The 288,358-nt window shown below is 39.1% G+C and overlaps 1 protein-coding gene, 1 long non-coding RNA gene and 1 pseudogene across 4 annotated transcripts; 2 read left to right on the top strand and 1 right to left on the bottom strand.

Moving 5' to 3' along the window:
* Positions 1-52,070: 52,070 nt before the first annotated feature.
* LOC103285453 (phosphorylated adapter RNA export protein-like) lies at positions 52,071-52,993 on the top strand (annotated as a pseudogene).
* A 17,000-nt stretch (positions 52,994-69,993) lies between these two features.
* Positions 69,994-285,261, top strand: PLEKHA5 (pleckstrin homology domain containing A5). 3 transcript variants are annotated; one of them, XM_054719239.1, is made up of 27 exons: positions 69,994-70,284; positions 70,435-70,514; positions 72,796-72,853; positions 198,756-198,839; positions 199,572-199,692; positions 202,025-202,129; positions 204,320-204,392; positions 211,426-211,526; positions 215,365-215,480; positions 219,013-219,477; positions 223,948-224,413; positions 227,875-227,958; positions 253,847-253,909; positions 257,047-257,127; positions 257,263-257,412; positions 265,043-265,144; positions 267,530-267,641; positions 269,936-269,982; positions 270,744-270,929; positions 271,744-271,861; positions 274,252-274,370; positions 276,639-276,848; positions 278,050-278,190; positions 278,723-278,847; positions 280,527-280,672; positions 282,138-282,243; positions 284,403-285,261. In XM_054719239.1, the coding sequence occupies exons 1-26, from the start codon at positions 70,193-70,195 to the stop codon at positions 282,230-282,232; spliced, it is 3,540 nt and encodes a 1,179-aa protein (XP_054575214.1). In that variant the 5' UTR covers positions 69,994-70,192; the 3' UTR covers positions 282,233-282,243; positions 284,403-285,261. The 3 variants fall into 3 exon arrangements, with proteins under 3 accessions (XP_054575214.1, XP_054575213.1, XP_054575211.1); XM_054719238.1 differs by lacking the exons at positions 198,756-198,839; positions 199,572-199,692; positions 202,025-202,129; ... (19 more) ...; positions 282,138-282,243; positions 284,403-285,261 and adding an exon at positions 77,631-77,744; XM_054719236.1 differs by lacking the exons at positions 198,756-198,839; positions 199,572-199,692; positions 202,025-202,129; ... (19 more) ...; positions 282,138-282,243; positions 284,403-285,261 and adding an exon at positions 75,133-75,266.
* Positions 106,538-112,887, bottom strand: LOC129149818 (uncharacterized). Its single transcript, XR_008556635.1, has 3 exons — positions 112,450-112,887; positions 111,307-111,400; positions 106,538-107,406 (listed from the first exon to the last, which is right to left on the bottom strand). It is a non-coding gene; the product is annotated as an uncharacterized LOC129149818 (long non-coding RNA).
* Positions 285,262-288,358: the final 3,097 nt, after the last annotated feature.

Here is a 288,358-nt window from a genome sequence, read left to right as displayed (position 1 = left end):
TCAAGTCTAAATTGCCTGAATCAAGGTTCATGCTGTGAAGAAATAAAAGCCTACATAAAGATTGCAAACACTTAAGGAAAATTGGGAAAGAAAACATAACAGAATTCTTACATAAGAGCTTTGGGAGGCATACATGTTAAAGAGAGAAGAGCAAGCAAAAAATAACAAGAGAAAACACTGAAGAAGGAGCAAGAGAAGTAAAAACATACACTATAATGGAAGTAAAGAGAGATTCATGATAAATGCTGCACAGTGTCAAGAAAATTGCTGATGAAGAAAAGGCCTTCAGATTGAGTCATACATAAATGTATTATAGCAGCATTAATTTTTTCTGATTTATAATGAAACACATTCATCATTAAATTTGATGAAATACTGAAAAGCATTTGGAAGATACCAAAGATGTATTGATGACATTTCACCACAACATAATTATTTCTGGAGAACGTGCTGAGTATACACATGTCTATTTTAGTTACAAGAACTGCAGAGTCAGGGACACGGAGACCTGTTAGCACCAAAAGATGTGTGCTCAACCAGTAAGAATGAAACAGAAGGAGGTGAGTCCAAAGTTAATCCTAGGGGAAGTTTTACATAATTAGGATTTGTTAACGAAAAGCACTTTGGCCCAGCCGGCAAGGCTCAGTGGTTGAGCATTGACCTATGAACTAGGAGGTCAGGTTCAATTCCTGATCAGGGCACATGCCTAGGTTACAAGCTCGATCCCCAGTAGGGGGCGTTCAGGAGGCAGCTGATCCATGATTCTCTCTCATCACTGATGTTTCTATCTCTCTCTTCCTCTCCCTCTCTGAAGTCAATAAAAAAATTTTTATTTTTTTTTAAAGAAAAGCACTTTGGAGTCAACCAAGCTTGGGTTCAACTTTGAGGTCAACTCAATTCTTTCCTGGCTGTGTGGCTTCAGATAATTATTTAATCTCTTCAAGCTTCAGTACAGTAGTCCCCCATTGCCCACGGTTTCCCTTTCTGAGATTTCAGTTACACAGAGTCAACCAAGGTCCCAAAATATGAAGTGGAAAAATTCAGAAATAGACAATTGATAAGTTTTACACTGTTGGCAGTTCTGAATAAGATGATGAAATCTCATGCTGTCTGGTTGCATCCCGCCTGGGATGTGACTCATCCCTTTGTCCAGTATCTACACGTATACAGTCCCTGCCTGTGAATCACTTAGTAGCCATCTAGGTTATCAGATTGAGTGTGGTGGTATCACCTCAGTGCTGTGTTCCAGTCATCCCTGTTTTACTTAATAAGGAGCCCAAAGTGCAAGAGTAGTGGCGCTGCCGAAGAGAAGCTGTAAAGTGCTTCCTTTCAGGGAAAGGTGTGTACAGTGAGTACAGTACAGTGAGACAGCGAGAGAGACCACAGTCACATAATTTGTATTACGGTATGTTTTCATAATTGTTCTATTTTATTATTGTTATTGTTTTTAATCTCTCCCTGTGCTTAACTTATAAATTAAACTTTATTATAGGTATGTATGCATGTGGAAAAAAAACAAACATAGGGTTCAATACTACCCATGGTTTCAGGCATCCACTGGGGGTTTTGACATAACCCCCATAGATAAGGGAGGACTACTGTACTCTTTGCTATAAAATGATGGAAGTCCTACCTACCTGAGAGTTGCATTTAATAGTATATAAATGTGGTTGATAATATATAAAGTGCTCAGTACTGCAGTTATTTTTTAATACCTGTACCTACGCAGTAAGATTTCAGAAGCTCCAACTTGCCATGTCCCTTCTTTCCTCACCCCTACCACCATCAGAAAGAAAGAAGAAAAAAGAAACACCTCCTCCTGATACTTAGATTGAAACCTGATAAATCTCATTTTAGATTAAACCACTTGGCTAAAGACTGTGTGCTATTTCAAAATTTAAAAAATACTGAAAGATAACACATTAGGCTTGTGTCCATCATTTCTACCTCAACGGAAACATTTATGAAATCCTTGGCTGAGAGGGTATTTAGTAGAAAGTCCATGAAAGCCCTGAACTTATTTGCTGGCATAGATGCATCCTCCTGAGAAGGAAAAGGGGAACCTGGGAGCACAGAGACAGATTTTATCTTCTTCATGGTTATTTCCTAGGGACTAACTTAGAGTTCGGAAAGTGTTATTTGGGTGGGTAGCAAGGTCTGCTTGGTATTCAACAGTTGTGACTTTGTAGAGTGTCATAAGGGTAAAATATAAAAGCCTTTATTAATATTCAGGCATTCATAATAAATTTTATTTATACATAGCCTTTATTCCCAGAGCTCTTGGCACTTTGCAGATACATTACCATTCAGCCTCAATTTATCTTCACGAGTGTGTCACTAAAGTGTGTAAGGAGGAGGTATAACTCTATTATCTTCAGATGACACATACAGAAGAGAAAGCAGAGGCAGATAAAGCACTTATCTGTGGTCTCATTACACGTAAGGGAATAGAATTGGTCATATAATAGATATCTCTCCTGTCAGATAAGGACACCAGCATCCCATCCCAGCTGGAACCTGCTCTTTTCTGAACCCGTAGTACTGAGTGATGGAAGGCTGGGAAGATGGAGTCCCATTAAGAGAAGTAAAAAATGAAGAGTTCAGTCATTCAGACAAATCATTGCAGTTATGGTTGCTATGGATTTGGTGGCTGTTAGCTGAGACAGGAGTTGAGACTAGTCTAAAGCCCAGAGCATCTTTCTGTTCATTCGATGAGCATCTGTGTACTGTGTATAACGCCTTTGGGGACCCTCCTCTGCTGGCCTTGCACCATACCCTCCTTTAATTAGCTTCAACCCCAGTGTTGTTGAGCAACTCACTTTGCAACTCTGGCAGAGCTGAATGCGTCTTGAATCTTAATGTAGCATCTCCACCCACCAAACCAGAATCACACCACAGCCGTACGATTAAGATTAGAATACATGTAGCTCTGCACTGAGTCAGTTCTGATGCAAGACTTTCACTTGGTTTTTCCATCAGTTTTTATTTTGTTTTGTTTTTCATTTCAAAGGTCATTGTTTAGAAGAAAACAAAGGAAAACCTAGTGTGAGTATTTTCACAAAAGGATAATAAACAGGCTCTCATTCATTATTTTTGTTTAAAAAATTCTACAACCTCCCTGGTTTCTTGAGAAAAGTGAGATGAGGTGGTAGAATAAACATTAAAACTGAATGTTTAAGATTAAATGCTTAAGATCACTTATTGTGGTTAAATGTGTGAAAAAGATGTCTAAAGCCTTAAAGTCTCCCTTATTGCTTATGATTATGACCAGCTTGAGTTTAGGTAAGAAAAACCAGTTTCAATATTCTCTGAATGGTTTCAGTGCAAACACTTCCCTCTGACAGGTAAAGCAACCCAAAATAAAGTTTCCATCTTTTTTTTTAATTAAGACTATATTTTAGAACAATTTCAGAATCACAGCAATATTGAGGGAAATGTACAGAGATTTCCCATATACCCCTGCATATGCATATCCTCCCCCATCATCAACATCCCCACCAAAGTGACACATTTGGCAAAACTGATGAACCTACACTGATACATTGTAAGCACCCAAAGCCCATAGTTTACATTACCATTCACTTATAGTGGTGTACATTCTGTGGATTTAGACAAATGTATGTTAACATGTGATCTTCTTATGGTATCACACAGAGTATTTGCACTGCCCTAAATATTCTCTGTACTCCCCATGTCCCAACCCCTGGCAAAACCCATTTTCCGGGATGTTGAATAGTTGAAATCATACAGGATGTAGCCTTTTCAGATTGGCCTCTTTCACTTAGTAATATGTACTTAAGTTCCTTCCATCTCTTTGCCTGGCTTGATAGCTCCTTTCTTTGTAGTGCTGAATAATGTTCTATTATCTGGATGGACATTTATCAGTTATCCATTTACCTACTGAAGGACATCATGGTTGCTTCCAACTTTTGGCAATTCTGAATGAACAACCATGTGCATGTTTTATGTGGACATATGTTTCCCACTCCTTTGGTAAATACAAAGGAGCACAATAGCTGGATTGTATGGTAAGAGTATGTTTAGTTTTGTAAGAAACCACTAAACTGTTTTTCCAAAGTGGCTGTCACATTCTCCATTCCCACTAACAATGAGTGGGAGTCCCTGTTGCTTCACCAAGGACTCCCATTCTCATCAGCATTCTCACCAGCATTTGGGGTTGTGAGTGTTTTGGATTTTGGCCATTCTAATAGTAATATCTCATCGTTTTAATTTTCATTTCCCTAGTGACATGTGATATGGAGATCTTGTCATATGCTTACTTACCATCTGAAGATCTTCTTGGTGAGTTCTCTGTTTAGGACTTTTGCCCACTTTTAAATCTGGTTGTTTTTCATATTGTTGAATTTTAAGAGTTCTTTGTATATTAGTCTGTGGTTTGTCTTCTCATTCTCTTGACAGTGTCCTTCATAGAGCAGTTTTTCATTTTGATGAAGCTCAGCTAATAAATTATTTTGTTCTGGTGTTGTATGTAAAAAGGCATCACATACACAAGGTCATATAGATTTTCTCCTATGTCATCTCCTAGGAATTTTAAAATTTTAGTGTTTAGGTCCATGATCCATTTTGAGTTAATTCTTATGAAAGGTATAAAATCTGTATCTAAATTACCTCTCTCTCTCTCTCTCTCTAGTCTCTCTTTCTCTCTCTCTCTTTTTTGCACGAGGATATCCACTTATTCCAGGATCATTTGTTGAAAAGACTATTTTTGTTCAATTGTATTGCCTTTGCTCCCTTGTCAAAAACCTGCTGACTACATTTATGTGGATCTATTTCTAGGCTCCCTATTCTATTCCATTGATCCATTTGTGCATTCTTTCATCAACACCACACTGTCTTGCTCATTGTAGTTTTATAATAAGTCTTGAAGTCAGGTAATGCCATTCCTCTGACTTTGTTCTTCTCCTTCAATATAGTGTTGGCTAGTTTGGGTCTTTTGTCTCTGCATACAAATTTCAGAATCATTTTGTTAATATCCACAAAATAATTTACTTGGATATTGATTGGGATTGCACTGAATCTCTAGATCAAATTGGGACGGAGTGACATCTTAGCAATATTGAGTCTTCCTATCTATGAACATGGAATACCTATCCATTTCTTTGATTTCATTCATCAGAGTTTTGTTGTTTCCCTCATAGATATTGTACATATTTTGTTACTTATACCTATTTTATTGTGGGGGTGATAATATAAATGGCATTGTGTTTTTCATTTCAAATTCTACTTGTTCATTGCTGGTATATAGGAAAACAATTGATTTTTGTATATTAACCTTTCATCCTATAATAATACTGCTATAATCAGTTATTAGGTTCAGGAGTTTTTTGGTCAGTTCTTTCAGATTTTCTACGTAGATGATCATGTCATCTGTGAATAAGGACAAATTTATTTCCTTCTTCCCAGTCTGCATTTTATTTTATTTCCTTCAATTGTTATATTAACTAAAACTCCCATAAAATATTGAAAAAAAAGTAGTGAGAGTGGACATCCTTGCCTTGAACCTGATTTTACTGGGAAAGCTTCAGGTTTCTTACTATTAAATATAGGGTTAGTTGTAATTTTTTTGTAGATGTTCTTTATAAAATTAGGAAAGTTTTTATCATGAATGGGTGTTCGGTTTTTGTCAAGCACTTTTTCTGCATCTAGTATAAGATCATGTGATTTTTTAAATTTTATTTCAACCTCTTGTAATGGATTGCATTAAGCTTTGAATGCTGAATCAGCCTTGCATACCTGGGATAAATTGCACTTGGTGGTGGTGTATAAGTCTTTTTACACATTGTTGGATTTAATTCGCTCATAGCTTGTTGAAGATTTTTGCATCTATATTCATGAGAGATATTGGTCTGTAGTTTTCTTTTCTTGTAATGCTTTTGTCTGGTTTGGGTAATTAGGTAATGCTGGCCTCATAGAATTTGTTAAGAAGTACTCTCTGCTTATATATTCTGGAAGATATTATAGAGAATTGGTATAATTTCTTCCTTAAATATTTGGTAGAATTTACCAGTGAACCCATCTGGGACTGGTACTTACTTTTTGGAAGGTTATTAATAATTGATTCAATTTACTTAATAGTTATAGGCAATTCAGATAATTTACTTCTTCTTGTGAGAATTTTGGCAAATTGTTATCTTTCAAGGAATTGGTCCATTTCATCCAAATTATCAAATTTGTGGGTATAGAGTTGTTCATAGTATTTATTATTGTTGTAATGTTCATAGGATCTGTGTTAATATCCTCTCTTTCATTTCTAATGTTAGTAATTTGTGTTCTCTCTTTTTTTCTTAGTTAGCCTGGCTACAGACAGATTGATTTTATTGATCTTTTCAAATAAGCAGCTTTGGTTTCATTGATTTTTCTTTATTGATGTCCTGTTTCTAATTTCATTGATTTCTCACTAATTCTTTTTCCCCTTCTGCTTACTTTGGATTTAATTTGCTCATCTTTTTTTAGTTACCTAAAATAGAAGCTCCAATAATTGATTTTATATCTTTCCTCTTTCCTAATACATGCATTCAATACTATTAAGTTCTTTCTACACGGTACTTATCGCTGCATCCCATAAATTCTGATAAATTGTTTGATGAACAAGAATAGATCTAGAGACAAGTGGTGGTGGAGAGGGGGAGGCTAGAGAGCAACCAAAGGACTTGTATGCATGCATATTAGCAGAACCAATGGACACAGATACTGGGGCAGTGGGGGCTTGCCCTGGGTGGGAATGGCTGGGCGGGGGGTGGGGGGTGTCAATTGGGGAAAAAGGAGACATATGTAAAACTTTAGATATTGAATAAATAAATAAATAAACAAACAAACAAAAGCAAAACAATTCTAAAATAAGAAAAGGATGCATGAATTTTTGAATGTTGGATTTCTCTTTAAGAGCAAAGTTATACTGTGAGTAAAGATCAAAATTCATTTTTTGTGACCTTGTTCAAAAATAAAGTTTATTGGAGCATGAAAAAAAATTTTTGATAAGTTGTATTTTCATTTTTTTTCTTAGTTCAAACTAATATTTTATTTCTCTTAAGATTTCTTTCTTGATCCATGTCTTAAGAGAGTTGCTTAGCCTGGCAGGTGTTCCAGTCAGGGTACATGCTCAGGTTGCGGGCTCGATCCCCAGTGTGGGATGTGCAAGTCGCAGCCAATCAATCATTCTCTCTCATTGTTGATGTTTCTACCTCTTCCTTCCTCTCTGAAATCAATAAAAATATATTTAAAAATAAAAGTGTGTTGCTTAATCTCCACATATTTTAGAATTTTCTGGTTATCTTTCTGTTATTGATTTCTAGTTTAATTCCATTGTAGTCTAAGAGCAAACATTATATTATTTTTATTCTTTGAATTATTTAAGGTTTGTTTTATGGTCTGATTTAGTGAATGGTTCATGGGAGCTTGTGAAGAATGTGTATTTTTTTGCTAGATGAAATAATCTGTAGATGTCAATTGTATCCAGTTGATTAATGGTCTCTTGTAATTTCCTTTCCCCTTTTAAGTGGACCTCACAATACAATTAAATGATATTATTTCCTATCCCAAAATCTATTTCACATTTTCTTCTATCTGTGCTTTGTTTAGTGTTCCACTGCTTATAAGGCACTTCATCATCCCAATAATGATAAAAGGTTCAACTCATCAGAAAGGTATAACAATTCCAAATTTATATAAGTCTAATAACATAGTCTCAAAGTATATAGAGCAAAGTTCTATCAGAACTACAAAAAGAAGTATTCAAACCCACAATAAAACAGATTTTTAACACAACTCTTACTAATAGAATAAGGAAACAAAAAATCAGTAAGGATATAGAACATTCCAATAACATGAGAGTAAATTTAATCTTTTCCAATATACATAGACTATTTATAAAAATTGGCCTCTCAAGAAGATAGTGGAGAATAGGAAATTAAATCAAAGAAATAAAAGGGAAGGAACTATTAAGGAAAGAGCAGGAATTAGGTCTTTGTCAAATATTTTTGTGTGCGTGTGTTGTTGTTTATTTTTCATAGCCCTTTAAAATATAAAAATCATTCATAGATCATGGGTTCAAACAAAAGCAGGCCATGGGCCAAATTTGATCTGAGATCTATGGTTTCCTGGCCCCTGCCTTAGATCATACAGATATTAAAATGATCTCAATAGGATGTTATGAAAAGCTTCATATAATAATCTTTCAAATTTAGATGTATGAACAAAAACATAATTTTCCACATCTAACATAGTAATAGAAAATTGAAAAATTTTTCTAACTGTTTAGAAACTGGATTCTCAGTTTAATTCTTTCCCACAGAGAAAAACAACAGGCCCAGATGGCTTTGCTGGTGAATTCTACCAAACATTTAAACAGACTTTTCTACAGAACAGTAAATGAGGGACTATTTCCCATCATTTTTGAGGAAGCTTCATAACCTTGAAATCAAAACATGACAAAAACATTATGAGAAAGAAAAACTCCAAGCCAATGTTACCCAGAACACAGATTGAAAAATCCTACATAAAGTATTAACAAATCAAATTTAACAAAATATAAAAATTTGGGTTTATTCCAGAAATGCAAGATTGGTTGAACTTACAAAACTTAATCAATGGAATGTATCACCTTACTAGAATAAAAGGGCAAAATGATATGACCATCTTAATAAATGGAGAATACATTGGAATAAAATTCACCATCTATTAATAATAAAAATTCTTAGCACAGCAGGAAAAAGGGGAATTTCTTTATTTTGAAAAAGTATCAACAGAAAATACACAGCAAGCATTAAGCTTAGTGGTGAAATAATGAAAGTTTTCCTACTGAGACTTGAAACAAGATGAGTATGTCTACTATCATCACTCCCATTCAACAGTGAATTGAAGGTCCCAGCCAGTGTGGAAAAGGAACACAGCTAACACAGAAAAAAGAAAAATTAGAGGAAGAAAGCATTGGAAAGAAATACATAAAAAAAATAAAAAATAAAACCTTCATTATTCATAGATGGTATGTGTGTGTGTTTATTAAATTCCAAAAAAAAAAAAAACTAAATTGGTGCAGCCACTGTGGAAACCAGTATGGAGTTTCCTCAAAAAAATTATGAATAGAACTTCCATATGATCTAGCAATTCCACTTCTGGATATTTATCTGAAGGAAATAAAATCATTCTCTGAAAGAGATATCTGCACCCCTCAGTTCATTGCAGCATTATTCATAATAACCAAGATATGGAAACAACCTAAGTGTCTGTCAATAGACAAATGGATAAAGAAATGTATATATATACATATATCAAATTATGACATTGTGCACCTTAAATTTACAAAATGTTATATGTCAATTACATCTCAGTAATGTTGGGGGGGGAAGAAATTCCAAAAGAGTTATAAATAGTTAGCATTAACAAGAGAGTTCAGTAAGGTTGTTACATAAAAATACACAGCATATTTTTTTCCTCCCCAAGGTCATGAAGTATATTCCCTTGTTCATTTCTAGAAGCTACAAATGCACTAAAATGTACTTCTTTATATCACCAATTAACAGAAAAAAGAATTTTAAATAATACCATTTATAACAAAGCAGAAAATATAAGATTATCAAATCTCACATAATATACACAGAATCCCTAAGCAGAAAACTATAAAATATTACTGAGACACATTAAAGAAGACCACATTAAATGGAGAGACATACCATGGTGATGAGTGTGAAGACCAAGTGAAGATGTCAATTTTCTTCAAACTGTGCTATACATTCAGTGCTTCTGAGGTAAAATTCCATCAGTTTTTAAATTTATTTTATGTGTATGTTTATGTATACTGTGCATGTTTATGTGTATGTGTGTTTGTTTTTTGTTGTTTTTATGCAATTCAGAAAGCTGATTCTAGAAAATATGTTAAAATGTAATGGGTTGGCCTGATTCCAAAATGGGAATGCAGCCAAAACCGGTTTGGCTCAGTGGATAGAGCATCGGCCTGCGGACTGAAAGGTCCCAGGTTTGATTCTGGTCAAGGGCATGTACCTTGGTTGCGAGCACATCCCCAGTAGGATGTGTGCAGGAGGCAGCTGATAGATGTTTCTAACTCTCTATCCCTCTCCCTTCCTCTCTGTAAAAAATCAATAAAATATATAATTTTTTTTTAAATGGAAATGCAATGGACTAAAAATAGTGAGAACACTCTTGGAGAAGTTCATGGCAAGAGGACTTATTCTACAGGACATTGATATTTCCCTTAATGTGCAATTAAGACATTATGGTAATGTTAAAAGGACAGACAAAACAATGGGATAAAAACAAGATTCCAGAAATAGACCCATGCATATATAGATTCCTAAATGACTAAGATGGGACTTCAGAAGGGAAAGGAGAATTTTACAATAAATGTTGCTGAGCATATTGGATATCATGGGGGGAAAGGGATAGAATTGACCTTGAGCCCAGTCATGTACAATTCAGAAAAAAACAGCTCCAAATGGATTACAAATTTAGATGTGCAAAACAAAATTCTGAAGCTTCTAGAAGATAATATAGGAATCTATCCTCATGACCTACAGCAGGGAAAGTCTTCATAAACAAGATATTAAAGGCATAATCATAAGAGAAACATTTATATTAAATTTTACTATATTTATATTAAGTTTCTCAAGAAACCAGTATGAGAGTAAAAAATAAGCCACAGAGTGGAACATAATATTTTGACACACATAAACAATTCTACAAATTAATAATAATAATAAGAAGAAATAAAAATAATCAAGGCTGATAACCAAATAGGAAAATGGACAAGAGATTTAAACAGCCACTTTACAAAAGATATCCAAATAGCCAATGACTGCATAGCCCAGCCGGTGTTGCTCAGTGGTTGAGTATTGTCCTATGAACCAGGAGGTCACAGTTCAATTCCTGATCAGGGCACATGCCCACGTTGTGAGCTGAATCTCCAGTGGGAGTCATGTAGGAAGCAGCTGAACAATGATTCTCATCATTGATGTTTCTATCTCTCTCCCTCTCCTTTCGTCTCTGAAGCAAAATATATATATATATATATATATATATATATATATATATACACACACACACATATATATGTATGTATTATATATATGTATGTATATATATACACACACACACACACACACACATATATATATATATATATGAAGAAAACACATATGAAAAGCACTCAACTCATGAATTAATGTAATCCCAGGGAAATGTAAACTAATACTAAATGAGATAACACTACTATAACATAATAAAAAATATATATTTGGTCTCTGCCCACAGTTCCTGGCACAGAGCTCCTAAAACCCTTATGTTTATTTTGAGAGATGACCATCACCTCAGACACTTCAATTTTTTTTTCTGTAATGAGAACTTTTTAAGATCCACTGTCTTAGCAACTTTCAATCAAATATACAATACAGTAGTCACCATGTTATACATTTCATCCCCAGACTTATTTATCTTAAAACTGGAAGTTTGTACTTTTGCCCAGTCCCCTCCCCAGCAAACACCAATCTGTTCTCTGTATCTATGGGTTGGGGTTTTTTGTGTTTTTTTCCTTGTGTTTTTTTTTTTTTTTTAAGATTCCACATATAAGTGAGATCATACAGTATTTGTTTTTCTCTGTCTGACTCATTTCACTTAGCATAATGTCTTTAAGATCCATCCATGTTGTCACAAATGGCAGGATTTCATTGCATATATTTTAAATTTCAAAATTATAAAACTTAAAGAAACTGGCTACATTAACCAGTTGCTCGTGTCAATGACACTGCTACTTGTAGCCAATGGCCTGTTAAATTCAGCCCTGGCCTTTGTGTTGTACCCTCAGTAATCTTATATTAAAGCCCAACACAGCAATTCCTACTATAGCTATCATCTCACAGATTTGAATAAAGGACGTAAGTAAGAGTTTTCTCTTTGTGAAAGGCGATTTGCAAGGATTGTCAGAAGAAAAAGAACAGCAACCATTCGAACCACATGTAGTTTTAATTAAACTCTCCCAGTAGGGGAAAAAAAAATTCTCTTCTGCTGCTCCATCTACGGACCCTTGAGGACCTCCATTGGAGGGCTCTGTTTTCAGGAGACTAACTGTCAATATGCACATTTAAAACCAAGATGAGTCAACAGCAAGGACGCATCCCTGTGGCCAGCATCACAGGAGGGAGCACCATTGCTGAGTGAATTATCTGTTACCACTGAGCGGCCTGCTGTCCTGACAGGCATTTAATGTATTGGTTTTGGCAACCCTCACCTCCTTTGTCATTACAATTAAGTTATTCAAATTAAAGTGCTTAAAGCTAAGGCATTTGGTAGTTCTTAAAGGGCTCAGAAATCTGTGCCCTGACTTCTTAGCAAGATGCTTTCCCAATTTTTTTACCTCAAAGAGAAAATTTTCTAAAGGTTCACACCTCTATTTTTGCAGCTTTATTGGTTTCCTCAATTTCCATTCTACCAGATTAAAGTTTAACCTCTCAATGTTTAAAAAAAAAATCTATATTTGATAGAAAATAAAAATTTACATTTAAAAATCCTCTTTACTGGTCCTCTCTCTCCCCCAACTAAACCTCAACTTTTCCTTGAGCAAATTCTCAAAACTAGTATCTAGATAAGGACACAAACTTAGAGCAAAAGAAATCGAAAGGGAATTTTTATGTGCTCAGTACAATTGAGCTAAAATTCACTTGTTTGATGAAGAAATGGCAACCATCTTTACCATGCTAGAGCAAATTGGCTCCTTGAATAAAGTTTAGTGGTCATGGCTGCGAAAAAAAGGACATATTTATTTTATGGCAGGTAAAACAGAATAAAAAAATTCCAGATTAGCCCTAGCCGGTGTGGCTCAATTGGTTGTGTGTTGTCCTGGGCAAAAAAAAAAAAAAAAAAGTTGCTGGTTCCATTCTTGGTCAGGGCATATACCCAGGTATGCAGGTCCGGTCCCTGAGTCGGGTTGCCACCAATGGACATTTCTCTCTCTCCCTCTCCTTCCTCTCTCACTCAAATCAATGAAAACATCTTTTTTTAAAGTGAATTTTTTTTTTAATTTCCTGGTTAAATACTACAGAACTTTCTTAATGAAGATAATTTCCAGCCTAGAGCAAACTCCAGAGATAAATGATTTAAAGTGACATCATATGAGACATTTAAATTATAGGGGGTAAAATACTCAAGCCCACCATGAAGAAACACTCTCTGTAGATCTCATGGAACTATTACTGGGGTTTATGCTAGGCCTTTTCTAGGAGGAAGTGAGCCTGGGAGGCAGACCTGCTGTGGAATAAGCGTTATTTTAAATGGAGTGTGGCTGTATTGTAACTTGGTTCCTCCTTCTGTGGAGAAGAGCATAAGTGGTTAGGTTAGCCAAAAATTAATAAGTATTTTTAAAAAGCAGTGGATTTCTTCACAAAGCCTACCTAATTATGTGAGTTTTCCCTCAAGAACATGTTTCAATACTCATTTTCTTTTAACTATTTTTGAAAAATGTATCTATCCTCAGGGCTTCCAATCCCCTTTCTCTAACAAATCAGCATGGAACAGAGAAGAAAAATTCTGTACGGACACAGCTTTGAATTCCAAATGCTTAAATTCAATTCCACTTTTCCAACTAAAAGGAAGTTAACGGTGACCCTCCAGTAAGGCTTCCCCATTGCAGGATTGACCCAGCACAGCCACAATTCAGCATAAAGAGTTCCACAATGAGTAGTAAGTAAATCATTTATTTGTTTGGAATCAGCCTTTATGAGTAAAAAAAACAAAAAAAAAAACAAAAAAAACCTACCTCCTTGAGATCCTTCATTTAAAAGTGCAATTGCCGGCTCCGCCAGCATGACTAAGTGGTTGAGCATCAACCTATGAACCAGGAGGTCACAGTTTGATTCCTGCTCAGGGCACGTGACTGGGTTGGGGCTGGATGCCTAGTGTGGGGAATGCCAGAGGCCGCCAAACAATGCTTTTCTCTCATTGTTGATGTTTCTGTCTCTCTCTTCCTCTCCCTTCCTCTCTGAAATCAATAAAAATGTACTTAAAAAAATAAATAAAATAAAAGTGCAGTTGCCATATTCTAAATGCCTATTGATTTTTCTTCATTGCTGAGATGAAGAATGTAAACAGAATGGCATATTTGCTCGTTTCATTTTCTGATACCTTTGCTCCAAGAGCTCCACACTTCTGTCCTACATGTAGGAGAGGCTGTTATTTCCAGAGCTGGTCCACAGAGATGACTGATGAATGACCAGACAAAACTCTGATTAATGCTCCATAACTAGGAGTCGCCTGTACTTCAACAGCTTTTTATAAGTCCACGGTTTTGACCCCACAACCTTCTTTTCCCTTTGGTAATTGCTGAAGTTTGACAGCCACTGTGTGTGCTGCCTGTAACATATGGCTAATTGAATCCGAGTTGGGGAAAGAATGACCAGACTCCTAATTATGATCCTCTCCACAGATCTGGAGCCTGAATAAATAAGAAACAAGGAAAAGGCTGCTGGGCCAGAAAACATATTATACAGTGATTATAGCAGGCTGCAAGTATTGCCAGGAATGCCTAGATATATCACTTTATGGTTTGTTCTTTCTGTCTCTTAATCACAGAAGGCAGATACAGAGTAGACAGACTTTTGTTTTATCTATACATTTGTTTGGGTTTTTTTTTTGCAAGTCTGGACATCTGACACTGTCTCCTGAAATTCACATAATCTCATATTCGAACACTTTGCATTTTTAATAAGGCAAATGCTGGATTTTCATATTGTAGATTCTTCTCCATCCTCACCACTCCAGTAATGAAGATACACGTACATATTTTAAAGGGTGTGCTTCTATTTTAAATGAATTTTTCTACAGCAGTTAACTTAATGGTAACATACTTCCTTGGAATTGCTTCTCTGGAGGAAGGGGGAAGGCAGTAACTAAAACACGCCAAGAATATTCACTCATCAAATATTTTTGCTGAACATATAACAGTGCAAGGCATAGTATTAGGTGTCAAAAGGATATACCGATAACCAGACACAATTTTACAGGTTGTTGTTTTTTTCAGTGCTTATAAGCACTGAAAGCAAGGTTATCAAGATAAACAATAGAAATACAATGTGGTATATACTAGTACATAAGAAAATATTAGGTGGTTAATGCCCCACACTAGGCTATACCAGTAAATGCCATGAATGAAATGTAGCACAGTGACACATAGTAGGCACTGGGAATTAAAACAGGAAAGAATGACCATGGCATCCAGTAATATTGGATTTAGAGAGAAATCACTTGTGATTGTGGGGTTCTAGAGAAGCTTTTTTAAGGAAGTAAATGTTTGAGGGATTGAGAGGGGGGGGGAAAGAGAAAGAACTCATGAACATGCACAACAGTGTGATGATTATAGTGCTGGAGGGAGGTGGGTGAAGCTGGAAGAGGGTCTAGGGGGGAAATGGTGATGGGGGAAAAATAAAGAAAGAAAAAGGAAATAAATCTTTGTTTTAAGTCTTAAATGAGTGGATAAAGTTAGACTGGGTATGATGGGGGGGTCACTCTACTGAGGTGGCGCAAGCATAGGCAAAAAAAATTAAGATTTAGGATATATTTAGGTGGCACAATAGATCTAGTTTCTCTGAGAAAATCATATATAACACTTGACATTTTGCAACATGTCATAAATTTTATAAAGATACATGAAAAAGAATTGTGTGGGGTAGGCCTAGAACGGTATATTGGGGACAGATCTTGCATGACCTTCATTACAGGCTAACGATCATGATAAAAAGCAGCAATCCATCCATGTCTGTGGGCTAATTCAATGTGAACCATTTCTTCATAACAGGAAATGTTGAAATCTCTCAAGAACCCATGTGCTAGAATTAACATATTAGAGTGAAAAAGATAAAGTATGGTTCTCCCTGGAATTCATTTTCAGGATCAACCTGGAAGGTGGTAGATGTAGATAACCTCTTTGAGATTAAATAGATGTGGTAGAAACTTCATTCCCTCTCCCCTTTTCTTTTGGCAGCTTGCCAGCTATCACTAAAAATAATTCAGAAATTTAATTTAAAGGACGACATATTTATTTATTAACAATTATATTTTCATTTTAAAAACCTGGAAGAAGATAAATGTCACTTTAAAGTCTAGGTAGTGCTGAGAATGCAGTGTTTTTGGAATTTTGTGGCAAAGACTACCAAGGGTTTGCATTAACAGCTGTTCTTCCCCAATCATATATTAACATCATAAAATCCATTATTTTTCATAGGAAACATGGCCACCTGGAGACTTCCAAGAATAAAATATAAATTTTTATCTTCTCTTGCTAGCATAATTATGCAAATAATTTCTGGCCAATAAGATGTAAACAAAAGAATTATGTGCAACCTCTGAGAAGAGAGAAAATGTAACTTTTTTCACTCTGTTCTTCATCTTGCTGTCTGGAGAGTGAACTTAATGGCTGAAGCTTGATCATCCATCTTGGGGCCTAGAAGTAGGAATAGAGCTAGGGAGAAGGCACCGGATTCCTAAAGATTATGGAGATACCATGCCATTTTAGGTTGCTTTTCTTTCTTTTTTTTTTTTTTAATGGCTTCATTTATATGCACAAAATAAAATTCTATATGGTTTAAGCTACTATTACCCAAGGTTTTTTTATCATTTAAAATTGAATCTAAACTTAAGTAACTTAAAATTTGAGGAATAAGAGAAAGTAATAAGTAAGGCATCTTATGGTAGATTAGATTGTTGCTAAGAAAATATTCACTCTTGCCCTTTCCGTGGGAGAAATATACTTCCATATCCCATTGATGTTGGATCTGACCATGTGACTTCCTTTGACCAATAAGATGGTAGGCTACATGACATGAGCAAAGGCTTGAACTGAGCCTGTGTAATTGGACTTGCCCTCTTGCACTCCTTCTCCTTGCCATGAGAGAAAACTTCCGCAGGAAACTCATTACCCCTTTGACCCAAGCCCCGCAATGAATATTCAAGGAGACCTAAACCCAACCCTCAGCCAGAGCTTGGAGCAGCTGAACTCCAGTTGGCCCACAAATGGGCAAACATAAAATAAATGCTTGTTGTTTTATGACACTAGATTTTATGATTGTTTGTCATCTAGCATTAGTTGACTAATGCACCTCTTTTGCAAACTCTGTTCAAATTTTTCAGGAGTTTATGCATTGAGAACTGTAATCTATGATTTTCAAACACCCCAAAATCATCATTGCCATTCATGATAGCATTAGACCAGCAGATTGCTAACCTTTTAGTGCCAGTAAAGTGACTTGAAGAGATGAACACTTAATTCATATTTACACTATAATGTACTCCATGTAATTAAGGTCAGAATTGAGTGACATTGGGAAGGCATGTTCTTTCTGTGCTCATTGGCTTTTACAATTGTGACAGTTTCAAACTGAACTCATAAACCCAGTTTGTCTGGAAATATGGCAGTAGAGTAACCGACTGCCTTTCCTGTGACCACCGAGCATTTGAAGGTTTCCTCTTGGATTATAAACTTGGAAACAGGAATCTCTTCACACCATTTAGCCCTGATTACCCTTATTTTTAGCAAATGACACAACAATCATTCTTATGGAGGACATTAATAACTATTAGAGGTACAAATTATTGCAAGATAGGTAATCCTTCTCAAGGGAGCATGTTTAGTTTTATTATTCTGTCTATAAAACTTTCCTGTCCACAGAATCCAATGTGGGTTGTTTTGTTTTGTTTTTCTCTTTTATTTTTTTTATTTTTTTTTTTTTTTAAAAGACAAGAGTCTCATTTTATTTATTTTTTTCCCAATATATTTTATTGATTTTTTACAGAGAGGAAGAGAGAGGGATAGAGAGTTAGAAACATCGATGAGAGAGAAACATCAATCAGCTGCCTCTTGCACACCCCCTACCGGGGATGTGCCCGCAACCAAGGTACATGCCCTTGACCGGAATCGAACCTGGGACCTTTCAGTCCGCAGGCCGACGCTCTATCCACTGAGCCAAACCGGTTTCGGCTGTTTTTCTCTTTTGGGGGGGCTATTTGCTTAGCTATCTGAAAAGGCTGGCCTCTCCTGCTCTTCCTAAATAAAACTTCTTTATTTGTTCGGCTTTCCTCCTAATTCTCTCCAACCACCATCACTGCGCATATGTGGATATATTTTCCCTCTGGGATCCTGCTTTACTAACAGTGACTCCTGAGACTTGGCTGTGGACCCACAGGGCTAAATTGTCTAGAGACTTCTCCAGGAGTTCATGCTTTGTTTGCTGTGTGCTTGGCTTCTTGGATTTTCCTGCAGTCTTTTTTTTTTTTTTTTTTTTTTTAAGTTGATTTTAGAGAGAAAGAGGGAGAGAGCAAATCACTGATTTGTTGTTCCACTTATTGATGCATTCATTGGTTGCTTCTTGTATGTGCCCTGACCGGGGATCGAACCCACAACCCTGGCATGTTGGGATGATGCTCTAACCAGCGGAGCTACCTTGCCAGGGCTCCTGCAGTCTTTGACTTGTCACAACAGATTGATTAAAACCCATTCCTCTCATTCCCCCCCTTCCAAACCTTCACTTCACCAAGCTCCTTCCCTTTACTATAATAAATCCCTTGTTCCAATAATACTTACAGTGGCTCTGATTTCCTGACTGAACTCATTTGTTTTTATGGCATTTGCTTTCCACTATGTTCTGTTCCCCCGCTAGCAGCCCATCACTCACAGCTGCCAATCAGACAGGTAGCCTTTCTGAGCACAGGAAGGCACAGACCAGCAGAGAAGGGGCGGGGCGCCTTCTTGGATTTGGGGTTTCAGTAGCCCACGTCCGCAGCACCCTAAGCACCATGGTGAATTTACTCGTACAGGACCATTGTGGCGTATTCGAACTTTTGAGCTGTCGATGCACCAACTAATGCTATTAAATTGTTTGAATCCTACTATTTAAATAAAGGAAACCATTAAGTTTTTAGGTATTTTATTTGTTTGGTTGCTTGTTATTTGTTTGTTTAGGACTAAGGATGCCATGAAAAAATTATTATCATACTAAGGATATCATGAACCTAGACAGGTGGGGAACCTCTGTAGACCAGGAAAGACTCAGAGCGTAAGAACAATCTAGGAGGAAATATAAAGAGTAAGAGCCCCTCGCCTAGGCTCCTCACTATCGTAAGACTCCTTGGCACATAGAGGGGACAGAATCACAACCTAGTGCTCTTTTTTTAGAACCAAGCAGTTTGTGGACTCTTAGAACAAAGGAAACTGGTCCCTACATTCTGAACAGGCCCCTAAAATTTGGCATAGAAGGTCTTAACAGCCTCCGCTGAGCTTTACAAATCCTAGAATGACATGGAGCAGCAGTATGATTTTTCAAGAACACTAAAAAGATGTGAATGTAGATAAGAGCCCTGCCTGATCTGAAGGCCTCATTCAGGCAGAAATAAAGAATGCATGCATGATAAGGTACCTGAACAGGATGGGGCAATGGGTATCACAGAGATTCCTGTATGACCAAATGTCCTTTTTAGCCCTGAGGGCTTAGACATAAGTCCTGCAGATATTAAATGCAACCCAAGGTAATGAGAAATAGAGGTACAAGGGAACTGACCGCATTAACAACAGTTAGTAGTATAGGAATGGATGTTTAAACAGAAATTGAATTTTTGAAACGTAAAGGTACACTTCTTACGTACTTTGATGTGTGGATTGAGATTTATAACACCATGACCATATAAAATGGAAATGATTTCACCACTATTAGGGCACTATTATTTCTAAGAGACTTTGCTTTCCTTTTCAAGAAAAATATCCTGTCTAAACACCAAGAAGAAAAATTTTTGATACCCCTAAGAGAGAGAGAATGTGGTTCAAATCAAAATCCACTTAAAATCTGCCATGCCCACTGTGACATATTTTATAAATATTGGAACTAGAAGAAGACACTAAGAATATTTTCCAGTGGTATTCAAACATTCTTAAGTTCAGAAACTATTTCCCAGATAGAATATTACAAGTAGAATATTATTAGAGACCCTAAGGGATAAAAGTGATGTTAGAGTAACAAAATTTCATTCTTAATTCAAATTATAATATGCATTGATTATTTAAAAAAAAAAAAACACAGTGAAAACACTACAGCTATTTTACCAAAGCAAAAATATAAAAAATTGAAGGTTATTGCTGTCAGTTGTAGTCTTAAATCAAACATGTGGTCCTATATCAGCTATGTTGCTCAGTTTATTTCTAGCAGGGGAACAGAACATAGTATTTTGTATTCCCCATTTCTGTAATCTAGTTCACAAGATAAATAGATGGTAGTGGTAATAACTTTTTAATGGTTTATCTTTTTGTCTCAGATTATTCTTCAGTGCTCTAATTACCTATTGAAATGTTAAAAAAAAAAAAAAAAAACCTACTCTAAAACCTAGTGGCTTAAAAATCACAACAATTCTTTAAGTCCAGAATTCAGGCAGAATTTGGATGGTTGATTTCTTCTGCTTGGTATGGCAGTAACTGGAGTCCTTCTTCAATGATACTCAGCTGATAGATGATCTGGTCTTGAGTGACCAAAATGACTTCACTTACATGTCTGATGCTTTGGTGGGAACAACTGGGAGATAGGTTCAGCTGGGCTCTTCCTCCTCTTCATACAGACTCAGGGCCTCTCCATGTGGTCACTGAAGCAGAGTAGTGAAATGTTTTGTATGATGGTTCAGGGTTCCAAGAATGAGCACTCTAAGAGGCCTTTCCAGAAGCTACAAGTCTTCTTGTAACCTAGCTTCAGAAGTTCAGAACATCCTTTCCAACATATTCTATTGATCCAACAAGTCATTAAGGCCTTGTGAGGAATGGACTCTACCTCTCAATGGGGAGAATGGCATGTGCATACAAGGAGTTGAAGGAATTGATAGTGGCCCCTTGTAGAGACAAGCTACCATATTCAGGGAAACCAATCAAAGCATTTGAAAGAAAAGTGCCATTTCAATCCTATCTAATAAAAGGGCAATATGCAAATTAACTGTCACTCCAACACAAAGATGGCAGCGCCCATAGCCACAAGATGACAGCGCCCAGTCCTCTCAGCCCCGGCGGAGTCCCCCAGTCCCAGGGGGGCAGCCGCTGAGAGCAGGCAGCGTGAGCGGCCTGGCAAAATGCTTGTTTCATCGCCACAGCAACAAGGCAAGCGTTCCGCGCCCGGCTGCGGATAGGCCTCTGGGCCGCGGAGATCCTCTGGGCAGCGGACGCAGAGTGGCCAGGCCCCGCAGAGAGCTACTGGCACACGGATTTGTGCACAGGGCTACTAGTATTTAATAACTAACAATATCTATAAACAGTCCTTAATTGACAAATGTTCTGTGTGGAGAAAATCAAGATTTTTCAGAACCTCATTGTTAGGTGGAAAAATAATTTTCAAATTATGACATGGTTAATGGTGTATTTTTAAAATCCCAGAGACCTGCCTGGCTGGTGTAGCTTAGTGGTTGAGGGTTGACCTATGAACCAGGAGGTCACAGATTGATTCCTCATCAGAGCATATTCCCAGGTGGTAGGCTCAATCTCCAGTAGGGGGCACAGGAGGCAGCCGATGAATAATTTTCTCTCATCATTGATGTTTCTATCCCTCTCTCCTTCTCCCTTCCTCTCTGAAACCAATATATGTGTGTGTGTGTGTGTGTGTACATATATATTAAAATCTCAGAAACCTGAGGAAACATTGTCAGATATTTCCTTAAATTTTCAAGATAATCAGATTTATGTTGTTTTATACATTGAGTCTAAACTGTTTTCATTTCTTTACTGACACTTATATCTATAGTTGTAAATCATTGGGATCTTGAATTGTTGAACAAACATGAGCTTGTTTAAATTCTACAATTTACTACTCATATCATTACCAATAATCCTGAAAATCCTGTAATTAAAAATTTAAGCTCTAATAAAATTGAGATTTGCATGAACTGTATGCAAAGATGTTAGAATCTTCTTTTTCTTAATAGCTAGTGATTGTCTTATATAACATATGATGACTAATTAAGTAAATTTTAGCAACAACTTTTCTACAAGTCACAAATTATCTGATGCTTGTCTGCCCTTACCACTGCTCTTACACAGTTATTGAAGACATTTCTACATTTGGAAAAAGATTTTAACTCATCTTTTCTTTCTGGCTTCTCTGAATGATGTGCTTGATGGAGTACTATATTGTCTTTACTTCTGTATGCCAGAACATACGATAAATTGGACAAAACTGAGAGATCCAGAGTATTTGCAGTATCACCCTTTGTATTGTAAAGAATTCTCAACTTTTTTTTTAATTAAATTTATTGGGTGAGGTGACAATCCTATATAATAAAGGGGTAATATGAAAATCAACTGAACAGCAGAACAACCGGTCACTATGACATGCACTGACCGCCAGGAGGCAGATGCTCAATGCAGGAGCTGCCTCCAGCCCACAGGCTCCGATTGCTGGGAATGGGGAACCAGGGATGGGTGGCGGTGGATGCGGGCGGCACCAGGCCAAGGCCCTCAATCCGCCGGTCACCCCACACACAGAGGGCAACCCACAGCGGGGGGGGGACAGAGCTGGCAAGTGGGCAGGAAGGGCCAACCTCTTGGTCTCTCCCCCCGGCCAGCAAGCTCCAATCGCCCAATGGCGAATGGAGAACCAAGGGTGGGTGGTGGAGGAGGACAGGGCTGGCTGCCGGCAGCTGGGGAAGATGGCCCTGATCTCAGGCCAGGCCTAGGGACCATACCCGTGCACGAATTTCATGCACCGGGCCTCTAGTGGTTAATAAGATTATATATGTTTCAAGTGTAGATCTCTAAATTTTTTAATTTTTTTTATTAAATTTAAGCTTCTTAACTAATACAAGTTCAATATACATTCTTAAATATATTCTAGAATATGTATGTTATCAGATAACGTTATTGATATGCTCCCATAGTTGTTACTATATCAGTGACTTACAAAATAACTTGTTATTTTTTTTACAAGTCCTCTAATGTTGCCTGAGTTCACTCTTGTAGTTGCATTGTTCAGGTGACTTGCCTGGGGGCAGGAGGTCTAAAAGGTCTCACTCATATGTCTTGGGCCTTGGTGCTGGCTGTTAACTAAGCCGTAATTTCTGCAGCATTTCTCATCATTCAGTTGCTTGACTTCTTTTCATGGTAGCCAGAGCATTTCAAGAGGGAAAGAAAGGCAAGACCTCCAAGGCTTTGGGGGTCTAGCCTTTGAACAGTATACCTTTAGCAATATTCTAGTAATAAAAGCAAGTCAGGAGGCAAGCTCAGATTCAAGTGGGAAATATATTCCATCTCTGGATTGGAGGAGTTCACAATATTTATGAAAGAATCTGGAATTCTTATTTTTATATTTACAAAACTTTATTTCAAAATGGTATTATAACTTGTCATAGAACATAGAAGTATCTTGCAAAATTTCAATGTGTATATCACATTGAAGATTTGGGCATTTTTATTACCATAAAACCAAATCCCAGGGATAAATAAAGGTTTAAAAAAAATAGTGCTTTCAAGTTTTCATTTCTTTACTGACACTTTAATCTGTAGCTGTAATTCACTGAGACCCTGAATTGCCAAGTAAATATAAACTTGTATCATAGTGACTTTAAAGAGAATTTTTTGCATATTGCTTTCATTTGCATACTGCTGTCAGTTTGGTCGATAAGATTTGAAGATGCATTTAGTAGTTTATAGAATGAGGGTTTTTTTTTCTGAGCTTAATCAATACAGCACATCTATCCTAAAATGTGAACCTGATCGATATTATCATTTTCATCTTCACATTTGCTTTTTAAATGTCCTTCTTTTAACCAGTAATTCATTTCTAGTTGCAGGGACTGATTCCACTTCACCTAAAAAAAAAGTATGTATATATGTAAAAGTTAAGCACAAAACTTCCAGAACATAGTAACAAGTATCTAAAATAAAAACAAGCATTAAAACACGCTGCCATATGCATTCTCAATGGAGGCAGTCACTAAGATTGACACCACTGAAGCTTACATGGTCAATAGAAGCAGGCCAGGCAGATGTGCATGCATCTAATTTGTCGTTTCTTTGATGGCAGCCTCTGTATTCACTTGTATGGTTTCCTATGAGAGGACATGGGCCTGAATTTGCAGGAAATGTGCAGAATTTTCAAGAACTAGATTCTTCTTAGTCAATGACACATTTATAAGGCAGTCAAATATAGTCACAGGAGGCTTTATTCCACAATTAACACAGAAAAAGAGGTTGATGTAACAGTGTTTGGGTGGTCTCAAGTATGCTAAAATTGGGTATGGGGTGGAGGAGGTCAACGGGGAAAAAACAAAGGGAACATCTGTAATACTTTCAACAATAAAAATAAATTTTTTAAAATGCTAAAATTGGGGATTTTACATCTTTTGTTTATACCAATTGAAATTTTTTAACAGTCCAAAAAATGCCTTTTAAAAGTGAAATTTGAATCAAATGTTCTTAGAATGTCTGTAGCAGTGTGAAAACCACTAATTTGGTCAAGTAGACAATATAACCTAAAGAAGTTAAGAATCTTGCCCAAAGGATTAAGGAACTGGGGCAAAAATCCAGGTCATGAGAGTCCCAGTCATCATCTTACTGGACTTCGCCATCCCTTAGCTCTCTCTAATTTTCATCCAACCTTGGCTCTGCTGTCCTTAGATCTCAAATATCTGAAGAAGTTTAGAAAGAGAAGAGGAAAAGTTTTATTAAGATAAACAATAGCACCATATTCATAGAATTAAAAATGACATTGAAAAATCATTCTTTTTCTATCAAGTTTGTGTGCATGTATATAATGTAATATATCACAGAGAAGATGCATTGCCATCGAAATTCCCCTTGGAACAAGACAAAGCAAATCCTCCACGTAGTTTTTATTTGCTTTTAAGTTCTTCAATAAATCAGAGGGGAAAGCTCTTGCTAACATAAGTTTTCAAAGTCCTGATTTTGGGGCTCCAATTCCTCCCCAAACTATTTATTGATTTAATTGCTCAGATTCAATACCCCATAGATGGAATCAGGATCTAGTCTACCCAATTTTCAAGAAGGACAATCTCCTACTCCCTCAAAGTTATAGAATTACTACTTTCTTGGCACAACTTGAAAACTTTATGCTAAAAGCTGAAGAAAAAACAATATCTAGTGTTGAGGAGATTTTAGGAAACTAGCTATTATAAATTGTTTTAATATTTCCAGAGGGCAATTTGGCAGTAAATGTTTAAAAGTCTCTTAAAATTGTGCGGTTCTTTTGACTGAGCAATTTTACTTCTAGCAATTTTAACGCAAAGAAGTAATCTCCCTGTGTGTATACATTTCCCATTAAAAATGGCAATCATAGTATATTTTTTTTCACATCATCAAATTAGCAATCACCTAAAATCAGCTAAATGTCCAAGAACACAAAACTGGTTAAATAAACTGTTATTTCCATACATGAGCCAGTCATCTATAGTGACTAAATTCTTAGTATTTGGAATGATACAAATCTCGGTTCATGTCACATACTACCTGTGGACAATGACGAAGTTAGTTATTTAAATTTCCTAAATCTTGGCTTCCTCATATATAAAGTAACCTTGGTGAAGCCTTTAAAATGAAGGTCCTAGGGAGCTCTCCCTCCAGGAAGCACACCCATGCTGTTCCCTGCCTCCTCTCCTTCTTCCACAGGCACACATTTCCTAAACTGTAAGGGCCCCCACTAGACTTGCAACCAGGGGAGCAATAGTCAGTGGCAGCTCATCCTGGGCTAATTCCCTGAATCTGTCTCCAAGGTGCCCTTTTCTCTGACTTCCCAGTGAGCCAAAGCAGCCCAGCCTAGACTCTCCTGTTGCTACTTCTATGTTCTTCCTTGTCACATTGTCCTAAGGGTATTTTTGCTGCGGTCAATAAATTCTTGCTTGCTTTTCTACAAAAAAAAAAATAAAAATAAATAACCTTAGTGAGTTATTGTGAGAATTAAATAAGTATTTAAAGTATATCTAGCTTTAGCACACAGCAATGATCAATAGATTTTAGCAATTAATATTATTGATTTAACTGAATTACTTGGGAGCTATTAAACATCGTTTTATAAAAGAATCTTTAGTCTTATTGAGACTAAAAGTAACAAAATAATATACATGATGATGCCAAGTTTGTGCACACATTCCTTTTTACATTGAAAAAAGCATTGGAAGGTCATCATCAAAGTGTTAAAAATTATACCTCTAAATGTTCAAATTCTGGATGATTTTCATTGTTTTCTTTTTCATATAGTCCAAATTTTCTACAATACAGTTTTTATTTTACATGCAGGAAAGAACACTATTTAAAAAATGAACAAACCTTTTTATCAGTTGCTATTTAAACTGCATGCTGGGTTTTCTTCGTTCCATTTTTACAGGAGGGGAAAGCAGACCTCGGGCTAAGTCCCTTGTTGAATATGACCGCTCCCTACCACCCCTGGAGGGATCTCCCAGCCTCACTGTAAAACAAACTAGTTATTTTTTATATTTTATTACCCTTAGATTCTGTAGGCCGACAGTTTTGATACTTAGGAATGTGAAATTTTAATAATTTTTTTAAACTGTGAACAGTCAAATAATCTCCAAGAACATAAAATAGGGTTTTATTCTACCTTCCCTCATCCTTTTTTCTACTTTATGAATAAACAGATGTTTCTTGCCTACTACTATGGTGAGGACATGGGATTTAGAGCTCAGAAATAAATAAGATATATTTCTTATGCTGAAAGTGCTCATAATTTTTAAAAAATAACATTTCTATAAAAATTTACAATTTACAAAGCACTTTGCATTTATATCTCTGTTTAATTTTCATAGCAAAATTGTAAGGGGTAAAATAGTATTACTATAGTGATGATCGATTTATGGTTGATACGAAGAGGCATAAGTAATTTATTCAATTACTGGTGATCTTGAGACAGATCCTACATCTCCTTATTTCAAGTCAGCTGTTTTTCCACTAAACTGCCACTAAAATGTATTAGTTAGGTATATGTGTATGCTATATGCATGATCAGTTGTATGCATTATCAGTCTCTGGTCTGTTTTGAATCTGTTCAAGGAGGCCCTCTATCTGGTTCTCATATCAGAACATATAAATTTACTACTATAACTTGTTAAAGACATTCTCTTCTGATGCACTGTCTACTACATCAAATGCTATCTAAATATTTGTGCTTTCGTTGTTGTTTTATAATTTATTACTAGAGAAAGCTTCATTTTCCCAGAGAAAACTATGTGTTTCCTCCTATCTAATAATAAGACTTATGTAATTGATGATACCTCTTTTGTTGACTTGGCTTTCCAACCAACTCCAAGCCATATTTGAACCCATGAATGGCTAGTAATAGTAGGTATCCACTAAATGTTTGGTGAGTGGCCCAGACAGTGTTTCTCAGTGGGTAGAGCATTGGCCTTTGCAACAAAGTGTCACAGGATCGACTCTAGGTCAAGGGCATGTACCTGGGTTGCAGGTTCAATCCCTGGCACTGGTCAGGGTGAGTGCAGGAGGAAACCAATCAATGTGTCTCTCTCACCTCTCTCTCTCCTCTCTCTCTCTCTCTCTCTCTCTCTCTCTCTCTCTCTCCCTCTCTCTGTCTCATCCCTCCCTCCCTTCCACTCTCTCAAATAAATAAATAAATAAATATTTGGTGGATAAATGAAAGAATTAATGTGTAAAGCAACTATGTTGACCTTTATGACTTGCATATTTGTATTATTTTGCTTAGTCCTATTTCTGTCTATATGTTATTATTATTTGATTATATGTATTCCTTATTATAATCAGCCTCAAATTCTTTTCAGAATAAGCCAGGAGATAAATAAATCAATAAGCAAATATCTACTGTACAGACTGAATATTAAAGCCTTTACCCAGGACTTCCAATACAGGCTTCAACACTTTTTAGAAGTAGGACAGTTCCTGAGAACGCATAGACATTCACTCATAATGCTTCCATGAGGCAGTAAATCAGAATATAATTTGATGAGAAGAAAGAGGTGGCCTTGTCAGCAGATGCTAAAGACAATAAAAGCGTATACACATTTTAAGGGCCTATTTACTACAGTTCTCAGTCTCCCAAAGCAAACATGTAGAGTTGCCCTTCAACCCTTCACAATCACATGCTTCAGCTGTCCTTGATGTCTTTCCTCCTTCTCTTTGTTTTCTTACATATAAACATTTGTACCTGATTTCACCTGTGTAAAAATTGCAATAGGAAGTGTAGAGTGAAGATGAAGAATTACTTGTCTAGGTCTCAGATCCTCCCAGATACCCAAACACCTCTTTCACAATAACCCTCACAATGCATGTGTACATATCAGATCCTGTGCAACGTGGCTTTGTGACATGGTCACTGTACAAGGAGTGCACAGTCTTGGTGTTTATAATACTAATGTTGAAACTGTAAAGAGAGATATTTTCATCTATTTAGGAGGCATAGAACCAGGTATTTAAGGTAGGTGTAAAGCGGATTTTTTTGGAGAAAATCTGAGCTAATTTTGAAGGATGATAGAAATTAGCCAGATTGAGTTGGGGGGCAGGGAAAGTGTAAAGGTGCAGATAGGAAATAGTATGCCATGTGCAGCAGGTACACACCTGCAGCATACGTTTCTAAACTACGGAAACTGCCAGTAGTCGTTCCTTGAGACCAAGAATCCGCCTTGGAGACTCTGGTTGCCCAAGCCTCAAGGATCCCCAGGTGGGAATTAAAGTCCCCAGTGGGCATGAAGTAGGAGACAACGTATTTGGGTTTGTACAGTAGTTATCTAACTAGCTGCTCTGTGGAGGACTGTTCAAGAAAATATAACTAAAAACAGGGAGAAAAACTGGAAGCCTCTTCAGAATTTCAAGTCAGAGAGGGTGAAGACCTGAACCAAGTCAGTGAGGCAGGGAGAAGTGCAGACAAACTCAAGCAAAGTTTATAAATTAAAACCGGTAGAATTGGTAAATGTAGAGAGGAAGAAAAATAGAGGCATCCCAAGCCTTTGGTGTGGGTTACTACAAGACTGTTAGCATCACTAACTGAGGGAAATCATAGGTGAGGATATGGGGTTTCGTTTTAGACAGGTTGAGATTGAGGTGCCTGTGGGACCTTCAAGTAAAGATGCCATCAGCATATACAACTCCAAGGCTTGGCGAAGTGATGAACAGACAGAACAGCAAAAATTGCTGCTGATATAACCACCTAGAGCTGGGAGAGTGAGAGTGAGAAGACCACTGGGTTTTGTGAGGCCACCGGCATTTACTGTTTGGGCAGAAAGACGGGAGTCCATGATGGAAATGGAGAATGGTAAAGGGATATAAGGAAAACTAGGAGACAAAAAGTTTCAAGATGTTAAATGCTTCATCATCAGTGTGAAGTGCAGCAGGAGATCCAGTAACGTAAAGACAGAAAAGCATCCTAGTCTGTTCTTGATTTTGCTTTATGGGGGTTTTTTGCAGTTAAGAGATCAGTGGTAACCTAGAAAGAAAAGCTTCAGGAAGTAGAATGTTGGTTGCCAGAAGCTGGAGAGAGGGGAAAATGAGAAGTTGCTGTTCAATGGCTATATTTTCAGTCACGAATGACTTTAAATAAGAATGTGCATATACCCCTAACTGGTTTGGTTCAGTGGATAGAGCATCACCTGCGGACTAAAAGGTCCTGGGTTTGATTCCTGTCAAGGGCATGTACCTTGGTTGCGGGCACATCCCCAGTAGGGGGTGTGCAGGAGGCAGCTGATTGATGTTTCTCTCTCATCGATGTTTCTAACTCTCTATCCCTCTCTCTTCCTCTCTGTAAAAAAAAATCAATGAAATATATTTTTTAAAAAGAATGTGCATATAGTTAACAGTACTGTACACTTGAGATTTTGTTAAGAGAGTAGATTTCATTTTTTTATTTTTTTACAATAAAAAGAGTAGATTTTATTTTTTTACAATAAAAAAAGAAAAAAAGCATTCATAAAATAGCTAAAGAGTAAAACAATTATAAAATGGTATTTAAAAAAAAAAAAAAAAAAAGAAGAGCCCTAGTCAGTTTGGCTCAGTGGATAGGGTGTTGGCCTGTGGACTGAAGGGTCCCAGGTTCGATTCTGGTCAAGGGCATATGCCCAGGGTTTTGCAGGCTTGATCCCCAGTGGGGGGTGTGCAGAAGGCAGTGATCAGTGATTCTCTCTCATCATTGATGTTTCTATCTCTCTCTCTCTGAAATCAATAAAGATATATACATATATATATATATATATATATATATATATACACACATATATGTATATATATATATATACACACACACATATATATATATACATTTTTTTAAATTTTATTTTAAGGAGAAGAAATAGTTCCACTTTAATTGTAATATTGGAAGCCAGACTGAGGTGGACTGAAGGAACATGAAAGGGAATTGAAGATATGGACAGGAAATGGACAAACCTTTCTGGAGCCGGATGCAATGAAAAGTGATATGAAACTGGGTGGCAGATAGAGGGTGGAGGCTTGGCTATCCATGGAATTTGCTGTCAGCATTTTCTTATCTGAGAGATAATCCGAATTTTCAGCCTATCTAAACTCAACGTATGCAAATTAGCTTGCTAGGAACAATAGTTTTCTACTTGTCTCTAATGATGTTGCTCTGAAGCTTTTCAAATTGCTTTCAGCACATCCTTGAATTGCTCCCTGTACTGTTCTAGTCCACTCGGTGAACTTGGTTGTCATCTACCTCCTTTCATGAGCCCTACCCAAAGAGCTGACGCCTGATCGTTGTGGCCTACATTGTTAAGGAGTGGCACATTCCAGGGCCTTCTCCTGAAGATGGAGTTTTCTGATTTGTCAAGTGATGCTAATGGCATTTCTGGGTAGTCGTATTTATAATGGTGCACCATTCTTGTAGATATTTTATGAACATTAATCTTTATTCAAAAGAAGATTTAGGCCCTTACTGGGTTTTGGTTTTTCTTAACTTTGATGAAAAGTTGTAAATGGTATATTGATGTTGTGCTGTTGTGAACTACGTTCTTTGAAAGTCATGGGAAGGTCTTCAGGGTCAAAAGTGATGTAACATGCCTGGATGGTGTGGCTCGGTGGTTGAGTGTTGACCTATGAACTAGGAGGTCATGGTTTGATTCCCGGTTGGGTATATGCCCAGGTTTCGGGCTCGATCCCCAGTGTGGGGACTACAGGAGGCAGCCAATCTGTGATTCTCTCTCATCATTGATGTTCTATCTTTATCTCTCCCTCACCCTTCCTCTCTGAAATCAATTTTTTAAATATTTTTTAAAAAGTGATGTAGCATATGTCAATTATTTCTCAATTTTAAAATCCAATTTTGTTTAGGAAAGTGATATCAGAAGACTAATTCTAAACTGTGACTCACTTTAATTCAGCAGTGTAAACAGAAATAGGAAGATATTTCCCAAAATCTTCAGAATAAAAATTACTCTACAGGACTTGCTTTATAAATTATTTACTTAATTAATTTAAATACTCAAGGCCGCCTCCCAAGGCAGGCAGCTGGGCTGGGTGGAAACCACACCTGGTTACCCTTCAGAAGGGGTAAGTGGGAGGCTGAAGGATGGCTTTGGGGCCAGGTGGGCATCCAGCTGCCCTGGGAGGCCTGTTCTGCCTGCCACTCTGCAGATGGGTCCCCTCTGGTGGCCACACCGCACAGGCTGAGCCCCTCCAGGTGCTGAACATCAGCACAGACTCAGTGCTTGCTGTGTCTGGGCAGGGGGGGGGGGGGTTGGGGGGCCAGAGGGGGGGTTGCGGGGGCGGGGGGATGCGGGGGCAGGGGCGTTGCCCACCTGGTGTCTGCACCCTTCTGTCTAAGGGGTCAACCCACCAGCCCCTCCCAGACTGGTTTGAGGACCCTGGGACTGCAGGCAGGACCTGGAGGACTAGTGACAGGCAAGTGGTTGGTAGCCAGCAGTCCCGGATTGTATGGGATCAAGCCTAGACCGGCAGTTGGACATCCCCTGAGGGGTCCCAGATTGGAGAGGGTGCAAGCTGGGCTGAGGGACCACCCCCCCATGCACGAATTTCATGCACCAGGCCTCTAGTTAGATATAATTATTGATTGTGAATTATGGTAACTATGTAAGATAAAGGCTTACATTTGGATAGAAAATTCTTCATTCACTGAAAATTAAAATAATAATAATAATAAGCTTTAAAACCTCTACCACATTTTTCTTGCATGTCAAAAAAAAAAAGCTGCCTTTTTAAATTACACAGTTGTACAAAATCCCTTAGGCCATTTATTGTAAAAAAAAAAAATCTAGTTCAGCATTCATGTTAGATGAACACTGCTTTTATTGCCCTATTGTTTGCAGACTTTTTTCCTTAAATACGATACCATACTTCTAAATCTCTGCTCTTTCTTAGTTCCTCTTCTCTCTATTTAGAAAAGATTAGGTCACACTTTCTCAGCAAATTACAACTTTTCAGTGTTAGACATTTGTTTTTCCACAGCCATTCTTCTATTTCAGAGTATTATTTTTCTCCAATATTTTTATTCCTTCTTTGTTTTCCCAGTAAACTTTCAGCCAGTGCCTTTAATTATATTTCACATTTGCTAACCAAAGGCACATTTTTATTACAGTAGCTCTGTTCTCACTATTTTAAAAAAAAGATATTTTCCATTAAATTCTTCCCTCTCCACTGTCCTACCTACCTACACACACATGCACACACACAACAGCAACAACTAGTACTACTACAACTACAACAACAAAACAGCAACAACAAAAAACAGATCTTCCAGGCTAAGTGCCATTCAGTTGCTCCCAGAAATCTAAGCAGGTTGAGAGCAGAACCTGGCCCTTGTTTACCAGCAGTAGCTAAGCCGATTGGCTGCTGATTTTCAACAGACCTAACCAGTGTTTCCGGAAAAATGAAGCAAAGCTTCTGTAATTAACAGAAGGTGGTTGTTACACCCTAACAAGAAAAGTAAAGGGCCAATTCCACTGACTTAGTTCTTATTCTAGATGAGGGGTGCTATTGAACTCCTGCTGATTTCCAGTTTAGTGAACAAAATCAGGTTTTCTCGAATTATGAAACAGTACAACATGGCAAGGCTAACCTGGTACTTGTAAGTAGAGCTAGTACCACTGCCTTCCCCTCACCTCCATTAAATATGACCAATGAAAACACTCCTTGTGGGGGCCCTGCATTGCTGTGACTTTACTGATGGGGTCCAGTATGAAAAAGTCCATTTGGTTCTTGAATTAAGGCTTTCTTGGTAGGAATGGTGATGTTCAGAGATTTCCACTATCCCATTCTTTTACTTCATTTCTCAATGTGTTCAGAATCTAGAAGGAGAAGGAGGGCACTGTCTGGTGGACCTTCCAGAAGATTCCCAAAAGTGGTTCATTGGCTGCTAACATTTAGAAATAAAGCAAACAAAGTGGAATTAGGGGGCAGAAATACACACACACACACACACACACACACACACACACACACACACAGTAATGGCTTTTGATGAAGTCAGGACAGGTGACTTTGGGCTTTAGATTTTAGTGTAATGGTGAGACATTTTGACCTTAGTGGTTTGTAGAGATTTATATTAGCCAAGCTGACTTAACAGATGGGCAGATTCCTACTACAGTCTGATGGTGAAGTTTAGAGTTTTAATTCAGGCATAATGGTGACTGAAATTTATGGCAGTTTTTTTTCCAGAGATGAACAGCTGTTTCTATAGAGGCAGGGGCTGCAGGGGTTCTACTTATGGGTAGCGTCCAGCAGACACCTTTTGGACCACTGAGCCTTGCAAAGTTTGCAGACTCATCCATGTTAATCTTATAAACAAACTAGAGGTCCAGCACGCGATTGAAATCGCGCAAGGAGGTGCCCCGCCTCCCGCCGTGTGAGGAGGCACCTCGCGAGCCGCCGCGGGAGTCAGGCCAGACCGCCGCCATGGGCAGCCGGGACCCGCGCCTGACTGGTGCCGTGGGTGGCCGGGACCCACGCTTGACTTCTGCCCCAGGCCCCCCTTGTCCCCCTGCCTGTGTCCGCTCAGGGGCTGGCTGAGCCACTACGCCAGCTCGGGCAAGCTCCCCTGTCTCTGTCTCCGTCTCCACTCTGGGCCTCACCTGCGCGTGCAACCTCCTCCTGTCTGGTCAACCCGTTATGGTGTCCTGGCCTAATTTGCATATTACCTCTTTATATATTAAGATGTGTCAGTCATGGGGGTCTTAGGAATGATAAGGGCAGCCCCAGGATGCAGACTGCTACAACTTACTACCTAGATGCAGCTTTCCTTCTGCAGGCTAAGAAAACATTCAACTAAAGAGAAAGAGCCTCTGTGCACAGGCTGTTGAGACGTGAAGGAGTGTAACAAATTTTGCTATTTTTACCTTGTTTGTCAGCCAGGGCTGAGACAAAATTAGACAGATGAGTACTTTATGTGCACTGAGCACTAAGGAGACTCTAACTTCAATGATTTGCTGCTAATTTAAGAAATCTGCTGCGCCAAAGTTCATTCAGCAGTGGGGTTTGGGAAGGAGGGAAACGTGGAGTGGCTAATCTTGACACCTTGTGGCTTGTGCATGAGTTTAAATCATCCCCAACTATATGGTCTCAAGTTGGCTCTGGATGTGTTAATTACAAATGAGGCAGACACTTTTCAGCAGACAAGTTTCTTAGCTCTAAGGAGCTCAAGGGTGAAATAGAAATGAAAAGATTTTGAATATAGTGTATGAAAAAGAAAGAGACTTCCAATGAGATCTAGTGGCCAAACTGCCATCATTGCAGTTTGTCGGACATCCCCTAAGGGCTCCTGGGCTGCCAGAGAGATGTCTGACTGTCAGCTTAGGCCCCCTGAGGAGCGGGCCTAAGCCATCAGCGGGACATCCCCTGAGGGGTCCTGGACTGGGAGTGGGCGCTGGCTAGGCTGAGGGACCACCCCCCCCCCACACAAGTGCACAAATTTTTGTGCACCGGGCCTCTAATTCTCAAATAAAAGTGGCAAAATGCAAAAGCAGACTTTTACCCCAGCCATGGTCAATGCATACTGCCAAAGGTAGCATCTTTCTGAGAGATTTCTTCCTGTTAAGATTTCAGAGTGAAGATTCCAGATAGTTGGAACTTTTTCAGATGAGAGAGTGTCTACAGCAGAAACAAGAGTCAGGAGTCCTGACTTTGTTTTTTGCAATGATTTTTTTTTTTATTCTTGATATATATTGTCTATAAGACTAAGGGCAGTTAGTGTTACCTTCAAGAAAGTTTGAACAAAGGTGGAATATTTGTACAATACCTAGAACTCTAACCTGAACTATTCCAAGTAATCGTATGAGAACTATGCTTTTAAAAAAGCATTTGAAACTCCTGCCCAGTGGCTCAGTTGGTTGGAGTGTTGTTCTGTACACCAAAAAGGTTGCAAATTGGATTCCAAGTCAGGGCACATACCTAGGTTTTGAGTTTGATCCATGGTCATGGTGAGTACAGGAGGTAATTCATTGATCTATGTTTCTCTCTCACATTGATGTTTCTCTCTCTCTCTCTCTCTCTCTCTTCCCCTCTCTCTCAACTCAATAAACATGTCTTTGGATGAGGATTTTTTTTAAAAAAAAAAGCATTTGGAGAATATTTTGTATATGTGCCTTTTCTTGAAGTAGCCCTACCCCATGTAATATAGTTTGTTACTTGTTTCTGATTGTATGATCATCCGCACTTCTCCTAGCTTTCTTTTCCTGGACTTTAGCTCATATTTTAATGTCAGCTTAGATAAATACTGTATACAGAAAAACTGACTATCATTAAACAAAGCAAATGTAGTACAGAATGATTTTAGCACCATAACACCTATTGTTTTTTTAAAAAGGAAATGAAATGTAATGTAAATGCCACATTTTTAATAAAACATCACCTTTTTTAAAAGGCAGTTTAGGGAATTCATTTAGTTTTACAGAATACTGCTGTTAGAACTATTATTGCGCCATTATGTTTTCATAGAGCTTCTGAATTAACCAGACAACACAGTTTATGTATTATCCCGCTCAGCAAAGAAATAGCTGTTGGCTCTTCTTCAACACTTGCTTTCTTCACTTTGTGAGACTGTCAAATCACCTGGTCACAGGCTGTAACAGAAAAACCATAGTGTCTACAGAAACTCTTCTCATGATGCAACTCATCTATAATCAGCATATTTGCAGCTGATCATCCTGCAGATCCCCTGAGCCCATCTGGACCCTAGATCTAGAATGCAAAAGACTTAACCTCAATTACAGGGCAAGGAATTCACCTTGACATAATTTCATTATTCTTAACCAAGATTAATTTTTACTTCCAAAATGAATCCAGAGTAGGTAGAAGCCAATCGCTACCCAGAATCATCACATTAGACCTCATCTAAGCCTAGGTGGAAATATTCAGATAGCATCTTAAAACATCACCTCTTTAGTGATTCACCTAAATTAATCCTTGTAATTGAAAATAAGGGGATCACCCTGGCCACTGTTGCTCAGTGGTTAGAGTGTCATCCCACAGACCAAGAGGTCCTGGGTTTGACTCCTGGTCAAGGGCACATACCTGCATTGCAGGTTCAATCCCTGGCCCTCAATCAGGGCAAGTGTGGGAGGCAACTAATCGATGTGTCTCTCACATCAATGTTTCTCTCTCTCTCTCTCTCTCTCTCTCTCTCTCTCTCTCTCTCTCTCTCTCTCTCAAAATCAATGGGAAAAAAAAAAAAACATCTGGTGAGTATTAACAACAAAAGAAAACAACCCAGACATGTTTTTCAAGGTGACCTCTTGAAAAAAAGAGTGGGTGGATTGGTGAAGTAACTGAGCTAAGTTAGACCTTTGGTGGTGTGGCTCTCAGTTCCTGCTCTGGATTTCTGTAACTTCACTTAAATTTACATAGCACCCTCTTACTGTTCCATTCCCTTCCTGCAGAGGATCAGCAAATGGGGCTCCCCTCCTCTCCTGAATTCTGACAAACTAGAGGCCCCAGTTGCATCCCACTGATACCTAGACTGCTCTGCAGAACTCCCACTGCTCTCTCTGCTCCCGCATCCCAAATCTGGTCTGAGAGTAGTCACCATATTCTACACCTTCCAGTCATTATTGTCCTAGGAGGGGCAGCCTGTCTGGGAAGAAAGGAACTGATTTCTGCACAGGCTTCCTTGGTCTCTCACATGTGTCTCTCTATTTGTCATGCAAATTAGACTTTATAATGGTAAACTTCTCAAGGGCAGTGTTAGGTTTTCTATCTTTTTTGCATTTCCATGATGAGTGAACAGTGTGCCTTTTATAAATTTTTGTTTAGGTGGCTTTAAAATTATTCTCTTTGCACACCTATGTATTTTTTTAATATGTCCTTACACGTGAGTGAAGGTGTCACATTTAGTGGAGAAGTAATAGACTTTTATATTTAAAGCTTCCTCTCTTTTCCCTCCAAGTTGTTCTGGAATTGGCTGATATAATTTTGTTACTTTACTGCCAGACACTAGTACATCAGTGTCCCATAGGATTTCATTTCTTATACTCATATGAAATGAATTACATAACAATTCTCTAGCCTTTCAACCTCACTTTTCTCTTTAAAGGCTAACCAAGAAGAATCAGAGCCTCCATTCAAGGGAAGGCAGGGAGTCCATCCCTCCCCCAGACTTTATGAAGATACTCAGAAGTTCTCACATGTTTCACAAATGCATGCTGGGTGTTTTGTGTCAACTCCTCTGGGCTGCTGCTTCAGATTTCTCCCAGAATCCACTGAATCCCCCTGGCAAAAAATTTCCTTTTTGATCTCTTTTCTCTCTCAATGCATGTCCTATATCCCCAAACCCTGATTCAGACTCAACTAGAGGAAGCAGAGTCAGGTCATATAATCAAATTCTCTTCAGAGAAACATGTAGCACCTCCCCTCGACCCCCTCCAAAGAATTCAACAGACTTGGGGATCTATTTTTGGAGATGATGACTTTATCAGTAAGGATAATAATGGGTACTTAATTTACAGATACTTAACTAAAATAAATATTATTTAGTTAATTCAAAAATAACTAACTCGTGAAATATGAGTGCTTCTGAAACAAAGTAGGATGATACTCTAAAACAAGTTCACCTTCCATTTGCGAAGGAGTTGCAGTTAGGAATGCTTGGTGGTTTAAAACATGTTGTTTTCTCTCTCTCTCTCTCTCTCTCTCTCTCTCTCTCTCTCTCTCTCGTTCTCTCTCTCTCTCTTCTCTCAGAATTTAGAAATATTAGGATCTACAGTCCTAGATCAGTTCACAGGAGTATCACAAACTCTCTTCTTCTTTTTAAAATATATTTTTACTAGAGGCCTGGTGCACAAAGTCGTGCATGGGTGGGGTCCAGCCAGCCCACCCCAATTGGGGCTGGCTGGGGGGCGGGGCCATGGACAGTTGGCTGGCCCTGCCCCCTGGTTGAACTCCTGGCTGAGGGGACAATTTGCATATTAGCCTTTTATTATATAGGATTATTATATAGGATTGATTTCAGAAAGAAAAGGAGAGGGAGAGAGAGATAAAAACATCAATGATAAAAAAAAAAAAAATCAATGATGATAGAGGATCACTGGTCGCCTGCCTCCTGCATGCCCCACACTGGGGATCAAGATGCAACCCAGGCATGTGCCTGACTAGGAATTCAACTATGACCTCCTGGTTCATAGGTTGATGTTCAATCACTGAGCCACTCCAACTGGGTTCTTTTTCTTAAGTATGGCTATTTCTAAAAGATTTTTCCCCCTATTGTATGCAGAAGAGTTTTAAAGACTTTTCTTACATTTAAGCACTATCCTATCACAATGAAACTTACTGGACAATTCGTAAGAGCTTTCATATGTGAATTCTTGGAACACTGAACTATTAGGTTAGTAAGGGACTGACTTACGAATCACTTAAGAATAAATTTCAAAAAAGCGCCTATTGAGAGGAGGAACCAAGATGGCGGCATAGTTAAACAACTAATCTGCTGCCTCACACAACAATTTCAAAAATACGACTAAAAGACAAAACATCTACCACCCAGAACCACGGGAAAGCTGGCTGAGTGGAAGATATACAGCTAAGAAGAGAAAGGAGCACAAACGCTGAAAAGCTGAGGTACGGAGGCACGCGAATCGGGCCGGCGGCGGGCGGTTGGGTGCGCGGCTTTTCTTCAACCCGCAGGGAGACAAGCTCCCGATCACTCTGAAATCCAGTTTCTGGGGACACTCGGGGGACCCAGACACCTACGGGGAGAAGCTGGACTCTCGGCCATCGGGTCGGAAAGTGAGAGTGACTTTTTTGCAGTGGTGCGCCCAGCAATCATTGTTTACTGCGCTGGAGCGCTGGGCGCAGGGACTTGGAAACGTGGAAAGGCAGAGAGGGCTGACGGCAGCCATCGCCGTTGGCCACGCCCCAGCCTAGTGACGCCCTGAGACCCCGCCCCGCCCTGAGGCCCCGCCCCGCACATTCTACAAACCCGCCCAGGCTCCACACAGCGGCTTTTGCATATAAATGGCCTGTTCTGTGACAGCTCAACCAAATTAACTGTAGCTCTAGTCAGACTGCTCCAAATCCGCCCAAGCAAAGGAGGAGAAAACTAGCCCTTGCTGTAGCTCCTGCTGGGGGACACACAGTACACAAGGGTACACCAAGAGTGTCCACCTCAAGTAACTGGGAGGCTGACCCGTTGAACCAATAGGACACCTAGTACACAAAGCTACCCTACCAACTCAGGGAAGCAGCGAAAATGAGAAGGCAAGGAAACAGATCCCAAACCAAAGAAATGGAGGAGAACAAGCGACTGGACATAGAGTTCAAAACCACAGTTATAAGGTTTTTCAAGAATTTCATGGAAAAGGCCGATAAATTCCATGAGGACCAACTAGAAATTAAACATACACTGACTGAGATAAAAAATATTATACAGAGACCCAAAAGCAGACTAGAGGATTGCAAGAATCAACTCAAAGATTTGGAATACAAAGAGGCCAAGGACACTCCTCCAGAGAAGCATGAAGAGAAGAGAATTCAGAAAGTTGAAGATAGTGTAAGAAGCCTCTGGGACAACTTCAAGCGAACCAACATCAGAATTATGGGGGGTACCAGAAGAAGAGAGAGAGCAAGATGCTGAAAACCTATTTGAAGAAATAATGAACGAAAACTTCCCCCACCTGATGAAAGAAATAGACTTACAAGTCCAGGAAGCGCACAGAACCCCAAACAAAAGGAATCCAAAGAGGACCACACCAAGACACATCATAATTAAAATGCCAAGAGCAAAAGACAAAGAGAGAATCTTACAAGCAGCAAGAGAAAAACAGTTAGTTACCTACAAGGGAGCTCCCACACGATTATCAGCTAATTTCTCAACAGAAACCATGCAGGCCAGACGGGAGTGGCAAGAAATATTCAAAGTGATGAATAGCAGGAACCTACAACCAAGACTACTCTACCCAGCAAAGTTATCATTCAGAATTGAAGGGCAGATAAAGAGCTTCACAGATAAGAAAAAGCTAAAGGAGTTCATCACCACCAAACCAGCATTATATGAAATGCTGAAAGGTATTCTTTAAAAAGAGGAAAAAGAAGAAAGATAAAAATTATGAACAACAAATACATATCTATCAACAAGTGAATCTAAAAGTCAAGTGAATTAAAAATCTGAGGAACAGAATAAACTGGTGAACTTAATAGAATCAGAGGCCTAGAATGGGAGTGGATTGATAATTCTCAGGGGGAAAGGGGTGTCTGTGTGGGGAGTATGGGAAGAGACTGGACAAAAATCATACACCTATGGATAAGGACAGTGGGGGGGAGGGGAGGAGATAAGGGCAGAGGGGGGTGGGAACTGGGTGGTGGGGAGATATGTGGGGAAAAAGGAGAAACAATTGTAATCTGAACAATAAAGATTCATTAAAAAAAAGAAAAGAAAAGCACCTATTACTCGGAAGAAGAGAATGGAGTATGTGGCATTTTGTTGGCAAGAGTCACCTTGAAAAAAATCTGTGAGCCTTCGTTTTACAGGAAGCTTGTGCTTATTCACCCATTGAACTTTGTTCTCTTCTGATGGGCGTGGTAGGTTTAGTCAGAAAGAAAAAAGGCTTCAAGAAGTTCTGTACCCTTATTTTGAATTCTGACTATTTCTGCATTACAGAGGTAGTATTCAATTATCTTTTTTAAAAGTTTTTATTGATTAATTTTAGAGAGAGAGAGAGAGAGAGAGAGAGAGAGAGAGAGAGAAAGAGAGAGAGAAGCTCAGTTCTACTTATTTATGCATTCATTGGTTGATTCTTGCATGTACCTATGTGTCCTGACTGGGGATTAAACCTACAATTTTGGTATATTGGGCCAATGTTCTAATCAACTGAGCTACCCAGCCAGGACCAGTATTCAATTATCATAACTATTTTCTTTGTGTGCTATAAATATTCCTATATTAGGAAACTTAACACTGATTCTGTAAGAGTTTAAGGAGAACCAGGGATGATAGAGGATGATAGATAGATAGATAATGATAGATAGATAGATAGATAGATAGATAGATAGATAGATAGATAGATAGATAATTTATGATTGTGTTCCTTAAAAGATCATCAAATGAAGGCAAAAAGATTTGGATACTGTCTCAACAAGTTAATCATATTTGAAATTCTGTCTAATAGTTTCTGTGCAACCCATAAGTGAACCAATAGTTGACATGCTGAAACTTCTGATAAAACTTGATCACCTAATATATTATAAATTTCAACACTAGTGATAAAAAAAAAAGATATTTAGTGGAAAAGTTCATTTCTTTTTTTGGCTAAAAAATTTACACTTTAAAGTATAATTTTAGGAAATGCCATTTGTTTTATACGTATGTACCTAACTCTAGGGCAAGCTTTATTGTTGTTTTTACCAAAAAAAAAAAAAAAAGGTTATTATACAAATGCTGTATATGTACATTACCAAGTACTTAAAATCTTAGTTGTAATTATCCCTGAACTTCTGATGAATACTCAGGGACAGCAACGACATGCCTGAACAGGCAAGTCAGCACGTAGCTAAATGACATCTGTGTCCCTAGTATTGCAATCTTCTAAGCTCTAACTATGACTACTTTCTATTGCATAATTCTCAGAGCAGTACTTTTTTTAAATGTTGCACAAACATGATAAGGACACGAAAGACTTAGTTTTTTTTTCCTCTGGCCACTGAACTTTCATGAGAATGTTATGAGAACCTTATTTCTTACCACATCAACCCCCACTCTTGACTGCATTGCCCAATAAAGACCAGATTTTCCAAATATGTTCTAGCTGGGTTTGCAACAATCACAAGTCAGTCAGAATCCTGTGCATATGGCAGGGTTTATCTTAGTAATATTTTGAACTGAATATAAACAAACATATTTTAAATTATAATATCCAGAGTTTGGTTTTATTTGCATGTGCCACACTGTCCTTTTAAGTAATTTACCTTTATTATCCCCAAGTCATTCTTTAAGAAAAAAGTTTGTAGGGGAAAAAAGGAAATTTTTAATTACCCACTATGGGACATTTTTTTTCTTTTCTGCTTCAAATGGGACAAAAGTGGTTCTTAGATGTAATTTTATATAATCTCAGTGGCATGTTGAAGTATGAAAGGCAAAGATTGTTATGCTATTACTAACTGAATTGTATAAATAAGCAAACATAAAGATAGAGATATGTTACTGTACCATTATTCTAACGTTTTGTCTTCATTTTTAATACTTGGAGAATCTCTGAAGAATGCCAAAATGTTCCCTGTATTATAATGTAAGATTGGTGTTGGTGTTGTTATTTTAAGGTTGTATCTATTTCTTTAATAGAGAAATCTTGTTTTGATAAATTAATTTATAATTATAATCCAAAACTCAATTTAGTAAAATTTGACAGAAGAAGTTTTGATGGCATCCAGAAGGAAAGATTTGATTGATATATAAATGTAATTACTGATGAATAGAAGCAAAAAAATATTACATTCATTTTAGCAAGACAAGACAATTGAGCTATGGTATAATAACCATTGCAAATGTGATTCAAGCATGGCAGATATTTTATTTCAGTCTACCTCCCCTACCCCTGCCTTTTCCACCTCCCATTGTCAGGTTAATTTCCAGGTTTTTCCCCAAAAATGATTTCTCAGGGCTACATGTCTCCTGCTTTGAGACAGGAAGCTGTGGCTCCCATACTCTTCAGTCTATTCTCTGGGGTGGCCAGACCTCAGCTAAGGGCAAATCATTCTCAGAATCATTGCTCTGTTCCCATGACCTGGACCTGATTAAATAAATTACAGTGGCAAGCCCAGAAGTATTCCTCTAACCAGTTAGGCAGAAACTTGGGGCCTAAGCAAGAAACAAGTCACAAAGCAAAGCTACAAAGTGGAGATAATTTTTTCAAGCATATGAACAGAAAACTAGCACTATAAACAAGGTGCAGAATTCTGTTAAGACAGAACAGTAATGCTGAACAGCAGCATGAAACAAATAGAACATCATGAAATGCTGAGCAATTCTAGACTCTACAGTAAGTTTATGAGCAAACCTGATATATTAACTAGTTGGAATGTTTCAAGTAAAGAATCTATGAGTCTAACAAAAGATATGGAATAATAACTGGCATTTAAATTGCATATTAAAAACTGCCCCTCGGCGCAACTCTATCCGGCCTGTGTTTTATTTTCATAACTCATTTTCTGTGTCTCTAGGTCAAATTGGCCATAGTCCATCTTGTTTTAAAAGTTCATCACCCCAGATCGACCCACTGGTTAAAATAAGCAATATTTCCACAACTCGTAAGCATAAAACTTGCCTGGAAAGAGCCTGCTTGTCTTTTCTTTGTAAATGTTAATCATTTCCAAGTTAGCAGCAGACTTGAAATCTAATTCACTTTGGTTAGATATTATTTCAACTGGCTTTAAATTTTTAAATAAAAAAAAAACTAGTAAAATTGTTAATACAAAAGAGGATATGGACATTGCTTTCTTTATCAATATTCGAAATGAATATTTGCAAGTGTTCCCAAATAAGGCAAGTCACAAGTGTTTGATTTAATATTATTATTCTGTTCCACAACAACTTTATATTGAAAGGTTGCATCCATAGAAAATTTCAAGGTCAAATTCTTTGTCATATCATTTTTATGTAGTTAAATCAATTAATTAACAAAAAGCTATTTCTCTTTCTTCTTGAGACTATAACTCAGCCAAGCTACAATTTATCAATTTAATAGTCATTTATTGGGCATTTATGTATACCAGGCCCCAGTTAGGACCTAAAAATGATCATAGATAAGACTAACATGTTCCAAAATCATTACAAGAAAAGGGGAGCTTTCAGCAACAGAAAAAACCTTTATTTCCCCACAATTTTGTGAGAAGAAGTTCTTTCTCATTTTCACTAACTGATGGGGCTGAAGATCATGGAGAAAAATGAAATGAGAAAAGAGTGGGTACCAATATTAAAGACCATGTGAGGCCAGGGATGCACTAATAGCTAGGACCTTCCTTCTCTCTGGAAATTCCAACAACATGAGGATAAGGGATGAGAAAGTGGCACAGCAAACAGGGAAAGCCTCAAAGATTCCTACCTTTAACAATGTGGTAATAATAAGTGCTTCATTACTCATTTTTTTGTTTTGTTATGGCTCATATTTCCCCCAAGCGTAATGTGCTTTCTGTTCATTTTAAATTATACTAGAGGCCCAGTGCACGAATTTGTGCACAGGTGGGGGCCAGTCAACCTGGCCCTGATCAGGGTAGATAGGGCCAGGCCTGTCGGGAGGAGGAGACAGCAGGAGGTTGGCCGGGAGGCCCACCCTGATCGGGGCCCAGTCAGGGCTGGGATGGCAGCGGGGAGGGGCCACAGGCGATTGGCCAGCAGACCCTGCCCCCTGTTGGGATAAGGGGTGCGATCAGGAGTGGGGCCAGCCAGGGAGAGGTGCTGCAGGGGATTGGCCAGCCACCTCGCCCTTGATCAGGGTGGAAGAGGCCAATTGGCAGTGGGACCAACCAAGGGGAGGGGCCGCAGGAGGTTGGCTAGCTAGCCCCACCCCCTATCAGGCCGGTTCACTGGCCAAGGTGGGCGTCATAGCGACCAGTCACTGGCTTTTTATATATGTAGACTGGAGGCCTGATGCATGAAGATTCATGCAAGAATGGGCCTTCCTTCCCCTGGCTGCCGGCACCGCTTTCACTCCGGCCTGGATCCACCTTTCCGCCTTCCCATGCTGCCCAGAGGCCCAGAGCAGCTGGGCGGAGTGGAACGCCTGCATCGTCACCATGGCAACGATGCAAGCGACCTGCCCCACCCCCAGCCGCTTGGCACCTGTGTATGCAAATTAACCTGTCATCTTTGTTGTGTTAATTTGCATACTCACTCCTAATTGGTTGGTGGGCATCGTGAGGTACGGTCAATTTGCATCTTACTCTTTTATTAGTGTAGATATTAAAAACTAATAAAAGCTATAAGAATAGTTTTGCCCTTAAAGATGATAAAGTAATATTTATTTCAAACGAATTATCTTCCTTTGAATAATTCTATCTTTATAGCTTGTACCTCTATCTCATAATAGCCATCAATATAGCAAATGACATTTTTGTTGTTGTTGTTAATACTCAGCTGATTTTTCCATTGATTTTTAGAGAGAATGGAAGGGAGAGAGGAAGGGAAAGAGAGAGAGAGAAACATCGATCTGAGAGAAACACATTGATTGATTATTTCCCACAGCGTCAGGAATCGAACTTGCAATCCAGGTACATGCCCTTGATCAGAATTAAACCCACAACTCTGTTGCATGGCCACTGCTCTGACTACTCAGCCACACTTGCCAGGGCATATTTTTTCTTAGATAGTAACATGATTTATGAGACAACAAGAGAAATTTTATATTTGTGAAGTATTTTATAGTTTAAAAACACTTTCACATACATTTTCTCATTTGATTAACAGCCCTGGCAGGTGACCTGGCATATTTATCTATCCCTGCTTTAAAGAAGCTGAGACATAGAGAGTATGAACCTTGCCTAAGGCATCACAATAAATAATAAAGAGAGCTAGGATATAAACCCAGACCATGCGTCTTTTAGCCCAGGTCAGGTTCAATTTCCTCCCCTCCATGCTCTGTTTCTCACAACATAATGACCCTGAGTGGATTGATAGTAGTATGACTTTTAGCCATCCATGCTATAGATGTTGATAATACAGATGATTTTATCCCCTATTTAGTTAGCATCATGTATCTGATAGGTAATAAATAAAAAGTCACCAGCTACTACTGTGCATAAAGCAACATGAAAACAGGATTAAATCATCATGTAAAGAGTATTATGAGTGGCCCAACGTGAAGCAAGAAAACACAAGGGCAATGGTCCATTAAAAGAGGTTTTTAAAAATGTTTAATAGAAGAAAAGCATTTAATCTGAAATTTTAAACTTTTTAAAATGTGTTTTTATTGATTTCAGAAAGAGGAAGGGAGAGGGAGAGAGAGATAGAAATATCAATGATGAGAGAGAATCTTTGATCAGCTGCCTTCTACATGCCCCATACTGGGGATCTAGCCTGCAACCTGGGCATGTGCCTTAACTGGGAATCAAACCATGACCTCCTGGTTTATAGGTCAATGCTCAACCGCTGAGCCACACTGGCCAGGAAGTAATTTATGTACTTTTAAAAGATATCCATTTGGTAAAATGTGCCCAAGAGGAAATATTTGCTGAGCTTTTTAGTCATTGAGCTTTTTAGTGATTTCCTGTCTACACTATGTCAAATCAACAAAAGTCTCCATTTGATCCCTTATTATATTACTAGAGGCCCGGTGCATGAATTCATGCACCAGTGGGGTCCCTCAGCCTGGCCTGTGGGATCGGGCCAAAACCGGCTCTCCAATATCTCCTGAGGGGTCCCAGATTGCAAGAGGGTGCAGGCCAGGCCAAGACACCCCACCAGTGCACTATTGGGGCCGGGGAGGGACACGGGAGGTTGGCCAGCCGGGGAGGGACTGCAGGTGGGTTCCAGGGCATGTCCAGCCCGTCTCGCTCAGTCCTGATCCGCCAGACCTCAGCCACAAGCTAACCTACCAGTCAGAGCATCTGCCCCTGGTGGTCAGTGTACATCATAGCGACTGGTTGACCAGTCGACTGTCTGCACCCTGGTAGTCAGTGCATGTTATAGTGAGTGGTTGAGCAGCCTTAGCATATCATTAGCATATTAGGCTTTGATTGATTGAATGGACAACCAGATGACCAGACACTTAGCATATTAGGCTTTTATTACATAGGATCCTCTAAAAGCAACATGGTTACCAACTCATAAGACCAATTCTGGAAAATTGCTCTGGTCTCTTTTCACATTTTCAGATACTCAAATAAGTAGAGAAATAGAATGATTTTTGAAAGGTTTCTTGTTTAACTCAATGCACCAGCATGTATGAAGTACCAGATGCCAGACACTGGGGAATACATGACCAATAAAACACTTGGTATACAAACTCAACAAACTTGTAAGAGCAACTTTTATATGTATAACAAGATATACTTGTAACCTACATTTATATTTATTAGGTAACATTTGGGCCTGACTCATCAACACTTACCCCTCTGCTGACAATGCTTCCCACCCATAGAGATGGGCCTTATGAGGGCCTTACTCACTAGGGCTGGCCACTGGCCCAAGCTGAACTAATTAGATTATCCCCCCTGAATTTTGAATTAGGACACAGAAACTCCTGTAAATTAGCTCTGGTCATGAATCAGGTAGACCCAGGAAATGAGGACACTGAGTTGGCAGGCATGATTTTGGGGTTACCAAGTAAAATACAGACTCCTATATTTTTATTTGCTCAATCTGACAACCTTACATGATGTGCCTTGTAAAAGGGGAGTGAAGAAAGCTGTTCTGTAAAGACAATAAAAACATAGAAATAAGGAGAATTAAAGAGTGTGGCAAATGTGCAATGGGGGAGGGAGTAAAATTGAGAAAAAGGAAAAATGTACCAAAAATTGCCTTAGTCAACTATAACTTTTCAGTCCTCAGTCCCTTGGGAGATTTGGCCCTATTTCTTGCTCCGCGTTCTGTAGATGTCTTTCTTTTCTTTAGATAGCTTAGAGGAAATCTTGTTTTTTTATATCAAACATGTCCTAAGGCATGTATAATATTGTCACACTTTGAGGAAAAGTTTTTATTTTACAAACTTTAAAGAATTCACAGGGCCATAAGATATGTGAGTAGAAAACTTTATTTATCAAGAGCATGAAAGTTTGTCTCTCTATAATAAATATACCATGAAATGTCTGGATCAATATTTATAAAAAATTCTATATTTGGAAACCTGGGATTCAGAATAGGTCTCCTTGGGTTCCTTAGAAGTATCAATTAAAGAGTAAAATCATTTAATGAACTTCCTCCAGATGTTATTCTAAAATGTTGATCCAAAATAAAAACCGTGAGGTGGCTAAATCATGAAGTCTTTAGGTGCTATCAGTTTCTATAATCCCTCCTTATCCCTTCTCTTCCCTTTCTTTGCCTCTTTCCTTCTTCCTTTCCTTTTCCATAACCTCCCTCCTCCATTCTCTAACTTCCCTATATTCCTTCTGAGGAAAAAGGCTATTAAAAAAAATAATACTAACACCTCAGCGTAAATTAGTTGAAAGTGTTATTCACACTTGGAGTATTTGCATTGTAAAGAAAGACCTTAAGAAAGGAGCGAATGGAACATTTCTGAGGTTGCTGTGAGCAACAACTGTCCATAATGTGAAGTTTATATTAAACTAGAGGCCCAGTGCACGAATTTGTGCATGGGTGGGGTCCCTTGGCCTGGCTGGCGGTCAGGGCCGATCGGAGCTGTCTCACCCAGTCCTGATCAGGGCTGATTGGGGCCGGCCGGCCAGGGGGAGGGACTATGGGAGGTTGGCCGGCCGCGGGAGGCTGGCTATGGGAGCGCACTGACCACCAGGGGGCAGCTCCTGCATTGAGTGTCTTCCCCCGGTGGTCAGTGCCCGTCATAGCTACTGGCAGGTCATCCAGTCATCCAGTCATCTGGTCGTAACAGTCCCTTAGGCTTAGATAGATAGATAGATAGATAGATAGATAGATATAGATAGATAGATAGATAGATAGATAGATAGATAGATAGATAGATAATATTAGTTAGTGGATTGGGGATAGATCATCATGCTGAATGTTCAAGCAAAACAAATTGGAATAGTGCAGTCTACCCAAGCTGAGACTGGGGCTAGTGCTGGAAAGAAACAACTTTTCGTGGGGTGGATCTGGGAAAAGGAATCTATAAAATGTAAACTAGGGACAATTGTTAACTGTGCAACAGCCCAGTTTCCAAAAGAAAAACAAAAAACAGAGCTGACCATGGGCCTAATGGAAGGGCAAAAAATGATCTAAAATATGTACTTGGTAGTATATTTCTAGGGTCAGAGGCCAAGAATCTTAAAGCCTCTGCATACAACTGAACAGAACACAGTTGGATAGACCTCTTAATTTTATCTACTTCTACAAGCTATCAAATTTTTCCCTTCATTCAAAAACATCTGCCCCCTGCCTGAAACTCTACTAATTGAATGTTTTATCTACTAATAAGCAATCTCTTTTTAGAATTTTAGGGCAGATTATCAGTCATTCATATCTTAATATGGCCTATGAAAGGACCAATTAGTTCCTAGATGTAGATGTATTTTTTAATGTAGAAATATTCTTATGGCTTGGGAGAAGGAAGAATTTATTTTGGAATAGGGGTAATTGGAAGGGCAGGCAGGCCCAGCCATGACCAGAAGGCAGCATTGATGATGCTTGGTACTGGAAATGCTGGAATCATAAGAATTGAAACACAAGCACAAAAACAGACTTTAAAGTCAAAGTTTTTGACTAGAGGATCGCAAGAATCAAGTCAAAGATTTGAAATACAAAGAAGCAAAAAACACCCAACCAGAAAAGCAAAAAGAAAAAAAGAATCCAAAAATATGAAGATAGTGTAAGGAGCCTCTGGGACAACTTCAAGCGTACCAACATCCGAATTATGGGGGTGCCAGAAGAAGAGAGAGAGCAAGATAATGAAAACCTATTTGAAGAAATAATGACTGAAAACTTCCCCCACCTGCTGAAAGAAATAGACTTACAAGTACAGGAAGCACACAGAACCCCAAACAAAAGGAATCCAAAGAGGACCACACCAAGACACATCATAATTAAAACGCCAAAAGCAAAAGACAAAGAGAGAATCTTAAAAGCAGCAAGAGAAAAACAGTTAATTACCTACAAGGGAGCACCCATATGATTGTCAGCTGATTTCTCAACAGAAACTCTGCAGGCCAGACGGGAGTGGTAAGAAATATTCAAAGTGATGAATAGCAAGAACCTACAACCAAGATTACTCTACCCAGCAAAGCTATCATTCAGAATTGTAGGTCAGATAAAGAGCTTCACAGATAAGAAAAAGCTAAAGGAGTTCATCACCGCCAAACCAGTATTATATGAAATGCTAAAAGGTATTCTTTAAGAAGAGGAAGAAGAAGAAAAAGGTAAAGATAAAAATTATGAACAACAAATACATGTCTATCAACAAGTGAATCTAAAAATCAAGTGAATTAAAAATCTGATGAAGAGAATAAACTGGTGAATATAATAGAATCAGGGGCATAGAAAGGGAGTGGACTGACAATTCTCCAGGGGGAAAGGGGTGTGGGGGGTGCAGGAAGAGACTGGACAAAAATCGTACACCTATGGATGAGGACAGTGGCGGCGGAGGGGGGGGTAAGGGCAGAGGGTGGGGTGGGAACTGGGTAGAGGGGAGCTATGGGAGGATAAAAGAGGAACAATTGTAATAATCTGAACAATAAAGATTTATTTTAAAAAATAATAATAAAATAAAGTCAAAGTTTTTTTGGTTTAAATTTTAATCGACAGTCAATCTGTCCACAAAACTACTCCTAGAAACCAGATGGAAAGAACAATATAGAGTACCTTCATGCAGTCTGCACCCTTTCCCAAGGTGGGTGTGTTATCAGTGGGGTGTTGCTAAATGCTTTAGGAATCATTGTGGGTTTAAAATAATTCAAAAACTAATAGTGAACAAAAATTTTCAGAATATTTATAGAATAAGAAAGTATATTCTAGCCGAAACCGGTTTGGCTCAGTGGATAGAGCGTCGGCCTGCGGACTGAAAGGTCCCAGGTTCGATTCCGGTCAGGGGCATGTGCCTTGGTTGCGGGCACATCCCCAGTAAAGGGGGGTGTGCAAGAGGCAGCTGATCGATGTTTCTCTCTCATCGATGTTTCTAACTCTCTATCCCTCTCTCTTCCTCTCTGTAAAAAATCAATAAAATATATATTAAAAAAAAAAAGAAAGTATATTCTAAGCTATAGAACATAGATTTATTTTCTTATTGTTTTAGTAGTTTACATTTGTAAGGAAAAGTAATTTTACCACCACCTTTATCATTGCACAGTGTATTAAACAACCTTTATATACCAAACACTAAAAGATAAAGAACCATTTGTCTTGGAAATCTGGGGCATAGAGCAGGTACTAGGAATCAACTAGGAATCAAAAAAAGTTTTATTATAAATTTTTCCCTGGACGTAAGTACTATTAACATTTTCAGCCCTGACTGGTTTGGCTCAGTGGATAGAACGTTGGCCTGCAGACTGAAGGGTCCCAGGTTTGATTTCGATCAGAGGCATGTACCTTGGTTGCAGGCACATCCCCAGTAGGGGGTGTGCAGGAGGCAGCTGATTGATGTCTCTCATCGATGTTTCTAACTCTCTATCCCTCTCCTTTCCTCTCTGTAAAAAATCAATAAAATATATTTTTAAAAAACATTTTCATATAATCCTTTAAACAATTTTCTCTGCACATTTTTTCTTTTTTAAGGACTGCCAAAACTAATTTTATTTTTGCACTCTTTATTAATTAAAAAAAAAAAACTAATAATGATTTTTCTCTTCTTTTCCTCCTGAGATCCTTAAATCCAACTTCAATGACCATGTATTTCAGGAAATACCGAGTTCAAGTATATTGCCATAAAGAATAACTTGTAATAACTTCCTACATATTTTTCTTTAATCTGTTTTGTAAACTATAGTCAACTCTTGGATCACCTTAAGAAACCTATTTTTAGACAGGTTTATGCCTTCAATAAAAATGAATAATTTGAAAATCCATACCGATGTGACATTTGGCCAGAGCAGGCCAGAAACCGCCTTTTGCTGCAGGAAGAAGGTTAATATCACATGAGGTGCCGTGACCCAGGAGCAGAATCAAGATTCAGTGGCCACTGAATATGGTATCCTGAAAATGGAAGGCTTTATTGACAAAAGCAGACATTCTGAGACCTGCACTTATTTGCCTGCTAAGACACTTAAAAGGGAGCCTCAAGAACATACAACAGAATTAGACAAAGAGCTAGATGAATACATGTGATGAGGCAAGAAAACAGGCTCAAAGGAGGAGGAAAAGGTCATCTCAAACAAAAATGGCCTGTCAAAGACAGACTAGGAGACACATTAGAAATGAACCATAGAGGCCGGTATGAGATCACGGAGAACGATTCTCAGGAATAAGGTGCTAATGAAATTACTTACAGGTTGTAGGAACCAAAGAAAGATCTAGTAGCCCGAGTAGTGAGTATACTTGGGAACAAAAAGGCAATTGAACTTCTGATGAAAACTACTGACATTGAATAAAATGGTGGCCTTTTTATGATGAGTGGCAGTGGGAGAAGAACAGCGGGTGAATTTTTCCTGGATCTCCGGAAAAACACTCCTAGTATCAGTGAGGAACAATTTAAGGACATTTTCTACATTGAGAAGCAAAAGGAATTTGAAAATAAAAAAGCTGTTAGGAAGAAGAGAACACAAGTGTTGGGGGAAAAGATGAAACAGGCTGTTAAAAGTCTAAATTTTCAAGAGGATGATGATATATCACAAGAAACGTTTGCAAGCAACACAAATGAGGCCCTGGCCTCTCTTGATGAATCACAGGAAGGACACGGAGAAACCAAGTTGGTTGCCGAGGAAGCCACTGAGGTTGATCATTTTCATGAATTGCATGTGTTTTCTTTATAAAATTCGGATTTTAAAATGACACCAGACTTCATATTATGCTTTTCAGCTTTATCCTATATAATAAAAGGTTATATATGCAAATCAACTGAACGGCGGAATGACCGGGTTGCTATGATGCACACTGACCACCAGGGGGCAGGTGCTCAATGCAGTAGCTGCCCCCTGGTGGTCAGTGCGCTCCCACAGGGGGAACGCCGCTCAGCCAGAAGCCAGGCTCACGGCTGGAGAGCGCAGCGGCGGTAGCTCTAAGGACCCCTCTGTGGACATCCCCCAAGGGGTCCCGGACTGTGAGAGGGTGCAGGCCAGGGGGAGGAACCACCCCTCCCCCCCAGTGCATGAACGTCATGCCTGTGCACGAACGTCAGGCCTCTAGTTGAGGTATAATTGAGAAATAAAATTGAAAGATATTTGAAGTGTACAATGTGATGATTTGATATATGTACAGATATCAGATATCAAAAGATATGAAGTTAATTAACACATCTATCACCTCACATATTAAACACTCCCCTTTTTTTGGTGAAAACATTTAAGTTCTACATAGCAAATTTCTATTACACAATACACTGTTATCAACTACAGTTACTACGTTATACATTAGATCCTTGGAATTTATTCATCTTATAGCTAAAAGTATATACCCTTTTATTAACCATTGGCAACAACTTTTCTACTCTGTGTCAATGAGTGCAACTGTTCTCCATACTATTTTGCATGTCTTTCTGGTGTCTTTAATTTCATATTAGTTTTTGAAAGTTACCTTTTCATTTTTAAAAAAGTAGTAATTATTTTAAAAATTTTACCCATACAGTTACAAATATAAAATAAGTCACCGAGCGAGGTTCTGAATGAGCCCCTTGTCCTAGGTAGACCAGCCTCTCTGACAGCACTCTAGGGGAAGAGCTCCTGATCTTTCTATCAAGGCATTCAAAACAGAGTTCCTGATGAATGGTGACACTAAATAACAAGTACAGTGGCCAAAAGTCAACTATCCATTTGGATGCATGTTTCAAAGAGTGTCTATTCAATAACACACCCACTCCTTTACCATGCACAGTTACACCTACATATCCATAGTGAAGTCACAGAATATCAGTGTTCTGGTTTCAAATAGGCTTCTCTTTGTTATAATTTAGCTAAGATCCACTTTTTCATGACTAAAATAAATCTATCTCTAAATTCAGTAAGCTTGTATTACTTATACAGGATATAGTAGAGTCAATTTTGTCATTTGGAAGATTAGGTTATATAACCTGTAAAAATCCTTTCAACTAACTATAAAGGGAATATTTCAAGCTTATGATGAACATTTAGTTTAGTCTATCATATACTTTGACATATGAAAATTGATCATTAATATTTTTCTGTAGTAAAACAGAATTGCTGCTCTTCTTCTCTAGGCATTTAAGAAAACATAAATGGTGATGGAAGGAGACTTGATTTGGGTTGGTGAACACACAATACATAAATATAGAGATGATGTATTATAGAATCATACACCTGAAACATATATAATTTTATTAGCCAATGTCACCCCAATAAATTCAATAAATTGTTTTTAAAAAGAAAAAAATATAGATTTCCATAGTTTAATATATGTGGAACTTAAAATTTTGTTATAAGAATTATATGTGCTCAATAAAGAAATATTGGGAAATATAGCCAAATACAAAGAGAAAAACTAATTACAAAAAGTTAATCACTGTTAACATTTGGGTATATGTCCTTCCCAAATTATCTGTTACAAACAGATATTTTCATTTTTTTAACACATTTTTAATGATTTTCAGAGAGAGGAAGGGAGAGGGAGAGAGAGATAGAAACATCAATGATGAGGAAGAATCTTTGATCAGCTGCCTCCTGCACGCCCCTCACTGGGGATCAAGCCTGCAACCCAGGCATGTGGCCTGACTGGGAATCAAACTGTGATTTCCTGGTTCATGGTTGACACTCAACCACTGAGCCACACTGGCCGGGAAAATACAAACAGATATTTTCTAACAACAACAAGAATTAATTTTTAAATCATGCTATACTACTTAAACATTGATTTTTTACTAATTATGTATTATAAACAAAATTTTAATGGTCATTTGTTAACATAGGCATACCAAAATGTGCCTAACAAAACCCCAAATTCTTGGGCATTTATGAGGGGAAAAAATCACTATGATAAACAGCTCTCTATATATAATTTTGCTCACATTTCATATTACTGACTTAGATAAATCCCAAAAAGTGTTATTTCTGGGCCAAACGGGTGCCAAAAAGAAGAGAGAGAGGGAGGGACACAGGGAGAGGAGGAAAGAAGGAAAAAAAAAAGGAAGGAAGGAATAGAGAGAGGAAGGGAGGAAGAGAGAGCCATTTTAAAGCATTTGTCTTGTATGGCCAAGTTGCCCTCCAAATTTGTTTGCTGAGTTCTTAATAAAGTTCCTGCTACATAGTCTGTGTTCAAGAAATATTTATTAAATAATGAATGAGTAAATCTATGTTATTCTAAGCTAAACAGGAAGCAAATATAAAGAAATAATAGCATGCAGAAGAAAGAAAAACTAAACAAAGAATCAGAATGTTAGATCCACTCCTAACCAGTTTTATCACCTTCGGCAAATAATTTAACCTGTCTGACCTTGTCTCAGGAGTGGCTTTATGAGCACACAGGCTGTGTAGTCACAAAGGACCCTGCTCTCAGAGGCATCCTGTGATTGTTGGAATGCTCTGCTGTTGCCATTGAATGCCTAAGAATTTTTGAACAAGGAGCCCAACATTTTCATTTTGCTTTGGGCTCTGCAAATTATATTGTCTTGTCTCTACTTCCTCCTGTACAACAAGATTTAAAAAATGAGGCCTATTCAAGCCACAGCAATTCTGATTCAATGAGTTCCTGAACACTACACAAGAGGCTGCTGTTTAGGTACATAAATACCTTGGAACAATTCTGAGAGCCATCCGAGCTGCCTGATGAAGATTCTTCCTTCTGTGATGCGCTCAGCCCTTTTCGCTAACCCATCTCCATCAGTAGTCTCCTTCAGCTTCTCCCTTCTGATTCTGCTGCCTAATTGCATTGAATTATATTTACTCCTGCAGCACTGCAACCATTAACCTTTAAGTGTGAAGGGATTGAAAAAGAGAAAGTTATTTCTGATGATCATTTTTTCTGGTCTGAAAAGAAGGAATTATCAAACATAGTTGTCTGTAATGGAGGTACTGAACAGAAAAAAAAGAAAGATTTTGAAAAATCAATTTGAGCTTCAAAAGCATTAACTCATAGATAAATAGAATCATGGTACAGAGTGGTTCCTCCCTCCATTCCCTCCTCCCTTCCTTCTTTTCTTCCTTTCTCATTTTTTTTTCCCCCCTCTTTCTTTTAACTGCTTCTAAAAGCAACTCATCTCCATCCTTAAATGAACCATAGAGGGCAATTCTAATATACTACTATATCAGAACGGAACAACTACTACTCCAGTTTTATTTCTGACTAATCATTTTGAAAATAAGTGATGGACGGCCTGGCCAGTGTGGCTCAGTGGTTGAGCCTTGACTATGAACCAGGAGGTCACAGTTCAATTCCCAGTCAGGGCCCATGCCTGGGTTTCAGCTGGATCCCCAGTGGGGAGCATGCAGGAGGCAGCCGATCGATGATTCTCTCTCATCATTGGTGTTTCTGTCTCTCTCCCTCTCCCTTCCTCTCTGAAATCAATAAAAATATATTTTAAAAAAATAAGTGATGGATAACAGAGGAATAAATCACAGGAAGCTGCTCAGAGATGGGAACAGCATGCAAATTGCACTAATTTAAATTACCTTTCCTCTGTTCTCTAAGAAAACACCATCTTTATTTTAAAGCATTTATATCAGCAGTTCAAGCTATTTCATGATGTTATCTATTTCAATGCACATGATGAAATGTGGTGGGTAAACATTCCGCCATTTTACAAAGAGATGGACAGTAAAAATAAGCTGCACCAAAGTTACACAAAGCTTAGATCTCTAAGTCTAACGCTTTTTTTGTTGCATGTCAAAATGTGAAATAAAAACACACTACCAGGTAATGGACTGGAATAATTTGAAAGGCTGTTTTTTTCCCCCCTAAAATGTTTACTCTTTAGACTTCATCGTATTTAGAACAAACTACATGATATAAATCTTCTTGACAACTTTGTCTTGACCCTAATAAGTTAGAGCTTTTCAACAGAGCGTGTGTTTGGGAGAATTTTAATATTGGCATGGTGGGTATTCTGAGCATCTCCCTGAGAGCTGGGTAAGCAGAACATAAACACAACACAACATATGTCCATCACTGCACAATTGGCAAAAGTACCTATTTTGGTTCAAGTTTTCTGTCAGTTTTGTTTGCTATTTGCAATAATATGATAACATTTTGCCAATGTGTAGTCTGCAAAGAGAGGAAAGTAGTGTGGCTATTTGGAAGGTCAACTAACTTTTGACTGTTATAGTTCAAATTGAGATATCAAAGAAATTAATAGTCCAATTACCAGAATGAGTTAAAGCAGCTTCTGTAAAGACCTGCCTTACTCTCAGGAAATAGTAAGGTAAGCAATGAGAATATCTGGTTCATCTAAAAAAATAATTAGGAGTTATCGAAGCATGAGGCAATTTTTATGTATATAATTTTGATGTGTATGTGGAGATTCATACATTCATTCAAAATCTTGAGCACCTGACATATGAGGCATTGTGCTAAGTGCTGGTAAGATAGACATGATGTATCAGGTAAGAATAAGTTTGGCTTAGAGTAGCAGATTACACCTCCCCCCCCCCCAATAACATTAGCTTAATCAAGAAAGAATTTCTATCAGAGAAGTTCAGAATTTAAAATAGAATTTATATCTCACGTTGACCAATATCATCCCAATAAGTTTAGAGAAAAAGCTGAAATTTAAAAAAAATAATAACAAGAAAATAAAAAGAATTTATATCTCAGCATTTTTCCTTCACTTTTAAATGTGAAGGAAGCCACTCAGAGTTGTTATGTTGGCGCTGCTGCCTCAAGTCCCGAGCGTCCCAGGCTCCATCCAGATGTTTTCTCTGCCATCCCTAGGGTGTGTCTTTTGTCGTCATCCAAGATAGAGTATGGACATTCTATCCACATTTCAAGTAGTATTTGAGGAAGAAGGAAAGAAGCAGAATGAAATATTTACCAACCATAGTTTAAGAAAATTTCCCATAATCTGCCATACATTTTCTCTGTTTACATCCAATTTACCAGCAGCCAATCCCAGGGCTCACATCTAGGTAAAAGGGTGTCTGGGAAATATGTCTTTAGTTCAGACATCCATGTATCCACCAAAAACATCAGGGACTATCGAATAGGGGAGAAGAGATGTTAGGGGCAAACAACTGATCCCTGCCACACATGGCCCCAGACCTCTTATGCCTAATACACCTAACAGAACTGAACGAGGGAGGGAGGAGAGCTTAACGTATAATTTTACCAATTTCAAGAAATCCTTCTAGAGGTAATGTTAACAACATAGCTTGGGTACCACTTTCTCTAGGAAGTTTCCCTAGCCACCTCTCCTCACAGTTGCAAAATTGGATGTCGTTTTTACAAGATTTTATTTTCCATCTTGTGCAGTATCTCTCATACCATTTATTACCGATATAATATTTACCTGCTTATCTCTTCCACACTACCTCCCACTCCAACTTGACTGAAATGCCTTGAGGGTCAAAACCTGAATTTGTATTTCTTTGTATTTCCAGTATCCCTATATTAGATTCATGAAAACTTTCACTGCTTAATTTGGATGAATACACTTCAGATAAACTATCTCCCATCAAATGTAATAAAGGTAGTTACCACAGAGTAAGTGTAATAGTATAGAGAGAACTTCTACAGGTATCGAAATATTTAGCACCAAATTTTTTTGCTTATGAACACAAGAGATTCTTTTATTTTCATCAATGTTTAGAATGTCATCTGATTTTCTGAGCACGTTAATATTGCTGACAAACTTAGAATTAATTGTAGTCAATGATGAATATTAGGACAATTATAATTTTTAAAAAGTCATCCTTTATCAAGATTGCCCCCCAAAATCTTTCTTAAAAGGACTATAGTAAAAAAAATAATAATAATAAATAGCTCATTCTATTTCCTCTATACAAATGGTCATGTTGGGATCAAATGGATACAATCCTATATAACAAAAGCCTAATATGCAAGTTGTTTGACCAGGAGTTTGACCACTTGCTATGACGTGCACTGACCACCAGGGGGTGGCGCGGAACATGGCGGGCATTGGCAATGCGATGCTGGCAGCTGGTGGCAGTGGAGGTGCTGCCGGTCCCTGAGACCACAGAGGCCAGTCAGGTTCCCTGTGGGTTCGTGCAGGAGCCAGTCTGAGAGGCCATCGGCACCCTGGCCCACAGCGTCAGGCTGCGCTCACCACATCTCCGCATGGGGAATCGGGTGCTGTGACTCAGGCGGAGGGGGGCACCCAGGGGCCCGGGGGCCCAGGTGCTGCCCAGGGCCCAGAGGTTAGCTGGGACCTGCCCTTCCATGCCAGACACTTGTGCTTCAATCACCGGCCAGGCCTAGGGACTGCACCTGTGCACGAATTTTGTGCACTGGGCCTCTAGTTGGAAATAGAATGACACACATGACTAAACGAATGTTGTTTCCTAGGTTTATACCTTTACACAGTTCTCCTGGGGCAGACCTTCAGTGGGCAACAAGGCTCTCACCAAAGTGATACCCACAGCTCAGTCTCTCCTTCCCTCTGTTATCCACACACAACCTGTAAAAAGAAATTTAAGCTATGATTTATTCTTGTTAGCCTTTTCATTTAAAAACCATTCATTTCCTATCGTAATTATTCATAACTTTTTCCTGATTTTCTTAGGTAAAACATGCATGTTCTTCAGATCAGAAATTTAACTGATCAGACAATTGTCAATTTCCAACTGCTTGGTTTTAAGAAAAATGTATCTGAAATAGAAGAGCATTGTTTAAAAGCCTCTAGGTTTTTTTTTTCCTAGCACTGTACACTGTTACTTTAAGATTCATTCAATTACTAGATATTTAGTGAATACTCACTATATACAAGGCAGTGCCTATGATAATACAAAATAATTTGCATTCACATTACATTTTCCTTAATTTGGACTACATGTATGTTATAATTAACTACAGATACTCTATTTTAAATTACTGTTTATATAATTCTATATGTAACTGAACCATAAATAATGGATTGGAAACTGAAGAAAATTGCTTAAAAATCAAATATATACACACGTGTGTATATAATTTTCCATAAAAAGATATAAATTGTCAGACATGAAATATTTTCTTGCTTTAAAGCAATTAAATGTCTCAAAATATTAAAGAAAAAATTATCTATTCAGAGAGTGCTGGTGCACTATATTAAACACTAACAGTGAGGGAGAAAATTATTCCCCTTTATTCTTTCATCTTTCCCTTGAACTCAGGGCATGAGATTTGACAACCTTAAACACTTATAGCTATACATATCATTAGTGATTATAAGCTATATTTTTTCTTTCCCCAGTTCATCCAGCTATTATACTTAATTTTCTAAGTACTACATATTATTTTTATCAATATTAATGTTTCTAAGAGGAATTTATATTCAAAAGAAGTTTCCATAGATCCCTTTAACAAATAAATATAGTGTATTTTCTGTCCTTCAATATCTCATTCAATATAATTATAGGTAGACACTTTATAGAAACCAGCTACTGCAGATACTGCTATGTTGCTCTTGGGCCCGCACCATTTTTTCTCCTCTCTATGGAATCCTATATAATAAAAGCCCAGCGACCGAAATAGCAAAACGACCAGAGACCAGAACGACCATGGCCCCTCACACCAGCCGGCCGCCCCCAGCGAGCAGTTAGGGGTGATCAGGGAGGCAGGCAGAGTGGTTAGGGGTGATCAGGCAGGCAGAGGCAGTTAGGGGCAAATCAGGCAGGCAGGCAGGCAGTTAGGGGTGATCAGGCAGGCAGGCGAGTGGTTAGGGGCGATCAGGCAGGCAGACAGAGTGGTTAGGGGTGATCAGGCAGGCAAGTGAATGGCTAGAGGCGATCAGGCAGGCAGGCGAGCAGTTAGGGTCCAGCAGTCCCAGACTCCAAGAGGAATGTCCAACTGCCGGGTTAGGCCTAATCCATGGGCCTAAACCAGCAGTCGGACATCCTCCAAGGGGGTCCCAGATTTCAAGAGGGTACAGGCCTTCCCCACCTCCCCACCCTTGTGCACAAATTTCATGCACCGGGCCTCTAGTAGTCTATAAAAAGCTAAAGAGAAGGTTAAATCTAAGAAAGGGTAGAAACATGACTCACTGGTAAGTTGCAGCAATACAAACAGAAATAAGAATTAAACATGGAGTGCTTTATAAAATATAGGGCACTATGTAAATGTAAGTACTATTATTCATTCATGTAAGTAACATTTATTATATGCTCAGTGATGAAGATAAAATATTTTCGTGTAGGGAACTTAGGGAGGAGAAAGAGAAGCAGGCTATAATAACAATTCAGTAGAGAAGATATGGTGTTATTGTGGAAGGAGTAACTAGGTTGGCCCAAAGGAATCAGGGATGGTTTCTGAGTGGAAATAACTTCCGAACTAAGGACTTAAACATAAACATAAGTATTCCAGGCAGAAAGAGTAGCATGCACAGACACTTGAAAGAGTCTGGCTTGTTCAGAGAACAGTAGGCTATTCCATATGGTTAACATGTGGGAGGGCAGGGCTGAGATCAAATAAGGCCTCGAATGCCAGGCAACAGACTTTGGATTTTATGAGAAGATTTTATGCAAGAAAGGAATATAATCAGATTAGCATTTAAAAAAAAGATCCTTCTGATAGCAGAGATGAATGCTCATATTAGGATATGAAAAATGAGGAAGAGAGATATTTTTGTGATATATTTATTGGACAATTAATGTAATTTATTAACCAACTTGTTGTGGAAGGATGATTCCAAAATTTCTGATGTGGATATCTGTTTGGATGCTGGTACCATTCACTAAGAGGGGAATACAAAGGGTGATGCATGTATTTGAAGGAAAAGTGACTTATTTTGGAATGTTGAGCTTGACTTACTTAAGGAATACCCAGAAGGAATATTCCAGATGGAACACGTCTAGAAGGAAATTTGATATATGATCTAGAGCTAAGGAGAGAGGTCTAAGCTGAAATGTAGGCTCAACAATTAAAGTTGATCTTTGAGCAATGTGGGGGTTAGGGGCTCCCATCACCACCCTTTCTTCCCATGCAGTGAAAAATCCAGGTATAACTTAAATTGGCCCTCCCCATACTGGGATTCCCAGCCACAGATCAAAAATACTGTTCTCCATCCACAATTGGCCAAATCCACAGATGTGAAACCCAGGGATATGAAGGCCAACTGTATATCCTACCTAATAAAAGAGTAATATGCAAATTGACCCTAACTCCGCTACACCCACAAGCCATGCCCACAAGCCACGCCTACCAGCCAATCAGGAGCAAATATGCAAATAAACCCAACCAAGATGGCTACAGCCACAGAGAGCAGGAGGGAGGCTTGGGTTTCCCTGGTAACAAAGGAAGCCAAGCTTTCCGCCTGTGTGCCGGCCTAAGCCTCCACTCAAGGCTACAAAGTTTCAATTATAGAAGGTAAACAAATCCAAACAGAAATGGCGGCAGCCAGGGAGCTGGAAAGAGCAGGAGTCAAGGGTTGCCCCCGGCAATGGAGGAAGCAAAGCTTCTGCAGCTCTGGCTGGCCTAGGCCTCCGCTTAAGGCTACAAAGTTCCAATTATACAAGATATACACAAATCCCAAAAGAAATGGCTGCCAACCACATAGCGAGCAGGAGGCTTGGCTCTGCTCCAGGCTACAAAGTTTTAATTGTAGAAGATACATACATTCCAGATACCAGGGCCTCCACTTGGGTCGCCAGGGGGGGTGGCCGGCCTGCAAACCACCACAGGCCCCTCTCCCAGGCCACCCCATGCCTGAAGGGAACCCCCACCCTGATCCGGGACACCCTTCAGGGCAAACCAGCTGGCTCCAACCCATGCACCAGGCCTCTACCCTATCTAATAAAAGAGTAATATGCAGATTGACCATCACTGTAACACACAATATGGCTGCCCCCATGTGGTCAAAGATCCTGCCCCCATGTGGACACAAGATGGCCACCACAAGATGGCCAGCAGGGGAGGGTAGTTGGGAGGCACCAGGCCTGCAAGGGAGGGCAGTTGGAGGCTATCAACCCTGCAGGGGAGGGCAGTTAGGGGTGACCAGGCTGGCAGAGGAGGGAAGTTGGGGGCAAACAGGCTGGCAGGGGAGCAGTTAGGCATCAATCAGGCTGGCAGTGGAGTGGTTAGGGGGTGATCAGGCTGGCAGGCAGAAGCGGTTAGGGGCAATCAGGAAAGCAGGCAGGCGAGCAGTTGGGAGCCAGCAGTCCTGGATTGTGAGAGGGATGTCCGACTGCCCATTTCCAGGGATCGGGCCTAAACGGGCAGTCGGACATCCCTTGAGGGGTCCCAGATTGGAGAGGGTGCAGGCTGGGCTGAGGGCACCCCCCCTCCATGCACGAATTTCGTGCACCAGGCCTCTAGTTTACTAATAAAAGTCTACTTGTAAGTTCTAGCTGGTTTGGCTCAGTGGATAGAGCATTGGCCTGCGGACTGAAGGGTCCTGGGTTTGATTCCAGTCAAGGGCACATGCCCAGGTTGCGGGCTCGATCCTCAGTAGGGGGTGTGTAGGAGACAGCTGATCAATAATTCTCCCTCATCATTGATGTTTTTCTCTCTCTCTCCCTCTCTGAAATAAATTATATATATATACATATATATATATATATATATATATATATGTATATGTATATTTATTTATATTTATTTATTTTTATTAATCTACATGTAAGTGGATCTGCACAGTTCAAACATTGTTGGCCAAGGGTCAACTATATTACCACACAGAGCAGTGGTTAGTATATATAAGAATCAGGTGTTAGTGTATATAAGAATCACCAAAGTGCTTGTTAAATGCCACTTCCTTAGTCTAACCCTCAGAGGTTCTGGTTAAATGGGCCTGGGGAGAGGCCCAGGAATCAATATTTAAATAAGCTATACATAAGCTTCCGGTGGTTGTACTGCAGATGGTCTATAGCAAGATGGTCTATAGGAAGTGGTGTCATGGGACCAAAAAGTGCGAGTCTCAAGGCGTTGAAGTGGTGCCATGTGAATATAGCCAGGACGTCTAGAAACTTGGAACTGAAAGCATCCACTGGACTTAGTGGCCTACCGGGGACACTGGTGACTCAGAAGAGCAGGTGCAGTGAGGTGGTGAGAGCAGACGGAGTGCAGTAGGTGTAAGAGGGATTGGGGTAGGGAGGAGTACACAGTGAATAAGAGAAGGAAGGGAACACCTTATGGACAGAATTTGAAATCTAATAGCCAAAGGACCTGGTCAAAGCCCTAAGTCTGCCACTTAATGGCTATATTACACATCTTCACACATTTTCGTGTGTGTGTGTGTGTGTGCGTGTGTGGTTTTTGTTGTTAATCCTCACCCGAGGATCCTTTTTTCATTGATTTTTAGACAGAGTGGAAGGGAGGGGGAGAGACAGAGAGAAACATCGACTGGTTGCCTCCCACATGTGCCCCTACCAGGGCCAGGGATCGAGCCTGCAACCAGAATCGAACCCAGGACCTTTTGGTCCATAGACCCATGTTCTAACCATTGTGCAAAACCGGCTAGGGCCATTTTCTTGTTTTTAATGTTAATAATATCTGTTACACACTAGCCTGTTTGGCTCAATTGACAGAGCTTCAGCCTGAGGATTGAAGGGTCCTAGGTTTGATTCTGATCAAGGGCGCATGTTAGGGTTGCAGGCTCAATCCCCAGTCGGGGGCATGCAGGAGGCAGCCAATCAATGATTCTCTCTCATCATTGATGTTTCTATCTCTCTCTCCCTTTTCCTTCCCCTCTGAAATCAATAAAAATATATTTAAAAATAATAATGTCTATTACAGAGCCTTTTGTACAAGTTAAGTATATGATATTGCATGTGAACAAATGTTGAAAATTGCGCTTCCAACCTCTTCTATGAACAAATTAAGTGGCAGATAATCCTAAACAGTTCTATACAGCAGGCATCTCACTTGTGTGTGTACACCGTGACAAAACATCCCCAATTTTAGTCATTGGAGTGCTCACCCCATAAAAGCAGAAGGCTTTAGAGGGGAGAAGAATCGTATGTAATGTCTTAAGTAGATCAGTGCTCTTACTTTACAGATGAGGATCCAGAGGTTTGAATGGGAATAGAGGCTAAATGATTTGTTCAGAGTCATACAGCTAATTAATGGCAAAGCCAGATATAAAATTTAGTCAGACTCCTGACTGAATGCCGTCCCCCGCATCCAGCCACCTACCCCTACATTATAACATACTTCTTTTCTTAATTCTCTATTATTTGAATTTTGATCTTTTATAGCAAAGAGAGAGATGCAGATGAATGGAGCTTTGCTGATTGGGATAAGACAAGAGGTGTTTAATTTGAACATCTCCGAGGGTTCAGATGTAAGCTCCTTGAAGATATTTGTGAATTATCTCCTCCCCTCTTATTTTCAAGACTTCAGAGAGATGCCAACTTAGTCTAGACCCCCAGCATAGTAGAGGGATCAGCCAGCGGCAGAATAACTAGGGCTGCTACATATTCCTTTCGATGACCCCCATTCATAATTGAAGAGCTCTCCAAAAATCAATATTAAATGACTAGTTTGAGACAGGCCTTGAGTGGTTCACAGAACAAGCTTGAAAATGAGTGGTATGGAAGATTTATTTCTATGACAAGGACAGAGATGCTATTTCCCCTTAAATATCTACATCTCCATTTTCTAAGCTACCCAAAGCATGGCAAATCTTTTCATCCCTATTACCCAGAAGAATGTATGACATGCAGTAGGGGTCCTATATATGATGGTTGAATGAATGAATGAAATAATTTATTCATAGCTCTCTGATCAGTTTATTCTTTTTTTAAAATATTTTTTTAAAATTGATTTTAGAGAAGAAGGGAGGGAGAGAGAGAGAGAGAGAGAGAGAGAGAGAGAGAGAGAGAGAGAGAGACATTGATATGAGAGAGAAACATTGATCCGTTGCCTCCCGTACAAGCCCTGGGGGCGGGGCGCGGGGAGGGGGGTCAAATCTGAAAGCTAGGTATGTGCCCTGACTGAATCGAACCTGAAACCTTCCAGTGCATGGGACATGCTCCAACCAACTGAGTCACACCGACCAGGGCTAGTCAGTTTATTATTTAACGAAAAAAAAAAAAAAAAAAAGAAATCCCTAATAAATTGACTTCCACACATTATTGTTTTCTGTCTTAGACTCTCAAGCTCCATCCCTTCTGTCTAGACTTCCACAAAGCTAATTGGATCCTCTATTTTGCCCGTCCTGATACCTTTTCATGATATACAATGCTCTACAGTTGACTAGCTAAAGGAAGTGTGTTTATGATATTCTTTATTTTGTGAACAGATAATGTAACAAAATGTATAACGTAACACAAATATATTTGGCAAGACAACCTAATCCAAGTCACAATACTTAGTTGATAGATTTTAATAAACATTTATGTTTATGAATTGAGATGTTTCTTGATAGATGTTTTTTTCACTTAAAAGTCTCTTTTTCCACTTTGTAGAGTTCATGCTTTTTTCATTCCCTTTAAAAGGAGGGGGGGGGGGGGGGACATTGATTTGCTGTTTCCTTAGATGTCACCCAGTTCTGTTTCCTTTTTCATATTTTAAGAAACTTTCTTTTGAGTTTTTCTTGTCACCGTGTGTATTTATCTGTAATATTTGAACTGGGAGCTTTTTAGAACAAGGGTTGCCCTCTATAGATGAATAGAGTGATGTTTATTTTTATGTTTATTTTTAGTACTTTTTAAGCCTCTTCTTTTTTTTCAAAGGAGCTGCAATTGTCATAATACACCTCAAAAAGGCAGATCATGATACCAGAAACTGAAGAGTCTTGTAGGATAGAAATATGAACAAAATGCAATAAAAAGCAGAGGTTAGATACGGTTTGGGTCTGAGTCAGTTATTGAAAAGGTATGGGGTGATAAAAATGGTATGTGTTATTTGGAAATAACTCTGTTGGGAGGTTGAGGCATGGGAAGAAAATGAAATTCAATTATCGTTCAAGTACTGACTCAACGTTGAGGAGGATTCAGGGATGGGGAAGACATGATCCCTAGCCTCCTGCAGTGATGGAGACACACATAGACACGTAACTGGAGGGTAAAGCAAACCAGGATAAGGTAATACGTTTGCAGAGAAAGGGCATTTAGAAAAAAATTAAGAAAAATACAATTTTACTCATTAAGGGTGAAAATTATCCAGAATGCCTGACATTCTCAGACATGAAGCTACTTTTTTTAGTTCCTGGAAGCCACAAGGACTATCATTTCCCCAACCCAGAAGCATGCCTCATTGTGTATATAAAGACCCTACGTATTTTGTTTACTGCTTTTCCTAAATTTTGGGACATAATATAGAATTGTACTTAAGATTTTAGGTTACCATGCCGAAACCGGTTTGGCTCAGTGAATAGAGCGTCGGCCTGCGGACTCAAGGGTCCCAAGGTTCGATTCCGGTCAAGGGCATGTACCTTGGTTGCGGGCACATCCCCAGTAGGGGGTGTGCGGGAGGCAGCTGATCGATGTTTCTCTCTCATCGATGTTTCGGGCTCTCTATCCTTCTCTCTTCCTCTCTGTAAAAAATAAATAAAATATTTAAAAAAAAAACTGAATAAAAAAAAGATTTTAGGTTACCATTTAAGCACTGCAAATGCAGTTTCTTAAGTTACATGTTTTTATTAAGTGAATCTCTATCACTTTTTGAAATATTCCTTGCACTAATGAGTCTTAAAAATTCAAAGATTCACAGCTAAAAGGAATTTAGATGTTTGTTTGATATGATATACAATGCTCTACAGTTGACTAGCTAAAGGAAGTGTGTTTATGATATTCTTTATTGTTTTCTCAAAATTTTTGTTTTCTCAGCAACACACAGTCAAAAAGTCAAACATTATAGCTGGACTAAGAGGTAAAACATTTCTAAAACCCTAACCAGTTTGGCTCAGTGGATAGAGCGTCAGCCTATTGACTGAAGGGTCCCAGGTTTGATTCTGGTCAAGGACAGATGCCCAAGTTGTGGACTTGACCCCCAGTTGGAGGCGTGCAGGAGGCAGCCGATCAATGATTCCCACTCATCATTGATGTTTCTATCTCCCTCTCCCTTTCTCTCTGAAATCAATAAAGATATATTTTTTAAAAAAAGATTTGCTTTAGATTTTTAAAATTTGTAATGATAGCACAATATAAAGTCAATAGCTCTTGATTTTCTTGCTATGCTCTAGCTAGTGACCACTGATGGTAATGTGGAACATTTCCTGCTAGTTATTCATTGATTTAAAAAACAAAAAAAAAGTCTTTTTCTTTTCCAGAAAGTGGGCAGGAGATAAGATGTCAAGAAGTAATAAGTAGTGAAATGAAAGAGGGGAATGCAAAGGAACCAAAAAGAGAAAACATTAAAGTGACCTTATTTTTTTTCCTCTCCCTGTATATGCAGATAGACAGGAAAATTATAGCAGTAATTGCAGACTTCTTTTCACCAAAGACAGATGACCTTGGGGAATTAGAGTAAGGAGAGAAAAAGTCCATAAAACTGCATTCTCATCCAGGCCCCGCCTGACTTGCTGGATATAGCTTTGGCCAAGGTTATTTACCCTTTCTGTGCCTTAGTTTCCTTAAATATTGAAAAAGATTATTGGCCTCTTTGAACTACGGGGAAGCTGAATGAGATAATGCTTTGGGGGCACCCAAAACTGGTGAGAAAAAAGGTGCTATAAGAATACCAAGTACAGTAGTACTATTATTACTGAACTGTGGATCCTGCTGGAATGAGTCATCTTGCTGCAAAGATGCATAAGCAATTCCAAGTGTGGCCGAGGACACAATAGCAAGAGGCAAGTATTCCTAAGTTAAGGGAGAAGATCTGATTTGCAGTGAAATCTGTCCTCTTGTTCAAAGAACAGTAAGGGGCGGGGGGTGGGGGGGTGGGGGGAGGAGAGGGCGGGAGGGCGGTAAAGAAGATTTTAAAAATAAGTATAGCAATGTGGTTGTACAAATAGACTTTTGAAATACTAGAGCCTAAATACTGAATTCAGGCTTTGCCACTTTACTACTATGACCTTGGGCAAGTTGCTGTTTCTATAAACCTCTTTTTTCCCCATTCAGAAAATGGGCATTAAGATAGCATCTATAGGGTTGTTATGGGGATTTAAAATGTACACCCTTTCAAGGACTCCGTAAAATTAGCTATTATTGTAATTTATGGGAGATAAGGAAAAGTAGAAATCCAGATTGACAAGAGTGAATCTTTTTTTTTTTTTAAATGTAAGAGAAAAAGGCAAGTTTTCATTTTATAAGACATTATATGATTTAAGGGGCCTGGGAAGGGGAAAATTTGTTTTCTCAAAAGTCTGAATCCACTTCTATTTCACCGATCTGATAACTCGTCAAACCTTTGCTATCTGGCGCACAAAACACAAACAGGCAAAGCCTTCCGTGTGCTTTCATTAAAACAGCTTTCTATTTTACACACATAAACACACATATTAGAAAAAATCTCTTGGATAGCCAACGGATCTTATAAAACAAAGCCCCTATGCCGTGCTTTTGTTGTTTTAACAGAGAGCCCTCAGGAGCGCGGGGATTACGCTCCCCTCCCTATGCGCGCAGGACTGGGAAGCCTTGGGGCAAAGCCCTGGGGGCAGAGCGCGGTTTTCGCTGTGTTTTTTTTTCCATCGATCCCGGAACCTGCGCTCGGGCGAGGGGGGCGGGAGCGCCGAGGGCGCGAGGGAGGGGTCTGGTCGCGGGGCGCGGCACCGCTCGCCCATCCCCCGAGCGCGCGGCGGGGCAGCCGGCCGGCGGCCGCGGAGGATGCGGAGGGGCGGCGACGCGGGCCGGACCCAGCCCGGGCGGCAGGGCGGGCGCCGCCCGAGGGGGTAGGGCGCGCGGGGGCGCGCCGGACTGGGGAGGCGCGCTCCGGCCGCGCTCGCTCCGCGCTCCCTCGCTCGCTCCCTCCTCCCGCGGCGGCAGCAGGAGAAGGCGGCGGCGGCGGCGAGCGGCGGCGGCTGGGGATCAGACATGGCGGCGGATCTGAACCTGGAGTGGGTCTGCTCCCTGCCCCGGTCCTGGACTTACGGGATCACCAGGGGCGGCCGAGTCTTCTTCATCAAGTAAAGAGCCGGGGGCGGCGCGGGGGGCCCCGGAGGGTGCGGGGGGCTGGCGAGGGGGGAGAGCGAGCGGGGTCTGCGCCGCTTCAGTCCCCTCGCTGCTCCCGCGCCCCCACTCACGCTCGGTCTCTGCCCCTTCTCTCACCCCTGCAGCGAGGAGGCGAAGAGCACCACCTGGCTGCACCCCGTCACCGGCGAGGCCGTGGTCACCGGCCACCGGCGGCAGAGCACAGGTAAACGCTCCGGCCGGCCGGGCCCGAGCGGAGTTGGGCTCCGCCGGGAGGAGGCGGCAGAGCCCGGCCGCCCCCCGGCAACCTGCCCCGAGCCGCGGTCCCCGGGAGGCGCCGAGGTGAGGCGGCAGCCCCGCCGCCGGACTTCTCTCGAGTCTCTGGACGCCCCTCTTTCCCGCAGCCTTTCATCAGCACTTGGAGACGGCGCCCTCTTCCTGCGCCCTCTCCCCATCCCAACCTGGACAACCCCCACCCCCCTGGCGTGGCTGATTCCCCTCTCCCTGGAACCCTGAGGTTTTCCTCCTGCAGCCACTCCAGAATCCTTCTGCTCCCCCGCCCCCCCCCCCCACACACACACACCCCTCTAAATCTGCCCCCGTTCAGCCTTTCGGAAGTCCTTTCCCACTCCCCTCCCTGCAGCCCGGGACCCTGCCACTGGTCCGCGGGATAATGGATTCACATGCTCTCCTTCCTTCGGGAGAGCTGCCTCCTGCCGTGCAGCTTCCTCCTCCTCCTCCTCCTCCTCCTCCTCGGTGGGTTTTGTGGGTAGGTAGCTGATTGAGGAGGAAGAGAGGAGTTTTGGGGGTGCTGCGATCCTCCCTGACCGAGAACTGCCCTGGAAATGCTGGGCGCTTTCCCTCCTGCCTCAGGGAGGAGGCATTTGCAGCCGCAGTTGCTGGCCAGCCGGATTCAAAGTCCCCGGCAGCAGCTCCCGAGGTTGCACAGACCGCCAGGAGGCGGTGGGCGTGCAACAGGGGGTGTCCTAATTGGAGGGGATCGGCGGGGAAGCAGACCTCTCCGCTGCCTTTGGTAGCTTGTTGGAAGGCTAACGTGTGAGTTGAGCTGGAGAAGGGCTGGGGATGGCTTCAGAGCCGGTCTGGCTTTCTTTTGTCATTCTTTGTTTACATTCGTGAAACTTGTTTGTCTTTGAAATGGAACATGTGTTCTCGTGCCGGCCTGCCTCTAAATCTGGTGATTGGAGAGGCTCGGGAACAGTTTGGGTCGAAGGTGAGGCCGGCTTCAGCAGTCTTTTATGGAGCTGTCTTCCAGGATACCACTTGCTCTCCAACTCGGGGGTTCGGTGACTCCCAAGTTGCCAGGATATTGGACAAACCTGCCTTTTCTTTTAAATCTGGAGTGCACTGAAGTGACTAATGTCTCTAAATTTGCAAAAAGGTGGAGGAGGGAAGGGAAGGTTAGTGTAGCAAACATGAGATTACATTTTTAAGGCATTTCTGACTAATAACACCGTCATATTTAACTCCCCAGAGCAGTCTCCGACTTAAATATACCTTTCAGTGTTTTGCATACATATTTCAACTTTGCTGGCCTCTTTGCCTTACGGATAGTAACACATTTATTTTAGAAGACTATATAGTATTTAAGTTACTTAACTTAATTATCTTGTGGAATTGTTTTTCTTGCTTATTTTGGTTATGTGTATCCCATTTTACCTGCTTAGATTTGATAACATTGACACCACGGGAAAATTTTATTCTCAGATAATTTCACGTTAATTTTTAAAAAAACATGATCTTTTTTGTTTCTGGCTTGGTTTACTTTGACTCTGGTTTTGTACACACATCAATGCTTTTTGTTTCCGATAGATGCTGATTAAATCCAAGCCACTAGTCATTTATAAATAATATGCAATAAAGTCACCATGGTTCATCTGAATTATTCAGGTTTAGTATTTGAAACTTTAATTCTCTTAAGGTCAAGTCTATAGAAACATGTATAAGTATGTGATGTCCGATTTCTTTCCTCTAATTTTGTATTTAGGAAGTACTTTCTCATCAGTGAAACTTCCTGGATGGGTTCATTAATGTAGCTGAAAGGAATGGCCTTAAATAGACACAGTATACCTAAGAAGAAGCAGGTGTTACCTTTTATGGACAGGGTTTTTTTGGTTTGTGTTTTTTTTTGCCAGCTGCTCATGGTTATTTCACCTAAGATTAGAAGGCTTCATTTGGTTTTTGGGTGTCAGCGTAGGTCCTCTCCATTCTGATCATTAAAGTATATGATCATATCAGATAATCTCTAATATCGTGAGAGATTATTAATATTGTGATACTTTTCTGATGGCTTTCGATTTGAATTGCCATTTTCCTAAAAATGACATTATATCTACTCTGTTTTATTACCAGCCTAACACATTTTTTTTGTTAGAAAGCTACTTAATAAATGAAAATAGCTGCCCATGAAAATGAATGATTAAAATGGATTAAGACTTATTTTGCTATTCCATTGAATTAATACTAATTGCAAAATGTATGTTTTTTAGATTTGCCTACTGGCTGGGAAGAAGCATATACTTTTGAAGGTGCAAGATACTATATAAAGTGAGTTTTTTTTATTATGTTTTTTTTCCCTTGCTAATTCGAATGTTGTTATTAATCTTTAGTTGAAGAGTTAGTTGTATGTGTAGATAGGCTTATGGTTCTTAAAATTGTTTTGTATAATATGGCCCTTCCCCCTTCATATGGTGGCGTAATTTTGAGAGAAAAGATGACACTCTTAGTTGCATGTTATTTGCCTGGGCACTCACGGATTTGGCAATGACATCACTTATGGCCACAATTACGTTTCTGGTCTTTCTGATTACTGGGTGATATAGTATTATAATATTTTTGTCTTTAGCAGGTCATCTTTTTTTCCCTCTTTTAATGTGAATTCTGTTCATGTGTTTTTTGTTCAGTGCTGTTAAGAAGTAGCAGAAGTGATGGAAAGCTAGGTTACAGTTTGATGAGCAATATCAGGGCTGAAAGTAAAAACAAATTAATACTGAATATTTCACAAATATCTGTCGAGCGTTGTTTGTGATCTGCCTCAGTATTTAAATATATCTAAGTTTTTATAAAATAGATCTAACTGTTACTGATGTCTATGATTGAATAAAAGGCTTTCAGTGGAGCATGCAGAGGAGGGATGACCAGTGTCAGTCTTGACCTTTGAACTAATTCTATGAACTATCGAACTAATTTCTATGCACAGTTAACTTGGTAGTACTTAGAGACAAATGCAATGCTTGAGGTCAAACTACGTAGGAAAAATTTTTATCTCCCAAGGGAAAATAAAGGTGGTTTCATATTTATTTTAAACTAGAAACTTGTTTACTTGAGAGCATGATTTTTGTCATTTTAAATTTTTTGCTTAATGCTAAGGAACTGAAGCTTGAAAGAGAATGTAAGATTTGCCTGAGATGTCAGCAGTTTACTCATAATAATAGATACCTAGTTAAAGTTACCTTTATTTCCTCGGTCCCTGTAAGGTATTTTTAATTTTTACTAAGTGACATTTTTAAGAGCATGCCATACTAACATTAAATTATAATTGCTTGTATGACTTTAACATTTTTTAGAATGATATTCATATAAAATGTCAAGGGATATTTATAGGTATTAGGAATGCTTGCTTTTGGACGTAGAATAGAGAAAGCACAAGTGTGGCACTACTGGATATTTTTCAGTTACATCTTTTATTTGGAGATTGTGCGATACACTATTAGATGGCCTGAAAGCTAAAGGTCTGAGTAAAGTGCGGAGTCATCAAGTATTTTTTCTAGTGGTTATTGTCATCTTAATTTAAGGTGAGTGTTTATTGGCATGAAAAGGGATGCTTTTTTTTTTTTTTTTGATGTAGTCTTACTGCTTCTGAAGATGTTCATTTATTTCTATCCAATATCATTTTAACTAAATAAGCCTCACTGATCTTACAATAATAGAAGTAACACAACAATCCTCAATGTTTTAATTTCGGTGATTGTGTACATTCTTAGATGAATGTTTATTTGAGAGTACAAAATGTTATTCTGTATGTTTTACTTTAGAACTGAGCTGTTTAAGAGACTGAATTTTCTTTTGTTTTACTAGCCATTTTGATTAGACTTACTTTTATGTTGACTTAAATAAGAATTTTCTTTTGAGTGTCATGCCTAAGTAAGTTTCTCAGGAAAATGAAGGACAGTTAAGTAAGCTGTAATTTTACTTTAACTCTGAGGACCTTTTAACACTAGTTGTTTCTAATCATTTGGTATTAAGAGACATCCGATAATTGTGTCTAAAAGTAACAATAAATAATTTAGGTTATAAAACTAATTTGTTCTAAAATTGAGCATTTATAGAAACATTATCATTCATTAAACTTGTTTTACATAAAATTTATGATTTGTTGAGTGGTACATAGGTTTTTCCTTTCTGGGTTATATCAGAAGACTAATTTCTTTTTAAGATTAGTTGTATTCCTAATGTAGACTGTAATTTCCTAGAAACTTTTTACTTGTGTTGTTTTGAGCAATTAGGGATGCTTTACCATTCTAATACGATGGCACTACTTTTATCTTAAAGCTTACAGTTTACAAAGTGCTTTCACATATATTACCACGTCTGAATCTCATTTTAATCATGAAAGTAGTAGGAAGAATTACTATGTTCATTGTCACACCGTGTAATAAAATAACAGAAACATGCCTTTGGAACTTCCAGTCTGCAAAGATAGCAAGATGAGAAACAGCAGGAACATGAACTATATTTAGAATGTTCTGAGTAGAAGAAAGGATAGGAATCTGAAGTAGGAAAGTGATTAATGTTGGTGAATGTAATTTCTCTTTGTTGGTTCTTAGATGAAGAAAGGACATTGATCAGATTATAAGAAAAAGAGGTGATATAGTAAGCAGAGTGGATTTTGTTCACATGGGAAGAGGGAAGATTGGCCAAAAACAGATCCATCAACCTCTTGCTTATTCCTAATCATGTGTTTCTGGGAGGCTCCCTTAGCAAGAAGGGAGATCTAGAGAACTTGAGGAACATTTAACTCTCAAATTCTTTCTCTCTTGAACATATGTTGGCTATTGCTCAAAAGGGCAGATTGCCAAAAAGTATCATCTTTGGATAATAGTTTGGTATTGGCTGTGGGATCAATGTGTGTGGTAAGGCACCCGAGCTGGGAAGAGTCAGCAGAGCTGGACAGTGGTCTTAAACCTCTCAATCACTTTGGAGTTGTCTTTACAACTGTTTTGTTTTTATTTTTAATTCCCCATTCACTCTCTCCTACCTCCCCCTACCCATCTGTCTTCACATCTTTATATTAGGCTGGCTGAAAAAGGCAACTTCTGAATTTTATTCCATTTTGCCCGACTGACATGGCTCAGTGGTTGAGCGTTGACCTATGAACCAGGAGGTCACGGTTCGCTTCCCAGTCAGGGCACATGCCCGGGTTGCAGGCTCCATCCCCAGGTCGGGGGGGCGGGGACACACACACACACACACACACACACATGCGTGTGCGTGCAGGAGGCAGCTGATTGATTGATTGATGATTCTCATCATTGATGTTTCTATCTCTTTCTCTCTCTCCCTTCCTCTCTGAAATCAATAAAAATATATTTTAAAAAAGAAAGAAAATAGTTTTAAAAAATAAATTCTATCCCATTTTTTAAATTTCTTTGAATTTTACACTATTCTGGGAATTTACAATAATCTACAAAATAATGGACTCACAGTACCAAGAAGAGGTGTTGTGGGCAACTGGGAAAGCTGCTTAGCTTTCCCATCTTGCTTAACTATCTTAGCCTCTCTCTCTAACCTTTTATAGACAACCACAGGTAAGTATGAAGCCCGCAGTGGCAGAGCCGTGTGGGCTTGCTTTCGGTTGCTGCAGTTTGTACTTTGTACCTATCTTCCCTGCAGAGCTGCATGAAGCCGTTAATAGTGTTAATGTCAACAAAGGGCCTGATTAGAGTAGGAGTTTACAGATATGCGTTGGATAAATTAGTTTATGTTATACACTTTTTGAATTGTTTTTTAATAAAAGTTTACAGTTAGGTAACAGAATATATAATATAGAGAATGTATTTTACTCTAATATCGCAAATGTAGATATTTAATACTTTAATTCTTTTCTGTGAAACCTTTTTCTGTGTACCTTAAGCCGGCCAGCCTCTAAATTATCATATTACGTGTGTGTGTGTGTGTGTGTGTGTGTGTGTACATGTACACTGAGTTTGAATTTGATTACTGAGTTTCTATATTGCTTTTAAAACTTAATTCATGCTATTTGTCTTTAGAAATAATTGTTAGTGAGTTTCATAATTTATAAAGTGTAGCTTAAAATAGTCAATGCCTTAGCCCATAAAGTACAGAAAATAATTTTATATGTTTAAAAATTATAAAGCTTTCTGCTTACTCCTTGAAAATAACACTTAATGATGCTGTAATGACAGGTCACGGTAACTTAAATGGATGTGTCATTGACTATTCCTTTGTGTTTCATAGCTTTGAGATGGTTAACTTAAAGTGCCGGTAAGTCTTAAAACAATGTCCTCTGAATAGTGAGAAACTTTGTTCTGATTATTTAGAGGTCATTGTTTTATGTGGCAGGATGGGAGATGAAAAAAAGTCGTTGTAGGATAATAAAATAGTATGTAAATTTTGAGGTTATATTCTCTCATATTGCTTTTTCCTAGGCTTAAATTTTTTTTTTTTCAGTTCTGAAAATTGAACTTCTTAGATATGCAAATAGAGTAGTGTTTGATTTTGACTAATGAAGTTTTATTTCAATATCTGCTATAGCTGGATCTAATGTGTACTGAGAATTTCAAACTAACCTTCAATGAGGGGAATTTCTTACATGAAGTAGCCGTATAAGGTTGCAAGTGATTTAAAAAGTATTTCTTCATAGATTACTACAATCCAAAATATGAGTGAGGATGGGAACATAAAATAACTGCCGCAAGAATATTAGGATATATTACTGTGTATTTCATATTTAAAATGTTTGATATATCTTAGTACTATAATATGATAATTGGATTTTGATTACTAAAGTAATAACTGTATGCCGCTAAGAACAATTAATTGACATTGTATTTCTTTTTTATATTCGTAACAGAGTTTAGACTGTAATAAGTAATTCTTATGAGTGTAAAGCACTTTATACTAATTCAGTAGGCACAACACAACTATGAACAACCTTCAAGGAGTTTGTAGTATAAAGACATGTATTAAAAAAGGGCGATGGTGTGGGAATCATAAACTTATTTAATGCTGGGCATTTCAGCATAGCATTAAATTAATTTAATCTTCACAATAGCCTTTTTTTTTGTGTGTGTGTGTTTTTCAGATGATGAAACTGAAACTTAAAGAGGTTAAGGACCAACTGTAGGTCATACACCTTCACTACTAGTCACTAGCATTCAAATTAAGGGCTCTGGGCTAAAACTCTTCTATACCTAAAAATATCTGCTATGGCTGGGCAGTATTAGCAGGTTCTTTTATCCCTCCATAAGTTGATTGCTTGGGACTAGAGGTATTCTTTCATAGAAACAAGTGCAGTGGTAGGTTATTGGCTGAGCCTACAAATAAAAGCTTATTTAACCTTCCAAAAACCTGTTGACTAGTGTTATATATTGGCAGGGTCTTAGAATTTGGTCATTTCTTTTCATCCACTCAGGAGTGCCTAGTGAATACCATGCACTATTCTAGGGACTTAGAAATTAAAAGGGGACCACACTCTAGGGGCCCTGCCTTCCTGGAGCCTGCAGTCTAGTAGGTGGAAAACATTAAAACAAAAAATGGGGGGAAAAACACACATGTGATTTTTAAAATGGCAGCTTCATAAAGGGAAAGAAGAGTGTTCTGTGACAGATTAGGAAAGTTTATCACTAATAGCGGTGCTTCAGGGATAAAATGCATTTAGAGTTTCAAGGTTGGGATACCAGGACTCCCAGCCACAGTGAGTTTTATTGCGGAATCCCTTTGTCCATCTTTTTAGTCCCAGGACCGCTGCTCAAGACCAGGCCTGCTGGTGTCCTCTCCTTGGAATATATAGCTTAATGCCTAGAATCCAGTCATCCTCTGAGCAAGCCATGTCCGCGGTGATGATAGGATGCCGGCTCCTACTCGGCGAAGGAGTTAATTGGGAATGAGCAAGAGGAGTCGCCACGACTCACGTGGTGGCATTTTGAGAGCCCTTTCTGAATTTCTCAAATGATTTTCCCCGTTAATCTGGATGTTTTTTCTTATTTGCAAAGCTGGTGTATGTTTAATGAAGGGGGAGACATGAAGAGTAGAGAAAGATAGAATTGGGTAGAAGAGTCAGAGTTGGAGGCCCTGGATGTAAACATCCCTGTCTACCCGCCTCTGCCCTGTGAAAGACATAGAGTTCTTTAGCATTTGTTGACAAATGCTCTTCTGTCAGTTTTTTTTTTTCCTTTCTCTATAACAGATATGCGTAAGTTGGGGTTCATGGTGAAAAGTTACACGTATATATGTCTGTATGTGGAAATTGGAGTAATGGTGTGAAAAAAATGATACTAGTTGTCTGTCAGATGGTGTTATAAGAAATCAGAGGAGGAAGAGGCAGATGGGCTGGACTGTCCTAGAAAGGCGTGAAGGAAGGAGGTAGGAGTTGCTAGGCCTGGGGGTATGGGTGGAATTCACATGGGTTGATCTAAATGAATGGTAGGATAAATTCATAGGGGTGGGATCTATATAATGTATGTGATGAGTAGTGATAACGACCCTGCTGGTAAATGATGGAGCTATATTGTGTCCGGTCTTCAAATGTCAGGCTGAACTTTTTATTTTCTAGGCAAGCCATGGCAGATGTCTTTTGATGTAGTATTCATAATGTAGAGTGGAGGTTTTAAGAGAGATTTTTAAAATATATATATTTTATTGATTTTTTTTACAGAGAGGAAGGGAGAGGGATAGAGAGTTAGAAACATCGATCAGTTGCCTCCTGCACACCCCCCACTGGGGATGTGCCCACAACCAAGGTACATGCCCTTGACTGGAATCGAACCTGGGACCCTTCAGTCTGCAGGCCGACGCTCTATCCACTGAGCCACACCAGTTAGGGCTTAAGAGAGATTTTAATGTAGGCAGCATGGATTAGAAAGGGACAAGCCTAGAATCAAGGAGACCAGTTCTGGCTCTGTTGCTGTAATCTAGGGGCTAGTTGCTTAAACCGAGTAGCAGTGGGAATAGAAAGAAAGGAGGCCATTGATCAAAGATATTAAAAAGGAGTTGACAGGCCTTAGAAATCTTGCTGAGCTATGAGGTTGACAGAGAAAGAGAGGGCAAAAGCCACTGTAAGCCTTTGTGTCTGAGTGGCTACAAGAATGATTTGTGGGGGGTGGGGGGGACTCTAGGTGGAGGTGTTAATGATGGTTTGATTTTTGAGCTGTTGGGCATAGCACTTTAGGTGGCTAAAATCTGGCCTTTCCAAAGGACTCCCAACATTATTTTCTATTCCTCCCTTACAAGAAACACAACCTCCTACCCACAAAAAAAAATCCTCTCTCAGCTACCTAATTGATGGTCTGTGTATATACAGAACCAAGTTGGAAATACCATATTCATCCAATCCATTATTTATTTAACAAATACTTATTGAGTATTTACTATGCACCAAGTGATTTAGGCTTTGTCAATGAAACAAACATAGACCATACTCTTAAGGAGCTTATAGTTAAATTAGTGGGAGAGTCAATAATAAAATAACCACAAGTATATCATTGTAGACTGTGATAAATGCTGTGAAATATACATCATGCTTTGACCAGATATATGAGAGGACTTGCCCCAATGTGGGGGTTATTGGAAGAGGCCTTTCTCACAAACATAGAGGTGAGCCTGCCTCACAGAGATGATCACTGCTCTGATCCACTCAACTGGAGTGGATCAGAGCAGTGAAGTCCCCATGGAGTGGATCAGGACAGAGCAGTAAGAAAGTCACCTGAAAGATGAGATTGGACCATAACCTGAGTGAAAGTATTACCATCTCTAAAGAAAGACTTGGAATGGGATTGGTGTGATGTGGACATTTAGAAAAAGGAGTAGCTGAAACCGGTTTGGCTCAGTGGATAGAGCGTCAGCCTGCGGACTGAAAGGTCCCAGGTTCAATTCCGGTCAAGGGCATGTACATTGGTTGCTGGCACATCCCCGGTGGGGGGCGGTGCAGGAGGCAGCTGGTCGATGTATCTCTCTCATCGATGTTTCTAGCTCTCTATCCCTCTCCCTTTCTCTCTGTGAAAAATCAATAAAATATATTTTTTAAAAAAAAAGAAAAAGAAAAAGGAGTAAAACTGCAGCAGAAGTAGTTGAAGTTCCTGCCTACTATCGAAGAGAGAGCAAGACTTGGCCAACTGATTTTGGTTATTACTTAGTCCCAGTGGCAAGATTTTCCAATCAGTCATCCACTGATGCTTTCTTTCTTTCATTACTCTTCACCACATTTTGAACTCAGAGTTATATATATGCCTTGGCAATTAGGATGCATCACTAACCAAAATAGAACAAAAAGCTCTCCCCTTTTGGGGAGTGGGGTGGTAGGGGAGCAAATGTCAGAGTAAAAAGATAAGTAAATTGTATAGTATGTAAGAATATATAAATGATATAAGAAAAAAATAGAACAGGTTAAGAGCAGGAGAGGAGTGATGAGCAAGGAGTATGGGAGAAAAGGGAGGTGAAATCTGAGAAGTAGTGGGTGGAGGGGGGGTGAAGGGGGGGAGCTCATTGGTTGATGTGATCGGCTGTTGCTCAGGGAGATGAGCCATTGCAGGTCTGAGTAGAGGAGGAAACGTGATCCACCTTTACCCTTTGAAAGGGTCGTTGACGAGATTTTGGAGGACTAATGCAGCCCCTCCAGAGCCAGTTCTGTGCCCCATCAGATTCTCTCCTTCTACTTCTTAGTTCTTAACTGGATTATGGTTAAATATTTAATATGTAATTGCTATGTTTTGTCTAAGGTGCCGTGATTATCAGTTAGCATTGAGTTAATAACAGCTTTACAGGAGAAAAGGGAGACATGATCATATTATATAAAATAACCCCTCAATCCTTATTTCAGAAACAGTATATTTTAGAATCAAGTCAACACTTAGTTTAATACCTGTTTGCACACACTCGTGTGATAGGTAAGCTTCATGAAAAGCAATCTTGTTCATTGCCATATTTTTAGTCCCTTAGCCTAAGCCCTTCTCCTAGTAGTTCCTCAATAAATATTTCTTGATTGAATGCATTTTTATGGTGACAGTCAACTTAATTTCATGCTATTCAGAAACTTTATAATTTGGCTCTTTGTGAAATTTAAGTATTTTCCATGTGACATTTATCCAATCCAATAGGGAGTTAGTAAACCAGCTGTTGATCAAGTTTGGTTTATGTGATTCTCCTCTGAGAGGCAGATAGGATCTGCCCAGAGGCCTGATGGTAGGACCAGAGGCATGACAAAGCCGGGATAGTGCAGAGACCCCTGAGGCCTGTGTGAAGAAAGCCGAAAGCCAGACCTTGCCATTGATCATGCTGTTTCCAGTTAGAAACTTTGGCAGTTTAGGCTGCTGTGGTTTCCAGAGAACAGGGGAGATACTGAAGTCTATACTGTCATGAATAGCATTGGTAAAGCAAATGCAGACCAAATCTGAAACTACTAGTTCGCGGGTCCTTACAGAAACCTGGGAGAAATAGAAAATAGTCCTCATGTTGTACAGATGATAGAAGTTTAATGAACCACTTGGGAACTCCTTGGCCACTTGGGAGTAACCTCTGTGCCTTGGGGAATTGTTCTCTGAAGTGGCCAGTCACTATGGAAGCACCTGAGAGAAGCCCTCCGGGTTTCACACTGCTCTTTAAGGAAGCCTTTGCCTTACATTTCAGGGGGAGTCGTTGAAAATGTGTGGGATGTGTGTTGCCGTATTTTTAGTCCAGGTTTAGGCCTGGGCCTGTGGGAATGAAGAGGAAGTGTTGAATTCTGAGCAAGGAAACAAGAGAAAGCAATCCTATACTGGCTGTCACGGGCAAGGACGATTGAGGAAACCAGGCGGCGGAACTTCACTGTGATCAGAACTCCACCCTGCTGTGGTGGGCCAGGGATTCCCTTTGGTTCTTCGAAAATCACGGGCCACTTCAGGGACTAACTCCCAAACCGTGTCAGTGCTGCAGCCATATGCTACCAAAACGTGCCCACTGCCTATCTCCCATTGATGTTCTGCACGGATTTCGTTTTCCCTTTCCCTTCCAAATGACTTAGATTCATTACACATATTATTTTGGGTAGACGTGGTATTAAAAATAAAAAAGGGGAGAATTTACCTCCGAGATGAAAATTAGTTTTAGTCTTCATATTGAATCAATTCCAACAGGGTTTGCTGAACTTGGTTGAAGATGCATATAATACCCACTTGATTAAATATGATAAAGCTGTTCAACCTAAAATTTAAAGCTCAGTAAAATAGGACAGTGTGGCAGAATCCTGAAAAGAAATAAGGCACTCCTTGCCCAGTTCTTAGAGTACAAAGCAACGATCGAGGGAAAGTAGCATGTTATATACTTGGTGTCAGTTGTTTCTTCTGTTGAAAATCCATCTGTTGCACTGCATTTACTTTTAAAAGTTGTTCCATCACAGAATATAGGTGCATTCTAATAATTGCGGCATTTAAAAAATTTAGTAAAGAAATATCAGAGGATTCCATTTTAAACAGTAAATCTATCAGACAAATAATATGTCTGTTTAGTGGGTGTGCTTTTTTTCCAACCTGTTTTATGATGTGTTTTTTCTGATTATAGAAGTAATGCATTTTTATTATAGAACATTTGGAAAAATACTGAAGAGTATAAAGAAGGAAAAACACGAAAACCACCCACTCTTGTTATGCACAGAGAATTTATATTAATATTTCTGTTTATATGCATAATCATTTTTAAAAAGATTTGGGTCTTATCACTAATCCTGCATGAAATACTATTTTAATAAAATTTACATTATTGGCCTGGCCATTGTGGCTCAGTTGGTGTTGGAGCATTGTCCAGTGCATTGGAAGGTCGCCAGTTTGATTCTCGGTCAGGGCACATGCCCAGGTTGCCGGTTCAGTCCCCAGTTGGGGTGCATACAAGGAGGCAACCAGTTGATGTTTCTCACATCCATGTTTCTCTCTGTGTGTCTCCCTTTCTCTCCTTTTCCCTTCCTCTCTCTAAAATCAAAAATATATTTAAATGTACATTATGTGTTCCCATGTCATTATATATTTATTCAATAGATTTCACATGTGGTTGTTTTTTTTTTTCTTTTTATTGAATTTTAGAGAGAGAAGATGGGAGAGGGAGAGAGAAATAGAAACATCAACATCGATCTGCTGCCTACTGCACACCCCCTGCTGGGGACTGAGCCTGACACTTGGGCATGTGCCCTGACCAGGAAGGAATCAGACCAGTGCCCTCCTGCTGCATGGGTCGACACTCAACCACTGAACCACACTGGCTGGGCTATTCAGTAGATTTTTTTAAAACTATGATGTTCTGTTTTATGAATACATAATACTTTAATCATTCCTCTATTTTTAGATGGCTGTGTTTCCAGCTTTTTGCTGTGAGGAAAATTCTTATATAACATTCTTATGTGCATGTCTGTTTCCTAGACTTGGAATTATTGGAAAAAGATATGAGCTTTTTAAAAGGTTCATCACTTAACATTTTGCCAAATTGCTCTCTAGAAGATTGGTACAGATTTATATTCTCTCCTACAGTATGTGACCGTGTATGAAAGTGCCACCATTTCTTCATACCTGCAATAAATTCCCTTGATTGGATTGATGAAATTGAAAGGTAACTGATGGAGAATCTATGTGGATTGTTATTAGTGATTCCTTTGGTTTGGAACAGCGATTAGTCTGTCCCCAAAATTTAGTGGCTTGAAACAGCAATGATAGACATAATTGCGCATCTTTCTGTAGGTGAGTGGGCTCAGCTAGGCTGTTCTTCTGTTATGTGTGGTATCACTGAGGTTATTCATGCAGAAGTCTTTGGCTGGAACTGGGCTGTGGCTGGAATATCCATTGTCTCGGCTTGTGGCCTCTTAGTGCCTAGTGGTCTATTTAGAGCTTCTTTATAACATGGCAGCTGGCTTCTAAGGGAACATCCCAAGGGGACATGCACCAGTGTGCTAGGGCTTATAAAATCTCTGCCTGCATCAGGCTGGCTTATGTCCTATTAGCCAAAGCAGGTTGCATGACCAAGGCCAAAATGAAAAGTGGGAGAGGACACAAGCCTGTAAATACTGGGAGGAGTGGTTTGTTGCAGACAGACCATTGATGTCATGGTAAGTGCCTTTAGTAGTGATCAAGAGAGGATAGCCCAGGATCGTGTGTGTGGATGGAAAGTTGGGTGGATGCATGGATGGCTAGAGTCACATATGTATTGATATGTATACATGAATGTGTGATTTGTAAGTACTTGACTAAGTTGTCACTTGACCTTTGGGTTGATTCATGTGATTTAACTAGTAATTATCAGTGACAATTTAAGGTCAGACACTATAGCCCTCTGTATTCTCAGGAAGATGTATTGGGAAAATTTACTATTGCTCCTGGACCAGTTTGTGGAGTCTTCTTTTATGATCCCCACCCCCCATACTCTGTACCCCAGGAGGTTATACATATCAAGTTTGGTTCATCTTCTAATCCCCCATTTTTGCATTTACATACACACACACACACACACACACACACACACACACTTTGCAGTTCTCATTACAGCTGCAAAAGAAACTCTTAAGTTGAAAACAAGCAGTATTATTGGTAGGAGAAATGAAACCCTGTGATGGGATTCTAAATCCTTTCTGCAAGTAATACTTCCTGCCTGGCCTGCTATTAAAGCCTCATTTCGGAAGACACCTAAATTAAAATATTTCACAATTTTTGGCTTCAATTCCTGAAAATCGTTAAAGGAGAAGTGTAATTGATTATCCAGGTATGATTAATAGGTATGATTAATCTTGCTATATAACCCAACCATCCAAAAAATGCATTGGCTTAAGAAAAACTATATTAGTGTGTACATATCCCTGGGTTGGCTGGGCAATTCCTCTAGTTTCTGTTGGGTTGACTGTTGTGTGGGATCAGTTGTGGGTCAAGTGGGAGACTTTGCTCTTCTTGGCTGGTCTAGAATGGCCTTATCTGAACTTGGCTCTCTTTTACATGATCTCGCGTCCTCCAGTAGGCTTGCTCTTGTGGTGAAAGCAGGTGTCATTTATACTGGAAAAGTGAGTGAGCAGAAGTGCTCTGTGTCTCTTGAGGCCGGGGCTCAGGATTCAGACAGCGTTCTTTGACCACTGCTTTCTGTTGGTCAAAGAAAGACACAAGGCCAGCTCAGATTCAAGGAGTGGCTAAATAGGAAAGCGTTGCAAACTCACATTGTAAAGCTTGTGGAGACAGAGAATAAAGAATTGGAGGATTTTTATAATCCATAGAACACACGTGCCCCCAAATTGCAGAACCCAGCTGAATTGAAGTTTCTCTGTCTCAAATACGGGATTACACTTGATCATGGTCACACTGCTTGTCATGTATTCCTTCAATTACATAGAAAGTTAAGTGGACATGTGTGTAAGATTCTTTTACTTTTTTAAAAAGTGCTTTTAGAGAAAGAGAGGGGAAGGAGATAGAAACATCAGTCTGTTGTTTTACTTATTTATGAATTCATTGGTTGATTGTGTATGTGCCCTGGCCCGGGATTGCACCTACAATCATGGCGTTATCGGGATGACGCTTGAACCAACTGAGCTACCCGGCCAGAGCTGTGAGTCTTCTTTATTAAAACATTTAGTACCTGAATCCTCTAGAGTAGGTGATGATGTATTTAGTTGGTTGGTAGTCTCATTGAGGGCTCATCAGTTTAAGGTTCAGAATGGGCCATAGTGTTTCTGTTATGGGAGGGGAAGAAGATACTGTAGGTTTCAGTGTGTTTCTGAGAAGGCTTTCAAGTACTGGCATACCTTTGCTTTATTACACTTCACAAATGTTGTGTGTTTGTGGGTCTTTTTACAATTGAAGGCAAGACCCTCCACCACCAAGATTATGTCTTGCTTTATAACGGTGGTCTGGAACTGAACCTGCGATGTCTGAGATGCCTATGTCTTGCCCACACCCAAAACCCATTGTGCAGGCACTTACTGTCATGTTACCAAATTGTATTTTCCTCGTGGCACTTACCAATGTCTCAAGTTCTAGTTCACTTACTTTTGTCATTTGTCTAATACCACTGAGACGTGAGCTTCACAAGAGCAGGGACCTCCTCTGACATGTTCACTACTGAATTCTCAGAGCTTAAGTTAGTGTCTTAGGAGATCCTCAGTAAATATTTGTAATAAAAAAAACTTGTGACAAACAAGTCAGCCATGTTTTAAAATACAGAGTATTATATGCTATGTCTCTGGTATATTGTAGACATTCATTAACTCTTTATGGATTCTTTAGGAGAGGGTCATGGGAGTGGGAGCTCAGAGAAAACGAATAGTTGGAACCACAAAGGGTTTTTTCCAGATAAATGCGAAGGAAGGCGGATGGTAAATTTGTTGAAACGTTAGATCGTTGGACTTTGGGCTGGGAAGGAGGGAAGTGGAGCAAGAAGACATTTAGTGGGTTGGGATTGAGATTCTCCCAAGACAGAGAGAGGGAGAGTGGTTAAGCATGCATGCTGGGAGGCTGAGGGCTGTATTGCTGGAGTGTGGTCACTGACGTGACGACTTCAGATGTGCCATGTTGTGAGTATGACAGGGTCCTGGGATTAAGGGAATGAATGGCTCGGGTAGTTGAAGGACCATGAACCGTAGGGAATAAATAGCTGCTATTGGTGCAGCAGGGCAGCTGCTGTCCTCAGGGGGAAGTCTTTAACAGCCAGGATATTGGGGTAACGCTTTGAGAAGAGGTTGAGGATATAGGGGAGTTTGCTAATGATGGACCACCACTTCCGTGGTAGTCTAGTTTACAAGATTGAGGTGGCGTGGAGGCTAGGTCCGGGACAGACAGAGCAAAACGTCGTAGGGCTAATGTTGGCTTAAGGGATGGATTGAGAAATGGAATGGAGACTGTCTGACCTTGGGCACTGAGAGGTTCGATGGATTTACGTTCAGTAGAATATTAAAGACAAGTGACCCTGAGACTAACAGACACAGGCTAAGACATTTGACCAACAGTGCAGTGGTTGTTAGTTAGCCCAGGGGTTTGGGTAGACACATTATGGACTCGAGGGAGCTTATTTACTAGACAGACATAGAACTCATTTATTACGTCAGCATTTTTACTGTAGGTTTTTTTTTTTTTCAGAATACTTTATCATTTTTTTATTAAAAATGACATTTTCCTAATGTAAGCTATTTAAAAATATCAAACATTAATGATATATGTAAATGCTAAAGAACAATGATTTAATTACTTTATGCAGTGCTATATATCAAATACTAAATCAAGTCTAAAATCCAAGGATCAGGATTTTCAGATTAACATTTTTCAGTTTTTGTTTCTAAAGTCTTTTTAACTTGGTATGAACAAAATAGATATTTTAAATGTAAATATTTAATCACTTCCTTTTGCTCGTAGTCACTTTGAAAGTTTAAACTATGTGGTGAACCAGAGCAAAATTTCATAATCTTTAAACCACAAAGTTGCCTAATAGGCAACAAAATAGGAATGACAACAGTGGAAGATTTACAAATTCCCAGAACCACCTGGAAATAATTTTACTCTAAAGCTCATAAGTAGGAACTCTGTAACATGAAGAATAATTAATAATAATTACTTTCTTGCCTCTAACTCTGTGGTCATACTTGTTCCATTGAAAGGAGCAAGGCAGGTTAAAATAATCTGTGTAATTTAAACTGTACAATACAGGTGAGTTTATTTTATGCAATTAGCAATTTTCTAATCTCTGTGGGTGAAATATTTTACTACCACATTTATCTGATCTAAGACAGTTTAAAACCTTTTTTGAGTATGTGTTTTATTTCATTGTGGATTCTTTAGGGGAGGGTCAGTTTAATACATGCCGAATGAATATAATACAGCAGAGACAAAGGAAAACAAGATGAAGAACCATGACACATGAAACTCAACTTTAGCTCTAGAATGTGCTCAGACCTTTGAAGGTCCCTCTTGCCCCTCCTTCCCATTCCTCTGCCTCCCACCATCCTTTATTTTGTGTTTATGACATCCTTATGGTCTTTTTTAAATTTTACCACATATGCCTGAATCCATATACAATGCATGATTTAATTTCCCCTGCCTTTTTTTTTTTTTTACATTACAAAAGGGAAATTACTCATTATTTGATTTACTTATTGTGTTAAGTGTATTATTTGTGAGATTCATCCACAATTGATGTAGTTTATTTTAATGTTTTTTGTATGTTTATGCTATAATTTAACCATTTCCCGCTGGTGGACATTGCTTCCTGTTTTATTTTATGGCTATTACATGAACACTAGAGGCCCGGTGCACGACATTTGTGCACGGGTAGGGTCCCTAGGCCTAGCTGGTGATCAGAGCCGATCAGGGCCTTCTGGCTGCCAGCCGGGGCCTGCCTTTGTTTTGCACTACCCCCTGGTGGTCAGTGCACATCATAGCAAGCGATCGAACTCCCAGTCTCCCGGTCAAAATCCCCAGGGGACACTTTGCATAGTAGCCTTTTATATATATAGATTATTGTATGTATCCTCATCCACATTTATATGTGTTTCTCTAGAAAAATAACTAGGAATATAATTGAGGTTGTAAGGTGTGTGCATTTCAACTTTATTGAATAAATCCAAATTATTTTCCAAAGTGGTTGTACTATTATAACCCCTCCAACAGTACATGAGTTCTTGTTGCTTCATATCTTTGTCAGTACTTGATATTGTCTAACTTTTATATTTTTGTCAATCTGCTGGTTGTCAAATGTTTTCTTACTATGGCTTTTATTTTGAATTTCCCAGATTAATGAAATTAAGCATCTTTTATTAGGTTCATTGTGTGTTCATGTTCTTCCTCTGTGAAATGCCTGTTTATATCTTTTGTTCACTTTTCTTGGTGTCTTTTTTCTTGTGATTTTTGTTTGTTTAGTGTAGATAATAATCTTTTTGTAAATTCAAGTTTGTAGCTTGCCTTCTCTTCCTTTCAGTGATCTTTCCAGTCCTTTTATTTCTTTTTCATTTTAATTCTTATATTTGTTTATGTTGCCGGCTAGGTATTTCTTTACGTTGCTGGCTAGTCCTTATCGGAAAGCTCATTGTCACATATTTGGAAGACAAGCTCTATGTAAAATAGCTTAGGTGTGTTTTTATAATACCAGCTGTTTTCCCTGGCAAGAAGGAAATCCAGACAATTCTGAACCTGTTTTGATCATGAGATTAAATAAAATGCTTTTATTAGATGCTTGTGAATAATGAACGCAACTCTATCTAGTAAGAGAGCCTCTGCCAGGAATGGAAGAAAAGATTCTTTCCTACCAAGTCCCTCAACCTTGATTTTTCTTCAGGTCTCCCGTTTCTATGTTTCTCTGATAGTCTTTAGTCAGACAATACACCTGATCTAGTGTGGTTTGGGGGCCTGTTGATTTTTTTTTCTCTCTTTTTTTTAAAAATATATTTTATTGATTTTTTACAGAGAGGAAAGGAGAGGGATAGAGAGCCAGAAACATTGATGAGAGAGAAACATCGATTCAGCTGCCTCTTTGCACACCCCCCACTGGGGATGTGCCCGCAACCAAGGTACATGCCCTTGACTGGAATCGAACCTGGGACCCTTCAGTCCGCAGGCCGATGCTCTATCCACTGAGTCAAACCGGCTAGGGCATGATTTTTTTTTTTTCTCACCCAAGGATATGTTTTATTGATTTGGGTGGGGAGGGACATTGATCAGTTGCCTTACACGTGCCCCCTGACCGGGGATCGAACCCGCAACCTAGGTATGTGCCCTGACTGAGAATTGAACACGCATCCTTTGGTGTATGGTAAGGTGCTCCAACCAGCCCAGCTACCCGGCCTGTGCAGGGACTGTTGATTTTTAAATTACCCTCATAATCACCATTATCAGGACTGTAAATGTGATCTACCTAGAATCAAATTGGAATAGAATATGTAAAAGACAATAACAATTTAATTGTGTGAATTGTAGTCTCAGGCATAAAATATTATTAATCTTTATCTAAAGTGTGTTACTGCTCTGCACTCAAGATTGCAAAGGCCTTCACTTAGGTGGTAAGATTCTACTATAGATAGAATTTCTCATAATCAAACACATGGAGAAGAATAGTGATGTTTTCTGGCTTCTGTGGAACTAAGCATAACACCTTACTGACCCAAATACAGATGCTTCTAGACTTTTGTTGGGGTAACACCCCAATAAACCCATCCTAAACTGAAAATGCATTTAATAAACCTAACCTGTCAAATGTCATAGCTTAGCCTAGCCTTCCTTAAATGTGCTCAGAACACATATGGTGTTCAGTTGGGTCAAATCATCTAACACAAAGCCTAGTTTATAATAAAATATTGACTATCTCATGTAATTATTATGTGTATCATTTTTGCACTATTATAAATTCAAAAAATCAATTGTAATTCGAACTATTTTAAGTTGGGGACCATTGGTGTACTGATGCCCTCTGAAACAATTCACATAGCTCTCTGGAAAAAAACTCACCTCAATGAAAATGTTGTTTATATTCAGAGAGATTCCTGATAAGTGTATATGGGATGAACGGTCCTTTTCTCAGTAATAGTTTATATAGGTAGATCCACATATACAGAGAAGGTAATTTTTATAATTTGCTACATAATATTTCTGTTAGGTTTTTAAAGAATTATTTGTATTAGAAAATAATTTCCATTTTATAATCTTGCTTTTTGAGGTTTCCTATGTCAGTTACTATCTTTCAAAGTTGGTATTGCAGGGACCTCCCTTGGAGTATGCTCTTTAATTGGCAGAGGGGTTAAAAAGACTAAGTAGGAGCATTTCCTTGCTTTGGGGCATAGAACCTAACCAGTTATTATAACTTCTGGGAAACAGAAGAGGAAATAATTAGAGATTTTTATAGAGCAGTGTGGAAAGTTTGCTTTTTACTTTAGAAAGTTGGCTGTATGGAGCTTCTCAGGTAATAAAGCATGTATTATTGGTAAAACTATACCCGGCACTGAATTGTTATGTTTTAGTTTTGTTAAGAAAGCACACAAAAACTCAGTGTGCTACTTAGAGTAAATGTTTATGGGATCCATAATGATAACATTGCTGTTCGGCCTTTACTGTGATCGGCTTATTCTACTTGTCACTTCCAAGTCTTTGTTTTCTTTTTCTCTAGCTTTATTGAAATACACTGGACATACGCCAAGACTTTTTCTTAAAACATCTTCCCAGCAGTAATTTTTCATTATAGCCGTCTCATAATGTGTTTGGTATGAACTCTGGTTAGGAGTTATTTCTATTTCTACAGAACATGAAAAAGCATGTATGCATTTAAATATTTGGGTCCCTCATATTTGTTAAATATTGACTGCCTATTAGGAAGATAGTAATGAACTAGATAGACCTGGCTCTTACCCTTGTATATGTCATAATCCAAACACAAAACCCCATGCATTGATTTTAAACTTTAAAATTTTCAAATTTATATTTTAATTGAATGGAAAAACAATGAAATTAGATGAATACTGTGTTACATAATCTTCCAGGCACTGGTATGCAAAGGTGAAATAGAGAAGGTCTACAAACTAGTAGTACTCAGCTTCATAATTGATTTTGATAGTCATTGTTTAGTAATGTAAAAATGTTTATCCTGTACCTACTATTTGCTAGGCATTAGGGATAAAAAATTGCATGCTAGGAATGTGGGTTTTTTGTGGGTTTTTTTTGTGTGTTTTTTTTTTTTTTTACTTTTTATGATTTTGAGAAAACAATTGAAGTAAAGACTACATTAATTTTATTTGCTGATCTAAGTTCTTGTCTACTTTTTATGTAATACCTGCTATTTATGGAATGCTTAACTATGCTCCAGGCACTCTGCTGAGCGTTTTATATGCATTAAGTCATTTGCTGCATATGCCATGCAGACCTACCCACTAGTTATTGAGCACTCAATGTACCTGTCACTATGAAAGCATTTCATCTCCTTAAAAATGAGGAGCCTAAGCCTTAGAGAACTGGCAGAGCTGGGAATCGGGCTTGGAGTGGGTTGGCAGTCATGGGTCTGTACCCTGCTGCAAAACATCTTGTAGCAATTGAGCTTTATGGTAATATTTTCATCGGCAATATAAATAACAGGTGATCTGATTATTTAAAATTCCCCATTTTTTTTAAAAAAAGCAACAAGTTTTGAATAATACCCACATGTGGAGTTTATTAATCATTTTATATAACCTGTGTTATCTCTATTATGATCAGCTTTTTAAAAAAATTTTCCAGCCCTAGCCGGTTTGGCTCAGTGGCTAGAGGATCAGCCTGTGGACTGAGGGTCCCAGGTTTGATTCTAGTCAAGGGCACATGCCTGTGTTGTGGGATTGATCCCCAGTGGGGGGCATGCGGGAGGCAGCCTATCAGTGATTCTCTCTCATCTTTGATGGTTCTATCTCTCCCTCTCCCTTCCTCTCTGAAATCAATAAAGGTATATTTAAAGAAAAGTTTTTTAAAAAATCCGCACATTTCAACGGATACAGCTATTGCCATAAATCTAGGATCAAGTTTATAATGAAATTAGAAAATAATCCTACCTAATAATAGACAAATATGCAAATTGACCATACATCCGACACACCCACAAGCCACGCCCACCATCCAATCAGAGCGAGCATGCAAATTAACCCAAACCAAGATGGCTACAGCCACAGATAGCAAGGTTTCCTAGGTAACAGAGGAAGCCAAGCTTTCCGCCTGCCCTTGCCAGGCCTAAGCCTCCACTCAAGCTACAAAATTTCAATTATAGAAGGTACACAAATTCAAACAAATGGCGGCAGAATGGAGCTTGAGAGAGCAGGCCAGGGTTGCCCCAGGCAACAGGAGAAGCAAAGCTTTCCGCATACCCTGGCCAGTCCCACCTGCTTAAGGCAACAAAGTTTCAATTATAACCCCAACAGAAATGGCTGCCGGCGGAGGAGGGAGCCCCTGGCTTGGCTCCGCTCCAGGGTACAAAGTTTCAATTGTAGAAGGAGAATAAATTCCAGATACCAGGGCTTCCGCTTGGGTTGCCAGGGGGCGTGGCCCACCTGCAAACCACCACAGGCCCCTCGCTCAGGCTACCCCACACCCCAAGGGAACCCCCACCTGATCCGGGACGCCCTTCAGGGCAAACCAGCTGGCCGCCACCCCTGTACCAGGCATCTATCCTATCTAATAAAAGAGTAATACACAGATTGATCATCACTGCAATGCACAATATAGCTGCCCCCATGTGGACACAAGATGGCCACCACATGATGGCCAGCAAGAGAGGGCAGTTGGGAGGCACCCGGCCTGCAAGGGAGGGCAGTTGAGAAGGACCAGGCCTGCAAGGGAGGGCAGTTGGAGGTGATTAACCCTGCAGGAGAGGGCAGTTAGGGGTGACCAGACCGGCAGAGGAGGGAAGTTGGGGGCAAACAGGCTGGCAGCAGAGTGGTTAGGGGGTGATCAGGCTGGCAGGCAGAAGCAGTTAGGGGCAATCAGGAAGGCAGGCAGGCGAGCAGTTGGGAGTCAGCGGTCCTGGATTGTGAGAGGGATGTCCGACTGCCCTTGAGGGGTCCCATATTGGTGAGGGTACAGGCTGGGCTGAGGGACAACCCCCCTCCGTGCACGAATTTCGTGCACCAGGCCTCTAGTTAATTCTATAAAATTAGGTTGAAAATTAGTGTGTTTTCTTATAATCTCAAGCATCCTGTGTAAAGGTGGTCATCTAGGCTGATGGCATTAAAAATTGATAGCTTTGAGAAATCTCTATTTTATAATAAATTTTTGAATGTTCCCTTCTTGATTTCTTTCGGGACCGGGCTTCCATTGACATTACAGTTCTCATTTAAAAGAAAAAAAAAAATACCCTGGTCAGATGGCTCTGTTGATTGGAGCATCATCTCGAACACCAAAAGGTGGTGGGGTCCATTTCTATCTATACCTAGGTTGCAGGTTTGGTCCCCAGTCTGCACATGCAGGAGGCAACCAATCAATGTGTATCTCTCTCCCTACCTCTCTAGAATCAATAAAATAAATAAATGGAGAAAAGTGTGTGTGGGGGGGAACTAGTGTCTAAAGTAGCTATAAAGAACACATTCACCTGCTAAGGTATTGCTTCACCTCCATTTGAACATATCTCTGCCTTCCTAATCTCTTTGGCTACAGTAAAAATCTTGCTGTAGTTTTTGAAGTGTAAAGAACAGGGCTTTTTGCAATTATGACTGACCTCATCTGTATCAGCTTGCTTTATTATTGACTTAATTGTCTTACCGCTGCAAAAAGGGTATAATTTTAATATGCCCAGCCTTCTTATATTTATACTAGAGGCCTGATGCACTAAGATTCGTGCAAGAATAGGCATTCCTTCCCCTGGCTGCCAGCACCACTTTCGCCCCAGCCCGGAGCCGCCTTCAGCCTCTCGCCTTGTCGCGCCAATTTGCATATTCCCTCCTTATTGGCTGTGGGCACCGCCATCTTTGTCGTGGAGTTATGGGTCAATTTGCATATTCTGTCTTTATTAGATAGGACTAGAGACCCAGTGCACAACATTCGTGCACTGGGGGAAGGGGGTCCTTCAGCCTGGCCTGCACCCTCTTCCCGTCTGGGACCCCTTGGGGGATGTCCAACTGCCAGCTTAGGCCCACTCGCCCCACCAGGGAATGGGCCTAAGCCGGCAGTCGGACATCCCCCAAGGGGTCCTTAGTGGTGCACGAAGGCAGGAGAGGCTCCCACCACTGCCGCTGCACTTGCCAGCTGTGAGCCCGGCTTCTGGCTGAGCGATGCTCCCCCTGTGGGAGTGCACTGACCACCAGGGGGCAGCTCCTGTGTTGAGCGTCTGCCCCCTGGTGGTCAGTGCATGTCATAGTTACCAGCCATTCCGCCGTTGGGTCAATTTGCATTTTAGGGTGTTAGGGAGCGGCTATAGGGTTAAACCTCAGACTGACCTGTTGGCAAAGCCACAAACAAGTCCCAGCTTAGAGGGCACAGCCCACTTAGCATAATTAAGCTTGACCTTATGAAGTTCCCTAGATCCTTCCTGGGTAGCTACTGGGCTGTGGGAAGTACAGCAAGGCTGCCAAAACAAGTGAAACTCACAAGAACATTGTAACTATGTTGACCACTACCTTGTTTTTCTCCAACTATAAAATAAACCCTCAGCTTGCTGGCTGGATCTCTCTGTGGCCTCAGCCAGGCACAGGAGATTCCACGAGCCCCAGCTTATTCTCTTTGTCTTTTCTTTAATTTTTCACTGCCCTCCCCTCAGACTCACCGAACCCTTGACTGTGCTGGCCCGGCACAATAGGGTTTTATTGTATAGGCTTTTAAGTCATTTATAAGTGATCAAGCATTTCTATCATCCTCTCTACTTTTACATGGCATTAAATTAGAATTAACTCCTGAATAATTCAACTGATGTTGTACAATTTAGAATATAGACCAGACAGCAAATTACTGAATCTAACATTCCAAGTATTTTCTAGTGTGCCTCTAACTGTCACTGGGCACAAATGGAGATTCTCAGCCTCTATCATGAAAAGAGTGTGTTACTATTTAGTAATACAAATTAAAACACAGCTGGGAATGAAGTAGTTAGCCCAATCTCACAGACATTCGCCTCCCTCTGTTCATTTCCTCCTGTTTGTATTCCTAGAAGCAAACAGCTGCACATTCAACTTTATTCTTTATCCCTTTACTTAAAATCCGGATCTCAAAATAAGCAAACTGAGCCTTTAGGCTTAGAAAAAAAATTGCCTTATTTTTTTGTGTGTGTTGTCAGTTGCAACAATAATAGATCCATAATAATAAATTATTTTTTGAAATAGTTGCACACAGTTTCACCATCACCCATTTTCATATAGTTGCAGCCATAATCTACATTCCTTTTGTAGCAGTCTGCTTTTTTCACTGGATGGTTGCTGTAACACTTTCTTACACATCTACATAGTCATTGTAATTTTAACCTCTGCCTACTAGGTGGGGCAAAAATAGGCTTACAGTTGTGAGTACAGGAAACATGGAGTTTATTCTTGTATTGTTATTGTTAAGTATTGTATTGTTTTCCATACAAACAACTGTAAACCTACTTTTGCCCCACCCCGTAGTATTCTGTTAAGCATTTAATTTAAAACTCTGTACAGTTTACTTAGTGCCAAAATAGCATTACTTACAGTAATGAATAGCATTAATTTTAAACATGTGTTTTTTCCTGGACATTGTACTGATTAAATTTTCTTTTAAAGCCATTTATGCTGTGCATATTAGAATAGGTAAAAAAATTTTAGGTAAAAGAAAACTTTTAATTTGACCAGGCGAAATGACTACCCTAAGCATTTGCACTATTCCTTAATCATAAACGTAGGCAAGGAGTGTGCCAGTGGCCTTAGTGAGTTCATTTTTTATGTATATCTAGGATTGCATGTTCGTACTTAGCAATCTATGTATAATTGGCAATTGTAAGCTGTTTATTATAGCAAGATGATGTGGCTCCCTCAGGTGACAGTCTGTCTAGTGGAATTAAGGATATTTTATGGTAGAGCGCAGTCAGCTTCTGTGATTTGTTAGTGATAGTCCCCCCGCCCCCCACTCTCATTTTACTTAACATACTGGTATGTGTCTATCATCCATGGACTTACTTTATTTTCATTCTGTTAAATCTTTTTTTAGTATATGTTAAGTAAATAACTTTTTATAATGTAATGTTTTCTTTCTCCTAAATTTATGTATTGTAACTCATATATATCAAATTCTAGTATTAGTTTTTTAAAGTAAAGTGTGTGTTACTGGACACTGATAATCACCTCCTCCCCCTACCTGTATCATCATCATCATCATCATCATTATATACCTTATAGCCTGGTTGGATAGGCCTGGATCATAAATTACTCCTTTCTTATAAACCAAAGGATTTTTTTAACTATGGCATTTATATAGCAGCCAAATGGGGCATAACAATATATTAAGTGAAAAACTTTCTTTTTAATGTAAATGAAATATATACTCCTATTGGAAAATCTAGAAAATTACTAAAAAATTACCTATACTCCCATCACCCATATATAAACTATTGGCATATAGTCTTTGTTTCCTTCCTATATATTTACACACATAAGAAGATTGGGATCATAGTATACACATTCGTAACTTGATTCACTTAATGATTTGGAACATTTTTCTATTAAATAGTCTTTGACATCATTCTAGTAATTACTAGAAAATCAGTACATGCCGATGATAAATTCAGGCAATATAAAGGGCTATGAGAAGAATGATAGTCCTATTCCACCGCTCCAGTCCCTTTCTTTCCCAACCACTGGTGACAGTTTCTTATTCTATAACTAGAGGCCCGGTGCATGGATTCGTGCACTGGTGGGGTCCCTCGGCCTGGCCTGCGCCCTCTCGTAATCCGGGACCCCTCGGGGGATGTTGGAGAGCCGGTTTTGGCCCGATCCCCACAGACCAGGCCAAGGGATCTCACCGGTGCACGAATCTGTGCACTGGGCCTCTAGTATACATATAAGATCTTTGGTTAACCTCTTCCCGCCTCCCCTCCCCCATTCCCTCTGAGATTCATCAGTCTGTTCCATGTTTCCATACCTATGCATTGAGCGTCTGCCCCTAGTGGTTAGTGTGCATCATAGCTACTGGTTGAATGGTCAAACGGTCACTTAGGCTTTATATATATATAAATATCACACACACACACACACACACACACGCACACACACACACACATATACATACATACATATATATACTAGAGGCCCGTTGCACGAATTCGTGTACGGGTGGGGTCCCTCGGGGGTGGCCTGCGGGGATTGGGCTCAAACCTGCAGTCCAATGCCACCTGCCGCTCCCGCTGCTGCTCTCGCTCATCCCGGCCCCGCTGCACCTGCCGTGGGCTCGCATCTAGTCAGCCCCGATTGGGAGAGGCTTGTGGCGCTCGCCAGCCATGAGCCCTGCGTCTGGGGCCCGTCCCGAGGGGGACGCAATTGGCCCTCCAGGTGGGTGGTGGTACGCCCTTGCTGGCCCAGGATCCAGATCCATTCTGCTGACCCTTGCGCCGGGTTTTCAGGAGCCAACTGGCCACTTTTTATAGTTTCTTCCTTGCGGAGCGTCTACAGGAGGGGAAGCAGCCACGGTGCCTGAGGCCGACTTCCAGGAGGCCAGCGGCGCTGTTGGGATCCTGCCAGTGGTGCTGGTCCGTCAGTGCCTGGACCGTTCTCCAGAGATTGGACCTGCAGGACTGCTGAGGGAGTGAGTGGCTGCCGCCAGGCTGGTCAGCCACCGGGCCAGGTCAGTCAGCTGAGCGGCGCTCCCGCTGTGGGAGCGCACTGACCACCAGGAGGCATCTCCTGCATTGAGCATCTGCCCCCTGGTGGTCAGTGCGCATCATAGCAACCAGTCGACTGGTCATTTGATTGTTCGGTCATTTGGTCGCTTAGGCTTCTTTATATATATGTAGATGACTACGCAGTTTTGTATTGTAAAGATATATTCCACTAGCTTCCTGTTTTCAGTGGTTAGTTAATAATATACCAAATAATTCTTTTGTGGTTAAGGTAATTTAGTTCTATGAAAAACATCCTTGAACATAAATTCCTTAAGGCATATTCTTCAGATAATTTCACAGGTGTAGAATTGATGGGTCAACTAGTATGAATTTTAAATTTTTGAAATTTTTTAATGAGGTCTTTATAAATTGAACTTTAATTTGGGGTGGGCACAAAAACTGTATAATCTTATTGTGCTAAGAATCATATTTTCTTTGTGACTCAGATTTTATTAATAAACACTAAAATAAAATCAATAATATTAGCATTAATAATAACAGCTTGCATTTATAAAAGAAAGCAGTAAGGTTTTATTTTCATTTAAATCAAAGATTTATTATGGAAGCGTCATTCTTTGAAATGTCTGGCTCTTGGTTGTTTGTTTTTTAAATTTTATTAAATTTATTGGGGTGACATTGGTTAGGATTATATAGATTTCAAGTGTACAATTCTACAATATATGAACTGTACATTGCATTGTGTCTTTTAAAAACCTATTTAAGCTTTTAAAGGTTCACGTTCCTTATTAGCAGGGATATATATATATATATATATATATATATATATATTTAATATAGTTTATTGATTTTTTACAGAGAGGAAGGGAGAGGGATAGAGAGCTAGAAACATCGACCAGCTGCCTTCTCTGCACACCCCCTACCGGGGATGTGCCCGCAACCAATGTACATGCCCTTGACCGGAATCGAACCTGGGACCTTTCAGTCTGCAGACCGATGCTCTATCCACTGAGCCAAACCCGGTTTCGGCAGCAGGGATATATTAATACTAGTAGCCCAGCGTGCGATATCGCACGCAGTAGGCCGTTTGCCGCTTCCAAAGAAGCCAGTGGGAGCTGCGCTGATTCCGGAGTCCGGAGGCAGGAGCAAGCCGCCTGCGCCCACGGGAGCAGGGAGGGAGCCGCGCCGCCTCAGGAGGCTGGAGTGAGCTGCTGCCGCCGCCCGTGGGAGCCGGCGGGGGGGGGGGGGGGTTGGGGGGGGGGTTGGCGGGGGTTTAGGAACGGGGTGGCCTAGAGGTACTCCATGCGCACGCAGCCTCGGTCATTACAGACAGTTTGCATATTACCTCTTATATATATATATATATAGATTTTATGTTAGAAATGTTTAGTACATTCCCTAAGAAAGAGAGTGGAAAAACTTAAGTATTTTGATGGAATTTTTTCCTTTTAGTCTTTCACTTACCCCCATTTTTTTTAAAGGAAGAAAAAAGCAAATTTCCGCACTCTTGCGCCTCTCTCTCACTCTCTCGTTCGCACGCTCTCTCATAGTTTGAGTGAATCATTGTTTGCACTGGAGAATATTTCAGTAAATGTCATGGAACTTTCATTTGAATTAACCAAAATATGTTTCTCTTGTCTTTCCTAAGACCGAAATGTGGTTACCTCATTTGTAAGAAAATTCTTTATGTATCAAGAGCTAACAGGTTTAATAGCTATGTATTAAAACACACAGTGAACACCCCTCTCTCACTCCATGATGCTAATGAGCACCCAAGATTGAGAACTATTTTTAAACTCTCAGATTTAATACATAGGATCTTGTTCAAAGAAAAAGTCAACCCCTTTTATAGATTTAAAATGGAACCTTTACTTTTCTAAAGTGTGTTGGCCATTCTTGTTTCTCCAGGATTAGCAGGTATTGAAATACTGTGTTGAGAATGTGCCAGGAAAACAATTTCTGAGAGCAAAAACTTCTGGCATTGAAAGAAGAGGATTTACTATAACATATGTGCTTTTGGAAATTAACCAAGATTGAGTATGTGGGTGCCAGCTACAAAACTGAAAATGTTCTTTCCTTCAGGGCAAAGGAAAGAAATATAATCCTGATATTCAAATTAGATACCCTTTTTAAAAAACAAAATGAGTAGATTTTCCTGGGCTCATAAGGTAGTCTTTTGTTCCCATAATATAGATTTGCACACACTCATTTGAGTAAATGGGGAGGAGGGGTGGAACAACTACCCCAAAAAACATTATTCATCTAATGTAAATCAGATCTTTTAACTTCTGAAAAGCAATTTTATTCTGATGCAATCATTTGGGGGAAATGCAAGAAGTTTACAGTTAGGTTTATTGTTTTAGCAATTGCTTTATATTTACATCAAAATACAAGCTTATTTTAATATATAATGGAATTAGTATACATTTGCCTTAAAGTTTTTCCTTAATACACAACTTATATTTAAGTAATTTGAATGAGAGGAACAAGTTGCTATTCCAACTTTCATTTTATTCCCACTGGAAGTTTTTCAGCACTAAATGCCTTTATTCAACTATTACTTATTGAGCTTCTATTATGTGCCAGGTGAACTTTTTTTTTTTTTTTCCTGCCAGCAGCTTGGTAGATTATTTTAAAAAGATGACCACTAATTCATTCCATTCTTTCACAAGAAATGGATTTCTTAATTTTGACTCCTCTTCCATATAAGAGTATTATATTGAACACTTTTGGGGGAAATATTTTCTGTTGAGGCAAGTAGGCAAAGAAAATGGGTTATTTATAAGGTGTAAAGAAACCAAAATTATAAAGAAGCTTCTCTATATGTACTATCTAGTCCAGCCATTCAGGTTTAGGATCTTATTACGTTTTTTTTTTTGTCAGATTGCTTTGTGAATTTAAAGTACAAAGCACTTAAATATTTCCTCTTGTAAGGACCTTACAAAAAATTTTGGATAGAAATTTTATTCCAAATATTATATTAGCAAGGGTGTGATGAAATAGTACTTGAAATTATAGAGGGGGTGAAAATAAGACGGTATAATTAGGCAAGTAATAATTTAGGAAGTATAGACGTGTCAACCTTCACAATTACTTTGGAAAAATATAGTAGGCCTTTTAATTTTAGTGTTTACAGTCTTGATGTGCCATTTCATCCTAGTATTTTGAAGTAGCAGTAAGCTGTTACATTCTTATTTGAACATTAATTATAAGAATAACAAAATGCTTTTTAAAGCTAATTTTTGATGTATCTTTTAAAAGAATAACATTATATCATGTAAATACTATTTCTTATTTTGATTTTTCTGGTTGAAAATGTGTTTTATGTATGAAAAAAAAGAAAAGAAGGAAAAGGAAAACTTTTTATTGAAAAAAGTTTTTATAGAGGAATAGCATAGCCCATATTTGTGTGTTTTAAATTTTACCTTAAAGCATTGAATTTATATACCAAATTTAAGCTTGACTTACACTTTGTGTATCCTAGTGTTTAATAACTTGAAGTGTAATCAACTAAAATTTGTGTAAAATATCAAAGTAATTCCTGTTAATTTCTTTTAAAATAGATTTACCACTATCTTAATGTTTTTGTCATTTCTTAAACTTTTACTGTTTTGTTTTTTGTTGCGGCATTTGTCATTTGTTTGGTGGTTTGAGAATAATAAAAGTAGTTCTCAGGCCTTGGCCCGTGTTGCTCAGTTGGTTGGGTGTCATCCTGTGTGCTGAAAGGCTGTTGCTGGTTCAGTTCCGGTCAGGGCACATGCCCAGGTTGCAAGTTCGATCCCCCTCTCCCTTTCTCTCTCTACAAATCAATGGAAAAAAAAAATTTTTTTAAGTAGTTTTCAGTCATGAGTCATGTTAAGACTTTATGTAAATCATTTGTATAGAACTTGCAGTGCATTTTCCCTTAGAAACAATATTGTGTAGGTAAATCTGTCCTTAAACCAGCCAGCTTATGATGTATAGCACTGACAGTACTGGAAAACTTAAATCCATTTGCAGTTATTTCTTTGGACAGATACATCACTCTACTGTAATCTTGCCTTCCCCCTCGCTTCTTAACCAAGTGTGATGAAGTGTCTCTAGCTCTGAGCTTCTGAAGATCGCTCCTATGGCTTAGGGGCGGGCCTCCAGTGGAGGCCTTGTTCTGGATATGTGGAAGCTGGGGAGAAGAGCTATATGAGTATGAGGAACCCTGGGCTTCCTATTTGGACTCTTGAACTATGTGCTTGGCTGTCTTCTATCAAAACCCAACCAGCCTGTCTTCTTTTTTCACTGTTTTCTCCATTCAACCTGTGCATCTTTTCTTCCGTTAGGGACACACTCTCACTTATTTCTTCTGCCTTCCAAAGCAGTGTCACAACCCACGTGGTGGTTTTCATGGGTGTAAATGTGTATGTCCGTGCCTGCCTTCCTTCCTTCCTTCCTTCCCTTCCTTCCTTCCTTCCTTCCTTCCCTTCCTTCCTTCCTTCCTTCCTTCCTTCCTTCCTTCCTTCCTTCCTTCCTTCCTTCCTTGTTTCTTTCTAATTGCTAGGAAGATGAGAAATAAAGCTCTTTCCAATAGTCCACCTTCCTTCCCCAGCTTCTCCATCCCCCACCCACCTCCCTATCCTGGCTGTTTTCTCTTATTTTGGTAGACCATGTTCTAGCAATTGTATAGCCACACACATTATGGGTCTTTGGGTATTAAAAAGCTGTAGTTTGTCTACCGTAGACATTTTAATCACTGATAGTGGTGTTAGGGTTTAGGAAGCAAAGAGGACATTGCAAAGTTTAGGAGAGGAAATGGATTTAGAGGCAGTGGATATAAATAATAATCATTGTGTCCATATTTGAGGAGAGGGGAAAAAAGGAATATAGAATATAGAATTGGCCATACATTTTACTCTTCACATTTTCTGTTTTTGAGTTCATTGCATTTTGAAGCCAGGCAGGGTGGATGAGATGGGTGTGGAGGAGGAAATCTCTTGAATTCTAGCACAAAGAGGGAAATTCTGCAGGGTCTTAGCCATCCTTTGAAGCAGAAGTTTTTAACCTTTTAAGATTTATGTTACACGCACACATGTTTACAAAGCAGGTCAATCGTATTGAAATATAGATATGACAATTTTTAAACAAATTATTGACATAGCAATATCTGCTTCTTTGTTAAGTAAAGTCTAGAAGTGAGTCTAATAAATATGGTAATTTTGAAGTGGTGATGAGTGTAAATAATATTTCAAGGTATCTGCAATATGTATCTATAATATGATATAAAATACCTGAATTCTATTGGTGATAAAAATCAGAGGTACTGCTAATACAAGTGTGGCTTCTTATTTGAATTCATTCATAATTGAAGGAAATGCTAAATTTCAGTTGGAGAAAGTGAAGATGAAGGATATTTTCTTTCCTGCCTTAATAGATTTTTCTGAATTTCATCCCCTGATCTCTATATATTCCCCCTGATTCCTTGGGGTACTATTTGTATGTAGAGAAGAAAGCAAATTAGAGACTATTTTCATGTAAAAGTTGTAGCCCCACCTCAATGAAATAAATTTTACCTGTAAATGTAGAGTGCAGGAAAGATTCTCATATGTATTAAATTATTGAGGAATATTTAGGACTCCATCAGAAGGTGTTTTGCGTATCAACAAACATCACATCAGTCTACTTTTACGTACTTTATCTGATTTTAGATGTTTTCTCTGATTTATGGGTAGTGTTTAACTTGTGCCTTTTCAAAAAGATGTGGCATATTAAAGCACGATTCAAAATAAGATACAAATAAAATCAGCTTTTAAGAAAACAAGCAAAGGGAGTCTATGTTCTTCTATACAGGACAGGCCATCTTTCTTTTTAATGAACTTCAGCGACTTTACAGAACAAAGATAACCAAATGAACAAATGAACATCAAATTGGTCTAGGACAAGCCATTTAATTCCCTGCCTCTCAGTCTCCTCATACACAAATTGATGGCACTTAACTGTTCTGTCTACCTCGTATGGTTGTTGTCAGGACTAATGAGTGAGATAATGAAAGCAAGTGCTTTGTAAACTACAAAGCACCTTACAAGTCAAATAATAAGATGGCATCATTATTAGCCCTGGAGGTGGTGGAAAGGAACTCACCAAAAAATCAAAGGGGCCAACACAACTAAACCTAAGACAGATTTCCCAGTGGCTGGGATTCTAGCCTGGTCGAATGTCCTCATTTTATGCAGAAAAAAATATAACCCTTGTATTTACTTAGTACCTATTGAGTATCAAACAGTACTGGGCCTTTTCAAGTGTTATCTTCATTAATACTCCGAATAATTGGGTAAAGGTAGTTATTACAAGCTCCTGTCCCCTATTTCATGACTGACAAAAAACAGTAGCTTGACCAACATCATAGCTAGTTGACCAGGAACCAGCGTTTGAAACCACTTATATTTGCTCTTTCTGTCATGCTGTCTCAGAGGAGGCTGTATGCCTCCAGGTTCTCTCTGATGTTTATTGCTAATGAGTTTGTGTTCTCTGGAAAACTGTGGTTGACTTCTTGTTCATGTTTTCTATTCCTAGTTTGTGTGTGTGTGTGTGTGTGCCAGCTAAATGCCCATCTGCTCCTTTCTGTTTTCTTGGGAAAAATAAAATAACTCTGCCGTTTGGGGCCATTATGAATATCTAATTTACAACTCTCGCCTGGCTCCTCAGTCATACTCAGTGACCCTTTAAATGGCCCCTCCTCGCCTCTGCAGAGGTTATCCAACCTCTGTCCTTCTCTCTCTGGTGAAAAGTGAGGCTGCCTTTGAACTTCCTTTTTTCCAACTTTTTTTTTTTTTTTTGCCATCCAAATTGAGATAGTTTTATCCCATCTTTACTTCCATTCTCATTTTTAAAGGAGTGATCCGTCCCCGCCCCCCCCCCCCCCAAGAAACTCTTCTTCCACTTCTGCTGTTGGTCCTGCAATCACCCCAAAGTCTTTTTAGGGTGTTGCTTAAATGGTTGCCCTTTTTACCTTGTTTCATGTCTTCAAATCAGAAAACTTGATCATGCTTCCCCGTTTCTGAAAAGGCTTCTCTTAACTTGCTCTCACTCTGATACTTCTTCCCCCTTTCTCTGCAAGTTACTTTTCAGTAGATCCATGAGTTTCTTTTTAATGTGGCTGTTATCCTTCTTCCTTGACACCATTTCCCACTTGTTAAAATCCCCTTGTTTGCGTCTTTGAGTAGGTCTCAGGCTGCTGAAAATGCTTATCTTCCACCTTAAATACTGCTCATTTCCTTCACATGTCTTCTTGGTTCAGCCTCTCTCCTGGAGTGAGCTTGTCCTCTCACTATAATATTGATAGCCACAGTTGATACCTCCTAAATTTTTATCTCTAAAATCTTCTCTCCCCAGCTACAAACCCATTTTTCTGTATCTACCTGCGGGTATCACAGACACTATAAATTAAAGGTTTCCAAAATAAACACCTTCTCCCCTTTTCCCCTCTCAACCCATTTTCCTCTACTTTTCTCTTCAAAAGCAAGAAACCATTTACCCACCAAACAAAACAAAAGCAACCTGGTTCTGTCCTCTAGAGGAGAAGACCCACTCAGATTGTGCAAAACACCTTGAAGGGGCTAGTTTTCCAGTTGCTGAAATCTCTTCTCTTGAATGGGGTGAAGATGATGGATGTGTTGTAGGCCTTCTGGAAAGTACCATGTGAGGTTTGGGTTTCTTATTTAGTATTCTGTCAGCAGCTTTGTAAGGAACATATACTACATCACACTCTTTAGGTCAAGCTTCCACACATACATCTTTATGCCTGATTCTGTTATGCCCAGAGTTCAGGGTCCCCAATAATCAACCACTAGGGAGCCTTTTCTCCGATGCAAAAGCAAAGAGTCTTTATTCAAACCCGGGTTTGGCTCCCAGCCTCCTCCTGACGCAGCAGTGGGGCCAGAGAGCGAACTCCGGGGGAGTGATGAATTATAAAGGGTTGGACATTTGGGTGGGCTTAGGGAAGTGACGTGGGTTACAGAGATTGCCTAATTTGGACTGAATCTACTTCTCTACATTCCTATTGGCAGGTTCATGCAATTGTTACATTCTCGCGGTTTTCTAAGAAAAAGGAGTCTGATACATAGTTACACAGGATGGAGGGTACAGTACATTTTGTGCTGTCCTGCTCTGCCCTTTCATTCCCCCCTTGTCTTGGGACACCCGGCTCAATCATGAGACGGTTTGCATTTCTACTTTGTCTCTTACTTCTGGCCAAGGCCTTTAGTACTACAGTCCCCAACAGTACTGTCCACAGCGAATTCCAGTTCCTCTCCTGCAGGTGTCGAGATTCCTCCTGGCCTGCGTGGAGCCCAGGCTAGGGATCTCACGGGTGAGGCCGCTGGTTGCCAGGATCCAGGCCGTTTCCTGGTGCAGGAGCTGGGAGTGGTGTAGCCAGGTCTGGACGCCATCTACTTCAACAGCCGTGGGCGTGCTCAGGATAACAGTGTAGCATCCCTCCCAGGTTGGGGTGAGTCCTTGGGCAGTGACCTTCTTTACCCATACCGAGTTCTTGGGCTGGAAGGGATGTACAGGGTCCGCAGTGGGCACTGGCAGAGCATCACGAACAAGCTTATGGGTGGCTCTCTGGGTATACTGCAGAGCCTGTAAGGACTTGAGTAAGGGAATGGTTATGAATTCCAGCTTTCAGTTTCTTCCTGACCCTGGAAAGGAAGCGGCAGGGGGAGGTCTATCATATATGATCTCTAAAAGGGGGAAACCCCTACCGGTAGGGGGTACACCTGGCCCATAAGAGGGTGAAGGGCAGGAGGTTGGTCCAGTTTTCACCGGTTTCTAAGGTAAATTTAGTTAAATTCTTTTTTTGAGTCTCGCGCATGCCTGTCCTAAGGCTTGAGCTATATTTTGAGATATCTTGGCTACAAAGGCGGGGCTGTTATCTGATCCTATGACTACTGGCAGCCCGAATCTAGGTATAATCTAGCAACTATAGAGGTAGTTTCTGTCCTAGTGGGGTATGCTTTAACCCAACCCGAGAAGGTATCTATGAGAGCTAGCAGGTACTTGTACTCTGATGCTGGTGGCTTAATTTCTGTGAAATCTACCTCCTAATGCTCTCCTGGGGAATTTCCCTGGGGCCTGAATTTCTAGGGGGACCTTCTTACCTTGCTTAGTATTTATCTGTGCATAAACTGTACTTCTAGTGACTATGCTTTTAATTATTTTATCTAAGAGTACCTGCCTTGCAGAAGTTCAGAAGTCTTGGTGACGCCAAGTGGGTAGCCTGGTATAACTGGGTAACTAACGTCCAACCTATAGCCTCTGGGACCAACAGTCTGTCATCTGGTAGGGTACACCAACCATCCGGTTCTTTAATGGCTTGCTTCTGTTTTGCCAATTCCTCCTCTTGTTTGGTATAGGAGGAGGTCTGCATAGGTCCAGGTACGGCAGGGTTACTAAAACTTGTAAAGGCCCCACTGGTTTTGGGGCGGCTTCCTTGGCAGTTTGGTCTGCGGCTCTATTTCCTCTGGCTTCAATTGTCTTCCCTTTCTGATGTCCTTTGCAGTGCACTATTGCAACTGCCCTTGGGAGCCAGATGACCTTTAATGTGGCTAAAATTTCTTCTTATTTTTAATGTCCTTTTTCACTGCAGTTGGTAACCCTTTTTTCTGGTGGATGGCACTGTGTTCCCATCGGAGGGCCTGGATTAAGGCCAAAAGCTCGACTTTTTGTGCCTTGGTTCCCCTATTCAGGGACTGCGCCCAAATGGTGTGGTCCAGGGTGACTATCGCTGCCCTTGCATATCGGATGCCATCCTGAACATAACTGCTCCCAACTGTGAACAGTACCTTGTCTGGTGATGATAGCGGGGCATCTGTCAGGTCTGGGCGAGCCATTTGTACTGCGTCTGTTACCTCTGTGCAGTCATGAATGGGTTCCTCTGGGTCATCATCTGGAAGCAGGCTGGCAGGGTTTATGGCCAGTGTCTTATGGAACCAGACGCAGGGCTGGTCCAGGAGAAGAGCTTGGCACTGGGTGATCCTGGTGTTTGACATCCATCTCTCTGGAGCACCTCGAAGGAGGGCCTCCACACCATGGGGTGTTGTCAGGGCTAGTTCCTGGCCCAGAGTCTGCTTATCTGCCTCCTTCACCAGCAATGCTGTGGTGGCCACTGCCCAGAGGCACGCTGGCCACCCTGCTGCCACGGGGTCTAGCCTCTTAGGCAGATAGGCTACAGGTCTCTTCCAGGGACCTAGAGTCTGAGTGAGAACCCCTTTGGCAATGCCTCTTACCCCACTCACGTGGAGGTGGAAGGGCTTCCTGACGTCTGGTAAGGCTAGGGCAGGTGCTGAGATGAGAGCCTTCTTTAGCTCCTCAAAGGCCCATTGTTCTACTTCGGTCTAGTTCAGTGGCTGCATTCCCCCAGTACTTGAGTCTAGAGGTTTAGCAATCTCTATGAGCCCCGGTATCCACAGGTTGTAGTATCCAACTGCCCCTAAGAATTCCCGCTCCATCCCGCTCAAAGGATATGATGGCAGTCCAAATAGTTTCTGTAGGAGGTCACGTTTACACAGGGGGTACAGGCATTCTGGTATGACCAGAAATGAATGAGTTACCGTGTTCTTTCTGAGGTCCATAGTCCTTTTTTATGTCTAAGGAAAACAGGCAATTTGTCTGGTGGCTTCCTGGACTGCTGTCTTCTTAGAGGTTATGAGTCCCACCGGCTCTGTCAAGACTGAATAGGCTGTTCCAGTGTCCACCAGGAAACTAACAGGTTTGCCCCCCCACTTGTAAGGTTACTCTGGAGGCTTAATGGAAAGGAACCCCGGTCCTGTCAGTCCTTTTCCTCTAAGTTAAAGACCCTTGGAGTCTGAGTCTCCCCTTTCTGCTTCTCTAGCTAACCTGCCAGGACATTTTCTCTTCCTGTGCCTCTGCTTCTTATAATAGGTATACTAATTCCTTCCTATTTGCTGCTGGCTTTTTCTTCTTTCTAATATTTCTCTGTTCTTTTTTTCTTACTATATATATAAACTTTTATAAATTTTACAATTTCAAATTAGTCTTTAAACCTTCTTCTATGTCTTTCAAAAATGCATAACCATGCCTCAAATCTTTTATTATTTTAAAATATTTAGAAAAGGCAGAGGGAGAAGGGAGCAGGCTCAGCCATTTGAATTTCAAACTGTCATATTTTTTTATAGATAATAATCTCAGATTCTGATAAGCCTGGAAAGGGGAATTTCTAGCTGCCGCCTTTAAGCCCCCTATAGAACACGGTGAAAAGTGTCCAAGGAGTCGCCGAGGGTTCTTGGGTCTCATTGGGGCGGAGGGGGTCACAAGGGAATTTCCCTCCTCGTTGCTGCCTCTAGCCACTTAAAACAACCCCTGGAGGGGATAGACACTGGGTGGGCAGAGGCAGGGAGCGCGGCGCGGGTCCCACCGAGGCGTTTTCATCTGGCAGTCCACTCTCTGTTCCCACTGGGAAAAGCGCTTGCCTCCTACTAACGAAAGTGGCGTGGGGGAACCGGTGACCCCTACACTGTAATCAGACTCCCTGACCTTTCTGAAAAGCCACTCTGCTTGAGTGTGTTTCTATTAAAAATTACTGATTTTAAAATTATAAGTTAAGAGTTGCTACACACACACAAGGACCAAGTGGCCTACAAAATATTTTCCTTTTCTTTGAAAGGTTTTACAATGTACATTAATCACATCAAACTTAATGACCAATTGAGACAAACAGTTCTGATACTGTTCCTCCACCACTGATTAAGACTGGGTGGTGGCAGGTGTCAGAAATAAGATTCATTTAGGTTTTGAGCTTGCTGGGCAGACTTGGTGACTTTGCCAGCTCCAGCTTTCTTCTTATAGTTAATTTTAGAATGTGGTCTCTGCTTTAAATCTCTTTGGACTACAATTGTTATAACTTTATATCTTCACATTAATAAATATAGACAGAAATGTTGTTAGGCAGGCCGATTCCCCCTCTGACAGAGAGAAAACACCCCTGGGAAAAAAGAATCCCAGTGGCCACTCGGGGGGGTTGCTACCTGTCAGAGCACTCAGCCTTCAACAAATTAAATGTGTTGTTTTTTCTTCTATATACGAACAAATAATTATAACCAGGCAGACAACAAAATATCAAACAAACATCTGTCCTTATATCATTTCAGTAAATAAGTATTCTTACATTCTTGGGATCTAAGCAGATAACAGAAACACTGCCTCTAAGTCCCCTGATGGGGGCCTCCCTTTCTTATCGTCGCTTTTTCTGGCTTCTGCCATAGGCCAGTGGGCGGGACCAGTGTGTTGAAGGAAAAACCATCCTGCAGTCCGGCTCGGGGAGGGACAGGTTACACATGGAGCGTTGTTTCAGGAGAGGCAAAAAGCTCCGTAATTCAATCACACAGTCAAAGGTTAAACTGGAAGGGAAGAACCACTCAATGTCCTCTAAGAGGATTTTAACAAACTGATAACAAACTGACAAAACCTTGACAAATCAAAACTCAATAAATAATATATACATATAGGGCCCAATTATGACAGAAAATATAAGACAAAACAAACAGTCCTGATACCAACATGACAAAACACAAAACAAACACCTGTTGAGAGGGAGAGCCTCCAGCCCCTTCTGGGGGGTCCCTCTCTCCTCTCGCAGGAGAAGATTTCTTGTGAGCTGAAAGCCTGGATGGCCTCCTGAAAGAAAAGATTTTTAATCCAGTTACAGATGCTATTAGAATCAGGATGAGAGAGGAAGGGAAAGTCCAGGTTATGTCCTCTCTGAGGATCCTAATAACTGAAAACAGTAAGTTAAACAAACGGTTAACGGGGTCTATAAAGAGTTAATAGTAACTTCAGCCTTAGTTCTACGTTGGACTATGATGTCACAGGCCGGGGCAGGGCCTGTACATCTCTCCGCCCTGTGAAGCTGTAAGGGGAGTCTCCCAGCACCAAAAGAGATAAGGAAGCTGTAAATAAAAGTTCTTTTGTTCTTTGAAATGTTATAAATGGATACTTTTAAATCAACCTTAGAACTTTAAAATTCAATTTAATACAGTAAATTCACAAATCAGAGCAAACTGAAACCTTCATTTATACAAACAGAGGAATTTTTATCATCTAAGTGGGCTTATTCCCTCTCTGACGGAGAACAAAGGACTCTTAAGAAAAGGTGTCTCAGCAGCTGCTAAAGACCTTTATATTCCGCCATAGCAGGTCCGCCCTATCTTTAAATAAATTAAACAGCAGAAAGAGATAACAAATATTTTCACATTTATATTTATATACCAAACAGTCTGAGTTTTTGACTCCTACTAGATATTTACCAGAGTTTAAACAGTCACCTGATTAATTTGCCTGAGGAAGCTCTATGGCCTTGGGGGGGGGGAAGGAATTAAGCTCCCCTTTCCACTCACTTGGAGTGGACTAAGTCTATCCCATAATGTCCGTCCAGTAAGTCCACAGAAGTCCACAGAAAAACACAAAAACCAAACAGACAAAGACACTGAAAAGCTGGACGATGGCCCTGTGCCAACTAGCGGGAGCGACCCGCTTCGTCCCTGAGTTTTGAGGGGAAGCCACTCCCCTCCAGACGGGGGTTTTTACGCCCCTCCAGACGGAGAATCAGAGCGTCCTCTGACCCTCCAACCCAAGGTCCACCTGTGCGTCCACTTAGACCGTTTTTGGGCAATTCAGATTTGGCTTCAGAAGCGAGCTCGCGCAGAACAGACAATACAGACACTTACCGCGGTCAGTCAGCAGTCAGACTCTTCGGATCGGGTCCCTCGTGGGTATTGGGGAGCCCCGGGCGAGCCCCCAAATGTTATGCCCAGAGTTCAGGGTCCCCAATAATCAACCACTAGGGAGCCTTTTCTCCGATGCAAAAGCAAAGAGTCTTTATTCAAACCCGGGTTTGGCTCCCAGCCTCCTCCTGACGCAGCAGTGGGGCCAGAGAGCGAACTCCGGGGGAGTGATGAATTATAAAGGGTTGGACATTTGGGTGGGCTTAGGGAAGTGACGTGGGTTACAGAGATTGCCTAATTTGGACTGAATCTACTTCTCTACATTCCTATTGGCAGGTTCATGCAATTGTTACATTCTCGCGGTTTTCTAAGAAAAAGGAGTCTGATACATAGTTACACAGGATGGAGGGTACAGTACATTTTGTGCTGTCCTGCTCTGCCCTTTCAGTTCGTGCTGATGCTCAGCCAACATTTTTTGTTTTCATTATAAACCTAAGATATAAATGCCTTCCTTCTTGGTTGTTTCACCCAAGTTTCCTTTCGGTTCATATAGTAAATCTGGGATTTAAAAAAAAAAACTTATCTCTGGATAGGAACCTTTTTATGTCAGCATCCTAGACATCATTTTTACAGATCTTTGGACAACGTTTAGTTCACCCACATTCTTAATCAGTTTTAAATTGGCAGAGATAAAATCTTTGACACTCAGAAACGAGGTCTGAAGTGTGAGTAAAGAAAACGAGTTCAAACTGGAAACCAGTAATACCTGCTCAGCCTGTGCTTTAACTGCGACTGGGCAGATTCTCTACAGGATCCACCTTGGGGAACTTCCTACTCTACGTGGTTTGTAATGTCTTTTATCCTCTAAAACTTCTGTATATTTTGGTCAGACTATTCAAACACAGAAACCATTTAAGGGGGGCGTGGTTACTTCCTCGTTGTGCCGTGAGCAGTTTGAAGAGGGTTCACAAAAAAGGGAAAATAGCTGGTACTGTCCTAAGTACCATTATTTAACTTTGGTTTCCATTTGCGCGGTATACAGAAATGTGGAAGATTTAATAGCTTTTCACTTCAGTAGCCAAGATTTATGGAAGGCCAACTCTGGATGCACTGTGATAGGCTCCTTAGAGAATGCAGCATGGAATAAAAGGCCCGTTCCCAAGGGGGCATGCCTGTGCTAGACGAGTTTACAGATTAGGAAACCGGATTTAGTTGAGAAACGATTTTATCCTGAGCGAGTGGTTAACCAGGATGATCTAGTGTGAATCCAAACCTGTCTGTCCATTGTTCACCAAAATACCAGAGGTGATGCGCCCTGGATCCCCAAGGCTTACTTCCTGGCTTTTGCATTGCCCCTCCTACCACTCCCTTACTTCCTTTAAAAGAGGAATAGAATATTAGCAGTTGTGGACAATGTCCCTATTATAATTATTTTTTACATTGTACATGAATGGCCCATTTGAACATAAAAATATGATCCAGAAATTATGCATCTTGATTTCAACATTTTGCTTTATATTGAAACCAACTAAATTAATATTGAGCCTGGACAAAAGGACTCCTCTTCTTCAAGTATTGAGAGGAAGCCAATTAGTGGGCCCTGTTTATCCAAGTCAGAATTAAGAATTCCCTTCCACGCTTTCTAGAAATAATATTCTGAAATTGTGGTTCCCAGCATTTTTAACTTTCTGTTGTGGTACTTGTTAGTTAATGCAAGGATTTTTCAATTGATCGTTATAAGATGTGGAACTAATGCTCTGTAAGACCTATTTACTATTTAAAAACATAGCTTTTATTAAGATAATCTAATCTTTTTTGAAAGTCTACCTATGATTAAGCTAAATATTTAAAAACTATTGTACGCAGGTAGATAACAAAGCTACTTTTAGAACAAGATACTTTGGGATTATGAAGACAGACTTTGGAATCAGAAATACCCTGGGTCTGTATTCCAGTTTTATCCTTATTAAATACTAGAGGCCTGGCGCATGGATTCATGCACCAGTGGGGTCTCTAGGCCTGGCCTGTGCCCTCTCGCAATCTGGGACCCCTCAGGGGATGTCGGTCTGCTGGTTTCAGCCTGATCCTCCCAGGCCAGGCCGAGGGACCCCACCGGTGCAGGAATCCATGCACCAGGCCTCTAGTATGCATATAAGATCTTTGGTTAATCTCTTCCCACCCTCCCCCTTTCCCCCTTCCCTCTGAGATTCATCAGTCTGTTCTATGTTCCCAATCCTGTGCTTTGAGCATCTGCCCCCTGGTGGTCAGTGTGTGTCATATAGGTAGATGTCATTCAGCAAATCATTTAACCTCTCTGAATTTCAGTTTTCTCATCTGTAAAATGGGGACACATATAATTTATAGAATGGTTAGATGTAAGGGCTGCATAACAACTTGTATTGTACAAATTAAGTACTCAATAAGCAATAGTTTTTGGGAGGGGGCATTCCTTTATATTGAATTAAAGTAAAATATGTACACTTTTTTATAGAATTTATTATGAAGGTATGAAAAAATTGGTCTCTTAAATACTTAAGCTCTTTCATGTGTTTTATGGCATGGTGAAGTTTTAGAATTCTAATTAAAGGGAGCAAGAAATGCAAATGGTACTTACTTAATAGAAACGTATAAGGCATTCCATCTTCCAGGTCTTTGTACTTTCACAAATATTAGTTCACTTAATCCTTGTGCCAGTGAAATTGGTATTATTATTCAGGACGTTTTACAGAAGGAAACTGAGGCAAAAAGAGACCAGTGATTGCCCAAGGTCACACAGGTAGCAAGTGGTGGAATTGGGATCTGGCTCTAAAGTCCTTATTCTTTTTTTTTTCTTTTCTTTTTTCCTATATATTTTTATTGATTTCAGAGAGAAGAAGGGAGAGGCAAGATAGAGAAGCATCAGTGATGAGAGAGAATTGTTTCTCAGCTGCCTCCTGCATGCCCCAAATGGGGATCAAGCCCACAACCAGGGCCAGGGCACATGCCCTGACCAGGAATCGAACCATGACCTCCTGGTTGACGCTCAACCTGAACCACACCGGCTGGGCTAAAGTCCTTATTCTTAATGCTACACTATGCAGCCTCTCCTGTATGCTCTTTTTTTTTTTTTTTTTTTTCCTATAAACTGTGTATGGGCTTAAAAAAAAATAGCAGCCGTTCTTTTCTGATGTCAAAACAGAAAAAAGTACTGAATTAGAGCAGGATTGAAGAATGTATAACCTAAATTTAACACTTGACTTAATTTTATCTAGCTTATTCCAGGTAATACTGATCTCATTGAAGCAGTGCAGTTACGCAAACACATCAAGGTACTAAATGTCTTGTACCTAATGTTTTATACCTAAATGGCAAAAGATAACAGTGTTGCCTCATTACCTCTTCTGCTTTGGCCTCTCTTGCATAGGAGTGTCTGGCTACCTTTTCCTGGGTAGGATCTTGGTGTCTGTACTCAGCTTGCTCACATTAGTATTGATTATTACCCCTGAATCGGCTGCCCCTTACTTCCCTTAGCTGCCTAGTGGCTGTGGTCCAGGGACTCACCTCCCTGACACTTATGCAAAGGTCAGCAGTCCAGGCCCAGTTCCAGGTTATGACTTCGCTGGTCTTTGCAATTTACTAAATACCAAGTTTCCATGTTTGTAGCTATTATGTGTAGATAATGATAAGCTGAACTTAAAAAAAAACAACCACCTGTATGTTTCACCTTTTTTTTCTTTTTCTTTTGAAGGTAGTGGTGACCATGGAAACATACATGTAGTTTTTCCTCATTATTTGGACCATTTGACCTTTGACATGTCGCTTTTTGTGACTCATCTATTACGTGGTCAACATTACATTTTGTTTAAATGGAGTTAACAAGTTTATTATATAAGCTGTTGGCTTTTAAGACTTCTTTTCTATAATCTTTTCACCACCAAAAAATAAAAAGTGGGTAGAAAGAGGCTGTTAGCCTATATTTATTGAGACATATACTGCCTACTGCCTGTGAATTCAACAGACTGATACTATTCACTCACCAAAGCCCCACCTTTCCCACCTCGTGGCTTACCCAATTGTTTTATCTGTTTACGAGATCCTTTCCCTTTTGCAATCTATACTTTGCATATAGATCAGTGATGAAAGCCATCTCCAGGGTAACCTTGGAGCAGTAATCTGATTTCAGATTCTTCTGGAAACCAACAAGCGCTGAAAAGAGTGTTTGTCTATCAGAAGGGGTGAAGTGAATGGAGCTACTTACTCATAACATGGACAACAGTGGCAGCAGATGCAGTCATTTATTTGATTTAAGAAGCTATGCAAAGAGTAGTCTTGATTTTGGTGTTGGCATCCAGCTTACTTAGGACTCTGCAAATCTTTTCGTCGTCGTCCCCCTCCTCCCCCCGCCACACACACACTTTTTTTTGTTTTCTTTTAATTCTTACCTATGCTGATAGCTTTTAGGTTTTGAAATCCTATCTTTTCCCTACTGGTTTGGCCTGTTACTTCTTCATCTCATTTCTTCCATTCATTATATGCATTCGATCAACCAAAAGATGTTTATTCAGCCTCCACATTGCACGAGGTGGTGGGTTCTTCACTGGGGTGATGGTGGTGAGCAAACAGAGATGTCCTTGTGGAGTCGTCATGTTAGTGAGGGAAACGGTCACTAAACCAGTTGTCGCACAAATCAGTGCAAAATTATGATTGTGAAAAGCCTAGTGAAGGAGAGGCTCACAGTGTCATAAGACCCATTCTGACTGAATTGAGATCCAGATCCACGGGATATATGGGAATTACTTGGGCAAAGAAGGAAAGGCATTTTATTGTCAGCATAGGGAATAGTTGGCCAAAAGGCCTTGTGGGAGGAAGCATGATGGGTTGCAGAACTCAAGGAAGTGTGTCTGGAGTGAGTAGACGGAGAAGTCTGGGGTAGGATGAGGCGGGAAAATTAGGTCGGTGTCATACCAAGCAGGACCATGAAAGCCATATTAAAGAATTTTGGGTTTATCCTCGAAGCAAAAGGGGGCCAAGATCACACTTTTCTAAAAACTCATCCTGTGAAAAGGGATTAGATAGGCCTGAATGGAAGTAGGGAAATTAGTTCGGAGGCTTTTGGAAATGGCATTTTAATGAATTTTCAGATATAAAAGTGGTGTCCTTATTTTGCCATCTTTGTGTTTTGGATTTGGGATTTGCATGGTAGAAGCTCGTCATCTGCCTTGCAAAGGATCTTGGGTCCACTTGGAAGTAAGTGGAGGGAAAGGTTATGGGAGACCGCCCTATCTATCTGGCCATTTGGTCTGATGATCAACTGTCAGTCTTACAGAATAAGCTCAGGTGAATTGGTGTCCAAGTGCTATCTTGCCTGATGATTTCATTGGCTTCTCTCTCTCTCTCTCTCTCTCCCCTCCCCTCCCCTCCACCCCCTCCCCCCCGCCCTCTGTTAGATGTGAGACTCATGGTAGTTGCCGTGGTAATTGCTGCAGCAGTAACAGTGATGGTGGCAAATGCATATTGTTTATGTGTCTGACACCGTCCGTCCTGAGCGCCCTGCATGTATACAGCTATTTATGTTTCGTATAGTCCCACAAGGTGTTGTAACCTTTATTTTCTCTACTTAAAAGGTGAGCACGAGGCCCAGAGAGATTTATGACATTGCAGAGCAGGGTTTGAATTCAGGCAGGTAAGTGGTGGGTTAGAGAGGTTATTGCACAGCATGGCCTGGAAGCATCCTGTAGTGTGTTCTAGACATTATTTTACAACATTGAGAACACATTTTATATATAGTTTTGAAATCACAGTATTTCATTATAGAGGTACTCTGTAATTAATGAAATTTCTTTAATTTTAGGTAATAAAGTATTTTTTGTTGAGAATAATTAAAAGTACTTACCCACCAGAATGATAATGAGAAAAGCAAATAGCAAGTGTTGACAAGGATAATAGAGCAACTAGAACTCTCAGATACTGCTGGTGGGAGTGCAGAATTTGTACCATCGCTTTAAAATACTGTTTGTAGTATCTGCTATAGCTGAACATATGCATGTCCTGTGATCCAGTAATTCCTCTTTTAAGTAAAAGTACCCAACAAATAATGTATGTTCACCAAAAGACATGTATAAGAGTATTCATGGTATAGCTGTGTAAGAGCAAAAACTGGAAACTACCCAAATGCCCACCAGGAGTAGCAGGTAAATAAATTGTGGCATATTCACACAATGAAACACTTTGCAGCAATGAGAATAAGTAGTCCACAAGTGTATGCAACTGGAGGCTTAAATATCATAAAGATAAGTGTTGCTGCATATCTTGGCAGACCTTTAAAACTATTTATATGCACATATAGATTTCTTTAAAAAGTAAAATTACCGGTATTCTACTGTACTAGTTAGAATAGGCCACACTACTGACTAGAGGCTTGAAATGGAATGGCACAAACACAACAGAAATTTATTTTCTCTCACACAAGGGCTCAGGGTTCCAGGTTGGGATCGGGGACAGGGGCTGTTTCCAACTCCTTGCAGTCTTTCAGGAACTCAGGCCAGGGTTATCACCGCCATCTTGAGAGGGTAGCTCCAAGGGACTCTGCTCATGGTCTGTTGTAGAGAACATAACCACAAGACATAGCACAGCGAGTGTGTTGGCAGGAGGGATGAGGGTGGAGATAGAGTCCATGTGCCCAGGAAGAACGTACTTTGATAGTGGGCTAGCCATGCACATTGTTTCTTGCTGTTTTGTAATCTCTTTTTTTTTTTTCTTCCACATAACATAGTACATTGTGATTGTTTTTCGTGTCAGTGAATATGGACCTCATTCAATTTTTTTTTAATGGCAATAGATTATTTCATTAAACAGATGGAATATAATTTAATGTGCTGATGTTGGTGGGCTTTCGGTTTTTGCTATTACAATACTGAAGTGAATATCCTCGATAAGAAAATTGTTTTTGTAGGGTAAATTATTAGAAGTGAAATTTGATGGTAAAAAGGGTGTTAGCCCATTTTTAAGGTTTTAATACACATTCCTGTATTGGTCTCCAGATTAATTGCTCTCAATGTCCATTTTTATTCATTATGTTTCGTCATTTTCTTATCACTATGAAATATGTTTTTAATTTATATTTTGACTGTCATGTATTTATTCCCAGAGAAGTTTTTTGTTGTTGTAGTAAAATCTCAGTCTTTTCCCTTTTTTGATCTCTGCTTTTGGTGTCATACCTGGATTTACCCTTAGATTATAAATATAGCTATAGCTATATTTCCTTCCATATGATTATGTCTTTGTTCTTCATATTTACATTTCTACTTCATCTGGAAATTATTTTGCATATAGAATCTTACTTTTTGCCAAGTTGTTGGTTAGTTGTCCCAGCAGCATTAGTTGTTGTTGCTTTTAATACATAGCAATGTGTGAACATATCTAAAACTATTACCAAGTATTTTAAAATATCCTTATAATTAGTGATTAGGATGGTGTAAGGTCAAAAGTATCAATCCTCTGGGCCACTTGAAGCAGAGAGCCGCGTTGCCGTAAACAAAAGGTAGCATCATTAAGCATTACATACTTTGTCATAGAGAAGGTGAGGTCCCTTTTATTGGCTCCGAGGGTATGGTGTGCTTTGAGATTTGGACAATCCTCTCTACTCCTAGCTGGTCCCCAGTTATATAGGTTTACATCTAATTTATCTGAGCTTCTATTTGGCTGCTACTCCCTGTATCCTGTGCCATCTCACACTGAGTCAAGGGGGAGGTGAATATACCTGCCAGGCCGAGTACTGATTTGAAGCTAAAATAGGTTCTTTTTAGTGGAAATCAAAATCATGATAACTTTAGGGACTTTTTTTAAAATGAGCACTTTATTTCATTTTAATTTCTTTAAGTTACCATTAAAAATAACCAAAGTCCTTGAGTATCACTATGCATGTAATTAACACCATTTTCTCCATCAATTTACTGAACATGCTTCGAGTAAGTCTGTATATGTGCAACAATTCTAAGGTCTCCAAAAGAAGAAAGAGGGAAGCTTTCTTGCTTGCTTGCCTTGCTGTCCATTGGAACCACCCATCTAGCCTCCCATGCTCACAGTCATAATAACATCGACACTAATAAAAGAGTAATATGCAAATTGACCGTATCTTTGTTACGCCCACAGCCAATCAGAGCGAACAAGATGGCAGTTAATTTGCATACGCTGAGGGAGGGAGGAGTGAAGAAAGCAGAAAGCAAGGCGGCTGCGCAGGCGGGCGGCGGCGCGGCTGTGGAGCACGCGGCCATGGTGGCCTCTGAGGCAGTGGTGGCAGTGGGCGGGGCGTGGCGGGTGGTGGCAGTGGCCGCAGCGGTCTCGGAGGTGGCGGCGGGCAGTGTGCGCGGTGGCGACTGCGCGCGGCAGTGGCGGTGGGCGGGGCGTGGCGTGGCGGTGGGCGGGGAGTGGCGGGCGGGGCGGGGTGGGGCGCGCAGCAGCAGCGCGCACAGCCGAGGAGGTGGCGGCAGTGTGCGCGGCGGGTCGGGGTGCTCAGAGGTGGCGGTAGCACGCGGCCACAGAGGCAGCTGCGTCAGCGGGCGAGGAGGGTCGGGAGTGCAGGGCGAGGCATGCAGCGGCAGCGGCTGTGTCCCCCGCGCGGGCATGGAGGCGGAGGTGGCCATGGGCTGGGTTGGGTGGGCGCGACGGGCGGGGGCGCCCCGCCCCGCCCGCCGCAGCGGGAGAGGTGGGGGTGCGGGAGAGGTGGCCATGGCAGGAGGGAAGCCCACCAGAAGTCTTGCAAATTGTACCCTCGACTGCTCACTATGACGTGTGCTGACCACCAGGGGGCGGCACGGAACATGACGGGCATCGGCAACGTGGCACTGGCAGCGGGTGGCAGTGGAAGTGCTGCCGGCCCTAATGGGCCCCTACGGGCCCCGACGAGAGTAGGACCTCGGCAAGATGGTGGAGCAGGTGAGCCGGTGGCACCAGGCCAAGGCAAGTGCGAGTGGGGCCTGATCGCCCCTCAGACAGTGACCAGCAGTGGCCGTGGGGGGCGGGGCCGCCGCCCGGCTCCCAGGCGCTGAGAAAGCCAGGTTGGGCCCGATCACCCTGCCAATTGCCCTGCAGACAGTGACCAGCAGCGGCAAGGGGCAGGGCTGGCTCCCAGGGCCCGATCACCCTGCCCGATTGCCCCACAGACTCAGGAGCCCAATGACTCAGGCAGAGGGGAGTGCATGGGGCCCGGGGGTCCAGGTGCTGCCCCAGGCCCAGAGGTCAGCTGGGACCTGCCCTTCCATGCCAGATGCTCGCGCTTAGATTGCCGGCCAGGCCTAGGGACCGCACCTGTGCACAAATTTCGTGCACCAGGCCTCTAGTAATAAATATTTGTTTAGGTTTCTTGGGTTGCAACGTCAAGTCATTTGTTATAACTGGTTATTGAAAGGGTTCTTGGAAAGCCTGCAGTGTTAAAGGAATTGCTGCACCGCTGAACTTTGGGTAGGGCAGGAATCTAGGGCGTTGAGCAGTGGGAGCCCTGAACCTTCTCTGGAGTGCTTTCATTAAGGTGACACAGCTCTGACCATCTCTGCACTCAAGTCTCAGATTCCCAAGAAAGAATCTTACTGCTTGATGGATGGGAGGATAGGGCCATGCGTAGTAGATTGAATCATACTCATTTGCGGGTATTGGACTGTTTTTGCCACATTGCAAAAGCAATTTCAGGTTTTGCCTTAACAGTACAGACATAGCTTTGGGGGCTCCCCTGAGTGTTGGGAGAATTGTGAGGTGGTGAGCATCCCCACCTAATGTCTATTCCATGTTCCGTGGATCTTCTCAGTTCCATGAATCTTGCTTTCCTCATACTCTTTTCCCATTTTGCTACACCCCCTCCCCCCAAAAAAAACCCAACCCCGGACCAGCTTCCTGTGCAAGAAAGTGAAGTACTGCTGGGGAAAGTGACACACCTCTTGAGATGGCCCTTGTCCGCCTGTCATTGGATAGCTGGAGATTTCCCTAGTCGTCATCCCGCTGTAAGCAGCCATGGTTGTATGCCTTCTTTCTGATCACTGGTAATTCTGTACTTCACTGCAGGGCATTGTAACCATTCCGGTCGAACAGTATGGAATACAGTTAATTAGTGGAGAGACTACTACTTCATAATAGTTCACCCTAGTTGAAAGCTTCTATTTGTTTTTTCTACCTCCAGCCAGCCCTGAAGGAGTTCTTGATTAGTTTGAATCATAGAGTTCAATCCATTAAAGCCATATCTTTTGACTAGAGATACCTTTTTTTTATTGTCTTCGGGGTATAAACTTTCTCAGATAAACAGAAGGAACCATCTTTTGGCTGCTGTTTGGCTTCATTTCTTTTGAAGTATTGTCCTTGGCTGACATAATGGTTTTTGAGATGTACTTTTCATTGAAATTATGTATTTGGATTCTATCGGTCGGACAAAAAAAAATACTCTCTTTTGTGTGTAAATTGGCTATTCTAATACAAAATAAACTTCAGAGTTTCTACAGCCAAAGTGAGTTATGCCACATTTATGCCATGGATGAAACAAATCAATTGTGGCAAGTACATTTGTGGAAGCCACAAGACTCTGAATTGAAGGCAGTTTATTGCCGTGATTCACAAAGAAGTAGCTTATCTAGCAATTTCTTTTGGGAGGGAGAAATAAAAAAATTGATAGCAATATCTTTGCCTTTGTTTGATTACATTGTAAATTTACTTAAAATTCTGCATCTTCCCTTGCCATCCCCCTTTCCCCATCCACATACCTGCACACACATGTGCACACATTCTCATTTTCATAATGCTTTATTAGAAACAACCACATCAATAAGAAAGCTCTTCAAATGATGGAAAGAGTATAATAGTAGTGGGTAATGCCAAATTTGAGATTGTGTTATATTCAGAAACACAGTTAAAGGTAAATGAATGATGGAGATCTAGTGAGTCAATATGCTGGAGGCAAACTTGATGAAGTGGAAAGAGTTGGGCTTTGGAATCAGCCAGACTTGGCTTTGAATCCCAGGCCTGATTCTAGCCAAACAACCTCTTCGAGTCTCTTGTTTCTTTCTCTGTAAAGTGAGGTTAACAACTACCATATAAGATTAAAGTATCACTTTTAAGTTCCTGGCACATAGTAGTAGATAGGTAAATAATAAAATATAATAGTTACTATTTTGAAAAGCTTTATCAAAAGTAAAACAAATTGCTTGATTTAATTTCTTTATCTAATTGCTTGATCGTAGTCCTAGAAAGCTTGTGCAATCTCGTCCTCCTCCCTCCCCCTTTTTTATTTTACCCTTAAAGAAAAGTTGAGTTATCAGTAACGGGTTTAATAACTTTGCTAATGTTGTATAGCATTTTGGACCCAGGTGACTAACTTAGTTTTATCGTTGGACCTTAGTAAAGGTCTCCTCATTTCTATTTCTTAAAAAAGAAAGTGATGGTTGTAAACTAAAGCCGCCACAGATGAATGAAGTTAGTGTCACTTGCCTAGTTGCCTTCCAATGATACTACAAGGAAGGGAATCAGAGCCGTCTCTCTCTGTCCAGTACTGGCCTCACTCAGCCAGTTTACGGGGATTGATATGACAGTGCTAATTGGCTGCCTCTATCTACAGTGGTGGATTTCAGTTTCACTTTGCCTTCTGAAGGCACTTTGATTGAAAGATTTGTCAGTAGTTTAGGGTTAAAATAAACAACTACATTAAATGCACCCATTGAATCTAAGATGAATTCAATTTTGTAAACATTAAAATGTGAAAAAATATATAAACCCAGGAAATATGTAATTTGAAGAACATATTAGTAAATCGTTTGTGACCTTGAATGTTTTGGTACGATCAAGGTCGTCTGCATCCTACTGAACCATCATGGCTCCCTGTCAAGAGTCCGGGTAAAACCAGGTCAAGGTTTAATTGGGCCTCAGTCTGGTAGACAGAGCTTGGAATGAACATCTTTCTGGGCCATTACTGATAACTTGCTGCTCTTTTTCTTCTACTTTGTGTAACTTGCTCTGCTCTTTTTAAAATTTATTTATTTACTAGAGGCCCGATGCACAAAATTCGTGTGTGTGGGGGGGTGTCCCTCAGCCCAGCCTGCACCCTCTCCAATCTGGGACCCCTCAAGAGATGTCCGACTGCTGTTTAGACCCGATCCTGATAGGCAGTCTGACATCCCTCTCACAATCCAGGACTGCTGGCTCCCAACTGCTCGCCTGCCTGACTTCCTGATTGCCCCTAACCGCTTCTGCCTGCCAGCCTGATCACCTCCTAACCACTCCCATGCCAGCCTGATTGATGTCTAACTGCTCCCCTGCCAGCCTGTTTGCCCCCAACTTCCCTCCTCTGCCGGCCTGGTCACCCCTAACTGCCCTCCCCTGGAGGGTTGATCGCCCCCAACTGCCCTCCCTTGCAGGCCGGGTGCCTCCCAACTGCCCTCCTCTGCTGGCCATCTTGTGGTGGCCATCTTGTGTCCACATGGGGGCAGGATCTTTGACCACATGGGGGCAGCCATCTTGTGTGTTGGAGTGATGGTCAATCTGCATATTACTCTTTTATTAGATAGGATAGAGGCCTGGTGCATGGGTCGGGGCCGGCTGGTTTGCCCTGAAGGGTGTCCCGGATCAGGGTGGGGTTCCTTTGGGGTGTGGGGCGGCCTGGGCGAGGGGCCTGTGGGGGTTTGCAGGCCGTCCACGCCCCCTGGTGACCCAAGCGGAGGCCCTGGTATCTGGAATTTATTTATCTTCTACAATTGAAACTTTGTAGCCTGGAGTGGAGCCAAGCCTCCTGCTCACTCCGTGGTGGCAGCCATTTCTGTTGGAATTTATGTATCTTCTATAATTGAAACTTTGTAGCTTGGAGTGAAGGCCTGAGCCGGCCAGGGCTGCAGAAGCTTGGCTTCCTCCATCGCCTGGGGCAACCCTAGCCTCCTCTTCCAGCTCAGTGGCTGCCGCCATTTCTGTTGGAATTTTATTTACCTTCTATGATTGAAACTTTGTACCCTTGAGCGGAGGCCTGGGCCCGCCAGGGTGTGTGGAAAGCTTGGCTTCCTCCATTGCCAGGGAAACCCAAGCCTCCCTCCTGCTCTCTGTGGCCACAGCCATCTTGGTTGGGGTTAATTTGCATACTCACTCTGATTGGCTGGTGGGTGTGGCTTGTGGGTGTAGCGGAGTGATGGTTAATTTGCGTATTGCTCTTTTATTAGATAGGATTTTTTTTTTAGGCTTTCTTTTTTAGAGCAACTTTAGGCTCACAGCCAAATCAAGAGGAAGGTGCAGAGATTTTTCCACATACTAGTATCTCTCGCCTGTACACATGCATAGCCTCCCTTGTCATCACCATCCCCCATCATAGTCCACCTTTTTGTAATCTTTCATTCTTCACTCAGTAAGAAATGAATGTTAAGCTCTATATGTAGAGAAAAAGCACTATGTAAAAGAAATTAATATTTTATCAGTATTTACGATGCATTGTTAACAATGTGTGTTCTGTCTGGTCTAGAGCTGCCTAGCAACCTCTAGCCCTGAGTGAACCATTTCAGGAAGTAGGCTGCATAGTAGAAACCCTGCATTAAAATACCAAGCAAGATCAGGTGCAGATCTGCTCCCAGTGTTGCGAACTCCCTCTCTTGTCTGTTTTCGTTTATTGGTGAAATTCAAGTGTATGGCCATAGCCATAGCCATAGATCCAAAGAATCTTATGGTTAGCTTATCTGGAGTGTTTCTCCCCCCCCCCCCCCCTTAAATTAAAAATAAGCCCTGTACTAAACCTACACCTGGGTACTGAAGTTTCTGCAAGTATTTTGTTTCTAAATTGGAATTGAAAACATAGGCATGAGGTAAAAACTTTTTAATTGTATGTGGGAGATTTGTGAGGCAGCAATTCAGAAAACTCAGTGACAGCATTTTTATGTTTGTCATTGGCTTTAGCTTAATTAAATAGTAGGAATCTCAGGTCAGAAATGACATAATTGCACTCTGTTCTGTTAAGGTTTGTTCTTAACCTCTGAGGTGGAAAATAGGAAGATGGATAGCCTGTCTGACTTATTGTAGGTGGTATGGTATGTATTTACAGAGGTTAATTTTAAATCTGGCCTTAAACATATTAAATGAATAATTTAATGGCTTTCTGTGTGTTTCAAGTTTTGATTTTTCAGTTGTATATATCTACAGAGCATACTCCATCTCCCCCCTCCCCTACTCCCCTGCTCCATAAACAAACGTAAAGGGGAAAATGTCATCTATGGCTATGTCATAAGGTTTTGTTTTAGGGCATTTAAACCCTGTTCCTGTAGATCAGTAACTTCCTATACAAAATGGGATTGAAATCTGCCTGCAGTGATTTTATAAATAATTTATCATCCTTCATTTCTGGAGTTTACACATTATTTTTATACTGGCTGTCTTTCCTTATATACTGGGAGGGTAGCTGAATTACTTGGGAGGATGACGGTGTCACAGCCCATATGCTTTGTAAAACCACAGTTGGAAAATCCTCATTTATAATTACAGTCTGATACTATTGCTGATTTCTGATGTCTTATGGTATTTGGCTAATAAGATAATTGCAAGAAGTTCATAAAATCTTAATCAACTGAACATGTTTCTGCAGTTGGAGATGTAAAATGAGAATAGTAGCTAGAGTAGAGGTAGAAAAATTTCCTAGCCTTTTCCTTTTTCTCTACTCCAGAGAGAAACCCCAAACAGCCTGGCTTGGCTTATTGGGGGAGCGGGGGGCGGTTTGGGCGGGGGGGGGGGAGGGAGGCTTGCTACAGAGAGACAGCTTTATTTATAGCTTGAGGACTGTGGCATCACGTTATGCTTAAAAAGACTGAGATTATTAAGAAGAAATCGATGGAGGGGATGAGCACTTAAAGCCTGTCACAAGACTTTGATAAATGGTTTGGGAAACATGGAGGTCAGCTCCTTCATCAGCCTCGGGGAAGAGTTTAGTGTTTCCTCTCCTATAAGGATTTAGAGACACTGGGTATTACCTCTGAGCTCCAACAACACCCAGTAAGAATAGCTGCTCTAAGTATGGATTTACCCTGCTAAGAAAGCTTGGTAAGCTATTCTAAAATTTATGTGGATTTATTTATATTAACATGCTTATTTATATAGCCAGAGCTATTTTTAAAGAGAAGAACAAAGGAGGAAGACTCATACTATCTGATATTAAGACTCGATATTAAGCCACAGTAATCAAGACAGTGTGGCATCAAAGGGACACACACACACACACACACACACACACACACACACACGGTAACAATGGAACAAAATAATTGATTTTTTTTTTTCTAGTTTCTTTTTTTGACAAAGGAGCAAAGGTACTGCATGGAGAAAGGTTAGTCTTTTTAACAAGTGGTGCTGGGACAATTGGATGTTCGCATGTAAAAAAAGAGAGAGAGAACTTTGACCCACTTTATACTTTATATTTTCATGTGAGAAATTTACAGAGAATTTTTATGAGTTTATTTGAGCCAAATACAACATAGGCCGAAGAGCACGATATCAAATGCTCCCGAGAATAACAGTTTTGCAACTTCTTTTATACATTTGAAATTAAGGAGACACCGCACATGGAGGTGGGAGAAAGCACGGTGGTGCTGGATTCCAGAACAGTGAACAAGGTTATGTGCCCTCTTGAGGGTTAATTACCCCTTCCAGGGATATTGCTTCTGGAGTTTCAAAGGTGTGTTAACCTAAATGCACAAAAACAGTGGAAGGGCTTGCTTAAGGCAAATACTATAAACCTTTTACTAAAAAATCATGTGCTGGGGTTGTGATTACCCACCGTAACCTGCCCAGTTAGGAATTTGTGTTCAGATCACCTTCTGAGGGTATACTTTCACTAGAACCCCTCCCCCGCTTTGTCCACAACATAAAAATCAAAAGAGATTATAGACCTAAAATTTTTTAAATATGTTTTTATTGATTCTTAGAGAGGATTAGAGAAGGAGAGAGAGAGAAACATCAGTGAGAGAGAATCATCAATTGGCTGCCTCCTGCCAGCTCCCTACTGGGGATCAAGCCAGCAACCCTGGCATGTGCCCTGACTGAGAATTGAACCGGTGACCAGTGATCTCTTGGTGCATGGGACAACGCTCAATCCACTGAGCCACACCAGCTGGGCACTATACCTAAATTTAAAACCATAATAAAACGTAGTTGACTGTCTTTGTGATCTTGGGATAGGTGAAGATTTTTTAGAGATGATATCAAAAGCATAATCCACAAAAAGAAAAAAAAATTGATAAATTGAACTTTTGTGCTCTGTGCAAGACTGTTAATGGAAAGAAAAGACAAGTAGCTGACTGGAAGAAAATACTTGCAGATCATACCTCTGACAAGGAATTTTATCCAAATAACATAAAGAACTCTTCAAACTCAACAATAAGAAAACAGACTATCCAGTGGGCAAAGGATTTGAAAACTCTTTTCAAGTAAGAATATATTATACAGATGACAAATAAAGATGTGAAAAGAGGCTCAGCAACATCAGCAGTCTTTCAGGAAATGCAAATTAAAACCACAGTTAGGTACCACTGCATACCTATTGGAAGGACTCAAAGCAGTGAACATAATTATTCCCTTTATTAAGTGCTTACCATGTGCCAGAGGCAGTTCTCAGTGCTTTACATACATGAACTCATTTGATCTTAGTAGCACAGCTGTGAGAATACCACCACCATCATCCAGGTCTTCAGATGACGGATCTGAGGCATAAATAAATTGGCCACAGTCAAACAACTAGTAAATGGCAGAGCCAGGAAAATATTACAGAATTACACGAACGCTGTATTACCTCACCATGTTCAGTGGGCCAGGTACTATTGGGGTAAATTAGTGGTGGTGATCGTTCCCCTTGTGCCAGGGGTACATGTTGCACCTGGACATTAGAATGGTGGGGAGGGAGAGGGGGAGAACACTGCTCCTGATTTTCCTTTCTTATATACATACAGTCCTACACATTTTGGCCATCTGTTTATAGAAAAATACGGTTTTGCCGAAACCGGTTTGGCTCAGTGGATAGAGCGTCGGCCTGCGGACTGGAAGGTCCCAGGTTCGATTCCGGTCAAGGGCATATACCTTGGTTGCGGGCACATCCCCAGTGGGGGGTGTGCAGGAGGCAGCTGGTCGATGTTTCTCTCTCATCGACGTTTCTAGCTCTCTATCCCTCTCCCTTCCTCCCTGTAAAAATCAATAAAATATATTTTAAAAAAGAAAAATACGGTTTTAATTTCTTTCCGTTGCCAGTTTTTAACCTCTGCCCATCAGAATAACAAGGAAAGGAGGCTCAGGAAAGAGGAGGGTGGAGATGCCAGTTCTGGCTGCCCCCCCCCCCCCCCCCCCAACTAGGTGATAGCATGGTGCTAGTGCTTTCTTTAGTAACAATTCCTCAAAGATGCACAAATCACTTATCATTCGAGGCTGTCACTGTCCCACTAACTCCTTTGGTTCCCTGGAAACAGGAGATAGAGAACAGCCTGGGAGATGGCCTAAAGTGTTGTGATTGATTTATAGTTTTAACTCTTATCATTAAAGAAGGCACTGAATATGTTTCATTTTTTTTGTTTGTTTTTAATACTCACCCGAGGATAGGATATTTTTCCATTTATTATTATTTTTAAATATATTTTTTATTGATTTCAGAGAGGAAGGGAGAGAGAGAGAGAGAGATAGGAACATCCGTGATGAGAGGGAATCATTGACAGGCTGCCTCCTGCACATCCCACACTGAGCAACCTGGCATGTGCCCTGACCTCCTGGTTCATAGATCGACACTCGACCATGCCAGCCGGGCTTCCATTGATTTTTTTTAGAGACAGTGTGGAAGGGGGGTAGAGAAAGAGAGAGAAACGGCCATATGAGAGAGACACATGGATTACTTGTCTCTGAGGTACATTTCCTTGACCAGAATTGAACCCAAGACCCTTCAGTCTGTGGGCTGATGCTCTACCCACTGAGCCAAACTGGCCAGGTCTCATTGGGATCCAGTTTATGATAATCATACTGAAAGGTCAGGAGGTACCTACCACTCTGTACCCACAGCCATCAAAAATCAAATAATTAAGTGAAGTGTTGGAAATGTGCATTTTTCACCTTTCAGTTCTCATAAACTGAAAGCTACTGTTGCTAGGCAATGATTTTTCCACCTACATAAAATTTGTGTTTGAGACATTTTTTTCTTAAACTCAGTTCTTAAAACTATAAAATGAATAAGCGTAGGCATCGTGGCCTTGAAATACTTTAAATGAGAGAGCGTTTTTAATGTTTTCATGAGTGGAAACATGAAAATTCGATCACAGATCTCAGTTGATTTCAAGGGTGGGAGCATACAAACCCAAATACAAGTCTAATTTGATTTGTATATGTAGCCCTTTTAAACCACGAGCTGCAAAATTAAAATAACATGAACATCGCTGTCATTCCAGCAGCAAGCAGCTTTTAATAGCAGTGGGCTCTTAAGTAGGTTTATTTTTCATTTCTGCTGAACTACTCATACAGTGATTACCAGAAAATCACATGGAATGCTTTGAATATATTCAGTCTATGTGTGTGTTTTCCTAAGTCCTAATAGCAAATGTCTGAGAACTTAAAAGAATGAGTTAGTTTTATTTATAAAATGGTACTTATTTTTTATTATTTATATATTTTTCTTTTTTTACTTTAAAACGATCGAATTCTATCCTACTATAGGTGTTTCATGATCCTAAGAAAAATGTTGGAACCTCTTAGACTCGTGGGATTTATATTTGGGAACAGCCGCAGGGACCATTCTGCCCAGCTTTTTCATTTCATTGATTGAGGGGCTAAGGTAGCACCTCTGGGTTATTCAGCTTCCTGTGGCAGGGCTGAGACCGGAACTGCTGGGCCCTGGCCTCTGGGCCTGTCACCTGCGTGATGCTGTGTCCTTGTCGGTTTCTTCCACACCAGAGCGCCCCTTGGTTGCATTTATATGCATCTTCACAGTAGATTTCTGCATGTAAAAACACATCTACACGCAGTCATCTCTGCTGGACTTGGACAGGAGTATAACTAAAAGAATTTCAAGCAGCACAAGGAAACTACAGTCCGTTTTCAGAATTACTTTTGTCATGAGGGAAATTTTATCGCGACATTGAATATGTAGCATTTTTCAATATTTGATTTCCAATAAGAAAAGAAGGAGCAAGCTAGTAGAAAATGAGGATAAAAGATGGGAATGGTGAAAGTCAGTGCACACTAAGAGAAATACAAATAGCCACTTTTAAAAATGCTGGCTGGAATATGATACCTTCTTTACTAATCAGATTGGCAAAGATTTAAGTGGTAATACCTTGAATTAGTGGAGACAGAGGGAAGTAGTCACTCTTTTACTACTGGCAGGACTATACACTGGTGAAGATGGTCAAATACAAAATGGTCATACGTTTCTTTTGACTCATCAGTTTTCTAACTACAACTTTGTCCTACAAATATAATAGTATTAATAGAAGGTTGAACTTTCATGTAGTTTATAATGATGTAACAGGATGGTTATTGAAGTTTTGTTTTTTATACACATACAAAAAATAGCAAAACTGATCATTGCTCAAGTATCTTAATAATGAGCTAGTTATGTAAATTATAGAGTAGTAAAAAATAGTAGAATATATGTAGTAGTAGATCTGTATATGTTGAAGTCCAAGGCTTGTTAGAAGGGGGAGGAGGGGACCCAATTAGTTTGTATACTAATAGAGGCATACATGTTTATCCTTTCAATATTTAAAATTTTGGTAGGATACAAATTAAAACGTTAATAATGACTTTGGGTTTTAATGAGGACTATTGAGGATGGAGCAATAGAGACTTTGAATCCTTCTGTAGTTTGTGAAAAAAGAAACACTATGCACATGTTGCATTTGTTAAATAAAATTTAAAACGGTAAGGTGTATTCATTGTTGAAGTGGTTTTAATTTCATTTCTCTTGGAAAAGCATATTTAGTTCCAAAATTCAATTAATGGAGATCCAACCAGCAAAGTTTCCAAACCAGTAGGATTCTCACCCATACCCTAAATCCCAGTTTTAATTTAGGAAGATAGACATCTAAGGAGTACATATATCAAAAGCTATAAAGGTAAATTTTATTATTTATTTCTGGGTCTAAATGCTAAAGAAGTAAAATTAAAAATCTTTATAATGGTATAAAATGAATATCATACAAATATCTAGCAATTGACTCCTGTTGACTGAACCGTGAGATAACAGAGTAAAATATTATGTAGCCTTGAAAAATATTTGACACATATTGTGAAAGTACTTGCAAAAAAGATACAGGGATTTGCCCAGCCGGTGTGGCTCGGTGGTTGAGCATCAACCTATTCACCAAGAATTCACTGGTTCGATACCTGTATTGCTGGTTCGATCCCCAGTACGGGGTGTGCAGAAGGCAGCTGATCGATGTTTCATCGATGTTTCTATCTCTCTCTCCTTCTTTCTCTAAAATCAATTTGAGGTGTTTAAAAAAAAAAAAAAAGATACAGGGATTAATGTTAAGTAAACAGAAATGCATAAATGCAAAAAATTGGATCTGTGGTTACATTAATGATTTTTTTATGTGTTTGAATATCAGACATACATGGTAGAAACCAGTTTTCCTGTATATTACCTTTAATCCTCACAAAAACCTGATAAGGAAGATAATACTGCCTCTATTCAACAGAAAAAGGAAAGGAGGGGCGAGGGAGTTAACAGTTGTCCTGTAGAAGAGCTTTGTTTCGAAACCCCAGTGCTAGCCCTCAGCTCCTTCTTCAGTGCACCCACTCGGTCGGCCCCGTGCTGCGTCTCAGGAAGAAGTTGTGCACTCTTCCTTTGGCGGTGATGCTTAAATAACCAGTACTGGTTTTAAAGGACACCAGGAGTGGATCTGGAGCCATGTTAACTCCGTGATGCCAAGTGGTGGCTCCCTCCACATCCCATTTCCAACTTACACTGGAGAATAATCAAACCTGTGCTAATTGATCTACATACTCTTACCACTGTAATTTACACACCCACTTGTAATTCTAAGGATAATTAAATAATAAATTACTCAAAAACACTTGATTGTCTTTGCAGCCGTTTTAATTTTCTGTGAGTTAGCCGATGCTGATGATCGGTGTCTGTCTGACAAATTGGGTGCTGTTGTGAGATAACTCCAGAGGTGTAGGTGCTTTCTTTGCAAGTGAGCGGATCTTCACTGTGGCAGCTGCGCCTGTGTTAGTGCCATCATCACTTCCACACTCCAGCACGCAGCTTCCACAGCCCCGGTGTGCCGGGCCAGGTTTCAGGAGCCATTGAGCACCCCACCCCACTCTGCCCGATCTCAGGCCTGAAAACCGCGCCCCCCCCCCCGCCCCAAGCAGTCTCCTTGGTCCATTAGCCCAGTGTGCTGCCCGAGGATCAGCATTTCCTTTGTGTAGTATGACATGCAGAAAGTTGAGGAAGCACTGCTATCAAACCACGTATTTACAAAAGTGTCACAGAGATTGGTTCGATTTTCATCCCGGCATTACATTTTGTTCAGAATTCATTGTCCCCCAGGTGAATGCAGCAGAGAGAGCCTAACCGTCAAACTTGGTCCCACCATTACTCGAAGACGTGAGCATATTCAGGGATTATTCTAGGCCAGCATACTCAGTTTATAGGAAAACAAGCAAGACCTGGAGAGACAGGTTGTGACAGTGGGGCTTACCTGAGGTGGGACACGCCAGGAAGTGCTTGACCACGTTTTCCAGGTGGGTAGTTAATTTTATTCTTAATTTTCACAGTTGAAGTTATAAAATCCATGTGATGAAATCAATTGTAATGAAGTTGCACAGAGGTGGCACTGTTGACAACTAGTAGCTTTTGGAGCCTCCTCACCTTGGTTTGGAGGGTTTTCTGGTGGATGCAGATTTATCTGGGCAGGAAGTGGTAGAACTCAGGCTTCCGCCGTTCCCACTGCATCATCACTTTCATCGTTTCCCCATCTCTACAGAGGGGGTATGGGCCAAAATGTGGTGATGTTTGTTATTTGCTTTCTTTTAAAAAGGCAAAAGAACATTTAAAAAGAAGCAGAATTATTTATAGTGAGAAGTGATATATGCTAGTCTGATTGGTTGAAATGTAGAAATCCACGTATATCTTACCTGGTTTATTCTTCTTGGGAATAGAAACCAGATATTTAGAAGAAAGAAGGTAAAATCTTGTTTATGTGTCATTTGAATTGCACACACACACACACACACACTGTCTCTTTCAGAGTTTCTTATGATTCTCAAGACTCTGGTGATTACATTTTAAAGAAAGACCTTTAATTTCTTGCCACTGAAATCAGTTTTTTTGGGTACAGGTTGGTGTGTGTTGTTTTGTTTTTGTTTTTAATGTGAGATTAACTGTTGTGTGCAACTATTGAATGATTTCTGTTTTGTTTTTTGTTTTTTTTACCCCATTCATTACCTTTAAAGGCCTCATGCATTTTTGTTAAGGCTTGTGTTTTACATTATTATTTATATTAAAATAGCAAAAACAATTGTGATACACTGTGATTGCAATTTGGTAAATTTATATGTAAGGCTGAAGACTGGAGGGGAACCTGAAAAATAATTGAAATTGCAAAAGAATGACATGTTAATTAAATATAGAATTTAGGACAGAATATAGGTTTTCCCCTGGTGTATAATAGAGAAATGGGCTTGTTGCAGTGGTAACAGTAATAAAGTTAATTTCAGGGTAGTTGGAATATATTCTCTTGTTTGTAACACATAGCGGTATAATTTTTTTATGAAAGAGAAACAGGAAAAAAATGAATAGAATAAATAAATAGAGATAGAATGTCACTTGATAGGTTTATATGAAAATATGGCATTTATTGAAGCAAAACTCTTTCAGATCCCCCCTCCTTATATAGTTAATACTATACTTAATTTTACGTTTTGCATCAGAGTGCAGTATGCCAATGCCTTTTTTTATTTTTAAGAATATGGAAGTGCCAGAGGGTAGTAAGCAAATCTCCAACTGACAGCTTTGAGATTTATTATGTGTGTCTGCTGTTTGAGTGCAAAAGGGTTTACCAGCTGAATATAGACTTTAAATCACCGGTGGAATTTAAATTTTTACTCTGAAAGACGTGGTCACTTGACGGTAATCAGGGGCGTTTTCATTCTCAGCAGCGTGTCGCAGGTGCAGCAGAAAGCTCCTCCATCAGCCCGAGGGGAGTCTCTCCTGTGGAGGAGGCATACTAACCCCGTACCCCACACGCAAAAATAATGAACTACAGGGGGCCGTGTTGTGTGGACTAATCCAGAAAGTGAGTGTTAAATTGGCAGCAAGCAGGAAGTGAATGATTTGGACAGACAGCGAGGCTTCAACACCCAGAGGTCATTAGTGTCCTGTTTGGAGATTGAGGGCGGTGGTCTAGGGAGGTGGTCATCACCCTTGCACGATGCAGAGATCAGATAGACAAAGCCACGTCTGAATTTTACCCAGCTTGTGACCTCCGGCTAACTCGGTATCTCTGTTTAAGTCTCAGCTTCCTCCGGCTGAAGTAGGGTTAATAATACCTACCTCCGTAGTATGCAGAGTAACTGAATTTTTAGCACAGTGTATTCGTTTTTCGTTGCTACTCTAAAATTGACCATACACTTTGTGCCTCAAAATAACACACACTTCGCCTGGCTGGCTGGCGTGGCTCAGTGGTTGAGCTTTGACCTATGAACCAGGAGGTCACGGTTCGATTTTCGGTCAGGGCACATGCATGGGTTGCAAGCTCAATCCCCCAGTGTGGGGCGTGCAGGAGGCAGCCAATCGGTGATTCTCATCATTGATGTTTCTATCTATCTCTCCCTCTCCTTTCCTCTCTGAAACCAATAAAAATCTATTTAAAACAACAACAACACAGATTTCCTACCTTCCAGTCCTGTAGGTCAGAAGTCTGACCCAGGACTCCCTGGCTAAAGTCAAGGTGTTGGCTGGACCGTGTTCCTTTCCTGAGTCTAGTGGACAATCTTTTTTTTTTTTTTTTTTTTTTTTGCCCTTCTCCATCTTCAAGGCCAGCAGTTTTGCATCTCTCAACCCTTCTTCCACAGCCACACCTCGATCTAGCTCTTCTGCTTCCCTCTTCTACCCTAAAACCTCATAACAGTCTCTCCATCTTATCTCCCCACCTTAGTCCTTTTTGCCTATAAGGTAGAAAGATAATCACAGATTCCAGGATTAGGACTTGGACTTATTATTGGGTAGGTGGGTGGGTACGCTGCCTCCTTCCCATAGTGCCATATTACCTGTCAAATAGCTCACATTTGAGTGGTTTCTAATATGATTAGAATCATTTTCATGATCATTACTACTGTTAATGGTGGATTGCTCATCCCTAACATATCAATGGTAGCATTAATGTCACAATGCTACTGAAAACCGTGCATCCATTCAGGGCGCAGTACTGGGTCTGTTGGGCAGAGGTGTCAGCCTGTTAATAATGTAAGCCATTTACCAGCATTTTATTTTAAATGGCATGTTATTTTTTAGAAATACTCAGGAAGACAAATGTGAACTGTTAGATTATATCTGGTTGGGGAGATTGTGTATTATATAAATTGCTTTATAGCTTATGGTTTCAGTAGTTATTTTTAAACAGCAAATTATGAAAGGCAACAAAAAATTTCCTACTGTTGGAGTGCTACTTTTTTTTTTTTAAATCTTCGTATTTATTTATATACCATCTAAAGTCCTGAAAATTAGTCTTGAACAGGACTTAATGTGTGTGCCTAAAATGTTAAGTTTTTTGTTTGGCCAGATGAGGGCACTTTTTCTTTACATTTCTGGAATTTGGGCTGTGGAGCAGATTTGTTTTTCCCCATCCAAGCTGTTACTTACTTTCTGTTATTACTGCCAGTGAGAGAAATAGTTTTGACATTTTTAATATTTTGGTTGTGTTGTATTCTTATAGGTTGATCTTTCCCCAGAAGGGAAAAGCTTCAGTTTCTTGCAAAAATATACAAAACTTTAAAACGAATGATAAAATTTCTGTGCAACAAGGTAGTTTTAAGAAAACAAATGTAGCCCTAGCTGGTTTGGCTCAGTGGATAGAGCGTCAGCCTGCGGACTGAAGGGTCCCAGGTTCGAGTCCAGTCAAGGGAACATGCCTGGGTTGCGGGCTTGATCCCCATTAGGGGATGTGCAGGAGGCAGCCAATCAATGATTCTCTCTCATCACTGATGTTTCTATCTCTTTCCCTCTCCCTTCCTCTCTGAAATCAATAAAGATATATTAAAAAAAGAAAACAAATGTATATGTGATTCCTTGTTTTGCTTATAATTAATAATAGAAGTTAAATTTACTTTTAACCTAATGTAAGTTTTCTCAGTTTGTGGCATGATGCAGGGGCATTGACTACATTCTTCTCCCCTCCTCATTAGATTTCTAATACCTTACACTCAATCACTGTCACTTGTGGCGCTTTCAAAATCATTCAGAAGCAATGGAGAAGAAATAAAATATTAGACATATTTTTGTCTTAAAACACACACACACACACACACAATAAGGACCATAATCCAACACCTTTGAGTAAAATGTCAGAAGTGTGGCATGTTTAACTTTATTTTTAGTGATGATGGCTGTCAAGGACTAGATTGAGTAGGATGAGGTTTCTAAGATTATGAGTAATGATATTAAAAACTACAGACTGAATATTTGGTGTTGATGTGAACAATGTAATGAGAAAAGCAAAGAGAATAATGTTGCGATTTATTGTAATGGGTCTACTTAATAAACTTGAACATACTAGAATCTAATTCTAAATCGTTTTGTTGGGGTTTCTTAAATAAGACTTTAATTTTAGATTTTCTTTACATGATTTAAAAAAACACACAAAAAGCCGGATTGAGCCCTGCCGGGTTTGGCTCAGGGGTTAGAGTACTGGCCTGAGGACTGAAGGGCACATACCTTGGTTGCAGGCTTTGCCCCTAGCCCCAGTCGGCCCGCATGCAGGAGGCAACCAATAGATGTGTCTCTCTCACATCGATGTGTTTCTCTCCACCCACTCCCTCTCCATCCCCTCCACTCTCTCTTTAAAAAATAAAATAAATATGTGATACCTTAATCCAGTGATGACGAACCTATGACACGCGTGTCAGCACTGACACGCGTAGCCATTTCTGATGACACGCGGCCGCTGAGGCGGCCGCATGCCGAGGATGAAACATTTGCTGCTCCTGAGGATGAAACATTTGCGAAATAATGTTTTTTTCCTCAAAGTGACACACCACCCGAGTTATGCTCAATTTTTTGGCGAAGTTTGACACACCAAGCTCAAAAGGTTGCCCATCACTGCCTTAATCAATAAAGAAATTTAAATAAATAAATAAATAAATAAATAAAACATAAATAAAATAAAAAGGTGGAAAATGAGCCAAGGATGTGTTCAGAGAGCGAGTTGGTTTAAAATTGAACACCATTTTAGGAGTGGTAAGAAGGGATGAATTATTTTAAACAGGTGTATAACCAGATGAGTACGAATAATAATACTTTCCTGGAGTAGGTTAGAGAGAGCTGCTATCTGGTGGCTCTGGAAGGGGTGTCAGCTGAGCAAAGCCAGCGAACCTTCGTGTCCTTTATCAGTGCCAGAGAGCAGTGCCATCACTGTCGTCATAACCCCTCTTCGGAGCACCAGCTATGCATCAGGCGCCTGTCAGCAACCTTGTGAGACAGGTGTGACTGTTCCCATTTTAAAGAGGAGGAAATTTAGGCTCAGAGACATTAGTTAATGTGCTCAGCAAGCAAGGGCTTTGGGTGAAAAGGGTTAGGTTCCCAGTCCACTCGTCTGTCTCCAAGGGCCATCTGCTGGCATGTCAAGGAATAGCAGCTTCGTTAAGGCCCCAACAGCAAGCACATCTAGTTCTATTGAGGGACTGTTGTTATTAGTCCCTTAAAGAGGGAAGTGTTTCCTAGTATGTATTACCTGCCATCATTTTTTAACCCAGCGGGTTACGAAGAAAAAGGGGAGAAGAAAGTAGTGATTTTTATTTTTTTTACTTTCTGTTCCCTGAGTTTGTATTGTATGAATTTCGGTGGCAGTCTTGTTGCCTAGACCTTACCAAGACTCAAGTCTGTCTGAATAGTAAACCAAACAGATGTTTTTTTGTTTGTTTGTCTTTTTGCTGACAGTCCTTTTTAGCAAATAGTAAATATTTTAAACTCGGAAAATTACAGATCTTTAATAAGAATTAAATGTTTGTCTCTTTTTCATTAAGCACTCATTGGGAGCCTTCTGTGTGTCAGCCACTCTGCTTGGCATGTTGGATACAGATGTAAGACACAGCTGTGCCCTCGCTGTTGCGTTTCGAGTCCAGTGTGAGGGCTCGGGAAGTAAACCAGTCATGACACTGAAATGGGATAAGTGCTTGGACACTGGCAGGGTGCTGGGCGAGCACACCCCCGGCCTGGGGAGGCGGGGAGAGAAGGTTTCACGGGAGACGTCATCTCTGAGCTGCATCCAGAAGCGCAAGTGATCGATGGTTTCCCAGGTAGATGACTGGGAGCAAGGAGGACTGCAGTTGTTACAGAAAATATGTTTTGTGTAATATTTTGGGTGTGGCTCCTAAGTTTTGGGGTATATATTTTTGGCTTTTACAAATGGAGCAGGGTGGAATTTGTTAAGGGTTTGTTTGGGGTTTTTTTTGTTTTTTTTTGGGGGGGGGGCGGTGCCTGGAGATAAACATTCAAGAATCTTTTGGTTACAAGTGCTAGGTAAGATAGAAAACGAGGGGAGGGACTAGGGAGTGCCTAAAAAAGTTAGAGAGGTAGATCCTGACTAATGCATTTCCTGGAAGCCAAAGTCAGAAAACAGTGTTTCAAGAAGAGGTGATTATGTGGAGATGCAGTGCTTACGAGTTGAGGAGTCAGGCACTGGGTTTGATTAGGATATATCACTTACTTAAATATGAATGCGTAGAGCAACGTTAGATTTCAGGTAGCGTTTTAGAATTGTACCTATTCTCTTAAACCTGTTTACACACTTACCTTTGGAGAGGGCATTCAGGGACCTCGGAAATGATGGACACGCCTAGATGCCATCCACTTACTTTGTTCCTGCCCATCATCCTCTCTTTCCTCTCAAAAGTCTGACCTGCATTTTCCTTGTAAAGTAACTCCTTCCTCACTCTCAGGCCGGTCTCAGGGGTGCTTGTTGTAGACCTGACGCCAGTAATTGTTCAGGAGAGTGTACATGATGTAAGCTGGGCCAGTGAGACCTGATGTAGGCCCCACAGGAAGGGAATTTCTCTTTGTTGGATGGGGAGCTGGAAAGGTTTAAGTACTAGAGCTGTTTATCTCTGAGACAGAAAAGGAGGAGAAAGAAGGGAGGGAGGGAGGGAGGGAGGGAGGGAGGGAGGGAGGGAGGGAGGGAGGGAGGGAGGGAGGGAGGGAGGGAGGGGCTGAGACTGACAGATACCATTTTTACCATATGAATGGAGTCTCTGAATCTAACCATTCCTGAATTTACTCCTGGACTTTTCAGCCAATAAATTCTCATCTTTTGCTTATGCCATTTTGAAATGGATTTTAGTCATTTGAGGCTGTAAGAGTCTCATTTCCCTGAATAATGCCCTATGCACGTACATATTTAAAGGTATGCAAATGATTCAGGGGTTTACAGATCTGTAGGGACCCACTGAACTGAATTAAATGCCTCTGCTTTATTTCTTCAGCATTATCATCAACAGGATTTGCCCCACAAATCTAGATCCAGTGTTATTATCATTAACTAATTAATAGCCATCCTTGAACAATTTGATCTTTGGTACAGACATACACATAACATCTTGTTATTTATTGTAGTTAAAGAAATGAGATGTTTTTGTTAATGCCTTTTAGATTAATCAAGAGTTAACCCTTTATCTCCAGTTTCTTTCAGCAAGTATATCCTCTTTGATATCCATTTTATTTCTTATCTTTCGCTATAGGTTTATAAGCATTTTTGTTAACCACAAATCTTAGGTCTAGGAATCGGACCATAAACTATGAAAGCAATATAATTTGCCAAAGGCCCCATAAAATGTGAAGTTGTCCCTGACTCGACCCGAAGTTAAGTAATTTGAAGAAAAAGGAAAATGCTTTTGCTGAATTTGTCATTAGGAGTAAGCTTCCAATTTAGTAGGTAATTCTGGATATTTTAAAATATAGTTTAGTAGGGGCTGTTTGCCAGAAGGTGACATTAAAATTAGTAGGGCAGTCCGAAAGTGCTGCTATGATAATAGGATTTCAGAGGGCATTGTGACCTTCGGTCAATTAATAGGTTTGAGTTGGTGAGACTGGTCACAGAGGGTGATGCTTTCTTCCTGAGCACCGCTCCTGCGATCGATGTAACTCCAACAGGTACACAATAATGCTTCCTTTGGGTTAATACAGAGCAAAAATGTTGAATTATAATCACATATTGATAAAAGAATAATGTCAATTCATTTCTAAATAGTAGGTCGAAAAAAAGGATTGAGAGTAAAAAAATTTTAGATTGAAGTCGAGTCCCAGTCCACACTCCCTATGCTCTGTCATATGTTGCCTGAAATTGTCCCCATTTGCTAATTAATAATTAAGCCTCTGTGCTTTTTCTGCTTTATTCTCTCCTAGAATACCATTTGTGTATTAGTATCCATCCCTTGAAGTGTTGTATCCTAACTGAACTAACACCCCAAGAAACTTTTTTAACGAACATTCTTCCTTTCTCCCTGCTTCCATTTGTACAGAATTTTTATTTTATTCCTACTATGTACGTGTTTTAGGCTCTAGGTGCTAGAAGGTCAAAGAACAATATGCCTCGCTTGCCCTCTGGTGGTTGAAAGAGGCATTGCAAGAAAAAACAATTCTGAAGATGTGTGCTAAGACTCTTAGCAGCCTTGGCATCATCTCTTTCTTTCATTCCTGCTGCACTGATTGGCTCACTGATTCATCAAGCATGTAATGAGCATCTTCGGTATGACAGCCTTTGTTAGTGCTTGAAGGGTGCCTTGTCTGGTGTAGTAGCGTTCTGGCCTTCAGTAGCAATAGTCAACAGATGCAAGGCCTTTACAAATGGAATTTCAGAAGCTTGCTTCTGGTATGCCTGGATATTAAACATTTAATGTTCTCAGAGTTTCTGTGAGTCAGGAATTGGGATAGTGATTCAGCTGGGTGGTTCTGGCTCTGTCTCTTAGGAGATGGCAGTCCAGATCTTGTCAGGGCTGTAGTCACCTGAGGATGTGAAGATCTGCTGCCACGCTGATGCTGGTTGGTGGGAGGCCACAATTCTTGAGGTCACGGTACTTGGCCTCGCTCAGTGTGAGTGGCTCAAGAGAAAACAAGACGGATGCCACAGTGTTTTCAATGACTTGGCCTTAGAAGTCAAGCTTTTGTCGTTCGTACAGTATCCTGTTGGATATAAAAATTGCATCTATTTAGTGTGCAAGGGGGGGTGGCATAACCGGCTTCTGGATACCAAGAGGTGAGACTCATTGGGGGCCACTTTGTATGCTGCCTACCACACATTGTAACCCCATGTTTGTAAGCCCTGTCAATGAATTTGGGCCCATATGAAGACACAAGTAAAACTTCCAATGGAAGTAAGTATTTTAGAGTGAAATAGGGGATTAAAGCATTAGACCAGCTCATCTTTACGTTAATTTCCATTCTTCGTTCCCCTGGGAGAATGTCAATAAGTTCTCAGTGTTCCCAAGCTGACATTTTTAAATGCAGCACTTAGGGAAGTAGGAAAAGAACGGTAATAGAAATGAGTTTTATGAGAACATTCTTTTATGAACGTGAGAATGGAACATATTAATTTTTTTTAATGTGATCTATTACGGCCTACGTTTCTGTGCCACTCAGTGGTGAGAAGTATTTCTGCAGAGAGAATGCTTAGTAGACGGTGGCTGACCAAGCTTCACAGAGATGGCTGCTTGTTTTTCAGAGATTCTTTGTCAGATTACTTACATATTTTTCGTGGAGCAATGAGCACCATTTTTGGTCTGCATCCTCTCAGAAGGCTGCTGGTCTCATCAAGGTCATGATGAAAAATGGAAACAATACAGTTGTTTTGGTGGCCAGGGGAGTGTGCCACATCATGCATGTTCAGGGTTAAACATTGCTGGGTTTTTTAAGAACATACTAGAGACACGGATCCGTGCATCGGTGGGGCCCCTCGGCCTGGCCTGCGCCCTCTTGCAATCCGGGACCCCTCAGGGGATGTCGGATAGCTAGTTTTGGCCCCATCCAGACACGAGGGAGCCCGATCCTGTGTGTTGAGCGTCTTTCCCCTGGTGGTCAGTGCACGTCATAGCGACTGCTCGTTCTGTCGATTGGTAGCTTAGGCTTTTAGAGAGAGAGAGAGAGAGAGAGAGAGAGAGAGAGAGAGAGAGAGAGAGCGAGCTGAGAGTGAAATGTCTAGACCGGACTTTGAAGTAAATTTACAAAGGAGTCTTAAAGTTGTCAGTCCTGTTTCCTACCTCCCCCACTTCCCCTCTAAGTATTTTCCTCCTCTATTTTCCATCCTATATTAATACATTTTTTCATAAAATAAAGTCTGTTTTCATGTTGTTATGTTCACTTTGAAAATACAACAATGATGCTTTCAGTATTTTGAATGTATGAGAAAGAAAAAAATATTAGAGGATATAAGCAATTTAAAAGATTAAAATTATATCGATCTGTTTTTCATATGATGGTTTCAATACCATTTTAGAAACAAATTGTATTAGAAATGATTTTCCTGGCTCTGCATTTTTATTGATGCTTCTGGTAATGGCCAACCTAGAGTAAACGTTCCCATGGAATAACTATAACAGCCTGTTTATCTAAAGTCTTATTTTGCAAATTTGACTTACGAAATTAATATATTAATGAGTTTGTAATCCCCAACGGCAAAAGGATAGATTTGTAATACATTATACAGTACGTTGAGGTTATTTCCTTTGGGACATATTTTGTTCAGAGTGTATTCTTTTTTATGAGTTTAATGTAATTTTGTATTTTAATGTGATTTTTTTTTTTTAGTTTTAAAAATTTTTACTTTTCAATTACAGTTTGCATTCAGTATTATTTCAGGTGTACTGCATCATGGTTAGAGAATCATTTACTTTACAAATAGTGATGATTTACATGTATAAGTTATGTGTAAAGGCATTGTATATACTTAGTGAAAATTTAAGTGAAATAAATTTAAAAGGAAGTGCTTTCTCGGAGTGAATACTTATTGGGCTTCTATTTTATACCAAGGCCTCTCTGATGGCTTCTGAGTTCACAGTGATGAACAAAACAGGCACTGTCCCTGAATTTTTGCAGCTGCCCACGTAGAGGAGACATGGACATTAGAGTGATAACTGTACAGTTAAATAAGTGGAGACCAGAACGATGCGTAAGGGGAGTGAGTTTGCGAGGCAAGAGCCTTCTAGGCTGCAGAGGTCAAAAGGTCTGAAAGCTGCCTGGGTGCCTGGAATGAGTGTGGGGGGTGGGGGGGGAGTCTCCCCAGCTGACTGTAACTGGAGACAGGGCAGGGGCCACAGGGTGCAGGGCCTTGTAGCCCAATTAAGGTGTTGGCCTTTTATTTCAGGTGCCATGGGAAACTGTTGAAGGTTTTAAATAGAGGAATTGTGTTTTCTATATTCCTCTGGCCACCGGGTGAAGAATTAAATTTAGAGCAGAAGAAAGGAGAATAGTTAGGAAGCTCTTGCATTTCTCCCAGTGAGAAAAGGTGATGGGTGAATTGAGGGCATGTCAGCAGAGATGGAGGAAAGTAGACTAGTTGGAGAGAGATTTGGGGGGTAGAGTGTACAGAGTTTATTGGGTTACACGGGAGGAATAATTTCCAGCTCTATGATGTGTGTTGCTGGATGGAAGTTCCATATTTGAAATGAGAAAAATGGTTTGTTCTTTGGGGAAGTGGGGTGAGGTGGGGCCTCGGAAAGGAGTTGTGGGTTGCAGGATGGAGACCAGGAGATTGGTTTTGGAGAAGTTGTGGGAAGCCAACTGAAGATTTCAGGTGGGCAGTTGAGTATACTAGTCTGGAACTTAGGAGTGGGTTAGAGAGAGGAATTAGGCAATGTCCACTTATTTGTACGATTTAGGCCAATAAACAGACTGTAGTACATGTTTTTAATTCTTGTTTGGACCAGTGATGGGACTAGGGATGACCTAACTATGCTAAAATTGTATTGACATGAAAAATAACTACTTTTTAAATAATTAACAAAAGTCCGGATTGTTGCTTAGATAAAAGGCTTTTGGGAAGAGCCAAAATTTTCCTTCCATTGGAGCTTTTTTGTGATTTAATGTCCCCTCCCTCCCCCGCACCCCCTTGATCTCACTCTGAGGGAATTTGGTTACTTGCCTTTCTGTGCGATTCCGAAGACATCAGTCCAATCTCTTATTACGTGTTGAGATCTGGTCACAACAAGTTGATCCCCCATCTCCGCCTTGTGGCGTGTTTTTTGGAATTTACTAGTCAGCCGACTCTTGTTCCTAGTCTCATTTTTTCCGCGGCCTTTCGTGAGCTTCACTGTGCTCTTTTGATAGAAAACCATCACCCTGACCTTTTCTTCATTCTCTCATTTCAGAGTAATCTTGAAATCCTCCCTCCTCTCCTGACACAGTTTTAGGAAATGTTTCACTGTATTTTCAGTGGTTGAAATTCTGGCTCCAAGCTAGGAAAGCTTCCTTATGAAAAATGCCTTTCCCTTGAAGCATTACAAGTAAGTAAATGGATTATAGTTGATTAGATGAATATTCCTCTCTTTTTTTAATTCCCACCCAAAATATTTTTTTCTTAGTATTCATTCATTCATTTATTGACTGAATGCAAAGGCTGTGCCAGACACTACAGGAGAGAGAGCTGGGAAATACTTCCTTCACTCCAGATCCTTCCTACATCTGTACCCCTTGTCATAAAAGCAGGGAGCATTATTACTGCCTGTAAGTAATAACAACATGAAAGTCTAGGTGGAGGATATCATTGTTGCTAGGACATGATGGAGTCAAAAATCACAACCTTATGAGCCCTAGCTGCTTTGGCTCAGTGGATAGAGCATGGGCCTATTCATTGAAGGGTCCCAGGTTCAGTTCCAGTCAAGGGCGCATGCCTGGGTTGCAGGTTCAATCCCCAGTAGGGGGCGTGCAAGAGGCAGCCGATCATTGATTCTCTCTCATCATTGATGTTTCTATCTCTCTTTCCCTCTCCATTCCTCTCTGAAATCAATAAGAATAAAATAAAATTTTTAAAAAATCAACCTTATGATATAAAACCAGCAGCTGCCAGCGTAATGTCTATTTCTAGCATGTTGGAGAAGTGAAGATGATTCATTTAGTCAGAAATTTCCGTGAGCGGTCATTTCAGGTTCCCTGTATGGTCTTCCTCTTCTTGCTGGCCCTGCTCTTGGGAGACTACCACTAAGCGTGTTTTAAGAGGGGTGACCCCAAGGAGAAGGGACTTCCCTGTTCTCAACCCTCAAGATGGACAGGACTGAGGTGAGGAAAAGAGTAACTGGGCCAGAGCCAGCTTCCCCAGAGGTTTAAAAATATCAATGTGAAAACAGAAGGAGCAGTGAAGCCCAGATATTTTACAGGCAGGCAGAGAGAAGTCGGAAACGGAGAATGAGGTGGGTAAGAATTGGGAGATGGTGGCAACTCCTTGGTTTTCTAGGATGTTAATGTATTTGGTATTTAATGTCACTGGTCTTAAACTTTTTGACCATGATCCATGATAAGAAATGCATGTTATTGTATGAGCCCTTGTTCACATACAAATCCATTTCTTTATATAAAAAAAAATAAAGTGAAAAGTACTTTCCCTTTACTACAGTATATGTACCTTCTCTTCTGTTTATGTAAAAGTGCTGGTAGAAAGCATCACATGGACGGGGTTTAAAAATACTGCCCTGTGCAGCTGTGAGAGCTACCTCGGCAAGAATGGAAGCGAAGTAGGGATTGCTTTTTCGCATGTAACTGTTGTTGTGGATAACACGCCCATGTGTAGAAATCGGACTATCTTGATAGCCAGGCACAGACCTTTCCCCAGAGCACATATCAGTGCATGTTGAGTGCAGTTGAACAAACAGCATAGCAGTCATCACTGCCGTGCAGCCGAATTAGCTGTTGCTAATGTCAGCCTAGTCCCTAAAGCCATCTTACTGTAGGTCAGGAGGTGCTTGTTTATCAACGGCAGCTGCCACTAACCAAAATATTTATTTATACAGCATGAGCTAAATCGTAATCTTGTCAGATGAGGGGTATGCACTGTGGCCTCAAATCACCCCAAAATCCTATATAATAAAAGTGTAATATGCAAATCAACTGAACGGCTGAACAGCAGAGGAACACCGACCATCGGGACCACACTATGACACCCACTGGCACCAGCCAAGGCGGGTGCGATGTGGTTTGGTTGGGGCCGGCCATCGCCCCATGATCACCGAGCAGAGGGAGGCCCAGGCCACCGGTCAGGGTGCCTGTGGCTAGAGGGAAGCAGGTGCCAACAGCCAGGGGAAGGAAGGCCTACTCTTGCACGAATTTCGTGCATCGGGCCTCTAGTTTAGTATAATTCCTTAGCATTCCCAGTTCCTGTGGGGCAGGACTTCTCGAGCTGCTTGGTTGGACATTTCTGGCCGAGGGTGTCTTTAGAGGCTGTAGTTGGGCAGTGGCTGGGGCCTCAGTGTCTGAAAGCTTGAAAGCTGGAGGATCACATGGCTGGCAAGATGGGGCTGGCTAGTCGGTTTCTCTCCACATGAGGCTCTCCATGGGATTACTGGTATGTGGCCCTCTTGACATGGCGGCTGGCTTTGTCCAGAGTGAGCCATCCAAGAGACCAAGACAAGCTGCAATGGAGGGGATTCTACCAGGGTGTGCATGCCAGGAGGTGAGGATCCTTGGGGGCTAGCGTCCAGGCTGGCTACCATACCTTAAGAGGATATGTATCTTGATTAATAATTGCCTTGAATTTTTAATAAAGGAAAAGTAAACATCTAAGTACTTGATTTATTTTTCAATCTTATAAAGCGCTTAATTGCAGCATTCTGACATTCCTACTTTCCACAGGAAATTTGGGGAGAATTCAAATGCATACAAATAATAAATTTTAGAAAATGGGGTTCATGAGGAAATGCTAAATGACTAAGCAAGTTCTGTTTGGTTAGTTAAGTACAGAATTATGAAAAATTACTTGAAGACCCTAAATTTATTAACTAAGTGGTCGGAGACGTGTTACCAAAGTTTTAAAGGATCAAAAGATAATGGATTATGAGTTGGCAACAATAGCCTGCAGAACTAATTCAACCTGCTGCCTATTTTTGTAAATAAAGTTTGATTGGAACATAGCCAAGCTCATTGGCTTATGTATTGTCTATGACTGCTCTCTCGTTACAAAAAGACAGCGGCAATAGTTGTGACCAAGACTGATCCACAAAGCCAAAATATTTACTGTCTTTGTAAAATAAGTTTGTTGAACCCTACTCTAGATTTTAGACTTTTGAATAAAAGATACGTTTTTGAAGTGATGAGATGCATAAATCCAAGCACAGTGGCATGTAAGTGAACTTTGAAACATAAAAGAAGGTGCAGTGTTAATAGGGTGTTTTTTTTCCCCCCAGAAGTCTTAATAATTAGAAGAGGAATAAGATTCACAATAATAATGCTTCATTAGGCAAGACTTTGTTTATTAAGATAATTCATGAGCTTTGAATAGGGCCCAGTGGGAACACGTGAAGCCAGCATTTGAATAGCAAATGTGAACATTATGTTGACTGAATTGGGTTATTGTGGAAAAGCAATATAAAACTTTTAATCAGTTTCTTACTCTAAATTGGAAAGTAGGAATTTTATTATTTACTACTTTGAAATCTGTTCTGGTTTATGGTTAGAGTTTTGATTATTATTTTTTTTTTTACTTGAAACTGTAGTCTTGAGGTTATGCCCCTAAGTTAATAACCTTTATTTACCCATCTAGTGCAGAATGGCTTAAAGAGATACAGGTTATCTACCAGTCCTTTGAGATGCTGCAGACAAATTGAAATGTGAAGTTTCTGAATAAGAAGCACAAGGGTTAGTGCTCAGTGTCGAATGAGTAAGGACAAGGATGCCATCAGCTTATGTTCTCCTACTAGATAGGTTTGGTGATCGTTATTAAAATCTACTTTGTAAAAAGAGTTCCTATCAAATAAAGCGTGTTTTAAGATTGTGGTATAAAGAGGAAATGATTTAGCGATGACATTATTTCAGCATTTCAATTCAGGAAAATAACACTAGCTACCGTTTATTGGGTAGTTACAATGTTCCAGGCACTGTGCTAGGCACGTTTCAAAAGTAACTCATTTAGTGTTCACAGTAACTCCAATGGGTGAAAAATAGTGTTATCCTCACTCAACACATGAGTAAACTGAACCGTAGAGAGTTTAACTTGCCCGAAGGTAGTAGCGGGCCTAGGACTTGGATCTGGGGACATCTCACGCAGTCTCTCTCCACATCACACTGCTAGCCCATGAACCTGTCGTCTTGTTCCAGGCTCCTGTCTTCCTTTCCATTTTCTTTAACCTTCTTCTCACCCCTCTTCCTTTCCCATTTCCTTTTTTTTTTTTTAATTGTTAGTTATATAACTAACATGCTTATCACCAAAAAAAGTATAAAGTTAAAAAAAAATAAAAGTAGCTTTCATCCATACTGTGCATAATTTACTGTTTTCTTACCTACTCTTTTACTCAAGATAATATACATACATCGGAAATCTTTTCCATGACACACAGTTCTGCCTTATTATTTTTACAGCCACATTTTCTGATTCATAGAACAGGTATATTTTAATTTGTGCAGCCATTCCTATCGATTATTCTCCTGATTTTTGGCATCTTGTTTTCTTTCCTCATTGCTGTTTATATAACTTTGCCTAATGAGCATCTGGCGTTTGCCTTGCATACACTAATGGAAATGACCGAAGTATATCTATCAATCTAGATAATTTTTAAAAGCAATAGTTACATTCTTCCCATGACCTTGAATGGTATTTTATTGAATCTGACTTTTTTGGATAAGGTTTTGTTTCTGTATCATGAGGTCTGTGTACCTTTCTTAAACTCCTTGAAGAGTCTGTCTCCTTTGCTCAGTTATCCATATACTAGAGGTCCGGTGCACGAAATTTGTGCACTCGGGGGTGGGGTCTCCTCAGCCTGGCCTGCGCCCTCTCGCAGTCTGGGACCCCTCGCGCCTTAACGCCCACCTGCAGGAGAGGCTCCTGCCACCGCCACTGTGCTCACCAGCCATGAGCCCAGCTTCTGGCTGAGCGGCGCTCCCCCTGTGGGAGCGCACTGACCACCAGGGGGCAGCTCCTACTTTGAGCGTCTGCCCCCTGGTGGTCAGTGCGCTTCATAGCTTCCGGTCGTTCGCTGTTCAGTCGATTTGCATATTAGAGTTTTACTATGTAGGATTACATTTTATCTGTGGCAGAATAGAAAACACAGACTCCTAATTCACTCCCTTCATTTCATAGTAGTGAAATCCTGGTCACCTTTCCTCAGTAAAACCTACCTGGCAGCATTCTCGTGCAAATGAAAGAGCAGTCATCTATCCATTGTACCTGGAATGACTCTCAACAACTGGTAGTTGGTACTGTTTTGCTGCTAAATCTCAGGTTTATGAGTTTTTAGCTTTTTTTTTTTCTCTCTGCGTTGTTCTTTTTCTTTCTTTTTTTTTAATCTGAGAAATAGCTTAGAATTGTGATTTTTTTTTTTTGGGGGGGGGGTTAATCATTGAGTGAGAAAATAAGCAAAATGGACTTTTTTGGATTCCAGAGTTGATTGATGATGTTGGCACGATTAAAACGTTCAAACCCTTGCCTGTTGGTTGCGATAGAGCAAGAATTTAGCTCAGTCCTGAGAGCCAAGCTGTGCTGCCAGCTGGACCTCCTTCCTTGCCCTTCTGTGGAGAGGGCTGTCTTCTCTGCTGACTCCACATTGCATGTCCAACGTTAGGAAGAACCTCCGTGTTCTCGTCTTACTCCACCTTTCTTCATCTACTTCTGGGTTTCACGCTGCTTTTCTGGCCACTCCTTTGCTGCTCTCTTTTCTTCTGCTTCAGCCATATTGGTCTTGCTATTCCTCAGATATGCTCGTCATGCCTACTTCGGAAGATCTCATTTATTCCTACCTCAGTCCTTCGCACTGACCTTTCGCTCAGCCGGGCTCTTCACACACATCTCACCTTTTGAGTGAGGCTTACCATGACCCTCATTTAGCTCCATCAGTCTACCCACACCCCCATCTCCTCTACTTTTCCTTTTTTCCCTGGCACATACCCTTTTATCATACTGTCCAGTTTACTTATTTATTATGTTTATATTTGTTTTCTCTGGTAGAGTGTAAGCTCCGTGAGGGCACGGATCTGCCCTTCACACCAAGCACATAGCAGGGGGCCTGGCACATAGTAGGCATCGCTGATTAATGAAGCCTGCATCATGTATTCTCTTTTAGGTCACCTCATTTACTACCAAGGTTCTTTGCACAGCATATGTCAGTCACCCATAAATCAATATCCCCAGCCTAGACCCTTTGCCACTTCTCTCCTCACTGATCCCTCCACATAGTGTCTACTAGACACAATCAGACAAGAAACTTTGTAGCCATCCTTCATTTTTCTCTTTCCTTTACTCACCCTCCAACCCCAACTTCCAGTCTATCAGGGGGCCCTGTTGACGTTCCCTCCTCCTTCCAAATATAGCCCAAATCTACCCACTTCTCTCTCTCTCTCTGCCATACCTCCCATTTTTGCCACCGTTATCCCAGCCACACAATTGCAGTGGCCTCTCACTGTTGCCCTGCTTCTTGACCCTCTACACCACCTCCATTCTCGCCACTCTAGACAGAGGCACCTTCTTAAAATGTAGAAATATAAATCACATCACATCACCGCCTTCCAGTGGCTTTCCATATCACTTAGAATAAAATCCAAAGTCCCTCTCTGGCTTATAAAAAAAATCCAGCACTAGTTGAACTGCCACTTCTCAAACCTCATCTCTTAACCGTTTCCTCCTCAAGCCACCATGCTCTAGTCACACCCCGTCTTCTCTGTAGGGATGCCCGTCTTATAGCCTTTACACTTACTGCCCACTCTGTCTGGATTTCTCTTCCCCCTTTTCGGTCATTGTTTGAGCCAGTGCTTAAATGTTGTCTCCTCAGCCGTTTTCTTGGCCATCCCTTCTCTCAGGCACTTAGCCTATCTTAGTTCTTGGCATAACCTTTCCCCTCTAACTTATATAGTCTTTGTTAATTGCTTTTCTTTCCCCCCATGAGGATGTAAGCTCCACGGGCACATAGACCTTTCTACCACTGTATCCCTAGTTACTAGTAAGTACAAAAGTGTCTGCCCTGACTGGTTTGGCTCGGTGGATAGAGCGTCGGCCTGCGGACTGAAGGGTCTTGGGTTCGATTCCGGTCAAGGGCACATCCCCAGTGGGGAGTGTGCAGGAGGCAGCCGATCGATGTTTCTAACTCTCTATCCCTCTCCCTTCCTCTCTGTAAAAAATCAATAAAATATTTAAAAAAAAAAAAGAATATCTTTAGGCAGGCTCGGCCAGTATGGCTCAGTGATTGAGCATCGACCATGAACCAGGAGGTCACAATTCAATTCCCAGTCAGGGCATATGCCTGGGTTGCGGGCTTGATCCCCCAGTAGAGGGCATTCACGAGGCAGCTAATCAATGTTTCTCTCTCATCATTGATGTTTCTCTCTCTCTCTCCCTCTCCCTTCCTTTCTCTGAAATCAAGAGATATATATATTTTTAAAATTATCTCCTTAGGCAGAATGGAAAGAAATTGACTATTCTGGTTTTGGGGAAGAGGCATTAAGAAATTCTTTTTGTTCTCTCCCTTAATAGAAAGCAGAAAATAGTCCTGCCTCACCCTCATTTCTACTTTTCATTTGCACAGTACAGAGTACAGTGCTTACAAAAATATTTTCCTCATAATATCTTTATTTAGAAGCAAAATTGTTGTGTGTGTGCCTTTGTTTTTCTAGTAAAGCACAAGAGATAATCTTATATTCTAAGCATTGACAGTTTGAATGGCAAAATAATATATAATTAGGACTATTCATTATCTTGCCACATGCTAAGTAGATACTAAGGGCTTATCACTGCAGTAAAAATCACTGGGATATTTAAGTTTATTCTATGAAAATATGTTGTAAAATTAGAAATTTTTTTCTTGTCAGGTAGTAACAAATTATTATGCAGAATTTGTTTATTCCTTTGCCCAAGGTTTTTGCAAATAATATGCTCCAGATTTTGTCTTCCTGTTAGTATTTCCTTTTCATTGTATATTTCCCAGGGCTTACTTTCTTGCAATATATTTGAAAAAATATATCCTAATTTTGTTAATGATTAAATTGAATGTTTTTAAAAATCAAAGTGCTTTCTAATTTTTTCCTTTATTTTTTTTTAATGCCTTCTAAAGGTCTCTGAGTGGGAAAACAGTAAAATATAAGTAGGGACCCTTTGCCAACAAGACTCAGTGCTTCATGACTGATCGTTGCTGTGTTGTACTGAGGTTTGTCATCGGTTTGTGTCAGGAACCAAGAGTCGGTCAAAGGATTAACTCTGACCTTCAGTAAGTTACTGAAACTAGGCCCACTTCCTCTTGCCTGAGGACAAAGCATTTCTTCTGTAGCCGCCCTTCAACTGCCACACCCTTTATCTATAGTTACGACTTTAGCCGATTATTTAGGTCAGCCCCCACCCCTCCTAGGCATCCACCCTTCTAGAAATCACATATAAGGAACGCTGTAAAAATAAAATTTTGAGGCTTGATCAGAATCCCTTTTGTCTTGCCTCCATTCTTTGCGTCCCTTGTCTGTCTCTCATTCTCTTAGGTGCGCCGCCTCGGTACCCCCGTTAGAAGACCCCGCAGGTCGGGGAAAGTTTGTCCCCAAGAAGGAAATGGGGACAGTGGTGGTGTGGCTGTTTCCCTTTATTTCTCATCTTCGAGATCCTCTTGCTTGGCGGCTGGGGTGGAAGTTGGAATTGACTATAAATGGGCATGACTGAATTTTTCAAGGTGTTGGAAATGGTCTAAAACTGGATGTGGTAATGGCTGCACAACCTGTATATTTGTTTAAAAAAAACACATTGAATTGTGCACTTATTGTGTGTGGGTTCTATGAATGTTAGCTTAACGTCAATAAAAGTAAACAAAAAAACTGGATTCACCCCCTTTGCCTTGGGTTCCTTACTTCTTGCTTACCAGTTCTCCCCTTCACGATTATTCTCCGCCTCCTTTCTCGGTGATTTTTGCCTCCTTCATAAGCTTATTGCCCTTTAGGTCACATTTAGATCATAGGTTTTGGAATCCAAAATCTGGATCCAATTCCAACACTGATCATCTATGTGACACTTAGTGAGCCTCTAGGCTTCAGTCTCCAAATGTGTAAAATAGGCAGAATAGTAACAGGATCTGTTGCCCAGGGAAGTTGTGACTGTTCAGTGAAGCCCTGTATCTGAAACCTTCCATCAGTGTTAGCTGTTTTCATTGCCATTGGAGACAGTATGCGGGGTGGGGGTGAGCACAGATCCGGACCCCGCAGTGTGGAGGCCTTGCACACCTCCGCCGCTTCCCAGCTGTGGGACCTTGGGTAAGACATGTAACAAAGCTCTTTGGCTTTATGGGAAATTTTAAATAAAGTTACCACATACGGTTGTTGCAGGGGTAAATGCTATCATTCATATAAAGTTTTTAGCACAGTGCCTGACAAAAGTGAGCGCTCAGTTAGTGATTATTATCAGGTCCTTCTTTAGGACTCAGTCCCGCCTAGGCCTTTTGTAAGCGGATTTTTGACCCCCGGATACTGCTAAAACCGTTTTCACTAGGGTTGTGGCAGCCAGTAGGTAAATGCATTAGCCTTTTTCATTCTGTCCTTGACCGTGGGGCCACGTCCTTGAAGTGTCTTCCCTGCGTTTCCTTGATATTACTCCCGACGGGTGATTCCCACACTCTCATCTCCCTTCTCAGGTCATCTGGGTCTATTCTTCTCTACCACAGGAGCGGGCATCCCCCATCGCTTCATTTGCTTCTCCTCTTCTGTAAACATGCATTGTTGACCCTGATTTTTTTTTTTTTTTTTTTTTTTACTCCCCATGTGTATTTCCTTGACCTACCGTAGATTGTAGATATTACCAGGCGACTGTCAGCTACCCCAAGTCCACCTGTTTGAAACTGAGCAGTCTCCTTTCCCGTTCCCTCTCCTTGTGCTGAACTCACGCTCCCTCCTGCCTTTTACACCTGTGTTTTCTGGCTTGGTTAGTGACCTCACTGCACCCAGTTGCCCAAACCAGGATCCTTGTCTTAGAAATAGGTTATACCTTTCATTAATTTGTTTTTACATATCCATTCATTCTTATCAGAGCAGCATTTGGGAACTATTTTATCAGGTTTTGTCAGTAGAAAAGGGGTAAGCAAGTAAATTAAAGAATGAGTGATGAGAGGTAAAGATATTTTTAAAGCAGGACCTCTAATTATGATCAAAAGGATAAATGTAATTAATGAGACAACCTCAGTTTTAAATCACAATGCTATATTTGAGTGTGTGAGAGAGAGGGAATTCAGGTTAGAGAGCATTAAGTGATATGGAATTAGAAAAGGGACTTCTGATGCCAGTGTGCTGGTACAAATGCCTCTTTTACCTCTCTTGTATCTGTCTTTCCAAAGTCGATTCCTTCGTTCTGCTGTTTGGCCATGACCCTCTTTGACATAATGACCCGCTTATTACCCAGGGTGTAAAATGCTTCTTGCCATCTGCTTCTGGGGCGGTGGGTCTTAGCTTCTTACTTAGCTTCTCTTCCAGGCTTGACAGCCTCCACTTTCCAGTACTCACACCACCAGTGCCCCAAGTTCTCTGGAGCCCACACCAGTTCCCAGGTCCCCTGCTGTCCTCCTCCTCAGCCTCCCACCTGGCTGCTTCCTCTTCCTTCCTTCTCCTGTCTGGTCCAGATCCTCAGTCTTTAGGCATTTCAGAGAGTCCACCCCCTCACACACCTCTCCTGGATTCCCAGAATGTGCTCTCACTTCCCTCTGCACTCCGCCGAGCACAGAGACACCGCTCTTTTGCCATGATACTCTTGTGTTAGTTACATGTACGCTTGCTTCTGAGCTCTTTTAAGAGATAATCCTCGCCAAAACCGGTTTGGCTCAGTGGATAGAGCGTCGGCCTGCTGACTGAAGGGTCCCAGGTTCGATTCCGGTCAAGGGCATGTACCTTGGTTGCGGGCACATCCCCAGTAGGGGGTGTGCAGGAAGCAGCTGAACGATGTTTCTCTCTCATCAATGTTTCTAACTCTCTATCCCTCTCTCTTCCTCTCTGTAAAAAATCAATAAAATATATATATATTTTAAAAAGATAATCCTCCTTGTTTTTCTTTTTTTTTTAATTTTTACTTTATTTTTGTTACTGTCTGAAGTTTTACATATGTCTCCTTTTTCTCCAATTGACACAATCCCCCCCTCACTCCTCCCACCCCCAAGGTTAAGCCCCCACCGGCCCAGTGTCTATGTCCATTGGTTATGCTAATATGCATGCATACAAGTCCTTTGGTTGATCTCTAACCACCCCTTCCTCCCCTGCCTTTTGTCTCTGGATCTAAATCCTTGTTTTTCTTCCCCCTCTTGCACCTTCTCATCTATAACAAGTTCTCCATACATGTTTATAGATCAGAAAGTAGGTTTGTTTGTTTTCCAGTGAAGAGCCTTTCCTTTCTCGTTCAGAGGTATAGAGCTTTCCTCGAGTACCCAGGTAACCTACTCTTTCTACAGAATCCTCCCCCTCACACATACAGTACACAAAACATGGTGCATATTTACACGTCATGGGACATTTATAGCTCTTGGTACTTTGTTTTTATTGTGTGCTTCCTCTTTCCTGGGCATTTTTTTTTTTTCTTTAGAGCTAGAATGCTTATATCGCATACGGAATCCACAGAACTTGCAGTTATGCCTACCTAATACTCGTCAGTGAGTTACTTGGGTAGAATGTTAAAGAAAATGGTGTTGGTAATTTTCTTTGAACTTAACTTTTTTTTTTTTTTCCAAAAAAGGTGTTGGAATTTAATGTGGTTCTATAAATGGTTCTCTGTAGTTTTTGGAAAAAAAATTCTTTAACATTTCCTATTTTACAACCTCTAAACTTTTTAATGATCTTGTTCCATCATCTATGAGGGGCTTGACTTAGCTGCTGCTATGGAATTTGTCTCTTTCCTATGCCTTCTTGCTTTCCCAGGCCTTCTGCGTTAATTTGGGGGTGGGGAAAAAGGGGGAGACAAGGCTACTTTCATAAAATGAGACATTTGTGTGGGGCGTGGATAGGCAGTTTACAACAGGGAAGTGATAGAAGTAACCAGGAAGGGTTGTTAGAGAGGGAAACCATGCGTTAGTATATGGGCCCGTTTAAAGATGCGTTAGCCCCACTCCTGCAGTGGTTTGCTATCCCAAGCTTGGTGTGTCGAGTGTATGAACACTTCCTGCTTTTGCTTGTCTGCTCAAGGTGAAAATGGGAAGTGGGTTTATAAGAGTTGTCTGGTGGTTTTGGTGGGGCTCTGTCAGCTGTGCTAGATTTCTGTATCAGGAACATTGAAATGGTCACAGAGCAGAGGATAAGCTTGTTGGCCATATTTCCAGTGTTGGCAGCAACTTACCAGAAAAATTAGTTATTTGATCACTTCAACATACACATGTAAACTGTTTGGTTGAGAGTGTGTGTGTGTGATGTGGTGTGGTGTGTTGTAAAAATTGTTTTGCAAAATGCAAAAAAAAAATTTATTCCTATTTATAGATTTAGCCACATCTGGGTGAGGTTTGTTGTTATATAAGTATATAACTTATTATGTATAAGCTATAGATGAGAAATATCCTATTGCTATAGTTTAAAGATAGCAGGCATTTTTACTAAATGTTTACTGATATTTACTAATATTTCCCAAGGAGAAATTAAAATACTACTAGTTTGCAGATTGTTTTATTTGCTGAATAGGCAAGAGAGCAGCACAAGGGGTTAAAAATGAAATATGAATGGCTTATAGTTTGCTTTATTTTTCAGTGGTCAGATTTACTTTTGGGGATCACATCTTGGATATCCTGAAGTTTCCTGTTCATGCCAGTACTTTTTGGAATACTTATGTTGACATAGTGAAATATTGAAACCTAAGGATCTATTTTAATAAAAGTGTAGGAATAATCATTTCCAGTCACATCAAGTTAAATGAACCACAGAAATCAGGAAGTTAAAAACAAATCAGTTATCACTTGGTGATTGTGTGTAGTTTATTGCCGTTAATGACCTTCTATTGAATTTGCAGCTCTCTGAGTTAGTTGGGAAGTAGGCCATCTCTTGCCGAGATGAAATACCAAGTCCTTTAAATTAGATACTGAGCATGCTCATACTTTTGGAGTACTTTTGGAGACTGCAGTGTAGGTCAGTTTTATTTTGTGGAGAGAGCAGAAAAGAGACCATGGTGTGCCCTTTTGTCATCATTCTGTTAGAGGGCATGTAATTTGTCTTGGAAACCAGAAGCCTAAGATAAAAAGAAGAATGCAGGTCTTAGCAAAAGGCTGTTTGGTGAGTTGATTAGCTGTTTTGTTCTACTTTTATAATCCTTAGCAAGGCTATGTATGTCTTTACTTAGATCTGCCGCTTGTTTTATACTGAGCTGAAGCTTTATGTAGCAAGTAAGTTGGCTGAGATGAGGAGAAAATTGTTTCTGCAGTCCAGATCTTTCTTTTGAAATATTTTCAGTACATTTGTACTTTTCTGAAGTGACAAGTTCATAAATTGCTATGCTGCTGCCTCCTTTGTGTTCCTCACAAATTTCATTTGCTCACTGCTGCTGAATAATGCTGGCAGAATTACATGCTGAGGGAGTTCAGGATTTGTCGGTTTGGACAGTTGAGCGTTTTTGTTCTTGTGTTTTAATGAAATTATAATGTTTGCTTTTACATTTCTTTACTAAATCTAAAAAGTATCAGTGGTTAAGTCCCACTTAGTTATAAGAGCAAGAATTCTTTAAAGAAAGTGAGAAGGGTATATTTGTAGTAATAGCTATATATTATTCAAACGGTAGCTCAAAAATACGTTGGTTTTGTAATATAATTGGTCATTTAAAATACTCTAAAATAAAATGAGATTGACAGCGTATTTGTAAAATGTTACAATTATTCAGCATTCGTATTTATACTTTGTTCTATTTTTAGAGATTGAATTAGCTTCAGAAGTGTTTAGAGCTCAATAATAGTTTTGCTGTTTTGGGCTCTTTACTCCTCTTGTGCTCATATTATGGTGATTACTAGGGAGATAATTTTATTTAAATGTCTTGTGATTATTTTTATTATCCAAAATGTTCATGTTCTTCCATGAAGTTAAAGTGAGGGGAGATCTTGTGTATTTTCCTCCATATTGTATTCCCATAGTATCAAGTGATATTTAAAATCTACATATCATGGTAATGAACATTATTTTTTAAATATATTTATAATACACAAACTTGGCAACCAAATCTTCAGGGTATTCTCTTGGAAATTAAAATTGCATACTCTGCTTGAGATAAATCCTAGTGTTTTTGGAGATTTGAAGGAAGCAAAAATTATCATATTTATTTCCTTGGGGGGAAATAGTATTTGAAACAGGAAGTCAGGTAGGGAATTTGAGGTATAGGCAGTGCTTTAAAGAGTTCTAGAAAAATGATGTAGAGGAGTGGGAGGAATAGGAAGAGAATACTAAAAGCTTGGTGCCTTCAAATGTCAGGCAATTATGTGATGCTTTCCTGAAATATCTTCATTTTGTGAACTGCCCCCTCTATGCCATTTTCTAGGATTGGCACATGAGAAGGAAGTGGGTGTATACTCAGCTTGTATATTCGTGAAAAGGGAGGGTTAACAGTTAGAGATGAGAGCTAGGTGATAATATTCAAGAAATCTATTCCCACTTCTAAATACTGACTCAACTTGTGTGACCTTGGGCAGCATGCACACTCCGTTTACTTCCATTTTTTAATGTATTATTTTACCATGGTAATAGGTTTATTTAAGGTTTCTAAAGTAATAAGATTATTTCTTGGACTGTTGCAAAGATTTATGAGGTGCCATAAGTTATTCATAGATAGCTGCTGTGGGAAAAAACAACAACAACAAGTATTGCTTTTACAGAATCTTATCAACTGCTTTCTTATTTTTAATTAAAAAATTTTTAAATGTGTAAGTCCTCTGTGGTCTTTGAAACTAATTTAGCAGAAATACATATTTCATGTATAATATGTAATTAAAATATGACAGATTTTTTTTAATTCCCCCAACACCCCACCCATATTTATTCTAAACTATGGATAATAATGACATTTTCATGGCAAAATTATACTTGACATTGTTTTTCTCTTATGTATTTAGTCCCATTTACCTCTAATCATAGATCTTCAATAGAAGCTAAATAATCAGACAGCAATTTTGTACTGTAATTATGTAATTTAATAAATATAGGTACAAAGACTATATAATGTATCAAGGTGGCATGTTGTATACCTTAAATTTACCAATGTTTTATGTCCAGTGTATTCAATTAAAAAGATAAACAATGGCAGATTGATTGTAGAAAAAAATATTGATAAATATTGGAAAAATGAAAGGAGGGGGATATGAAAAGAAAAATTACTTATGACAAGGATTTCTTTGCCAGGCTTGTAAAAATTAAACATACAACTGTATATTTTGTTCATTTCCAAATCATTACGTTCATCAGCTCATTTATTTAATGTAACATTTGCCAATTAAGGAGCATTTATTTCCCAAATTTTATGAAGTTAAATAATGCTTGAAAATCCCAAGATCTTATTTCAAAATGAGATCTGTGGTCATGTAAGTTTGGGGAATAATGGGCTGTAAGGGCTTTTTATAGCACAACTTCTTGGCCTTAAACATTTAGTTCAGAACTTTATTCTAGGACTTAGTTTTCTCTGGAATATGCTTTACTTTTGTAAAGAAAACCCAATACATGATATTAAAATTTACCAAACCTTTTTATTAATTCTGAATATCAACTCTTATATCTGGGTAAGTGAGAGGAGAATGGTGGATTTGCTTGTATTTTCCAGAAAACTGTCTCCGTTTGTGTGTGTGTGTAAGTTTCCATTCATTCTCTTAAAGTTACTCCTAGATTAATCCTGTAGAGAAATTAATTTTTAAAATATGGTTTGTAATGGGAAATAAGTGATCACTTATTTATAATCTCTTGGACCTGAGTTCTGGTTTTTACCATTAGTATTTTCATTTCTCTATTCTCTTCGTTTTCAATAGTGTAATCGAACGGTTTGTCCCTCCCGCTGCCCAGCAGAGCCACACACTAAACCTGAGTTCTGCAAAGGAGAAGTTAGAGTTGTTTTCTTTGCAGAGCGCTAAGCAAGAATAGGAAGCTGTATAGCTTAAAGCTCAGACTCCCCGATGTCTTACCAATTGGGGCTTTTAAGGGCAAAAATCATGAGTAAGGGGTCAGGGTCATGAGCTCTGTTGATTGGTCAATTCTTATGCAAGCTTTAGCAATCTTACTTACTCAGCTTCTGGCAGCATCCTGTTCGGGTCTGTATGACTATGGCCAGGTGGTCTCGTGCTTAAAAGGCTGCATTCTTCCGTTATCTTAAGCAGAGTGTACCTTCTGAAACTTGCTTTACAGGCAGGCCCTCATGTAAACCCTTATTACATAACATTCCAGTTGGACCTATGATTCTTTAGAAAAGCTAATTTAATAATTTTAACTAAAAGTTAAATTCTAATATATTTAGTCTATTATGATTTGCTGTCTTTTTTCATAGTAAACAGAAATATCAATATATATCTTCTATATTTATGAGAATTGAATTTTATATAAAGAACCTAGCATGATGTTTAGTCACAACATAGATGTTCGATAAATGTCTCTTTTTTTTTTTTTTACAATTATGTTTTTTCTGTATTAAAATTTTTTAAAAGTTCTATTTGAAATACTAGAGTCAGAGAAGTGTGCCGATTTATAAATAATAATATACTTGGATTCTCTTTATAATAATAGATTGTTTAAGCCAGAATGTATAAATGATACAGTGTTGAAAAACTCTCAATTGCTTAGCCAACTTTCATAAATAGAGTAATGGCTAAATACCTGTATGTTCCAGTTGTTTGGGGCCTGGTCAACAAAGTGATAAGTATATTAGCTAAAGAAATACCTCAAATTTGTTTTTATCACTATACAATTTTAAATAAATAAAATCACATTTAGTGAAATATGAGCTTTTAAATTAGTAGAATTTAGCAATGCCTAACACATGGTTGGTACTCACTAAATGTTTATTGAACTAAATATTTTTCTTTTTATGTTTTTTAATCAATATCAATGAATAAAACTATTTAAGAGCTTATTTTTATTTCTTTGTTCTCTACTTTTGTGAAGATTGCTGTTCTTTAAAAACAAAGCCCTTTCATACTATTATTATTTAAGAAACACACTTAAATTATTAGACTCCAATTGAGCTAATAATGTGAAATGACAAGGACATGAAAATTTGGTGGTTATTAGAAATTGAATGGGTACATGGGTCGGTATTGGAAAAACACCTTGAATACTGTGACGCTAGGCCCATGGATGTTGTACATTATCTTCTCTCCGGTACACTTCCGTGAAGCTAGCTTTTTGACAAATTCCAGGTCAGTTAGCTAACTCTAAAAAAAACAAACAACAAAAACTTAATTTTAATATGAGATCTCAGGGGTATAAATGGTTTAACATAGGTATCTCAAAAGTATATGCAAGGTTTCCCCCTTATCCATGGGGAATATGTTCCATGGATGCTGGAAACCATGGATAGTACGAAATCTCATTTTTACTATCTTACCTATACACCCCTATGATTAATTTATAAATTTGGCACCATAAGAGATTAACAACAATAACTAATAATAAAATAGAACAGTTTCAGCAACATACTTTAATAACAGTTACGTGAATGTAGTCTTTCTCTCAAAATGTCTTATTTACTATACTCACACCTTTACACTGAGGGGAGGCACTTTGTTGCTTCTTTTTGACATATGCCAGCATCGCTGCTCTTGTGCTTTGGGTCATTGATAAGTAAAAAGAAGGGTTACTTGAACACAAGCACTGTGATACCTGGACAGGCAGTTCTAATAGCTTGTCTGTTATCCAGCACACATCTTCGGGTTATTTTTCCCCAATTCAGATGAACTATGATGGAATTCCACCCCCCATCCCTGTCTGACAGAAAGTATATTTTGGATATAAGCAAAATGTTTTCTTAAGGCTGTACTTTTTCCTTAAGATTAAATCTCTGAAATTACACTTTAAATCAATGAGAAGCTGTGATTTGTCTACTAAAAGTGATTTGATAAGTATTTCAGAAACATATCTTTCCTTTGAGGACAAGTTGCTTATGGCAAGAAAGGGAGAGAATTGTAGCAGAACCAGGATTTAAACCCAGATCTATGTAATTCCTAAATTCTTCATCTCTAACCTGAAGAACTCTATCAATTTTTAATATTTCATTCGCTGTGCTAGATTCTGGTGAGCCTCAGACAGCTTTTAATCCAACCAGTAGAGGGGAATATGACCTAAAAAGAGGTAATTTCTGTTAAGTAATTAAATATACATGGGAACATGTACCAAGTCCAGACCCAGGTGCCTCTACCTCTAAAGAAGGGTGGCATCCCTCTGGGGCATGCTGAGGACAAGGAGAGAAGTGTGCAGTGTGAGGGGGCACCGAGGAGGAAGCAGTAGGAGCCGAGCGTGTGGGCGGCTTCCCCGAACAGATGATGTCTGTGTTGGGTTTGGAAGGATGACTAAGCAGGGGTGGGTAGCACTCCACACCGTGAACAGTGAGACCTAAGGCTTATAGATCTCTTCAAGGAACAGTTACTTAAGTGCTGCTCAAGTATTGGGTGTGAGGTGCTTGGGGACAGGGGGCTTAGGCAAATAATGAAGGCAGATCAGAGTAGCATTGGGTGCTGACTACCCACCACATTTGGATTATATTTGAGATGAGAAATTTAGGATATAAACAGGTTTAACTGGGAGTAAATAGGTTTGGGTATTTTGAATCTTAAATATGGATAGGATATTCCTTTTGTTGAGACAGCAGAAATTAGATATTTTTAGGTTCCTGCAGAGCAAGAAAGAAATATTAGGGCCAGATGCAGATTAGAATGTATAGGTGTGATTAAAACACCAGTATTGTTGTTGAATAATAACAGGAGTCACTAAATGAGGAGTGAATTAAATTACTTAAGGATAGTGGGTATAAAGAGCATCAAAGATAGAGCCTTAAAGGAAACCCAGTGTCTAGGTGATGGGCAGAGGAAACCTAGAAGAAATGGTTAGCATCAGAGAACCAGAGTGAGATTAGGAAAACCAAGAGAGAGGAGCATAACTGTACATACACATCAGTCCTGTGAGATGAGGACTAAGAAGCATCCTTTGACTTTTGTCCATTGGGAAGACATCAGTGACCGTGACTGGGGGAGTGTGGAGAATAGAAGTAATTTCACAGTGAGCGGAGGAGTGATTGGGGATGGGAGGAAGTTGAGTACAACCGACCAGTGGAAGCTAGTCTTTGGACCTAGAAAGAAAAGAGAAATGAATTGACAAGATGCATCAAAGAATGGGAATAACTAAATTTTTTTTCAGCTGGTAAGTAGGAGCTCAGTACAGCGGAGATTGGCGATGCAAGAAAGGAAGAACCAATTGTTAGAACAAGGTCCCAGGGAAATTGGGAAGACAGATCAGAGATACAGAATGGAAGGCAGGCATCTCAACTTCTGAAGACTTGAAGGAAGAAATAAGAATGGGCTTAACTTCTGTTAAGATTTGAGCTGTAGGGCAACAAAAGTTTACTTGGGGGCACTGGAGGGATTGGGTAGGTGGCTTTAAGGAGGGTTAAAACATTTTAGAATAGCTGCCAAAGGGAGAATGAAAGCAAATTAAAAAGTTGCCTGGCAAGCGGTATTAAGAACTCATCTGAAGCTGAAAACCAGGAATTGTTTATGACATCAATCTGTGGGGGTAGATGCTGGCTTTCATTTAAAAGCCAGTGTACTACTCCTTTTTTTTTTGTCTTCCAGAATTTATTTGCTTACTAAAAACTATTTCTTCTTTTGCAATGCTTGGAATCCCTGTCAGTTTAATCTTGTTTAGGTTAGTCAAAAATTTTTTGTGTGAAATATAAAACTGTGTTATGAATTATAGATGATACAGAAGTTATAACAGAATCCAGATATTGAGTAACTTTATTGTTTAGTGCTCTCTCACATGCAGAGATGACTAGGGTAATAGGCACTCTGATATGTCAACAGCTGAAATTTTAGCCACATGTGTGGGTTGCACATAAGGAGTTAAGATAACAACATCTACCCAACCCCACTTCAAATTACATTTAAAATTTTTTTAAGCATTTTTGTATTTGAAACCATATATCCATATTCTTCTGACAAAAATGTCATAAGTCATATAAAGGACTAATCCTAATCCCTGAGACCCACTCTAAAATTTATTTAGCAATTTTAAAGAACTCAAATTATCTAACACAGTGGTCGGCAAACTGTGGCTCTGTTGACTAATGAGTTTGCCAACCACTATCTAACAAATTTAAAGAAATCTGTTCTGACCAAATTTACTAAAGAGCCGAGTTCATCTAGTAGATCTCATTATAGGTCAAGTGTTGGGTTTGGGTTTCTGTCTTAAATTTGTATCTCCAAAGATAAAATGATAATTTTAACAGTTAGTCCCCATCTCTTATATAAGTAAGATGTACTCAAAAGGTTGTATAATACTGAATTTAATATGAATTAGATTTATTTATACTGCCTTTTTTGTAGAAATCTTCTCAGCAAAAGGTAAAACAAAATGATCTACTACTCTAAGCCAGTATATTTTTTTAAATCCTCACCTGAGGATGTTTTTTTCATTGATATGTTTTCTTTTTAGAGAGACTGGCGGGGGAGGGGGGAGACACATTGATGTGAGAGAGAAACACATCTATTGGTAGCCTCCTGCTCGCACCTCGACAGTGTGGGGATCAAACCTTCAACCGAGGCATGAGCCCTTGGCCAGGAATCAAACCCGTGACCCTTCGATCCACAGGCCGACACTCTAACCACTAAGCAGAACTGGCCAGGGCCAGTAGTCTATTTTTTATTATAGCCCAACCTATCTCAAAAAGACGGGCCCTCACTGGTTTGGCTCAGTGGATAGAGCATCGGCCTACGGACCTAAGGGTCCCGGGTTCTATTCCGGTCAAGGGCACTTGCCCGGTTTCCAACTCAATCCCCAGTAGGGGGTGTGCGGGAGGCAGCCAGTGATTCTCATCATTGATGTTTCTATCTCTCTCTCCCTCTCCCTTTCTCTCTGAAATCAATAAAAATACATTTCTTTTAAAAAGAGAGAGTGATGGGATCTGTGTGATAAATATTCTACCGTGTGCTCCATAAACATCTCCTCTATAACAAGTCCTGTTCTAAAACGCTGGAGAGCCGAAACCGGTTTGGCTCAGTGGATAGAGCGTCGGTCTGCGGACTGAGGGGTCCCAGGTTCGATTCCGGTCAAGGGCGTGTACATTGGTTGCGGGCACATCCCCCGTGGGGGGTGTGCAGGAGGCAGCTGGTCGATGTTTCTCTCTCATCGATGTTTCTAACTCTCTGTCCCTCTCCTTTCCTCTCTGTAAAAAGTCAATAAAATATATTTAAAAATAATAATAAATAAAACGCTGGAGAGATGATGGTAAACGAGAGAATAAGGCATTTGGAATACAGTTTACTCCTGGAAAGGGAAAGAAAGCTTAACTGAAGTGGTAGATTGCCCAGAATTGCAGAGTATGTTAGGCACCAAAGGGTTAATGGAAAGGCTACACATGGGTAGGATGAACTACTAGTATATGATATGTAAAGAGGCTGGCATAAGGCATATTAGTGCTCAGATGTTTTAGTTGTGCTGGTTGGTGCTGTTCCTGTCATACCTATTGCAGAAAAATGGTGGGGACTGAAATCAGATTCTTGGAGAAATGCCTGTGCTTAAGGGACATGAGCAACGGTGTAGCTCATGAGGAAAGTCAGAAAATTTGTGCAGAGAGCTGGGGTCTGAACTCAGGAGAATTCCGTGTTGTGGAAGCCAAGGATGTAAAGATTTCCAGTTGTCAAAAGCTGGGTAGACATGGAAGGGATGAGAAAGAAACAGAGACCATTGATGTAGCAATTACGAGACTATCGATTGCCCTCCGAGGAAGCAGTTTTAGTGGCATGAGTGGTGCCACTAAAACTGAGAGGTTTGGCAGAAGTAGAAAGATGCAAGAACTGAGTGCTTTTTACATTTGAAATAAAAAGTTGGGAATACCAGTGATTTAAAAAAAATAATCAAATATTTAATCTATTTATCAAGAATACTACGGGATAAGGATTTGAGTGTTATACCCCAAAACATGTTTTATTCTCATTTGGGAATTTTTTAAATTAAATACATTTGTCATGTAACATTGTGGAAGTTTAAGGTGTACTTACATAATTGGTTTTGGTAGTTATGAAAGGGAGGAGTCATTTAAAAATGGGGACAGTAGAAACACTTTTATTTCTGGTTGGGTCAAACACACTGTAAAATAGCAGTAAATATGTACACTTGCTAAAGGTTTTTCTTCTCAAAATAATTCACACAAGGAGAAAGTGAAAAAAGCTCTTTAATTGATTTTTTACCCTTGGTTGAATGCTTCTTTCACATCGACTCCTTGAAGGCAGTTATAATTCCTATTGAAAATAGAGAAGTTAATTCCCTGCAAATTGTTATTAGCCACATCTCCAAATAAAATGGCCATTACCACTTGAGAAAACGTCTCAGTTAACTAGCTTGCAATCTGTATCATTAAGCTTGACTGAGGTATGAAAATGAACATGGGTATTTGCCAAAGCCCTGATGGTGGGCAGCTGTGTCCTTGACATGGCCCATATTTTAAACAGTACAACCCTAAAGCCAGAATGTGGTCAGAATTTATAATGAGCATGTTAAAAGCTCTGGGGTACACTGTTTCTGTGTATGTACCTTAATTTCTTTCATCATTTCTCCATAAGTTGGTGACATTTGGGTTGTTCAGTTTTATGTGCTGCTTTTCAAGGGAGAAAAAGCCAAAGACTCAAGGAGTTTGCTATTGGTTCCACTTTTGTTGAGTTAGATGGTGTCAATTTATTCTCTATTAAGTTTTGTAAATCTGAACACACACAGACACACACACAAAAACCATACTGCCCTCATTAAAAATATCTTTACTCAACAGTAAGAAAACAAACAACCCAATTAAAATGATGAGCAAAAGATTTAATCAGACACCTCACCGAAGAAAATGTACAGATGGCTGATAAGCATGTTAAAAGATGCTCAGCATATTTATCATTGGGAAACTACAAATTAACTTAACAATGAAATACCGCTACACACATTGGCATGGCTAAATCCAAACAACTGACCATACCGTTTGCTGGCAATATTGTGGAGCAACAAGAACCCACACTCATTGCTGGTGGGAATACAAAGTTGGCAGTCTCTTATAAAGCTAAGCAGAGTTTTACCGTCCCATCCTGCAATCGGGATCCTTGGTATGTACCTAAATGAATTGACAACTTACATCCACACAGAAACCTGCACATGAATGTTTATAGCAGCTTCATTCATAATGGCCAGAACTAGAAGCAGCTCAGATGCTATCCTTTACTAGGTGGCTGGATAAACAAACAGTGGCACATCCATAAAAGGAATATTATTTAGCAGGAAAAAGAAATGGCCAGGCCACAAAAAAAATACAGGTGGGTATTAAATGCACGTTGCTGAATGAAAGAAGCCAGTCTAAAAAGTCTACCTTGTGTAGGATTCCCACAGACATCTGCAATAGCAAAACTATAGAGATAGTAAAAATAGCAAAACTATAGAGATAGCAAAACTATAGAGATACTAAACTATATAGATAGTATAAACTATAGAGATATCTAAATACTCAGGGGGCCCAGAACTGCTTGTCATCTGGAAGGTCATTCTGTTTGGTCAGGGGTTGGGGGGAAGGGAAGGAGGGTTGGACAGTGAAGCACGGGGGACTTTAGGGTGGTGAAACTGTTCTGTGTGATACTGTATTTGTGGTTACATGACACCACATGTTTGTCAAAACCCAGTGAACTTTACAGCAAAAGAGTGAAACCCCTATGCAAATGTAAAAAATAATTTAGGGCCCGGCCAATGTGGCTCAGTGGTTGAGCATCAACCCATGAACCAAGAGGTCACTGGTTCAATTCCCAGTCAGAGCACATGCCTGGGTTTTGGGCTTGATCCCCAGTAGGCGGGCCTGCAGAGATGGTATTTCTCTCTCATGGGTGTTTCTCTCTCTCTTTCTAAAAATCAATAAAAATATATTTTAAAAAATAAATAAAATAAAAAATCATTTAGGAAATCGAGGGATCCCGGGATGGAATTCAGACTGTGACAAAAGACTCTTCTACAGATTTATGGTACAACCTTACATGAAGACATGGGCAGCAAGGTGCTGACCTGAGTAACTTTGGAAATGCGCTTAATTCAGTCTAAAGGTATTGTATATAAACACTTGAGTAAAAAGCAAGGAACCTCTGAGAAACTGTCATAGCCAAGAAGAGTCCTAGCCTAATTTTGATTCCTGCATCTGAAATGTTGCTGAGGGCCTTCACCCCACAACCATTGGTAAGCGTGTGCTTGCTTTTTTTCCTCTGGGGTTTTATTCTAAGCTATTGACATGCTAAGCTTCTAACACGTGAGAGTACACAGGTAATACAAATGATACCACAACTGCCACCTGGTGGACAATGATCATAAAATGTGACGTGATGTGAGAAGCCTCCCCATTGCAGAGCTGTTCAGTGTTGTTTAAAAGGTGCTTCTGAGCAGAAATGCAACAGGATACACTCCAAGCCTATTGTTCTGACTGGGAGGTGGTATACTACTACTTTTGTACACCAGCAACTCATCTGAGACTCAGTCTGCAGCCATCATTGTTTATTAAATCTAAGATTTAATTTGGCATGATTCAAAGCATGGTACACATGTCACTGGTTGTATGGAATGATTTTTAGGTATGTTGGAAGCTGAGATAAGCCAGTTTGGGCCTTCGCCTTTGTGACCCGTATTTTCCTTCCACACAGCCTTGCTACCAGTTAGCATGAAAGCAAGTCCAAGACTGAATTCTGCCACACACACGCTGTTAGTAAGTGGGTACAGAAACAGTCATTTAACCTATTTCTGTAAGAATAGTAAAGTCCCTCCCTGCTTTGTGTCTCTTTTAGCCATCCTAGTATGCACCTTACATGAAATAGTCTGACAGGGAGATCAGCTAGCGTAATAGGTTCAGGCAGCAGAATCCTCACTGAGAGGAACAAAGAACCAAATGAAATTCTATTCCAAGCTTCTATTCCCAAGGTGTGTTTGGCCGCTGGAGTAGCCAAATTTTTGTTTTCTATTTATGCAAGGACCTTCTAGCCATCCACATACTTTGAATCCCCCTCATTTCAACATAAAAAAAATATTTCCAACGTCCTTGAAGCTAATGAGCCTCTGATACAGTTTAGTGATACTCAGAGTGTTCGTGTGATGGTCTTAGTTGCCCTGAATGGGATAGCTGATAGGGTATTTAATATATTAACCAACTATCTCGCTCCACTCTTTATAGTGAGAATTTTAACATTAATGACAGTGTAACAAGGTAGTATACGAATAAATTTTTCTCATTTTAATGTTTATTATAAGTTAGAAAAATATAGCTAGTGGATAAAAACTACAATTTTTATAAAGAATTTGTTCCAGATAAACTTAAATGCTGTTCAGTTTTAGAGAGTTTTATATAATTTTCCTAAATAAATGACATGGAATTACAGGCAGTTTACCTCAGTGACTGTTTCCACTTAAAGCATTCTTGGGAATTATCAGCCAGTGTTCTAACATAGTAAAATTAACATGGATATACTTCAAAAGTATATGACTTCAAATACATATGTACATTTTAAAAGAATTCATGTCATTAACTAATGAAATATCTATGCTTCATATTTTATAAATGTACTAGAGGCCCAATGCATGAAATTCATGCAAGGGTAGGCTTTCGAAGCCCCGGCTGCCTTGTGGCCCCGCCCCCTCCCACACCCGCCTTGGCCTGGAGCTGCCTGCGTATGCCGCCACACACCCCTGGTTCCCAGTTCTGCGCCGCCCACCTCCCCCAAGATTGCCCTGCAGAGGGTGGCCTGGGCCTCCCTCTGCAGGGCGATTGTGGGCAATGGCGGGCCCCCCAACCAATGGCATTGCACCCACCTTGGCTGGCCTGGTGCCAGTGCATGGTTGTCTGAAAGGTCATTCTGTTTGGTTGTTCGGTTGATTTGCATATTATGCTTTTATTATTATTGATTAGAATCTGTCATAAATAAAGTTATCTCTCTCTTAGCCACAGTGTTGTAGCAGCTTTAGAACAATAAGTGACAGACGCCCATGAAAAGGGTTTTTGCATTCCCTTTTTTTAAAAAAAAAATATTTTTATTTATTTCAGAGAGGAAGGGAGAGGGAGAGAGAGAAGTATCATCGATGAGAGAGAATCATCAATAGGCTGCCTCCTGTATGCCCCCCCCACTTGGGATTGAGCCCGCAATGCAGGCATGTGCCCTGACTGGGAATCGAACCGTGACCTCCTGGTTCATAGGTCAACGCTCAACCGCTGAGCCATGCCAGCTGGGCTTCATTCCCTTTATTCCACACTCTGAAGTGCCTCACAGTACCTGGCTATTGCCAGTACTGCTGATTCCAGTATGTTCCCCTAAAGATGAGGATCTCAATATCTAAGTACTCAGGGGGCCCAGAACTGCTTGCGTTTGCTCCATCTTTGCAGCGACACGATGCTGCCTGAGCCCCAGCCAGCTCCCATACCACAGGGGAGAATGTGCAACTTCTTTCATTACTTTGCTCGGAGCAGAAATTCTGGGACATTGCAAGAACTGGGTTACCACATCTAAAACATTTGCAAACAAGTAAAATTTCTAGACAAAGATGGAGTTTTAATTACAGAATTTGTGGGGTTTTAATATAAAATTTAATGCAAAATTAAATTGAATACAAAATTGCAAGCGTTAGTTACCTTATTACCTTATACTGTACGAGGGGCCCAGTGCACGAATTTGTGCACCTTGAAAGGAACTATGGGCTGTGAGGCTGCAGTGGGCACAGGGGCAGGTCTCAGCCCATCCTCTGTGCCCCCGATCGCCCCTCAGGAGCAGGGGGGAGGTGGAGAAGCCCTCAGGGGCAATCGGGGCCCGCGGCCACCACTCACACCTGCTGATGGCGCTGAGTGATAGGGGCTGGTGCCAGCAGCAGGTGCAAGCATCCGGTGGGACTGCGGCATGCGGGAGCAAAGAATTTTCAGTACCAAATGACGGCAACCAGCACCCCGCCGTGGTCTGGCACCCCCACTCACCTGCTCCTCCATCCCGCCGCGGTCGATGCCTGCCATGTGCCATGCTCTGCCACCTGCTGCCGATGCCCGCCATGTTCCCTGTGCACCTCCTAGCAACCGGTTCAGTTGTTCCACCATTCGGTATTTGCGTATTAGGGTTTTATATATTTCGATGATCTACCTTCTGGGAAGGGCCACTCTGAGACTTGTAGAACTTTGCTTTAAAACAGCAGCAGTAGTAAACAATCGGTTTATGTCATCTTTCTTGTGAGAAACCAAAACAGTCTTATACAGTGATGTCAGAAGATCCTAAATGACCAAGGAATTTCCCCCAGGATCTCCATAACATTAAAGAACTAGGGTCTCTTTCATTGTCATTTAGATCAGAATGCACTTTAACTTATCGGTCTCCTGAAAAGCTGGGTGGGCAACTCCATTTGTAGTGTAGAAATTAATCTGAGTTTCAGTACAAAAGCTTACATTTTAAAATCTTAGAATGCTGGGTGTAATGAAGAAGATCCCCAATTATGTCCAACCAAAACAAGAATTATAGAATAGTCTGTATAGAAGCAAGTCAAATACTACTACTGGCCAGTGTTGGTTAAACTTCAGGGCACATCTTTATATATTTGTATATTTCATACTATAGCTTCATCAGTTATTTTTTGCTGTAAAATTCGTATAGCATAAAATTAGCTTTTGTAGCCCAGCTGGAGTGGCTTAGTTGGTTGAGTGTAGTCCTGAGCACCAAAAGGTTGCTTGGTTCCATTCCAGGTCAGGGCACATGCCTGGGTTGCAGGTTTGATCCCTAGTCAGGGAGCGTAAGGAAGGCAACTAGTCGATGTGACTTTCTAATATGGATGTCTCTGTCTCAGCATGTCCTCAAGTGAGATTTAAAAAAAATTAGCCATTGTAAGGTACAGTTTAGTGGCATTTAGTACTTTAACGGTGATGGGCAACCACCACCTCTTCTAGTTACAAAACATTTTCATCACCCCAAATGTGAATCATGTGCCCATTAAGCAGTCACTCCACATATCTCCTTTCCCCACAACCACTAGTCTGCTTCCTGTCTGTATGGATTTACATATTCTGGGTATTTCTTATAAATGGAATCACGCAAGCTGTGGCCTTTGTGTCTGCCTTCTTTCACTCTGTATAATGAATGGTTTTCAGGTTCATGCATGTTGTAGCATGGTACAGTACTTCATTCTTTTCACACTCATGCCAACACTAAATATTTATGCTGGAATTCTGGATGGGCTCTGGGGATTCCAGGTTAAATATTAAACAATCAGAAACTTTTATTGTTGTTGTTAGTAAACAGTAGTATATATTGTTTTACGAAACTTTTCAAAGGCAGCCTGTGAAACTGATCCATTTATTCCTTTCTTGTTTTGTCTTTTATTTTTAACTAGAGGCCCGGTGCACAATATTCATGCACTGGGTGGGTGGGGGGATCCCCTCAGCCCGGCCTGCGCCCTCTCGCAGTGCAGGAGCCCACGGGGAGCAGGCCTAAGCCGGCAGCTGGACATCCTTAGCGCTGCCACCACTGCCTCTGTGCTTGCCAGCCGTGAGTGGCACTCCCCTGGTGGTCAGTGCGCATCATAGCGACCGGTCATTCGATCGTTCTGTCGATTTGCATATTAGCCTTTTATTGTATAGGATATGTAAGTAATACTTTTTTTTTTTTTAATCCTCACCCAAGGATATTTTCCCATTGATTTTTTTAAAATATATTTTATTGATTTTTTTACAGAGAGGAAGAGAGAGGGATAGACAGTTAGAAACATCGATGAGAGAGAAACATCGATCCGCTGCCTCTTGCACACCCCCTACTGGGGATGTGCCCGCAACCAAGGTACATGCCCTTGACCGGAATCGAACCTGGGACCCTTGAGTCCGCAGGCTGACGCTCTATCCACTGAGCCAAATTGGTTTCGGCCCCATTGATTTTTAGACAGAGTGGAAGAGGGGATGGAGACAGAGAGAGAAACATCCATGTGAGAGTGAGACATCAATTGGTTGCCTCCTGCACACGCCCTGAAAAAGCAAGAGATTCCAGCGTGGTGCTCCTATTTGTAGTGGTGAGGTTGTTAGTGTGAGTTCTGTTGTATAGCAAGCAAAACTGCTTCATGGAGAAGTCAGCTTTCTCCAGGGCATTGGAAACAAAACTCTGCTGGTAAATTTCCTTTGACCATGAGCCTCCTTTCCTAAACAGCTCTCATCGCCTACCAGCTAACACCCCGGCCCCTCTGTCTAATGTTCACAAGTTCAACCCTGCTCTTCACCTACCTTTCTACACCAAGCCAAACTAGTCACCTCATTCTTACTATATTTTTTCATCATGACTTTTCTATTTTCTACTCTCCAAATCCTCCTACCCATAGTTTACAAGGTGTCATGCACAAAGCCCATTTACATTTATCTTTGCTGTTTTGAGCCACATGTCTTTCAGAACAGTAATAGTTATTGCATAATGAGCTTTAATTGTGTACCAGATACTGTTGTAAAAGCTTTAATGTTTCCATTCACTTAATCCTCATAACAGCTCTATGATGATGGTACTGTACCCATTTTAGAGATGAAGACCTGAGGCACAGGGAGATACCAATAGTTTTCCTAAGGCCTGATCCAGGGTTCTGGTTCCAGAATTCATTTATGCTATAACATATATTCTTACTTGTATTTCAGTACTTATTTACCCACAACTGGTTTGATTATTTTTGTTTTCTTTTTTTTTTTTTAATTCTTTCACAGGATCTAGCAAATGCTCCTATTAGAGAAGGAGCAATATCCTCAGTAAATCTTCATTGAATGAATTAAAAAACCTATTAATAGTAGTCAAGGAAATTAAATCCCAACCCGGGTTTGTTTGATTATTTTTCTTTTTAACACTAAGCAGCAATATGTATAACATTTCCAGTAAATTTCTAAAATATTTGTATTTAAAAGGAGGAAAAACTTGTGGGCCAAGGAATTTATACAAAAGGGGTATAAAAACAGTCAAAGAAATTATGCCTCCAGTGCCAGAAAATGTGAGTGTAAAAAAGTGGCAAGTTAAAATGTGTTTTGTTGTTTTGTTTTAAGGGAGAATTCCCATACCTCAATAAAACTTGGTGTTGGCAAGCAAATGGTCTTGGTTATAGTTGTTGCCACGAGACCTGCCGATTACTAGTACGTCATGTAACTGGTAATATTATCATGTGTTTGATTCTATTCCTACATCAAAAACAGACCATGTATCTTCGAGGCAGATGGTACAAATGTAGAATCAACTTAGTACCTAAATAATAAATTTTTATTGGTAAATCACTCTAGAAAATCAGCTAGATTTTACAGTTTCTTTCAGAATGTCTTACACTATACTATACAGATATAGTACAAATCACAAACTATCATTAAAAAGTGTGTATTCAGCCCTACCTGGTTTGGCTCAGTGGATAGAGCATCGGCCTGCGGACTGAAGGGTCCCAGGTTCGATTTCGGTCAAGGGCATGTACCTTGGTTGTGGGCATGTCCCCAGTAGGAGGTGTGCAGGAGGCAGCTGATCGATGTTTCTCTCTCTTCGATGTTTCTAACTCTCTATCCCTCTCCCTTCCTCTCTGTAAAAAAATTAATAAAATATATATATTTTAAAATGTGTCTTCATCCAGAGTTGAAATTGGGACCTAGGCAAGGAAATTAGAGCTGAAATTCTACTTATTTCTTACTCACACAACTTGGTTGTCAGTTATTTCATACTCATCAACGTGTCCTTGAGTCTGAATTTTTTTATTGTCCTAGAATTTAAGATTATCTTTCATAAAACACACATACAGTTGACCCTTGAACAATATGGTTTTAACCTCTCAGGCCCACTTATACAGTTTTTCCCCCACAATAAATATGTGCAATACTGTAAATGTGTTTTCTCTTCCTTATGATTTTCTTAATATTTTCTTTTTGCTAGTTTACTTTATTGTAAAAATACAGTATGTTAATACACAGGACACACAAAATGTGTTGATCAGCTGTTTATGTTATCAGGAAGGCTTCCAGTCAACAATAGGTGAAAATATAGTTAGAGTCCAGAGCCTACTAAAAATCCACTACTCATAATACATGTTTTCCTGTCACGTGAAATTATCTTGAAGTACCGAGAGAGAGAGTTCAAATGTTTAAAGGAGATGTAAATATAACCAGACATTATACCTAGCATTCAGAAGTGGAGATTTCCTATGATCATAGGGAAATGGAAGGAAGATGATCAACTTTAATGTCCTCATCATTGTCTTTTAGATTGTATCTCTCACTTTGGTTTGTATTTCATTGTGTAAAGAACTTATTAGAGTTAGTCCATTCTCCATGAGTATATACTTTTTATTTAGTGTGCAAAAGAGTTTATATACATCCCTGCTGGCAGGTCCTTTGAGATTAAGTACGTATGACAGCAGTTTTGTTGGTCACACCAATTATTCCTGATGTATAGCACTGGAACCCACTGAATGAGAGAGGTTGGGGAAATGTCTCTGAGGAGGTAGCATTTGTGCTGGACCCTATATTGTGTAAATTGGTGATATCCACAAGTTATACAGGGGTCCTCAAACTTTTTAAACAGGGGGCCAGTTCACTGTCCCTCAGACCGTTGGAGGGCCAGACTATAGTTTAAAAAAAAAACTATGAACAAATTCCTATGCACACTGCACATATCTTATTTTGAAGTAAAAAAACAAAACGGCAAAAACACCCGCATGTGGCCCACGGGCCGTAGTTTGAGGACGCCTGGTTTAGAAGAAGAAAGTCCTGGCAACCCATCTCTCACACACACAAAAATAGGAAGAACTTAAAAAGAATTGGAAAAGGAATAAATTGAAGGGAATATAAAATGGCTAAGTCAAGGCCTTAGTAAACTTGCCTTTGAGGACCCACTTTGTTCATTGATGACCTGAGAACTGGATATTTTTCATTAGAAGGTTCTGAATCCTATTAGGAAGCAAGCGTTTTTTTAGTGGCTACCACTCCTGGGGGAGAAGATTCTAATGATTTGAAGGGCTTTTCATTTTAAGTGGTCCCTTCCTAAGCAGATGTTTATGGATTAATTTGATGCTTACATCATTCAACTCTTCCACTTAACTTTTTCCAAGAGTTTGCTGCATTGTGGAATTTTAGCTCTAAGAGAACAGCAAGGTGACAGATAGATCACATGGAATAGCCCTTGGACATTGCTTGGGTGGTAATTGAGAATATCTGAACTGTTATGTCAGTGTCAAGTGAGGGTGACTAACAGCGTGTTTAAAAGTTGTTGGCCCAGCACTCACATTGTCTCGCTTGGTGGCATAGTTTGTTTCTACACTGAATTTCAGTTTATGTAGTGATTAGCGCAGTGAGTATATTTAACTTCTATCCAGGTTATCATCAGGTATGAGTGTTTAAATTTTTTTAAATGTATTTTATTAATTTTTTTTACAGAAAGGAAGGGGGAGGGATGGAGAGTTAGAAACATCAGATGAGAGAGAAACATTGATCAGCTGCCTCCTGCACACCCCCCACTGGGGATGTGCCCGCAACCAAGGTACATGCTTTGACTGGAATCAAACCTGGGACCCTTCAGTCCGCAGGCTGATGCTCTATCCACTGACCCAAACTGGTCAGGGCGAGTGTTCAATTTCTGTGAGTTGATCACTCTTTACCATTTTTTAAGAAAATATATATTTTTATTGATTTCGGAGAGGGGGAGAGAGATGGCAATATCAATGATGACAGAGAATCATTGATTGGCTGCCTCCTACATATCCTACTCTGGGAATTGAGCCCGCAACCTGGTCTGATTACCACTTTTTAACAGAAAATAATGAGGGTGTGAGAGATCATATTTTAAAATTATTGAAAACTTATTTTTGTAATTAATGTTGCTTTGGTGTTACTATTTAAATCCTGGAGATATGGTATGTGATATGCAAAGATAAGTGAATTTGGAAATTTGGGATGAAAGAAAAGGAGACTTCTTATCTTGCCTCTGTGCATCTTTGGCTGAATATTGTGTTATAATAAGAAATACGTTTGGTTTTTGGCACAGAGCTACCTAAACCCGTAGAATTTCCTGACTGATCAGAGTGTCTTTTGTCAGTTCATGAAGTGACTTGGAGTGGGGGACCCTAGATAACCTCAGTGTTTGGAGGCTTAGAACTCTCAGCCCATTCACCAAGATTTGATGAGCTTCCTGGTTGTGGATTCATCTACTTGCCTAGAAATTGGTACACCCCAGTTCTATGGGGACAGAAGCTCCTGTGGTGAGGAGCCTTCCAGACCCTGTCCTATGGACCTTGCCATCTGGCTGTTCATCTGTGGCCTTTATAATATCCTTTGTAATAAACTTGTGAACATAACTAAATGTTCTCTGGGTTCTGTGAGCCCCTCGAGCAAATTGTTCAAACCCGAGGAGGGAGTCATGGGAAGCTCCAGTTTATAGCCAGTGGGCCAAAAGCAAAACAACCTGGATTTGTGACTGGCATGTCTAAAGTGGGGGCAGTCTTGTAGGACCGAGCCCCTTCACCTGTGACTTCTGATGCTCTCTCCAGGTAGATGGTGTCAAAATGGAGTTTAATTACTTGGTAGTTTGTGCTCTTCTTATTATACTAGTATTTTTCTGATCTGACAGAATTTTATTAAATGACCTACGAAATAAAAATCAGTAATCCACTGATGCAGCAGTTGAGTGCTTCATATTATACAGCACTGTTAGACACTGTATGGAAGAGATTGGTGGGAAATCTATTTCTTAACCATTAAAAGAACCTCGACTTTGGATATTAGTGATGAATAAATTGCCGCCAAAATAATGGAGACAAATTATTGGGTACTAGGTTGAGTCATTTGGACTACAGCCTGTTATGCAAAGTGAACAGTGGGGAACCAGGTCACCTAAGTCAAGGTCAAGGGCGACATTGTCAAGTGATGTAAGAGTAAGAACTGAAAAATGATAGCTGTCACAGCTGGTCCTCAGTCCTAGTCACAGACATATCTGAGGGACTCACTGAAACATTATTTTTGGCAACTACTTTGGAGGCCCTTCCTGGACTGCTTTTTCTGTGGCTTTTTCGTGAAGTACGATTCCTGCCTTTTAGCGTGGAGATACATGAAAAGAGAATAATGATTAATTGAGATTTAGGGTCACTGCCAACGTAAAGAAGTTTATTAGCTCTGACGAAGGTGGAGCATCCATCCATGTCTGCCTCAGCTTCATTTTCTAAAATGTGATTTTGGGCAGAATTGAGAAAGCTAAACTAGCCATCGCTGGCATTTGGGAAAAGCAGGGAAGAATTTTATAAGGCACTTGTGAGAATTGCCCTGTTGGTATGCAATTTTTTTCTTAAATTAATCATTTCTCTGTTAATTGGGCACCTTTTATAGGTGTCAATTTTCAATTTGCATCTTAAATTTGTACTTGTACCGCTACTGCTGTCTCTAACTGAAATCTCTTGAAATAGTCAGGTCAGCTGTCATTTACTTTGCTAATAAGCATTTTCCAGATTCCCCCCAGGCATTTTTGCCTCTTCCTCTTCTGTGCTGCACAAATCGGGTTATGTTATAATGATCTGTTTACAGCTCTCTCTTCCCTAATAAACTGTCAGTTCCAGGCTGTTATGGCCTTGAGAGGAGGGACCTTATCTGATTCCCTCTTTCATGCTCATTGCCTGGCCCACTCTGCGTTCCCTGTGGGAGTCCTGTGATCAGTGGGTGGGTGAGGAAGTGGCCTGCGCCTCCCAGATCTAGAGAAATAGTGCAGGGTGCTGGTAACTTCATAAACCAGACACTTGGGCAACTTGTTAGTCCTCAGTATCTCTGGTAATCTCTTACAGTCTCTTGACAGATCTCTGCTGCTTCATTATTATTGTTTATCTCCTGACAGCAGTATGCAGAGCCACCTTCCCACTGTGTGATTCCGAAAACATACTATGCTGCAATTATATTACAGAAATGTCTGCTTTTCCATGGGATAATTACACAGCATGTGAAACAATGAATACGCCCAAACCAGATCTGCAAGAATAAAAACTCTCCTGGTGGTGAAAGCAGTTAAAGACTATTACATAACAGAGGTCAAATTGATTTGGGGGTATGGATAATAAGTTCCTACATTTTAACCATCATCTATTCTTTTTGTAGGTGGTTAGGTCATTTGAAAGGGGGCACTGTCCTGTGCTTTTAGAACTGTGGAAAAGTTGTTTTGTTGACTTCTTTTGATGTTTTCAAGAATGGGTTTTGTTTTTTTTTTAGTGAGAGACGTTTAAACTGAACATGACTGAGACTAGCCAAACCTTCACTTTGGGGAAAGATCATGAATCACCACTTTTCTAAAACATATGCAAACCCTTCTGATTATAGCAAACCATGTTGGCTTGCCTACCTATATTTCAAACTACATGATGAAACAATTTTGTGTTGTTTTTTTTTCAGCTTGAGATGCTATTTTAAATCTTTGTTATAGCAGAATCATATGAAAGGGGTGTTTTAACACTGGTTAAATTAGTCGCCTGGCAGATTTAGTTGTGAGACAACTCACTTTGAGGTATCTGAACATTTTTACATTATTAGCATCCTAATCATTTTGGATGAAGGGCATTAAATGCAGAAGAAATGTAGTTGGCTATTAAATACGAGTTAACATTTAATTAAACACATATGGTGGGCACTGTCCCAATTGCTTACATGGTTTTTCTCATATAATTCTCACCAAAATCCCACGAGGATTAAGTTACCTTTATTTCTCATATAAGGAAAGTGAGTCGTGGAGAGACTAAGCAACTTGCCTGGGGTGCGGGGACTATTGAGAAGAGCTGGGCTTGAACTTAGGTCATCAGACTAGAAGCTTTGTCCTTGTGACCATGAAGCTGGACTGCCTCCTGTGAGAAAGGCAGACATACGAAGAAAGGCTTAACCTCCCTTGCAATTAAAACAGTTAGAATTGTGTGATACATTTTCTATTAGATTTGCAAAGAAGAAAAATAATGATCAATACCCAGTATGTGGGGAAATGAGAATCTAATCTATTGAGATACAAATACAACTTCTTACTTCTTTTTGGAGGACAAAGCATTTAAATGTGGAAAACACACACATGCTTTGACCTGTCAATCCCACTTCTAAGAATTATCTTGCACAGCTAAACACACAAAGCACAGGTATGTCTGGACAGTTATATACATGTAGTATTGTTCATGTTAACAAAAAATTAAATGGGTGGTGGTAAACAGGTTTAGATAGTTGTGATGCTACCAGCTGTTCTCTTTACTGCTAGACAGTATACCTTAGTGATCAAAGATATGGGCAATGGAGACCCTCTACCCAGGTTCGAATCCTGCTGGTGAATTACTTATTAGCGCTGTGACCATGGACATGTTCCCTAACTATTCTGTGCCTCAGTTTCTTCAATAAAACAAAGATAATTACAGAACTTGTATCATTCGTAAAGTGTTTCACATAATAAGCGATGACTAAACCTGAGTAACTTAACCATTTCTGGGTGGTGGGACTCCAGACTTTTAGCTTTCTTTATACCTTTTATTGGTAGAATTTTTGAAATAAGTATGTATCAATTTTGGAAACAACAAAATATTTTTAAAGGGGTTCTTTAAATTGGCATGTTTACAGTTTTAATAGGAAATACATATTTTTTTTGAGCTAAGGTTAAAGTTTCTCAATGTTTTCTTCAAGAGCTCTTTGCAAACCTGTATGCTGATAGTTCACCTATGCTCTATGCCAGCTGTAAGGGAATTGAAGTCGCATTTTTCTATTAGGGCTGGAAAGCATGCATAATCACATGCAATTCTTCCTGACGAAGCTGCCTTAATTTGCGGCTGCAGTGAGGGTGTGACGTCAGTCCGGTGTCAGCCTCGCGGAGTGGCAGGCCTGCCTGACAGCCACAGTGCATTTCCCAAGTGCTCAGTCCCCACAGTGCTCATTGGGGAGCAGCTCAGAGACAAAGGAGTTGAGTCTTTTTTATTCCAGTCTCCTTTTTGCCTGTAGTTGAATGTCTGTTTACGAATGTGAGTTTGATGAAGGCTGGTGAGTAGTTCTTGTTACTTTTATATATAAATAGCGAATGGCTAAATGAGCGGTAGTCCTCTTTTTTTCTCAGCTAATGATCCTGTGGCAAATAATCTTTGTAGCCCCAGTGCCAGGCACAGTGCCTCGTGCAAAGGATTTGCATTTTGTAAATGTTCCTATAACTGAAGTATTATATTGGTGTAGAAATGAAATACATGATTATTAAGTTTTCAAATGACTTGGGCATTTTAAGATGTAATCTTCTTAAGTCTCTCCTTACCTTTAAACTACACAAATGCATGGTAGTTGCAAATTGCTTTAAAGCCTAAATATTTTCATTTAAAATTTTTAATTTATCCTGTTTCTTTTTTAACTTATTTAGAGGAGAAACTTGATATTTTTATTTTCATAAAGAGAACTTTATGTGAATGATTCTCTAGTTCCTATGGAGATGCTAATAAATATCATTATATCATGCTTTTATTTAAAAGTGTATTAACATTAGTCTATACTAATTTACAGTTTGTTGAAGCTGCTGATATTTACTTAATTCTTTAATTATTTGGGCTATTTCAGTAATGTGATTCAAAATAGGAATCCTCATTGACCTAAAATTTAAGAGCAATATAATGACAGGAGATTATTACAGATAATATTTTGGCATTTAAAGAAATTAAGAAAGTTATTATTACTATTGATTGTAAAGGCTGGGTAACAGTCCTTTAAAGATTTATTTCTTAACAATATTTAGTCATGTCTCTTTGAATTGCACTATTGTACATTTATTTAGTTGCCTTTTAAAGCATTCGTTTAACAAGTAGGTTATTAAGATTTTTTATGTCTCTGTTTGCTCATTACTTTTTTCTCCATTTTGAGAGGATGAATGATACTATTTTAATTTCATACTATTTATATGGTACAAACTGAAGCCTTTAAAGTTTTTTTACATTTTGCCATTTTAGATTCAGTAGCAGCCTTGTGATTTCAAGGTCCTTTAGAGGAAATTTCAAACAAAGTTTTCTTTTAAAGAACAGGCACTTTTGCTTTTTAAGTCTAGTTGAGGAAAAAACAATAGGAAATTCTTAATAAATATGTTAAGTATTTTCACATCAGTCTTCTGAAGCAAATAAAGAATAAGACTTGTTATACACAGTTTGTATATGAATAAGATGGTTAGGTGTTGAAAAAAAATTATTTAAATCAGCGTTTTATATGTGAATGTGCAAAAAATAGCACATTTGAGGAATTTAGCAGTAACTGCCTCCTATTTCAAGTCTTAGTACATTATACTACTTCTATATTTAGAAGCATAAGAAATAGAGAAGTAGGGTTTCAAGTACATTTTATTTGATTCGACGGCCTTAATTCAAGATCCACATTTTTTCCCTTAGGTTGCAGAATTTTCAGCTCCCAGCTGAAAATTGTGCCCAAAGCTAGAATATTTTAAGAATATGGAGAACTCATGAATATTTTTATTCCCTTTAAAAATTTATCTTGAATCCACTTAAAATATTTTATCATGGTTTTAAAATAGCTTATATTTTAAACTTAGTAAGTTATATAGTAATGATGAGTTGGAATATATCACTGTACATTTTAAACAAGGATGTTTTTGAGGCATTATGGCATCAGAGGTCACTGGCCTAAATACCAGTAAAGTTCAAGTGAGGAGAAGCCACTTAAACTTTTTTGTATGGACAGGAAATTAAATCTGGCAAAAAAAAAACCCACACAAAAACACAAAACAAGGGGATGAGCTGAGCTGCAGGGGGAATAACCTGAAATTGACATAAAGGTTTTACTCGGGTCTAAAGCAGTCGAGGATAAAGTGCTTGTCTGTTTTCGGATGAATAAAGTATGCTTTGAGGAACCGTTTCCCCCAACACGGAAGCCGGATGGGCAAGTATAATTGTGCTATTTATTCTCTACGTTTGGAATTTAGGTTAATAAATTCAGATGAAGTAGTGTTCTTTAAGCTGCATATGGTCTTGAACTATATTTTTGTTTCCTAGTGGTGGACAGTACAAAACCTTGTGTATATTAGCTGCTTAGTAAATATTTGAGCATAAACAAATGAATTGATGAAGCAAATAAAACGAATGAGGAGAATATCTTGATCTTTGTATTACAAGGATTCATCTTGACTGTGATGGTGAAAACCTCTTACTTATCTAACCAAGTAATAGCACGCCGTGGTCTCGTACTCGGTCAGAAGGAAATGTGTCTCTGGGGTACAATCCTGCCTTCACAGTGTACCGCCGTGGACATTGGATTTCATTGCTGGCTCTGCTCGCTGTGTCGTTGCTATAGAAAGTGGGTCTGACCCTGCTATTCTGGGTCAGAGTTCTGTCTCACTCCTGCCTTTTCTGTAAGTGAGGAATTTCTCAGTGCTTGGGAATAATTATTTGCTGACTAAACTGAGCCTCAATTTAGTGTCGTGTGCGTCACAAAAGTACATTAGTATTAGGACCTTTTCAGAGTTAAAAAAAAATTACATCATTTTGAAATTGAAATGACAGGAGTGGAGCAAATGCATTGATTGATTCAAAACTTACATTACAAACTTTATATACATAAATCTGTTCCTACTCAAAGCCTAGATTTTCAGCCCCATTTCTGTGCCCCTTCCCTTCAATCTGTGCTAACATTCTAGCCACATCTGACTGTGCTGATTCTGAGGCTCAGTTCAAGTGGCAGCCACTTCTGCGACATCTTCCCTGCTCTTTCTTCCCTTTCTAATCACCATCAATCTCTAATTAGGCTCCTCTTTGCATTTTTATTTATTACTCTATTTGTTTATAATGTTCTCAAGGCTATGTCACCAATGTCTGTCTCAAATGAATGAACGAAGATATTTAAGTTACACTATAATATAGCCATTTTGAAAAAAAGTCTACCTTTTTTTAATAAAATCTTTTTGTTTCCTAGAGGTATCATTTTTTTAGAGGTATCATTTGACTTATTAGTAACTATCTTTTTGTTCCTGAAGTGATTGTTTAGAATCTAAACTTTAGACACAGCTCATGCAGTATCAAAATAAATGCTATTGAATGAAGCATAGTAATTTTAAATGCTTACTGATTTTTTTTTCTATTTGTATTGAGTTATTTACTCTATCAGTTTGACTCTAGGAAAGAATGTCTCATCTACAATAAAATAATTGGTTCTTTTTTAAATTGTGTGGTTATATGTAGGTTAGAATTAGGTTAACATTCAAGTAATAGATGACACATGAAAGACATGATGCTTAAATTTAACTTTTTCTAATTTGTTTGCTTCCTTCCATTTCATACATGTTGTAATAAAATAAAACATTTCTACTTAGCATTCATTAGGGAATATAAGGAGATAGAGGCATGTAGTCCTAAAATTTCATTCATTCAGATATTTGTCACATTATTACTTTCAAATGCCAAGAAGAATATGCCTACTGCTGGCATATTTCTGAGTTGGTGTTCTCACACACCTTAGTTTTATTTTAAAGCCCCAGTAGACCAATCAGAAAGGATATATGCACCCCTATGTTCATAGCAGCACAATCTACAATAGCTAAGATTTGGAAACAGCCTAGGTGCCCGTCAGCAGATGACTGGATCAGAAAACTGTGGTACATCTACACAATGGAATACTATGCTGCCATAAAAAAGAATGAATTCTCATCATTTGCAGCAACCTGGATGGAATTGGAGAACATTATGTTAAGTGAAATAAGCCAGTCAATGAAAGAAAAATACCACATGATCTCACTCATTTATGGGTAATAAAGAACATTATAAACTTGAACAGAAAGATAGATACAGAGACAGTAAAGCATCAAACAGACTGTCAAATTACAGCTGGAAGGTTAGGGAGAGGTGGGGGAGATAAGAGATCAATCAAAGGACTTGTATGCATGCATATAAGCATAACCAATGGATGCAAAACTCTGGAGGGTGAGGGCATATATGGGAGTGAGGTGGGGAGTAGCAATGGTAAGAAATGTACACATATAATACCTTAATAAAAAAAATTTGAAAAAAAAAAAAACCAGTAGGCTTTTGCCATTAATAATATTTTTATGCAGGTGACTAGAAATTTTCAAAAAGCATTCTTTTAAACCACTAAAATACACCCTGTCATCATTTTCATTGTTCTGTGGCTTCAAAAGTGCGTTTTGTATAGATCATTCAATGGTAAACTTTAACCTTAGATCCAACAATCAGGCTTCTCATTCATTAAATTATAGCTGTATGTAAACCATTGTGTTTTACATTAAAAATAGGGCAGAGAGCCAACAACGATTTAAAGCAACAAAGTGACATAATTTTACTTCTTTTTAAGAAATCTTACTCTGCTAGCACATTCAAGTTTAGCTTATATTTGGTTTATATACATAATAAATTTTGTATTATTAAGAGTCTTGGGAACATAAGTGCCTGGACTAAAGCAATGATGGTGATATTAGCTGTCTATTCTCATAGGGTGATTTCTGGTTGGCAACCAGAAACATCACCTAATTCTTGAATTCTTGGTAGAAAACTAAATTACTTTTGTGGTTGTGTATATTCTAAGAATCATATTTATGTTTTAACTATAACGTATCATTTAAACTTCCTATTTAAGTTAAAGATCACTCAGATGACTTACAAGTGAAAGAATTATATTATAATTTACAAGTGATCTAAAATGTAATTGTGTCATAACACTCAGGTGGATAACAGTTATGAATGTGATAGTTACATTTTGTTCATAATGAGCATGGTGTCAAAAATTCTTGAAAATCTATTATCAAGTGTATATTTTTTAGATTCTAAATGTGTATGTTGATTTTGTTTCAGAAGGTGGGTTTTGCTTTGTTTTTCGTGAGATTTAGAAATTATCGATAAGTAACCAAAAACTAAAACAGATAAATTTGTATATGAGCCTCATATTTTGAAATTTTTATTTTCTATCTGTATTGTTTCTAGTCTGAAATAATGCTTTCAGCATTAGACTTGCAACATCACCTCAAACTGATATTTTCCCACTGTTAAAAGCAATATTTTCCGTTTCTCTTGGGTGCTTTTATAAAACGCATGCTTTACATTTGTTGTTATTTGTACTTAAATTTTTTTGTACCTATAATCAGGGAAATGCGAAGTACCATTTGTAAACATGTGATAATTTTATCTGAGGAGTGAAGAGTGGAAGATGACTGAGAAGCCATAGAGAATAGGAAGATAGAAAAGAGAGTGAATTTAAACCGAAATTAGAATCGGGAAAGGTTTCGTTACCGTGCTTCAGATAGACGTAGACGTGGGGTGATGCTTGGCAGTGACATGGGAGGAGGCGAGGAGAGGAGAGGCACAGCAAGGGCGGCTGCGTGTTCCCTGGTCTGTGGAAGAGGGGAAGGGCCTCTAAGGAAAGCTTGGTGTTTTGTTGTATTTTGTTTGTTTGTTTTTACCACTGAGCAGAAAATCGGAAAAGATGTAGGGCAGAACCGAAAAGTCTCATTGGTTGTGATGAGAGTCCGGGAAGGGGCAGCATTTGAAAGGTGAGGATCTGAAAAGAAGGCAGCTCAGGCCTTGGACAACTTTGTCAATGCTGTGGACCCATCGTAAAGCGAAGATAGGAATGCCTCACAGCAGTGGTTCTCAACCTTCCTAATGCCGCGACCCTTTAATACAGTTCCTCATGTCGTGGTGACCCCCGACCATAAAATCATTTTCGTTGCTACTTCATAACTGTCATTTTGCTACTGTTAATGAATCGTAACGTAAATATCTGTGTTTTCCGATGGTCTTAGGCGACCCTGCTAGCAACGAAAATAATTTTATGGTTGGGGGTCACCACAACATGAGGAACTGTATTAAAGGGTCGCGGCATTAGAAAGGTTTGAGAACCACTGCCTCAGAGGGTCTGTATGGGGATTGATGGTCAAGTTTCAAGTACAGTGTGTGACACAACCGAGGGTGCGAGCAGCACGGAGTGTGATGCCCACGTGGTAGTTATTAAGGTGATGATTTTAGAATTGAATGCTGGGAGGGAGGCTCCATCAGTGAGGTGCTCCCACCTGAGTTCTTTCTTTCCCTCAGGACATCTGAGATGATCCATTTTCTAAATGACGAGAGGAGAGAGGGTAGAAGATAATGGGTGAAGACCTTAAGGAGAATTTGTAGGTGGTGGGTAAATGAACCACTGAGGTTTGGGCAGGATGTCTGGAAGCAGTTAATTCTAAGTGAAAGGCAAGTGGCATTTTAGAACTAAATGTGGGGAAAGGACATATACACTTTTCATGTTTTGGGAAAAAAAATTACAATCCTGTAGACTTCTAACTTGGTGGTTACTTCTTCACATAACCAAGGCTCACGAATTCAGTTTCTCCAAAAAAGACAGGGCGCTCTTAGTGCTTTTCTTTTGTTCTTAAAACATTGCCTTTAATTGTCGGCACAATTTTTCATGCTATCATATTTTCAGTTTAAAAATAACTTGCAAGAATGGTCATTGTGGTAGTCAGATTTCAGCATAACATTTTTCTCCTTTTTATTAAAAAATGAAAATCGATATCTGTATAAAACATTAATGAATTTTACATTTAACAGTATATTAAAAGTTACTTGGTCCAACGGTGTGGCTCAGTGGTTGAGTGTCGACCTATGAACCAGGAGGTCATGGTTCAATTCCTGGTCAGGGCACATGCCCCGGTTTCGGGCTCTGTCCCCAATGTGGGGCGTGCAGGAGGCAGCCGATCAATGATTCTCATCATTTATGTTTTCTCTCTCTCTCTCTCTCTCTCTCTTTTCTCTCTCTCTCTCTCCCCCCCCCCCTTCTTTCTAAAAATCAATAAAAACATTTTTAAAAAGTTACTTGGACTACCAATAAAGCCAGTTGATTTAATAAATGAGATAACTAATTTAATAACTAAGTCACTGCTACAAATGTGGCTTTTGTGTTTTGTTTGTTTGTTTACCTAATTTGAGACTGTTTGAGTCTCAAAGTGATAGGGCTTTATGATTGCAATTGATAAAAGCTATTCAACTTTAAAACAAGCTGGAGCGTATAATTGACTGAGAGTATACTAAAACCAAGTCTAAACTGAGAATTTACAGTACTTTTTTTGGTTTGAGTATAAGGGTACTGAAATCAAGAGTTGTAACTACACATGTGAACTGTTGGCTCTATAATTTTCTACCTAAAATTGAGAAATACAATAGCTTCCATAGTGTCCACATCTCTTTTGCCTTGTTCCAACCTGACAACATTGTGGATGTGGCTGCTTTTTTATGGGTTGGGTCCTTGTAGAAGTCCAAGTCATGATACTGGCTCCATTCCCAGGGTTGCCAGAAGAATTGCCAAACCACTATGATATCCTATTTTTCTTATACTAAATTAAGTCCTCTCTCTTTCTCAGGAGAAATACATGATTCAGAGCAAAGCATGCAAATGGTTTGCATCTGAGTTTAATAAGAGGCAACCGCAATTTCTTCTGTGGGACAGACAGAGTTTGTAAAATACGTATTTTTTATGCATAGTGGATAAATTTTCAACCTCATTGCTATGGTTGCACATACAAAACACTACCTAATAAAGCTTGCTTTGTCTAACATTCCACTCAGAAGAGTTATATTGGTTCTTATTGACAATACATTAGTAGAAATTTCAATATTTATTTCTTAAATTAGAAAAGAGAATGAATTTTGTAGTAAAACAGTAACTGAGGTTACCCCTAAAATAAAGTGTTTTTAATGCACACACACACACACACGTACACAAATACAAGTACTCTCACAGGAGAGAATTGCAAAGAAGTTGCCAGGACATAGTTATTGATTGGCCAAAACATTTTTAAAACATTTTCTGAGAGTGGAAATAAAACCTCAAGAGTTCTTTGACTTTCTGTAAAATCGCCCTCTTTACCTTTCCAAAGCTTCTCAAAGGAAATAGTTTATAAAACCACTTTTTTCTTTTACCAGGTAGAATGGCAAAATCTAGTTTTGAATATTCTAGTGTAAGTGTTTTCTTGGAACAGATGTGAGTTGCCCTCTCTAAGAAAAATGAAGTGTTTTCTTTGTGATGAGCCTCCCTTCCCAACTTTTTCTTGCTGGTATAATAGAAACTTATTTTATTCACTCTCCTCTAGGAGGGCAGCAGGCCAAGTTGAGACTCTTAATTGATGTAAGTTCACTTACCGTTGATTTGATTAGGCATAGGCATACATCTGGCTAGTGACATTCTAGGAAAAGATGGCCAGGGAGATTTGGGGAAACTTTTTTGAAAATATATATGTAAAGAGAAACTTTTCATTTCGCCCTCGGACCTTGTGGTCTGCCCATGATATTTTAGACTAAAGCAGCCAGTTTGCGGCAACTATGAGGGTGCCTAGCTAAATAAGAGAGGCCACTCAGTGCTACTATATTACATGCTTATAAATAACCATATCTCCTTGAAGTCATAATGTTGTTATTTTTTAAATCAGGCATAGCTCCTTTCTATACTTGTTTCAAAGAATATGATATGTACTAATCAGTGTAACATTGATTGCTCTCATTTTTTATTTTAATTTTTTTAATCTAGTACTCGGTACCATACTTATTTTTTGTTTGTTTGTTTGTTTTTAAATATATTTCATTGATTTTTTTGATTTTTTTTTACAGAAAGGAAGGGAAAGGGATAGAGAGGTAGAAACATTGATGAGAGAGAAACATCTATTCAGCTGCCTCCTGCACACTCCCCACTGGGGATGTGCCCACAACCAAGGTACATGCCCTTGACCGAAATCGAACCTGGGACCCCTCAGTCCGCAGGCCGACACTCTATCCACTGAGCCAAACTGGTTAGGGTCATACTTATTTTTGCAAAAGTTATATAAATCTTAATGTTTTAAAGAACCTTTTATAGGGTATATTACCTATATGATTTATGGTTTCTTGCACTGAATAAAGTTTTGGCCTATTGATGGATAGCAGGAGTTTTTCAACCACATGTTATATAAGTCAGCCCATTGTTAATTGTGTTGAATACCTTCATTTTTCCGTAAAGTAGTTTGAAAACACTTAAGAATGAAATAATTAAGTATTACTGACTTTTATCATTTTACTAGAAATTTAAAACACCATATATTATTGAGCAAGTGCTTTTTCCTCTCTCCTCATTTTATTGGGGTTTATATTTGAAATGTGCTTTGTATGCATTTTATGCACCTCTTGGGGGCGGGGGTCTTTCCGTTCTATAGAGATGTCATTGTCATTCTCCTCTATGAGCCTTCTGCTGAGGGAAGGCTGGATGTGGACCCAACAATAACAAAAGGTTGTCTCACTCCAATGACCCTGGAAGGGACACAAATACTGGCCTCCCCTAGCTTCAGAGCGCTGCCATGCAATTTATTTGTTATATAAAAGCACCTGCTATTAGAATTGCAGTAACTTGCTGTTTCCATAAATAGGTTATAGGAACTCTGTAGTTGATCAGCTTTCCCTTTTTATGTAGGCTACCAGAAAGCTCGGAACTGCTTGAAAGTAGCACAGCTTAGCCTCGCTTTTCTCCGGTATAGTAACGTACATGATTTATTGTTTGATTCACACACATACACAATTTGAAAAGCCATTGGGTAGACTAATGAACTTCTCTCGCTGATAAACATGTCCTTTTTAATTTGTTGTGTATATAATTTGATAGAACTATATACACCAGTTTATACTCAACTGTTTATTCATCTTAAGATCCTTTAAAACCAAATTATTATTGAATGAAATAGTTCCATAGAGGCTTTAACTAAGCAGGTCTTTCCTTTGATCTTCTAGTTATAGTAAATGATTAAATGTATGGGAGTAAATAGTGAAGAGGGCATAATGCCGAACAGCAAGCAGTTTGTGTTGCTGTTTGTCAATTTCTTGATGTCTTTTCTAAAACTGGCATTGATTTCATCCTTTTTTCTGGGCCTTTGATACAGCATGATCCTCAGATTGAGCTAGTGAATATGACCTATTTCCTTCAGACCTGAACTCCCTAGAAGAGCTGAGTCCGTTTTTTTAAGTGTTGTCACTATTTAAGAACCTGCTCACGTACTGCTTTTGCTAGCATAAAAACATGATATTCCTCTGGAGCTTTTATATGGGAACTAGAGGCCCGGTGCACAAATTCGTGCACGGGTGGGGTCCCTCGGCGTGGCCTGTGGGAATTGGGCCAAAACCAGCAGTCCATCGCCGCCTGCTGCTCCCGCTCATCCCGGCCCCGCTGCGCCTTCCCAGTTGTGACATTCAGAACTATTGCCAGATATTTCCAAATGTCTCCTGTCAGGATGCCCAGTCAGTCCTGATCGGGAGAGGCTTGTGCCACCGCAGCGACGCTTGCCAGCCATGAGCCCTGTAGTCTGGCACCTGTCCTGAGTGGGCTGAGGGGGGGCCAGAAAGCGATTGGCCCTCCAGGCGGGGCTGTGGGGTGTCCTTGCCGGCCTGGGATCCAGATCCGTCCCACGATCCAGATCCGTCCCGCTGACGTTCACGCGGGTTGTCGGGAGCCACCTGGCAGCCGCTTTTATATCATTTCTTTCTTGTGGAGCGTCTAGGGAGGGGAAGCAGCCGTGGTGCCCAAGGGATCGTGCAGGCTGTCGGTGCCTGGCCCAGAAATTGGACCTGCAGGACTACTAAGAGAATGAGTGGCTGCCGCCGGGCTGGTGGGCTGCCGGGACAGGTCAGTCAGCTGAGTGGTACTCCCACTGTGGGAGCGCACTGAACACCAGGGGGCAGCTCCTGTGTTGAGCGTCTTCCCCCTGGTGGTCAGTGTGCTTCATAGCAACCGGTCGACCAGTCGTTCTGTTGTTCAGTTGCTTGTCCTGTAGTTGATAATAAAAGTAAATAATTATCGAGGACTTGTGTTTCAGGGCACGTTTATACCGTTCACTCTAAATCCTCATGAATATCTGCTAAAAAGTGGGGGCAAGGAATTTTGTTTTGTTTTGTTCACTCCTATCTCCAGTACCTAGGGCAGTTCTGAAAATCTTAACAGTAGCTAGGATACAGGTTGTTGGTTATTAAATGGAGGAAATTGAGGTATAGAGAGATAAAGTAATTTGCCTAAGATCACCACATGGCTAGGAAGTGGAGGAGCTGGATTCTGACTGTAGAACCTGTACTCTCAACTGCCATTATTTCCTGCAGCCTCTGTTGTCTCTAGAAAAATAATGCATGTGGCTTATTCATTCAGGTTCATCATTAGAGGGCTATGAAAACCTGGTGCAGGGTTTCCCAGCATCTGTCCTGTTGACGTTTCAACCTGGCTACTACTTCATGTTGAAAATGTCCCTGTTCATTGTAAGGTGGTTAGCAGCTCTCTGGCTTCTACCCATTATACCAGTAGTAACTTCCCAGTTGTGACATTCGTAACTATTGCCAGATATTTCCAAGTGTCTCCTGAGAGATAAAATCACTCCTAGTTGGGAACTACGGATCTAAACCTATGTATTAAAATTTCACAGACAGATATCTGGAAGGGAGAATAGATGAACACCTAGGGTTACATTTAGAAAAGTTTGGACTTCTTGCTGTGCCACAGTGAGTTCAGCGACAAGATGGGAATTAGTTTGCTCTGTGACCGTATGTTTTATATCAAGACCCGAGTTTCATACCTTCTTTGTAAGTACATATTCCTCTAGAAACACAAATTTATGTAAAACCGTATCTTCCAGTGTTTCCTTTTCATTTATGAAGCGTAAAAATCCCTGGCAAGGATTTTAAATCTGACACCTTGTCTAGCAAAGCCTCAAATGTATTTTCTAATAGTAGAGAGAGGTATGTTACTTCTTAACATAGTAGCACAGTCAGTTTTGCTATAACACAACACACATGTTCCTAAAAATCGCCCCACTGTGCAAAATTGGGCAATGAAAAGCATGGGGCTTCTGTTAAAAATGGGTTTCAGAGCATACCACTCAAAAAAGTTATTCAGTCACACATACAAATAAACACAGGAACCTAACAAAGGTGGTTGCACTGTTTCACACACGTTAAATGGATAGGAAATACAAAAATACTGCAAATACACTTTGCCTTGAAAAAGACCTGCAGTTTGCTTGTGGAAATGGACATTGCAAGGGCTTCAGCTTGTGAGTTATTGGGAAGTGTTGGAAGTAGGGATGTATGGAATTAGACAGAAAGTTGTATCACGTGTGGATGAGTGCGCTTCATAAAGCAGGCAATGACCTCAAGTCGCTGGCAAATGGTTGAAGTTGTGCAGATGTGTGATGTGTGTGCACCCATGTGGCTGGAATTCTGTTGGGTGCAGTTTTCTGCATTCTCCTGGAGTTTCCCACAGATAGGTTCATGCATAAACAAATATGGAATTTATGTGATGCTCAGATTGTTCCCTAATAGATGAATCACACTGGAACACACTACTGCACAAGTATTATAGTGAAACGGGTGGCACCCCTGATTTGAATGTTGAGGCCCTTCAAAAAAACCAACAGCAACCAAACCTGTGACTACAAAAAAGATGGCAAGTTTGGGCTGATTGAAAACATATGTTTTGTCAATAACAGAGAGGACAAACTTTGGTTGAATTGAGGAAAGGCCGGGAATCACTCATTGTCTTCCCTGCCGGCCCTCATGGTCCTGAGCAGGCAGGCACTCCTCCTTTGTGCCAGGGACAGTGGTCATGGCTGGGTACTTAACAGTGGGCCAGCCAACTCTCTCAGTGCCCTGTTGCTATATATATTAAAGAGTTAGCGTATTAGGTGTTAAAAAAGAATTTTATACATTAACAGGTGCCTTTGTGGGGGGCGGAGGGATTTTTTCCCCCAGAAAGACTCACTTGGATTTTATTTACATTGATTTTTTTTATTGGCTCTCAGTATTTAACTCATTTTTAGTTTCTGTGAATGATTTAGAAATTATGTTTATCCTTTGGTATTGTATGTAAAATAATGCAACATATTATAGAAGTAAAGTGTAAATGCCATTATAATAAGAAGGAATGGTTTTTAAATTTAAAAATATCTTAATTAAATTTTTAAATATCTAAAAATGTATATAAAATACATTTGCTTAAGAGCAATGAGGATGGACAGTCCTGTCAGGTAGTGGGAAGTTACCACGTTTTTACAGTTAGGACTGGAATTGGTCTTTTGCTATGTCATACATTTTATTTATTTTAATTAAGTTTTGACAAAATGATTAGAAAATATTACTCGTTTTTTTCTATTTAGTATGTTGTTTTACGGGAGATGGCAATTTTTTTATTCTAATTGCCTATAAAATCTTGTTCTTCTGATTTTGAATTTTATAGAAACCTCTAGTAATCTTGACTAACTATAACTTAAAATATATCATTGTACAGATTTTTGGGATTTAACATTTTAGAAAATGCACTACATTTGTGTGTGTGTGTGTGTGTGTGTGTGTGTGTGTGTTTTAATTAGTAACCAAGAGCCAGATTTTAGGAATATTGTATAAGTCAGGAAAAAATGAGTAAACATTTCAGAAAACTTCCTTGTTTACTATATGTTAGCAATTAGGTAAATATATTAGAAAAGATTATTTCATTTATTAAAAACAATAAAAGACCTCAGAGTGTTCTTAGAGATTTTATATGAATTATGTTAATTTAATACAAGAACATTAAGTAGTAGAAGAAGAATGTAAAAATATTCATATTTGATGTTGGTTTTAGTCACTGGTCTTTTAACTAAGATGGAATATTAAGATTTTTATTTAGTTTTACTTTAAGATGAGATGATAAAAATGTCAATTTAATTGAAATAGTGCCCACTTTTAGGGAAGAGACTGTTTGGGCTCCATTTTAATCATTCTTTTATTTAAATTTCTTCATTGTCCTATACCTTGTCTAATGGTTACTTAAATCTTTTGAGTGTTCAGGAAGTCATTGTAGTCTCTTAGCCCAATAATTACTGCAGAGCCATATTGTTATAATTTAGAGCCTCTAGAATATGAGGATTAGAGTCTACTGTGTCCCTCCCAGGTAAAATGATGTAGCATGGGGAAATGATGCAAGATGTAGGGGGGTGTTTGTTTTCTTAGTGCAGTATTGGTTTTTATAAAAAGAATTTTCATATTTCTGTTCTATCACTAAGCCAACTCTAGCTCTTTAATGCCCGTTCCCAAGGAGAAGCTTTAAGGAAAAAATAGCTATTCTCCATTTTTCCATTATTAGATAATCTAATCCCTGTCACAGGTTACTTTTCGCTCTTCTTCCCATAGTGTTTCATACTGTTTAAATATCAGAATTTACATACCTTGACACATTCATAACGGTCATCACATTTGAGTACTTCAGTATTTTCCAATTATCTCCAGAGGCTATACTTTCTTTGTTATTCTGTTACCAATGTATTGCTTATTACATAAATTTATTGCCACTATGGTACTGTTTTTAAATCAGTAGATAAGAGAGGCACTTGCTTATTTTTTATGTAATAAAAATACCACCCAAATAAATATCTAAAACCCACTAAATCTTAATACTTATTGGATATGTTTGTATAAAGACAAACCACCACAAAAAAAACACTCAAAAAAACTAATATAGTAACATGAGCTTAGTAGACCAATTAACTGAAGAAGTAATAGAAACTCATTATAGTCTACCAATCATTCTACTATGTCAACAGTCAGTGTGTAATTTAAAAAAAACAAAAACTGTATCTGTACTTTTTCTTCTATATGGTTTTAGTTTTATTTAATGGCTAGAATTTCAAGTACTGAGTTACCAGTAAAATATTAATGGCAGTTAGGATTTGGAGAAGGAACTTAAGTATCTAAAGTTTGCCAGAAAGTTTGTGGCTTGTGGTTGTAGAGTTCCCAAAATTCAGCGCACATGTAATAATCTTTGAAGATTTAAAAGCAGTATTCAATATAACCTTTTGGAATTTTTCTTCGTAATGAAAGTAAATCTTCTAAGTTAAAACATACCAATGTTAGGTTGTTTTATGGATAAAACCCAATGGAAAAAATGTTAATTTTAACATGATGATATGTTCTATGTCAATGTATATTGCATATTACTTTGGGCATCTAATATCTTTGGCTTAGCTAAATAAATAGTTGGGGATATTTTCTACTCTTATTTCAAGAAGACAGTAGAAGACCTAATCTTATCACTCAACCTTGAAAGAATAGTATTTCTTATGTTAAGGTCTTATTCCCCCCCAAAAAAAATAGTCATTCTTTAATTCACTTGATCTTAGCCAAAAGGGTGAGAAGTGATGTCATCCCTTAAATTCAAAGCAAACTTTTTTCAGCACACATAACAAGTAGATTTTTTTTTTATTTCTGTTTTTACGTTTTATTTAAGGTTTTTATTTTCTCCTGCATATTCCACTTTTCTATAGCATATTTTCCTCAGGTATCACAAAAAGCAATCCCATTACATTATTTATATAGCAATTCTTTTGTAAAACAAAACACCATAAGTTACTGCTCTTCAAATGGTACTATTTGTTAATGGGCTAGTGCCCTTATAGTAGTACTGTTAATTTTCCCCCCATATGTGAATTTTAGCATTAAGTGCTTAAATTGAGATACAAAGTAATGGAGGTGGGTAGATACTAGTACTCACTTTTGTAGCCTACCTATCAAAATGCATTGACCATGGAAACAAATCAACTTTATTTATAAAATAGTGGGAAGAAAGAATTGAGGTCAGACTGGAGGGTTGAGCTTATCTGTATTGTAAAACTGTAAGTGGCATTTGCATGTGTACACACAGTGGGTAGTAAAAAAGGTATATTTCAACAGCTACGGGTTTGAATTTCATCTTTTATTCACTAACTTCAATGTTTTAATATAGAAGTGGCTATTTTGCTATAAGAATATTAGAAAAATATTTACGATAATGAAAGTACATACATACATTTTCTCTTTTTCTCTTTTCTTTCAGCCATAATGAAAGGAAAGTGACCTGTAAACACCCAGTCACAGGACAGCCATCACAGGACAATTGTATTTTTGTGGTGAATGAACAGTAAGTACAGAGTTTCATAGAATGCCTCTGTTCAAAATGGCATTCGCATTGCTATTGCTGTTACCCATATTTTACTTAATGCAGTACAATTTAACAGTTTACTTATCTGGATATGTGCAGTTAAGTATAATAACAGAATGACATCTGTTTATTATGTGTGGTATAGAAATATTACCAAAAAATGTTTTTATAAGGAATATAATTTCAAAAGACGTGTATCCAGTAGTTCAAAAAGAGATATTTCAAGAACCCAGGGTGTAAGGTCAGAAGCTATAAACTTGGTCAGACCATGAAACTAATTTGAGCTCAGTTTCCTCATCATTAAATCAGAGATAGTGGTAATTACCATTTATTAGGATTTTTATAAGCATCAAATGAAATATATGTGGAAATACCTTATACAAGAAATCTGTTCACAAATATTAGTTATTGATATCGCTGTTACTGTTTTCAGTCTTAAATAGCTAATCTTGTAACTAAATTTTTACATTTCCAAGTAGATTATCTATTAATGCTTATTAAAATAAACATATTTACTTACGTTGTGATTAGGAGAAGTATTAAAATAGTTGTAAACATTAAGTCCTCTGACTGTAGAGCTCATTAAGCTCTACCTTGTATCCACTTTTTTTGAGAAAGTAGGACTCTCCAGCATTGTTAACTTTAGGTAAGCTTTATTGTAAAGCAGTTTAAATACTCAGCAAGTTCTAGCATTCTGACATATATTTTCAGGACTGTTCCAACTATGACATCGGAAGACAAGAAGGAACGATCTATAAGTATGACAAACGAAGCTTCTAACTATAACATGACTTCAGATTACGCAGTACATCCAATGAGCCCTGTAGGCAGAGTAAGTTATTTTGCTTACTGTTAATTATTGATAGCTGGTATAATTGATAGTCAGTATCTTGCTATGACTCTCAGTAGATTTTATAATTATAGAATAATCATTTCATTTTTTAATTACATTCGCAGTAATTGACATAAGCAATGGCTTAGAATATAAAGTAATAAGATTATGTGTTAATGATGCAATGACTTACATTTTTTAAAATATTACAGAGTTCAGATTTTGAATAATTTTACAAATGTAATGGATGGTTGTGTGAAAGAATAGCAATTTATTGAATCAACTTAAGTTTTAAAGGTGAAGATTAATATAAGGTCCTAGAAATTCCTATTAAGTATGCCTGGAGTGAATAGTCTTATACTCTTTAAAAATAAATGTAAATAATTATATAATTTGTAGTTCTTGTATAATATAAAATGCTAGTAGGATAACTGAATATTATAATGCTTCATTAATAATTTTAATTAAAATCTAGAAAAATTATAGGTGGATTAGGGTCCACTAAGTCATTGTCTAGAAAGAAAGTTGGATCGATGCCTCATATTTTACTCCAAAAATTTTCCAGGTAGACCAGGTATTGAAATGTTAATGAAAACAATAAAAGGTTTTTTTTTTTTGTTTTTTGTTTGTTTGTTTGTTTGTAAGAAAGAAAGGTCCTGGTCAGTGTGGCTCAGTTGGTTGGGTGTCATCCCATGTACCAAAAGGTTGCTGGTTTAATTCCCAGTCCCAGCACATGCCCAGGTTTTAAGTTCAATCCCCAATAGAGGGTGTGCAGGAGGCGGACAATCAATGTTTCACTCTCACATTGATGTTTCTCTCTCCCTCCTGTCTTCCCCTCTCCTCTCTCTAAAAATCTATAAAAATATTAAAGAAAGAAAAGGAAAAGAAGAAACTCAGAATGTGAATGGGCTTTCTAAAAATGATATAAAACTCAGAACTTAAATTGAGAGATTCAAACATAAAAAATTATCATGCATGCATATATCTGCAATCCATGTAACAAAGAATAATTCCTTTATAATTAAAGAGGTGCTATGAATCAATAAGAAAAAGGCTTACAAACCCAGTTTTTAAATGGGCAAATATGTAAAATCACTTTACAGAAGGGGGAAAAATAGCTTTTTTCTAAAAATACGTGAAAAAGGTGCTCAGATCCTTCATAATATGAAAAAATGCCGGTGAAAACCAGAAAAGGACACCATTTTTTCACTTATCTGATTTACAAAGTTTAAAAGTTTTATAGCATAAACAAGAGTGTAAATAGCCATTTTCTTTATATAGTGAGCTCCAAGAAATAGAGGAACAGAATAGTAGATATTATATATTAAGTCATTTGATGGGGCCGGGAAGATATTCCATATCTGTGAAAACAATTATTTGAGGTAGATAAACACAAAGATGCACACACAGTGATTCTTTGGGTGCTCGTGTCCAGAGCTGAGAAAGAAGTAGACTGGTCCTGGTATATCTTTGTATCATTTGAGTTTTAGATTATTTTTAAACATTAAAAGTAAATAAAATTTATTTTTTTTAAAAAACACACACACACATGCTTTAGGTAAAACAAAAAATTCTAATAAAAGAAGCTAGCTTTAATATTCTAAGTAAGTTGGAAAATAAGAGATCACTTGAAATGACTTACTTTTATACAGAAATTAAAATTCAGCTTCTTTGTTTTTATGTTCATTGGTTTCTACTACCATTTATGCCAAAATAAATCGTTAGGCTAAACATAGCAGTATCTTAAAAGTTTGTATATCCTTATGTGTACTTCTAAGAATATAGTAAACACCATCTGTCTGGTATCATTCAAGTTCAGATTTGTCCATGACATTATGCCTTGTTTTGACTTGATGTGTGATTTCTTTGCTTAATGTTTTATATCTGAATATTTCTCTTGTGACCTGCTGCTAATTTTTTTGTAATTGAAAAAAACACTATTCCATGCAGATATAATGCATAAAGTTCTTTCTTTTGGTTTATTCTTCAAGATTTGTTAAGAATTTTTATTCAGGGTTCATTCAATTTATGTAGCAGGTAGGGCAAAATACTGCCATCCCCGGTGCCTTTTTAGAAATTGTATGTCCATCTTTTAAAGAAGAGATTGTAAAACCTGTGATCCTTTGTAATATCCTGGGGGAAGAAGTCTTTGTGCAGAATTATTACACTTGGAAGAACTAAGCCAGCAAAAGCAGAGTTGCAATAATTCATCTGAAAAGATTTAAGTCCTGCAAGTTTCAGAGGAATCTGAAAAGAGATTAAAATTGTGAGGATGAAAAATAAACTCAAATATCTAATCATTAATACCACCTTGTGCTTTTTTTCTATTTAGACCTCACGGGCTTCGAAAAAGGTTCATAATTTTGGAAAGAGATCAAATTCAATTAAAAGGAACCCTAATGCACCAGTGGTCAGACGAGGTTGGCTTTATAAACAGGTATTTATTTTTTCCTATTTGATGTGGGAAAAGGACAGAATAAAAGGGACTTTTCGGTTGAATGTTCCTGAGACAGTTATGTAAAATGGAGAAGGGCCTTAGAGGAGCCACCCAGATTCTTTCACTTCCATCAATACTAAGGATGTTAGGGGAACAAATGAGGCAAGAAAAGGACGATGGTTAGAACAGGGACTGTGTGTTTGTTATAGGTAGGTCTAGATTTGAAGTTAAATATATGCTGTATGAAATGTTAGGAATAACATGCCAAAATTTGGGGAGCAGAAGTATTTTTTAAACGGGGGGGAAAAAAAAAAAAAAACACCATCCAGAGATAGTGTTCATTTTTCTGTTCATATAAAAATCATTAGAGAAATATGTAATTATATACTTAATTTATAGAGAAATCTGATCATAATTTAAGACTTTTCCCAGATTTTTGCTTCTGTGCTCTCAAGGCCTCTTTCTTAATGCTGTTTTTTATTTTCTTCCTCTCTTTCTTTTCTTGTTTTCCTGTTTGCCCAACATGGTTAACACCTTGATAAGTTGGGCTATATATTGTTCTATTGTCTGGGAAACTTGATGACTAATGTTTTTTTGGAACTTTGTCATATGTGTTGGAATTATAAGGATGCATGTACATTGGGCTTTATGACATCTATTTTGACTGCATATAGGCTGCTGTTTTCTTATATAATTTCTGGTTTGCAGCTAGGTTTCAGCTAAATGACCACCAGATAACTGAGATGATGTATTTGGCATTTAAGACCTTTGTCTGGTTTTGTTCTGTCTCTGATTCTACATGTATACAGGTGATACAGAACAAATTAAATAATAGTTCATTGGTGGTGTATAATTTGTTCTGTCAAATATTGCTAATTGCTTTCAGATGACCTAATCATTATATTCTTAAAACTAATAATGAATTTGATATGAAGTATTCATTAAACGTTGCTCCCTCTGAAAGATGGGTGGCAGCTTAGCTAATGTATTGGAAGAGGACCATCTTAAAAATCCAAAGAATCCCCAAGTTAGTTTTGCCAATTTCTCACTCAGTTGATTGGGTATGTAACTTTGGTTCAAGTTTTCATTTTCATTTAGAGATCATCTACTATATTTTAACCATCTATTTAAACTTATCCAAGTTAAAAGATTTTTTAACTAGTCTTTCTAATAAGACCACATAATGTGCATAAATAGTTCAGTGCAATAAAGTGTATGACTAACAGAATGTTTGTTTGCAGAGCTGCTTAAAAATCTAACCTTTAAAAAAGTGCCTGTACTTAAGAAAGACACTATAATTAGGAAATTGAAAATACTATGTACCTTTATTTTATTTTATTGTATTTTGTCCTGTCTTTGGCATAGCTGTCAGTTTTAAGGACAAATATTTTTCTTAAAAGAGATTTTCATCCATACAATTTTCTTAGTTCAAAGTCATTATAAGATACTGGTTACAACTAGAACTAAATTAAAAAATATTAACCAATGAACATCGAAACTGGCCTCTTTCTTTTCCCCTTTCCATCTTTTTCATACCCATGTTTCATATTTTCTTGCAATCCTGCTTTATTGCAAATGGGACATGTGGGAAGATATATTTTATTAAAATTGTAATTTTGTTTGAGGTTGGTATTTTTATGAACTAAATTATTTAGTAAGAGCTGCCAAATAGGCACTCTTTTCTGCCGGATGAGCAAAATGCAAGCTGTATCTGTAAGAAGAAAACTGTGTTTGTGAAATGTACTTATATGCTGAGGTTTCTTTAGCACAGTCATTTTAAATCACCTCACATATTTTCCTTCTTGTTGACGATTAACATATTTATTAAATCTGGTTTACCAGAATGCACGCACTGCTTCATGGTTCCATTATCCTCAGGCTCGCAGACATGTTTCTACAAGAGTGAATTTCACATTGTTTAAAAATGTGAAACCAAATCAGATTGCTTCAACGGTATTCCTTTTACATGACTGTATGACTCTTCAGAGACCAAGTGTACTTTGGAATATCTTTATATGATGCAAGTCCCTAGAAAACTACCCCAAATTTTTATTAGCTTTTTCGTTAGATTTCTGTGTAGCCATATCAAACACACCTCGTTTTTAAAGCTTATTTTAAATAAGTGCACCAGGAATGGGTTTTAGTTTCCTGAAATGAAACCAAGTTCTTTGTTATGCTGATTGAATGCAGGACAGCACTGGCATGAAGCTGTGGAAGAAACGCTGGTTCGTGCTTTCTGACCTTTGTCTCTTCTATTATAGAGGTGAGTTTACCACTGTCTTAGTGTGTTATTTCATAATTGCAACAGAATATATCTTAAGTATAGGATAGTTTTGTGTGTGTTTTTAAGAGAAAAACATTACAGTTCTATCTGTTATTTTATGTCAACAAACAGTATCAAGAAAAGCTCTTTTTCATTGACATATAATACTAGTAATTGAGATAGAACAGAAGACGATATACTAGTTTTTCAAACAGAGTAGTCTGAATTTTGGTCCCGTTTCTGTAATCTAATGGTGCGAATCTGATTTGTTTTGTGTAAAGAGCATGTGAATCTTCGCTGTATCATGTTATCCTTTAACACAGTGCCTAATAGGTAAAAATCATTCGTTTGATGAGATTTCTTTTTGCACATCAGCTTTATCAGATCCGCTGTAGGTGCACTAAACACCCAGTTCTCCCCAGCAAATGATTTTAGAATATCAAAGACTACTAGGATGTATTGGCAAATTAAAAAATCACAAACAAATGTATTCATTCTGATCCCTTCCTGCCCCTCCTTTTTTAAACAAAGAGTGACAACTCCCCGAAAGATGGAGAAAGTTGTAGGATACATGCCAGGCTATCAGTGTTGCTGGAGAGGAAATAAAAGGCATTAGCTTAGGTATGGAGTAGCAGTCTTCATTCACCCTGTCTGGATATCATAAACTCCTTTTTTTTTCTTTAAGTGTTTTCTGTTATTAGTACAGTTTTAAGTAAATTACTAGTAGTGTGTTAAGTCAAAGCCTCTGTTCATATGCTGTATGGATCTGTTCGGCACTACAGAGTTGGTACCTAACTGTGAAAGGTGTACGTGGGCTGCGCCCGCCATAGAAATCTGCTTCCACTATAATATAAAATCATGAATCTGAGCAGTCACTTCTTCCCGACTTTAAAGTCGGGTTAGAAACAGTCACAAAAGAATTAGATTGTCGCCGAAACTGGTTTGGCTCAGTGGATAGAGCGTCGGCCTATGGACTCAAGGGTCCCAGGTTCGATTCCGGTCAAGGGCATGTACCTTGGTTGCGGGCACATCCCCAGTGGGGGGGTTATGCAAGAGGCAGCTGATCGATGTTTCTCTCTCATCGATGTTTCTAACTCTCTATCCCTCTCTCTTCCTCTCTGTAAAAAAAATCAATAAAATATATATTTTTTTAAAAAAAAGAATTAGATTGTCAACATGTAATTAATAGTTTATAACTATTCTAGATAAATATATGACAAGATTTTAGGGCCAATCATCAGTTTTTAAAGTTTATTTTGTGATTGTACCCAAAAATAGTGGCAAAATTCTGTAGTCATCTATCAAAGCAATAATAAAGCATATTAACCTTCAAAATTTGAAATTTCCAGACTTATATTCATCTTCTCCCCCGACCCCACTGCAAACTGTGGTTGAAAAGTGCTGCTGAGTCAGAATTAACTAAACCTATAAATTTTCATTTTGTCATAGAGATGTTGGTCAGGCTGCAATTTTGGTATTATCTTCAGTTCAGTGCCAAGCATACTCCACAATTTTCCTTAAAGGTTTTCCCACTCTTTCAGGAAAGTCAGGAGTTGTAACTCAGGCTTTAATCCTAAGCTTATAGTTTGTTCTTTCCTTTTCAGTGTATTTATAAACTGTTTAAAGCTTTAAATGAGAACAAGAAAATGCTTGTTACTATTTCTCATGTAAAAATTTCTAAATGTTTAATTGCAACAAAAAAACGACACTGAATTCCTTGTAATTTGCTATTATTATTGCCCATGGAAATGTGCTCATCATCACTTATTAAAATAGAAAAACTTTTCACTTAATTTGAGAAAAATAAAGGTAAGTTCAGAAGCTATGTTGAGGGTGAGATTCCATATGCATTTTGCATACAATGTATTAATTAATTTTAGTACGGTCCCCCTGACAGGAGGAATGTAAAGTGGGGGGGGGGGGGCAGGGGGGCAAAAAGGATAGAAATGACATTTAACTCATTTCTGTTCTTCAGATGGTTCGAAAGAAGTATATGATATTACATACTTTTACTATTTTTATCAACAGAAAAGGACAGGTTTTACATAAAAGCTATCAGGTTTTAGTGAGATGGTCAGAACAGTTTGCAGTGTTTTTTGTTGTTGTTTGAGTGTTTAAGCACATAACATAGATGATCTGTTTCATCTCTTCCTCACAGCCATTTGATAAAATGGGACATCTTTCACTCATTTATACAAAAGGGAACTAAGGGACAGCAAGGTCAATTTGGTGGCCTGAGGTCTCACAACTAGTAAGTGTCAGAGCCAGAATTATCACCCAAGCACTTCTCTTCATCACAAGTTTTTAGCCCAACCCAGATCTATTCTGTATGCTGAATACATTGGCCTCATTCATTTTTTCATATCTCTCAAAGCATCTGGTATACTAACACACGGAGTGTGCTGTCAGAATTTTTTTGACAGAGCAGTTTGTGTTTTACAGATAGGGAAAATAAGACAGAAAGAAAATGAAAGACAACAAGTGATTTGTTATTTTTTCTACAATAGGTTGGCAACAAATACCAGATGGAAGCCCAGGTTCCCACTACGCTTTGCAATACAGCAGGCAGATCATGAACCTGCTCGAATAAATCACTTAGATTGTTCTATCCTATAGTCAGCCTATTGACAGAACTTACCATGGAACTTAATTCATTCACCACATATTTATTGAGCAGGACCTGCTTCATTTCAGGTGCTGTCAAAACACTAGTGAGAGAGAGCTCTCAAGAAGTTTATTTACTAGAGAGGTCAGAGAGACAGTAAATAAACTCAAAGAAATAAAATAAAAAAAGACCATGTAGGTGCTTTTAGGAAAGTACTGTCATAATATGAAAGTTGGAACTGGGGAGAGGTCTCTGGGTTGGTACTCTGGGCAGTTTTTGGTGTTTTGTTTTTCAATCCTCACTGGAGGGCATTGTTAGAGAGAGGAAGGAAGAAAGAGGAGAAACATCAATTAGTTGCCTTCCATTTGTGCCCCGACTAGGGGTTGAACAGGCAACCTTTCGGTGCACAGGACAACACTCAATTAACTGAGCCACTCGGGCCTGGCTCAGCAGATATTTTAAATAGCAAGGTCTAAATTACAAGGAGAAGCTAGAGTGAGCACAGTATTCCAGGCAGGTGGAGCAGTAATGCAAAGGCTTTAAGTGTTTGGAATATTGAAGGAGCAGAAAGAAACCAGTGTACCAAGCTGAGGGGCTGACAGTAGGAAGGAGATGGATGGGAGAGATGGAGATCGCTCCAATGTAGGACTCCTATTGGAGCTTGATTCTACCATAAAGGCCGTAAGGAAACAATTGGATGTTTTTAAGCATAAGAATGATTCAAACTGCTACTGGAGAATGAATTATAAAGGGGAAGGAAAGTAGCAGAGACTATTAGGAGCTATTATGTAGAAATTGACTAATGTGGTAGTTAGCAGTGAGCTCTTGATGTGTCCAACCTCTTATTCGGTAGCAGATGCAGAAGTAAACCATGTAAACCCCTCTCCTTATGGAACTCACAGATTAGCTGAAGGAGTATGAGAGAGAATGCCATAGTGTTCAGTAAGGTCGAATGAGTGTTGACCAGGCCTGTACAAGGAAAGAATTAGGAAAGAAGGGTGATCTAGGCAAAGGACTTCACATGGGTGAACATGGAATATGTGTAAAATTATACATAGGGCTTATATTGCTGGGATGAGGGTCATGTCTGAAGACCTAGCAGGAAGTAAAGGCTAAACAGTAGATCAGGGCATAAAAGGCATTTGTTTGCCATCCTGATGAGTTTAAACTCCCTCTGACTGCAAGAATAACAACAGGATTTGAGTATGCATTTTAGAAAAATCTCCCTAGCACTTAAACCAGAAGCCAAGAGACCAGTTAACAGAGTATTGAAGTATTCTAGGTGAGGAATGATAATCATTCCTTATCTTGTTCTCCGACATCTTTAAAGCTGAAGTAGAAATCAGGTATTTAAAATGTCCCTTGAATCCAATCAAATGATGAGATTCTGTGGTTCCTGTCCCAGCTTGTGTTCCCCAGGAAGCAAGCTTATTGGGGAGTGTCTGGGGGGCCGCTCCCTGTGGCAGGGAAGGGCAGCAGGTAGGATGGGGCAGAGGGAGAAATTGCACTGCCGTGCAGCTTTAAAAAGGCTCAGCTGAGCCCCACAGAGAGTTTGTTCATCTATAAACATTGTTCACCACCTGCCCTTTGTTTGGCAGTGTATCACGCCCTCTGGGTGATAGAAAGTAAGGCAGTTGTTCAGTTTGGGCTTGATAGAGAACCAAACAGAAGAATGCCCTGATGGGGAACATTTGAAGCATCTAGTGGATGCTCTGGCCAGTGTGGCTCAGTTGGTTGGGTGTTGTCCCACAAAGTTCAGGCCCTGGTCAGGGCACATGCCCTGGTTGTGGGCTTGAGACAGCGAGAGGTTGCCGGCATGCAGGAGGCAGCCAATAGAAGTTTTTACTCTCACATTGATGTTTCTCTTTCTCTCTTTCTCTCTTTCCCTCCCTCTCGCTAAAAAATCAATTAAAAATCTTTTTTTTAAAAAAAAAAAAAAAAGGATGAAGGTTTTATGTGCAGTCTTTAACTTTATATAATAATGGCAATATTTATTGAACACTTGATATGGACGGAGTGCATTATTATATTCTTTATGTCTATTAACTGACTTAGCCCTCACAACAGTTCTTTGAGGTAAGTCCTGTTTTCCTCAAATTGCTGGTTGATGAAACTGAGATACACAGCATCAATACCTTGCCTGAGACCTCACAGCTACTTAGTGTCCTGCCGGGAAACAATCCATGATCATACAGGGAAGTGGCCCTGTGCTGTGTTCCCTCTGCACATTCTAAAATAACTTTAGGAAAGTCAGTTTTTTTCCACAAAGAAGAATGTATTATTTGATAATGATTTTTTACTAAAGATGACTTTATGAGCTGTTTCTGATTTGTTTTATATAAACATAAAATTGGATTTAAAAATCAGAATGTCCCTCATTCTTTTGAACTGTCATTCTTGATAATTGATGACTTACTTTGTATCTTTTTTTTACCTTTTAGACTAAATTTGTGAATTACAAATATAAAGAAGAAAAAACAAAACTGCAGATTTAGTCTAAAAGGTAACACCACTTCTGAGTACCATGAGTACCAGAAGTGGTGTTAGAAGAAGTTTAAGTTTAAAAAAATTTGGTTCTCAAAAGAAATTTCAATCGTTGTACTGTTGATAATTGGCTCTGTTGACTAATGAGCTTGCCGACCACTGGGATAGGGAAACTTGTTGAAAGTAAAGAAAAATATACTTCAGCTTTTTAATATTTTCCCTAAACACCTTATAAAGTACCAGACTAAACAGTAATGAATACAGTTCATTTATATGTAAAAACCTTTTGATTTGGTCAAAATAAGTTTTGAGAAAATTAATTCTTCATGAGGATGTTTAAAATTCTAATCAGATATTCAATTATTTCTTAGATGAGAAAGAAGAGGGTATCTTGGGAAGCATACTGTTGCCTAGTTTTCAGATAGCTATGCTTACCTCTGAGGATCACATTAATCGCAAATAAGCACAGTGAATAAGCACAGTATAGTAAAACCAAATTTTTGTTCCAAGTTGTAAGACAAGCTATAGAAATAATATCTATCTAATGCAGCTTTTTATTTTAGAAGTTCACCATTCTAGAAATGAGGGCAAAAATCCCTTGTTAAGTTTATGATAAAAAAAAATGGCAAGCAAAATTTTAAAAAATTTCTAATGTTTTTTTCATTGATGAGTTCATCAGCCTAATGCATAGCTTTATTAACTTGTCTCATGAGTCTCTAACAACGAACTATATATTTCAGCTTTTATAAACATCTCTACCCCCAAACAAAGTTAATAATATGAATCCATACTATGCCAAGATAAATGTTTTATTTTCCTAAGTTTGTTTTATGTGCTTACCTTATAAGCCTGTAATTCCCACAACTTTATTGTATATCAGAATGACTGATAAAAGCAAACTATCAAGGTTATATGTTCTGAAAAGCATAGAATTTTTATAGTATAGCTTAAAATATATACTTCCAGGTATATTCATTTACTCAAAAATGTTTGAACATCTACTACTCAGGGAGTTTACATTCTAATGAGAAGAGAAAGATGATAGATAGATAGATAGATAGATAGATAGATAGATAGATAGATAGATAGATAAGTAGATAGATAGATAGATAGATAGATAGATAGATAAAGATAGATAGATAGAAAAAAACATATAGTATGTCAGAGGTATTGAGGGTGGAGGGTAATAAAGTTCCAGGAAGAAGTGACGGCTCTGGGAAGCATTTTAAAATGGGTAAAGGAATGCCTTATTGGTGAGTCATTTGAGCCAAGCCTAAAGGTTGTTAGCAGGAGAGCCATGCATTGTCTGGCCTCAAAATTGTTGGGCATTTTTAATCCTCACAGGAATGTGGGTAGATTAATTATATAAAGTCCTGTCATTTCTTACATGCTAATATATTTTCAGTAAATCACATGTCAGAGGACTTTGTAAAATTCCATATATATGCCAAACAAATGTATGCTTTCATTTCTAATTGACATTTTTCTGACTTGTGGAACCAATTTTGATTTGCTTAGAATAGGGCAGTGGTCGGCAAACCACGGCTCGTGAGCCACATGCGGTTCTTTGGCCCCTTGAGTGTGGCTCTTCCACAAAATACCACGACCTGGGCGAGTCTATTTTGAAGAAGTGGCGTTAGAAAAAGTTTAAGTTTAAAAAATGTGGCTCTCAAAAGAAATTTCAATCGTTGTACTGTTGATAATTGGCTCTGTTGACTAATGAGCTTGCCGACCACTGGGATAGGGAAACTTGTTGAAAGTAAAGAAGAATATACTTCGGCTATTTAATATTTTCCCTAAACACCTTATAAAGTACCAGACTAAACAGTACATGAATACAGTTCATTTATATGTAAAAACCTTTTGATTTGGTCAAAATAAGTTTTGAGAAAATTCTTCCTGAGGACGTTTAAAATTCTAATCAGATATTCAATTATTTCTTAGATGAGAAAGAAGAGGGTATCTTGGGAAGCATACTGTTGCCTAGTTTTCAGATAGCTATGCTTACCTCTGAGGATCACATTAATCGCAAATATGCTTTTAAGGTAAGGAAATATTCATACTTTTTAATTCTTAGTTTGAATCTTGCATTAATTGAAAAAATAGATTATTACGAAAAGATATTTCAGTCAGTCATTTTTATATTTAAATATATTAATAGTCTTGTGATTGAAGAGGAGAATGTCCTTTAGTTAGGAAGTCATATATTTAGGGGTCAAGTGGCTTTATGTCTATACTTTCAAATGGTTCTAGATAAAGCAAATGTGTAAAAATGCTAATAACTGGTAAATATATAGCTATCAGTGTCCTGGTGATAATTTTACTTTTTTTTTAATGTTACTATATGCTTGAATTTTTCATAATAAATTTGGGGGAATCCTAACTAATAAAGATGGAATGTGCTAATTGACCCTCACGCCTCTCAAAAGCACCTGATGTTCACAATGTACCTAAGACTAAAAAAAAAAAATCTTCCTACAGTCAAGAAGGAGGGAATATGCTAATTGACTGGCTCACCCTCAAAAGATGGTGGCACCCACAGCCAATAAGGAGAGAATATGCTAATTGACTGTCACACCCTCAAAGATGGCAGCGCCCAGTCCCCTCAGCCACCCAGGGCCGCCTGAGGCACAGGTAACCAGGGCTGGCCGAGGCTTTCGCTGCCGGCAGTGGCAGCAGCAGAGGTGTGATGGGGGCGTCACCTTCCCCTGATTGCCGGGTAGCCTCCTGCCCCTGAGGGCTCCCGGAGTGTGAGAGGTGCAGGCCAGGCTCAGGGACCTCCCCCATCCAGTGCATGAATTTTCATGCACCGGGCCTCTAGTAGGTACTGTAAGAGACACCAACTATATACATTTATGATCTTATAGAATACTAGAGGTCCGGTGCACGAAATTCGTGCACGGGGGGGAGGGGGTGTCCCTCAACCCAGCCTGCACCCTCTCCAATCTGGGACCCCTCAAGGGATGTCCGACTGCCCATTTAGGCCCGATCCTACATCCCTCTCACAATCCAGGACTGCTGGCTCCCAACTGCTCGCCTGCCTGTCTTCCTGATTGCCCCTAACCGCTTTTGCCTGCCAGCCTGATCACCCCCTAACCACTCCCCTGCCAGCCTGATTGATGCCTAACTGTTCCCCTGTCAGCCTGTGTGCCCCTAACTGCCCTCCCCTGAAGGCCTGGTCCCCCGCAACTGCTCTCCCCTGCAGGCCTGGATCCCCCCCAACTGTTCTTCCCTGCAGGCCTGTCGCCCCCAACTTCCCTCCTCTGTTGGCCTGGTCACCCCTAACTGCCCGCCCCTGCAGGCTTGATCGCCCCCAACTACCCTCCCTTGCAGGCCTGGTCCCTTCCAACTGTCCTCCCCTGCTGCCATCTTGTGGTGGCCATCTTGTGTCCATGTGGGGGCAGCCATCTTGTGTGTTGGAGTGATGGTCAATTTGCATATTACTCTTTTATTAAATAGGATTTGCAAAGTTTTTTTTTTTTTTTTTTTTTTTTAGTCTTAAGTACATCATGAACATCAGGTACTTTTGAGAAAAAATTTAAGTTGAGACGTAAAATTTATTATTAAATCTAGCAGACCTGAGTACCACCCCCTTCCTTGTTAAAAAGTATATATTTAGAACTGTGTGACACTGACAATGTTATTTGACTATGAGTTTAGATTTTTTTGTGTGGTTTTTTTGGTTGTTGTTGTTGTTAGCTCATTCATTTGGCAAAGGTTTGTTGAATTTGTACTATTCCGAGGACATTTTGTTGGGTTCTTAGACTCTTAAAAAAATACTAGAAGGTTAAAATAGCAATAAAAGTGACTATTAAGTGTATTATCTCTGTAATTATTTGATTTAATTTAAATTTTATCTGTAACAATGATAGTAATTTCTGTTTCAAATCCTCTCTTTTGTGATGTTTCCTCTGAATTTATGAGCTGCTTTTACTACTAAGTCTGTTGACACTGATGCTACTGCTCATCACCATGGTAAGTAGAAACTTCATAGACAACTGTTAAACAGTGTGTGGAACTCAGAGCTAGATAGGAACTTTGCCATCATCTAGTAAATATTTCCATTTCACAGGTGGCAAGCCTGTCAAATCACAAGTGTGGTTTGTTAGTGTCTGAGTCAGGGCTGCAACTGGGTCTTCTTAGCACCAGCCAGTCTTCCTTCCATTGATCAAAATATGGGCAGTGATCTTTATTTATTTTTCCAAAATCCCACTCAGACCAGTTACACTTTGTTGTGGTTTTAATTATTTTAGCGACATACAGCATTTGAGCTATTTTATTTATTTTGTGTGTTTTTCTATTTATTTATTTTATTTTATTTTTTTAAGAAAGAGGAAGGGAGATAGAAACTTTAATCAGCTGCTCCTGCATGCCCCTTATCAGGGACCAGGCCAGCAACCCGGACATATGCCCTGACTAGGAATTGAATTTGTGACCTCTTAGTTCATGGGTAGATGCTCAATCACTGAGCCACACCAGCCAAGCTCTTTTGAGTTATTTCTATAGATCGTTTTCTATCTTTTACAAAGTTAAGTGAGATTTGTTGGTTATATAGTTATTTGATCATTGTGTTTATTGAATTTATTTATTTTCTGATGCTTTCTGGAGAAAGTGTTGAAGAAGCTAATTGACATTGTTGATAAAGCCAGAGAGTCAAGATATTGGAATAAAGTTTGTAGTTCCAGATTTATTTCTGTCGTCTTTTTATATTTTGCAGACTAACTGCATACTTTGTACTCTTTTCTTTGCCTCATTCTGTTCTGAAATAGCCTTTATTTGTTGTTCCTTGTTGTTCATTGTCTAATAAGAAACTGTCATGGGCATCTTCAAATGGAAATGAAAAATGCTTCCCCCACAGAATCCCCACCATGGCCTGTTTTTGTTTTGTTTTGTTTTTGTTTGTTTGTTTTACTTTGATGCTGTTACTGATGCTGTCCATCTTTGCCTGATCAGCCCCTGGGTTAAGCTGAGCTCAGTGCTCACAACTTGGGTAGCAGTCTCATCAGTACCTTCTTCATTCTGTTTTCCTGTTTCTCTGGAATAGAGGCACATTGAACCACCATAAAGAAAATCAAACAAACACAACTTACCACTTACATAGGCCTCCTTCCTCAAACCCCAAACACTTACATTTCAACTCTGAAACTTGAGAATAAAAGTTAAAGGGACATACCATTTGGGATTATTGATACATCTGGTATGTTTGTATATAGGTGTCTATAAAGATGAGACAAATGCTTTAAGAGTAGCACCTTTTGAGGACTAAAGGAATGTCTAACAAGGGGAAATACTAAGATATGTACATATTTATTACTTTTGTTGCTGGTTTCTCTGGAACAATTTTTTTATGTATTATTATCGATTTTAGAGAGGAAGGAAGAAGGATATAAAAATATCAACGATGAGAGAGAATCATTGATCAGCTGCCTCCTGCAAGCCCCCACTGAGGACCAAGCCCGTAACCCAGGCATGTGCCACGACTGGGAATCGAACCATGACCTCCTGGTTCATAGGTCGATGCTCAGCCACTGAGTCATACTAACCTGGCATGGTACATTCTTGCATAAAGCATGAATTATAGTAAATGGAAATTGCTAGGGACTTGTACGTGGAAACGACACAACTAAGTGCTTCATTTTTTGCCTCCTTTCTTCCCGTTCTTTTTTTTTTTTTTTTTTTAAGAAAAATTGTAAAGTTAATATTTATACAGTTTCCAGGTTGAATTATATTTTTCTTAAATCATTTATTTCTATATTTGTAGATATAATAAGTCTGCTCTTTTGAAATTTCATAGCAGTGATCTATGCACAGAATCACTTAATTTTTTTTTTCTTTTACAGATCCCATATTCCTATTTAAAGCGATCGTGTCATTTTCAATCAGGCAGCCCATCCAAACATGCGGACCTATTATTTCTGCACTGATACAGGAAAGGAGATGGAATTATGGATGAAAGCCATGTTAGATGCTGCCCTGGTACAGACAGAACCTGTGAAAAGGTAAAGGCTTGTAGGAAAAATAATGGTGATTTCCACTTACATTTTATTCCATGCCTTGTAAGTATGTCATTATCATAGTACATATCATTTTAGTTTAGTAGTCATGGTATGAAATCATTTCTCAGAAAGCAAGGATTCATTCATGTTTTATGTAAAATTAACACACCTTACTAAGTTAGTCTGAGATACCACCTGCATTTTTATTCCATCTTTCCTCCTTATTCATTTTCACCTATCAGTGTACTGAGGTGAATCCAGAATTCTAACATTCAAACTGAATGTTCTTTCTTCTTACAGAATTACCTTTAATTTCCGGTAAGTACATTTTTAATTGTTATCTTAAAACTACACAAGATAGGTATTTTTTTTTAAGGTCCTAAATCTTAGAAGAGAATTTATATTCATGAAGTTAATTTCATTATATTTTTAAAATTATGTTGTGTGTTTTTAAAGTTTGATAAATTGAAATAAAATTTTGTTTTGAGTTTTGGTGGGGATTGTGTGTGTGTGTGTTTCAGCATTGTCTGGTTAATTGATTGTTTTATGATGAATGTCTCCAGAAAATAATTCATCAAACATATAGATTATTTCTCAATATATCTCCTTTTTACTGAAATCTACATCATTTCTTTTGAAACTTTAGCACTTAGATTCATTGATAATGTGAATATGTACTATTAAAATTGATCTGTTATTTTTCCCCATGGGTCATTTTAATATTAAACTACATTAAGAACTAGTGAGAGGAATTCTGTTTCTAAAGCTGAATAATGTGCTTTTAAAATATTTTTTATATTCCTGTAATTTGAAGAAAGATGTATGATAAAGTTAAAATATTTTTTTCCCTGTCAGCGATAATTGAGCAGGTCTTAAAAGGAAAATGCTAACTTGTGCTTCTGGGTATTTTTTCTTCTCAGGAAAAAAGAGGATTGTCTTTAGTCTTTTTTAGTGTTTATATAAAGTCTTATGACTTATTGGTTAAAAGACTTAAATTGATGCTATGTATTTGTTTGTTTTTTAAAATGCCAAGTCCAAAGCAACTTAAGTAATCACTAGTAATTGAGCCATGAGAAAAATAAGGAGCATAAAAAAAGAAGGCCCATGATTGAACTCAGGACAGATACTTTTAAGAAAAACAACCTGAACTATATGCGTATTCTGGATTGATACCTAATAAAAGGAATTCCATTTGTTAAAATGACCTGAATGGACATAACAGTGAAGTGGTTAGCACTGATTGCTAGAGAAAACAGTGTAGGTGAAAATAATTAATGGAAAATCTTAAAATAATTTTAACTTCAAAGTAAAATTTTCAGGGAATTATTTAGAATACAGAAATCAATATAATAATTAAAATATTTGATTTCCAGATAATTTCAGTATTATATGTTGTACTTCATTATCTCAGAACTTTAACCTTTTTTTCCTGATACTTTCTACTCTAAAAACTAATAACTACTCATAATTTAGGGTAATAAAGATGACAGTCGATATTTTGGTTTGACTTCTGGTAACCTGTTACGTGCCCGTAACAATTTTTAGCCAGTTGTGTGGTTAGCCAGGAATTATTGAACACTACCTAGGTGTCAGTCACTGTTGCATGTAGAAATTATTTTTTTATTTTACTTCTAGCTGTTATATTTTTATCCTGCCCTGTTAATATTGATTAAAACTGAAGGTACCTAATTACTGTCATATTTCATTTCATTACTGTTGGGGGATTTTCTTTGCTTGGTTTTAGGGCAATGGGCTCTCTTTCCTATATGGCCAGAATACTTATCACCTAAGAGATAAAAACATTTCCTTTTTAACTAGATAGTTCATTGCTTCTGAATTCCTCAAGTATTTAAGCTGTGAACAATAACATAGTCCCCTAGTATGCAGATCATTGATGGAATAAAGCAATCTAAGCATAACATACATTCTCTGAATAATTTCCATCTCCATGGCCTGTTATTTTCATTTTCTATGTTTGCATGTATATTCTACAGTAACTTAAATGACTCTTTTTAAAGTTAGATCACAAGCTTTACATTAATTATGTTATCCTAGCATACATTTCCGAATCAGTTTTATTCCAGTTAGAGAAAAGTCAGCATGTGTGATTTTTTTTTTTATTACATTTTTTTAAAATGATACATTTTTTGGGGGGAATAAGACAAAAGGCAATGCCGTTCTGGTTTAAAATATAGCTTTAGATAGACTAGAAGTAACTAAGTTTTAAAAAATCTTTTCAGATAGTTGATATCCGTGATAAAAATTCCTTCCCACCCCACCTCCAAATTTAGGATGAGTGTCCTTTGTGGAAGTCTTCTGACTATTGTCTTTCAAGGGGAAGGCACTCCGTATAGCGTATCAGTAAATTTTCTCAGTATCTGTATTGCTTCCAATCTAGATGCTATACATTTTATCTAACCTGAATAAATGGGTAGTCCAGAACTTTACTTCAAGAAAAATAGTCCCACTTCACTTTTGCCTCATTGATCATATTCCAAGCTACCTATCAATAGCTGTGTATTATGGATTATTGTCTGTACATCACTGAAACTGGCAGCAGTGGCACGCTTAGGATTCAACAGCATTTTTACATATTGAAGTGTGGCCAGTTCCTGAAAGGCTTCACGCATGGCTTGATCTGGGCCATTTCATTGCAGGTTCAGACACTCAGCTTAGCCTTGTCAGAGCCTGAAAGTGATTGGTCTCAGGGCAGCTGATGCTCATCAGAAAGACCTAGAGATAGCAACTGGGATGGTGAGCAGTAAAACTGTCCAGTGGTCCAGACACACACAGTTAAGCGGCACATCCTTCTGGTGAAAGATGGACATTGGGATGCCAGATTCTAATCCAAAATTGCTTAATGGGATGGGGTGATAATGGTAATAAATGTGGCAGCCACTGATGTACTCCTCTGGTCCTCACAACATCCTTCAGTTATCCCCATTTATCGAAAAGAAGATTGAGGCACAGTAATTTTCTTCAAAGACAGAAACAGCTAGAAAGAGGTAGAGCTGGAAGCTGAGTATGTGTAGTCTGGCTCCAAGAGCTATTAGCCGAAACTCGGATCCTCTTGAATATGAACAGAGTTGGTTAGTCATGTGGTTCAGATCTCTGATAGCACCAGACTATAATTTCCTGGTGTCATCATTTCCACAAACCAGACTCATGTTTGTCTCATGATGAATTAACCCTCCTGGCTGGAAGCTATGTTGTTTATTTCAAATGACTAGATGCTGCAGCTCTTTAAGTGTGGCTTTTGTGGTTTCACTGTGAAAGGGCAATCTTATTTGCTTTATTTTCAGATTTCTAATGGTGGGTACACTCACGACTTTTTACTCTCTGTATGTTTTGTTTCATACAGAGGATTTGTACTGGCTTGTCCTCAGTGACCCTGTTAGGGTTTTTTTGTTGTTGTTCTTTTGGTGTTTTTTTTTTTTTAGTAAAAGGTAATTTTACATCTTTCCTAGATTGAATCGCAGAAATAATATGTCCTTCGTTTCATCTGACTCACTATGATTTTCTTCTCTGATTTCAGAGTGGACAAGATCACATCTGAAAACGCACCAGCAAAAGAAATCAATAACTTTCCCAACCATCGAGTGCTGATTAAACCGGAGGTCCAGAATAACCAGAAAAACAAGGAGATCAGCAAAAGTGAAGAAAAAAAGGCATTAGAAGCTGAAAAATATGGATTTCAGAAGGATGGTCAAGATAGACCATTAACAAAAATTAATAGTGTCAAGTTGAATTCTCTGCCATCTGAATATGATGGGTCAACAGGCCCGGCTCAGACCGGACACTACAGGCCAGTCAATATGAATAGTTCAGAGAACAAAACGGTCAATGTTAGCCTGGCGGATCTCAGAGGGGGCAGTCATCCCAACGCAGGGCCCTTCCACCCTGAGGCTGACCGCATCATACAAAGAACCAACTCAATGCAGCAGTTGGAGCAGTGGATTAAAATCCAGAAGGGGAGGGGTCAGGAAGAAGAAGCCAGGGGGTAAGTGTTATGAGCCTAAGTTTCTTTCATGCTGTGTTGGGGGAGATTGGCTTCTGAGATGCCAGTTAAAGGTGTTATTTTAAATTGTGATTTAGATACTATAGTTTTGTTACTATATCTTTGTTTTATAGAATCAAATATGTGTGTTTTTCTCTGTCTCCTATTGTTGTCCCCCAACTTTACTAGTAATGACCAGGAGTTATTCTCCCATGGCCCAGCACAGGAGAAGGCGTAGGTTGTGGGTAGAGATCATGTTTGTTTGGGATAACCCTCTCTCTTCTCCTCTCTCTCCCCCTCTCTTTCCACCTCCCTCCTCTGACTGGCTTCCATTGGTAACTTGTGCAGAGATCTCCTGTGGCAAGTAACGGAAGTAATGGCTTATGCTCTCTAGTTCTTCATCTCCTTCCCTGACTTTCTTAACTCATAATACACGTGACTAAGTATTATATTTATTCATCTAAGCATTTATCATTCATGCACACACATGTTCTTTCATACGTTTATTGATAAGTACTATGTGCTAATCATGGGGCCAGAAAATAAAACAATGAAAAGGTGCTGTCCAGATTTCTCCCAGAGGTTCTTATCTAGGAGGGGAGAAATCTAAATAAAGGAGTGCAGTATCTAGTGACAAGTACAGTGGAGGAAGAACAGGATGCTGTATGTAAGAACGTGTTTCAGGGACTGCCAACGCAGTCCAGGGGTTCTCACAAAAAACTTTCTGGAGGAACAGGATACAGTCAACATATAAAGATATGCTCCTGTTGGTTTAGATATGCAGAAATACAGATTAGATAGAGAGCAGGAAAGGGAATCCAAAGACATCCAGTATAGCTTAGGTACAACTGCTACAATGCTGGATGAGAAACGAGGCTAGAGAGATAAGCAGGAATATATGTATTCAGATTTGTGTTCCAGAAAGATCATCCTGGCTGCAGAATCTGGAGAATAAATTGGAGGAAGTTCAAAAGCTATTGGAGTAACTGAAATGAGGAAAGGGGGGGGAATGTGATGTGTTCAAGATACATTTGACTTGTCTAGTTGAGTGCTCGAATGTGCTTGATTGCAAACTGGTCTTGCTCAAGTCTGATTTGAGTGATTGAGCAAAATCAAGAAAGACTCCCTGCTCTGGGGCCTGGTCATCAAAGTTGTCTGGTGCCTTTTACTGTATAGAAAAGATTTGGGAAGAGAGGAGGTAATGAATGATTGTGCGGGTTAAATTAAGGGGTGGATGGGAAGGAGTAAGGGACTGTCTACAAAGGAGACAAAAATGAAGGCCAGAGGAAATGGAGGAAAAGCAGGTACCTATGGGATGAGAAAAAGTGCTCTGTCGTTCGTCGAGAATTTAATGATGCAAAATTTAAAAAGTTCTCTAATGTATTGGCATATGTACATAAAAATTAACTTCAGAGTTATTGTAACTCTTACCTCTCAGTAATAGAAAACCAGAAAACAAAGGCATTGATGTTTTTGATTAAATGAAGATTAACTTATTTTAATAGTGAAACACCTAAGGTATAGGAAGGTGCATCCAGTTTGCTCGGTTGTCATGGCTGACATCCGCAGTTGTCGGCCGAAGTCTGTCTTCTGTTCAGCAACACAGCTCAAAAGCCTGGGTGCACGTGGCTCCATCTGTTGTTAGCTCCACCAAGGTGCAAAAACATTCTCCAGTGCTGTGTGGTTCACTCCCGTATTCTTCCTCCCCACCCTCAGCGCTCCCCTTTCTAACTTTCCCAAGGGAGAATTGCCAGAAATATTTGCTATTTCCCAAAAGTAAAATTTGATTAGACCGAAGAGGAGCCAGAGGTTGTTCTGGGAAGAAAAGCAAGAAAGAATGTTTGGAAGTACTTATTAAGGTAGTAATCATGTTCAGGAAACAATAATAAAAATGCCAGCCAGAAGATTTGCAGAATGTGCACCCAGCAAGTCAAATCTCACTTCTTTGTGGAATCACTTTTCTACACGTAAGATCATACTTTCTTACGGTTGTTGAAAGTTAAAAAAAAGTTCAACAGATATCTGGGAGTTCGTTTTAAAATGGTTGAGCATGACGATTAGTTCCCAAGCACTTTTAGGTCCCTTGATGGGTAGAATTAACATCCATACAAACTTTTTGCGACTTTTTCCTGCGAAGGCAGCTTCTGCAGGCTGCTCGCCTGAGGTTATTTTGAGCTAAGGTTTCTCTGCCTTGCTCTTCCAGCTTTGGCTTCACTGGCTCGTGTCCAGTATATGGACCATTGAGATATATCATCTCCATTATTATGTAAACCTCATACTGGGGGGGAAAAATAGTTGTGATGTTTTATAATGAAATAATTTAATTTTTATTGGTGGGAAGAAGCCTAATGGCAGTTCATGGTGATAATTTATTTTGTAACACTTTTTAAGAAAGGCTTGCTTTTATTCTTCAAGTTCTGGTAGAAAGAAAACAGGTTTAATACATAGCCAAAGAGTAGACCCCTGCATCTGTGAACGGAGCTTTCAGCCTTCTTTGTGAGTGGGGGGCACTGCTGAGGTGCACGGGGCCTTAGGCCATTGTTCTGCTTGGCGGAATCCCAGGGCCTGGGTTTTCACGGCGCTTGACAGGCAGCCGCTTGACAGGCAGCCGCTGGTGAATGGAGCACTAAACCTGACGAAGGAGCCCCCAGGGTTCCTTTTTTGAAGCTTTCACTTAAAAGTAAATCACATTTTTCCTTAATTTGAATTTATTTGGGGAAGACCACAGAAGGAAACTGTCTTTTTTGAAAAACAGGTCTCAAAATGCTGGGCAGGATATGGGATAAAAATAAACTTAACTTGATCAGTAACCTAGTTTTTTAAAATTCCCCAAAAGTGGTCCCAAAGATGGCAGAGGAGGCTTTTAAACTTTGTGGTCATTAATTAGTCAAGCTGAGTAGGGAAACAGCCTGTGTTACTGACCAGATGATGGGCTTACAGTTCAAGTTCAGTACACATCGCTACAACAGGGTGCAGCACACATGTTAGGAGCACTTCAGAGCACTGACAGGTGTCTGGTGTGATTGTATTTCCTGAACTGGAATCTACACATTAGTTGATAGGCAGTTTTTAGTGTGTTTTAGATTGACAATGATTGCCCCTTCCTTACATGATTGTAAATGATCTTTGCACATATTTCCAAACTTGATATAAAGTTAATACCATTTATATTTTCAGTATCTGCTTCTGTGATGTAGTTTAGTGCCCAATCCAGAGCCTTTTGCATGTCAAGGCCACTCTAGTATTTTTCTGAGTATACGAAAGAGCAAGTAGACGAAGGTATGCCGGGTAAATTACTTTAGTACTAGAGCAGAATTCCTTGAATGGCATCAAATTCCCCTGGCTGACAAGCTCCCTAACCAGATAGCCATGGGTTGCCAACTCTGGCCTTTTTTTTTTTTTTCAAGGGGAACAGGGAGGGAGACCAAGCGGGGGAGATGGGAGTCTGTGGAAGGAAAGCAGCAAAGAATTGAGCTTTTTACACGGGTCCCATCGGAGCATTGGTACTGTGGCCCCAGCGCCACCAGATGGTCGGCCTCGCCGCAGTGTTTCTCATCTAGGAGGGCTTCGTTCCGTTGTGAGCGAGCCCGTTAGGAGTGGAGACATTGCAAAGCTAAAGAACAATCAGCATGATGAAGGAAATTTAGTTTAGGGAAAAGGTTGAAAAAATTGGAAATATTTCGAATACAGAATAAGATGTGGGGTTTTCAAGCTGTAACATAACTTGGTGATAAAATCATCTTCTAGATAAGAAAACCAAATCCCCCAAATTTTCAGTTGGCCAGATTTTGTTCACAGTTTTATATCTGAAATGTTGGGTTTTAAGTATTTTGTCTTCAAATTTTTAGCTTTAGCTTTAAGTGATTTTTATTTTTCAAGTTAAGAAAAGTAATCAGGGGAAATTATTTCTTTAAAACACAAATGTACTGATGTGCCTTTTCCATGATCATGCTTTCTGAAGGAAAGGGTTCAATAGAGGAGCCACATAGACCTGCAATTAATTGTTCATTTCCTGTCTTCATGTTCTTTGGGCACAACTCAAAGACTTCGGTATTCCATCCATATACAGAAATCCTATTTAACTGTCTGGTGATATGTATGAGATTCTAGGAGTTTGTTTCTTATACAAAAACAAATAAGATGTGAGACAAATATGGGATTAGATATTGAATATTCTTCGTTATAAAGTATAAATATTCTTCTTTAAACCAAACTGTACATTGTGCAGAACTAATGGTCTTTTATGTAAGTGTCATAGATGCTGTTTATGTAATGTACTAAATCCATCAAATTAAATTTCATGAAAAGATTAAAATGTGTTCATTAGTAATTTATGCCTTGTATAATAATCAATATTTTGATCTTTAAAAAAAAAAAGTCCTCAGATATATTGTACTTACCAGAAGAAAAAAAATGCAGACTCTGGAAAGCAACTCTCCCCTTCATTTTTATATTTCAATTCTTTTATTTTAGAGTAATTTCTTACCAGACGTTACCAAGAAATATGCCAAGCCACCGAGCCCAGGTCATGGTCCGATACCCGGAAGGGTATAGAACACTCCCACGAAACAGCAAGACCAGGCCTGAGAGTCTCTGCAGTGGAACCCCGTCCCCTCATGACAAAACAGTGGGGCCTGGTGCCGAGGAGAAGCGAAGGTCAATGAGAGACGACACGATGTGGCAGCTGTACGAGTGGCAGCAGCGTCAGTTCTACAATAAGCAGAGCACCCTCCCTCGGCACGGGACTCTGACCAGTCCCAAGACCATGGTTAATATTTCGGACCAGACAATGCACTCGATTCCCACGTCACCTTCCCATGGGTCAATAGCTGCTTATCAGGGATACTCCCCTCAACGGACCTACAGATCAGAGGTGACCTCACCAATTCAGAGAGGAGACGTGACGATAGACCGCAGGCACAGGGCCCATCACCCTAAGGTAAATGTCGGCTAATCTCGTGTCAGCCGCTACTTTATGCATGTGTGGTGTGTGGATTTTTTTCTAGTACACTAGTCTTTCATTTATTTATCCATGTATTTATTTTTATATTTTTTGTTGTTGTGTGTTTATTTTTATTTTTGAAGCAATTTTAAACTCACAGAACAGCTGCAATGAATGTGAGACAAGGAAATAGGGAAGAACAGGCAAGGTAGCTCCTTTTTTTTGTTTTAAAAATTAAGGAAGAATATTCTGCAGTGTCAAAATCTCATGTATCAAACCTCTCAGGAGCACAGAAACAGTTCTTGAGCGGATGCATTATGCATTCTTTTGCTTGGTAGCGTCTCTCATCCGCTTTCCACGTAGGTTCAGACCACATGTATTTCTATTGGCTCTTCACTCACTTGCAGATTCTGCACCTGCCAACCTCACCTCCTAACCACCAGCTGAGTATATGGCATATTGAAATATCTCCTTACATACTGATTTAATATTGGAATAACAATGCTTACTGGTATAGACTTCTAAAAAATTGAGATTAAGAGATCATGTTTTAATTTGTATCTTAAGTTAGTTAAAGCGTTGCTTAGCAGATTATTAGAAGTGACTTCGGGATGCTTTTATCGATCAGCTTCTCATAATGCTAAAGAGTTGTTTCGATCAGACAGCCTGTTCTCGATGTCTGTCCTGTCATTTTCTTTTTTTTTTAATATATTTTATTGATTTTTCACAGAGAGGAAGGGAGAGGAATAGAGAGTTAGAAACATCGATGAGAGAGAAACATCGCTCAGCCGCCTCCTGCACACTCCCCACTGGGTATGTGCCCGCAACCAAGGTACATGCCCTTGACTGGAATCGAACCTGGGACCCTTGAGTCCACAGGCCAACGCTCTATCCACTAAGCCAAACCAGTTAGGGTTGTTATTTTCTTTTTAATTATAAAGAATTTCTTGCTTTATACCGCTTTAAGATACACTTGTTTTTATCCTTGTGATAGGCTGAATCTTTCCCATACATCATTGTCTAAAGCCTTTGCTTGCTTTTTCCATAAATAAGAGTTAGCTAGAAGTTGACAAGTCAGTCAGGAAGTTTCTGATTGGAGGAAGTGAGCCTTGCCAGGAAAAGGCTCACTTTGAACTTCATTGTCACAAAGTTTAGTGTTTGTCACTTTGTACATCCAGAGGCAAATCATATGTAATAAAGATGGTAACAACATTCAAGAGAAATCTGATCGAATACAACTTATTAATGTGTGGTTGAAAAGTGTTCTCATATTTATTAGTATTTTTTGTATTCCTAGCCAAAATTTATCATCTTTTTGTTTGTTTGTTTGTTTTAACCCTCACCTGAGGCTATTTTTCCATTGATTTTTTTTAGAGAGATTGGAAGATAGAGGGAAAGACAGAGAGAGACATCAATTGGTTGCCTCCTGCACTCAGAAGGGGCCTGCAACTGAGGTACATGCCCTTGACCGGAATCGAACCCTTTGGTCCACAGGCTGATGCTCTGTCCACTGAACCAAACCAGCTAGGCCTATCATCTGTTTTAACAATAAATATGAAATGAATATGTTCTCTTTATTCAGTTCCCAGTTAACTCCTCCTCCCCAATAAACTTCTCCAATATTGCCAATTCTCCCCACCCCGCAACAGTCTTACCTTTGATGTGATCAGTGGTTCTCGAAGTATGGCCCATAGACCACTCAGGGGGAGGAGATGGGGGTTCTCCTGAGGGTCCCCATGATTCTCTCAGTAAGTAAGTTCAAAACTATTTTTGTAATAATAATAAGGCATTTTCCGTTGTGCTACCATTTTCAAAGAGTGCAAAAGCAATGGTGGGTAGAAGTACTGGTACCTTAGTCTAAATCGAGGGAGGGGCTCCAAACCATGCTAGAGGTCATTGTATGCTTCACGGCCATAGACTTGCAGTAAAAATAAATAAAGGAGCAGTTTCACTTAAGAATCCCTTTGAGCCCTGGCCGATGTGGCCCAGTTGGTTGAGTGTTGGTTCCATGTTCCAAAAGGTTGCAAGTTAGATTCCCAATCGGGGCACATGCCCAGGTTTTGGGTTTGATCCTCAGTAGGGAACATGCAGGAGGCATCTGATTGATGTTTTTCTCTGTCTCTCTACCTCTCCCTTTCTCTCTCTCTCTCTAAAATAAATAAAAACATTTCAAAAAAAAAAAAAAAAAAAACCCTTTGATAAAACAGTGAAGGACAATTTTATCATTTTAATATTCTGTGTGATGAAATGGGAAATATACTTCAAGAATTTCTATTGCATACCAGAGTACTAATGGTTGTCTCCCAGAAAAACACTTGCATGATTATTTGAGTTGCAAGCTGAACTAGCTGCTTTTTTTTTTTTTTTTTTTGTGAAACCCCATTTTTACTTGAAAGAATGAATGACAAAGTATAGTTTTAGTATTGAAACGAATGACAGACTTAGTATTTGACAGACACTTCTCAAAGTGAAATGTTAGCCTGTCACTTCATGGAAAGCAGCTGACAGTATCTGTCACTGATGACAACATTTGAACTTGCAAGCAAAAATTAGAATTTTAGAAATCTCGTATCTGCTTCTTTGAGCTTGCTAGCTTTCCAGTGCTTTAAGATCAGGGGTGGTACTAACAGATGGGAATTACTAGTGCTGTATGCTGAGGTGTGTCAACTTGGGAACATCTGCATAACTCACCAAACCAGTATTTTCCACATGACCAATGTTTGATACTACAAATTCATGAATGGATAGGAGAGTCATTTAAACTGCAAACAGACTAACGGATGTTACTGAAACAGAGTACGAAAGTTTATTGATACAGTTTCAGATACCACTTTGCAACTAACCTTTAAGAAAATATCACTTTTCAAGATTTAGTGTAATTTCAAAGATACTTACAACTATCCAAAAAAGCTATTAAAGTTCCCCTCCCTTTTCAATATATATATATATATTGTAGGTGGGATTTTCTTTGTGTACTTCCACTAAAAAAAAAGATTATCACAATAGATTGAATACAGCAGCAAATATGAAAATCTAGCCAGACATTAAAGAGATTTTCAAAACTGTAAAACAGTATCCCTCTTGTCACTAAATTTTCTTTTTAAGGATATAAAGGGCTCCTGAGATCAATAAGTTTGAGAACCACTGAGCCAGACGATAGAGAATTACCCTGTCGGCATCTATATTTTAGTCAAGAAATTTTAGTATCTATCTTTTGGGGGTTTTTTGGTTTTGTTTTGTTTTTTTTTTTGAAAATTATTTTATTTCTTTATTTTGTTTGTTTTTCTATCACCATGTCTCCCCACACCCCCCAATATCCTTTTCCACCTCCACCAGTATCTATCTTCACTCATAAGCACTACAGCAATTTTTAAGTGGTATTCTACAATATAAATTTAAGATTTCTCATCTCTGACATTGACCATAGAAATATGTATATTGTGCCTTTATTTTCCTAGCATGTCTATGTGCCTGACAGGAGGTCAATGCCAGCTGGCCTGACTTTACAGTCTGTCAGTCCCCAGAGCCTGCAAGGCAAAACAGTGAGTATGATATCTCTATTTACCATATCATGTTTTATGTATGTGCTAACATGATAGCACATATCTGACATAGCTTGTAAGTTTGAATTTTCAGACCGGTGCCTCCCAAAGAAAAACCATGAATGTTTTTGTGGAAGAGAATGCTCATCAGAAGAATTTGGAATCATGTAGCCATTTCAGAGTCTGGCTGGATAGCTCTCCCTAAAATGTCTGACTGCCTCCATACAAGATTATATTTTGAAGTTTTATTGTAGAACCTGGGTTTCTCTACTGCGTTGGGTGTTGATCCCCTCATCCTTAAAACAGAAGTTGGAATAGGTCATTAGTGGAACCAATTCAGCAAGCAACCATGTGTAGTCAAACTACAAGCCTAATAAGAAGTTTCTCCTGTGGATTTTTAGATAGATTAACTACTTTAGAGCAGAATAAAAACTAATTTGCATATTTATGAAGCGAAAGAGTGACTATAAAAATACTTAATCATTATCATTTTATTATCAGTGTTATGTTCAAGGTGAGAAGGAGCTATATTATCAGGACACTATTATTCAAGTTAAAGAGAAAAGATGACTTTTCATCATTTTATTTTAATGGCATTATTTTATCAGGAGAACTATGCTTTAGTATCTATCAGTAGGTAGTTTCGCTTTCTGTGGAGATGTGATTTGAAGACCTATATACTGTGGTTGTTCCTTATTTAAAATTCTCTTCCTGCAGTAATCAGAACAAATTCATGTATTTTACAAACATTCTTTTATCTTTTACACACTTAGATATAAGGAAGATTCCCTGGCTTTAAATTACTTGCGGTTTATTCATTCAAGGTTAAAATATTGCTTGACTAAAATTAAAAACTTTTAGATGTTGGAATTTTAAAATATTAAATTATAAATCTAACAAGCAGACATTAGACATAAGATAATGCTAAATATCATACTATAAAATTTTCTCTTCTGCCTTGCTCCCTCTAGTGGGTATTTAGGATAAAAAATTATTTAGCATCTACTTTTGAGGGAGTGAGATGTGCCTCTTTTTATTTTGATTCAAAATTCAAATATCTTGTAAACTTAATTGGAATATTTCATCCTTTTGTGAAAATATCTCTTTATCTTTTTAACTCCATAAACAACAAACCAGAGTTTGAAGATTTCTCCTTTTGGTATATCTGCCAAATAGCACTCTGGTATTTAATTCTCTTACTCCACCCTACCCTCTCCCTGGTCAGACCTCAAGGACTTGGTCATAAGACATAGACTACCCACAGTCATGAGGTCACAAGATGTGGTTGGCATCAGTTTAAAAGCAACTATTCTTTTGGTTACGAAATTTCTTCTTCAAGTCATACATGCATTCTTAGACTATTTACTATAAAAGACTTTTGTCTCATCTATATACTCACTTTTATCTAAAGAAACGAGTAGTAACTGGTTTATTTACTCCTGACATTTTTCTCACCTGAAGGCCCAAGTTTTTAATGTCACTTTAAATAATAGTTTAAAATTATTTCTGTCCCTAAAAATAAAATTTTATGGGGGGCAAAAAAGAGCAACAGCAAATGAACAACAGAAGGAAGCTGGTATAAAGCTGTGCTGTAGGCAGAACAAATCGATCTCAGGGAAGCTGCTGGCCTGGAAGTTTAAAACATACTCTGGCCCTTAAGTGAGGAGAGCCTCCCTCTGGCCTGGCTGCAGTTTTTAATCATAGCAAAGCTCAGAGAAACACCAACTACTGTTTTGTGGCTTATAACACTGCCAACATTCATACTTTACTGTATTTCTAACAAAGAAAAACTTACCAGATTGGCCTGGTGGGGGATTTTATCTACCTTCGCATTTTTCTCCCACTTAGGGGTGATAGGAACCAATCGGAAACCACAGTGGTTCTCTGCTTTCCCCAGAAGGTAGAAGAAGGTTGCTGTACTGATGAAAACTTTCTATGTGTATTCAAATTTTTTTTTTTTTCTTAAAAAGTCAAAACTGATTTTTTTTTGGTCACGTAAAATATCCTATGAAGGTACTAACAGTGGCATTTAAAACTATAACTGGAAAGCAATGAACAGACCCCAGGTACTAAGTTTAATGATGGAAAGGTATCATCCAAGTTTTACGTGAATTTTAATTATTTTTATTTACCTTCTATTTTGTAAAATAGAGAGTTGGGCATGCCAGTATTACTCTGTTGGTGTAAAAGTCTTAGGTGTCATTTTTAAACATCTTATTAAACTAGTTTTAATAATCTTTTAATACCTCTGGTATACAATCTTTGTCATGCTTTTTAGCATTATGCTTTTTTATGCTTAACATTTACATTTCTCTCGTGAGTTCTGAGAAAATTGCCTTAATATACTGTCTTTTTGCTCTTCTTTTGAAGTAACACTGTTCCTTCTATTTCTCTAGATATCTATGCTTTTATGTAGGCCCCATCATCATAGTGCTTAGGCACTATGCTTGATGTCGGCCATAAGAGGAAACTTGCCAAGAAACCTTGGCTTAATGTCTGTCGCTTAAGACAACAATTAATCTGTTTTCCACTGTTTGGATTCTTACATTGTACTCCTTCAGCCAGAGGAGCTTACGCTGCTGCTAATAAAGCTGAGACGGCAGCAAGCGGAACTGAGTAGTATCCGGGAGCACACGTTAGCACAGCTCATGCAGCTAAAGCTTGAGGCCCACAGCCCGAAGGTCAGCTATGAACAAACAGCGTTGTCTGTGTCGTCTGCCATTGTCACCTATTTGGAGCCACTCATTAATCGGTCTGATCGGTGTCATTGGTGGTGAGCATGAGCCCATACCATCATTGCAGGGACAGCATTAGGATCGCCTATTGACCCTTTGAGAACTCACTTGTTTACACATCCCACTAAAATGCCAGGAGGGTGCATTGCTTCTTAGCCTTCCATCCACCCCCGTACCTGCCAACTTCTGGTTGTGAGCAATGAAATTCATACAGACTTCAAAATGGTGTCGCCACTTAACCAAGTCCTGTAACTTCCGCATCTGGTAAGACAGATAATGAAAAGTCCTATAATTTCCCATAAAGTAATAAGTTGAAAATTGATTATAGTTCTAATACTACTACTTATTAAATATCAGAGATTACTTTTAAGATATTTCTTTTGTTCTTGATTAAAAAGAATGGACACATGTAAACATTTCTCAAAGGGTTTAATAGCCTCTATATGAGAAACATCCAAAGAAGCAGTACTATGCTGCAGAAAAGAATTAACCTGGAAAGCTTCTACCATCGCGTCTGCTAAAGCCATTTTTGAAGGATTTTTCTGCTTAATATTTCAGCTTGTATGCATGTCTACTTAATTTCTTACAAAACTAAATATAATCTTATAATAATTTCATATGTCATCTGTACCGTTTACAGGGGAGCATGTGTATCAAAGTTACCGTGTATTGTAATGCTATAGGTTGTGGTAAACTACCTGCTTTTTCTTATTTCAAAATTGACCTTTTCATGAATTCTGCCCCTTCTTTCTCTATTCCTTTGTTTCTTGATTGATGCCTACTAGAATGAAATTCTTTCGCATCATCTTCAAAGGAACACCATATATTTGGATCATCAGGTGGGATTTGTAGAATTTTCTTACATATAATACCTAAGAGAACTCTAAATGTAGTGCGATTTTTCAGGCTAATTAGATATTTCTGTCATTTTGAGTTAATAGCATGACTTTTACAAGTGATGGGATGAGAAACCCGTAACTGGGTAAATTCAGGAATACTATAAAAACAGGTAGAAAGGCAGTTGTAGAAGTAAGGAGCGGGTACGCAAATGCTGGGTCACCTGAAAGTGAGAGCCTGAATTCTCTAGACTTCTTTATCATCCCAAGAAAACTCCTCCTCACTGAAGCTTATCTCAGCGTGGCCTTGACCTTCGTAAAGAGAGGGGCACCACGCTGGGACTGCTTTGGTGGAAGGAGAGGAGGGCAGGTGCAGTGCGATCTGTTTCCCAAAGGGGAGTTTAAAGACAGGTGAAATGGGTCACGAAGATAATTTTTAAATGTGCGTCCTTCTCCCTTATTTGTCATCTCCTCCCAGTGTTTGGTCTTTGCTAAGCCACAGAGTCCGTTTTACTCTGTGGTGGCAACGAGTGTGACTGGTTAAGGCGAAGATTCATAAGTGAGAGTGGCAGTTCGTGAGCCAGGACTGGCGCTTCCACATTTCAGTTTTTATGAAATTCTCTATTAATATTTGATTTTAATTTGATGAGAATTTTTGATAGGTTCTTAAACAGCATCTCTTCGGTAAATCCATTTTGAGCTTGTTTTAAAATATTCAAGCTTGAATATTTTATCATGAAAGAAGTTACTGTGGAAAATATGATGTTTATATTTGCCTGTTTGAAACAAAATAATGTAATGCTTTAAGTTATTTTTCTAATTTAAAGGGGGATTTTACATTAGGATAACCCTTTAAAAGGTGTTAAATCATTTTTCTTTTAATTAAAAAAAATACATATATTGGTAAACGTAAAATTTATCTATTTTTCCACAAAATGTTTTCTTCATGATTTTGCCAATTAGAATGCTTTAGAAATCAGCATTCATGAGTCCAAATTCAGATCTTCCCTCCAGGACTGGCGCTACTGAAATTTAACCAGTGTATGTGGTACACTTTGAAAGCAGCCTAAAAAAAAGTCTCCCCTCAAAATTCCACACTGCCAGGAAACTACTACGATACATGGGAAATATTGGTCTTAAAACTCCTTTGTCTAAAAAAGCTAGAGATAGTGCAGAAAAACAATGGAATGTTACAAAAATTAGGCTTAAAAAACAATGACATAAATTTGAGTTTGAAGTTATCTCGAATCCCTAGAAGTAAAACCTAGTGGTTTACTATAATTTATTCACCCCAATAATCAAAACTGGAATTGCAGAGGCATAGAACTCGAGAAAATCTTAGGAAAGGACAGGTAAATATATCGAAAATACCACTATTTGCTGAGATGCTCCTCCTCAGCTCTCTTTCCCTGGTCAAAGGAACCTCTGTTCCTTCCCTTTACCTGAGCGACCCAGACCACAGTGGAGGTTTATATTCCCATCATTCCTCTCTAAGCATGCTCTGCTGAGCCTTCCTATTGCACCAGGCTAGTGGTCCTATAGGCGGCTTCTAAAAATCTCAACTTCTTATTGAGCCTCTCTAGTCTCTCAACATGTCAGCAGAGGTTTTCCAGTAATTCACCTTTTTCTTGTATTAGATCCTAAAATAAAGTTGTATTATTCCAACTCTTAAGTAATATGATAATGTAAAGCATTACAGAATTTGTCCTGGCCAGTGTGTCTCAGTTGGTTGAGCATCTCCCCATGCACCAAAAAAGGTCCCTGGTTCAGTTCCCAGTCAGGGTACATAGCCAGGCTTCAGGTCCAATCCCTGGTCAGTCTCCCATGTACAGGAGACAACTGATTGATGTTTACTAGCATCTCTCCCTTCCAGTCTCTGAAATCAACAAAAACACATTAAAAATAATTACAGAATTTGACTGCTTGAATTGATTTGAATTGAGACTATGTCTGAAGGGAAAAAATATTGGGCCAATTTTAGATAATTGGACAATTTATAAAAACATGATGGGAGCTTCGCTCAGAAACTCAGATATTCCTAAATGTATATATCCTTAAGGTTTCCTAAAGAAAATCTCTCTTTAAATAAATCAAAATTTGTTATGGTTTCAAATAACTGCTGCTTTCGTACTATCCTAATTATTCTGAAGTAACTGTCCTATATTTTATTTTTTACTGTCCTATATTTCATATCAGTAGTAAGGTTACTAAGTTATATAAAAATAATTATTGATAATTTTGAAATTTAATAAAAAATTTTTATTCAGCTCAAACATTTCCAGCTTTTAATCTTATTACTGCCAGTAACCTACTTTAGATTACCAGGTCTGTTGATTTTATAGGCATTATTGGTTGCCTGGGTTTATAAATTAATTCATCAGTTTTATATAAGTACAAATTGGAAAATAGATTTTAAAACCTTAAAGTGAAAGGAAAAGGCTCTGGTCCCATTTTATGCTATTTATCATACCAAATGAACATGTACTAATTGATACACATTTTCAACATTGTTCTGTTTGCTCTAATAAATAATCAGAATAGCCTAAGGCCAACAAAATGCGCCTTCCTCCTGCCCCTTATCAGACTCCACCATCATCAAAAGAATTTTAATTGATTTACGTTCTTTTAATCCCTGTCATTATTCATGAAAATAAAACCAAGGGGTAGTCTCTAAGTTGCTTCACAGGTAAATTCATTTCTTATATTTCTGGAATACTTATAATAAAAATTGAAAATACCTATTGAAATTCTGAGGACTAACATATTACACAGTCAATCCAAAAATCTTGACTTCTGATATCTGTAACTTGAGCACTATAATTTGGTTTCTAATTTTCATCATTATGAGGACAAGTTATGTACAGAAGTGCTTTTAAAAATAACAAAAGCTTTGGTAAAATTTCTTCCTGCGGTTTTTTTTTTTTCTTTTTTCATTTTGAAGTATACTGTTATAGTTTGCTTGTTTTTATAGCTCAGTAGACTATTCAGAGTCTACATTTATTAAGACTAGTGTAGGTTGCCTAACTGGTTTGGCTCAGTGGATAGAGCATCTGCCTGTGGACTGAAAGGTCTCAGGTTCAATTCCGGTCAAAGGCATGTACCTTGGTTGTGGGCACATCCCCAGTGTTTTTCTCATCGATGTTTCTAACTCTCCTTCTCCCTTCCTCTCTGTAAAAAATCAGTAAAATATATATTTTTAAAAAATACTAGTGTAGGTTTATTTGTTATTTTTGTGAATTTTCAGAAAATATAGTTCCAAAGTATTACCTGGGAATATACAATAATGCTAACTGTGTACTTTATGTACCTCATCCAGGTTCTATTTCTTAAATGAATAAGTACATAATATATCAGTAACTCATTTTCTTCTCATTCAGATTACTTATCACTGAATATGAGAGGAACTTATGGTTACATTTTAAATGAAACCTGCAAGCTTTATCCTAAAATATACCTATAAAATTGATTTAACATTTATTAGTTTTTCCTTGTTTATTTCTCTTTCTAGCAGAATACAGAAGGGGTGGCAGGAGCTATCAGTAAAATTTTGCAATGGGTCTGTACTTCCCAGGAAGTGGGAAATAAATTCAAGATTATCAGCCCTTATACTGGTATCGCCTCTGGAAAAGAATGTTATAGTTCCTTGAAAGTGAGGGAAAAGAGAATATCATGATACACTTTCTTCTCAGAATAGGGCAGATTGAGCATGATTTTTGTGACAATATGGCCCTGCTGAACAATAATTTGATGGTTAGGAGTCCCTAATGTTTCTGTGGAGTTAAACATAATTCATCTATAATAATAAAAGGGTAATATGCTAATTAGACCGGTCACCCTTCCGGACAAAGCCAGAACTAGAGGGAAGTTCGGGTCCCCGGTGCCTGCTGGCAGCCCGAGGGAAGCCCGGGTCCCCGGTGCCAGAGGGAAGCTGGAGCTGGCGGCAGGGGGAAGGAAGGCCTACTCTTGCACGAATTTCGTGCATCAGGCCTCTAGTTTGTTTATAATTGAGGTAATGGTTTCCATAGCAGCTTATTGTAGTCAACCATCTGGTGTTCGGCTGTAAGATATAGGAAGGGCATACTGGTTATTTGGGTTCCTGTACCCTTACTGGCTATTAAATTATTTTCTGATAGTAACCCTGTTGGTTAAATCCCCAGTCCAGGCCATAAAACGCTGTATTTAGTAGACCTAAAAACTCTACTTACTGTGTCATGTACCCTAACTAGTGTCTAGTTCTTGGCTCCTGTAGCCTGGACTGAGACTGATTGGACTGAGCAAGGAAGTGAAGCTAGGGTTTTAGAATCTAGACCAGGAGCTAAAGAGGAGCTAGGCAGGTATACTTCAAAATGAAAAGGGAAAAAAAAATGCAGGAAGAAATGCTAGCAGAGCTTTTGTTATTTTTAAAAGCACTTCTGTACGTAAGTTGTCCTAATAATGATGACAATTAGAAACCAAGGCAGGATGAAGACGTGGAGCAAAGGCTGGAGCTTTCTGAGCAGTCATGAAGGGAGGATTAGTAGGAATGAGGAAATTAGAACATGTCCCATCCCTTCATCCGTTTTCCTCCTGTTTTAGCTCCTTCCTCCATTTGTTTCTTTCTCCGTCACTTGCTTTCTCTTTCTGATTTCCCCCTATTAGTGATTGAAGAACAGTTATGGGGGAATTTAGGTGATGTTCCCTTTTTCTTCTTCCTGAAACCTTCCTGTCAGTTTCCGTGTTAGGCAGTGATAAAGGAAAATGAGATGCTAAGAGATACACAGTTTGGGAGAGACAGGATCAAGAAACTTGGAGCAGTGTTTCACAAGCCTTTTGTAAGCATGCTGCCCCCTTGTGGGTAAACTAAATATATACCAACCCTCGCCTTTACTATTACACCTCTTCAGTAGCCAGTCACTCTCTTTGAGAATACCAGCTACAGTTAATCGAGTTTGACTTCAACAGTTTAACAAAGCTGAGCTTTACTTGCACTGGTCCTGCAGCAGGTATTTTTTTCATCTTTTAAATGTAAAAGTGTAGTAACATTGAGTGTACTTCCACAAATTGCCCTTAAAACTGTGACTTCCCCCCTCTCCCTTTAAGAGTCAGTATGGTTAATTGCATCAGAAACACCTGCATGAGAATGGGAAAGAAAGGGACATACCTCGGTTGGCCACACTTATGTTGGGGATTGCCCGTGCCCAATGTATTCAAAAGTTCTTTGAGGAAAGAATATGCCTCTGCTATCATCATTTAATGAACTTCATTTGCCTCTACGCAGCTGGACTATCTCCCCCCAGCTAGAACATACCTAAGTCATTTCTGAAGATAGCACCAACTAGTATATTCTGCTAACCCTAAAAATAAAAGGCCAAGTAAGAGGAAACAAGCATTTCTTTGAGATGAAAAAGAATTGCAATCTGGGGGCATAGATTCAGGCAGAAACCCAAATTATGTCTTGATTATGGGGTGAAGGCAAGGGGTTTTATGAGAAACGAAAGGAAATAATTACATGAATAGAAGGAAGGAATTTCTATTGGTGCTAATAAGTTATTCTTTAGCTGTTCATAGTGGTGCAACTTCTAAAGAATGGACTTAATTTTCAGTCCTCTAGTCAGGATGTCTGCCTTGCTGTTAGCTTTACAAACAGTTGTTTGGAAGACAATGTTGGTTCGGCCCAGTTCAAAGGTTATTTTGCCCAGTTCAAACATTCCAAAGGCTCACGGAGCAAGAGGTGTACAAGGCCTTCCTCTGGAATGACAGCTCCAACTCCATTTGGGATGACTCCGTTTGTATCTGTTTTCTCAATTCTCTAACACCAAATGGCTAAAGGACCTTATCCTTAAATCCTCATGGAGGAGCTGGAGGTTTCTCATGACAACCCAGGTTGCCATCATAGACGAAAAGAAACATACAGCTTAAGCATTCCTATGGTGTTCCTTGTTACGTGAAAATGTTTAAGGTTCACAAGAGTCAGTAGCTAAATCCTTCTGTTTTGTTTTAGCAGCACATTTTTTTAAAGTACTATCAAGTACTTGTGGGGAGGATAAGAAAATCATTTTTGCTTAATACTAACTTCTAAAACATCTTGGAGAGTAAGCTAAACTTTTTAATTTGCAAAAGTTTCATAATCAGATTTTATTATATGATTTTCTAGTAAATATTAATACTTCATGAACTGTATACTAAAACTACTAGTGACTTTTGAGAGAAATCTAATATTCTATCATGAGTTGCTGAGGACATTCCTTATCAGTATGCTTTCTAAATCCTTTCAAGAAACCACAATGAGAAAACTGTATGGACAGGAACTCCGGCCACTTTTAAACATACCATGCCAAGGAAAATGCGAAAAAGGAACAGTTAGCTGGGTGTATGTAATTGGTGCTGAAACCATTCGAGGTAAAAATCCCAGAGAACTTTTTTGCATTTTGTTCTTTGTGTTCATGAAAGACAGCTTCCCTCCGAGGGAAGAAATGCTAACAAGATGATTGAAAAGATTCTTGATGGCTTTCATTGTTCATGTCAACTCAGCAACTTCATTCTACCGAGCTATTAAGCAAGATCCCATTTTCTCTAATATTTCAAGGGGTCCTGGAGCTTCTATTTTTAAGGATGATTGAGAGCTCCACGTGGTGATGTTTCTAGGCGATGTAGAATAGGCATTTGGAAAAAGCAAACCAAGGAAACTAGAAAACGGAACGGATGTTCTTTAACACTTGCTAACCCAAAGTAGTTACATGGTACAGAATATCTGTATTTCCTTATGCCTGGCTGTTAAGAACGATACTGTCCCTCTTTCCTTCACATCCCATTCCTCCTTTTTTCTTTTCCTGCCACTTTCCTCTGCTTATCTGATTATAGAAGTAGTGGGGAGAGGAAGGGGTGACACCCAGAAAATTCTTAGGCTGAATGTGACATCGTAGTGGCAGAACTCTAAGAAGACAGTGGCTAGAATAGAATTTAGAACTGGAGTAACAGTGTATGTGTGTCAGTACTCTGACCTCTTGGCCTCTCCAGTGCTTACACTGTATTACCATGGTTCTGCTTCTCACCAGTAATTAACCTCTCCCTTTTTCTTGGTGTTCTCTAAAGATTCATCCACCCAATCATTTTACTGATTGTCTCTTTGTTGTTTTCCATTCTAGCCCCTGGGTGTCTCCCAAAAAGCAGAGCCTGTGATGTGGGCTTGTTTTTAGAAAGTTTACTTTGGGGAGTGGTACCACAGGAGTGAAGAGAGTAAGCAAGGAAGGAGGGGATATATTATCAACTGCCGTAGGCAATTTGAGCTTCATCTGGCTGGTTCTTGTTGACAGATGCATAGAAACACTGCAGGATCACCCACCTGAGCAACAGAAGAGGGAAGCATTTGTACCGGCTTTCACCCTTCACTGACCAAGGGTTTCCCCTAAAGACTAACTTGCCGGCACATTGATGTTACGCATGCGTGAGCACCCAGTGGGTCCCCATGCACAAAAGGTGTCTCAAACAAACTCTCGCTCTCCGCAGTTTCAGTTATATATTTCTCGTTGCTCGTGGAGATCTCCATTTGGCAGTTCTGCCCTCAGTACCCCCCCCACACACACACAATTAGTCACCAAATATGGGCAGTGCAAAAACCACCTGCCGCATGTCTTTTGTCTAACTTGGGAAATTTCACAAGCTTTCTGTTCCCTGCAAAATAAGGTTTCTTTTTGGTTTGTCCATTCAAACCTTCACTCCACCACTACCACCCCCAACCTGCGAAACACTTCTTCCCCTACAAACCCTTTTCTCCAGCCTGCGACTCGCTGTTTCTCAAGTATTTCAAAAGCACACCCTTTCTCCACACTGTGCACCTGTCCAGTATCTGTGCACCCTAAGAGCTTGACAGTTTTACAGCTTTCAAAGCACTTGTGTGTACAGTATCCCACTGGCTTCTCATCCATGGCCTCATGTGGCCTTTAACCCCGTTCTGTTTTAATGACCTTACTCCCATTCAGTCTGTTTTAATAATGTGCCTAAAATCACAGAGCTAGCCGAAACCGGTTTGGCTCAGTGGATAGAGCGTCGGCCTGCGGACTGAAAGGTCCCAGGTTCGATTCCGGTCAGGGGCATGTGCCTTGGTTGCGGGCACATCCTCGGTGGGGGGTGTGCAGGAGGCAGCTGATCGATGTTTCTCTCTCATTGATGTTTCTAACTCTCTGTCCCTCTCCCTTCCTCTCTGTAAAAAATCAATAAAATACATATTTAAAAAAAAAATAAAATCACAGAGCTAGGATGAATACTTTGTATTAGTGAATTTTATTTTTTTTAAGTACTTATTTATTTGTTTTTTGGGTTTTTTTTTTTTATCCTCACCTGAGGATCAAATTTACCATTGATTTTTAAAGAGAGTGGGAGAAAGACGGAAAGACAGAGAGAAACATTGATGTTAGAGAAACACATCGATTGGTTACCTCCTGCATGCACCCTGACCAGCCTGTAACCGAGGTACATGCCCTTGACCCAGATCGAACCTGGGACCCTTTGGTCTGCAGGCTGACACTCGATCCACTGAGCCAAACTGGCTAGGGCTTGAATTTTATTTATTTATTTCATCAATTTTGTCTTTTTAAAAATTAATGGAGTTGTTCTTAAACTTAGAGTAGTTCTGTTTCAGATTGCTGATCTTTGTTACCTGAGGACTATCAGCTCCTCGGTAAAACAGAATTTCCCCACCCCTCCTAAAATGTGTAACAGTTCAATTTTGTGTTTTTATTATATATTTTTTTAGAAAGTTATTAAGCAAAGATTTATGGAGCTTAGTGTAGGGCAGCATGTTAGTGCTTACAAAGTAAGAATTCATAAATGGTTTTTATAGCCCAAGAAGGAAATAAAGTTGAGCCTAAATGCCAAAAACATTCGTAGGGTTAACCTAAGGTATGATTATGTCTTTAATTACATACATAAGCCGATAAGTCTTTGAATTAATGGCAGGAATCTTGCTACTCAGTACCAATTATAACTCAGTAAAAGTACAATTGTATTAATAAAACCCAGATCCTTACATCTAGAAGATATTTCAGTTTTGATTTAAAGCTCAGACATATTTTAGAGTAGATAACCATGGCCAGAACAGATATCTTTTTTTACCAACAGAGATATAAGATTTCCACTTTGGTATCTTCTGACCCTTTAAAATGGTATTGTTAAAACACTTGCAAAGGCCCAGCCAGTGTGGCTAAGTGGTTGAGCATCGACCTATGAACCAAGAAGTCATGGTTCAATTTCCAGTAGGGGTACATGCTGGGGTTGCGGGCTCAATCCCCAGTAGGGGGATGTGCAGGAGACAGCCGATCAATGATTATCTCTTATCATTGACTAGAGGCCCGATGCACAAAATTCGTGCAAGGGGCTCAGCCCTCGCAGCCCCGGCTTCATCTGGAAGGATATCTGGAATGTCGTTCAGCTGTCCTAATTAGCATATTACACTTTTATTATAGATGTTTCTATCTCTCCCTCTCCCTTTTTCTCTGAAATCAATGAAAAAAAATATATATATATATATGCACTCACTGGAGATAAATTATATGTTAATGATTTATAAAGACATTAGCTTAGACCTTCAGCATTTTTCAAAATATAACACAGGTATATAGCTCAAAATGGTAGCCTTTAAAATTATGTTCTGCTGGGTTCAGGGTAGTTCTCAGGAAGTGGGTTTTATCCATATTCTGAAGCCAGTTTGGAAATTTTTATTTTATTTATTTATTTTTTTAAGGGAATGTCAGATATGTTTGACTCCTATGTTAGTTTCCCAATTTGTTCCTTTCTGATTCTTCTTAATATATAGCAATTGTAATATTCTTCCCACATGGTCTGTTTATTCTGATTGCTTTAAAATTTTCAAATAGGCCTCCATACTTTGCCCCACCAGTTATAAAGAGACTTATTTACATTCTTCTATTGAAAAAGTCACTTCACATTTCCCTGCTTCCTGTTAAACAGTGAGTAGTCTCAATAGGTAGTCAGTCAGCCTTCAGTCTCAGGTTGTGGGACTCTCAGATGTGCCCCAGTGAGAGTGGAAGGCATTTCCATTGTCATTGTCCAAATGGCCTGTGTTAAAGGCCCTTGCATTCCTCAGAGCCTCACCCGGGGCATGTCAAATTCTTTAGCTTTTTAGTTTTGCCTCACATCTGAAGAGCTGATTATCTACACAGGAGGACATTCTTAAGAAATGGATTCTTCAGTGATTAGGCTATCGAGGTTTTTTGCTATTCTTAAAACAGATTCCCAACTTAAAAATTCTTTTCCTAAGATGTCATTAAGAACTTAGGAAAAGTCCATTTTCCATTTAAATGGAAAATCACAGCACAGAAATTGGCCTTCTTATTGGTTATCAAGGAAGGACAAAAGCTTGCTAAAAAAAAAAAAAAAAGAACAAGAAGAAGCTGTCAGCACAGATTCAGACTCAAGGAAACTCAGTTACAAGATAGAGCTTGAGCGGGTTTCCTCTCCTGGGAATGAGATCCAGATCAGGGTGGAAATTATACTTACTTTACTGGTCTGGAATTTCTAGACCTGCTGTCTAATATGTTAACCACTAGCCATATGTGGCTATTTAAATGTACATTCAAATTAGTTATGTTTTTGGAATAGTACTAGTAAAAGTCATTTCCTCAGTTGCTCTAGACACATTTCGAAGGCGAAAGAGCCACATGTGCTGATGGCTGTAATGTTGGACCACACCAATACAGACATTTCTGTCATCACAGGAAGTTCTGTTGGACAATGCTATTCTAGGTGATTTATTATATGAACTTTTAAACTAGTAATTAAGCTACTTCTTAACCACTTCTTATACTTAAAGGTAGATTGCAGAATTAATCTTTTCTAAGGCTAAGTTATATGAATGAACATGTTGGCTCTGCTCACTGCTATTCTCCTTCCTACCCTTCCCCCTAAAAATTATTCAGACATTCATCTCATGGGTTACATTATCCTATTCCTTTTGCATTTGTAGCTGGTCTAATTTCTGTAGCGATAAGAGACTTTGAAACCAATATTGAGAAGTCGCTAGAATAATAGAACTGGCGATTGGAAACTGGATTCCTGACTAGCATCCAAGGTCCCCTTTGTTTCTGCTGAGTCCGCTAACACTATTAATAAGAAGATTCAGTTTATTTTTTAAAGGGCTTAAGTCTCTTAATGCTATATCTTATACAATGACAAGAGAATATTTTACATTAGAAGCAATAATTGTGTTCAGATAATTTGTTTTAAATTTTTTATCTTTTGATAGTTGTGCAGGGATCCTGACCAGCATTTTGTACTGACCCATTAAGACCTTGAAAAACTCCTTACTGGTGACGGTTGAATTAGTCCTCAATTACTTGCCTTAGTGCCAGGATGGAACCTTGGTTCTCAAGCCTGGTTACCTGTCAGAACCTCCAGGAGATCTTCAGAAAAACAAAAACCAAGTGTCCCATACTCCAAACTCTCTGCCCCTGCCAGTCAGGATTGCCAGAGCTCCACCCAGCCCTGCATATATTTTTAAATCTCCAATGTTGTTGTTTTTTTTGTTTTTCCAGTCAGGTTGAGAACTACTGAGGATAATAATTACCAGGAACACCAAAGAAAGAAGAAGTCTAGTTTTTCTCAAACACCATCTTAGTGCTTCCTAACCTTTTCAATGGATGACACACAGAGAGAGTGGCAATATTTGTACAGCCTTGAGAGACACTGGAGGAGGTCTTGTCGGGAGCGTGTCTGGCCCACTGAGGACTCAGATGGTCCCTATCTCCACACCCCTGTAACCCATTCCCAGCCCACAGTGTCAGTTGGGAAGTTCTGCTTCAGATCCTAGCAAGTATGACCTAGTTACATATAATCATATTGAAAAGGTTTTTTGGTGATGAGTTTTTAAATCAAGGTATTTCTTATAGTATCAGTGGATGCTTTGTATTCATATTACTCACGGTATCTCAAAGCTGAGAAAGAAGCTAGAGACAGGTGTCAGATTTTCTAGGTCAGTGGTCGGCAAACCGCGGCTCGCGAGCCACATGCGGCTCTTTGGCCCCTTGAGTGTGGCTCTTCCACAAAATACCACGGCCTGGGCAAGTCTATTTTGAAGAAGTGGTGTTAGAAGAAGTTTAAGTTTAAAAAATTTGGCTCTCAAAAGAAATTTCAATCATTGTACTGTTGATATTTGGCTCTGTTGACTAATGAGTTTGCCGACCACTGTTCTAGGTAGTTTTTCTAAACACTTGAACTTACAATTTCAAGTAAAAATAGGTGTTTTTATTGTAAGCAGAAATGCATTGGCCTAACTAGGTGTATTTTTAAGATGTTTCCACTTAAACATTTTCTTGTTTAATTGCTGAAGTTAATTATGAAAATAATGGAATGTCTGAATCATACATTCTCATTTTTATTATTATAAAATAATGGGCCTTTTATAATTTAGCAATTAACTGAAACCTGAGCCTGTATTACCTGTTACTTCAAAGAAGGAATTAAAGCAGGAAGCAGAGCATTTAATTCAATCCCAAGTAAATTATTAAACATCCTCCACGTACTAATTAGTCTTTCTCTTGCTCTCATTCCTTAAAGCATGTCGGCCGTTAACACCATTATCATAATGCTGTCTAGGATTCTTGTATTCAAGCCAGAAGAGATTTGTTAGCTATTCCTTTTTCCAAGAACTTGAAGACGAAATCCCAAAGAGCTCATGGAACATTCTGTATTTTATTTTTTAGGTTAGACTTTACTACTGTAACTCAAAAACTATTATGAAGTTTATGTAGCAAAAGCCAGATAAAATGTGCAGTTTCAGTGTAAGTTACAGAAACAAGACAGTTTCTAAGTATTAAAACATGGAGTATTTCAGAGATAATTGAGTGAAAGGAACCACTAGCCTATGTGTAGTATATATTTGGAGACAAAGCAGATCTGCTATTTCCAATTCAGTAAATCTGCAAAGAGTGAAGGTTCCAGTCAGATCATTGAAATTGTCTAATAGGGACCAAACTTGCCTTGTATGGGATTCTGATTATTGGGTTGAGTTGAATTCAGCTGTTGCATGTCATGTACGAGGAGAGAGGTCCTTTATGTGGTGACAGACCATTGTTACAGCCTACTACCCAGTCATCCTGAGAGTCACGAACTAGGTGGGTGTGGTGCCCACGGGAAGTCTGAGATGGTCCCCCACTGCTTCTGCCTTTCTGCATATTGTCTCATCCCATCTCTTCACCCTGGGTAAAATGGGCCCCAAGGAGTATACGAGCTGAGGAACGCTCGCTGTTAAAAAATTACATTTGGCTTACTTGAACACCTTGAGAACATCCTAGTTACTTCTCCCAAAGGAATCTTTAGACCAGCCTGCCACCTTGATGTTTTAATGATATTGTCTACATTAAAGATTCTCAAGACTTACGTTAGAATTATCTGGGAGTCAGGACGACTGTCTTCTTTTTAAGGTTCTCCAGTGATCCTGGTGTAGGTTACAAACCGCTGGTCTATATAAACTTCGATTTCTGAAGTAGCCAGTAATAAAAAGGAAAAAAGGTATTATAAGATAGTCCTATGTATTTGCAAATGCATTGGGTAGCTTACTGTTTAATTTGTTAACATTTCTTCCAATACACTTCGGATGTGGATGTAGATTCATAAGTCAAAGGCTGGGAGAACTGTTCTGTAGATCAGAGCCTCACTACACTCGAGGCCTCCAGGATTGAACATGATATGAACACACGGTGCTCACATTTTCCTTACCTCTTTATGTCACCAAGGGGTATTTGCTAGAGGATAATAATTCCATAGCGTATTTTGTGTTTATGTATTTTTATTCTTGACTCTTCAATACATTTTTCAATTATTACTAGAAAAGCAGAATCTACTCAGCAGAGAAAATTTGGGAAATGTAGAGAACTACAGAAAAAGAAATAAATAATAATCCACATTCCCACAGTTCAAAATAATTGCTGCAAACATTTTCATTCCTTCGTTGTACTAAATTGTCAGCTTTCAGGAGAGGCCTTCTAATTCAAAAATTCTAGGATTTGATGTGTATGTTTGAAATTTTTCACAATGAAAAAGTCGATTCTAGAAGCAACTCTGAGACACTCTGAAGTTGGTATATTTTCAACGTTATTTTTGCTTTTAGTTTTTCTGTTCCTAAGCCAGTTGATTCCTTCTTAGTGACTTAATATTTCATGATCTTTGACATGTAAATGAAACAGGCATTTCCAAATCACACACAATGGCTTCCCTGTATATGCATGCATATTTACCCTCTCAAAGTAAATACGCATGTTTATACCTAGCTGGTTTGGCTGAGTGGATAGAATATTGGCTCACAGCCTGAAAGGTCCCAGGTTCAATTCCTGTCAAGGGCACGAATCTTGGTTGCAAGCTTGATCCCAGCTCTGGTTGGGGCATGTGCAGGAGGCAACCAATCGATGTGTCTCTTTCACATCGATGTGTGTGTGTGTGTGTGTGTGTGTGTGTGTGTGTGTGTGTGTGTGTGTGTCTCCCTTCTACTCTCTACAAATCAATTGAGCCCTAGCCGGTTTGGCTCAGTGGATAGATCGAGCATCAGCCTACAGACTGAAGAGTCCCAGGTTCGATTCTAGTAAAGGGAACAAGCTCAGGTTGTGGGCTTGATCCCCGGTGGAGGGTGTGCAGGAGGCAGCCGATCAAATGATTCTCTCTCATTGATGTTTCTATCTCTCTCCCTCTCCCTTCCTCTCTGAAATCAATAAAAATATATATTTGAAAAATAAAAATTTTTAAAAAATAAATGGAAAAATATCCTTGAGTGAGGATTAAAACAAAAAAAGTTTTCCACTAAATAAATCAAGCCTCATTACCCGTCTGTGGAAACCATATTGTCCCTTGTCCTTTTTAAATAGATTTTTAAGTAAATTTCTCAGTCTTGGAGTATGAACACCAGCCATTGACTGTGCCATATTGGAGCTCCACTTAAAGGAGCGAGCCCTGTGGACAGAACTGGCCATTGGACACAGTGGCCCATTTGTAGTACCAGATATCCAAGACTCAGTGAAAAATCTCAGTTTGACTTTGAGTATTCTTTACATTTGTATCTGATCTTCATTACTTAAACTTTCACGCCCCTGACCTTCACTCTCCCTTCTCACCCCCCTCCTACCCCACCCAATAATCTGTGAGTCACATACTCTTTTGTCTAATCTCCATGGCATGCTATTGAAAAATAAGGAGTATAGATGAGACTGCTTTGAAAATTCAAATTACATAATACCAAAAATGAATAGGGACTTAAGCTATTTGTACTATTATATCTATAGTTTTCTATTTATAAGTTACTTTCCAACACTAAATATAACGTGTACTGCATTGTTTCCTGTGTGCATGAGATGTCACCTACAAATGCCTTAGTCCCTATTGGATAATATTGGAAGGGGGCAAAAGAAGTTTGAGGTTAAGTGATGTGGAGATTTGAGCTCCACCGATATGTAGAAGTTCTAGTTGGACTAACATGTAGATGTGTACATTTAAAAATAAATTATTTAGCTTGAATAAAACTTTTAAAAAGTAGCTTAAACCAGTCACAGGAAGTTTCTAATTTGACAACCAAAACAAACATTGGTAACTAGACTGAAAATAAACTTGTCTAGATACACAGTTTTTAAGATTTATTTTTTTGCTTCTTTTATGTGTTTATTAATCTTAAGATTAGTAAACTTTTGTTATGGATTTACCTAAATCAGTAAAAATAACATTGGTTAACCATGATAGAAATGCTTATCCTATATAATAAAGAGGGGAATATGCAAATTGACTGTCACACCATCACAAAGATGGCGGCACCTAGTCCCCTCAGCCCCGCCAGAGTCCCCCAGTCCTTTCAGCCCTGCTGGGGGGTGGGGGTGGCAGGTGTGTGGTGCGGCCAGATCCACCCTCAGCCGCCCAGGGCCGGCCCAAGGCTCAGGCAAGCCTTGGATGGCGGCTGCCCGGCCACCGAGGCTCAGGTAACCAGGGCTGGCCGAGGCTTGCACTGCCAGCAGTGGCAGTGGCAGTGGCAGAGGTGTGATGGGGGCATCGCCTTCCCCTGATCGCCGGGTTGCCTCCCACCCATGAGAGCTCCTGAACTGTGGGAGGGGTAAGGTGACCAGATCGTCCCGCTTTTGGCGGGACAAAACCGATTTTTAACAATTTGTCCCGTGTCCCACAGTGTTTTAAAAAAGTCCTTATTTTTAGAAAGATTCTTTCCAAAAATAGGGACTTTTTTAAAACTCTGTGGGACGCGGGACAAATTGTTAAAAATTGGGACTGTCCAGCCAAAAGCGGGACGATCTGGTCACCTTAGGGAGGGGTCATGCCGGGCTGAGGGACCCCCCCTCCAGTGCATGAATTTTCATGCACCAGGCCTCTAGTTTTCTATAATATGGAGGATTAAAATTATTTAAACTAAATGTCACAAATTGCAGTTATAAACAGACTTGTCTGCTTACAAATGGTGTAAACTCTCTTGGCCTTTAACTCTATATACATTATGATGATTGCCTCTTTTTTAAATATATTTTTATTGATTTCAGAGAGCAAGGGAGAGGGAGAGATAGAAACATCAATGATGAGAAAGAATCGTTGATCGACTGCCTCCTGCACGCCCCTTACTGGGGATTGAGCCCGAAACCTGAGCATGTGCCCTTGGCTAGAATCAAACCCTGAACCCTTCAGTCCACAGGCCAACCCTCTATCCATGAGCCAAACCAGCTAGAGCATGATTGTCTTTTGAATGCTTTCACTCTTGAGTCCAGAGCCTGCTCAAACAAATGTTTTTCTAGAGGCAGTAATTAAGTACAACATCGCTGGAAATGTGAGACGAGGGTTCAGCCTTTTCAGGGCTAGGGAGATACATTAAATCTTTGCTAAGTACATTTTAGTTTGCATATTTTTGAAATAATCCTACATACTAGTATGGTGTTACACTATGAGAAAATTCTAAATAGAGTATATATAAATGTCTGTCAAGATTAATAAAATGTGTGCTTGTCTAAGTGACAAGATATCTTATGATATTAAAATTTTTAATGTTTGTAGAGAACTAAATTTTCTGATTAATCTCATAAAGAACTGAATATCATTTTAAGCTCTTTTACTGATTAATCAGTCAACTGAGGCTGTGTTTCTCCTTTTAAGTTCATTGGTTGTCACCCTCTAGTTTAGCCTTGGAATCATGATGCTTTATCATCTTTTCTATACGTAGGATTATTTATTAATTGACGATATTGGTTATATTTATGAAGCAAACCCTGGTTGCAGCAATATTGTCTTTAGTAAGCTTTTTTTTTTGTATGACCTTGAATGTATTTCATAGCATTTAATATTTGTTCAAAATGGTTTATATAAGCGAGATCTGTACAACTGTGGGGTGAAATGTAAACAACTGCACTATTAGGAAGATATTAAAGTAGAGGCTATATTTACAGTGTCGTCTTTCAAATCTAGCTATGCTGTAAACTGATGTTTGCTGTATGCTCCTCCTGATTTGAAATAGATGAAAGAAAATGAACCTATTATCACCATGGTTCACACAATGATTGAGAACTCGGCGCTAAGACCCCAACTGTACCAGCAAGTAAGGTCTTGGACAGTGAATGATACTGCTTTATCATCTGCAAAATCCCTCAGTGACAGTTTTGGTTTATCCTCAGAGTTACTCATAACATTAGTGTTTTTCTTATTCCATTTTTTGTTTCTGTCTACTTGGAAAAATGCAATTCATCCATGCTTTTCAAGATGCTGCAGTATTCTTAGCATGGCTTCGCTGAACATTTTGCTGTTGAATATTGAGTGTGCCATTTTCCTGAAGTTTTTGTGCAGAGTATTTGATTGATATGTACTTGGAGGTCTGCAGTACATTTGCAAAATTTTTACTAATATTGCCATTAATATTGATTAACTGTAAAAACATTATAACTGATTTTTAGAAAAAAATTTAATTTTTTTTTTTTCCCTTTTAGGGGCACTCCCCCCTCCCCTCAATGTTTTAGGAATAGGTGATATTTGTATGGAAGTTCTTTACATCTAGCTTCTCTACTGTGGTCTGGTAAAACCTACAGATGGCCATTTCTTAACATACTGGGAGTATCTTCTCCCTGTATTCTTACCATCCTTATGCAGTTATCAAGATAGTCCTATCTTTCCTCATTCTTTTCCCCTAACTCGGAATATATACCACGTAGTTGGCTGGCTTTCATGTAGGACCTTGGTAATCTGCAGATCTGCAAAAGAAGTCATGTTATACATTCTTATCCACTTTTTTATTTTTTTTATTTCATGGTCTAAATGTTCTTAGCTGTGCGTTCTGCAACATCAGCTTCTTCCACCTCAACACTCTCAAATTACTGTGGCCAATGACCTGTTAGTTACTTAAATCGTAGAGAAGAAGAAAATTAACTAACATGAAAAATGAATATATGTTTTGACTAAAATATGTAAAACATCTGCTGTTATTTTTTTAAAGTGCCTTGAGGTCACACTGGCTTTCAAGGCCTCTGGTTTGCCTTAGTCACCTTGCTGTCTCTGCATCGTGGCCTTGCAGCTGTGAAATTGAAACAGTTGGGGAGAGGGCGACTCATTTCTGAGCAGTTTTCAAAACATTTAAAGTATATTTTGTGATTGAGCATAGTTTTTCATTTGCAATAAAGAGATAAAATATTAAATATTTAAAGTTAAACAGCTTTACTTTTCAAAAGAAAATGGAACCTTTCCATTCTGAAAGTCACCAGATTATAGAACCTACACACTCCATTCCAAAATAACACCCTGAGAACCTCAGCACTTGTTCTGGAATTGATACCTTTCTCAGTGTCAAAGCTATTGGTTTATTGTTTTGTATGATGCTAAATTGATTTGAGGTCAAAGCCATTTGGTTGTATTAGGTTAATAAGAGTGCTAGCCTGAATGTTCCTGTTTGGTTTGGGTTGGGTTTTTTTCTTTTTTATATTGATTACTCATCAGCGTTCATGATGCAGGCATCATTGCTGATTGAAATTACTCAGTCACACTAAAAGTTCTAATTGGAGATGTGTTTTTTTTAATGTGGAGATATTAATTAGATGATTTTTTTTCTCCAGGTTTCCTTTGTCATGTTATTATTCTGATAAAAACCTTTATCAGATTTTACATTGAATACTGTTATGCTTTTTCTGACATTGCATTACAATACTGTATTAATGGCTCCTGAGTTTAGCTGAAAATATAGTGACAATATAATATTGTATGACCTATTACTCTAAATCACCCTGTTGAAGTTTTCATTCAGGAGGATCTTTATGTTGACATTTTCTTAGAAGAAGAAATTACCTAGACAGTAATTATCTTAAAATTAGTCAAATAAGTAGGACCGAAAACTGAATCAAAACAAATGTTAAAGAAATAAGAATCAAGTTTAAAAAATTCCTCTGTATTTATTCTACCATCTTTCATAATTACATTGTTGTACCAGGGTTTTTATAATATAATTAATCAGTGAAATTAATCTCCTGACAAATAATTGTTTTAAAAGATACAGACTAATAGCAAATTCTTATAGCCCTGTGAGCATTTTTGAGTCTGCATAGGGTGTAATGTCTAATATTATTAACTATTTCTCCAAAAATCATTTTTGGGGTTTGTGTGTACATATATATATATGTTACCTACATAACAAGGGATACTGTAGAAAGTTGATTTTTAATGGACAAAACTAATTTTGTTTTGCTTAATGCCAAGCCTTTTTTTTTTTTTTTTAAGATTATTAGATACCTTATGAAAAAGTTCTGGCTTTCTAAATAAAATGCAGCACATATCCTACACAGTCGGTCACGTTTGCATAATACACTTCTCTAATTGAAGCTGGGGCAGTGCTCAGGCTCATCTAATTACCACATGGCCACTTTTATTTGCTTTTCTAATGTTGCTGAAGTACTGCAAACCCAGGACGTTTGGGGGACTTTTTTTTTTTTTTTTTAAGATGACTTTGAAAAATAGTAAAAAGTGTTGCCACGAAACACTATTTTATGCAGAATTTTATTTAATATTAATGAAATTACATTTTTTAATAGTAGGGTTTTCATATTGAGGACTAAATAACAAACATCTTCAATTCTAGGTGGAAATTGTTTTTTTAATAAATTATATCCATCTTTTCTTAAGCACAGCTTCAGTAGTTATCCGTAATGACAAATAGGTCATGCTTAAAAATTAATTATTTAAAGGATAATCTTGTTTTCTTATACTCTCCTTCTGACAGGTAAAAGCACTGGATAGTGGAAGTTTGATTATTTTAAGAGTTTTCTTAATATCTAACAGTGATATCTAATAATGAATATCTTTATTGAATAATTTCATTAAAGGTTTAAATAAATTTTTCTGTGATACTTTTTAGGTACAACAAAAATTTAATTTGTGTAAATAATATATTCAGATATCTATAAAGATATGTCATTCTAAAATTATAACTACACAGTACATGTTTTTCTTTTTTATACCATGTCAACTGTTAGGAAAATGAATATGCAATAATATTCTGTAGATAAAAATGTCATACCAATATCTGAAATATTTATTACAGGTTACTAAGTTTTCATTTAAAATTACTAGTCTTTTTGCTGTTGACCTGGGATATAGGATACAATTCATATTTAAGTCTTGATGTGACACTGTCTACCAGTTATGTTCAAATTACACACTCCATTGTTTAGTAAAGCTGTTCTGCATTTAACTTTAAATATTAAATAAGCAAAGTATATTTGGACATTTAGTAGCTAAAAGCTTTATATCTTTCAATTCTTATAAATGAAAAAAAGATTATTTTTTCATATTACATTTTTTTAATAGATCTAAGCATTTTAAAACTTATTTCTCATTGATAGGAGTATACATCCTTTTCTTGGGTTTAGATGCTTTAATTTAGAATGACAATTGACACTACACTACTCAGGACATATTCAGCGATCTTTATTTCAAAATAGGGCACAAGTATTGACTTTGGTTGCTAAATTCATTTTTCATGTGATGTTCATTTCTATGAAATTTTTGTGATTTACAATCACTGTGCATACCTTAAATAGTCACGGGTTCATTTGCATGAGGTACGTGGAAGTCGTGTCTTGAAATGAAACACGGAAATCCAGGATTATTATTGTATGTTTGGAATGCTGACATTTACCCTGATTCCCACATTTCCAGATCCATTCAAAATTATCTGCTATTTAAATTATGCCTCCTTCTAAAGATGTAACTGTCGAGCAGTTTTTTAAAGAAAGGGCATATATATTTATAATTTATATATTCTTATACATTTGTATGTGTACATATGAAATTTAATTTTCTAATCTAGAATGTAGTTGGGATACATTACTCCCATCCCCATTTTGAGAAAAAATGTGCCATTTAGTAAACATGCAATGAGCCCCAATTAAATTTTTCTACTGTGTGTTTGTTACTGTCTAGCAGTCAATATAAACTCTTAAAACAAGAGAGATAGTGAAATATTGCCTGCAGAGGCTGTGCTGTGATCTGTATATAACTGACAGGGGTGGCTATTGAAATCTTGGTAAGCACAACCAGAAATGAGCATTTGTTTGACCAAAAGATATTTGGAAGAAGCTGAAGAAACCATGTTTAAATACACTGAATAATTATTATTTACAATATAGTAAAACAAATGTCCGTGAACATATATAAGATTTTTTATGAAATTTGACTATCATAGTTTATAATATAGGCTTTCAGTTTTATAAGGTTTTGAATGATTTTTTCCGCTTTTCAATTAAACCCATACTTTTCCTCCATTATCTTTTAGTTCTTAAGACAGAAGAACAAGATAAGTCTATATTGTGTATGTGTGTTTATATATTATGTATCTGTATGCAATATGTTATAAGCTTTGTTGGTAAAATTGTACTAAGATGTGTTGACATTTGAGTGTACACATACACAGTTGTGTGATTATGTGTATACTGTGAAGGACAGTTTTGACGTTGAAATATGCCTGATTGAAATTATTTGATTCAATATAGTTGCCACAATTGTACTTGTCAGTTTTCATTAAAATGTGTGTCTTACAAATGGAAAATGTAAGGTGCTGTATAATTTTGTGTGACCAGCTTATTATTTTGTTTGATAAGCTGAAGTTAACACCATTTTTTATGTATCTTGCATATTGTATCACTGTGAAATATTTTTCTATTTTTGTAATGATCTCTGTTTGAATTAAACTTCTGAAAGTATAAGAATCATTAAAACCCCATTTTTATTATTGTTATATAAACCTAAAATATTAACTGTAGGCTAAATAAGTATATTTTTAAATATTAGTGTTAAATTGCTATATGACATTTTTCCTTATAGCTGTCACAAGATGAATGCAGAGGCACCTTATACAAATACAGACCTGACGAAGTAGATATTGATGTAAGTATTACTTTGCTGTGTATTGTCAGTGCTGTCATATTCTCTGCCAAAACATTGTAAATAAAGCATGACAAAAAAATCCCTCTTCCTTTTCTGCCCTCCAAAATTACATCAAATGGATTAGCATTTTCTTCTTTTTCACTTAGATTGAGTCTATCCTCCAGCAATCTTCACCCCCATAGTTAGCAGTCAAATATATTAAGAATCACATAAGTGCAAGTAAAAGACTATTTCATTAAAAATTATGTAGGACTGAGGACAAAGTAAAATTGTCTAAATGTTTTGGAGAAAGTATCCGCCTCTACAAATTCTGTCACTCCTTCCTTTTTTATTATTTAAATTTCATATTTTTTTAAAATCATATTTCAGATCGATAGCTTGCCGTGCATTCTTACTTATTTATATCTCATTCTTCCCTCATTTCCCCTGGTTTTATTCATTGAGTTGTACCTCTTTCTCATTTCAGTTTACAGTAGTTCCCCCTTACCTGGTTTCGCTTTGTGCAGTTTCAGTGACCTGCAGTCAGCCTAGGTCCAAAATATTAAATGAAATATTCCAGAAATAAACAACTCATAAATTTTAAATTTCATCTCATTCTGAGTATCATGATGAAATCTCATGCCGTCCTACCCATCTTGCCCACGTGGTGATTGATTCATCCCTTTGTCCATCATCTCCTCCCTGCTACATACATGCCCTACCTACTCATTCATCACTTAGTACCCATCTCAGTCATCAGATTGAATGTGAGGGTATCGCAATGCTTGTGTTCAAGTAACCCTTATTTTATTGAATGACAGCCCCAAACCTCAAGAGTAGTGATGCTGGCAATTTAGATATACCAAAGTGAAGCTGTAAAAGTGTATGTATGTACAGGAAAAAACATAGTATATGAACTGATGCCCTATGTATAAGGGGAGACCACTATATCCCACTAGGTATGACCTAAGTTTTGTCTAACAAAGAGAAGGTAGTTATTTAACAGATAAATGGCAAATAAGTGAAATCTCATATTTCTTGTTTGTCATTATCCAGTAAAGTTTGGGACATATTTACAGTTTGGGTAAGGTTTTTCTTTTCAGGTCAGTGGAGAACCAGTTTATTATGGTATTGAAGTTTTATTAGAGTACTAGAGGCCCAGTGCACAAAATTCATGCACGGGGGGGTGGGGGGGTATGTGTCCCTCAGCCCAGCCTGCACCCTCTCCAATCTGGGACCCCTCGAGGACCCCTGTTGGGATCGGGCCTAAATGGGCAGTCGGACATCCCTCTCACAATCCAGGACTGCTGGCTCCCAACTGCTCACCTGCCTGCCTTCCTGATTGCCCCTAACAACTTCTGCCTGCCAGCCTGATCACCTCCTAACCACTCCCCTGCCAGTCTGATCGATGCCTAACTGCTCCCCTGACAGTCTGATTGCCCCTAACTGCCCTGCCCTGAAGGCCTGGTCACCCCTAACTGCCCTCCCCTGCAGGCCTGGTGCCTCCTAACTGCCCTCCCCTGCAGGTCTTCCCCCCCAACTGCTCTCCCCTGCAGGCCTGGGTTCCCCCACACCCACCCCCTAACTGCCCTTCCCTGCAGGCCCGGTCACCCCCAATTGCCCTCCCCTGCTGGCCATCTTGTGGTGGCCATCTGGTGTCCACATGGGGCAGCCATCTTCTGTGTTGGAGTGATGGTCGATTTGCATATTACTCTTTTATTAGATAGGATACTTTGATATTTTCATAAACTTAAAAATGGGGTAGTACCAAGAATTTAAAGCATTAAAACTACTGAAATGCCCTAGCCAGTTTGGCTCAGTTGGAGGAGCATCATCCCATATTACCAAAAGGTGGTGGGTTCTATTCCCAGTCAGGGCACATACCCAGGTTGCAGGTTCTGATCCCCAATCCACTGATCAATGTTTCTCTGTCACATGGATGTTTCTCTCTCTCCCTCCCTTCCTCTAAAATCAATTAAAAAAAAAAAAAAAACTACTGAAAGTGATTTTTTTCTACTAGTAATATTTTTATTTGCATTGTTACAGTTAGAAGCAATCTTTTGTTTATATTCTTTTCTAAGAACATAACAGCATAATCCTATATAATAAAAGGCTAATATGCAAATTGTTCCCTCGACTGGGAGTTCGAGGAGGTGGGGCCAGCCCGCCAACCGCCCGCAGCCCCTCCCCCCAGCCTGCCCCACCCCCTATCACCCCCCACCCTGATTGGGGGTGGGGCCAGCCCACCAAACTCCCCTCATTCCCTCCCCCCAGCCAGCCCTGCTCGATTGGCCCCTGATCGGGGCGGGCCAGCCAGACCCCCACTCGTGCATGAATTCATACACTGGCCCTCTAGTTTTAAGAATACAAAAATAGTATCCAGTTGGTGTTTTAATTAAACACTGCATATTTCATTTAACCTCTGTCTAGTAGTTTGTAGGGGGGGAAATGTTTAACCATGTTGAAATGATTTGTTTAAAGAGATGGCTTGATTACTAAGAATATTTTGAATCATTTAGATCAGCATTGTCCAAATGGTAGTCCATGAGGTCCGAAAGGTTGACGACCGCTGGTTTAAGGAAACCTTTGGAGCAGCGGTCGCCACCTGGTGGTCCGTGAGGTCCGAAAGGTTGGCGACCGCTGATTTAGGTTACATAATACAGCTGAAATGCTTTTTCACTTTATGTGAATGTTTTTTAAGCATTCTATCTTTTACAAGCTGTATTTAAATGTTTATCTTATTCATTGAAATAAAGATTGAGCCCTAGCTGGTTTTGTTCAGTGGATGGAGCGAGAGTCTGCCCATGGACTGAAAGGTCCTAACTTAATTCCAGTCAAGGACATGTACCTCAGTTGCAGGCTCGATTGCCGACCCTGGTCAGACCACATGCAGGCAGCAATCAATTGATGTGTCTCTCTCACATTGATGTTTCTTTCTCCCCTTCCCTTCCACTCTCTCTAAAAATCAATGGAAGATATCCTTGGGTGAGGATTAACAAAAAAAAAATAATAAAGATTGACACAATTAGGTATTCCATAGCTGTTTTAAGTGTGTTTTCTTATTAGAATCACCTTCAGTTACAGGAGTGGTAACTAACCTACCTCCAGTTACAGGAGAGGGAAATTGCTAACAAAAGGTATCTTCTCTTACAACCTAGGCCAAGTTAAGCCGTCTCTGTGAACAAGATAAAGTGGTACATGCTCTGGAAGAGAAACTTCAGCAACTCCACAAGGAGAAAGTAGGACAATTATGTTTATTATCTACAATTGGTGTTGCTTTATATAGTTATTATTGGGACACTGTAATAACTGAAGTAAAAAGGAATTAATTCCATGGTGCAGAACATTAAATGTAATTATTTTTATTACAATAGTACACGCTTGAGCAAGCTTTGCTATCTGCCAGCCAAGAGATAGAAATGAATGCCGATAACCCAGCAGCCATCCAGACTGTGGTGTTGCAGAGGGATGATTTACAAAACGGGCTGCTTAGCACATGTCGAGAGCTTTCTCGAGCCACTGCTGTAAGTAACAGATTCTGTTTTCCTATTAAGACTCCCTGCTCTGGCTGGTTTGGCTCAGTGGATAGAGTGTCGATCTGTGGACCAAATGGTCCCAGGTTCGAGTCCAGTAAAGGGCACATGCCCAGGGTTGCAGGCTCGATCCCCAGTAGGGGACGTGCAGGAGGCAGCCAATCAATGATTCTCTCTCATCATTGATGTTTCTATCTTTCCCTCTCCCTTCCTCTCTGAAATCAATAAAAATAAAAATATATTTAAAGGACTCCCTGAAATATTAGGCAGCTTTTCCTTTATCCATTTCTGTTTTATTGGACTATCTTTAGAATTTCTTTATTATAACTAGAAATTAATTTGTTATTAATTAATAATATAAAAAATGAAGGGTGGTCTTCATTTCTTTAATTAGTAGTGGGCATCTTACTTATTGTGAAATAGTTGTTTTTATAAGAGATAAATACTCCTGTTTATATATTATGCAAATGAGAAATTCTCAAATATGTTTAGATTTATTATAGTAAGGAAATAAATTTTTTTTTAACTTTAAGGGAGTTGGGATAATTTTGAGAAGGTGGTAATTAGGTTCACCCAACCAACCATTTCAGTAAAAGGCACCTGTGAAATGCTTTTAAGAGCCTGTCAACATTACTTTTTCATAGCTGCAGTGTAATCTAAGTTTAGATGATAGGTTTCAGTAAGAAATATAATTAGCCGAACCTTTTAACCCAGTCTTGTCGCTTTATAAAGAGTCTCTGGGGATTACTAAATCTAAAAGTCTTACGTGCAGTTTATAAATTAAGTGTTTTATGAGTCTACACAGGCTGCTTTAGATCCTATATGCAGTCATCTCTAGACATGGTAAGAGCACCTGCCCAAGCAGCCCTTTGAAAGAGAAATCCTCGCAAAAGCCACCTGTTAAAGCTGCTAACACACCCTTGTCTGTAGCTTCAATGGGCTCTTTAGGGAGCAGCTACCTTTTAAGAAGGTCCACAGCTTAACTAAGAAAGGTCTTTTCAAGCTGGCAGGATTCCAGAATCTCAGCATGGCTTCCATTCTGAACACTAAAATAGTATTCCAAACAAGAGCTATTTTTGCCCTAGCTGGTTTGGTTCAGTTGGCCCGCAACTGAAGGGTCCCAGGTTGGATTCTGGTCAAGGACACAAGTTCCTTGGTTGCAGGCTCATGTGGAAGGTAACCAATCAATGAGTCTCTCTCACATCAATATTTCTCTCTGTCTCTCCCCCTCCCTTCCACTCTCTCTAAAAATCAATGGGAAAATATCCTCAGGTGAGGATTTAAAAACAAAACAAAACAAAAAACACCATGGGCTATTTTTAAATGAATATAGCGTGGTGTTAAACAAATCAAAACTTAAATACCTAATATTTAATACTAGAGGCCCGGTGCATGAAATTTGTGCACTTGGGGGTGGAGGGGTCCCTCAGCCTGGCCTGCGCCCTCTCGCAGTCCGGGAACCCATGGGGAGCGAGACTAACCTGGCAGTCAGACATCCTTAGCACTGCTGCGGAGGCGGGAGAGGCTCTCACCACCACCACTGCGCTCACCAGCCGTGAGCCCGGCTTCTAGCTGAGCGGCGCTCCCCCTGTAGGAGCACACTGACCACCAGGGGGCAGCTCCTGTGGTGGTCAGTGCGTATCATAGCAACCAGTCGTTCCGCCATTCGGTTGATTTGCTTATTAGCCTTTTATTATATAGGATACTTATCCCTGATTTTAAAGTCATTTAAATTATCTCATTTAATGTCTGTTACTTACACGGTGATGTTATAGGTGTGTTTTTTAAGAGTTTAATATTCTTTCATTTGTGATCTTGATATCAGAACCATCTAGCTGTAGCATCCAGCACTCTTAAGATGTGCATTGAAAATTGGATGAAATGGTTGAACTGAATGATTTGCCCAACGTTACAAAACTAAGAAGTGCTGTGTCCAGAACACAAATCGGACCTGAAGACTTAGATTACATGAATTTTTATAATCCTATATAATAAAACCCTAATATGCAAATGGACCGAACGGTGGAACGACTGGTCACTATCACACACACTGACCACCAGGGGCCAGACGCTCAGTGCAGGAGCTGCCCCCTGGTGGTCAGTGTGCTCCCACAGGAGGAGCACCACTCAGCCAGAAGCCAGGCTCACAGCTGACGAGCGTAGCACTGGTGGCGGGAGCCTCGGAGCAAGGGGTCATCGACTGCGAGAGCCCTGGACTGCAAGAGGGATGTCTGACTGCCAGCTTAGGCCCAATCCCCAGGGGGATCTGAATGTTGTGCACCAGGCCTCTAGTGTAGTCATAAAGAAAATGAGTACACCTGAAATGTCTACAAGATGGTAATCAATTAATGATGGGTCGGATTTGGATAGGAAGAAAGGGGAAGTGAAAGGTGGTCCATACAGGACAAAATGCCTCGAATCACAGCACAGAAATGAGAATGTGGGAGACATGTCTGGAGAAGCAAGTAGTGGAACTGACTGTCTAGAAATCGGGGATCGGAATATGAGATTAGAAAGGGAAATGGGGCTAAGCTGTCAGTGCCAAACTCATGAAAGCTTCAGTATTCCTGTATGACCTGAGCCAAATCAAAATTTAGTTGGAAGCTATTTCATGATTGATATCTGTTTTAGGGAATTCTGGGGATGTGCACTTACATCTCATTAGGAGGCTTAGAATTTGCTCCATCCCAAGGTTAACTCCAGCACTGATAGAAGTTTATTAAAAATGTTTTAATAGAAATTAATCATGTTTTAGTATCCCGCTTTCTGGTTTTATCCCATATAATCACTTTTCTGTTTTGTTTCTTTCCCCTTGCCTTTGGCATTATTCAATGATCATTACAAACCCTCAGTATGTTCTTCTGAGACATATCTTACTGCATAGAATACAAACTGTGTTAATTGGTGCCTTTATGTAAAGTTAACGCATATTAGCAGCTGAAGGCTACAAATGATGCATAGCATCATACTGGGCATATGGTGGACACTCAGTGGATGTTGATTAGATTTAAATTTGATTTAACATTTATGCCAGCAGAATCTCAAAGGAGTCCTCTGATTCTCTCACAATTGATTCAGGGCATTGGTTCAAATCTAACTTCTGAGGTATAAAAGATAGAACATCAGAGGCATAACATTAAGGCATCCAATGATCAAACCTGGGTTTCAGAGAACATCTCCTCTTCTGGTTGGCTACTTAGGTACATGAAACCAGGATTAGCACAAGGTAAACATGTAAAGCAGCATTCCCTTTATGTTTTATTTCATTCTTGAAGCTATACCTCCTCTCCATAAGCCCCACCCAGCACACCCACATGCTTTTAGGCACATGGTGTTCTCTCCTCGCCTCTACTTTATTTTATCTAAACCCGATTAGTGAGCAAGATTATTAAAGCAGTCTGTTATACCTTGAAATTTTTCAGTGTGTAACTGTCTTGGTTTGGATTCTCCTCTGAAAGCAGACCCTGAGATGAGGAACTGGGTTCAGAAAGTTTGGGGGGAGGTGATTTCAGGAACGGAAGCACTGAGTGTGTAGAGGGAGAGGGGAAAGCCACTGAAGGTTTCACTGCTGAGTCGGTTACCGCTGTGAGCAACGGGACCTCGGTCCCACTGAGGACGCTGAGAAAATGTGCAGAATGCTGCAGGATTTCCCCGTGAGAGGCTTGCCAAGGCGACGAAACTAATAAGGAACAGAGTCAGACCAGAGTCAGCATCTAAGTCAGACACTTCATTCTGGGGCTTCTGTACTTCCTGCGCCACCTCTCGAGGCAGTCACATGTACTTTCTGGAACTTGAAATCAAATTTATATTTTCTTATGAAAAAATCTGAAATTGGGATTTCAGACATCAGAAGCAAGTTATAAAGGCCCCCAGTCATCCTGAATCATTCTAGTGGAGGGCTTATGTATTGATCCACTGTAAAACTATCAGTATATGAAACAGTAGTAATAACCATGAATATTTCTCCAGCAGTTATTAACTGCCGGGTTCATTATGAGTGCTTTACATCCACCTAATCCGAATAATACCCCCTTGACGTGGGTACTATTATTACTATGTTGAAAGAGGAAAACTGAGACACGGAGGTTGCAGTTAAGTAGCATGTGTAGACTTCCATTAAACTTATTTGTGTTCTAAACTGCATGGGAGATAGGAGGGCAGTGAGTAAGTGGAGAATTTAGACTACAGTGGATAAAGCAGGTTTAAGATTGTAAGCTTAAAGGGGCATGGAAGCAGGGAGAGACTTACACCAAGTGAAATGTCACGGACTGTGCTTTGAAGGATTGTAAGACGGGTTTTAAATACCCTGGTTACTTCATGATTACTAAGCCACATCCCCGAGAAAGAGACAGCCAGATGTGATAGCCCCCTGGTGTGCTGCAATAGAAGGTACCCAGCAACACTTAAGAGGTATTTTTACTAAAAAATCAAATCTGAATCTCAACAGTCTCCATATCTAACTACAAATTTATAGGAAATACAGGAAACAGAAAAGCACGCTAAGCAATATCACAGGGATTCCATTAGCAAAATCTAGAGTAGGAGAACCTCTACAGAAAAAGGAGCCCATTTTCTTCAACAAATACGTAGCAAGGGAGTGGGGGGGAGATGTTGTTACAAGTTTTAAAAGTGTTTTTTTTAAATATATTTAATATATTTTTATTTCAGAGAGGAAGAGAGAGGTAGAAACATCAGTGATTAGAGAGAATCATTGATTGGCTGCCTCCTGCACGCCCCCTATTGGGGATCGAGTCGACAACCAGGTTCAATTCCTGGTCAAGGGCATGTGCCTAGGTTGCAGGCCCGATCCCAGTCCAGGTTGTGTCTCTCTCACATCAGTTACTCTCTCTCTCCACCCTCTCTCCCTTCCACTCTCTAAAAATCAATGGAAAAATTATCCTCAGGTGAGGATCAACCAAAAAAATTCACTTGTTGGCTAAGTTGGGATTTTTGATTCTTTTGCCATTCCTGAAACGATCCCACACATGTACACATATTTTTTAAACTGTTATAACATATTCTCCAAAAAGTACACTAGTAAATGCAGAGATATGCCTGCTATCCATATCAAGGCATTGAATTTTATTGCCTCCTCCCAAAAACACCATCACTTCGCTGTTAAATTATATATTAGCTTTGCCTGTTTTTGTATCTTAATAAAATATGATCATATAATATATACTCTTTTAACTTTGTGATGTTCATCCATGTGGTTGTAGATTGCAAGAGTTCATTCATTCTCTTAACTGTATGATATGAAACTTTACACATTTTTATTTCAAGCACTGTTGTCTATGGTTTTAAGATAATTGCCTACTTGAAAGTCATTAAAACCCTTTTAATTGCCTTGATGCACTTATATATTATCTTCTTGAGAAAAAAATAGTAAGGACATATTTAAAGATTTTAACATTGTACTTGTATAATCCATTAAATTCTTTAATGACATACTCAGCCAGGTGTTGGAAGGAAACTGATGTTATGCCAGTGCCACCCCTTTTCTTGGGATCACCTGTTGACTTGTGTTCTGCCCACCTATAATCATGTTTGAGGAGCCGAGAGATAATGGCAGAAATGGGAGGCCCAACAGGATTATAGGACTCGGGCCAAACGATATAGTGCAATGCGGGACTTTCCAGGTTATGAAAACTGAAAGTATATTATGTTTCCTCACTCCTAAAATATTGGAAAAGTAATCTCTAGCTCTCAATCTCTCTTTCTCATGTTTCTGTAAGAAAGATGAGGATTCCCACCATTCTAAAATGTTCTTATATTTAGATGCCTCTACAGTGCCTTTGGGCACACACACACACACCCCCACACACCCCGGCACCCCCCCTCCCCAAACTCTGGCTTTTCTATGAGGTGTTAGGTGTTAGTTTGGCAATACCATCTTCCTCAATCACTGGGCTGCCATTGGATCCGTTACCCTCATTTTACCATCCCTGAAGCCTTCAAAAGCCCTCTACCTAAATTTGCCTCTTTTTTTTTTTTTTTTTTTTATGTGTGTACAAATTAGAAGATGGCTAGAAGCTATTTTTATTAAAGGAGATAATATCCTTGTTTATTTCGGTAGAAAGAGTTTTGCTGAAGCCAAGTAAGGAGGCTAGTGTTTATACCATAAAGATCAGATGATGAGAACCTTTAGTCCTTTATTACTTTGCTTTTTTAAAATTTAATTCATTGTGAAATCTGCTTAATAGGCTCCTTAGGCAACCTATTTAAAACCTTTTAAGGAGTCAGAACAGCATGGCTCAGTGGTTGAGCGTTGACCTGTGAACCAGGAGGTCTTGGTTCAGTTCCTGGTCAGGGCACATGCCCAGGTTTCAGGCTCAATCCCCAGTAAGGAGCACGCAGGTCTCATCATTGATGTTTCCATCTCTCTCCCTTTCCCTTCCTCTCTGAAATAAACACACACACACACACACACACACACACACACACACACACATACACACACACACACACTTAAACCTGTTAAGGAGAATCTTAAACTCAAAAAGCAATGATTCCAAATGACCAGATTTTATGACTTAATTTTTTTTAAAGTATGTACCTTGAGAAGAGGTCCTCTAGGAACTTGAGGTATTGCTGTTTGTTTGTTTGTTTGTTTAACTAAGATTGTTTTCAGTACCCTCTTAAAATATTTTAAATACCTTTCTTCCACACTCAGTACCCTCTTTCCTATCCCCAGACTATTGCTGTTGTTAAACTGACGTTTCCCACGGAAGTTTCATTCAAAGCAGCTTAAGGCAAGAAATTCCTGGTCATGGGAGGTTCTTAGACAAGAGTCATTAATTCATTTTACAACAGCATTCAATAAGCATTTGTTGGTTATGTTACATGTGCCAGCACCACGTAGATAACTGGTGATAAAATAGTAATCAAATATTGTCCCTGCACCCTACCAGTGTGGATCAGTTGGTTGAGTGTCGTTCCATGAAACCAGGAGGTCACTGTTCAATTCCCAGTAGGGGGCATGCAGGAGGCAACCCATCAATGTTTCTCGTTGATATTTCTATTGCTCTCTCCCTCTCCTTTCCTCTTTCTAAAATTAATAAAATACAGTCCCTGCCCTATTTTAGTTTATCAAGTTGTTGACCTCATACCACCCCTCTCTGAAGTGTCAGAAGGGTAACTGCAACCCATAGAAGCAGAATATAATCATGATGTAATTTGAGCGCTTGTAGAATCATTCTATATTCAATAGAGATAGACCAAGTATGAAGACCTTCTCTATGATTTTAGAGTTTGGGGGTGATGGTTTTTCCAAAGGAGAAAAGTAGAGGTGAGTAGTGTCTATATTGAATCTGGATTCACTGGCTTGTGTAGTTAGCTGAATTAGGTTTGTATGTTACTGTAAATTTACTCTTAAGTAATTAAATTCATGTCAGGCTTCTGTGTTATTGAAAACCTAACATGGTAAAATACAACATATTTAGTGTTTTTATTCATGGAAAAATTTTAATCAAGGCATATAAGGGACTGTTTTAAACAATAAAGGAAAATGAGTTACAAAGGTGTTTTGTTTTCTGCCCAATATAAACTATGATAATTGCAGTGATAACAACATAAAAGCAGATTTTCTCCATTAGAATAATGAAAGCTCTTTTGCTTTTAGGAACTGGAACGAGCATGGAGAGAATATGATAAGTTAGAATACGATGTAACTATTACCAGGAACCAGATGCAAGAACAACTAGATCGCCTTGGTGAAGTTCAGGTATAAAAGTGTCATGTTTTTTACATTGTTTTACCTTGTTAGATTCATGTACGCCCATAACAGTTTTTACAGTATTGGCTACCTAAGACCTGGGTTTGAATATTTTCAGTGATAGGAATCTTACTATCTCACAAGATTTCCCATCTCTCTCTGTTTAAAGTTCTTTATTCTATCAGGTGCATGGTGTAGTGTTCTGTGTTCTGAGCTAACTTTATGGCACTGAGGCATTGAATTATATGAATTTATCAAATAATGGATATTTTAGCTTTTTTTAAATAAAGTTTATTCTGACTTATTCATTCTATATTAAATGCCTCTTTTTTAACAAACTATATTTAGCCTATTATCTTGGCCGATATATTATTAGAATATACAGCACCATTTGGAATAAAGAATCCAGTTTTGTAAACAGGCCATAAGCAGTTAAGACATTTAAAAATAATCACACTAATTTAAAAAAAAAAATGTAATATGCTAATTGACCGTACCTTCGTGACACCCACCAGCCAATCAGGAGTGAGTATGCAAATTAACCCAACAAAGATGGAAGATTTATTTGCATACACAGGCGCTGAGCGGCTGGGGGCGGGACAGGATGCTTGCATCATCGCCATGGTGATGACACAGGCATTCCACACCACCCCAGGTGTTCCAGGCCTCTGGGCAGTGTGGGAAGGTGGAAAGGCGGCTCCAGCCAGAGTGAAGGCGGTGCCAGCAGCCAGGGGAAGGAAGGCCCATTCTTGCACGAATCTTTGTACATCGGGCCTCTAGTAGTAATAATAAAGAACTAGAAGGCACACTCTATGATAAGTAGCATGGCACATGTGACCTTAGACTAGTTACATTACAGTTCTGCACCTCGGTTTCCACAACTATAAAATGAAAATAATAATAGTATCTACTTCTATTGGGTTATTATAATGATTAAATGTGTTGATGTTTTTGGAGTACTTTGAACAGCATCAGACACATAAAGCAAATTGTATAAGTTTTATTAAATAACTAAACAATGAAGGCAACATTGACAAACTCAAAAGGTGACATACTGGAAAGAACTACCTTGACTCCTAGACTTCAATAAGAGTTACTATCTAGATCTGCAAAGATTTTTTTTTTTTTTTTTTTTTGAGAAACAGTACAGTAGCAAAATGAACGAAGAACATGAGTAGTTTTAATTCATAAAAAAGTAAAATTTAGATTGCTAAAAAGGGTGTATATGTTATTCAAAGTTACTGGTAACCAGAAAATGCAAAATAAATTTTAAAATGAGATTTTCACTGTGTACCTTTCAGATGGGCAAAAAATACATACATATATATATATACATATATATATATATATATATATATATATATACACACACACACACACACACACACACACACACACACACATATGTAATTTTTTAATTGTTGCATAAGTAATACAGATTCTGTATAGAGCATGTATAGTATCAAATATTTGTAGTTGCTGTTCCCTCCCTGTGTTCATAGCAGTATTCACATCTCTGGGCTGCCGTCATCTTGGGCCCGTGTCAGGGCTTCCTTCCTTTGCTTTGGTGCTTTCAGCCTGTGGCTGGGAAAGCTGGATCACTAAGGTTATGCAGTACGTTTGGAGGCAGCGTTAGCGCACATAGTCCTTATGTTTCTAGACTTGGAACACTTATTTCTCTTCATTGCCTTTTTTTTTTAATTACTTTATTGATTAAGGTATCACATATTTGTCATCAAACATTGCCTTTTTTTAAAAAAATAAAGTTCCATTCCTATGATATTTATTGTTATCTTAAGTATCTACCAATAAGAATCATAGAGTTCTGTTACAGTCTTACTGAAAACCAATATGATCTTATTTTCGTTTCAGTTACAGTACTTAGCCTGAGGACATGAAATGGGGTATTAGAAGTAAGACAGTGGGTTATTAGAAGTAAGACAGTTAGATTCCAAAATTGAGAATTAGTTCTGCAAACACGTTTAACTCCATGAGTCAAAAACTCCGTTTGTTTGTTTGTTTGTTTGTTTGATTGTTTGTTTGTTTGGCATGTCTCTATGTTTTAGAACTTCAGAAATTAATATACTTTCCATTGCTTTCCCCCCACCCCAAAAAAGTGTTGTTTTTTTAATTTGGGTTTTGAGAGTTTCTATTTTGTTCTGTTTTCCATTTTTAGTCCCTTCTGACCAGTATTCCTTCCTGGAGTCATAAATAACACAAGACAAAGCTTACTGAGGAGATGTGAAAAAATATGCTTATAGCTGAAAAATGATATTCTTTTCTCTGCTTTATCTTTTATCAGTGCCACTAAAAATCTTCTTTTAAGACATATAAATAGCAGAATATATAACTTTAATGATTGTTTTTCTGTATGCGGTCTATTTTTACTGATAGACCGAATCAGCAGGAATTCAGCGTGCACAGATTCAGAAAGAACTTTGGAGAATTCAGGATGTCATGGAAGGCCTGAGTAAGCACAAACAGCAAAGAGGCACTACAGAAACAGGTAAGTTTGCTTTTTGTATTGTGGTATACAGTAATTGACCATAGTATTATATCTAAATGGGATGACACAGAAAACTGGGTTACTTTTGTTATTTTTAATAGGTTTTTTAACACTCTTCTTGGTAACATTGAGTCAGTACACAAGTTTATAAAGTAAAAAAGCAAAAGTTCTGCCCACCTCACCCACTCAAAAATAAATCATCGTTTTATGTGTACTGAAATTATAAACACGCAAACAGTGCTTTGGTTGTGCGAGGTTTTTTTCCCCACAACAGAAGATGGAATCATACTATACCTATTTTCAACCATTTGCTCTTTTGTTCTTAACTGCAATATAATAATTGCTGTGTACAAATTCATTGTGTACCCCTGGCTGGTGTGGCTCAGTTGATTGAGCATAGTCCCATGCACCAAAAGATTGCTTGTTCGATTCCTGGTCAGGGCACATGCCTGGGTTGCAGGCTCTATCCCCAGTAGGGGTCATGCAGAAGGCAGCCAATCGATATTTCTTTCTCTCTCCTTTCCTTTCTCTCTAAAAACAAAAACAAAAAACATAGCTTAAAGAAAAAAGCACCCTGGCCAGGGCCCCAGTGTACCTCGATGGTTGAAGCATCAGCCAGCACACCAAAGGGTTGTGGGTTCAATTTCCAGTCAAGGGTATGGCATGTTCACTCCCCGCCCCTATCTCACATCAATGTCTCTCCCACCCCCTTCTCCCTCTCCCCCTCTCCCTCTCTCTCTCCCTCTCTCCGTCTTCCTCTTCCCTCCTTCTATCCCCCTCCCTCCCACTCTCTCTGAAAAAGCAATGGGGGTAAAATTAACCTCAGGTGAGGATCAACAAAAACAATTTTCAGACTATGTCCATTTCTGTGATAATGAACATGTTTTTAGGTTTTGGAGTTTTTTGTTGTTATTTTCCCTGGTCATAAGCCATGCTATCATGAACATTATTGTGTATATATATAACTAAACATTTATGGTAGTACTTTTGGATTTCAAGGAGTGGGAAATGACACATTTTCCATTTTGATAGGCACGGCCAAATTGCCCTCCTAAAAGATATCAAAATGTACTTACACCAGTAAATGTTTGAGAAAACTCATTTCCCTATATAAGTTGTTTTAGTTTATGTTTTTTAATGTAGTTGGTTTCAAATTCTGAAAACATTAAAAATGAGGGATTAGAAACTGAAGATTTAACCTATATATATAAAGAGCCAGGGCCCATAACCACCACGGCTCGACCGACACAGGAAGTCAGTGCTGGGTTGCTGTGGCGACCCAGCACTGACTGCCTAAGGGGCTGCGGATCAGGCCCAGAGGGAGGCCTGCAGAGAGAGAGAGGCAGGGTCTGATCCCCAGCCTCCGTGGCAGCTGTTGATCAGCCGTTGCCTCTCTCTTTCTCTCCTGGCTTGACTAGCAGCAGGGCCTCTGTTTCTCTCCAGGCCTCCTCAGGGGCTGCTGATCAGCCCCACCTCTTTGATCCAGGCCCAGAGATAGGCCCGGAGACGCTGACTGGCATAGAAACCGACCAATCAGAACCAAATATGGGTGAACTGCGAAAGCAGAACCTAAGTTGGGGGCTGGGGAGGGGTTTTAAGGGCAACAGCTGTTTGGTGTAAGGTGTAAGAAAGTGGTTTAATTTTTTCATGACCGGTTTGGTAATATAGTGCATATGGCTAGCTATCAGTCCAGATATAGAGATTATGTGTTTTTGTCTGCCAAGAGCATCTCCTGCTGAAAAAGGCTTCTCCCCGCCCATTTAAGCAATTCTATCCTATATAATCTATCTATACTACTAAAAGGGTAATATGCTAATTAGATCGGGTCGACCAGCCACCTTCCAGACGTCCAACTTCCTTCCAGACAAAGCCATGGTGGTGGAGGCAGAGGCAGTTAGGGGTGATCAGGCCGACAGGGGAGGGAAGTTGGGGGCAAGATCAGGCCGGCAGGGGAGGGCTGTTGGGGGCAACATCAGGCCAGCAGGGGAGGGCAGTTGGGGGCAATCAGGCAGGCATGCAGTGAGCAGTTAGAAGCCAGTGGTCCCAGATTGCAAGAGGGATGCCCAACCACCGGTTTAGGCCACAGGGATCGGGCCTAAACCAGTGGTCGGACATCCCTCAAGGGGTCCCCAATTGGAGAGGGTGCAGGTTGGGCTGAGGGAACCCGTGCCCCCCCCCCCCCCGCCCCGCCCCCGCACGGGGCCCTAGTTTAAAATAAATGAAATTATTTTCTTTTTCTGTAGATTTAAAAAGATATGTTTAGTATAAGTTATGTTTTATGCTTTTTTTAATAGGTATAGCAGTATCAAAGCCTTTCACAACAGTTAAGTACAAAAATGAGGTAAGTTCGAATTGTTTGTCTAACTATAAGTTATTTTAAATGTTTAAAACATGAATTAGAATTGTCTACTCATAAACTCATAACAAAAGTATTTTTTAAATACATTCTAGTTATTGTTTTAATCTTGAAATTTCACTGGTTCAGTGATTTGGTACTTCTAACAAATGTGATTTTTCTTCCCTTAATGCAAAAAATTTAATCACTATTTTTCATCTCTATATTAGAACTTTAACATTGTCATACTTTGTATAATAAAAGTAATTTGAATTTTTATCATTGTTATACTTGATAACATTTGTAGGATGATTGATAGATAAGTTGGCTGTGTATCATGCATACTATAAAGAAATTGCAACTACAAAGAGATACTGTCAACCGAATTGAAAGCATCTATGGTCTTAAATTATGTATTAAAGCCAGTCAAAAAGAAATGTTTGGTTTTTTTTTCCCTTGAAAATGGCCCAAAACATAGGCAACAAGATTTTCAAATTAATTTTTTCTCTTCTATTTTTAAAATGAAATGCAATCATTTCATGTATCTGTTTAGATGCTGAGTTACCAAAAAAGATACAACCATATTTAAAACTATATTGACTATCATAAGTATTTTGGGTTTTACTTTTCAATATGAGACTTTTGGCTTGGCAGTGTCCCTTTAATTATCTTAAAGTTAATTTAAGTTAACTTACCATTGCAAAGAATTTAGATATACTTAACTCAGTATGCTTATCTAAATAAGGTGACTGTTCTACAATCTTTAGGAAGAGGAAGTAGTCCCACCTCGTCCTCCACTTCCTCGGTCCTATGACTTTACAGAGCAGCCTCCCATAATCCCCCCTCTGCCCAGTGATAGCAGCTCCTTGCTCTGTTATAGCAGGGGCCCAGTCCATCTGCCTGAAGACAAGAAGACTCAAGTTCAAGGATATACAAGAAATGGATCTCACTGTGTAAGTGGCTGCAGTAGCCACAGAATAATCAATTTTATATGCCCTCTCATTTTTTGAAAGTGAATTTATTTTACATTCAAACTTTTTTTATAACACCACTTTTAGCCAGTGCTGTTTTTGTTTATAATGTTATCCTTTTGTTTTTTCTGTTTTGGCTATATCATTCTCACTTTTTAATATTTTCACAACTTTAATCATCTTTCATAATTTCATATTTTTCATAAATATTTTTATAAAATGGTTACTTTTATAAAATGAGTCATATTTTAAACCTATCATGTCGTGATATCAGAGACAAATGGAATCTTTAGGTCAGAAAGAAAAGGATTACTAGGAATGATAAAAGGGTTGGGACGCGGGCAGTTCAGTCTAGAAAAACTGTTAAGGTTGTGGACATTGCCAAGCAGAGACATCACCCATGGAAACTGGAAATGGAGGTTTGGGGTTAAACAAATAAATGTGAAATGCAATAAACAAGGAGAAGTGAATAAGGAAAAAGGCAATAGAACTAATTGAGTTAATATCATATAATTATTTTCAGGCCTCAGTTGTATTATGATAAAAATGTTCTAAAAATGACTTTATTCCCAAGAGGAATATTCTTAACTTTTCAAACCAAAACATTTACCTGTTAAAAATATTTCAAATTCTTTTTCTTCTATCTTAGTTGTAGCATGTATTAATTAGTTGTGTTATACCCAAGATAGGTAACTGAGGCTTTTAATTTTTAGAGTTTGATTTGAGTCTTTATTGGTAAACATTTTACAAGAAACTTTCACCAATTTTTTGTTTAATTGCATATCTTCCTTTCAAGGGTCCAGATTATAGACTCTACAAGAGTGAACCAGAGTTAACAACTGTGGCAGAAGTTGATGAATCTAATGGAGAAGAAAAATCAGAACCTGTTTCAGAAATGGAAGCTTCAGTTAAAGGTCAGAACTTGGGATGTGTTTTATCTCCTGTGTTTTCAGACATTTTAGCAATAAATTCCGTTTTCATGTTGACCTAGTACATGAACAAGTCCACAATCCCTTATCTGAAAACTCTGGAATCTGACAAGTTTTTGAATTCAGAAGTTTCATATATTAAAAAGATGACATGACCCATAAACCATCTATGATGTCACCTCAGCTAGGCATGAGGCAGCACCCTCTTTTAAACACATTGATATTTCTGGAATATTCATCGTAAGTGGGATAAATCAGTTCCGGTTAGGTTTTACTGAGAAATAAGTTTATGACACACTTTTAAAAGGCTTTTCCTGTTATTTTTTTTTAGTTTTGGTTTTCCATTTTAAAATTACACATAAAAGATTAAGGGCTAAAACAAACTTGCTTAAAATTTCTATAAAATGAATAAATTCCATGAAATAATACCATTATTTTTTTAATGCTGATCATTCTTCAATGTTGTAAAGAAAAAGAGTAGCAGGAAGGGGGCTATTCAGGATTAAAAATGTTGAAAATGCCAGATATAATGCAATGTTTGAGCCTTGATTGGATTATGGTTTGAAGGAAAAGTCTGTAAAGACATTCTTGGGACAACTATGGAAATTTAAATATATTCTAGATATTATCTAATAGTAAATAATACTATGATATTGTGATTATGTAGGAGAATGTGTTATGTGAATTCTGAATCACTTAGAAGAATATTTGTAACTTATTCTCATTTAAAACTAGTTACTTTTCATCAAAATTTAAAACTTCTGCCCATCAGAATGGGAGAAAATATTAGCAATACATACATCTGACAAAGGTCTTGTATTCAGAATTTTTTAAACTCTTGTGAATCAATACTAAACTCAGACAACCCAATAAAAAGTATTCAAAAGACTTGGCCACATAACAGATAAGGTATACAAAATGGCCCTTAAACATATAAAAAGTTTAGAACTGATTAACCATAAAAGAAATTTTGGTTTAATGCAAACTAAAATTACAATTTACACCTAGAATGGCTAAACTTAAAAAATTACCAAGTATTGGTTAGGATGTGTAACAATTGGGAGTCATGTGTTCCCGATGGTGGTTATGGTAGAACAGCAGTTTGGCAGTTTCTTAAAAAGGTAAAACATTCAGTTAGCTTAGCGAGTAATTCAACTCCTATGTCTTTACCTAAGAAAAATGAAAACATAATTTCTCAAAAAGACATACAAGGATTTTTATAGCAGCTTTAATTCATATTAGAAAAAAAAAAAAAAAAAACTGGAAGCAACCCATATGTCAGTAAACAAGAGTTCATACAATGGATTTGATGCCCAATTAGGACACATGCCCAGGTTGTGGTTCAATTCCCAGTCGGGCATGTACAGGAGGCAACTGATTGGTGTATCTCTCTCATATCGACATTTCTCTCTCTCTCTCTCTCTCTCTCTCTCTCTCTCTCTCTCTCTCTCTCTCTCTCTCTCCCTCTCTCTCCCTCTCCCCACCCCTTCCTCTCTAAAATCAAAAAACAACAATAACAAATAATTGAGTTGCAGATTGTTTGGTTTATAACCTAAAGGGGCCCTGAATGACTGACCTACACCATTTGTCTTTGTGGATGGGGGGGTGTAAGACACTTCTTTTTTCTGGTTGATGTGAGTTTTTGTTTTCTAATTGTAAACGAGAGAGTGACAGTGATTACCTTAGTTAACTTTGTTAGTGGTTTCTTTATTGAGACAGTCCAGTATATTTGAAAGAGACCAATTGGAAATTAAGGACATTTAGGTAAATCACTTAAACCTTCCCAGCTACTTTTTGTCCTCTGTGAGATGTGAGAGGATTACATTAAGGTACTGAAAATGTGAATGTTTCATGAAGAAGCAGAGGGCTGACTCAGACTCCAGCCCTGCTGCTGCTGAGCTCTGTGGACTTGAGGAAGCAAATCACCCATAAGGATCTATGATGGATTAGGGGTACTGAAGTTTTTAATTTTTTTTTATTGATTGATGAGAGAGAGAGAGAGGGAGAACCATTAATTTATTGTTCCACTTATTTATGCATTCATTGGTTTATTCTTGTATGGGCCCTCACCAGGGATCGAACCCACAACCTTGCTGTATCGGGACGACACTAACCAACTGAGCTACCCAGCCAGAGGATTTTTAATATCATCTTTTAATCTGTAGAACTTTATTTCTAAATCTAACCCTAAATTTATCTGGTAATATCATTGGCTAGCTTATGAGGTAGAATAGGTAATAGAAGGCTAGTACATTTTCCCTGGCTCTTTCCAAACAATAAATTTGTCTTGTGATTTTAAAAGCCTCAGAAATCGAGTATGTAAAAAAAAAAAAAAGCCATGTTATGTGAGAGATGACTCCTATTTTAATTTTTAGGTTCCCACTTTCCTGTTGGAGTTGTGTCTCCAAGAACAAAGTCACCAACACCAGAATCTTCGACAATAGCCTCATATGTAACCTTAAGGAAAACGAAGAAGATGGTGGATTCAAGAACGGTATTTAGCTAGAAATTAATTTCTAGAAGGAGTCTGACACTTCTAAGAATTTCCTTGAGGAGAGTGATAGACGTGTCCTGTGTTCACCCAAGTGAATGGGTTTCCAAGCTAGCCTGAGTTTGCAGGGCCTTTCAGCTGGGGTGGATTTGGAGTTTGCCAGTCCTCTGGCTACTCTGAGAAATGTGAGTTGGGATTGGGAAATAAATCCTGCGTTTCACACTTTCATCTGAGATCACTGAATTCAAACTGGCTCCAAACCAGTCTGATGGTCTTGGAAGATTCTCAGAGTATTTACCTCCCTTTCACCAAGTAGTCTTAGAAATTTGAGCTGCAAAAGAACTTTTACTTTGCATCTTTGCAAAGTCTCTACTTACTTGGTATGAGATAATTTTAAGCTATAAGAAAAGACTGAATGGTACAACAAAGAAAAAAGTCTATGGTTATCTTTGAAAGATATTAAAGTATAGCTAACCAGCATATGCCAAAAAAGTCTGACAAATCTATATATAAGAACTATCTTTTCAATAAATACAAAATTATAAAGATCTATAGGAATAATTAGTGTAGAATAAAAATAATGAATAGCTATGTGTCAATATTAACATTAGTGATCATGATTCTATAATACTATTATTTGTTCATAGAGTTGGGCATTTTTTGCAGATTGGAGGGTGTTTTCTATGGTAATTGTGAAACAGAAAAAGGATGTTGAGATCAAGCAGAAGATATTAGTGGATTTATATTATTCTTTATCTTTTTTATAACTCTCTTAAATACTAGAAGAAAAGATTCTACATAACTAAATACCGGGGGGCGGGGGGGAAGTATAGAAAACTATAGTTCTATAATGTTGGTACAAGAAAGATCTTTATAAGTAATACCTGCTTATAAATACCTGCGGTATAACAGACAAGTTCCATAATAGATAAGGAATAAATATAAATCAGAAATAATAGTTCACAAATAAATGAAAATTGCTCAGCCTCAGTAATAATTTTTAAAATGCTGAGCTGCCCCGATGAGTTAATCTTTCCCAATTATCATATTGGAGAAAAGACCTAAAAATTAATAATATCCAACATTTAAAAAGAAGAAAGTAGATTTGTACAATAACTTGATAAATAAGTTGCGGTGTGATAACATTTTTATGTAAACATAGAAAAACCAGGAGGAATACACATTTGTGATTACTGAAGATGAAAAGTACACTAAAGTAGCCAACTTCCCAATCAGTATCTAGAATTAACTTTTTTTTTTTTTTTTGCAAAAGTAAATATGTTTTATTTTACAAATAAATGAGAATCACTTATTTTTGCCTATTAGGCCTTTTCCTTTTAGTTTCTACTTTAAGATATTTATTCTGTACAGTAGCAGGCAGTTCTAGAGTTACAGCTCCTGCCCTGCAAGCATTGTCCAGATTGGAGTGGAGAGGAAGGAATCTTAGCCTTTGGCCTGCTGTAGTGCTTGGTCACAGGAATACTTACCTCTGTCCTCGGTTCTCCCAAAAACTCCTCCAGTGCCTTCATCAGTTTCCACCAATTCAGACCAGAAGATCCAAAGAAACCTATGAATCCCATAGGTTCTAGAAAATGTTTAATCTTTAAAAGTTCTATCATAAAATAAGCTAAAATTTGCTTATGATTAATTATTGAAGTATTTATTTTGGATCTTGTACCAATATCTTTGTACATCCTTAGTAAGAAAGTGAAAAGTAAGAATTGGTTGTTTATTGGGACAAATATTTTTAAACCCTTTAGCAAACCATAAAAATTAGTCATATATATGCAATGCTTTCAAATATAACCATCTGATTTATAGAAAATAAATAATTCCATAGTTTTATTCTGGATCATAAACTAAGGATGTTTTCTCTACTAGTCTTTCACATTACAGTTTCATTAAAATAAATCACTGATATTTAGAAACTGTGTCCCCTATTTTCTCCTTGTTTAACTTTTATATAATTTCCTGTTTCGTGGGGTAGAATCATTCCAGAGCTGCCATACCCGTTTGTATTTGGGGGGGAAAAAGAGAGGAGAGAGAAATACCCTTACTATTTTCTTTTCTCTTTCTCCTCTCTTTTCGTCATAGACTATGCATCACCAATTACCTATTAAGGTTAAAATAATTTGCTTTTCTGGTGTTATATAAGTGACATTCCAAACCTCCACTTTTGATTTTGAGGACAAAAGAAATGCATTTTATTTCAACATACTTTTCAGAAGTCACTATAATTATGTATTCATATGTTTATTCTTTAATTTAAAGGAAAGACCAAGGAGTGCAGTGGAGCAGCTGTGTTTGGCTGAAAGTACTCGACCTAGGATGACTGTGGAAGAGCAAATGGAAAGAATAAGGAGGCATCAACAAGCATGCTTAAGGGAAAAGAAGAAAGCATTAAATGTCATTGGTGCTTTAGACCAGTCACCCTTACAGAGTCCTTCAAACTTAAGGGATAATCCATTCAGGGTTACCCAGGTATACCAGTTGCTTTTAATCATTGTGTGAAAATCTAATATCACTTGAATCTTAGGATCATAGTTACATGTTTTATGGGTTTTCACGTGTCTGCCATATGGATAGTTATTTTTATTATTTAACTGGTATAATAATAAGCTAGGACAGCTGAGACCGGTTTGGCTCAGTGGATAGAGCGTCGGCCTGCGGACTCAAGGGTCCCAGGTTCGATTCCGGTCAGGGGCATGTACCTTGGTTGCGGGCACATCCCCAGTAGGGGGTGTGCAGGAGGCAGCTGGTCGATGTTTCTCTCTCATCGATGTTTCTGACTCTCTATCCCTCTCTCTTCCTCTCTGTGAAAAATCAATAAAATATATTTAAAAAAAAAAAATAATAAGCTAGGACAGCTTAGTATAATGGAAATTGCCCTGTGTTCAAAAAACAAAGCTTGTTGGGTGCCTTTGCACCAGCCGTGGACTTAATATCCTCTGCTGTAAATCAGGTAATGATTCGACCTGTCCTCTCTCCCTCACAGAGATACTAAGAAGATAAAAGTGCTTTCAGCAAATGTAAAATGCCGTGCAGGTTACCAAGATAGTCCCCAATTCCCCTCCCAATAAAATGTGTATGACTCTGTGGCCTAATTTCACATGACCTAAATTGGAGCCGGAGAGAGCTTCTAAATTAAAGCTCTGCTATTCATCGAATTTCAGCCTCAGTCTTGTAAACTGACAACCTTTCATTCCTTATTCTTTGTTTGTTTGTTACCCCGATTCATAAATCAGAGCCTAGTAGCTTCGGTTTGATCTATCCCTGATAGTAGACATGGATCAGCTGAAAGTGCTTCCCTGTCTTCATAGAAGTTTCCTTTTCATCCAACCAAGAGCAGGCATCACTAATGGAGAGTCAGCCGATTAGCAGTTGAATAACTGCAGTCTACAAATTACAAAATGGGTGGTTTTTAAAAAAATAAGAGAGATGAGGATGAAGAAGTGTGTGGAATACTGCCTTTAGTTAGTATGCCATATATTAATACCTAAATAATGAATATGTAAATGATGTATATAATAAGTATATTGATATATATTAAATAGATCTTGTTCCTCTTGATTTTCATAAAGAAACCTTGTGAGTGAAGATCTAGCTTTCTTTCAAAATCAGCAGGTGCCATCTAAATGGCTGCATAGTGTGACTCTAAGACTGCGCTGTGTCTTTTGGACAGACTCGAAGGAAGGATGATAACAGTAAGGACCTGGACACTGTCATTAGAGAAAATGATGTAAAGCCAAACCACGAAACTCCCGCAGCAGAAATTGTTCGACTAAAAGAAGCTGAACCTCAAAACACAGATTTCAGTGAAGAGGTACAGAGCTTATTTTTGGACAGATATTCCAAGGGGTGGGGGTAGGTTTTTGAAGATGAGATCAGGTTGTAATAAGGTTGCAAGTAATGTTTCATTCTGCCACAAAAGGCAAAGATCTTAAGTGAAATTATTGGTTTTATATAATTTGATTAATTTAAAAAAGCATGACCAATCAAGGCTGGACTAAATTGCTGCTGGCCCAATTAAATTTGTACTTGTATATCCCAAAACAACTAACTAAAGCAATGTGCTTCGTCCCTTTGGGCAAATAACTTTTTATATTAGTAGTAAAGAATGTTGAGGCATTTTAGATCTTGCTCCTTGGCATGTCAGTTTGATGCAAATAAACTCATAAAAAATGTTTTTAATGTTAATATTTTTAAGATAGCTTGAATCTACATTTATATTTCAGTAAGTATTTGACAGCATAGATTTTTTTAAACTTTTATTTGGTAATTATTTTAGATTTACTAATAAATATAGATGTGGTATGAATGCCTTGAAAAAGAAAATCTTTCTTCTTATTCTGTAGTTTAAAAAAACGGAAAATGTTTTTTACGAAACACTTCTCAAGCCTGAACCAAATGGCGTAAATTCTGAAGAAGTGATGGATAAAGGAAGAAACAAAGAAAACATGCCAGAGGATGTTTCATACAGGTAATAATTAAGGGAAACAAACAAATCATTCACAGGTTTGTGTAACTGCTTAAAAATGGTAAACTTCAGAGTCAAAAAGTCTTGTATTCCAGTCCCAGCAAGCTACATACCTGCTTAAGGTGCAGTTTCCTCACTTAGAAGAATGGGGCTAATAATGGTATCTGTTTCACAAGTGTGTTGTAAGGGTTAAAAAAGAAAATACATGTTTAGCACTTAACACTGTGCTTAGCACCTAGGAAGTAGTTAATATCTTTTTTTAATTTTTGTTTGTTTATTTTTAAATATATTTTTACACTGATTTCAGAGAAGAAGGAAGAGGGAGAGAGAGAAACATCAATGATGAGAGAGAACCACCGATGGGCTGCCTCCTGCAAGCCCCCCACTGGGGACCGAGCCCACAACCCAGGCACATGCCCCCGACCGGAATCAAACCCTTCAGTTCGCAGGCTGACGCTCTATCCACTGAGCAAAACCAGCCAGGACAATACCTCTTTTTTAGAAGAGCAAGCAGTGAAACAAGGAAGGGCATAGAAGAAGCCACAGGAGAGCCCAGGCTGGGCTGCTTGGGCTCACTGGGAAGTCGGAGAAAGGGGAGCCTTGGAGACAGGTTCAGGGGGTTAGCCCAGGAGGAGCTGCCGCTGCCCACTGCTCCCCTGGTTGCAAGTCTCCTGAGGTCCCTTAGAGATTAGGGGATACGTGCCTGTGGGGGAGGTAGAGGGGGAACAAAATGGCATGGGTATGCTCTCTGGAGGGAGAGCGCCTCGATACCTTTTCTTTAAATGCCAACAGGCACATAAGCTATAGCCAAGTAAGCACCTCGCCATTGCCTTTGTAATGATAGACATTGATCAGAAGAAGTCTAAGTTGTCTGATAAGTGTTTCAAAAATGATGGTGCTTTGCTATTTATTTTTTAGCTGTGTTTGTTAACTAGCATCTTTTAGTGCATATGCTCAGTGTCATCCTCCATTTAAAAAATTACCAGTGTTAGAAAAGAGAAATGCTATGAATTAATGTTATTAGCGATGCCTTATATTTCAAATTCAATTCTGCTATTCATTGAAGACATTGAACAAAATATTTGGCAAAAGCTGATAAGAAAAATATCTCTGCTGATTTTTTGTTAATAGGCATAGATTGAAACACATCCAGTATAATGAATATACATACACATAGACAACAGTATGGGGACAGCCAGAGGGAAAGGGAGGTGAGGGGAGGTGAAAGAGGCAAAGGGAATAAGTGGGGATGGAAAGAGACTTGACTTTGGGCAATGGGCACATGGTACAGGGTGCAGATATTTCGTTGAGTTGTGCACTTGAAACCTAATAATGGTATGTTTCACAAGTGTGGTTTTGTTCACCAATATCACCCCAATAAACTCACTTTTTAAAAATCTATGAGTTCAGCCTGGCTGGTGTTGCTCAGTGGTTGAGCATTGACCCATACACCAAGAGGTCACCAGTTTGATTCCCAGTCAGTTCACATGCCCTTGTGTGAGCTTGATCCCCAGTAGGGGGCGTGCAGGAGGCAGCCAATCAATGATTCTATCTCATTGATGTTTCTTTCTCTCCCTCTCCTTTCTTTCTCTCTAAAAATCAATTTAAAAAAATTTTTTAATAAGTTAGAAGAAAAATTAATTGCATTCTATAGTAAATTTTAAAACATCTATTTTCATTAGCCCTCAAGATGAGACACAGATCACAAATCATAAATCAGAAGGCCATCCTGAAGAAAATACAGAGGACAATATTCAGGAGCAGGAAGAAAGTGTTGTTTCTTACGAACGAACTCCTGAGGCGTCTAAAGGAAACCAAACAATGACAGGTAGATATTACACATTTCATGATTTTCTCGCTGAGCTTCCTCTGGACCTCTGAACCTATTTCCCATGTAAAGGTTTTAGCAAGAGAGCCACTTCAGAGCCTTGCCTACAGATCAAGCAACCTTTGCCTTCCACAAGCACCTTTAGGAGAGATGCCAGTGAAAAAGGAAAGGGTGACCCCTGCCTAACCCGCTAGGTACCCTCAGAGGCTGTCCTCGCTTGGGATCGTTTTTTGTTTTGGTTTTGCTTTTAATCTTAACACTTACCATAAATTCTTTTCTAATAAGAAGATTCTTCAGTACTTGGAAAATTTATCTGTTAGGGTCTCTGAGAGGAGATTCTCAGAGTGTTCACAAACCTACCACTTCAGAAACTGGAAGACTTCAGAATGTTTAAATTGGTAGAATGGATCTGTTTAGCCTCTACTACAGTAATGGATTATTATCCATATCTGGGGGGTTTTTTGATAGTGGAAGAATGTGATCCATAGCTAAAAATTAAAGATTTCTGTGCTATTCTTCTTTCACGTTTTTAAACTCTTCACATCTTTTTTCTTCATTTAGGACTTTTGAGGGGGTGGGGATCATACCACTAATGTATATTATCAGCTCAAAAAACTATTCCTAGTAATCCTCCCTCTCCCCCACCACCCCCTAATCACTTTGCAGAAGGGTAGGTACAGTGAAATTCAGTTATTCAGGATTGTCCTTAGATAAATCATTTTTTTTGCATCTGATATGCATATAACATGCAAATTTATCTCACCATGATCCTTTGTAACAACTAATAGTAACCGCGCTCTCTTCCTTTGTCTCACTGTCACTTATAAGGTGCTGAACCCTGGAATTCTCACTTAACTTTTTCATTGTCAGTGACACTTTTAGTTATTGTTGTGGTGCGTTTGGGTCAAAGTGGTGTTATGACTATTAAAACCACAACATTTAAACTGTAGTGTATACCCGCATGGAACTAGAAAGGCTTTCAAAAGTGATTCACTGCTAGACACCTGAAAATTGACTTCAAAGCAAAAAAAAAAAAAAAGTCCTTATATAATAAAAGGGTAATATGCAAATTGTTCCCTCCACCAGGATATCTACCAGAGTTCAACCAGGGGGCAGGGCCAGCCTGCCCACTGCCCGAGGCCCCCCCCCCCGCCAGCCCGGCCCAATCGCCCTGCCAGCCCCGGACCTCACCCGTGCACGAATCCATGCACCAGGCATCTAGTATATTTTTTCCCCCCATTTTTATGAGATACAGTTGACATAACACTGTAAGTTTAAGGTCTACAAGGAAGAAAAAGTTTAAACAGAGACATTTCATGCTGACTACTCAGTTCCCAGATTAGAAAGTAACAAACCAAATGCAACTATTACTTCCTTCTCGAAACATGTACTTCCCAGCATCAGATTTCCTTCCCCGAGTGTCTTAAAAGATGTTTCTCTTCTCGCTGTTTTCTTGGTGTTTTAGTGAAAAGTCTGCCCTCGTCTCCGGAGTCCTCCGCGTCCGCGGGCCCGCCCACCCAGCCGCAGCTCACGGAGGGATCGCATTTCATGTGTGTGTAGTTTCGGAGCAAGTACGTGGTTTCCCTTCGCGCTTTCCCCGTGGACTTTCCGACCGACGGGCGTTGTATTCATTTGCTGGTTTAGGGAATAAAAACGGGGGTTAATTCCGGGCCAGGCTTGGGGATAGTTGGCAGAGCAAGTATTGGAACCACGGGCAGTAACTCACGTTTCCACCGCTGGCCCTTCCAGTGATTGGCCGTCTTCCAATGTCTTCCAGCATTTTCCCGGTCTCTTATTTCATCTGTAAAAAACAGCAAAACCTGGCGGGGACGTCCAGCACCGAAACAGGCCTCACAGTGTTTTGCAGCTGTGTTCCCATTGAATGTTCCTTTCCACAATCAGATCGCAGAAGTCTGCTTAAGTCATTACATGTCGATTGAGGAATGTTCCTAAGTTAGTTTGACATATCTACCGCATTGGGAGTTTGTTAATTATTTTAAAGGACAAAGAAATGTTTATGGGACAGTCCAATAGATGGAATATTAAAATCTTTAAGATATATCAGAAATTATTTCTAAATTGAAGGGGGAAAAATTTTTTTTTTAAGACCGGGAAGTAGTTACTCAAAAAGCCATGGGCAGGGAAAGAGGGAAGGACAAAGCCTTCCTTGGAGTAATATTCCTTCAACCACAGTTTCAGAACTGAGACTAAAACCTTAAATTATTTAAACAACGCTAAATGCTACCTGCACTTCTGTGCGTGTAGATATACACTGTTTTTAACTTTTCAGAAGATAAGATACGGAGGGAGCATGTTATGCCCTTTTCTGCATTTTTTTTCCTCAAAATATCTACCAGATCTAGTAATTTTTGTGCCAGTTTCTGTTAGTTACATAGTTACAAGCAGCGAAAACACCTTGAGACAGGAGCCTCGTTACATTGCTTGATTTCCAGATTCTCGGAGTAAATGAGTAGGGGTACTAACCTGTGGGCGTCTTTTCTGGAGCCCACTCACTCCGTTCACACCTTTTGGCAGCAGCGGTGATGTGCACCCGTCCTTTCAGCCAGAGGGGTTTGTGTTGAACTGTCTTGTCCTGTTTGTAACTTTTGTTTGAGATTGTGTCTATCTGGAGCCCTATCGGTGCAGGATTGACATCCTTTCTGGAGTCACAAACCATCGATCTGTTACCGTCTTACCTGTGCCTTTGCCTCTGTCGCTCGTGAATTTAAGCTTTTAACTTAATATGTTGGGAAGTGACAGTTCTCACTAGTGACAGAATAACATCCGGCAGAGGAAGAGTAAACATTATGCTCCTCTGATTCCTCCTGTCTGAAGATGTGATCAGGGGCCTCTGTCCGTCTTAGTGGAGAAATGTGCATTAGAAACCACGCTCCTTATCTTTTGGTTCGATAAACAGGGTACAACTCATTGTACACGGGCCATTCCGGTAGTAACAAGTGTTCAGTTAAAACTCGAGCACAGCCCTGACCAATTTTGGCTCAGTGGATAGAGCATCGGCCTGCGGACTGAAGGGTCCCAGGTTCGATTCCGGTCAAGGGCATGTACCTTGGTTGTGGGCACATCCCCAGTAGGAGGTGTGCAAGAGGCAGCTGATTGATGTTTCTAACTCTCTATTCCTCTCCCTTCCTCTCTGTAAAAAATCAATAACATATATTTTTTTAAAAAAAACTCGAGCACATTTCCAGGTTCCTTAAGTTGTTATTATTGGATTTTGTTTTGTTTTACTTTTATTTCCAGAGCCCCTAGCATTACACACTAGAATGAGGTACAGTTATTGCCTGATATTTTCCAGTCCTGTGGCATGCAGCCACCACGAACGAGTGACGCTCAGATGTGGTTATTTTATATCTTTGTGTTGTGCCTATGTCATCTTTCCAAGCTAGTAGTTCTGGCAGAACTTAGGAAAGTTTTACACACGGCACTGCTATGCAGGCAGCTCACTACATTATTACATGTGGAGTTATGCAAATCTTTGCTCATTTTGCTGATCTTTTGGGTTCTGAATTGCTCTTTTAATTGCATTATGCTTCTTTGCTTTGTGAATTGAGCATTTGGAAATGAGGAGAGAGTGTCCTTTAATTGTATTATGTTTTTGGATTTTCAAGGCCATGCTTCTATTGTTACGGAATGTCAGCCTTAGTTGCTTTAGGAAATGGTCCTTCATTAACTTGCAGGTGTCAAAGTAAATTTCCCTCTCTTTGTTTTCCAGCTACACTGACTTGCGGGGAAGCTATTCAGACCCAAGGACCCGGACCTTCGGCAATGTGAGAAGATATTGTACAGTATATTTTAAATCTATGAAATTCATAGTTCTGATGCTTTTGGCCACAGAGCATCGTTTTATCACTTCTGGAAAATGTTTATTCCAAAACAGCTTTAATGGCCCATATGTGCACTCCGTAATCTCAAGGTTATTATTCTGACACCAGCTTGCTGCTATGATTTCAGAGCACATAAGTCAAGGTGCTTTTTACTGTGTGGTCCACCGCCAGAGCTCACTTAGTTGCTGATTTCCAGATTTGGATGTTTCTAAAGTCTAGGTGGAGTTATATTTCCTTTTTCTTTTCAATACATCATTTTAGTTCTTTCCAATGAAGCTTGTTTTGTTTTGTGTTTTCCTTCCATTTCGGCTACTGCAAGGCTTTGTTTCTCACTTGATTTGTAAAAATTTTATATATATATATTTAAAATGTGCCATTTTATTATTGCTAAGTGAAGTATGTCTCGTTTCCTGCTATAATTATTTCTCAGTCAGATTGCAATGTCAGCAGTTACTGCCACACTCTTGTCAGCTTAAACACAAATGTTATCGCTTACTGTTTCTTGAAAAACAATTTAAAATGTGGGTATTTTGAAGTACTGGGCTTATACTTCGTTGGAATCGATGTGTACAGCAATAAGCAGGTTTTCAAATCCAGTACTTGGTTTGTGTACAAATGTAATTATGTTCATTGTGTATATATTATACAATGAGCACATGTAATGTATTAAAGGCTACTTACTATTGTTTAAATGCAAATGTTCATATCTCATTTCTTTTTTTATCATGTTAAATAAATGTCGATGTTCTTAAATCACTTGTGTTAGAATTTTTGCTCTTTCCATCTAAAATGGCAAGCCCAAGGACCAAGAGACTTCTAGAAGGGGGGGAGGGGGAGTATGTTCCTCTTATCATTGTAGAGAACATCACAGAAGGACCTTTTCCGTCATGGAGCCCAGCCTCCCCTGTCAGGTTGAGGAACTTGAGGCCCAAAGAGATAAATTGCTTTGGCCACAGTTACATTTCATTTAGTAACAGAATTTGGGCCAGAATACAGTTTTTCTGACTTGTCCTCTAAGCCCATCAGCTCAACACCACTGGGAAAATTTAGTTTTCTGAGGTTTCTCTACCTCGTGTTGTGGAAACCAGCTCCCAGCAGCTGTATCTCACTCTGCTCCGTGGTTTGGACTTGGGGGAGGGAGGGATGGTACGGAGCAGAGGGTCATTTCTCCGACATGAGTAACTAGAAACTGTTTCATCATAAGTAGGACCCTCAGAGATCGTTTTCTCTTACAATTCATTCTTTGCAGATGTTCACGCTCTTCAGAATCAATTACATTTTCTTCCCTCCGTAACCTTTTGTTCATGCTCTATATTGTTCCCAGTGTGTGAGGAAATTTGATGCTTTTGGATTCCTGTATAAAATGGCTGAAACTAAATTGGCAGCGGTCAGTCTTCCTTTTTTTTTTTTCTTTCCATGCTATATTAAAGAGGATTTAGATTCCATTCAAAACGCAGATGTATAAAATTCATCTGCTCCAAACTAAATCACTCAAAAAGAAATGCAAATAGATACAGTCGATACTGTAGGAGGTCAGTGAAAAGAGAGGTTAAATGGGAGGATAGCATTTGGCTCTCTGTGTCCATTTAAACATGTTTACACATATCAGAGGTGACACACACAGGTCTTCTCAAAGGAAACTCTCGACAAATCATTTTTTTCCCTTTAGCTATGATATGGTCATTGTTAGAGATCTTTTGTCAGTGTGTCCGGGAGAGTTTCTCTCTGGTTTTCCTTTGGGACCTTGTGTGGGGCTTTTTATGTTGGATTGTGTGTGTTTTGCTTTGGTCTTATTAAGCACAACTTTTTTTTAACTATTGCAAGAAGGAAACATAGCCCATACTGGGGTACCTGGAAGCTTCGGGAGTTAGGAGAAAGCAGCATAAAGGAACTGTGATTCTCGTCAACATCTTAGAAAGCCAGATGCTAACCATATCTTTGCAAACAGTAAGCACAGGCTTGTTAAAAACACATTACTGGCCCTAACCGGTTTGGCTCAGTGGATAGAGCGTCGGTCTGCGGACTCAAGGGTCCCAGGTTCGATTCCAGTCAAGAGCATGTACCTTGGTTGCGGGCACATCCCCAGTGGGGGGTATGCAGGAGGCAGCTGATTGATGTTTCTCATTGATGTTTGTAACACTCTCTCCCTCTCCCTTCCTCTCTGTAAAAAAGCAATAAAATATATATTTTTTTAAAAAACACATTAATGGGCCTCAGCCCTAGCATTTCTGATTTAGCCATCTGGAGCATGTTCCAAAAATGGGAGTTCTAATTCTAACAAGTTCCCAGATAATACTCAGGCTGATGCTCTGGGCACCACTCTTTGAGAATCACTCTGTATTGTATGTTGAGTTTTCTTTTATTTATGTGTGGTGGAATAAAATTAGGGTAAATTCAGGAGTTCTTATTTATTTACAAAAATATGCACAGAGTGTAGAAGAACTAAGGAAGATAACGGAACAACTCACCCTGTGGCCCAAAGGGATGAGGGGAGAAGGAACTGGAACCCGTAGAAGAGTGTCACGTGAGAGAAGCCCTTACTCTCTTTTCAAGAGGCAAAGCCAGCCCTGGTGTAGGCAGCCCTGCAGGGACTGAGCCCAGAGAATACTGATGGCACTGGCTTATGCTCCGGTTTCTTGCTCAGACTCCCATTGGCTGCACTCAGTGGGATGCCGAGGTCACAGGAGTTGTGTGGGGGGTGGCTGGGAACTCTAGGGGGTTTCCAAGACCTTTTCAGGAGAGCCTTGAAGTCAAAATTATTTTCATAAGAATACTAAGATGTTATTTGCCTTTTTCACTTTCATTCTCAATAGTGAAGCGTGGTGTTTCCCAAAGGCTCTCTGACCTGAGAGATTTCAACAGATTGAGTGCAGAAGCACATGTGCAAACCTGGTTGTCTTTGTTAATTCAGACAGTAAAGAGATCAGCAAAGATGGAAAGCAGTGTTTTTTATTCAGAAGTATGTTGTTCATTCTAACATGTAGTGGGCTTATTGCTGTTATTTTAGACGAATGAGTAAATATTTTAACACCTCTCAGCTTTAATTTCTACTACAGTAAAGACCAATAGATACAACCCACAAAACACGCTACTTAGAGTCGATCGTTGTTAAACATGTGAGAATCCTGAGACCAGAGATTTGAGAAACCCCCATACAGTTCTTATTGGTCAGCCTCCTGTGGCAGGGCACAGCTGAAAAATAGCAGATCCAGAGGGACGAATAGCTCTTTTTTATTTTTTTTTATTTTTATTTTTTTTTAATAAGGCTCACTGTTGTTGTTGTTGTTGTTGTTGTTGTTAATCCTCGCCTGAGGATATTTTTCCATTGATCTTTTAGAGAAAGTGGAAGATAGAGGGAAAGAGAGAGAGAAACATCAATGTGAGAGAAATACAATGATTGGTTGCCTCCTGTATGAGCCCTGAACAGGGCCCAGGGCCCCAGCAGGGGAGGAGCCTGCAACCAAAGTACATGCCCTTGACCGGAACTAAACTAGACCCTTTTGTCCGCTGGCTGGCACTCTATCCACTGAGCCAACCCGGCTAGGGCAATAAAGCGCACTTTTTTTTTTTTTTTTTGCCGGAGCCGGTTTGGCTCAGTAGATGGAGCGTTGGCCTGCGGACTGAGGGGTCCCAGGTTCGGTTCCGGTCAAGTGCATGTACCTTGGTTGCGGGCACATCCCGGTGAGGGGTGTGCAGGAGGCAGCTGATGGATGTTTCTCTCTCATCGATGTTTCTAGCTCTCTATCCCTCTCCTTTCCTCTCTGTAAAAAATCAATAAAATATTTAAATAAATAAATAAAGCTCACTTTTAAAAAAAATAATTTTTTAAATTGAATTTTTAGAC

Source organism: Eptesicus fuscus, chromosome 7 (genome assembly GCF_027574615.1).
Source record: "Eptesicus fuscus isolate TK198812 chromosome 7, DD_ASM_mEF_20220401, whole genome shotgun sequence".
Lineage (NCBI taxonomy): Eukaryota > Metazoa > Chordata > Mammalia > Chiroptera > Vespertilionidae > Eptesicus > Eptesicus fuscus.
The sequence above is the reverse complement of the archived record's forward strand: the minus strand, read 5'-3'. Positions and strand labels throughout refer to the sequence as shown.

Excerpts from the sequence above, each read along its gene's own strand:
- PLEKHA5 (XM_054719239.1), top strand. The coding sequence starts at position 70,193 with ATGGCGGCGGATCTGAACCTGGAGTGGGTCTGCTCCCTGCCCCGGTCC. Across the intron at positions 211,527-215,364 it reads ATCGCAAATATGCTTTTAAG|GCAGCCCATCCAAACATGCG; the intron begins GTAAGGAAATAT and ends ATTTTCAATCAG. Across the intron at positions 274,371-276,638 it reads AGATGGTGGATTCAAGAACG|GAAAGACCAAGGAGTGCAGT; the intron begins GTATTTAGCTAG and ends TTTAATTTAAAG.